Source organism: Triturus cristatus, chromosome 6, assembly GCF_964204655.1.
Source record: "Triturus cristatus chromosome 6, aTriCri1.1, whole genome shotgun sequence".
Taxonomy (NCBI): domain Eukaryota; kingdom Metazoa; phylum Chordata; class Amphibia; order Caudata; family Salamandridae; genus Triturus; species Triturus cristatus.
This window is the reverse complement of record NC_140589.1, coordinates 1921510279-1921798636: the sequence shown is the minus strand read 5'-3', so window position 1 is coordinate 1921798636 and position 288358 is coordinate 1921510279. Positions and strand designations below refer to the sequence as shown.

The window sequence follows — 288358 nt, the reverse complement described above, 5'->3', positions numbered from 1 at the left end:
GGGAGGCCTTTGCTGTGGTTTGGGCCCTGAAGAAGTTGAGGCCATACTTGTTTGGCACTCACTTCATTGTTCAGACTGACCATAAGCCCCTCCTATGGCTCAAACAGATGAAAGGTGAAAATCCTAAACTGCTCAGGTGGTCCATTTCCCTACAGGGGATGGACTATACAGTGGAACATAGACCTGGGACCCAACATGCCAATGCAGATGGACTCTCGAGGTATTTCCACTTAGAACATGAAGTTCAAGGTTAGTTTAATGTCCCTGCGTTTGGGGGGGGGGGGGGTTGTGTAGGAGAGTAGGATCTGCACTTGTGTTGCCCCCACTTTTTTTCTGATGTATACACTGGTTTCTGGCTATAGTCTGGCTGGGTCCCTGCTAATCAGGGCCCCAGTCTACCTGATCTCTCTAAACAACTTGATGTGCATACTAGATGCACTAGTGATTGGATACTGTGGTACCTTGTGAGCCCCTAGTATATGGTACCTTAGGTACCTAGGGCATTGGTACTTCACAGGCCTACCAGGGGCTGCAGCATGTATTATGCCACCCCTGGGAAGCATTCTCAATCTGACACCACAGGCCTGCTACTGCAGCCTGTGTGAGGTAGTGTTAGCACTCCTCACTGAGGTATAGGTTTCTATATCTCACTATACACACACATATGAACCTATCAGTCACCCCTATGGTAGGCCCTATCAATCCCAAGGGCAGGGTGCGTGGTTTACTATGTGAGGGGGTGCTTCTGCCTGAGCAGGACCCCTCTGCAGCTGGAAGAGTCTATTCTCTGCTGCTGTTTGTGGATGCGGTTAAACCATATACTCTAAGTGCATTATAACCTCCCGGTTAATGCTAACTTTGGAATGACTGCATCAAAACATGTCGTGTTTGGTGTCAAACGTTTTGGAATCATACCCCCACACCAGTAACTGGTGTGGGAGTATGATCCCACCCTACTAGAGGGGACGACATGTACCCATTGTACCAAATGGTAGAAATCTTCTAGAGCCCTGGCATCACAAAATGGATGCCACCAGCACAGACACCGGGCTGCCCTCCTGCTGCTGACTGAAACTCGCAGTGGAGGGAGCTCAACAAAGGGTTTCCTGTCACAGGGAGGTGTCACAACCTTCCAGACAGGATTTAGTGTATTGGAGCTGGGTGGGTGCACTCTTAGAGTGCCTTTGAAGTCCTGCACTGGGGGAGCAGTAGGCTCCTCTGTGCATATGCCAGCTCAAACCGGTTCAGGGGCCTCTGCCCCTGTCCTGGCGCGAAACTGGACAAAGGGAAGTGGGTGTAACCACCCCTACCCTGGCTCTCCTAGAGGAGTGGCCATAGAGCTAGTCCCTCCCATCTTTACAGTATATACCACATATTGCCAATGCAATTCAGATTACACCTGGACGACGCTCTACGAAGAAGAATCCGGTCCCTTCAACGTTCTACTACCTTTAGAAGACCGAAGGATCTCCCTTGGAGCCAAGGAGTGGCTCCCCTGCTTTGCAGGCACCTTAAGGACTGAACAACGGTTGCAAACTTTCCCGCTCCCGCCGGAGCCCGGAGTCCCTGCGTCCCCTGAAGTCGATTTCCTGACCTCTCTACGGCCATTTTGAGTCCCCAGCGAAGCTGTGGCGTCTGGACCCCACGAGTGACGAGGAGCGGCAATACCAGGGAACCGTGCACTGATTTCGAGTGCAAGCCCTGAACGACGAACTACAAACCTGTGCTTTGGAGCACTTAATGTCCAAGTCCTGAGCAGGTACTGAACCAAAGATCAGCGGCCTACCCCGTCCCGAGTGACCGTGGGCTGTTGCTGAAGTTTTCCTGCAAAGGCGTCTTCGCGGTTGCTTGCCCTTTGGCTAGTAGCCCTCCTGAAGACATCCTCGACTATTCCAAGGGCTGGCCTGGTTGCTCTGGGCCTACCCTCACTTACCCTTGCTGGGTAAGTCCCTCGGACCTTGCTGGTCTGAGCCATCCACCATCTTCACTCTCCCCGAGACTTGCAGTTGCCAAGGTTTGTTTGCTCCAATCCGAGTGCCGACACCGCCAACAGCTGCAGACATCGTGGGACCCTCCAACTCCAGCTGCTGGTTGTCATCGATCCCTCCTGGACGGCGTGGGCGAAGAGACAAAACACCATCAGCGACGAAAGTGACGCGACAGTTGTGGTCATCTATCCTGAAGGCCACCGGTCACTGGCAAGTGACTCTGAACTCTGTCCCCTCAATTTCCAGGTCGCCTGCAACTCCAATCCATCGTTGGAACCGAACGGACACCTCTCTCGACGACACAAGCCGCAAGAACACCTCGATTCCCATTGAGATCAGCATCGCGACCCGACACCAAAGGACACCTGTGCACCCGGACTCCCTGGGTGAGGTAACTCTGGCATTACGGTGCCCAAGTGTGCATTGGCTATCGAAATACTTACCCTGTAAGTTGTGTGCTTGTTGTCCACTCAGAAGTGCCCTAGAACTTTAAAATACAAATCGCAACATTTTTGCATTGAAGTCTATGAGAAACTCGCGTGCGTGTTTAGACACTGCACGCGCCTCCTGTGGGCTAGTTACTTACCTGAAAACACTACAGCAGTGAAGCCCCAGCGATTCCCAAGGCCCTAGGCCTCTTCATTTTGCTTGTCGAATTTGTTATACCATTTACTTAGTATATGGTCTGGTACGCCCCTAGGGCTACAGTGATTTATGTGCTTAATTTGTTGAGAAATGTTGATCTTTTACATGTTTACCTGGGACTAATCTCATAAAGAGATTAGTAGAGTATATTTAGTAATAAATACATATATATTTCATATATATACCTGTGTGGTGTCTTTTTCATTTGGTAATTCAAGAGATTATAAGGTAAAACAAGCTGCTTTACATTCCTCAGAGACTTAGCCTGAAGGCTGCTCTCCACAGCTACCACTAGGATAGCTTTCTTTTAAAAGGTTGTCTTTAAACCTATCTACCAAGAGTCGAATTGGACTGGTGCAAGGTGGCCACTAGAACTAGTGACCAGCATATGCCAGGCCAACTTCTCACAGTAATGCACACCGGACGGCAGGGGTTGGGCGAGTCACTGCCCTCGAAGTCTAATAACATCACTGTGGTGCTGCGCCCAGGCCCATCCTGCCTTCCATAGCTCCCAACATTCCCAGCACCGCCGCAGCCCACCGTTCCACACAAATGGCCTTGGCTTAAACTGGAGCCTTCGCAGGCCGGGGAGCGCAGTCTGCCCCCAGATTACCAGCACTCAGGCAGCCCCCGGGATTGGGTATCGGACAGTAGTAGTACGTGATTTTGCATGGCGCTGCAGGGACTCGAACTGGGATGCCCAGCTCTTGAGTCAGCAGCTCTGCCCGCTAGGACACATGCTCTCCAAGGAATATGAACTTCAGAAGCAAGTCAAAGTATGTGAATCACTGCAACACAGCCTGCTTCCTAATGGTGCCCGTTATGTAGCATATAATGAAAGTCATCGACTGCCCTGGATTGCTACCCTCGACGCCGTGCCCACTCCCAACAAATAAGTTCTGTGCATGCTTGTCCAAGCTCGCGGTCGTCTTACCAACCGGCACTTGTGGCCCGTGTGTCTGAACCTGACCCGCCAGCTCCAGACCCCCGTCCCAACCTGGGAAGGTGGGCAAGCGCCCTGATGCACTCGCTCCCTTAACATTTAAGGCCCCTGCCTCGGTACCGGGGCCTACAATATGCCGCTTCGTGCCCGCATGCGTGGGAGGAGGGGAGGGCCACGGCAGGAGCCCTCGAAAACTTCCCAGGTTGAGGGGCGAGGCTTCGATCAGTCCCCCGCAGAAGGGACAACGTGAATACTCAGGGCCCAGTACAGTACTTGGATGTCCACAGCAGCGGGTGCGTGAACCAGCCTGGGGAGTCAGGCACTTTAGGGGAGGTGGCCGCAACGCGCCTGGGAGACCGCGACCCAGGGCCTGTTCCCACGCCTCTGGACCCGAATCACCCCCCGAACCTACATACCCCACACAGGACAGGCCTTAAACCCGTTTGGTGTCCGCTCCCCGCCTTGGCAGCATTCAGCGGAGGGTGAGCACCTCGGCCTCGTCCGACGCCACCAGCGACCCCCACATGCCGCAACGGTCCTGGGGTGGTAGCAAGGCAGAAGCCCGGCAGAGTTGCGTGACCCCTTTCTTCTCGCAAACGGACTTATCTCATCCCTGTAGCCTGCTGTGTAGGCCAGACCGCACGGACAGGGCCCTGTAGGCCCCGACTGCCCCCCCGCACGGGGTGGGGAGAGGTAATTGACACACTACCCCTAAGTGGGAGCGCGGGAGCGCTGATCAACAGCAGGCACCACCATACTCCGACCCCCTGAATCAGCTGGGGGCAGTGGGGGGGGGGAGGGCCCCGGGGAGACCCTTTGTACAACCCGAGGGAACTGACCAGACCCGCCAATCCTTAAGGCGGCTTGCCCGGGCCGCCCTGCCCTGTGTGCAATCCCGCTGGGGAGACCGGGCGAGGGGGGGACCCGAACAAATGCACTCACCGTGCAAAAATTGCTGGCAGCTCCCAAGGGGCACGTCCAAACGGCGTCAGGGTAGTGGGCAAACAGGGCGCCCAGAGGGCGGGGAGAGGTATATGTACCTCATCCCCCGCCCCCCCTATCCCCGACAGTGACGCACCACACCTGGACCCCTGAGGGTCCCAAACACTGGGAGGCTGCCTCCTGTGCCTCTTGTGGCACTAAATAGGCCGCACTTTTAGTGGGTCTCCTTCCCATGGACCCCAGGCAGCCTGCAAAGCGCTTGGTGCAGTGGGGTTGAGATGCAAGGCTCATGGTGACTTCCCCGGGAGTGGGACGCATCGATGGCGTGGTTCCGTGGAGTGTTTGCGTCAACTTTGTAAAAATTATTTTGTAGACTTTTTTTTAATATAGCTCGATCTCGACCCGAAGATATCAGGTGTCAGAGCGCTTTACATGAGCACCAGTTTCATTACGGATGGACTCATTCATTTGTTTTAGGCACAGGGAGATTAAGTGATTTGCCCAGAATCACAGGATGTTGAGCGTTGTTGACGAGACTCGAACCCGGTTCCCCAACTTCGAGGTCGACTGCTCTAGCTGTAAGGTCACATCATGACTTGAGCTGAAGGCATTAGAGGGCTTCATAGAATTGGCATAGAATCCATGACATGAGCTGTATTAGGTGTAGATAAAGATACATGGAGGCTTTTCCCTCTAACTCACCGGGCTTTGCTCCGTGAGGTCCTTTGCTTTCCTGCTGGGCCCCTGCTGATTTGGTTCTGCTGTGCAAGTGCCCGTGAGGCTGGGCTTGGATCCGCCCCCCTCCAGGAACACGGAAACGGTGACCGGCCGAGCTTGGCTTCGCCGGGCCAGGAACTACAACTCCCAGGTGCCCCTGGGCTAGGACGCTCTGCCGATCACGCGCTAGGCGGCGCATAAAGCCCCACCTGGTGTGGAGCCCCCTGCTTTCCCTCTAACTCACCGGGCTTTGCTCCGTGAGGTCCTTTGCTTTCCTGCTGGGCCCCTGCTGATTTGGTTCTGCTGTGCAAGTGCCCGTGAGGCTGGGCTTGGATCCGCCCCCTCCAGGAACACGGAAACGGTGACCGGCCGGGCTTGGCTCCGCCGGGCCAGGCACTACAACTCCCAGGTGCCCCTGGGCTAGGACGCTCTGCCGATCACGTGCTAGGCGGCGCATAAAGCCCCACTTGGACCATCGCCCCGCGAGGACGCGCCGGGCGAAGCCCGGGCAAAGGGCGGGCCGTCTGTGGCCGTCCGGGGCTGGAAGAGGCTGGGCTGGGCCAACTCCCTTTCATCCAAGCTACTAGACACAGTGAGACTTTTATTGCTTTGTTCATGCAACTGAGCTGCCTATTGGTCAAGTCGCCTACGTATTATTATCCAGGTGTTCTGCGCTCATTACTTATAGTGTCATATAAATTCATACGCGCTCTTTGTTATGGCGCTGTGCCTTAGAAATGGGAGGAAGATTGCACAAACTAGTCTCAGGAGGTCTGTATCTGGAACTCTGGATCAGTTCATTACTAGAGCAGCCAATGTCCCGGAAAAAGAAATTCTATTTACCGAAAAAAGGCTGTCCCTAGAGCTGTTATTCAAACGCTCCTCCTTGGGTACTATCATGACTGCAGTCTCCCCAGAGCAACCCAGGGCAATCGACGATATCTGCTCCGGAACATGTGTGGAGCAGGCAGGAGTGGGTGGGTCTATTATTACAACAAGTAACTCTTTCGATTCAAACCCAGATAGTATATCTATACTAGCTAATAGTCCTGCTGATTCCAATACTTCTGCTTTTCCCACCCTGCCCCTCATAAATGTATCCAATTCACCTCAACTAGGAAAAATTAAACATCTCCAACATACCGCCGGCAAAAGAAAGCGAGGGGGAGGGACACAAAAGGGTAGAAGTGTTAAGTTAACTAAAGTTACGGCTTCAAACAAATCTTCCATTTCTAAAGCGCATCATAGAACTGCTACCATTGCTCCTGGCAATACGACATCTAAGCAAATTCCTTGTCGCCCTGTTGACAACCAACCCCTAAAAGGTACTCTGGAAATTTTAGAGCAACTTTTAAGATCTTTGTTGCTTCCCCTACGTGAGAGGGTAAAACTTATAAATGAATCCATGGTAAAACTGGAAAGTGCTGTAGCGGCAAACTCCGCAACTTTAGATAAAACAGCGGAGTCTTTACGAGCCGTCGGGCTCAAACTGCCCCGGAGTGTGATCGCTGATTCCCAGAGTCCCATAACAGAAACCCCCCAGGAGGCATTATCTAGCTTAAACACTCAAATACATCATAAAGCCCCCACAAACATCACAACCCAAACTTTTGCCATCGGTCACACCAGGGAGGGCGCTGCCAGAGAAGCTGGGAATAAGCTAGCACGCACAGTATGCGGTTGTCGCCCACTCTCTAGAGAGAACCACGAACCTGGTGAGGAGGTTCAGCGAGCCCTGAATATGCACCATATACCGTTATTCTGGCTAATGTTCCAGAGATCCAGCACGACAAAATAGAGACTCACAGAGAATTGAAGAACAAGGTGATCTATTGGTTAAATAAAAATCGACCGCTCCCACAAGAAATAAACGTGGAGATTTTTCACGTGAGAAGGGTGAGCAGGTTGGGCTGGAGATCTAAGGACCTGAACGGCGATTGTATAATTGTCAATTTCAGGGACGTTAGAGTGGTTAGGCATATCTGTTATGAATGGGAGATGTGGGGCAAAACGGGAATTCAAACACTAAGCCTGAGCTACTTCTACCCAAGCTCACCCTACAGAAAATCTCCTGTCATGCACAATGGGTGGGATACAACACATAGACACCTACACATTGCACGAAACCAGGAATTCCACCCCCACCTGGCTAACCATTTTGAGTCACCAAGTGGCTTGGAGGGGGTGGATTGACTGGGTTCCAGAAATAGGGAAAGTAGTGTAGGCTGGCAAAAGAAAATTGAGATCGTGGCCCACACAGTGACAACAATTGGTATCAGCAATAGTATTAACCGGGTATTTTCGGGGGAATGCTGCGTGGCACCGTCTATAGCCCCCGCTCTGTACCCCCATCTTGTATTAAGAAATCATTTTTTATCTTCCATTGTCCCTATAGTGGGTCCCATAGTCTCAACCCCTCCCGGCCCACTTCCCATGATCACTGAGACAGGGGCATATGCTCAGGTTGTGGAGAAATCCCATGGAGTCTGTATGAATGAGGACATTAGACTTCCCGAATTAGGTTGTAGTAGCATGAGTCCAATTGGAACTAAGGTATCCCAACTGGCCCTGCCTCTCTCTCCTACTCGCTTTGGTGATGGCACCCATTTGCACTCCCTGGTATCCTGGAATATCGCAGGTCTAAAGAGCAAAATCCCCACTGTAGAGTGGATTGATCTGGTGGATAAATATGACATCTTGGCATTCCAGGAGACCTGGGCTGCAGATCCAATACATCATATGGGGTACCTTAACTTCCACAAAGCAGCAGTTTGTGGGACTAAGGGAAGACCGTCAGGGGGTTTAATCATTTGGATCAAACAATCTATGAATCATCAAACTAAAGAACTATATGTAGACAGTCCAGACATCCTCGCCTTAAAGCTGTATCAGTTAGATGGCTCAGAGATCTACATTATTAATGTATATAACAGAGCCAAGCCTGGCGGGCGTGGCTCTGACACCTTCCCAATATTAGACTCCTTTTTGGACTCCCTTAGACCCGTTTGTAACATAATAATTGTAGGTGATCTGAACTGCTCGTTTGAGCCCCTAAATTTGGACGGGGAAAACCTAATGACAGAGGAGGATGCCGAGTGGAGCATCCCCCAGTTAGACCTCACACCCATTAAGAAATGGACAGAATCAGCCCTGCGGTGGATGGGCCTCTGCCTAGAGCGCGGCTTTAGGGCTGCCAACGGGCGGTCTGCTTCCGACAAAATGGGTAGGGCCACCTTTGACAATGGTCGCTACAAAAGTAGAATTGACTATGCCCTTATCAAAATAAAGTATTGGTCCATATTAAAGGACATGGTGATCATGGTCCGCCCAGAGAGCGACCACAATCCTCTTATTGTGAGCCTCCTGTTAAAAAATGGCGGCAAGCATAACTTTTTAACTGAGATTGACGCAGCTGACGCCCTGCTTACAAACAACTCACGCAGGGTGCGTTGGGCTAAGATTGCCATTGACCCCGGGGTCTTGGACGATATCTCTAATAGGTTAACTAGGACTCTGGGGGTTTTGCACTCACTTCCAACCCAGGAAGATATAAACAGGGAGATAACAAATCTCCACGAAGATCTTTTTAGTGACCTTAGACTGTATCTTTCTAAACCTGACATACCCAAGAAGACCCATGGAAATCCTCTGTGTAAATCCTGGTATAATAAGTCGTGTAGGGAATCCTACAGCAGACTGGCCCTTGCTATCAAAACTAAAATTATCCCTGACATTAGGATAGCAAGGCTTAACTACCGCAAAGTTAAAATGAAGGCAAAACTTGACTGGGACACTCAACATTGGCAGGACCTCCTAGCAGCCAGTAAACTAAGAAACCTAACAAAGTTCTGGCACATAGTCAAATGGGGTAATGGCAATGTTTCACAGGTCCCTGCCAACCACGTACCGAGAGAAGTCTGGGTTGAGTATTTTGGGTCCCAATTTTCTGGGCAGAACCCGACTGATATTAGTCTCATTCCCATTTCTAGCTCTATGAATATCGCCCACGATTTGACATTCGTAAGTAGTAAAGTTGAGGCAGCACTAAAAATGATCCCCAGCGGTAAGGCTCCGGGTATTGACTGCGTCCCTGCTGATCTCTTTAAGCACGATAAAGAAAACTGGGTCCCCTATATTGTCTATCTGGGAAATGCAATAGCCAAGGGGGCCGCAATTCCCGATCCTTGGCGTGGAGCCGAGATTCTCCCGATCTACAAGAAAGGGGATCGTACAAGCCCGGGAAACTACCGACCGATCAGCTTGATCGATGCCATACAAAAAATCATCGCTAGGATGGTCTTGGCACGAATTCAGAGCTGGATCGTGCTGGAGGGCATATTATCACCCCTTCAGGCAGGGTTCAGGTCCTGTATTAGTACAATAGAGCAGGTCCTTAGGTTCCAATTGCTCTATTGGAAAGTTGTAAGTTTAGGTGGAGGAACCATCTACGCTTAATTGTCGACCTTAAATCAGCGTTCGACTTAGTACCCAGGGGTAAACTGTGGGGGGTGTTAAGGGCTCTGGGGATGCCCCCGGAGCTTTTGAATATTGTAATTAAGCTGCATGAGGCCAACTTTGCTCAAGTTCGCTGGGGCAAGCAAGAGCAGGTCACAAGTAGATTTGCAGTGTCCAGGGGTGTTAGGCAAGGCTGTGTATTAGCACCAACCCTGTTTTTGTTATTCATCAACAGGGTGGTGCAGTACTACTCAGCCTTTCCGACTGACGCCCCCTCTCTGGGAGGTATCAAGTTTCCGCTACTCATGTTTGTGGATGACACCCTTCTGTTATCGCAGACACAGGTAGGCCTGCAAGCGGCTCTGTCTACATTCGAGGAATTTTGCCACGACCATGACCAGCAGGTTAATATATCTAAAACTAAATTTATGGTCCTCACCAAAAATAGACCCGTGGTTGGCCACATCACAATGAATAACATCAAGTTAGAACAGACAAACATCATGACCTATCTCGGGATTGTCCTAGAGAGAAACTGAGCTGGAAGCCCCAGATTGAAGCCTTGTCGCTCAAGTATGCCCAGCTCACAGGGTGTCTGGTCAGAGAACAGAGAAAGTCTGAGACCAAGAGGATAGGCCCAGCTATGAAGATTTATAACTCTAAGATAGGTTCAGCGATCCTGTATGGTGCGGACCTCTGGGGTTTTGCCGATCTGTCAGCTCTAGTAAAAATACTGAATACATTTCTAAGAAAACTGACAGGTCTCCCCAGCTCAAGTCCCACGATACCTTTATTATTGGATCCAGGCTGCCATGCAATAGATGATTTAGCGCATTTTAAGCCAGTGGCTCTGTGGAGGAGGTTATGGACCACCCCTGAATTAGCGGCTTATGCAAAGGCTATCATGGATGTAAGATCCATCTTGGGCTCGGGTAACATTCCATGGTTTAAACAACTAAAATTATTACTCGAGTCAATGGGCTTGGGTAATCTGTGGACAGATCCTGCTAACAACCTATTCCCCCCCAAAAAAGTTTACAAAAACATCTACTGGGCAACAATTTACCAGAAACACGCCTGCCATGTTCCATCTACATCCCTGTCAGGTATGTTTCTGGTTTTTAAATCAACTCCTGCCTTAGAAGAATATTGGGATACAGTAACAAAGCCTAGTGATAGAAAACTCTATCACCAGCTAAGGGTTGGCTCCCTTCCAACGAGACTGTTTGTAAATAAATGGAAGGGTCAGGAGTCTGATTGCTGTCGCAGATGCCCAGAACTTAAAGAATCTATTGCCCATACATTTTTTGAATGCCCGGCATACGCGGCTCCTCGGGCCAAATGGCTCAAACCAATCTGTCGCAATATGTCTATAAGGGTTGGATCTGAGGCCCCAAAACTCCTTAAGTCGGACACAAGTGAACCTATTGTTATAGCTGTCTCAAAATTCTTGGGTTGGGTGTGGATTTTGAGGGCTAAACAGGACCTAGTGGCAGGTCCCCACTACGACACGATCTGATGACACTAAAATTAATCACGGAATTTTATTCTACACCAGTTGCAGGTTTTGAACTCTATTTTTATTGTTTTTTACTTAGATTTTATATTGATGTATGTTTTAAACGTGGTTTTTAGTATGGTATTATCTTTTATGATGAAAAATGTCGAAATAAAGACTATTTGAATTTGATACATAGTGACAATACGTAAAGGGCGTGCACAGTAGACATGTGGGTACGTTGATGACACTTCTTGGAGATAAGTAAGGTATATATTTGTAAATCGCTAGACATAATTAAACCAGCAGCGAAAATAAAGGCTACATGAGGAGTAGACAAGAGTCCATAATAACAATAAATAGAGGAATTTAACCTTCCTTGTAGACGACGAACAGTAGTGTAGATGACCAATGTAAGGTCTGAGGTAACTAAGGTATGGTGTAGTGAAGGTGGGGAGAGAGGGGCATTGTGAGAAGTTGGCCTGGTATATGCTGTCCACTAATTAAAGTGGGCACCTTGCACCAGTCCAAACAACCCTTATTGATGATAGGTTAAAGATAACCTTTATTGAAAGCTATCCTAGTGGTAGCTGTGGCGAGCAGCCTTCAGCAAGTCTTGAAGGAATGTAAAGCAGCTTGTTTAACCAGAGACAATCTTATAGTGTTGTTGGACTGAAAAGGGAACCACACAGTCATTATAAAAATATGTATTTATTAATAACACTCTAGTACCCTCGACACGAGGATAGAACACAATTGAACACAATTCAAATAATACAGTTGCAAAGAATCAAACGTAAGTAGCACAATACACAGTGGGCTCTGGGGGAGACCAAACCATATACTAAGAAAGTGGTATAAGAACCACGACTCCGACTCAGACCTAGTCTGAGAGGTGTAGAATTGCTAGGACCCCAAAGAACCACCCAAGGTAAGTAGTTAGGGACCCCACGGAGAACGGGTGCAGTGTGACTACACAGCCGCGGACTACGTGCAATTCAATAGGGAAAGTCGCGGTTGCAATTTTAAAGAAAAAGGACACTTCTAGCAGGACTTTGAGGAATTCCCTTGGAACAGAGGAGGTTCTAGAGCCAACCCACCCGTGGATACAGAAGCACCCACTTTACCTAACCCAGAGGAGCCGGGTGCATAGGTGTCAAATGGCGTCGGAAACCGCCGTCTTTTTCAATGGAGCGCTGTGAAGAAGAACTGCTGCCGTGAAGGTGAAGAGTGTCCAGAAGAACCCAAGCCTGGATTCATGATGTGTAGAACCTGAAAGCAGAAGGGACAGAGTCTAGGTCACATCAGGAGTGACCAGGGGCTCAGAAGTCGAATGCCCACCGATGTCGGGTGCTTCAGAATGGTGGACGGTGATCTTGTCTCTTCAGCTGTGAGGACCCAGAGACATCTTGGATGACCAGGAGCCGAAGGCGAGCTGTCCCATGTCGGATGTCGAGTGGTGAGGGGTCGGTGTCCGGCTGGAGCAACTCAGACCTAGTCTGAGAGGTGTAGAATTGCTAGGACCCCAAAGAACCACCCAAGGTAAGTAGTTAGGGACCCCACGGAGAACGGGTGCAGTGTGACTACACAGCCGCGGACTACGTGCAATTCAATAGGGAAAGTCGCGGTTGCAATTTTAAAGAAAAAGGACACTTCTAGCAGGACTTTGAGGAATTCCCTTGGAACAGAGGAGGTTCTAGAGCCAACCCACCCGTGGATACAGAAGCACCCACTTTACCTAACCCAGAGGAGCCGGGTGCATAGGTGTCAAATGGCGTCGGAAACCGCCGTCTTTTTCAATGGAGCGCTGTGAAGAAGAACTGCTGCCGTGAAGGTGAAGAGTGTCCAGAAGAACCCAAGCCTGGATTCATGATGTGTAGAACCTGAAAGCAGAAGGGACAGAGTCTAGGTCACATCAGGAGTGACCAGGGGCTCAGAAGTCGAATGCCCACCGATGTCGGGTGCTTCAGAATGGTGGACGGTGATCTTGTCTCTTCAGCTGTGAGGACCCAGAGACATCTTGGATGACCAGGAGCCGAAGGCGAGCTGTCCCATGTCGGATGTCGAGTGGTGAGGGGTCGGTGTCCGGCTGGAGCACCAACCAAGCCTTGGCAGCGCCAAACAACAGGAAGATGCAGATCAGTGTCGGTTCGGCCCAGGAGACTCACCAAAGCAAGGAGAGTCACGGCAAGCCTGGAGCAACCAGGGGAGCCCACGGAAATCAAGACTGACCCTCAGGTGGACCCACAGGCTGGAGGCACAGGAGTCGTGAGGGGACCACAGGCGGATTCACAGGAGACCAGCTGGCAGGGCACAGAATGCAAGGATGCAGGAATCCTTCAAGGAAAAGATGCACTGGCGTCAGGGCTACACTTAGCCCGAAGCACAAGTTTGTTGCCTGTAAACAAGCCTTGGCTGCTGCAATTACACGCAGTGCACCGAGGTGCGGGTTACGCAGTACCCTCGACAGTTGGTGCCCTGAAACTGTGTGAGATGGCAGGCACAACCTTGGGACGTTCAGTGACCCTCCTCTTGTGCTGCTGACATCGTCGGAGTCCACAGGAGCTCGGGGTCAGCGACCGGAGAAATGCGTTGCGGTGCCTGTTTCTGCAGGGGAGTAACTCCTTTACTCCAAGGGAGATGCTGAGGAGGTCTTTGAAGTCCCACGGGATCCTAAACGGAGCCTGAGTGGATTTCGGACTTGGAGCAGTCGAGGACGGCGAGGGAAGACGTAGTCGAGCCCACGGGAGGTCCAGCAAGGTCCAGCGATGTCCAGACGATCAGCTTACTGGTTTCCTCAGAATCTTCAGTTTCAGAATCTTGTCGAGGTAATATCCAAAGTCCTGTAGCCAGGTATCCCATTTTATATCCACGGGAGAGGGAGGGACAGATTCTAGGGACCCTCCTCTGGGAGGGTCAGGACAGAGGGGTGGCTGCACCCATGTCCTTTGTCCAGTTTCGCGCCAGAGCGGGAGCAGGGTGCTCCCAGAACTGGTTTGAACTGGACTACGCACGAGAACACCAAGTGTGGCCTACGTGCAGTCTCTCTGGCATGAACAGTGCCCCCACCCAGACTCAATACACAAACTCCTGTCTGGGAGGTGGTAACACCTCCCTGTGACAGGATACCTTTTGATGGGCTTCCTCCTCTGCGAGTTTTGATCTGCAGCAGGAGGGCAGACCGGTGTCTGTGACTGGCAGCATCCATTTTGAGCGGTAAGGCTAAAGAGAGTTGGTACCGGTAGACTTAGAAACTCCCCGAACCTCGGTTCTGAGGGGAAGAATCATACCTCCCACACCAGTTACTGGCATGGAGGTATGATCCCAAGGTGTTTGACACCAAACACAACATGTTTCTAAACAGCAGTTACAAAGTTAGCATTTACCGATTGGTTATAATGCCACTTAACCTGTATGTCTGGTGGTACCATGTATAGCCTGGGAGAATTGATTCCGAATGCTGCAGAGGGGCCCTGCTCATGCAGGAGCACCCTCTCACACAAAAACAGTGCACCCTGCCTTCAGGATTGATAAGGCCTGCGAGAGGGGTGACTTACGAGTTTTAAGCGTGCTGGTATTTATTTATTTATTTTGAAAGTTTTATATAGCGCGAACATGATCACATAGGGTATCAGAGCGCTTTACAGATTATGTCGTAGGAAAAGTACATGGAAACACAAATAATCAGCATTTCAACAGGTACATATATTTAGAATGTCCAACATTCTCAAGAACCTAGCATCTAGGGCACAGACCAGCGTCAAAAGGCCCGGGAGTCAAGTGAGGAAGGAAGACCGAGACAGCTATTTCTTCATCAAGAGCTCTTTAACTTCTGAATTGAAGAGGGCAGAGGAAGGGATCACCCTGACTTTGGGGGGGGGAAGAGAGTTCCAGGTCCTTGGCGCCTGTGAGAAGTTGGCCTGGCATATGCTGGTCACTAGTTTTAGTGGCCACCTTGCACCAGTCCAATTCGACTCTTATGGTAGATAGGTTTAAGACAACCTTTTAAAGAAAGCTATCCTAGTGGTAGCTGTGGAGAGCAGCCTTCAGGCTAAGTCTTTAGAGGAATGTAAAGCAGCTTGTTTTACCTTATTATCTCTTGAATTACCAAATGAAAGGACACCACACAGGTATATATATAAAATATATATATGTATTTATTTCTAGACACACTCTACTAATCTCTTTAAGAGATTAGAAGTCAGGAACATATGCACAAATCAACGTTTGACAACAAATTAAGCACTTATATGGCTGGGGCCCTAGGAGCGTACCAGACCATATACTAAAAAAGAGGTATATGAATGTCGACTTGCAAGGGGACAAGGCCTAGGGCCTTTAGAATCGCTGTAGCCTCACTAATCTGCCCAAGGCAGGTAAGTAAAGGACCCACGAGAGACGCGTGCAGTGTGAGAACACAGCCGCGGGTTCCCTATTGATTTCAAAGGAGCAAGTCGCGGTTGGATTTTTAAAGTTTTAGGCTACTTCAGCAGAGTCTACGAGCAAGCCACTTACAAGGTAAGTACTTCGAGGGCCAACACACACAGGAGCACCGGAGTGCACGAGTTGCCTCACTCAGGGAAGCCGGGTGCATAGGTGTCTTTTGGTGTCGGATTGCGGCGTCGTTTTCAATGGAAGCCGAAGAAGATTTGCTGCTTGTGAAGACTGGAGAAGTGTCCGGTGGAATCCAAGGCTGGATTCTGAAGAAGGAAGACCTGAAAGCAGAAGGGACAGTGTTCACAGCCACATGCCAGTGACCGGGGGCCAGGGAGATGGATGCCCACGGTAGTCGGGTGATTTCAGGTGATTCACGGGTGTCTTGACTCTTCAGCCACGAGGTCCAGGAGGCGTCAACGATAACCAGGAGCTGGATTCGTAGTGTCCCACGAAGACTGCAGCTTACTGAGGGGTCGGCAACCAGATTGGAGCCAACAAGCCTTGGCAACAGCAAGTCTCATGGAATGTGAAGAAAGTCAGCAGTGCAGACCAGCAAGGTTTGAGGGACTCACTCAGGGAGGGTAAGTCAGGGCAGGCCTGGAGCATCCAGGGGAGTCTTTTGGTTTGATGAGAAAGTCTTCAGGGGACCCACAAGCCAACTGGCAAGGGATCGCGAAGACGCCTCGTGAGGATTCACTTTACAGGGGCCCACGGTCACTCGGGATGAGGTAGGCCACTGATCTTTGGTGAAAATCCTGCTGGAGGCTTGGACCACACGTGGTCCAATGCACAAGTTCGTAGAATGTCGTGAAGGGGTTGCACTCGACAATAGTGCACAGTACCCAGGCATTGCTGTTCCTCGTCACTTGTGGGGTCTACTCGCCTCAGCTTTGCTAAGGACTCACAATGGCCATTGAGAAGTCAGGAAATCCACTTCTGCGGCTGCAGGGACTTCGGACTCCGGCGGGAGCGGGAAAATGTGCGACCGTTGATTCAAGGTTTTGGTGCCTGCCAAGCAGGGGAGTCACTCCTTGACTCCAAGGGAGATTCTTCAGTCTTCCAAAGGTAGTGGAATGTCGAAGGTCCAGGATTCTACTTGTAGAGCGTCGTCCAGGGATATCTAGTTTGCAATGGCAAGGTTTCCCTATCTTATACTAAAGCAAAGGGAGGGACTAGCTCTATGACCACTCGGTCAGGGGAGTGGGTGGTTACACCCCCTTCCCTTTGTCCAGTTTAGCGCCAGAGCAAGGGCAGGTAGTCCCTGAACCAGTTTGAGCTGGCATATGCACAGAGGAGCCTACTGCTCCCCCATTGCAGGACTTCAAAGCAATCTAGGAGTGCACCCACCCAGCCCCATTACACTAAATCCTGTCTGGAAGGTGGTGACACCTCCCTGTGACAGGATGCATATTGTTGGGCCTCCTCCACTGCGAGTTTCAGTCAGCAGCAGGAGGGCAGCCCGGTGTCTGTGCTGGTGGCATCCATTTTGGGATGCCAGGCTCTTTCAGATTTCTACCGTATTTCCACAGTAGGTACATGTCTATCCCTCTAGAAGGGTGGGATCATACTCCCACACCAGTTACTGGTGTGGGGGTATGATTCCAAGGCGTTTGACACCAAACACGACATGTTTGGATGCAGCCATCCCAAAGTTAGCATTTACCGCTAGGTTATAATGCACTTAAGAGTATATGGTTTAACCGCATCCACAAACAGCCACAGAGAATAGACTCTGCCAGCTGCAGAGGGGCCCTGCTCATGCAGAGGCACCCCCTCATATTGTAAACAAAGCAGCCTGCCCTCAGGATTGACAGGGCCTGCCTTAGGGGTGACTGATAGGTTTATATGTGTGTGTAAGGTGAGACATAGGGAACCTATACCTCAGTGAGGACTGCTAACACTACCTCACCCAGGCTGCAGGAGCAGGCCTGTGGTGTCAAATTTAGTCTGCTTCCCAGGGGTGGCATAATACATGCTTCAGCCCCTGGTAGGCCTGTGAAGTACCTATGCCCTTGGTACCTAAGGTACCATATACTAGGGGCTCATAAGGTACCACAGTATCCAATCACTAGTGCAGCTAATATGCACTCTAAGTTGTTTAGAGAGAACAGAGAGACTGGGGCCCTGATTAGCAGAGACCCAGCCAGACTATAGCCAGAAACCAGTGTTAACATCAGAAAAAAAGTGGGGGCAACATAAGTGCAGATCCTACTCTCCTACACAACCCCCCCCCCGCCCCCCCAACGCAGGGACACTAAACTAACCTTGACCAGTTGAGTCTTCGTGTTCTAAGTGGAAATACCCTGAGAGTCCATCTGCATTGGCATGTTGGGTCCCAGGTCTATGCTCCACTGTATAGTCCATCCCCTATAGGGAAATGGACCACCTTAGCAGTTTCGGATTTTCACCTTTCATCTGTTTCAGCCATAGGAGGGGCTTGTGGTCAGTCTGAACTATGAAGTGAGTGCCAAACAAGTATGGCGTCAGCTTCTTCCGAGCCCACACCACAGCAAAGGCCTCCCTCTCTATAGCTGACCAACGTTTCTCTCTAGGGGTCAGCCTTCTGCTTATAAAAGCTACTGGCTGGTCTTGACCTTCATCATTCAGTTGAGACAGTACAGCTCCCACACCCAGCTCAGAAGCATCTGTTTGGACAATGAACTTTTTGGTGTAGTCTGGACTCTGTAAGATGGGGGCAGTGCACATGGCCTGCTTTAGGTCTTCAAAAGCCTTTTGACAGCTAGCTGTCCACTGAACCTTTTTTGGCATTTTCTTTGAGGTAAGATCATTTAAGGGGGGTCACTATAGATCCACATCCCTTAACAAACCTCCTATAGTACTCAGTCAGGCCCAAAAAGGCTCTCACCTGTGTCTGGGTGGTTGGAGCAACCCATTCCATTATGGTTTGGAGTTTGCTCTGTAATGGCTGAACCGGCCTCCACCTACAAGGTGGCCCAGGTACACAACCTGACTCTGCCCTATCTGGCACTTAGTGGCCTTTATAGTGAGGCCTGCTTTCTGCAGGGCCTCCAAAACATTTCTGAGGTGGACCAGGTGATCCTGTCAGGAGGAACTAAAGACAGCAATATCATCTGGATAAGCTGAGCAATAAGTTTCCATACCTGTCAGAACTTTTTTCACCAACCTCTGAAAAGTAGCAGGTGCATTTTTCAAACCAAATGCCATCACCACAAAGTGGTAGTGCCCACCAGGGGTTGAAAATGCTGTTTTGGCCTTGGCATCATCAGCTAACTTGATTTGCCAGTAGCCAGCTGTTAGGTCAAATGTACTCAGATACTTGGCTGAGGCCAAAGTATCAATCAGCTCATCTGCCCTTGGTATGGGATAGGCATCAGTCCTGGTGACTGCATTGAGGCCTCTGTAGTCTACACAAAACCTCATTTCTTTCTTACCACCCTGGGTATGAGGTTTAGGCATTAGGACTACTGGACTAGCCCAAGGGCTATCTGAAGGCTCAATCACACCTAGTTCCAACATTTTCTGGACTTCAGTCCTGATACAGTCCCTGACATGGTCAGGTTGCCTGTAGATTTTACTCTTGACAGGCAGACTGTCTCCAGTGTCCACCTCATGGGTGCACCAGGAAGTCTGACTAGGGGTCAGGCTAAACATATGTCTAAACTGTTGCAAAACGTGTCTGCATTCAGTTTGCTGATGATCAGTGAGGCTGCTTGCCAAAGCAACACCATCTACTGACCCATCATCAGGGTTCTGTGAAAGCAGGTCAGGGAGAGGGTCACTCTCCTCCTCCTTTTCCTCATCAGTTGCCATGAGCAAGCCCATGTCAGCCCTGTCAACATATGGTTTCAATCTGTTGACATGGAGCACCCTAAGGGGGCTCCTGGGAGTTCCAAGATTCACCACGTAGGTGACTTCTCCCTTTTGTTCAACAAGTTTATGGGGGCCACTCCACTTGTCTTGGAGAGCTGCTGGGGCCACAGGCTCCAACACCCACACTTTATGTCCTAGCTGGTATACAGTCAGCACAGCTGTTTGGTCGTGCCAAGTTTTCTGTAGTTCTTGGTTTGCCTCCAGGTTTTTAGCTGCCTTCTTCATGTATTCGGCCATCCTGGACATAGTCCATCACATCCTGTTTGGGAGGTTTGAGAGGTAACTCCCAACCCTCCTTCACCAGACATAATGGTCCTCTGACAGGGTGCCCAAACAGAAGTTCAAATGGGCTGTAGCCAACCCCCTTCTGTGGGACCTCTCTGTATGCAAACAGAAGGCAGGGAAGTAAAAGGTCTCATTTTCGCCTAAGCTTTTCTGGAAGGCCTTAAATCATTCCCTTAAGGGTTTTGTTGAACCTTTCAACTAACCCATTGCATTGTGGGTGATAGGGACTAGTGAATTTGTAGTTTACACCACACTCCTTCCACATTGCTTTTAGATTCCCTGACATGAAGTCGGCATCTCTGTCAGATATAACCTCCTTAGGGAAACCCACTCTGGAGAAGACTCTAATGAGGGCTCTTGCCACCACAGGGGCTGTGGTGGTCCTGAGGGGAATTGCTCCTGGGTACCTGGTGGCATGATCCACTACCACCAGGATACACCTGTGCCCAGATGCTGTTGGAGGGTCAAGGGGACCAACAATGTCAACCCCTACCCTTTCAAAGGGTACACCCACCACAGGTAGCGGTATCAGGGGGGCCTTTGTTGTGCCACCTGACTTGCCACTGGCTTGGCAAGTGACACAGGAGCGACAAAACTCCTTGGTGTCCTCTGACATATGTGGCCAATGAAAATGTGGAACAAGCCTGTCCCAGGTCTTGTTTTGGCCCAAGTGTCCTGCCAAAGGGATGTCATGTACTAGGGTCAAGAGGAACCCCCTAAACTTCTGAGGTATTACCAACCTCCTGGTGGCTCCAGGGGTAGGATCTCTATCCTCAGAATATAGGAGTCCCTCATCCCAATAAACTTTATGGGACCCACTAGCACTCCCAGCAGCCTCAGCAGCAGCCTGCTGTCTGAGGGGTTCAAGAAACGGGCAGCACTGCTGCTCTTTGCTCAGATTTTCTCTGGGAGGTCCCCCTGCCCCCAAGAACTCAACCTGATCAGGCTCAAGTCCCTCTGGGGCAGTTACTTCTTCAGGATCTGCTTCTCCTCCCTCAGCAGGGGAATATGTGATCTGAGACAGAAGGGAAGGCACTGCCTTAACCCTACTGCTCCTCCTCTTGGGTAGCATCTGGTCCTTAGTTTCAGGATCAAGAGCTGGTTCAGCTTTATGCATTTTAGCCTGTGACCTGGTCACAGCAAAAACTTCTGCAGGTATGCCCAACATCTCAGCAGGAGTCCATAACTCTACTTCAGACCAGGCTGAAGTCTCTAGATCATTGCCCAATAGACATTCGACAGGGAGGTCTGCACTGACTACTACTTTCTTGAGGCCAGTTACCCCTCCCCAGGAGAAATTCACTACTGCCAGACTATGGTTGGTCCTGACATTGCTTGCATTGGTAACCTGGTACATTTCACCCAGGATGATCTGCCCAGGGTCCACAAGATCCTCTGCCACCATGGTGACACTAGCACCTGTGTCCCTGAATGCCAAAGCCTGTTTGCCATTTATTACAGGCTGCTGTTTGTATTTGCCCAGATTACTGGGGCTCACTAGGATGGACATATCAATGTCTTCATCACAAATCAGCAATGCCTGAGTGGGTACTCTGACTAGGCCAGAGTCCACTTCAGAACCCAGGGTCAACCCTACTACACCCTTATTCTGAGTACCACCTCCACCAGTAGCTGTACTAGGGGGAGCAGTTGCCTTAGGGGCAGGAGTGGTGGTGGTTTGGTCTTTGGACTTGTTACAATCAGAAGTGCAGTGTCCTTTCTGTTGACAGAATTTGCACCAGGGCTTCTTTTGGCCTTTTCCCTTGTTAGACTGTGAATCCCCACCAGATGCAGATTTTTGGGGCCCTTGTGAAGACTTCTTGGTGTCAACCCCTTGGTTCTGGGTTTTCTGCCTCACCCTGGTTCTGACCCATTTGTCTGCCTTCTTTCCCAATTCTTGGGGAGAGGTCAGATCAGAGTCCACCAAGTATTGATGCAACAACTGGTTTTGGCAATTATTAAGGATCTGTTCTCTCATGATAAGATTATACAATACCTTAAAATCAGTAACTCTACTACCAACCAGCCAACCCTCCAGATCCTTGGTTGCACAATCAACAGAGTCAGTCCAGTCCTGAGTCTGTGCTTTCTGGGTATCTCTGAACTTCAACCTGTACTGTTCAGTGGTTAAGCCAAACCCATCTATTAATGCACTCTTCAGGGCTTCATAGTCATTAGCATCCTCTTCTCTAACAGCGAGGAGCTTGTCTCTACCTTTATCAGAAAAGGAGAGCCACAAGATTGCTGCCCACTGCTTCTGGGGAACCTGTTGAACTTTACAGGCCCTCTCCATAGCAGTTATCCATCTGTGGCTATCATCCCCACTCTGGTAGGGAGAAACAACCTTGGACAGGTTCCTATGGTCTGGAGTATATTCTCTACCTCTAGGGACACTGTTGCTGCCACCAGTGGGTTCTAACCCCTCTTTTCTAGGAGCTCTCTGGAGCTCAAAGGCTTCTCTATCTAAGGCCAATTCCTTGGTTCTGAGGGCAAGCCTAGCTTCCTTATACTGGAGCATCTTGTACCTTCTTTCAGAGGAGGTCTCTCTATTAAAGTATGAGTTCCTCTGCTGGACAGATTCTCTGCCAGAGTGATATGAGTGGTCAGATTCCCTTGAAGGGGACCAAGGCCTCTATTCCACTCTGTCAGTTCACTTAGGGAGAATTCCTCTGTGCTGTTCAGACCCATGTGGGTCTGGCCCTTCAATCACAGAGTCCAGGTCATCTTGATTTTCATCATCTAACCCAGAGACTATGGCTGACCCACCCCTTGATTCAGACCCCTTAGCTCCTAGAGCTAGCCTAAGGTCATCTGTGGTCAACAGATCTATCAAGTGAAGTGTGGAGGGACTCTGTCCTAGGTTCAGGTGTCTTGCAACACACATGGCCTTCAAGTCAAAGGAGGTCATGTCCTTATACTGAGGCTGGGTGGACCCACTGGTTCCATCCCTTAAGGACATTCTAGTGTTGTGCAGTGTTGTACTACCTACACTAGTTTGTGGCCTACTGATCGGTGTTTAGCCAAAATATCAAGTTTTAAATTTCGACCTACAATAATATCGTGTTTTTAATATCGTAGGTACAGAATATCGAAGTCAAGAATATCGATGGACAGAATATCGATCCCAAGGTAAGTAATATCGAAGTTAATAATATCGAAGTAATTAATATCGATGTAAGTAATATCGTAAGTAAAAATTTCGATGTCAATAATATCGATATTTATTTAGTGTAATGTCATTTAATATGTATTTTATTTGTATGTTAAAGATTATTGTAATGTATTTTAATACATTTAAAAATAAATGTTTAGAGATTTATAATTATTTTACATTTAATTTAGCGTTTTAGTATCAGAGCGGGTTGTGGGTTTATAGGAGAATAGGGTGGGAAGTAATTTAATTATAATTAATGAATTAATATGTATTGTTTAATTGGTATTTATGATTAATTAATTGGTAATTAATTAATAATTGGTAATTAATTGATTAATTAATTGTTAATTAATTATTAATTGTAAAATTATTTTATTAATTGGTTAATTATATACATTATAATTAGTTTATTATTAATATTTATTTATTGTTATTGTTAATTAATTAATTGTTAATTAGTAATTAATTGGTGATTTAATTTTATTAAGTGATTAATTGATAATTAAATTAATTATGTGAATTTTTATGTGTAGTGGGTTGTGGGTTTATAGGGGAATAGGGTGGGAAGTAATGTAATTATAATTAATGAATTAATATGTATTGTTTAATTGGTATTTATGATTAATTAATTGGTAATCAATTAATAATTGGTAATTAATTTGAATAGATTAATTAATTTGTAATTAATTATTAATTGAAAAATTAATTTATTATTTGGTTAATTATATAAATTATAATTAGTTTATTAATAATATTTCTTTATTGTTATAGTTAATTAATTAATTGTTAATTAGTAATTAATTGGTGATTTAATTTTATTAAGTGATTAATTCATAATTAAATTAATTATGTGAATTTTTATGTGTAGTGGGTTGTGGGTTTATAGGGGAATAGGGTTGGATGTAATTAAAATAAAATAAATAATGATATATTTTATTTATTTGTAATTATTATTAATTAATTGTTATTAGTTAGTTAAATATAGTAAACATAAATAATTGATTATTGTATTTTATTTGTTGTTATTGCTAATTAATGTATTGTTAATTAATAATTAATAGGTGAATATTTGTAATTTCGTAGTTAATATGTATTAATTAGTGAATTAATAACTATATTAATTATAAAGAATGTATTATTAATTGTAAATAAGAGATAAATTGATATTTAAATCTATTGTGTATTTTGTATGTGTAGTGTGTTGTGTGTTAAAGGGGGAATAGTGTGGGATGTAATTTAAATTTATTTATTTAAATATTTATTTTACATAATTGGTATTTAATAATATTTTTTTTTTTAAAAACATTGTTAACATGCAATTTTTTTATAAGAAATTATTGAATTGGTTATAATCATAGAATCACTATGCTATCTAGTGCTTTCCCAACTGTTTTACTATCTGGAGTGGGAATAGTAATTTTTACCCCTACGCTATCCAGCGCTTTCCCTACTGTTGCACTCTCTGGAGTTGGAATAGTAATTTTTACCCCTACGCTATCCAGCGCTTTCCCTACTGTTGCACTCTTTGGAGTTGGAATAGTAATTTTTACCCCTACGCTATCCAACCTTTTCTCTACTGTTGCACTGTCTGGAGTGGGAATAGTGAATTTTACCCTTACGCTATCCAACACTTTCCCTACTATTGCACTCTCTGGAGTTGGAATAGTAATTTTTACCCTTACGCTATCCAACACTTTCCCTACTATTGCATTCTCTGGAGTGGGAATAGTAAATTTTACCCTTACGCTATCCAACACTTTCCCTACTATTGCACTCTCTGGAGTTGGAATAGTAATTTTTACCCCTACGCTATCCAACGTTTTCCCTACTGTTGCACTCTTTGGAGTTGGAATAGTTATTTTTACCCCTACGCTATCCAACGTTTTCTATACTGTTGCACTCTCTGGAGTGGGAATAGTAAATTTTACCCTTACGCTATCCAACACTTTCCCTACTATTGCACTCTCTGGAGTGGGAATAGTAAATTTTACCCTTACGCTATCCAACACTTTCCCTACTATTGCACTCTCTGGAGTTGGAATAGTAATTTTTACCCCTACGCTATCCAACGTTTTCCCTACTGTTGCACTCTTTGGAGTTGGAATAGTTATTTGTACCCCTACGCTTTCCAACGTTTTCCCTACTGTTGCACTGTCTGGAGTGGGAATAGTAATTTTTACCCTTACGCTATCCAACACTTTCCCTACTATTGCACTCTCTGGAGTGGGAATAGTAATTTTTACCATTACGCTATCCAACACTTTCCCTACTATTGCACTCTCTGGAGTTGGAATAGTAATTTTTACCCCTACGCTATCCAACGCTTTCCCTACTGTTGCACTCTTTGGAGTTGGAATAGTAATTTTTACCCCTACGCTATCCAATGTTTTCCCTACTGTTGCACTCTCGGGAGTTGGAATAGTTATTTTTACCCCTACGCTATCCAACATTTTCCTTACTGTTGTTTTTGTTGAAGTTGGACTAGTAGTTTTATTGTGTCTGATATTAAATATGTTTTGTAATATTTTAGCTATTGTAATATATAATTAATAATAACAATTATTCAAATTAAAATTATTGATTATTTGCTATATGTAATTATTTAATATTTATTAATGTTATTGTTTTATGTGTATAGATGTATTGGTAATTTAAATAAATATTTAATAATTTATATGTTACAGAAATTATTATTAAAAGTAATTATTAAGTAAGTGTATATATTATATATTATTCAGCTCCTCCTGGGAAATCCGCCCATAGTCTGGTGGCGCACGGGGCCGGTAGAGCCACAGCCGGCACAAATCACCTGAAATCACCCGACTCCCGTGGGCATCCATCTTCCTGGCCCCGGGTCACTGGCAAGTGGCTGTGAACACTGTCCCTTCTGCTTTCAGGTCTTCCTTCTTCAGAATCCAGCCTTGTATTCCACCGGACACTTCTCCAGTCTTCACAAGCAGCAAATCTTCTTTGGCTTCCATTGAAAACGACGCCGCGACCCGACACCAAAAGACACCTATGCACCCGGCTTCCCTGGGTGAGGTAACTCGTGCACTCCGGTGCTCCTGTGTGTGTTGGCCCTCAAATTACTTACCTTGTAAGTAGCTTGCTTGTAGACTCTCCCGAAGTACCCTACAACTTTAAAATTCGAACCGCGACTTGCTCCATTGAAATCAATGGGGAACCCGCGGCTGTGTTCTCACACTGCACGCGTCTCCCATGGGTCCTTTACTTACCAGCCTTGGGTGGATTAGTGAGGCCCCAGCTATTCTTAAGGCCCTAGGCCTTGCCCCTTGAAAGTCGACATTCTTATACCTCTTTTTTAGTATATGGTCTGGTACGCCCCTAGGGCCCCAGCCATATAAATTCTTAATTTGTTGTGAAACATTGATTTGTGCATATTTTCCTGACATCTAATCTCAAAAAGAGATTAGGAGAGTGTGTCTAGAAATAAATACATATATATTTGATATATACCTGTGTGGTGTCCTTTTATTTGGAAATTCAAGAGATTATAAGGTAAAACAAGCTGCTTTACATTCCTCAGAGACGTAGCCTGAAGACTGCTCTCCACAGCTACCACTAGGATAGCTTTCTTTAAAAGGTTGTCTTAAACCTATCTACCATAAGAGTCGAATTGGACTGGTGCAAGGTGGCCACTATAACTAGTGACCAGCATATGCCAGGCCAACTTCTCACATTGGTGGGCAGCGTGTGGGATTCCAGCTTGCCATTGTTTTACCAGAAAATCTCTATTTGAATTACTAACTGAAAACCGCTAAAGGTACTCAAGTTACATATAAAAGTCAAGCTTAGTATCAATAAGTTCTACTGAACTTAGAACTGTTTGTGAAGGGATAGCACACCCTTGCTACAGCTCAAGCTAGGATCAGTAGGATTGTATGACATAATTTCGAAAGACAAAAATTCGACCTACAAAAATATCGCAACAAAAATATCGTGGTCAAGAATATCGACATCCTATCTACAACATGGTAAGTACAAAAATATCGATAATTTAATATCGATGTCAAAAATATCGTAATTCAAAAATATCGTTTTTTTTTTAGTTTAAAAATATATGTAAAATAAACCAAATAATACTTATAAATCAAAGAAACATAATTAAATATATTGTATAATATGTAAAATTTATAATAAATATATATAATTAAATGAAACTTTAATTAAACATATATATATAATATATAATATAAATCCAATATTCCAAAGTAAAGCGCGCTCTCAGTTTAGGGTATAATAGCGATCTTTTATTCCAACGTTACGCGTTTCGAGAGTAAATTCTCTTGCTCATGTGTGCAGTGTGAGAACACAGCCGCGGGTTCCCCATTGATTTCAATGGAGCAAGTCGCGGTTCGAATTTTAAAGTTGTAGGGTACTTCGGGAGAGTCTGCAAGCAAGCTACTTACAAGGTAAGTAATTTGAGGGCCAACACACACAGGAGCACCGGAGTGCACGAGTTACCTCACCCAGGGAAGCCGGGTGCATAGGTGTCTTTTGGTGTCGGGTCGCGGCGTCGTTTTCAATGGAAGCCAAAGAAGATTTGCTGCTTGTGAAGACTGGAGAAGTGTCCGGTGGAATACAAGGCTGGATTCTGAAGAAGGAAGACCTGAAAGCAGAAGGGACAGTGTTCACAGCCACTTGCCAGTGACCCGGGGCCAGGAAGATGGATGCCCACGGGAGTCGGGTGATTTCAGGTGATTCATGGGTGTCTTGACTCTTCAGCCACGAGATCCAGGAGGCGTCAACGATGACCAGGAGCTGGATTCGGAGTGTCCCACGAAGTCTGCAGCTTACTGAGGTGTCGGCAACCGGATTGGAGCCAACAATCCTTGGCAACAGCAAGTCTTGTGGAATGTGAAGAATGTCAGTGCAGACCAGCAAGGTCTGAGGGACTCACCCAGCAAGGATACGTCAGGGCAGGCCTGGAGCAACCAGGGGAGCCATTTGGTTTGATGAGAAAGTCTTCAGGGTACCCACAGGCCAACCGGCAAGGGATCGCGAAGACACCTCGTGAGGAGTCACTTTACAGGAGCCCACAGTCACTCGGGATGAGGTAGGCCACTGATCTTTGGTGAAAATCCTGCTGGAGTCTTTGACCACACGTGGTCCAATGCACAAGTTCATAGAATGTCGTAAAGGGGTTGCACTCGACAATAGTGCACGGTACCCAGATATTGCTGTTCCTCGTCACTCTTGGGGTCCACTCACCTCAGCTTTGCTGGGGACTCACAATGGCCGTCGAGAAGTCAGGAAATCCCCTTCCGGGGCTGCAGGGACTTCAGACTCCGGCAGGAGTGGGAAAGTTTGATTCAAAGTTTTGGTGCCTGCCAAGTAGGGGAGTCACTCCTTGACTCCAAGGGAGATTCTTCAGTCTTCCAAAGGTAGTGGAATGTCGAAGGTCCAGGATTCTTCTTGTAGAGCGTCGTCCAGGGATATCTAGTTTGCAATGGCAAGGTTTCCCTATCTTATACTAAAGGAAAGGGAGGGACTAGCTCTATGACCACTCCTCTGGGAGGGTCAGGGGAGTGGGTGGTTACACCCACTTCCCTTTGTCCAGATTTGCACCAGAGCAGGGACATGTAGCCCCTGAACCGGTTTGAGCTGGCATATACACAGAGGAGCCTACTGCTCCCCCAGTGCAGGAATTCAAAGCACTCTAGGAGTGCACCCACCCAGCCCCAATACACTAAATCCTGTCTGGAAGGTGGTGACACCTCCCTGTGACATGATGCCTATTGTTGGGCCTCCTCCACTGTGAGTTTCAGTCAGCAGCAGGAGGGCAGCCTAGTGTCTGTGCTGGTGGCATCCATTTTGTGATGCCAGGCTCTTTCAAATTTCTACCGTGTTTCCACAGTAGGTACACGTCTATCCCTCTAGAAGGGTGGGATCATACTCCCACACCAGTTACTGGTGTGGGGGTATGATTCCAAGGCGTTTGACACCAAACACGACATGTTTTGATGCAGCCATCCCAAAGTTAGCATTTACCGCTAGTTTATAATGCACTTATGAGTATATGATTTAACCTCATCCACAAACAGCCAGAGAACAGACTCTGCCACCTGCAGAGGGGCCCTGCTCATGCAGAGGCAGCCCCTCACATTGTAAACCAAGCACCCTGCCCTCAGGATTGACAGGGCCTGCCTTAGGGGTGACTGATAGGTTTATATGTGTGTGTAAGTTGAGACATAGGGAACCTATACCTCAGTGAGGACTGCTAGCACTACCTCACCCAGGCTGCAGTAGCAGGCCTGTGGTGTCAGATTTAGCCTGCTTCCCAGGGGTGGCATAATACTTGCTTCAGCCCCTGGTAGGCCTGTGAAGTACCTATGCCCTTGGTACCTAAGGTACCATATACTAGGGGCTTATAAGGTACCACAGTATCCAATCACTAGTGCATCTAATATGCACTCCAAGTTGTTTAGAGAGAACAGAGAGACTGGGGCCCTGATTAGCAGGGACCCAGCCAGACTATAGCCAGAAACCAGTGTATACATCAGAAAAAAATTGGGGGCAACATAAGTGCAGATCCTACTCTCCTACAGCGCCATACCTGAAAATGATCGATTATAGGTCTTTTTTTTCTTGAATATTTGTGGTTTGAGTAATAGGGTGCTGGCACTTCTAGAGGCTCTTGAACCACATGAGAGCTCCAGTTTCTGAGCGAGGTACATCGGGGTCTTGAGGTAGATGGCTTTGTGGGTCATGCATGCAATTTTCAGCTGTATCCGAGCTTCATAGGGGAGCCATTTCAGAGCTAGCAGGTCCGGACAGATTTGGTTGAATTTGTGTTCCTAACAACCCTGAGGCATTGAGGGTCACCCTAAGGGGAACCGTTATCACTCTGGGCAGGCCACACAGCGTAGCCCTGCCATAGTCCAGCTTTGCCAATGCTTGCACTGCAACCTTTAGGTGATGAGCAGGGAGATAAGGTTTGAGCTTCCTAAGGATGCTGAGTTGGAAGTTCGAGTGGGGCAGATTAGTGTTTAGTAGGGTAGATTGGAGTGGGGTAGATCAGGATAGAGTAGAGTGGGGTACATTAGGGTAGTGTGGGCTGGGATAGATTGGGCTAGAGCGGAGAGGGGTAGAGTGAAGTGGGGTAGGTTGGGGTAGAGATGAGTCAGTTAGAGTGGGGTAGATTGGAGTGTGGCAGATTGGGGTAGAGGGGGGTGGATTGGTGTGTGGTACTGTGGGGTAGATTGGGATGGGTTGATTGAGGTAGAATGGAAGGAGATAGAGTGGGGGATGATGGGGTGGAATAGAGTTGAGTGGGTGTATTATGGTACAGTTGAGTGGGGTAGAGTGTGGTAAATTGGAGTGGGGTTGGGTAGATGGAAGTAGGATAAATTGTGGTAGCATGGCATGGACTGGAGTGGGGTAGACTATTGGGGAGTGTGGTGTTTTGAGATAGAGTTGAGTGGAGTGGTGTGGGGTAGATTAGGATAGAGTGGGGTAGAGTGAAGTGGGGTAAATTGGGTAGACTGACATCGAGTAGATTGGAGTGGGGTAAATTGAATTGGGGTGTAAGTAAGTAAGTAAATCTTTATTCGGTTATAATCATTAATAACCATAAAAGTAGATACACATAAAATAACAACTTACAAATACAATAAAGCAATTTCCAAAATACAAGCTATATCAAATACATAGCAGCATAATCATATACCAATCTGTACACCTTCAAGATAAATTCATCCGAGGTTTGCTCTATGTTTAAAAATGCACTTTAAGAAGGTGCTGACGGTTTTTGAAACTAGGGCATTATTCAAAAATTGCAAATGTAGCATTGCGGGGCGACATCTATTAAAGCCGAGAGCTCTAAGCAAGGGTATTAGACATAGTTTACGGTGTGGAGTGTAGTACTTACAGAAGAGGACTGTGTGCAGTGTTGATTGTTGTGATATTTCATGGCAAGGGCACAAAATTAACGAGTCATCCCAGTTGTTTCTTGTAGGGAAGGCTACCAACCTATGAAAAGAGTTTAATCTAAAGCGTACTAGAAGGAACCGCTCAAATTGAGAGTCGACATAAGTCAAGTATGGTTCCATCTCCAAAGTAGTCATAACTGCCAAGGAATGTTGGACAGATGGTTTGTTTATCTCCCTGCTCAGCCGGAGTTCTTCCATATGAGACAAAGCCTTTATTTTGAGATCTTTCTTTGGGATCTCGGCAATTGATTCGGGGTTTATATAGTATTTATCTAGACCCAGATCTGTAAGGAGGTTTTTTACGTACAACAACCATTCTATTTTTTTCACATGCTCCAGAGACATACAATCTGCCACTATCTCTTTTGTAAGTGAATTGTTTGTTGCTGTCCAAATGCGTCGCCACAACATTAGGGGCTGGATTTTTGCCAGATCCTCAATGTGAGGCATTCCAAGCTCAACGTGGCAGGCATAGGTGGAAGCACGCTTGGGTGCCATCAGGAGAAATCTCATAAACTTATTTTCTGCTGTCTGTAGTGGGGTTGTGTTTTTGTGCCCCCACAACCCTGCTCCATAAAGTGCGGTAGATTGACACTTTGCCTTATAAATGCGGAGGAGCTCTGCTGGTGGTCTCTTTCCCAGCTTTTGAGAAAATTTTATGAGAGCAATTGTTGCTCGCAATAATTGATGTTTACGAGCCTCAATTGCCGCTTTCCAGTTGAGTTTATCATCAATCATTATCCCTAGATATGGGTATTGGGAAGTCTGTTCTAACCTCTCTTTATCAAGGGATATAGTCCTCCCCCTTTCTGTCTCTTGCCTGCTCTCATTACATAAGTTTTTTTTATATTTATTTTCAGATCCAAACTACCCATAAACCTAGCATATCTATCCAGTGCTTTTTGCAGTTCCCGCGGGGTGCGTGCCAAGATCACTGCATCATCCGCGTAGAGGACTCATATAATTGATCCCAAAGTGCTTTTTTAATTTCCTGTTGTCTTATTTTACAGGCTAGTCTATATGACCTTCTTAGGGAGCGAATCTCCTCTTTGTCTCTAACAGAGTTCGTCAGGGATTTTTTTAGAGCTTTGTGGGCCAGGGTACAGTCTCTATTAAACCATCCTTTCTTCCCACCCTTGCTCCCTTTCTTCTTATGTTTTAGGCACTCATTTACTTTGACCAAGATTTTACTGAAGTTTTCCAGGACTTCCTCCTCGTCTATCTCCTCCTCTAGGCACTTCATTACGGCGGGAAATACCGCGAGTACCACCTTCTTTGTCAAGTCTGCTGGCTCTATCTTGCCCCAGCCTATGGCATAACCATTAATTTTAGTTAGGGTTAAATTATTTTGTGCAAGTGCAGTCATCAGCAGATGGGGGGTTAATTTTCCCAAGTCCATCACTAAATCGAAGGCCAAAGCAGCATGGTCACTTAGTGTGTTAGCGACTAATCTAAATTCCTGCGCTTTACTCACAGAGGCGGCTGAAACCAATATGTAATCAATGGTTGACTCCCATCCCCTGCCCACATAGGTTGGCTGTAATTGTCCGGTACTAATATCAGTTTTATTTAAAATCACTAATCCTAGTTCTGAAAGTAGATCGTTTAAAAAATCCCCTGCCCTAGAATGACTAAAATGGGTGATGTGAGTTTCTGTTTCATCCACTATGCCGCAGATCTTAATATTTTCCACGGCACAGGGGTGATGGTTAAAATCACCTCCCCAAACAATAATTGGGGCGTTTGAGCCTTGTGTTTTCATTTGGAGGGAGGAAAGTTTGTTCCGAAGGACCCCGAGAGTATTTATTCTCTCGGAATCGGGCAAATTATCATAGGTATTAACCAGGAAGATCGTGTTTTTCTTTGGGAACAATAACCTCAGGATCTGATAGTTAGGCTGTAGGCTAAGTTCCTTGACTTCTAATCCTGGTATAGTGTTTTTTATATATATCGTAAGGCCTCCCTTGGCCCTACCATATGAGCCTGCAACTGCTGGAGAGAAATATGTTTTATACCCTATCATGTGCAATTCATTAGTGGTCCACGTCTCCTGCAAGGCTATAACATGATAGTCCTGCAGAAAGTCCATTGCACTTCCGTCCATTATTTTCGAACGTAAACCCGCTATGTTCCAGGACATAATTTGTAATGTTAGGGCATCCTTTCTGGAATCGCTAATGTTTTTAACACTAACTATTTCTTCTACGGGTAAAATCTCCCGGATTTCCAAAGAACAATTTCCCGGATCTAAAGATCCGCTGCGGGAACTATTGCCGTGGGCAATTATATCGGGTCCCTCAATAGAGGGCAAAATAGGAGATTGTAAGTAGTTGCCTTTTTCAAATTCTTGCCTATCTGTCTCGAAACTTAATTTGGCTATCTCATTGGGCGTGACAGATACTGGAAAAGTGGATTTTTGGGACGAGGACTCAACATCAATAAGTCAATCAACGCTTTCCAGATCGTAAAGTGGGAGGAAGTGATTAGAGGTAGGCACACTATATTACTGATAGGGATAAAGGTTCGCTTTATGAGGTGGTGCAAGGGGCCTTTGATAATAATGGGCATTGTTCTGTGGACCCCTAAAAAGAGGTGGGTTAGAAATATAATTGCATGGATGAGAGAAAAAAGATTGATAATTGGGTTCCTTCCAACCTACAAAATAGTCTTTTACGGAATTCGGTTTTAGGTGAGAGATCAATTCTTGTGGGTAAAAATAGTTAACATAATGGGTAAGAATGCCATCCCCCCCTCTGGCTTCATACCAGTCACCAACATATCTGACTGCTCTGTGGTCCCTGAAGTTTATGATTATGACATCCCCCTTCCTGTCTTTTGGTCTTGAACCCACCCAAGACGTGCGTCTTACCATTAAAATTTCTCCGTTTATGTGCGCTGGTAGGGGTCTGTTTTGTTTTAACCAATATATTGTTTTGTTTCTTAGGGCGTAATAGTCCTCCCTTGTTCCTTCTGGGAGTTGTGGTACTCCCGTCATTATGATAGTATATGGTGCTGATTCTGGGGGTAAATCCACTCTTCTGCTCGGAAGGGTGGAGGGTGGCTGATTAGGATCCTCACCATTTACGTTCTCTTGTCTATTTTTTAGAGGGTTGTTATTAGTATTCGTAAGGGTTTTATTCCCTGCTACTTTTTCGACATTACCTATTTCATCGATTTTAGTGATATCAGCCCTCTCTGTTTGTCTTCCTGATTCATTACCACAGGGATTGGTGGGACCTTTGCCTTTGATGTCTTTAGCTGACTTTCCCAGGGATTTTTTACCCAAAACGTTATGCCTGTTTGCCACGATACCACTAGTTGATGGTTGTTGTAAGGGCCTGATGGGAGAAACCTCTGAGTCAGACAAGATATTTTTTGTCTGCACTCTAGCTAGTTCGGTTAGAGCTATGCTATTCTCTTGCTGCTTTTTGCCCAGGTCATCAAGGTGCAGGGTCATTAATCTAGTCATCTCTAAGAGAGGAAGTAATAGGGACTTAAACATGATCTCAATTTTATTAAGTAGTTCACCCACGATATCCTGACCGGATGCGAACCCAGTAATAGTGGTAGTTGCAGGTGGATTAGTTATTTCCGTGGACTCTAAGGATGTTAGCTTTTTAGATTGCGATTTTGCTTTCTCCTTTTTTGTCCTAGATGATATAATGGATAAGCCTCGCCTCTTTCTTGCATTAGGCCTGGGGTCAGAGGGCCCTAAACTCGATGGGGACGATATGTCCAAATTTGGCGAGTCTGATAACCCAGAAATGGTTGAACTCAGTGTATGAGCAGGGTTAACGATCGCAGGAGAGCGATTAATTTCAGTGTTCAATTCTTCCCGTTCAAACATAGAGAAAGAACCAGGAACACTTATCTCCTTTGCTACCACCCCAGGGGAAAGAACATTCCCAATTCTACCCAAGGAAGATCGTTTACCCGTTAACAAGTCTAATGAGAGTCTCTTCTCTGTGTCCGCAATCTCCTTTTCCAAAACTGTGGTCACACGTTTAAAGAAATGATCAATAGTGCCTGTAACCACGCCTTTAGAAGTATTTACCACTAGGGTGCGGGATTTCCCAGGGCATGTAGACATTTTCAAAGACCGTAGTAAATGGGAACCCTAAATAAATAGTCAACAATAACAGTATAATACCGTTATAACTTCAGAGTTGGAGGTACACAATTAGCACGGCTAAGGAAAAGTTAGGGGGGTGGCCCGGCCCGTCCTCAATCGTCCTCGGACGGCCTCAGACGGCCCGCCCTTTGCCCGGGCTTAGCCCCGGTCTGCGCCCCGCTCGCGTCCCGCGTGCGCGGGAGTCAGTGTCAGATATATCACCTGAGGGGGAGGGGCCGGGAAGAGGCACCAGGTGCGCTGCGGATTTGCGTTGCAGGGCAGCCTGGGCCTCGCAGTCCCGGGACGGATATGTAGTTCCAGAGTATGTTGCGCTAGGGGAACACTTCTTCCAGTCCTTTTAAAAAGCTCCAGTAAAAACTTCAATTAAAAAGGGGATTTCGATCACTCCTCCGTAGTATCCTCAGCGTTTGCCAGCGTCCACAGTTCCCGACTACGAGCGGCTCCCGCGAAGCGGGGGCCGCGAGTCGTTTTGAAGAGCCAGGTAATGAGCCATGTAACGAGGGGAGGGGCCGGGAAGAGGCACCAGGTGCGTTGCGGATTTGCGTTGCAGGGCAGCCTGGGCCTCGCAGTCCCGGGACGGATATGTAGTTCCAGAGTATGTAGCGCTAGGGGAACACTTCTTCCAGTCCTTTTAAAAAGCTCCAGTAAAAACTTCAATTAAAAAGGGGATTTCGATCACTCCTCCGTAGTATCCTCAGCGTTTGCCAGCGTCCACAGTTCCCGACTACGAGCGGCTCCCGCGAAGCGGGGGCCGCGAGTCGTTTTGAAGAGCAGGTAACGAGCCAGGTAACGAGGGGAGGGGCCGGGAAGAGGCCCCAGGTGCGCTGCGGATTTGCGTTGCAGGGCAGCCTGGGCCTCGCAGTCCTGGGACGGATATGTAGTTCCAGAGTATGTTGCGCTAGGGGAACACTTCTTCCAGTCCTTTTAAAAAGCTCCAGTAAAAACTTCAATTAAAAAGGGGATTTCGATCACTCCTCCGTAGTATCCTCAGCGTTTGCCAGCGTCCACAGTTCCCGACTACGAGCGGGAAAATGTCAAGTAATGCACAAGCCCTTGTTGGTACACTTCTTTTGAACTACCCATCTTCTACGCTGGCCTTAAAGGAAGCAGTGTACTGTAATTTAAATAGCATTTGCTCAAACACCTGGAGCGTACTTCTCAGCTTTTACTTCAGTTAACATACGTGTGCCAATGTTCCCTCTAATTTTTTTCCTCTGTGTGCGGCAGTGGGGGGTCTCTGTGTGCTGCAACCTTGGCTATGTGCGCCAGGAACCAGACCGCTCGTGTGTGCAGCGCCAGGAACCAGACCGTGCGCATGTGCAGCGTCAAATGTCACACCAAACGTTTACCTTTAATTTCCTGCAGCTCTACGTGCGACTTCCATTCACGCTGCTTCCCTCTCGGCCGCACAGACAGAATTGGGGTGTATTACAGCAGGGGAGATTTGGGTGGAGTGGGGTAGATTCTGGTAAGGTGGAGTGGGGGAGAGGGGGATAGATTGGGGTGTGGTAGATTGGGGTAGCGTGGAGAGGGGTAGATTGAAGTGGGCTGGATTGAACTAAAGTGGGGTAGATTGTAGAAGAGTGGGGTAGACCAGAGTGGGATTAATTGGGGTAGAGAGGGGTGGGGTAGATTGGGTAGAGTGGAATGGAGTAGATTAGGGTAGGCTGGAGAGGAGTGGATTTGGGTAGATTGTAGGGAAGCGGGGTTGATTGGATCAGGATAGATTACTAAGCAGCAACGGTCCCTCCAGAACATGCACCCTGGCGGCATTCTTTATTATAGTTTTAACCACATGCAATGTCCAGGTCACAAAGATGCAGCTGGTCCTACAACAGGGCACCTTCGAACAGCCCTGTTGTTTTCCAGCCAGTGCAACTCAGTCTCTATGATGGGATTTGAAATGGGCAGGGCCGGACTTGTCTGCAGGGCAGTCAGGCAGTACCCGATGCTGGTGTTAATGGTGAGTGACGGGGTGCTTTTTGGCTAATTGTGGACCTGTTTTAGGGCCAGGTGGGCCGGTTTCTACTGATGACTTCCCTGATATTACCACAAGCATTGCCTGCAACAAAAATAAATGCATGCTGTCTCTCATACTTTGCAAAATACCCACACAAGGTGTCTTTACTTGTTCAAAACTGACCTAAATTGCAAATGTGGGTCACTTTTTTAGCACTTGGTTCACTAATCAGGGCAAATAATTGCGAACAACAAGAGAGAGAGGGTCAAGACACACTCTTAGTCCCCCTAAGTCAATCAGAAGAAAACAACAAAAGAGTGTGATAATAACAGGACTAGTGATTCCTAATAACAAAACTATCGTGACACTGCGAGTCAATCTGAAGTTGTTAGTGAACCCTCACTCATCAACATAGTTGATGACATGCTTCATCATGGGGTTCTCCTGGGGGTACCTTGTGTACCACCAGTGTGCTACGACGCTATGTTAGGGCGGAGCAACAAGGAAAGACTAAAAAGTGCGTGATAATCAGTGAAAATGGGGAAAAAAATTATTTAAAATGTCAAGATTCATCCACCATTCAATTTAATTAGGATGAAGCTTAGACGTTAAAAACAGTGACGGATGTCTAATCTCGACTATTAGTGAGTCAGAAACATCCAGTGGTGGTCATCTTGGTCGACATGTTTCAGCTTCTTATGTATGATTTACAGAGCTTTCATCAGGACCTAACCAGAACAAAGAATACACCAGGGCGGTATAGGCTTACTAAAGCCCACCCTAACCTCAGGTGTTGGAAACCGATACACTCACGGTTCTCGTTGTGTGCCTTCCGTGATCTCGAAAGGATACCTGTATGGAAATAATCACATAGAGTGCAACACATCAATAAATGACTCTTAATTATGTGATGCTGTATATTATAAACAGATTGAAGCAGTGTTACGCGTGGAACAAAATAGTCCATTTGATTATGTTGTTCCCACAGACTGTACTCTAATATTAAGTATGACTGAAAAAATAAATGCTAAATGCATATATACCCTATTTCAGTAGACTACTCAATTCGATGCATTGACCAACGAGTTTTTACAAAATATACCAGACCAGTGTTATTGCATTAAAAGGCACTAGTAACCAAATGAAAATACGGCACTCACATGTAAAAAGAAAGAGCTGTACTCCTTAGGCAGACGGTGGGTGGCGGGACTACAGGACAACTGTCGGGGATAAACGGGAAGAGTATAAGTAACCCGAAACCCAAGTTAGTCCGTCATGTCAGTTTACGCGACGAGCCAAAAGGAAAAAGAAAAAAGACCCATCCTCGGTACTCACATCTTCCAAGTCACCTGCCTGGCTCGTGAACCTAAACGAAACCACCTCGCCTGGAGTCAGCGTCAATACGATCTTCGCGGTAAAAATAGGCGAGATCCCCACATTAACCGGAAATCCGGTTTGCGTAAGAAAACAGGAAACAAACAACGGACTCATAGAAAGACTAGAGCGCTGAGTGTTTTCCTGTGTTTGAAATTTTTAAAACTTTATACGTCGATAGAAAATGAACAGACAAATCACAACTGCAGACTCGGGACATTAACTAATCGTATGGTTTTGGTGAGTAATCGGTATTACAAACGACAACCAAGCATCTAGTTAACATCTGACCAGGTGATGTATAATATATCATTTCTATGCTAAACCCCGATTGAACTGATATTATGCGGTGCGCATCTGTTAGATATTCTAATCAGCACCTCGGTGATCAAGGGTAGCATATATACTGGAGTCATCGTTAAGCTCAAGAATAGGATTAGCCTATATTTAACTACCAGGACCACTCATTTGCGTCTTAAAACGGTGCCCCATGGGATATTATCGTTAAGACCAGTTACATGTGTAGAAAGACGGTAAATCCAACGTTGCTCCTTCTCGAACAAAATCGTTGGATTAGCCTGTTCAATAATAGTCCAATGCAGATCATCCACTGTATGGTTAAAACGTAAAAAGTGTTCAGTGAGTTTAGTAGTACTTTTCTTGCATCGAATGTTGCTTCGATGCTCACCAATACGTAACTTCACTTTACGTGTCGTCATTCCCACATATCTTAGGTCGCAAGGACAAGTAATTAAGTATACTACATCAGCAGTATTACAGTTGGTATGACTCCTTTGCGTCCAGATTTTCCCTGCTTCCAAGGTTAAGATTTTGGTTGTAGAGGTAAGATAACAGATGCTACATGACCCGCAGGGAAAATGGCCAAAAACAGGTGGAAGGCCCCAAGCATTCAGGACAGACCTGTCCGTGGGTATATCGGAATTCCGTGGTCTAGTGTGGACAAGGGAATCCTTTAGGCTGGTCGCTTTTTTGTACGCAAATAGAGGTTTGTCCCATTTGATGTTGTTGCTCTCCAAAATACGCCAATGTTTCTTGATGGACTTAGAAATAGCATTGGAGGCAGCATTATAAGTTGTCACACAGGTAAGTGGAACAGTTTGAGATGGTTTGGGATAATCACAAAGTAGATTCTCACGTGGTTGATTTCTGGCCCTCTTACAACTGGCTTCCACGATCTTATCAGGATAACCTCTTTGATGCAGTTTCTCAGAGAGTTCCCGAGACTGCGTACGGAAATCAGACAGATTACTACAGTTACGCCTGATCCGTAAAAATTGTCCGTACGGTAGATTCTCCCGTAACGGTCGTGGATGAAAGCTGGAGAATGTAAGGAGGTTTTTTGCTGTAGGTTTGTGATATGTTCTGGTCAGTAGCGTCCCATTGACCTTGGACACAATCACATCCAGAAATATCATTTCATGGCTATCAAAGGTGTAAGTGAATAGCAAGTTGGGATCACGTGTGTTAATCCATACAAAAAATTCGCGTAGGATATTCTCAGGGCCCTGCCAGACGATGAAAATGTCGTCTATGTATCTCTTCCAAAAGGAGAGATACGAAGAGAACGGATTGGTAGGGTCCAGGATATGTTTGCGTTCAAAATCGTAAACATATAGTCCTGCCACACTAGGCGCAAATGTGCTGCCCATAGAAGTCCCCGTACACTGGAGATACAATGCACCTTGGTACTCAAAAAAATTTTGTTTCAGGGCCAATGTTGCACAATCAATCACAAAGCTTTTTGATGTTTGAAAAGTCCAGTCAATAGAGTCTAAAGCTTCCCCAATGACCTTAATGGTGTCGTCTTGGGGAATACTGGTGTAAAGACTCTCAATATCCAATGATACAAGAATGGTGTTGTCATTGTCAAATGATAAATCTTGAAGGGATGCCAAAAAACTTTTTGTATCCCTCAGGTAAGTGACCGTATTCTGGATTATAGGTTTTAAAAAATAATCACGGTAAATTGAAAGAGGCTCTAAAAGAGAGCCAATACCCGATACTATCGGGCGGCCTGGTGGAGGTGATATGTTCTTATGTGTCTTTGGGAGGGTATAAAAGTAGGGCACTATCCCCTTACCCTTTGACAAAAAATCTGCTTCCTGTTTGCTGATATAACCGTTATATTCAGCATGTTCCACCAGATTACAAATAGTGGCCTTCAACAAAGAAGAGGGATCAGTGGTCAGTGGAATGTAGTTCTTAGTATTGCCAAGTAGACGTTTACATTCCAGGTCATAATCAGTACTGTTCTGAATTACGATCCCACCACCCTTATCTGCGGGTTGGATCACGATAAGGGTATTGGATCGAAGTGATTGAAGAGCCTGAAAATCAATGGAACTCATGTTTTTAAAGGTCCCTTGGTTTTGGAAGGTTTCCACATCATTAAAAACTGCCTGTTCGAACGCAGTCTCCGCTGGTATTGTGTGTGGTGGAGGTACAAAGGTTGATTTCAAGCGTAACCCAGTATCACTGGAATGATCTGCAAGGACTTCAGATTGATTTTTTTCAAAAAAGAATTTGAGTTTCAGTTTTCTAAAAAACTCAGATAGTTCACAATGTAACTTGAATCGGTCAAAACGTGCAGTAGGGACAAATCCTAACCCCCTTTCAAGGACATCACTCTCACTCTGAGTGAGAACTACAGAGGATAAGTTAGTAACTAAACTTGTATGTTGTTGGCTGCGCCCTTGCTGCGTGTGTTGTTCCCCATATTCTCCTCTTGTTCCCAATGAACCTGATTCTGATCACTAATCAGGGCCACTTATTTTTGCAGCTGGTCTATTTTTTGTCCTCGTCCGATCCTGGTAATAAAAACAGTGAAAGTACACAGGTAGTGTTGTTTACTGCTGCTGGCTATAAACAGCCCTACCTGAAGCCCACCCACAGTGGTGCATTAATGGTCTCAACAGTTGCAATTGTGGAGGACTTCGGTTGAAACAAACAAGTGGTGTTGCCTCTACATCTTATGATTCTGAGCAAATCACTTAGTCTCCCGGCATACTGGTGGTTGTGTACAGTGCCCCAAACTATCTGGTCAGACCGCAGTATATAAAAATGCAACCAAAAAATGTGTACCTCAAATTGCAGCGGAAACAGTGGACAGACACTAATTAAATAATATCAATTTGTACTTCGTTCATGCGCTGTAAAAACACAAGGAAGTCATGCAAGGGCTGCAGAATTAGAAGGCAGCAAAGAAGAGTGATAAGGATGCCAACAATGGTAAGTAATGGGCGGGCTTAAAGCCCCTTTTTAAAGATCTTTTTCCATATTTGATGCAATAGGTCATTGCCAAGCAACAGCGCACGTGAGCAGGCTTGATCTAAAATAGGTTGCTGCCAAGCGACAGTGCGTGTGCTGCACACGTTTGCTGTGGTGTATTGAAACATAGTCCACTTTTCACGGGGGTGACAACCTGAAAGTGAATTGCAGTGTCCACAGTGTGTTGGGGTGTTATTGAGATTCACAACAAACAAAGAACAAGAAAACTAAAATCTGTTAGTGTTATTTGTCCTGAAATCATTCTCGGGTCAACCCTATCCACGTTATGTGTCTCATGTATGCCTTACTATAATTTGGCCCAAAATGCCATGTGTCAGGGCATTTTCAAGATGCCGATAGTCTTCAGACCAAAGCTGGGCCCTGAGGCCGGCGGTTTGACTGGGGAATGCACTGTGGTAATTCTAGTGTCGTCCCACATCTACCACTAAAATACAGTCTGAAGCAGACACTGAACCCACAACAAACCAAGAGACAGAAGTCCGGTAGGACAAAAGCAGGGTTCATCAGCAACCAAGCAGGGGCTCCACAAAAATATTCTTTCACACTGAAGTGCACTCCAAGTGTTACACATGGCACAACAGACCTTCCAAACAGTATTTGACACTGTGCACAACAGGTCACACTGGAGGTTTACATTGCAGCAGTCAGGGTAAATGGCATAGGCCTGTACCCATGTTTACTGCCACTTTAGTAGATTGGGTGCTGCCGTCCAATATCGCATTTAACTTCCAGACCCTGGGTGCTTCTTTCTACACCATACACTAGCGACTTACAGGTAGGTTGAATGTGCCAATTTAACCAGGGTTAAAGGGGAGCATACTGGTTAGCAAAGGTTTTGTGCACAGAGTTCTAAAGCCAGCTAAGATATAGAGTCCAGCAAAAGGTGAAACGTCCAGGGTACTCATGCAGAAAAGTAAGATTCCCTTCAAAGGCCTATTGGCTCACCCATGTAAAGTTTCTCTTCTGTGTGCTTACCCAGTCCTTCCTGCTAACATGTAACACATGAATGCTGTGCGTAAGTGAGCCTGAGAAATGGAGGCCAGTGGTATCCATCTTGAATGCTCCTGGCTTTGCACAAGATGGAATTGCGGGGTCTTTGTTTCCAGAGAGTAGAAGTGTATTGCTCATATTCCTGGGTCCGGAGTGAGGAGACTGTAGCATCCTGTGTGCTGCCTTTCCCTGTGTGCCTGAACTGGCGTCTGGAAAGCTAAGACTGGAATACTGAGATGAATAATGTAGTAGAATGTTGGTGTGTGGTCTGCAGTGGTAGCTCGGAGATAGGCACAGTTGAGAATGGAGCCATAACTGGACGTACCAGGCAGTCACAACCTATTTGTTGTCTTGTTTCTTTGTTTGGTATGAGGTGTGTTGAACCTCATGTCTTGGCCTGTCACATATTTTCTGTGAATCCCATTTGTTGCCATTGAGTGTCTTCGTGATTGTGAATGATAATTCCAGTTGTTTATATGCAATTGACTAGCCATTTTTTGGTCTCAACTACGCAGCGCAAACTGTAGAAGCAAAAGACACACAGATGATGGACAGAATGTAGAGCAAATCAAACATTCTCCCCCAGTCAATAGATCTGGGTTAAATCCATTGTTCTTTTGCTCACCATGCCACCCCAGTTCAGACCCAGCCATATGCAAATCAGTCTTGACCCTGTGCCTCATGGGAACAGTCCAGACCGAACTGCCAAGCCAGGTCCTCCCTAGACCGGAAACAAGCATCCCGGGACCGGTTTCGGGGCATCACCCCATATCAGCCAGGCTAGTCTGAATCCAGTGGCACAGTGAGCCCGGGACACACGTCTGGGCATACCCGGCTGTGGAAGCTATTTTCCTTCTGCTCCCTAATACCAACAGCAAGGCTTGCTCAAGGACACCGTCCACATGGCACATAATTCTAGCTTAGAAACAGGCATTATTGCCAAACCATATGTAGAAGAGGCAAAGCTTATGTGTCCCTGATTGTACAAATATTGCAGACAGCATTTACCGTTTCTAGTGCAATGCATTAGTTTGGAAATCTCCCAAATGTCACAATAAAAGGACACATGGGAAGAAATATCCCCACCATCTTCACTAAGCAGGAGTCACGCAGTGTTGGCCTCTCCGGATTGGCCTGCTGTTCAATAAATGTGTAACCTGCCGAGTCTGATGATTGGCAGGTGACACCTCGGTCCATCATTTCTGAGAAACTGTTTTATTCTTGTGATTTTATTGGACATGTATTGCAATGCCTTTTTGTGATTTTAGGCAATAAACAATTATGTGACACTTCTCCTTTTCAGACACTTGGCTGCTGGCTGCCTGTCCCTGTGCTGCACGTATTATAATAAAATTTTCTCTTTCATCGTATGTGCTGACGGAGTTTGTATTTATTTCATGTGGGATTCTACATGACCAAGGACCAGCCTACATCAGCCTCCACCTGAACTTCCACCAAACCTTCAGATACCTGTACTCTGCCTCCCTCACTCACACACACTCCCTGCACCCGCCAAAGCTACAGTGGAGGACGATCCTTCTCCAACCTCGCCGACAAGTCCTGGAACAACCTTCTCCTTTACCTCCGAACATCACCCTCTCGCCTGGATTTCAGAAAGGGACTCAAGAACTGGCTTTACAACTGATCCTATCAAGAACCTAGAACCTCACTGACCTCTGTTAGCCACGCTCTAAAAATCTGAGTTGATTGATTGAAAGATGCTGTGGATGTGACATGGCCGACTGAGGTCTTCCTGCAGCTGCTTCTCAGTCCACGGTCTTGACGAGGTGATCCTGGACACAGGGGTCTACGTCTCTCTATGTCTTCTCGGGCCTGGCAGAAGTCCAGTTGTCACTGGACTACCAGTCGTCCGATGTTCTGGTCAGAGACAAATCCTTCTCTGGATTGCAGCTTGCCTTCTCAGCAAACAAGCTACACTACGGCAACCATCCCGGGTCCAGCTGACTTGGGTGTAACTTCTGAGAGTAGGGTCCTGCTGCATGACGAGCGACGATCTGGTGGTTTGGGCTATCATTTGCCCTTAGCAGACCCCTTCAGCTGTAGTGGCCCTGTGCTACTAACAGCAGGTCAGCCAGCTGACCCTTGGAATCTCTTGCTTCGGCTGGGCTTGGGAAATAACTTTTCTGTTAGCAGGACACAGCAGGCAAAGTCCCTTCTCCTTTTCTAGCCAAGTGATGCTGCGTATGTCGGTGCAGCCTCTCTTTGCCGGAAACTTGCTGCAGCAGTGTAATCCTTCGTCCAGTCCAGTCAAGATCGAGGTTCAGGGTGCCAGGGGTTCCCTATTTATCTTCAGAAAATGCCCTCCGGGTAGAATGCGGTTTGTAGCAAATGGGCGATCAGATTCCCTCCCACATGATTACCACTTCCTGTGGAGTGGGATATCTGTCTTTTCTAGGATGCAACATTCCCAACATGGCGTCAAGAGCTTCCTAACCCAACCCAGAGGTGTGGGTACCAAGGGGGCTACATGCCCCTGGAAAACCAGTTTGGCAACTGTGTTCCTCTGTTTTGTCCCTCGTACCAGCTGGTCTACGCAGACATTACAGCAGCCCCTCTCCCAAGTGTTTCCCATTTGCCTTTCAAAGGCAGGGCCTACTTTGAAGCTCACATTTTGGGACAATACCCTTGTGGCTTCCCGCAGGAGGGAGATAACAATTCCTTCCAGTGAAGGCACCTATTGTATTATTCCCTGGGGTGTGTTAGCACGTCTCACCAGGAGGGCAGAAAGCTATCGCAGCAACAAGACCTCATGTGCAACTATTAAGAGCACAGGGGATTAAAAGCAACACAGCAGCAACTTTGTTAAAGTTGCACACCGCAACTGGTTACATCAATTTCCACCTGAGAATCAGATTGAGCTCAATCTAATGATTGTTTGATACCTTGGATATCTACGTTGGTCGCAGCGTCCAGAGATAGCGCAGTTGAGCTCAATCTAATGATTGTTTGATACCTTGGATATCTACGTTGGTCGCAGCGTTCCAGAGATAGCGCAGTTGAGCTCAATCTAATGATTGTTTGATACCTTGGATATCTACGTTGGTCGCAGCGTCCAGAGATAGCGCAGTTGAGCTCAATCCAAGGATTGTTTGATACCTTGGATATCTACTTTGGTCGCAGTGTTCCAGAGAGAGTGCAGTTGAGCACAATCTAATGATTGTTTGATACCCTGGATATCTACGTTGGTCGCGGCATTCCAGAGATAGCGCAGTTGAGCTCAATCTAATGAGTGTTTGATACCTTGGATATCTACGTTGGTCGCGGCGTTCCAGAGATAGCGCAGTTGAGCTCAATCTAATGATTGTTTGATACCTTGGATATCTAAGTTGGTCGTGGCGTTCCAGAGATAGCGCAGTTGAGCTCAATCCAATGATTGTTTGATACCTTGGAATATCTACGTTGGTTGCGGCGTTCCAAAGATAGCGCAGTTGAGCTCAATCCTATGATTGTTTGATACCTTGGATATCTACTTTGGTCGCAGCGTTCCAGAGAAAGTGCAGTTGAGCTCAATCTAATGATTGTTTGATACCCTGGATATCTACGTTGGTCGCGGCATTCCAGAGATAGCGCAGTTGAGCTCATTCTAATGATTGTTTGATACCTTGGATATCTAAGTTGGTCGTGGCGTTCCAGAGATAGCGCAGTTGAGCTCAATCTAATGATTGTTTGATACCTTGGAATATCTACGTTGGTCGCGGCGTTCCAAAGATAGCGCAGTTGAGCTCAATCCAATGATTGTTTGATACATTGGATATCTACTTTGGTCGCAGCGTTCCAGAGAGAGTGCAGTTGATCTGAATGTAATGATTGTTTGATACCCTGGATATCTACGTTGGTCGCGGCATTCTAGAGATAGCGCAGTTGAGCTCAATCTAATGATTGTTTGATACCTTGGATATCTACGTTGGTCGCAGCGTTCCAGAAATAGCGCAGCTGAGCTCAATCCAATGATTGTTTGATACCTTGGATATCTACGTTGGTCGCACCATTCCGGAGATAGCACAGCAGAGGGGTCAGCGTGTAATTGTGCACTCGCCAATTGGGTGACTAATACTTTCCACAGTAAGAACAACAGCTTTTCATTTTTACTATCAAAACATGAAAAAAACGTGCTCTACCCATGAAATATGCTGCATACTGGCACAGGGCTCAATTGGCCTGCCATAGGGGTGACTAAAACATAGTACAGGGGAGGTTTGGTTTTACCATTGCTTTAACTGGTTAAGTCGTGTCAGCAGTTTAAAACTGCTCCTCCAGTCTGCATTGGTGGACTGGGAGACTCGTTTTACTTGTGTCACACCCAGGGTGGTACAACCAATGCTGCAATCTCTATAGTGACCTTCTAACAACTTAAATGTCAAGTATTTAATTCCATTTGGGGACACTTCTCCGCCTCAACTGCCACTCACATACAATTATACATAACCCAAAGAGAGCACAACTACACAGGGAACACTTATGTTCAGTTTAATACATTTTGTAAAATAGTTTATAAAAACTTTCAATTAAATATACATCATAACACACATTGACAAATCATAACCTACCCATTGGATCATATGGAAAACGGAAAAGACTTTCAAAAAGACAATCTCATTTGTCAACATGGCGTTAATTGGAGAAAATACATGGAGAACACACAGCAAAGATACAACTTCCCTGTCAAGAAGTAATTCTGTATTGCACAAATTTAACAAAAAACAGCGTTTACGCGTTTCGGTGGGATAAAAGTGATGAAACCACCTTCTTCAGGACATTAAACATATATCTTCTCCTTTCTTTTTATGTTAAACAACGATCCTATTTAAAAGAATATATATATATATATATATATATATATATATATATACACAATTGTAAACCTAAGTCTATACAATCTTGATCTCTTAAACAGTATAATTGATGTCATGTATTTATGTTTAAAACAATGGCAATAAGTGCTCCAGCATCCACATACACGTGCCTCCCCCGCATACAGGGAGATCCCACAACATACATCCGGCCCCCATATCTACTAATTATAACTTATTACATCTCATTCATACTTATTTGCACCTCTGTGCCTATCATGATTAACGCACTGGTAGAGAACACTCAATGAGATGCCGTGATTACTTTGGGACACTTATCAAAGACACCACCATATATCTGCACATAGAACAAGCATTTGCAATGCAATGGGTCTCGCATTTGTTAGAGCTATTGGCATTCAAAATGACAATGTTTTTTACTTTTTTGTTTTTTTGGGGGTTTGCAGTGGCGCGATCATATTTGCATAGAGCTATTACCATTGGTATGACCTTGCGGCGCTGGTGAACGAATGAATAGGAAATAGGTTATGAGGGAGAGGAGCTAAGACTAACTATGCTGCCTGTAAAGAAAACAAAAGTATTAAGATTCTAAAAAGAAAAACATTGGTAGGGAATGTAAGTTGAAGTAAAGCCTGTGAAATGTAAGCAGGAACACCATGGTTATTGTGGGGCTCACAGACTGCTGTGACGTGACGCTAGCGATGGAGAGGAAAAGGGAGATGCAGCACCAAAGAACAGATCAAGCACTTGTAGGGGTAGAATTTAATCAAGTATTTGTTTGCTTTGTGAAAGTGAAATTAAAAAAAACTCTGCCCAAAGCAGGGAAGGAGATTACTATTGACAGTGCAAATAGCTCACAAAGCTGTTTGCATTTTTCATCAGAGAGCAAATTTTTTTAACAGCACACAATAGTGCAGGGAGTCCGCACTCCATTTTAATATGTTATTACAGCAAGTGAGTTGCAGGCATGGAAAGTGATCTTCACACAACAAGGTCAAGTGGGGAGCACTGTTTATAAAAGCTGGGTCCCCAACTCACTCACTAGAGCGCAACTGTTAAACAGAGACTTGTTAGCATCTGCAGAAGACAAGAAAAGTTACAAATGCCTTTGAAGGGTTGGGGCACGGTTAGTCATCTGCTTGCTGAACGTGCTTGTGTATACCAGCCCTAGTAATTTTATATGGTTAAGATAGCCTGTGCCTGAAACATCACGTCACTAGCACATCCATATTATCAGGGCTTTATGATACTTGTAAAAAGAGAGTCCATGAAATACTTTTGAGCTTGCTACCCGCTCGCACTCCGCCATCAGCTTCACTTTCAAATCATTTTCAATTTCTGCAGGGGTTGGGGACCCCCTCTCTCTACCTAGAGGCTCTGCTGCCATACTAGCATGTACCGGTGGGAGCTGTTCATGGGGAGGAGGATCCGACTGTGCCCAGCAGCCCGGCTCTGCCCGCAGTGCACAAATGTACAGTGGGTCATTTGCTGCGCCCCGCTGACCTCAAACTGAGGTGCTGATACCGCTTTACGTTTGCTGTACTTGTCCGTTTTTTATGTTAGTGCCGCATATATAATATATATTTGTAACACAACAGAGGCAGTCGTTAACCCCTTCAGCGTGGCGCAGATTACCGCGCCGTGCTGAAGGCTCCATGCGCGGGCGGGGCCGTGACAGAGCGGTTCCGTCATACGCACAGCGCGACCGACGCGCATAACGGAACCGCTCCATCACGCGCATCGAAGGGGTTAAAGGTGACGGAATAGCAGGCTTATGTGTTGGTTTGTGAAACCTTCAGTGTCTGAATGGACAGAGGACAGATCGGTGTTAGAGACGTCTGAACACAAACTTAAACAGACTCAGCAAAATATGTTTTCTTAGGAACACACAATTTGGATAACCTGGAAAGCTGGTATTGATACAGGTTATCACATTTCATTTGGAAATTCAGTCTCCAAATGTTTTGTTTATCTCTGTCTGTCTCTCTCCTGTATTACATGAAAGGTCACGATTTTAGCTTTTATTCTTGACCCACGAACGGTAAACAGCAACACTCAAAGCAGACCCCACTCAGCGCCCCCCGCCTTAACTAAAAAGCCAAGTATGCATTTATTTGGGGGGGGGGGGTGACAAACCCCTAACACCTTCCTGAAACTACGGGTCTGATCATTATCAAGGCTGCCAGTCCACAACTTTCCTGTAAGGGGGGGTTGTAAAATAAACTTTTGCATTATCGAAGCCCCATTAGTATTCTCCAGTATTCACAAAGCAGCATACCTCCAGACATCTCGAGTTACCCCAACTCACGCGAGCAGACCATGCAGTCACGTCATTTATTTTTTATTTTCATGATATCACTTTCGCCTTTAAATGGCAATACTACAAGTACCATAATTTAAATTAACAAAACAAGGACATGTGAACACTTCACACACTGATCACTACAAAGATTCTTCTTTTGAGTTTTCACAGCTTTACCTTCCCATTACGTCGTCGCTCAGCAAAGATCCAATAAAAGGCCAGGAGAAGGGTCCAGGGGGGAAATTCTTTGGTGGCCTCCTTTTAACATAATCGCCAACCAAGAGGAAGATTGCTAAAAACAGCAGGACGTTTGAGACGGTCACCTGCTGCAGAAGGAAAGTTACAGCAGACAAAATAGGAGCTGTGCTGATGAAAAAGAAGCGTGGTGGACGCCGTGTTGATTAAAGAGAATTCGGCACGAGCCTGTTGAAGCAGCCGGCATGTTACCCGGCATCTGGGAGTGGGGAGAGAAAAAGCAGCCGGGCACATTAAACATATGGGTCCAGTGAACCATGCGCTATAGCAAAAAACAAGGAAGTAGTCTATACATTTCAAGATACAGCCCTGCAGCAGAACTTAACTGTAGTTAGGTGGTGCTGCTTCTGGAATAAACAGTACATATCAAATCAACAGCCAATAAAAAAGCAGCTTTGAAGAGCAATGCCACAGTTAAACTAATTGCAAGCGGCAGGACAATTTTCCCGGCAATGGGCGGAGTTTCACCCAACATATAGATTACTTGAAGTCTCGGAGAGACAGCGCATGCGCTGCCTAGGCGAGACCTAAAAATGTGTAAATATCTATATATAACCACCAGCTAAGGACAGGTAGAATTATAGAGTTATAAGCCCGTTCACCCACGTCTTCATTACCATTATTCATAATCAACATACCATCACAAATTCGGAGGTTCATTTGATCCCTCCTATGGTTACTTAGTGGATTGATTACACTCCACCATTGGTCGTCCACTCCTCAATGGTTAGTGGTTGGAATCCCTAAAATGATACTTTAAACAAACTTAAACATACCACCAATACCAGTGATTGCCCAAAAAGTCTAGAGGAAATATCCAGACTAAATACCTACTGTCAGTTAAAATCACAATGATCTACGTGGAGGGTCGAATAAACTTCCCGTTACGATGGGACTTCTAATTCTACCACCGTTCCCTTCACTATAAGGAAAACAGAATAATGCTGAGTAAACGAAAAACATGCTATTCTATGGCATCCTAAAACCATTCACCCTCATATTTATACTCCTTACCCTCCATACAGCCAAGGCTTTACTATTTAGGGTCCTTGTGTCCACATGCGGTTGTACGATCCAGCGTCTCGGAAACTATTGCTGGCCACAATCTCTCTTTTTAATCGGCAGCTGTCCTGCGGATACGTAACAACTTGGCCTACATCCGACCACCATCTTGAAGGGGTATACTTCATCTTAAAAGCGTATTCATTTTCATTAAGGACAAACCCAATGGCAACATTAATGGCTACGGAGAGAAACAGGGGATCATGTCCTCGCTATTAGATCAAAATCCATTATCAATAAGTGATTAATAATATCCCATATACCGCGTACCCACTAGGGGTAATATATAACAATCACTCTTGTAACGCATGGTACATAACTACATATTAACTTACGCTGAAAATACAGAATCGCACATAATGGGAATCATGCACAGATATTTTTCATATCTATAGGGGGTTCCTTTTATTAAAAATTAAACTCTATAAAAACTAGTGAGACAACATTGATCCACCCCTTTGTTATAAACTTAGACAGTACAGTACTGAAAATCAAACTCAAAAGGAAAAGAGGAAAGCTACTTAATTAACCTCATTCAATCTTCTCTCGTGTTGAGTCCCTTTTGAACAGTCTAATATTGAGATGTACCACTGTTCTCAATCTTTACGTTTCATTTCCACATTTCCGCCTCTTCTGTTCCCTGTCATTTTTTCCAGAATAAACAATTTGAATTCAGTATGTTTGTGTTTGAAAATTGAATAGTGGTCAACCAGTTTGTTCGTTTTAAGTGCTGACCTATGTTCGAGTTGTTTAAGTCTCAAGTCTCTGCCAGTTTCGCTCACATATGCCAATCCACACGGACAGCGTAACAAATATACAACATTTGAACTTCTGCAGTTATTCAGACTTTTTGATGTCAAATTGTGTCCATTATGTACAAGAGTATTTCCAACTATGCAATGATCGCATATTGAGCAACTCCCACATTTATTATTACCCACAGCTCTACCCTTTTGAAGGGTGCTTTGTTGTAAGGGTTTTGCTTCTCTATATGTGTGAACTAGTGACTTACACAGATTGTGTTTACGTTTAAAGGCAAAAAGTTTTTTTTTCTAGTTTAATCTCATCATTTAGGATCTTAAAGTTGGAATTGACTGTTTTTTAAAATTTTGTTGCGGATACTCAAAAATTGACACACAAATCAGGCACGGCTCCAGGAATTTTTATTTGGGTGGCCCAAGGGTGCATACACGCCACACTGGGAACCGTTAAAGAACTTGTGACATTGAATTCTTGGGAGGCCACAGCCTTAGGTATCTTTCGTGGGGGGGAAGAATCAGGAATTGAGATCACGCTTCGACAATCTTGGTCTCCTGCTGGCTAAGCGACTTTTCACCATACACTGGGGTCCCACCTGCCTCTGACGCATTCCCAATGGCAGAGGGCGCTAATCTGTTGGGTGAGCAGAAAGCACTGCATTACACTGAGAGGAAGCCTGACGACTGCAGGCCCCCATAGAAGGTGCATGGAACACCATGCTACCTCAGATTAAAGAGCCCCCCTAGTTCACTGTTCTGCTCACAAGCCCCAGTACCAGCTCACAGCCATTCTCCCCCCCCCCCCCACCTCCCCCTGTGGTCAAGAAAGGGGGCCCGAGTGCTCCTGTAGGCCTCAACTCGATCACCCCTTACTCCGTGTCCCCAGCCCATGCTCTCCTTCTTTCTCCTGGATGGCCACTTTTCTCTCCCGCTTGTTCCCCTTATCCCTTGTTATCTCTCATATTACAAGTTTCTCTTCCATTTTTTGGTTCCCCCTGTTTACGATAGAGATCTCTTTTCTATCACCCTTTTATATTGCGTCCGCTCCTATGGAGTGCTCAAGATGCTTCAGTTTAGATCTTACACTACTTAACTCCATATGGATGTGCGTCATTGGGCATATGGCTTGATTCCAGATGCTTCCCTGCTTTTTGGACTGTATTTGAGAGGCACAGTCTAATAATTTTTGTTTGTTTACCATGTATATGCTTATGTCCTTTATTTACCATTCCATTGTTCTGATATGACGACTAACTATTTTCTTCTATTTCTTCACAATAAAGGAATAAAACCTTGATAATAATTATTTAAAACAAGAATAGGAAAGTTTACAGTGTTTAATCATCTAGAATCGCAATCTGTGCTTTCATCACATGTTCATTTTATTACAGATCAGCATGTTAAAAAATGCACTGGACATCAGTCGAAATAATACAATTGTTGCCTACACATGATATAGGAGATTGTAATCACTGCTCTATCTAGAGGCCTCTTAGTCAAACATCATCCAGCAATCTGCCCTGCAAAGTCTGTACAAATGGTGGCAGCTCCTAACCCGCATGAAACCATAAACCTGAAGCACACATACTTGGGGTCTGCCAACCTCCAGGGCCAGTGGCATCAGACTTCGAACCAAACTCAAAACTCCACTTGTCCTAAACTCCCCTTGTCCTCTCCCGGGATGTATTGTTATTGACAGAAAAGAAATGTCAACAATAAACAGCCTGAACATAACATCCTAGATAACAAACTCTTAAATGTTAGTATCACAAATGTCCACAGAACTGTGGAGACGAGCCCTAGAAGGCCTTGCAGGACAAATCTAACATAACTGCGTTAGTAGGCAAAGCCAGGTCTTATCACTAGGAAGCCAAAACAGTCCTAATACCACAGAAGGCTGGGAACAGGGAAAGAAATCTAGCTGTTGCTTTGTGTAACGTTTGAGTTCTGTGAAAGTTTGATGCTCCCTTCGCCATGCCCCTATTGTACCTGCACGAGTGGGCGGGGACACAGTTCACCTCTCTAAAAGGAGATGCGTGATTGGGGGTGTCTGTGAGAAAGAGCCAGGTCCAATCACGAAACTCATAGAAGAAGAAAAATAACGTTCAGAGGAACGTTTTAAATGATAATGCCCATTTTCTGTTGGCCTTCTTGACGTCGCTGCAAGGGCAGAGGTTCACGTTCGGGTGGGCCTGGCACACCCAGCCCATCCACTAGAAACGGGCCTGTCACAAATACTACTCTATCATTGGTATTCCACATACTTTCTCGATTATAGAAGCGTGCCCTTTTTAACGAATGTATGATCAGTTTTCTAGGGCAACCTCTAGCTGAAAGCTTCTCTTGGAGAATATCAGATTGTTTATAAAAGTCTTCCAATGAGGAACAATTCCTCTGCAGATGGAGGAACTGTCCGAGAGGAATATTGTCCTTCTGCGCCTTGGAGTGGTAACTTGCATAATGCAGAAGAGTGTTCTTATCAGTCGGTTTTGTGAACAACTCAACATTCAGGGATCCATTCACATTGGTGATAGAAATGTTCAGAAAATTAACCAAATTATTGTTATAAAAGGCGGTGAATTTCAGATTTAGATCCCCCAGGTTGAGCCACTCCAAACCTGCATTGTCTTCCTCTTGTCCATCCCGTATAAAAAAGATATCATCAATGGAGCGGTACCACACCACAATGTTTTCCAAATAGGGGGCCGCCTCATTGAAGATATGTTTGTTCTCAAAGTTTCCTACTTATAAGCAGGCCAGACTGAGGGCACAAGTGGCCCCCATGCTGGTCCCCTTGCATTGAAAGTAAAGATCATCCTTGAAGAAGAACATATTGTTTTTCAGGACCAGAGTGATACACTCAATTATAAATTCTTTATTAGCACCTCTATTATTTCATCAAGGTACCGGTGTTCCTTCCAAGACAATTCTTCCGGGACCTGGATCAGATGTTGGGGAATTTATTATGAGATAGTAAACGACACAGGGTGGCCCTTAATAAACTACAGCTACCTGTGGGACAGGGTGGACTTGGTATCCATCTTTTGAGTACTACCGTCTTGCAGCACAGCTTCAGTGGGTATCCCAGTGGCTGGTGGATGTGAATGTTTATGAGATCAGTGCTGGAAACAGACCTCTCCACCTGCATATTCTCTGCCAACTACTCTTCCTTCCATTAAGTTCCACAGCTCCTGGTGCCTTCATGTTTGGATGGCCCGGAAGGGTCTCATCAGACGAGTATTCCCCTACTCCCCCGCTATCACCCTCCAGGATCTCTCAGGATCCCCGGGGAAACTTTACAGCTGAGCAACTGATAGCATGGCACGATCGCTCTCGCGATACTGTGGGTGGCCTCTTCAAAGACGCCCATCTCCTCACGTTGGATCAGCTACGACTGGATTATGCCACCCGCCGAAGCCAATTACTATTACATGGGCAGCTCCTAGCAATGATTTGGACTCTGTGGGGCACAGTGGAGGAACCCCCCCTCCACTCATACACACCTCTTCCTCTATGGGGAAGGGCGTCACCTAGTAACATGGCTCTATGAGCACTTAGGAAGGACACAAGAAGCCCCTTGACACCTCTTCATCAGATCTGAGAAGAGGATTTGGCGCGACCCTTACATGACACCGAATTGGCCAGAGCCCTGGAGTCCCTCCAGGCATTTAATGAAATGCACTCTTCAAAAATATTCAATACATAGTGTTACACAGAGAGTATCTCACAGCCTCTCGGCTGAACTGCATGTTCCCCGGGCCAGAGTCACCTGCTCTAAGTGCCAGGCCTCTGGGTCTGACCACCAGCATATGCTCTGGTCTTGCCCCAGTATAGCCAACTACTGGCATAGAATACACGCCACACTGGGAACCGTTAAAGAACTTGTGACATTGAATTCTTGGGAGGCCACAGCCTTAGGTATCCTTCCTGGGGGGGAAGAATCAGAAAGTGAGATCACGCTTCGCCAATCTTGGTCTCCTGCTGGCTAAGCGACTTTTCACCATACACTGGGGGCCCACCTGCCTCTGATGCATTCCCAATGGCAGAGGGCGCTAATCTGTTGGGTGAGCAGAAAGCACTGCATTACATTGAGAGGAAGCTTGACGACTGCAGACCTCCATAGAAGGTGCATGGAACACCATGCTACCTCAGATTAAAGAGCCCCCCCCCCCTAGTTCACTGTTTTTCTCACAAGCCCCAGTACCAGCTCACAGCCGTTCTCCCCCCCACCTCCCCCTGTGGTCAAAAAAGGGGGCCCGAGTGCTCCTGTAGGCCTCAACTCGATCACCCCTTACTCCGTGTCCCCAGCCCATGCTCTCCTTCTTTCTCCTGGATAGCCACTTGTCCTAAACTCCCCTTGTCCTCTCCCGGGATGTATTGTTATTGACAGAAAAGAAATGTCAACAATAAACAGCCTGAACATAACATCCTAGATAACAAACTCTAGATGTTAGTATCACAAATGTCCCCAGAACTGTGGAGACGAGCCCTAGAAGGCCTTGCAGGACAAATCTAACATAACTGCATTAGTAGGCAAAGCCAGGTCTTATCACTAGGTAGCCAAAACAGTCCTAATACCACAGAAGGCTGGGAACAGGGAAAGAAATCTAGCTGTTGCTTTGTGTAACGTTTGAGTTCTCTGGAGTTTGCACATTGGCACCTCTGTGGGAAATGGGCAAGTTGTCCTGGAACCTTTTCTTGAATAATCCTTCGACACCTATGATGACTGATGTATTTCTGTACCTTTGTTCCACATTTTGTTCAGGTTTTCATGCCCTTATTCTGGGAGCAGGTGTGGATTTTTTGACGCAGAAAATGATGACTGTTTCAAATGAAAGACTTCACAATCAGTACATTTTAAATTCAGGTGGCCTTTTTGACGCCTCATCAGAGAGCGCTCGGTAGGAAATGTTCTTTGACATTTATAATATTCAAATGGCTTCTTCCCGATGTATAATTTCTGATCAAGCGTCAGCTATTCCTTTGCATTGAATGTCTTGTCACAGTGAAGACAGATTCAGTTTCTCTCTGGAATGCATGTTGACGCATTCGATTCCTCCTGTGAAAAAACGCTTTGCAAGAAAAAGTTGTTTCTGCAAATATGAACTATAAGATCAGCACCTGATCACATTTATTGCTTCATTTACAACTATGTGTGGATTTTCCAGATTTTGCATTAATAGCCCTTTTGTAGTGATTGCTTTATCATGGGAAACAGCCTTTACAACGCGCCCGTTACCACGCAATACCGTTAACACGCATCCTTAACAACACATATGCCTTTACATTGCATGTCTTTACATGCATATGCCTTTACCACGCATGCCTTTACAGCAAAAATGTAAGTATTTTGCAGGTGAGTTGGACATGTTTAGGAGTGGGTGAGGGTATTGGGTGGAAAGTGTATTTTTAGGGTTTAGGGTGGGTAGGGGTATTTGGGTGACAAGGCTATTTTTAGGGCTTTGGGTAGGGGTATTTGGGTGGCTAGGCTATTTTTGGAGTTGGTAGGGTGTAGGGTCGATAAGGATATATATATATATTTACGGCTTTATACTTACCTGCGAAATACATACATTTTTGTCGTACAGGCATGTGTGGTAAAGGCATATACGTGGTAATATTTTGCATGGTAAAGACAAGCGATGTAAAGGCATATAAATTGTTAAGGATGTGTTGTAAAGGCATGCATTGTAATAGCATGTGTGGTTCCATCACACAGCCCTTTAACACATTCAGTATATTCCTAAGATGTTGCTCCTATGTGAAGGAGAGGTGTCCACTAGTAATGACTTTGATGCTGCATTAGATTTGCCTTTGTAAAGGATGTCTTGACACATTGAGCGCAGTGATATACATTCTCCACGTCATGACTTTCTCCTCTGTATTGACTTACTGTTTTTGTATTAGCTGCGCCCTGCCAAAAAATGAATTGTCGCATTCAGTATGTTTATATGGTTTCTCCCTAAAGTGGGCTTTTTGATGTAGTGTTAGTTTTTTTTTTTTGCCAAATGCCTGGACACATTTTTTTTTTTTTTTTTTTTTTAATTTTCAAAAACCTTTATTGAGATATAGTAAATAGGCTTAGCAGACTGCCGTACACTCCGTATACATAGGGTTACTGCAGAAATCCCGTCCGTGACAGTCCTGTAGTGTTCACACAGCCATTTAGCCGACACCCCGGAGGGCCGGCGGCGTTGCAGTTCTGCATAATGCAGCCCGTGCTGCAGCATTACCGACACATGTTACACGGATGCCCCCCCGGCCTGCACAGTGGTATAACCGGCCCTTCCGTCCAACCTACGGGCAGTCCGCCCAAGCACCTGAATGTTCGTGTACCATATCTCAACATCCCGCCCCCCCACCCCGGTCACAATCGTGTCACTGTCTTCACCCGTTTCATGTCCACTCATGCACGCTGTTTCTAACCCGGACATCGCACTACTGCCGGACATCACACGCCATGCGTCCAGGCCTGGCCGACGTGGCCGTTCCAGCTTCCGCTTCGCAATCATACCGCAAGGTAGCGCACGCCTCATACAGGGGGCACCCCGACCCACCTCCCGCCAACCAGTCACTCTCTCACACGCCGCATTATCTTCATAGCCCATCTCACCTCTATCGGACTCTAATCCGGTGGCCCACCCTCCACTACCCCGCCACAGACCTCCAGGTCTCCATGCTGCATCTCCCCTCGGCCTGCCTCCTCAGAGTCTCCAGTTGTCAAGTAAGTGCTATACAGCGCCCAGAAGTTCTTAGGGCGACTCCTGGGGGGCAACAGTTCGCTATACGTTTCCGCCTGCGTGCTACAGTACAGCATATCCTTAGCCCATCTTTTCTTAGTGGGAAGTTGCCCTCTCATCCAACAGGCCGCCACGACTCGTCTCGCAATAAGCAACGCCACGTCCGTCAGTCGCCTCAGTGCCCGCGGAAGCGGCTTGGAGTAGCCCAACAGCGCTAGAGCCGGATCAGGGGGGATCTCTTTTTCCAAGATCTGGCTCAACTCGCGGAATACCGCCGTCCAGAACCGGGCCACTCCTGGGCAAAGCCAGGCCATGTGTATGAAGTCAGCAACTTGAGCATGACATCGCTCGCACTCCGCCGTGGGGCGCAACCCATATCGATGTAGCCTTTCAGGGGTGTAGTAGACCCGCTGCAAGAACTTGGAAGTGTATTAAGCAGTGTCGACCGTTCAGAGAGACCTTTTTAGTGCTGGAGCAGCAGTATCTCCACATCTCATCCGAAATGTCCATTTCGAGGTCCATTTGCCAGGCTCGCCGCGCAGCAGAACACTGGGGCTCCCTGTGTTGGTCCCCAATCTTTTTGAGCGTCGAGACCAGCTTGGACGGCGCCGCAGTTTTAATGACATATGTAAGCTCCGGGATCTCGGGCGGCTCCGCAGCAGTCGGCCCCAGAAGAGACAGCAGTGCGCCCCGAACCCTGTGGAATTGAAAGCGCTGGAGCAACGTGCATCCCGGCTGTGCCGATACAATACTCTCCAGTGTCTTAGCCACGCCGTCTTGGAACAAGTCAGCCATCCTAACTATACCCAAAGCACCCAGCGCTCGCGTCACCCCTGCTTCTCGCAGAGGAGAGAGCCAAACTGCCCACTCCACCCGCATCAACGGGGAGTATAAGAGGTCACAGTCCTGCCGTTTCATTAGCATGTGCCACGCGTGGTTGGTAGCTCCGAGCGAGTCCAACAGTCCTGCCCTCCGATCCACGGGCAGGAAGATCGTCGCCGGGAGTGGTACCGGGTCCGCGAATAAGCGCTCCAGTAGCACATGTGGGACATCTGGTTCAGCATGGATCCACGCATGCAGATGGGACGCCTGCGCTACCCTGTAATAACTCTCCAGGTCCGGGGCTCCAAGGCCCCCCATCTCGTATGGCAACGTCAGCACTTTCCACTGGACTCTCGGCTGCCCACCCCCCCCAGGCCAGTCGGACCAGGGTCTGAGTCAGCTGCGCAAAGAAAGACCTGGGTAGCACTATTGGAATGTTGGTAAAGAGGAACAGAAATCGCGGTAGGATGATCATTTTCATAATAGCTACCCTGCCCATCAGCGAGAGGGGCAGCCTGTTCCACTCCTCCACCTCATCCACAAGTTTGGAATAAGCCACCCCGTAGTTTTCCCTAAACAAGATATCCGGGTCCCTGTGCAGCCGGATGCCCAGGTAGCGGATCGAGTCCGTCGTCCACTGCAAGGGGTATTCCATAGGAAACGGTAATGTAACCAGAGTCAGCGGGAACGCCAGTGACTTGTGCCAGTTGACTTTGAGGCCCGACAGCGCCCCAAACCGCACCACTTCCCGCAAGATAGAGGCGAGATTCTCCTCCGGGTCTCTGATGTACAATAGCGTGTCGTCCGCATAGGTAGAAATACCAATCTTATAAGAAGGAAAGTTAATTCCCTCGAATCTGTGGTATTCTCTTATTGCGCACGCCAAGGGTTCCGCCACCAGCGCGTAAAGAAGTGGGGAGAGGGGGCAGCCCTGCCTGGTCCCTCTTGTGATTGCAAACGGCTCCGTCACACGATCTCCGAGTCGAAGCCGGGCAGTGGGTCTGAAATACAATGCCCCGATCATCTGTAGGAAAGGCTCTCCCAGCCAAACTTCCTCAACACCCGTACCATAAACGGCCACTCCACTGAGTCAAACGCTTTCTCCATATCAAGAAAGAGCGCCATGGCTTTACTCTCTGGGCGCACATGTTGCATGACCCCCAGGACCGTGCGGATATTGTATGTAAGATTCCTGGACGGGACAAAGCCCGCCTGCTCTGGTGCCACGAGCTCCGGCACCAGAAGCGCCAAGCGCGTGGCAAGCACCTTCGCATATATTTTAGCATCGACATTAATCAGTGAGAGTGGTCTATAGGATCCGCACTGGTCGGGAGGCTTCCCGGGTTTTAGAATTGTAACAAGCAGAGCCTCTCGCATCGTGGCAGGCATACTGCCTTCGAGGCAGATGTCGTCGAAAAGGGCCATAAGGTGCGGGAGAAGCTGGTCCTGGAAGGCCTTATAAAAAGCCACCGTCAGCCCATCTGCCCCCGGAGCAGTGCCCGCCCGCATACTTCCTAAGGCCTCCACGATCTCGTCTTTTTGTATGGGCAGCGCCAAGAATTCCCGCCGCGAGTTGGACAAAAACGGCATTTTGAGGTAACTGAGGTAGTCGTCTATCTCATCCTCCATGCGCGAGGACTGCGATTTATACAGCCCAGCGTAATAGGCCCTAAATTCTTCTATGATCCCCTCCTCCTCAGTAATCACATCGCCCGTAGCCGTAACGAGCTCGTCAATGACCAGGGGTCGCCTTGTGTTACGCAGTATTCCCGCTAGTAAGGATCCCGGGCGCTCACCCTCCCCGTACGTGCGGGCTGTGGCATACTTCCCCATATGTTGAACCTCCCGGTCCGCTTCACTGTTGAACTCAGTGACCAAGCACTGCAGCCTCGTGGTCACCTCCGGGTCCACCGAAGTCCCCTGATGCAGCTCCAGCTGAGCTATCTGCGTCTCCAGAGCTCCGAGCCGTCGCCGTATGGATTTAAGCACTCCCGAATGCTTGGTCATCGCTACCCCGCGAATATAAGCCTTGAACAAGTCCCACACTATTTGGAAACTCTGGACTGTGCCTGTGTTGACCTCAAAGAACCTGTCTATTTCGTCCGCCAGTTCCCCGCAGAACACGTCGTCCAGCAGCGAATATGGCGGGAGCCGCCACGTGAACGGCGGCACCCGCCGATGCGGAGTGGTCAGGGCTAGCAGCAAAGGGGAGTGGTCCGACCAAGTGCGCGGCCACACCTCGCAGTCCGCAACGCACGCGAGCAACGAGCGAGACACCAACCAGTAATCTATTCTGGTGTGCACATCGTGAAATGCCGAGTAATGCGTGTAGCCCCCTTTACCCGGGTGACGATGTCGCCAAACGTCGAGCATGTCGAGATGCCTGGACACATTTGTTGTGATGAACGAGTTACTTACCTTCGGTAATGATGTATCTGGTAGAGACACAGTCTAACCGCAGATTCCTTAACTTAGAATATCCACAGGCATCAGACTGGATCCGGAAAAAAAATTCCCCAGCAGTACCTCTGGACGCCGGGGGGTGGCGTTGCCCTGCTCCGTCCTGACATCAATGGAGACATATGAGACCCCATGGGCGTGCTGACGTCAGTTTTCTACTGTGAAACATTTCCACGCCACAACACGGAGCCACGACAAAAACTGCGAGAGTATAGGAACAGTGGGTCAAAAAAGAGCAGAAACCTTTGAAAACAACAATGATAAAAAAATCATAGAATGAGAAACACCATGTTGAAAGAGTAGTCAAGACATGTAGGGACTGAAGTAGGCAAACAGAGCACTCGCCCCATCAAATCTAAGAGCAGTGCCACTCCCCTAAGAGACAACGGGAGTGGAAACGGATGGCATGACGAAGGGCAGTTCGCAACCACAGGATGTAGCTGCATGAAAAATAGACTGTAACCACAGGATGGAACTGTAAAGGACCCCAAGACTGGAACGACATGTCTCACGGCAAGTGATCAGAAGTGTACAACCACCTAAAATGAACACCATACCCCCCCCAAGTGACGTATTAACTGTAGCATAGTCAATAGAATCTCAATCCAATCGACTGAAGCATAGACAAGGAGACCCCAAAGAAATGGGGAGAAACAGACGAGGGCGGAGGGAGGGTAGAAAAACAAGAGAATCCCCACGCTGGAGGAACCCAGGTGGAGCAGCATTGAAAAGCACAGAACCTAGCCACACAAAAACGAGAATGGGTGGAAGGCCAATTGCACAAAACAGAATGACACACCCTGCCCCAGAGGGAGGTGACGAGAGCATCCCTGAGGAACACCAAGGCCATCTGTAAGGAGGCGAGGTGGTCAGAACCCCACCTGGAAAGGTCTCGCAGAACGGGAAGGATGGGCGGGCATTAAGGAATCTGGGCTAGACTGTGTCTCTACCAGATACATCATTACCGAAGGTAAGTAACTCATTCATCTGATAGAGACATCTAGCCGTAGATTCCTTAACTTAGAATAGATACCAAAGCCATACCCCATCTGAGGAGGGTCTGCGACTGAAAGCCACCAAGTTGCAAGAGAACTTAACCGTCAATAACAGTGACGAAGCATGGTGGGAACAGCAGTGCCAGTGCGGCTGACACCAGACCTATGAAGCCCTGTAAGGGAGCACGAACAAGGAGAGGCAAAAGCACCACAACCCATCAGAGGACGGTCCGAGAACTCCCTCGTCCAGACAGGGACGAAAAGAGACATCAGAAAAGGAAGTGCAGAATGGAAGAAAGTTCAGAAACCTCTGCAAAAAGACGGCAAACTGAGCACCGGATCCCATGGATCCACCAGAGACCGAGTTCCAGAAAAAAGGGACAAAATAGTAAGCCATTGTCAGAGCATACCCAGAGAACATCCACCACGGAGGATGTCAAAAAATGAAATAGAAGGGACCATGAAGAGATATACTGAGTCATGACTAAATGAAGATACAGGTATGTGGATGAAGGATACCCACAAGGAGACAAGAGTGTACCGTGAGAACCACACCACAGCTAAAGAAAAGCACAAAGAATGGGAGTATCAACAGCACACGTGCGGCGTCAAAGAGAGGCGGCACATCACCAGGTAGCCTACCTGCCAACCGTACCCAGAGGTACGAACGGCGAAGGGAAACCAGCAAGCCGGGGACACACAGACTGCTCTTTTCCATATGAGAGAGAGAGAGAGAGAGAGACCGGGGCGAAACCCCTCGATACTAGGACTAGGAAAACCTAGTACGCACACTCACTCACTGTGTGTATAAATCATGATGTTTATATACCTAAGACAAAGACGTAGATATATATATAACCCATGAAGGAGAATAAAAAACAAGTGGAAATTAGAAGAACATGCCCTAGATAAAGGGGAGCCGCACAACAGGTACCAACGGCACCGGTATGAAGCATAGCAGAAGAAAACAGTGTCAAAAACCCCGAACAGCGACAACATCCACCCTGACGGGGATGTAACTGTGGCCCCCTGCGAGACAGGCGGGGACACTGATCACCACACTCACAAAGAGGGACATTCCCATACAGACACTGTATAATGACGAGTATCCTGAGGAGAATACTTGCACCGTAACATACATAAAAGAAAGCAACAGTGCCTTTAGTGATGAGTGGTAACTCACAACCAGAGAAATGCCTGAAGCCGTGGAAAAAGAGTGACAGCCCTGAACCACTAGGCCAAAGTGAACCAGAAAAAATCCACAGAGGCCAGGTGTGGAAGGACCTGAACTCCTGCGCGTAAGAAGCAAAGGGACCGAAGTCCCAGCCAGGAAAGTCCACAAAGAAATAGATCACAAGGTAACACGAAGCAGAAACGCAGCTGGTGGAAACGCCACTGACCATAGGCAAAAGCCCTAAAGGGCCTGAGCCATGAGAGAAGATGTAAGCCCTTCCCCACACTAAGAAGGAAGAGTAGAACGCAGTCAAGACCGGGACAGAAGGTACACCGCCTGCACCCTTCGAACGCGAACATAACCTGTATGAAAACACAGAGTGTCTCCACAGAGACAGGAAAGAACTACGGACCAATCGTAGACCACAGCACAAAACCCCCAGGAGAGAACCGCAGCAACCCAGCGGGTCTCACTAGAGGGGACATCCTACAACAGCAGGAAGGACATTGACCAAAGAGAAGTAGCCAAAGAAGACTCCGCAGGAGCTGTTGAAACTTCCCGTGCCAGGAAGAGCAGCTACACAATGTGAGAAGTTGGCCTGATATGTAGTGCTCACTATTCTAGTGATCACTGTGTATCATTCCAAACGACCCTTATTGATGATTGGTTGTAAGTCAACCTTATAGACCAGCTATCCTAGTAGCATGGACAAGAGCAGTCTTTAGGCTAAACTCTAGAGGGCGTGTTAAGCCAGCTGTTTTACCACCACATTTACCCTTCGAACACCACGTGAAAGGACACCACACAAGTTGTTATGAAAATAAAGGATATTTATTTATAACAAGACTACCCTGGCTCTTTATGAGTCAGGGAGCTAAGCACACTACAAAACTCTTATGAAAATACTTCAAGTTGCACAATTTACACAAATGCCCGAGGGGCACGAAAAACCATCTACACTAAAAGTGGAATGCGAATGGTTAGAGTCTAAAGTTACTGATTCCGGAGAAATCCGATCAGTGGGACTAAACGAAAAAGGAGCTGGACACTTGTAGAGCGAACCTGCGATGGAGCACCGAAATGCCCGAGTTACCTAGCCCAGAGGCTGCGGCTGCGTGAGATTCAGCAAGATGTCGGGAGTCCTCGTAGTCTCAGGAGCCTGAAAGAAGAAGTATGCTGGCAGGCGACCAGTGTCGATATTCGGAGGGATCCAAGCCTGGATCGGTGATGGAGATAACCTGAAAGCAGAGGGGACTCAGTTCTTAATCACTAGCCAGTGATTGAGTTGGCACCAGGATGGCACCGGAGGTAGTCACCGCGATCAGGTGAGTGAGTGACGCTGGTCTCTGCTGTCCCTCGGTGCAGGAGGCGTTGTCGGCGACCAGGCAGAAGGAGCGAGCTGTCCCACGAAGGTGTCTGCTGTCGGCGATGCTGGACCCAGGATGGGGCAACAACCCTTGGCAAAGGCAAGCCCACGCGGTGGAGTCAAGATGGCGTCTGGAGTGGACCAGAGGGGTCCGGGGTGCTCCTCTATTGGAGGGGAGCCAAGGCCAGTCTGGAGCAACCAGACCAGTGACGGAAATGTCGTGGTGCGTCGTTAGGAGGGCCACTAGCCAACAGGCACGTGACCGAACAACGCGGTGAGCAGCAAAGAGCAGAAGGGCCCCCACGCTGATCTCGGGGATGCTGGGAGGCTGATCTTCGGTGCTGGAGCTGCTCAGGGTTGGGGCTTCTCAAACCCCAGGAGCACTCACTCAAGGGTCCCTCGGTGGTCGTGCTAGGCAAGCGTCGTGCAGGTTTTGATGATGGCCGGTCCCGCAGGTCTCGTCACACCCACGAATCTCAGCTGGGCTGATGATGCAGGTAGAGGTCAGAGATGGCAGGGAATCCGGGTCTCGTCGAGCTGGTTAGTCTGGATCCGGAGGATGGACGTGCAGCAAACCGCAAGCGCTTAGGTGGTGCCTGCTGGTGCAGGGTGGCTACTCCTTAGCCACAAGGGAGAGTCTTCAGAAAAAGTCAAGAGTTCCTTTCGTGGAAAGTAGTTCAAGATTCAGAATTATCCAATTTGGGAAGGGGGCCCGTTCCTACCTTTATTCTAAGAAAAGGGGCTGGCCCGTGACTAGGTCCTGTCTATGGGTGGGACCAGGGGGGGGTGGTTACACCCCTCTCCTTTGTCCGGTCTCTCCCTGGCTCAGAGGCTGGGGTGCCCCTGGAACTGGTTCAAGACGGCCTATGCACAGTGAGCACCGGGGTGCCACTTGCAGTCACCTTCCTCTCAGCCTTGCCTACCTGGAATACACAAAACCCTGTCTGGGATGGCGCGGGCACCGCCCCCGACAGGAAACCCTTTGTCCAAGCTCTCCCCGCTGGAAGGACTCCCAGCAGCAGGAGGTCAGACTTGTGTCTGTGGTGGCAGCATCCATTTTGTGATGCTGAGGCTCGAGTCAACTTTAACCGGGGTTCACAGTTACTTGCATGTCGTGTCCCTCTAGAAGGGTGGAATGCTAACCCCGTCGCCAGAATTGGCGAGGGGTTAGTATCCCAATTCGTATGACACCATACTCGACATGCTTTGATAATGCGATACCAAAGTTAGCAAATAACCGCGAGGATTATAATGCACCTTAAGAGCATATGGTACGCGTTATCCTGGAACAGCTATTAGGACTTGGTTCCGCAAGCTGCAGACGGGCTCAGCTCATGCCAGAGCACCATCTCACATAATTCCAAGCACTCTGCCTTCAGGATTGATAAGGCCTGCCATAGGAGTGACTGATAGGAATACATGTGTCCATTTTAGGGTTAGATATAGGAATACTATACCTAAAGCAAAGGGTGATTACACCACCTTGCCCCAGCCGTCATGCAGCCAGTTGTGTCAGATTTGGGTGGCCAGCCAGGGGTGGCATAATACATGCTGCAGCCCCTGGTAGGCCCTGGGTACACCTAGGCCCTGGATACCTAAGGTATGCTGATACAGGGACTGATAAGGTGGCCCAGTTCCAATTAGTAGATGCACCTAAGGTACATGTGTCACTTTAGGGAGAGAACAGCTAGGCTGTGGGTCTGATTAGCAGGCCCACAGCCAGGAAAAGTCGTAAACCAATGAAGCAAAAAGCAAAAATCTGGGGTGATCATAGGATTGCAGACCCTACTCTCCTACACACAATAGACAACAAGTACCCCACACAGGGTATGCAACATCCCTATAAAAGCAAGGGATACCTCTTTGAGCCGAGCTCTTAGACAGAGGGCTAAAAAGAAATGCAAAAACTGCTGACCAGCTGCAACAAGAAAAGGGCAAGACGGTGTTAGACCCGGCCCTCGTAACATAGCTAGACCTGACCCCTGCACCTCACCAGCCCCCAAACCCACGGCCTAGCCGATCCTCCCCACCAGAACTCACACGCACCCAACCCGGACTTCCCCGTCCATGGCCTTCCTCCCTTCGGCCACACCGGGCCCGCGTGCCCACTTCATGCACCAAGATGGCCGCCCGGCCCCAGCGCGACCTTGGCCTAGAGGCGCCACTCCGGCTGGAGGACATCACGCTCCCCTTGGGATGAGAGAGGGAGGAGCAGTTTCTATCACACCTCTGCGCTTCCCTGGGACGGTGGGTTTCGATCGACCTGCCGGCCTCCCCGAGGGCTGGCTCCATGCCTGCTGGGTGTCTGGGACTCCTCCCGACCCGGCCCTGGAAGGATCAAAAGACAATGGCAGGAAACCCCAACAAGCAACCCCCCAGGTGACAAGACCCCTGCCTGCACACACTCCGGACATCAAAGAGGAGTCGCCCTATAACAAGGGGTGCTCGGGGACTGTCCGGCAGATTCGCCTTGGAACACCTGAGCCCTGCTGAGTGACTCGCGGCTCCCTGAAGATCGTAAGACCTCCGAACTGATACCTGAGCCCTGCTGAGTGACTCGCGGCTCCTCGAAGATCGTAAAACCACCGAACTTGTATCCGAGCCTTGCTGAGTGACTCGCGGTTCCTGCAGACTCTCTTGGTCCCGCCGGACCCCACGACGACAAGCGTATCCCCCAGCTCGAGGATTGTGAGCTGTGCGCCGGGTACGCTCCTGCATTTGATCCATATCCCCAAAGACTGTCCCGCTACCTCCTACCCCCCCTCCAAGACTCAGAGCCCACGCTCTGCTTGTATATATTTGCCGTGCGGATCATAAAGATCCTACTACTCTAACTTGATAAAGATTTGCTCGTAAGAACTCCTCGTGTGGTGTCCCTCTGTCGTGTGGTGCCGAGTGTGCGATCCTAGGTACGAGGTTCCTCCCGGAGGAATCTCCCGCCAGTGCCCGGCTACGATACCTCGAGGGTGGGTCTCAGGGCAGTTAGGGCCCCCTCCGGGCCCCTCTGAGGTCGCCTTCTAACAGACGTCAAAAAGCCACACAGTCCGTCTGGACAAGAACAAGGGTCACCTCATGAGGCAAGCTCATATGCAGAGGCCAAACAGAACCAAATAAACAGCTGACCCAGCTGTCGCAAAGGAAGGAAAAACGTGGCTGAACCATCATACAGTCTGTCAGGGGAAACTTGAACCCAGAAACAAAGGATCCGAAGGCAGGGAGACAGAGGGCGGCTGCATTCCTAAGATATGTGCAGCCCTGTGAACTGCCCGTGCAAAGCCTACACTAGCCTCTGTGGCCATCCGAGGGGGAGACAGCAAGTCATCCGTTGGGGACGGTTGCAGACTAAGCCGTCCAGACAACGACAAAGGCCCTGCAGAAAAATTTGCCGGCCAGTGCCCCATGGGCCCCTGCTCCGTGGAACAGGGATAAAACCTTGTGGGCGGTGAACCCACTGGGGTCACGTCCTCCAGCAGAGGAACAGCCGGCGACAGAACCAGCGTCGCCCGACGTCGGATCGGCACCGACAACCTCTGTAGAAGAGTCGACTCCCTGGCTTCGGACCGGCGTCGACTCGACTTCTGCAGAGACAGGATCCTGCGGGGAGGAACGAAGTTGAACTGGAGTCGAACTCCGTGCTGCAGTCACATCCAGCGATGACACAGGGAGTCCCGCAGGACTGTGCGAAGACGCGGCAGGAGGGCTGGACGTCAGAGCGGGACGCCCAGCCGGGCCGTGTCCCAACATCGCAGCGACCCCTGAATCGGAGTCCAGGCATTTGATCGGCGCCGAGGGGGAACCCACCGGCGAACCCCCGACCTGAATCCCTACTCCCACAGTGGGGCCCGAAGGCACACCAGGGAGAGGAGGTGACCGAAAGAAGGCCTGCAAAACCCTGGAATAGGCCTCCATCTGGGACCGAGACGTCACAGCACTAGGACATGGTGAATAGGCAGGGGTCGACTCCTGAGGGCTCATCTTCGGTGAACACCGGGAGCGGCGGCCCTCGATGTCACGCTTGTGCGAGGTCAACGACCTCCGTGACTTCTTCTGGCGCTTACCTGAGGCAGGCGAACAACATCCACGGGATCGATTCTGGAATCTGCCTCGAGTAGAGAACTCAGCGTGGGAGGAAGAACTGCGCCGTTTGGATCCTTCCGCCAGAGATGGAAGCCGGCGCCACGAGGAATCTGACTGAGACACCCGGGCAGACAACAGTTTCATCCGACGTTCCTGCAGGGACTTTGGCTTCAGCTGCCGGCAGGCGTCACACTTGGCGGAGTCGTGGTGCTCGCCTAAGCACCACATACAGATCTTGTGTGGATCCGTTGCTGACATCCAGGCGTTCTGAAGGCCTGAACAAAAAACAGGCCAGAGTAACCGCTAAACTCCGGATCCGCGTTGGGACGCGTAAAAGAACAAAACTGACGTCAGCACGCCGTGCAGAGGTACTGCTGGGGAAAAAGTTTTCCGGATCCAGTCTGACACCTGGGGATATTATAGGTTAAGGAATATGCAGCTAGATGTCTCTATCAGATAGCCGTTATTTGTGTCTCAACTTTCTTCCCTGTGTAGACTTTGATGGTACATTAGCTGTGCCTTTTTAATAACTGCTTTTTTGAATTCGGTGCAGTCATATAATTTCTATCCCGTGTGATCTTGCTGATGTCGTGTTAAGTTGCTTTTTTTTAAAATGCCTTGTCACAGTAAGTGCTCTGATATGGTTTCTGCCATGTGGACTTTCTGAAGGTGCATTGGCTGTGCCCTTCTAATAAATGGCTTGTACATTCATGCGGTTACTTCACTCTACACTCTTTGTCACAGTCTGTACACTCAAATAGATTTTGCTCAATTGGGACTTCCAGATGCTCTTTTAACTCTGCCTTGATAATAAATGCCATGCCACATTCAGTGCAATCTTCAGTGTGGACTTTTGGTGTTGCATTAGCTCTCTATTTCTTATGCATGCATTGTAACGTTCAATAGATTTATATAGTTTTTCTCCTGTGGGAATATTCTGGTGTTTTATTAAATTCAGTTTTGCAATAAATCCCTTGGTGCATTCTGTACATGTATATGGTTTTGCACCAGTGAAGACTTGTTGATCCTGGATTAGGTTATTCTTCCTGCGTAAGACTTTATTGCATTCTGCACATACATAGGATTTCTCCCCATGTGGATTTTCTGATGTCGCTTCAGTTTTCCATCCGTTATCAATGCTTTGTGACATTCAATACAGTGATATGTTTTCTCCACCGTGTGAAATTTCTGATGTTGCATACAATTTTGCTTTGTACCAAATCCCTTGTCACATTCTGTACATTCATATGGTTTCTCTCCTGTGTGAAATTTTTGATGGAGTTTTAAACGTCGTCTTGTAATAAATGCCTTGTCACGTTTTTTTTTTTTTTTTTGTCTTATAAAAAGGAATGGTATTTTATTGCTCACAAAACTAAATACCAGGCACAAATTCACATACATATATCACCACTGTGTAGTTTAGTTAGGTCAGATTTTGTTTCATTAATACATTTTGCACTATTCAACAATATGCACAAAAGTTAACACAAAAAATGTTCATCCACCTTTGCTCTTTTTTTGAAACATTTGATCTACCGAAGTCCAAGGAAATCCTCTCCTTGAGTCTTCCATGGCCGTCCACTCTCTGCTGCCCCAAGGAGAATAAGGAGGCTAGAACCTCTGGCCTTGTGGACACAGCTCCTGAAAATATAAGCCCAGAGCCCACTCCAAGCAGGTGTTCATCCACACTGTGAGTCTTTGCTTTCTCTTCTGAACTCCTATCGTAAAATCTCTCTGATGTGCAAGAGTTTAAAAGCATAGGTAGAGAGTTCTAGAAGGTTGTTGTCTTCTCAATCCAGAGGTGCCAAATTCCCTCTCTTCCTCTGACAGACACTTCTTAGAAGCAGTTCACAGACCGCCGTAACCCCATGAACATTATTTAAAGTCACAAGAGCAACCCTTATGTCCCTGCGAACCGGGTAAGTACAATGTACTACAAAACAATGTTCACAAGGAACTCATTTGAAAATAGTTATCTATCATATACAACATCAATAGTTGTCTCTGAGCCAATCCCCCACCAAACCAACACAAAGTCAGCAACCCACGCAGCAAGCCCACACACAACCATCACCCCACAAAGCCCCAGCCGAGGTCCCCCATCCAGCAAAAAAACTTCCCTCAAAACACACACAAAAACATATCACATATACAACACTCCTCTCCCCCTCCCACACCCACAGCGCAAAGCGACCCCAGCGAAACCACAACCACACAGACACAAACAAACAAAAACAACCCTCGATAAAGGTGCAAAAGGCCACTGGAAAAAACCAAACAAGGACAGCCCCGCAAACAATACAATAACCCAGTCAGAGCTGTCCCCCACCCCGCCCGTCGACGGCGCCCCGACCCACCCCCAAACACCGGGTCCCATCAGGACTGCAAACACGGGGACCAGTCCACGGCACACACAATGCCCACCCCGGATCCGGCACGCAAACCAAATAACAGTATCCACACCCTGACCTCGCCAGCAAACAAAGCATACAACTACATCTTCCACCGATATGGGCCAACCGGCAGGCCGAACAACCCGCGGAACAAAATTCCCGGGACCCTGCGCCAACATCAATTCCCACCCTCGGGGCGCCCCACCACCCCAGGGTGACGCGACCTGCTCCCACAATGCCCCCGATCTCTGCCGAATTGTAATGTAGGAAAAGGGGTCCGTAATACAACCGGGCAATGGCCGATTGATTCCACCTTCAACACGCTCTTAATCCGTGTCTTGCCAGTAACCCTTGTCACGTTTTGTACATACTTATGATTTCTCCCCAGAGTGGACTTTCTGATGCTTTTTTAAACTTTTCTTTTGAATAAATGCTTTGTGACATTCAGTACAACCATATGGCCTCTCCCCAGTGTGGATTTTCTGATGTTCTGTTAGTGCTCCATTTCTTATAAATGCTTTGTCACATTCAGTACAGCTATATGGTTTCTCCCCAGTGTGGACTTTCTGATGTAGTATTAACCTTTGCCTGGTAATAAATGCCTTGTCACATTCAGTACATTCATAGGATTTCTCCCCTCTGTGGACTTTCTGATGTAAAATCAGCTGAGACTTTCAAGTAAATGCCTTTTCACAATCAGTGCAGTTTAATGGGCTCTCCTCAGTGTGAACGTTCAGATGGTGTGTTAAATTTTGCTTTGGAATAAATGTTTTGCAACATTCAGTACATTCATAGGGTTTCTCTCCTGTGTGGACTTTTTGATGTTGTGTTAAATTTGACTTTCTAATAAATGACTTCTCACTTTCAATGCAGCTGGATGACCTCTGTCCAGTGTGGACTGTTTGATGTTCCTTCTGCGCTCCATTTCTTTTAAATGCTCGGTCACATTCTGTTCACTGATATGGTATCTCTCCAGTGTGAACTGTTTGATGTTGCTTCAGCTCTCCATTTGTTATAAATGCTTGGTCACATTCTGTACATTGATATGGTCTCTCCCCAGTGTGGACTTTTTGATATCGCTTCAGCTCTTCATTTGTTACAAATGCCTGGTCACCTTCTGTACATTGAAATGGTCTCTCCCCAGTGTGGACTTTCTGGTGTCGCTTCAGCTCTACTTTTGTTAAAAATGCTTTCTTACATTCTGTACATTGATATGGTCTCTCTCCAGTGTGGACTTTATGATGTCGCTTCAGCTGTTCATTTGTTTTATATGATTGGTCACATTCTGTACATTGATATGGTCTCTCTCCAGTGTGGACTTTATGATGTCGCTTCAGCTGTTCATTTGTTTTATATGATTGGTCACATTCTTTACATAGATATGGTCTCTCTTCAGTGTGGACTTTCTGATGTTGCTTCAGCTTTCCATTCCTTATAAATGCTTTGTCACATTCAGTACATTGATATAGCTTCGCTCTTGTGTGAACTATCAGGTGGTGTAGTAATTTTTGCTTTGTAATAAATTTCTTTTCACATTCAGTGCATTCATATGGTTTCTCCCCAGTGTGGACTTTCCAGTGTCCCGTTAGCTGTCCATGGGTAATATATGCCTTGTCGCATTCAGTACATTTATAGGGTTTCTCCCCAGTGTGAACTCTCTGATGTTGAGTTAGATCTCGATTGGTAAAATATGCCTTGTTGCATTCTGTACATTCATAGGGTTTAACCCCGGTGTGAACTTTCAGATGTTGTGTTAGACGTGACTTTATAATAAATGTCTTCTCACATTTATTGCAGTTGAATGGTCTCTCTCCAGTGTGGAATTTTTTGTGTCGCTTCAGCTCTGCATTCGTTTTAAATGCTTTGCTGCATTCCGTGCATTCATAAGGTTTCTCCCCAGTGTGGACTTTCTGATGTCGCTTCAGCTCTCCATTGGTTATAAATGCTTTGTCACATTCTGTACATTCATACGGTTTCTCACCAGTGTGGATTTGTTGATGCAGTTTTAGGTTCTCCTTCCTTCCGAACACTTTATTACATTCTGTACATTTATATGGTTTCTCCCCACTGTGGATTTTCTGATGTTGCATTAGCTTTCCATTTGTTATAAATGATTTGTCACATTCTGTACACTGATATGATCTCTCTCCAGTGTGGATTATATGGTGTCGCCTTAGCTCTTCAAGTCTTATAAATGCCTTATCACATTCTGTACATTTATATGGTTTCTCCCCAGTGTGGATTTTCTGATGTCGCTTTAGCACTCCATTTGTTATAAATGCTTTGTCACATTCTGTACATTGATATGATCTCTCTCGAGTGTGGGTTTTCTGGTGTTGCTTTAGCTCTCCCTTTGTTTTAAATGCCTTGTCACATTCAGTACATTGATATGGTTTCTCCCCAGTGTGGACCTTCTGATGTTTCCTTAGCTCTCCACTTCTTATAAATGCTTTGTCACATTCTGTACATTGATGCGGTTTCTCCCCAGTGTGGATCATTTGATGCTGCTTTAGCGTTCTCTTCGATCCGAACTCTTTATTACATTCGGTACATTTATATGGTTTCTTCTTTACGTGGACACTCTGATGCTGCATTAGATCTTTCATTGCAGAGAACACTTTTCCACATTCAGTCCATCAATATGATTTTTCTCTAGTATGGAGTTTCTGATGTCGCACTTGCTCTTTCTCTGCCCAATAAAGGTGTTGTCACATTCTAGATATTCATACGCTTTCTCTCCTGTGTGTTCTTTCTGACACCAGGTTATCTCTTCCTTCGTAATGAGCACCTCATCCAGCTTGCTCCAGTATGCCAGAGTGTTATGTTTTCAATGTGTATCTGTTGATGCCTTAGAGCCAAGTACAGACCTCATAGTGCAGTTTGGACTTCCTGCTGTAAGAGAGTTTGGCGATGTATTCATCCTTCAAGGAAAGAGATTTTGAGGAATTCTGTTTTTACATCACTTCCTACGCGAGTGATGTATGATAGCTTTACCTTTTTCATTTATTGTTGCATTTATTTCACCTGTTAGATTAAGAAAAAGAAACACTGAATAAGCTTAAATGCAGAGTCAGTCACAAAAATCTATTGCCATTTAATGAGACATTTAATTGTTCATATAGACAAGTACGCTGAAGAAATTCTAGATTATACTTTCAATGAAAAGATGTAAAAGGCAGAGAAAGGTCATACAATCCTTCTGTGATCCCCTTCTATCAAGGAGTGTGGACTCCAGGAGTAAGCGAGGCACCTTGAGAAGGCTCATTGTTCAGTGAGTGAGACTCTCTCCCCTAAGACACACTAAAATATTAAATCCAGAGCGACAAGATGCCTCCCTTCTTATCCAGGGAATGCTTCCTATTATCATCTTCTCAACCAACTGGTGTGCCAAATGGAGAAATGCTCTTTCTTCCTCACTCAACACTACCACAACCAATAAAATCTATCATGGCCATAAACTTACTATCATACCCTCCACACTGTACCACAGCAACGCCACAATCGCCATCTATAACAATGGCCGCATACTCATTCAATCTTCAGATCATAACCTGGAATTCTTCAGCAGTCTCTTCTCCTACCTCAAACACAAACTCGACACAGCCACTCCGCTAACTTTTGCCTCGCCTACCCCCTCCGACTCCCCCACCTTAGATAATCCCTTCTCCCCTTCTACTCGACTAGTTCACTATCCCCTCGACTCCCACCACTCTCACTGGGTGGTCACCCATCTGTCAATGGACACCACGGGTACACATTGCACCCCCCCACTACCGACAACTCCACCTCCCCCTTCATTTACACCAGTACGACATCACCACTGACAATTCCAACTCCCTCCTGCATCTACACCAGTATGGCATCACTTCTCCCCACTTCCTCAGAGCCTGCCGCATCCATACTCCCATCAATAAGTTCCAGCCACCCACTTCCACTTTTTGCCCAACCAATATCAAGGCTCTGATGGTAAACCTCACCAATTTTAGTCTTCCTAATAACTCGGAGTCTCCCCCCCACTCCTACACTTCCCCCAACCTGGAAGCTCTCAGTAACCGGCCCTATGACTTAATGCTTGACACTATGAATTCCAAAATTGCACATCATCCGAGCAGACATTCTCAAACTACTTTGTATCACCCCCAATGTCGAACACAAGTGGCCCCCAACCTTAACACACCGCCTATCTAACACCTCCACTTTCATCAACCACTACGTTGACTGTATCCCTGGCCAGACTGGGAGCACTCAGCCTCCCTATAGGACCACACCCTTCCATAACCACTCCTTCTGACCCAACAGGCTAGTTAGACAGCTATCAAACGACAATATACTTGACCTTCTTGACTCCTATGACCCTTCCCCTGCAGAGCTCCCCCGACCTACCACTAACATCGAGACTATCATCCCTCACTCCTCCAGACTATATCACCCCAATATTAGATCTATTATTAAATCGAACCTCACTTACTTCCCATCTCTAACACGTCTAATACTACTACCTCTAATACACCCCTGAAATTTGCATTGCTAAACTGCCGCTCAGCAGTGAAACACGAGGCTGATACAGCTCTTATTCTCGAACAGGACCTTGTCATCAGCATGCTCAGGGAATCCTGCTTAAACAATTCCTCAGCTCTCTCCTTTGACATTTTCGTCCCCTCTGGTATGGCATCATCAGATTAGACTGTCCAAGTTGCCCGGAGTGGCCTAGCCTGTATTTACAGAGCCTCACTCTCTGTGAAACAATCGCACATGTCATATCAGCCCTCTTGTGAGTACCTTTGTGGTGCTAGAGGCACTCTTGTGGTTTGATACCACGTGATGACCTTTGACTACCATCATTTTAATTGACTTTGGTGTTTCCTTTTACCCTAGCATGAATGTACATCCTGATATGCCTTATTTTTCTTGAAGATTTCTTTTGTGTAATCTCATAGTCTTAAAGTGGGAGCTGTCACAGTGTAGAACAGCCTTGCCAAGAACAGAACGTGTGGGATGTGCATTTGAAAGCATGAGAGAGAAAGAGGTGTGGAATGTACTTTTTGGTCTCGAAGTGCAGTGTCATGAGCAGTGGTGGTCAAATGTGCATTGTGTTGTACATTGAGAGATGAAGTATGTGATGCTATAGGCAGTGGTACACAAATGTGCATTGTGTTGTGTCGGTCATTCTCGACCTTTTTGCATACACGGAGCACGGACCCTGTGGTTTTGACCATATCACACGTAAGTCTTAAAACCTTATGGTTTTTCGTTTTCATTTTCGCCCTTTTACAAATTGGCAATTATGACACTGCCGCTCCCTGTGATTATCTAGCTATTGGATGTCACATAGTAAACTTGTATATACGGCGCCGGTTTTTATGCACGAGCGCGGGTTAGAATCCCTAATGGCTATTTCACATTCCACTAAGACCATTGATGCTTGACTAGCCATTCCTCTTGATATAAGGTTAGATAAGGAGTGTCTCCACTAACAGTGGGGGTTTCTTTTACTCAAGCTGACTAATTTGAGAGCACCAGTAGGGTACACATTGGACATGTTAAACTTTGTGATGGCCATATTTGCCTTTTACATGTGCATTTTATTAACAGCGCTATATTTACCTTGTGGATACAGAGTAGGATAACGCACTAAATATCCGTTATGAACACAATAGTGTTTGTCCAAAAAATAAATACACTTGAACTCGTCGATGACTCTAATAAAGTTCGTATAGTAGAGTACATTGCTTAAGAAAACAGACAAATTCGCCTGCATTTTATCTTTTCGAATATGAATATGACCATTTGCTCAGTATTGTTCTTTTCAATTTGAACATGGCTTTTTGAATGTAAGCCTCAATTAATTTCTTTTACATTGACACATCCGATATGTTATAGTGTTCAGCATAAATTTATTACCGTATTGAGTAGCAATATTAACATACTAAACATAACAACAAAATCTTTTAAAAAATAGTAATTTAACTATTTCTAATACGGACTCCTTTTTTCTGTAGGATCAAGGCCATCGTACCTTGTTTTCTGTACTTCCACATCATACAAATACTGGGTTTTTGTCAATATTGAGATATGTTTCTTGTACCACATATGTCCAAAGTCTACGTTCTGAGTAAATGGTGTTGACTGATTAAATTACAAATCTATCATGCTTAGGAGTCTAACTGATATTGTTAGAATAGGATTTAGCTGCTTGGACCTTGATATAAGCACAACTATTATTTGTCTTTTTAGACGAGATAATATTATTCTGCACATTATGCATTTTTGATAAATAAATTGATGCAAATCTTTGTCCTTCATAGATTTTAGACATCTGACTACATAATTACGGAAAAGAGAAAATGGGAAAACTTTAACTCGTGTGGATTTTTTTAAAATTATTGTTCGCGAGGTATGTAAAAAATTGAACAATAATAGACTTACTCTTCTGTTGGATACTACCGCACAGTGTTAATTGTGGCACACTTTACCTATAGAACTTTGGTATATAATCTGTTTACAACATTGATTGATTAATTCTAACAAAATTGAAATATATATATATATATATATATATATATATATATAAGAGTTAGTAGGTCAATAATGGACATAAATACACTTTGTTTATTGTGTTAAAAAAGATTAGGGTTATCCTGTTAGAACCTCAAAAATTGCTTCAAAAAATTGCTCAATAATATTGCTTCAAAAATTGTCTGAAAATGTTTTGTATTTTCGTTCCCGATTTTGAATGTATCCCCCAGTCTGCATAGATTCACAGGTCATATTGGATATAAGAAATGTATTAAGATAATACTTCAGGTCTTGAAGTGATAATAGCATCTTTTTCGTCTTTTCTTCTCTCTCTTTTATTATGCAAATTTTAATTGTATATAATAATGTATGTCTTATATATGTATCTTTATAGCCTTGAAGAAGTCCCGTAGGGACGAAACGCGTCAGCTATGAACTGGCTATGAACTGTATGCTGTATTTTTAAATGAAAAATCTGAACTATCAAATAAAGAAAAATTCATCTTCAAGACTTCGAAGTTTATCGTGAATCTTTGGGGATACACTACACATCTGTTTGTTTATTGATTGTGACGAATAATTTTGTCCATTATATCCGTATTTAAGTTGTGTGCTGAGCCACTTTTGTCTTGTGCATTTTTTTTGGGTGACACCAAATATTAGGGGCGTATGAAGGTCACGTCCCTGGCTCCTTGCACCATATCTTTGCTCATTTACAACACTGTATTATTTCGATTGGTGCAGTTTTTCGAGTGCCCTGATCTTCTTATCTCTGTTCTATATCGTACAAATTTGGGCCGTCTAGCACAGTCAAGTTTACAGTCACTATCTTAATATCATGAATTTTGAAGACAATAGAGAGGAACTGAAAGGTGATCTCTTTAACACTGTAAGAAGTGAGACCACTAATAACCCCCCATCGTCTACAACTAAAAACGAGGGTTTAAAGAGTAAATACATAAGCTTGCCAAATGGTGCAGTTTTTCGAGTGCCCTGATCTTCTTATCTCTGTTCTATGTTGTACATTGAGAAGTATTATGAAGTTCTTACTATTGGCTTTGACATTGGCTTTGACATGACCTCATGTCATCCTAAATTCTGACTTGGTCTTGCTAGAGCTTTCTGCGCGCACAGGCCTACAGAGTGCTCAAGATGTGTGGGTTAATCACGTTCAAAGTTGTTTTGTTTTGTTTTTGGAGGAGAGAGTGTTGAATGTACCCTTGAAGGCTTTTGTAAGCTTTGTTAAGATAAAGGCTGGAACACGTGAAAATGCAGAGGGAACGTGGGAACTCCTTTGGCCCTGGAATGCTTGCATGGAAGGTGACCAATTCCAGTAAGTTTCCTTGGCGTGGAAGGAAAGACTCTTGAACCTTCTAGTGTTTTTGAGACTATAAAGGCGGATGGTCTTGGCAGGCAGCTTAGGAGCTTATTTCTGGGGCAGACATGTCATCACAAAACAACAGAACTTGAGTCCCGGTCGTGAGTCCCTGCCTGGATGTCAACGGGCTCCTCCAGCTTGAGTTGGCAAGGATGTCAAGTGTACTACAGATGAGGTGATTTGTTTCTGACTAGTGCCATTGTGATGAGTGGCTGTTTGTGCGTGCATATTCAGTTTCCAGTGCCTGTGGTCATTTGAGGTGTTTTATTTGTGATGTGTGAGTGAGTCAGAGCGCACATCCAAAGTAATCATTTGATGTATTCAGTGTATATATCTTTCTGATTTCTTCTCGGACGTCCATTATTATCTGCTTGTGCATTTTATTATTATTCATGCAATCAACTGTTGCATTTGTCAAGTGTGTTATTATTGCTTGACAATCTTTGTACTTTTCTATCACCATATGCTTTTAGGAGGACAAGGGCCATTCCCTGCAAGTTGTGCTTTTTTTTCTCATGCACTTGTAGCCGGCGTGCTAACAAGTTCTGTTTCCTTTGGGATCCGTCGCAAGCTGTGATCTCGGATCAGCGCTCTGCTTGTTTCACACTACTGACAGCAATCACATTGCTGCTGTACATGTTCCGGAGGTGGAGTCAATCCACAGTTTGGCGCTCAGAATCAGGAGTTTGGTGTTTGGAGTTTGTTGGCGGCCAGAGATCACACTGGAGACTGCACCGGAGATTGAACCAGAGTGAACCGGAGTGGTGTAGCTGGCACTACAGGGAGACCTGCCACGGGAGACAGCGCGCGTCTCTTCTCTGGCCCGTCTCTTGCAAGTTTGCTGCAGGTCTCGGAGACGCAGTGGTCTCCTGTGGTGGCCGGAGATTGCACCAGCGGAACCGGCATCTTCACATCTCCATTCCGGCCTCACATCCCTGGCGTCGAGCTGGGAACAACCGGGAGCAACTGCGAATAACCCGCAAAAAACCCAGAGGGCGCGACTTGGGGATCATCTGGAGAGCGGTGAGTGCAGCAGGAGCTGAACTAGGAGCTAGGACAGAATCTGCTCACTCGCTCGCGTGCGTGTGCAGTTCAAAGTCCGTTTGCTCAGTCCGCTCAATCCGCTTGGCTGCTTGGGTGCGCTTTGCTCCACCACACTCGGTTTCGGCCCCCCAACTGACCGCCCCAGCCGTGCTGCCATAGCTGTCTCAGCTGCCTCAGCTGCTTGCTTGAGTGTTTGTTCATGATCTGAGTTTAGAATAGCGGCAGCCTAGTGGCAGACTTGTGGCAGTGCTAGGGATGACCCGTGAAAATGAAAAGTGAAAAGTGAAAGTGACAAGAAGTGACAAGAAGTGAAAAGCGTAGAGAAAGAGAGTGGGGCCCCCTTAAGGGCTCTGCGAGGGTCTGGCACGGCAAGTAGCTGCGATTTCCATTCCTCCTGCTCTTCTGCTCCCTTGCTACATTGTAAGCTTGGTCCACCTGTAATTTCCGCGCTGCTCACACGGACATCTAGAACGACAAGACAGACCACCTAGCTTTTTCTTTCTTTTTCCGGCCAAAGCAAAGGATGAGATCAGGCAAGCAGAGGTCTACAGCCCCACAAAAGAAAAGGAAATGGAGAGAAAAGCTAGAGACATCAACCGTGGACACAGATCGGATATTAAACCTGTCACCAAGTGCTCCTGGAAGCACCACAGTCAGCACAACAGTCAGCACGTTCCATTTGCATTTGAATGAAGCAGGCTTGGTGGGCCACAACCCATTCAGCAACCAACCAAAAATAACGACAAAATGTGCCTTTCTGAAAGACGTAGGGTCAGCTGTCTTTTCGAGCAATATGAATATCAAGGGACTACCCATTCCTCTGAGCCCCACAGTGACCATTTGCAAGGGTAGCTCAGGCGGTAACAACAAGATAGGCAAATCTCAAACTAATCAAGCGATAGACACCAGCAAATTTGACAAGTTTATACTACCACAGGAGGGAGGAGACCCTAACATATCCACGCTGAGTAGCTTAGGGGACTTCGCAGTCACGACTCTGGAAAGCACCGAAACTACGACTACCCCAACTCAACCAGTGTCCAGGAGCGACTCTGTAGTCACTCCTGCCGTCAGACCAAATCCTATCTCTAAAAACATCGATCCCTCAACAAAACCTAACAGAGAGTCAAAGAGCGATCTTGCAGCCATTATCGCTGTCCCCCCCTACGTCAGCTCAAACCCAATGTGCAAATACACAGATCTACTAACAAATCCTGGCACAAAGGCAAGTCCAACTGACACGACGGAGGGGGGAGTGGACACTTCTGCTCTCATACCATCTGCACTACAAGAGTACTCACCACCTTGGGGGGACGGAGGAAGTTAATCCGCCCCGCGCTCACACCATGACTCGAGCGGGCTGCGCCTTTGTTATACGTGGAGGAAGCCCGTGCAGTGGAGAGGGATCTCTCCTTTTTAGAATCAAAGGAATGGGAAAAATGCTGTCTTCATACGGCAAAGAAACCCCAGGCCATCCTCGGCCTTCACCGTCCCCAAATGAGGTCACAGCTCTGGACATCCTACAAAGGTCAGCCAACGCAATTGACATACAAATCAGCCTTTTGAACACACTGGCTGTGTACGTACTCAAAATAGATGATAAAATTACAAATTTAAACAACCTGATCAGACGGGCCCAAGTGGACGTAGACCTCCTGCAACAAGGATGCGATTGTTCACCAATAATCGAGAAATTGAGCAGGCTCCCAGTGATGATGGGAAAACTGTTGGTAGACCTAAAAGAATTCACAAACATAAAGTCACTCTCCTCAAGTAAAAGCGACGGCGTCCCATGTCCTGTAAACAAAGTGAAGGCGGCAGCAAATTCAGGGGCGCGAGGGACAGAAGTTATGGCCTCGTCTTCACCCCAGGACACATCGGCCACTGGCAGCTCAAAGATTGACCAACAAAAATCCCCACTTGCGGGCAAAGCTAAGTCCACTTCACCACCTCTAATTGATCAGGACATGGAAGACAATACCGACAAGGGGAAAAGACAAAAGAAGCGAAAAGGCCGTAATAAGATCTGCAGGTCCAAACAAGATCTGAGCCTCTACCCTCTGTTTAATACCCACAGACGAGCTGCCGCCACAGGGCATAATGACCCAAAAAGAATAGGCAAGCCAAAAAAACAACCAGAGGACCAAACAACTCCATTGGATAGCAACAAACAAAATAAGATTGGCACCCCGCCACTTGCGAAGGAAAAGGATGCAGCCGGGGCCTGACAAGGCACATCTGACAAATAGGGGGAAAACGGAGCCAACTTCAACCATCCAAATGGCACTTTCAGACCCAACGCCTCTGCAATCGGCAGAGGGTCAAAGATCCATCGGGCCCACAGAGCTGTTTGGTAGCTCCAATTCATCGAATCAGGCCCAAATCAGCAGCTCACATCAAATCATTTGATCAATTTTATTACATCAGCGAAGGGCAAGGGAGGCGAAGTACTAACCGCCCGCGGCAAAACCCAAAATAGCCCTAGAGTACGGAACAGGTCATCTCTCTCACCTGTTCATAAAGCAATGAATGTGCAGACATCAGGACCCCCGACAGGAATATTCCAACGCACTGTATCCAAAGATCAAAGCCACAATCAGGGCCTCTTGTGGTCCCTTTCCATGGAGATACAACTTTTACGCTTCTCTATCCGGAGTATAAATCCAAAGGTAGCTGTGATATATTAAACCGCGGTAACATCATCAAATTGATAGAAGCAATAGGCCTGTAAAATGTTGTAACCTCACAAGATATTACATCGATAGAAATTATCGCTCCAGGTCAAGGTCAAACAAACAAAACCACAAAGGTCACTTGGAGCTCAACAGAGGCAATGAATAAGATCATACGGCACACAGATACCTTCAAGCAGTGGGGCATAACCATACTACCAAACTCAGTGTCCAGGAAAACCTTCTCAGATGAGGTGACAGCGACAGTATTAAGAACGAAATCTGGATTGTCGAATGCAGATATAATACTATCTGGTGATTCCAACATGTGGCTAATGTCTGACCTACAGAAAAACAAGGTAACTAAGTCACAGGAAAGCTTCTGGGCCATACCACCACAGGTCCTTCCAGGATGGCGTAAGGGAGACCCAATGGGACGCTCCCTACAAGGATATCTGGAACACCTTGGTCTTAGAGCCCTTAATGGGCGCTTTCTTCCAGACAAGCCACCCGGCCTCTCATACCTATCGAAAAATGGCGCATCCTTAATTGATTACACTTTTGTCAGCCATTCCCTCCTGCATCAAATATTAGGCTTTGGGTTCGGCAGTAGAACGGAAAGCGATCACAGCCCTCAAGAAATATTGCTTAGCACCAGATTGGTGCAACACGCAGAGGCAAGGGCTCAAGCTTTTGACGGCTACACGATCAACCTAAAAAGACTCAAGTGTTTGGTTAAACTACAGCAGGTAGCAACGGAGGCAAAACACATCTTCGAGAGTACCAGTAGGACAACCGATGATCAAATTGCATACTGGACAACCTTTGCAACAAAACTGACAGACAGACACGCAAAACCAATAACGCATGCAAAACCAAATGGGACGCAACAGCCGACCTCATGGAATCCGGCGATACGATCAGCAAAAAGAATCATGAATCAGCTATGGCGGGAATTAAAAATAAAGCCAATGGACCAACCAACAATAATCAAACTGAGAGAAGCCCGCAACCACCTGAAGACAGTAAAAAGAGAACCTCGCAGGGCTCACTAGAATTCCTTTTGGGCCAAATTATATCAAGACATAAGGTCAAACAACTCCGCAAGGTTCTGGCGAACCATCAATAGTCTTGGAGGGAATGTCCCGAAAGCTGCTTCGTCAAACATACTGGAGTCCGAGTGGTATTCCTTTTTGTATAGCCACTTCAATGATCGACAAGATAACACTCCTGACCAGGCTTCTGGCGAAGAGGGCAGCAAAGCTCCATAAGCGGAAAACTTGCCTCCAGAGCGACTCATCAAAATGCAATCCATGGAAGAGCTTCCCTCAAATGTTCAACAATAGAAAAGCAAACAGAGAGACTAAATCATCGTAGCAGCATTGAACATAGCATAGTCCCGGAGGACCAAATTGAAAAGCAGATCAAAAAGGGCCGGAAAGATGGAGCTCCAGGTCCAGGAGGCATCCCTCCGGCCTTGTTCAAGGAGGATCCGGCCTTCTGGGCTTCCAAGTTATCTCCACTCTTCACTTCCATCTTACAAAAGAACACCATTCCACCCTCTTGGCAAGGATCGATTCTTTCGCCAATTTTCAAAGGTGGGGACAACAAATCTCCAGTTAATTATCGATTAGTCGCCCTTATCAATAATGAAGCCAATTCACTTTGGGCATGGGCCGACGAACACTCAGTAATTCCTCCAAACCAAACCGGTTTTACAAGTGACACTGGCACTTCGGTCAATCTTATGACTCTCTCCTGTTTGATAGACCAGGCGGTGACTAGCACTAGTCCGTTATACATGGGATTCATAGACTGCAAAGCCGCGTTCGACAAGGTCAACAGGGCCAAGCTTTGGCAGAAGCTCTTCAGATTGAACATACCAAATTGCCTTCTAGGAGCCATACAGCTATTGCACCAGGAGACGTGGGTCAGGATCAAGATTGAGGATGGCTCTAGACTGTCTCGCCCAATTTAAACAACAAAAGGACTCAAACAAGGATGCGTCCTGGCCCCTACACTTTAACTTATTTTTAATCGGACTTTCCGGAAGCATTAAACAAGGTAAACTCTCATGCTTCCAAACTAGACAGTTTCCAGCTGTCAAATCTCCTATACGCCGACGACGTGGTTCTCCTAATAACACAAGGATTGGCTTACAAAGACTCATGGACGCTACTGCCGAATACTCAAACCAGAACGAGCTCCAGATAAACAATAAGAAAACTAAAATCTTGGTGGTACGCCCGGGAAGGCCCAAGAAGCTGGCATGGGTCCTAAATTCCGAAAGTATTGTAGAATCCCAACTGCCACAAGTACTCAGGAGTTCTCTTCAACAACAACGGAAGATACAAAACCCACATAGAAGAGCAAAAAAAGGAGGGAGCAGCACTAGCCTTCGCACTCAGCTCTATTCATAAGGAGCTATTCGGCCCAACATTGCAGGCAGCACAGGCAAAAGTCATTCCTACACTAACGTATGGAAGCGGGGTGCTAGCAGGATTGGATAGTGGCCAATTAGACAAAATCATTGCAAAAATATTCAGAACAGTGTTCCAGTTACCATCATAAACATCACCTGCCCAAATTAGGCTGGAACTGGGCATTTGCAACCAATCCATGGCCAGACTGATGAACTTCTTAACGAGCTGCCACCAACTGAGGTCGTCAAAAGAAGGCAGCCTAGTGCAACACTTATGGTCCAGCCTGAACACAAAACGATGGTGAGCAGGGCATGAATATTGGGAGAGAGGGCTAAAAACTCTAGGCCTGAACAAAGTTTGGGACCTACACGTCAGCCAAAACGAATTCAAAAGGCTAGCAAAGATAAGCGCAAAAAACTCTCCTCAATAGAAGATAAGGCATGTCTCGCAAGAAGAAGTCATGGCTGGATGACCCTCATATCTTACGACCAGCTGACGCCTCAGAGGGATCTAACCCTGCCATTCACTGCATGCACTAAACTTTTTTTCTTAAAATTAAGAATGGGAGTGATCAACTTGTCGTGCCATCTTCCGAAATGGAAAAGGGACCATGCCCAGGAACATTGTCGGCTTTGTGGCAACCATAGGAAAGACTTAATACACATCCTATGCCTGCGTCCAAGCCTGCTGAAGGAAAGAAGGTCCCTTCTACGGAGAGGCTGGAACACCAACGAGGTCAGATCGTGCAGAGCCGCACTACTGGCCTGTTTTGATCCAAGGAACACCAATTTAAACTGTGCACTAGTAAGGTTTATGGATCGCGCTGCAAAAACAACTAGGGGAGGGGATCTATCAACAGTAACCCCCACCAGAGATGCAGCTTCCTGGATCTCAAAAATAACTGGTAGATCCTCCTCGCAGGCATCCAGGCAAAGGAAAAATTGTCAGAGCCACCAAATTAACTGTCTAAAGGGGCTCAGCGCACAGGCTGGCTCACTCTCGGACTCAATTTTTAATCTTGGACACGATCATAAATGCCCCTATAGGACCATTACCAACGTAACGGTGGTACTGTATCCACAAGAGACCACTGAAAATAGGGGGGCCAGGGGGTCTTTTCCTATAAAGTACTGGGGTTTTATTTTTATTTTAATGCGTGAACTTTTATCTTTTGTAACATGCAAAGGTTTTTTTAAATCATGCAATAAAGTTATTATTATATTGTTTCAAGCGCTGAAGCAGAGTTCGGTATTTCTCAAGCTGGAGTGAAGCACGGATTTTCCTCACAGCGTGTAGGAGCGAGCTCTGTGGGGGAGCCTTGTTGCGGATATTCCTCACAGCGTGTAGGAGCGAGCTCTGTGGGGGAGCCTTGTTGCGGATATTCCTCACAGCGTGTAGGAGCGAGCTCTGTGGAGGAGCCTTGTTGCGGATTTTCCTCACAGCGTGTAGGAGCGTGTAATTTTCAGAAAAACACACATTCACTGGATGATGTCACACACCAACCTAAAAACCCAACTCCGACCAGTCTGACAGTGCAGGTTACAAGGTGTAGGAGCCACATGTCCTTCATAGCTCACTTTGCTATTTTAGAAGGATTAATATGTCTAAACTGCAAGTAAAAGGATATCTGTTAAAATCAGTAACCCAATTACACCTTTTAAGTAAAATAAAATTCTGCCAACAACGTGTTACATAATGTGCTTTGCAGGCGACATTAACCCTCTATGCTACTTTGATTTAAAACTGGGACTAGACAAAACACAAATCTTTCCAGGAAATACGTTAACCTCACGAGTTATTTCACCATTATTATTTCGTGACATTTAGTCGGCACACAAAGTACTGCGCACCAGGTGTCTTAACCTCATAACTTATTTTAAAATGCAGACTTTCAACCAGTTAAGCAGAATAGATTTACAGCCACTTATCTCTGTCTTTCCAATTTCTTTGTAGCAGAGTTAAAAAAAATAAATGTATACGTTGAGGCATCAATTTTTTGGCCAACCCCAATGCAACATCTCATTTCTCATCTATTGCAATGCGCTCAAATGTACTCATGATGCACCTTCTAAACACGTGTGAGGTCTTAACAGCTCATGACACTTCTTGTGATGCCACTTCCTGTGAGGTCATGGGTTGTGATACCACTTCCTGTGATGTCACGTGCGATGTAACGCACTGCGATGCCACACACTATCATGTCATACTGGTCAATTAGTTAGTCTTCTCAGTTTTTTTCCAGGACTTGTGCTTTGAGTTCATACATACACAATTCACAAACGGTTGATAAACTGTGGCAAGTAAAAGCCAAGGGCTTCGGAGGAGCACATCAGGAGTTGTCAAAACAAAGAGTCGGTGGGGATCAATGCTCGTAGAATAAGGGTCGATCACAGAGATGAGGAAACATGGAAGAGAACCAGAGAGAGATAAAAAAGAAACACAGACACGCAAAGTGCTGTCTGGCTGCCACCAGGCTACACAGCTGGACCTAATCTCCTTCTGGAGCTCCTTCCTTCTGTGCTTCCTGTCATTAGAAGGAACAGAGGCCTCTGCCTCCCCAGATGTTTCCATCTGTGGTAAGGATGCCAAATGCAGCATGGTCCAGGGCCGTAATACAGGCGCATACAGAACAGAGGGATGGCAGAATCTCTGCAGGAGGAGCATTAACCCACTGAGCTATCCGTATAAAATACAGTCCTGTAATATGCTGGCAGACTCTCTGCAGGAGGCGCATTAACCCACTAAGCTAGCCATATAAAATACGGATAGGGTTACATGCTGGCAGATTTTCTTTGCAGGTGGCGCATTAACACACTGAGCTATCCATATAAAAAACAGTCCTGTAATATGCTGGCAGACTCTTTGCAGGAGGCGCATTAACCCACTGTGCAATCCATATAAAATATAGTTCAGTAATATGCTGGCAGACTCTTTGAAGGAGATGCATTAACCCACTGAGCTATCCTTATCAAATATAGTCCTCTAATATGCTGGCAGACTCTGCATGAGGAACATTAACCCACTCAGCTGTCCATATAAAATACATCCCTGTAATATGTGGGTAGACTTTCTTTGCAGCAGGAGCATTAACCCACTGAGCTATCCATATAAAATACAGTCCGGTAATATGCTGGCAGGCTGTCTGCAGGAGGCGCATTAACCCACTGAGCTATCTATATAAAATAGAGTCCTATAATATGCTGGCAGAAACTCTGCAGGAGGCACATAAACCCACTGAGCTATCCATATATAATACAGTTCTGTAATATGCGGGTAGACTTTCTTTGCAGCAGGAGCAATAACCCACTGAAGTATCCATATAAAATACAGCCCAGTAATGAAATGGCAGACTGTCTGCAGGAGGCACATTAACCCATTGAGCTATCCATATAAAATGCAGTCCTGCAATATGCTGGCAAACTTTCTTTACAGGAGGAGCATTAACCCACTGAGCTATCCATATAAAATACAGTCTTGTGATATGCTGGCAGACTCTTGGCAGGAGGCGCATTAACCCACTGTGCAATTCCATATAAAATACAGCAGGAGGTGCATTAACCCACTGAGCTATACGTATCAAATACAGTCCTGTAATATGCTGGCAGACTCTCCGCAGGAGGCACATTAACCCCCTGAGCTATCCTTGTCAAATACAGTCCTGTAATATGCTGGCAGACTCTCTGCAGGAGGCACATTAACCCACTGAGCTGTCCATATAAAATACAGCCCTGTAATATGCGGCTAGACTTTCTTTACAGAAGGAGCATTAACCCACTGAAGTATCCATCTAAAATACAGCACAGTAATGTGCTGGCAGACTCTCTGCAGGAGGCACATTAACCCACTGAGCTATCCATATAAACTGCAGTCCTGTAACATGCGGGTAGACTTTCTTTGCAGGAGGAGCATTAACCCACTGAGCTATCCATATAAAATACAGTCCTGTAATATGCTGGCAGGCTCTATGCGGGAGGCGCATTAACCCACCAAGCTATCCATTTAAAATACAGTCCTGCGATATGCTGGCAGACACTCTGCAGTAGGCGCATTAACCCACCGAGCTATCCATATAAAATACAGTGCAGTAATATGCTGACAGACTATTTGCAGGAGCCACATTAAACCACTAAACTAGCCATATAAAATACAGTCCTGTAATATACTGGCAGACTCTCTGCAGGAGGCACATAAACCCACTGAGCTATCCATATAAAATACAGTCCTGTAACATGCGGGTAGACTTTCTTTACAGGAGGCGCATTAACCCACTGAACTCTCCATATAGAAATACAGTCCTGTAATATGCTAGCAGACTCTCTGCAGGAGGCGCATTAACCCACCGAGCTATCTATATAAAATACAGTCCTGTAATATGCCAGCAGACTCTCTGCAGGAGGCACATTAACCCACTGAGCTATCCATATTAAATACAGTCCTGTGATATGACGGCAGCCTCCCTGCAGGAGGCGCATTAACCCACTGAGCTATCCATATAAAATACAGTCCTGTAATATGCTGGCAGACTCTTTGCAGGAGGCATATTAACCCACTGAGCCATCCGTATAAAATACAGTTCTGTAATATGCTGGCAGACTCTCTTTGCTGGAGGCGCATTAACCCACTGAGATAAAGTACAGCCCTGTAATATGCCGGCAGACTCTCTGCAGGAGGCACATTAACCCACTGAGCTATCTATATATAATACAGTCCTGTAATATGCGGGTAGACTTTCTTTGCAGCAGGACCATTAACCCACTGAAGTATCCATATAAAATACAGCCCAGTAATATGCTGGCAGACTCTCTGCAGGAGGGTGCATTAACCCACTGAACTATCCATATAAAAAATACAGTCCGGTAATATGCTGGCAGACTCTCTGCAGGAAGCGCAATATCCCACTGAGCTATCCGTATAAAATCCAGTCCTGTAATATGCTGGCAGACTCTCTGCAGAAGACGCATTAACCCACCAAGCTATCTATAGAACCAGAGAGAGATAAAAAAGAAACACAGACACGCAAAGTGCTGTCTGGCTGCCACGAGGCTACACAGCTGGACCTAATCTCCTCCTGGAGCTCCTTGCTTCTGTGCTTCCTGTCATTAGAAGGAACAGAGGCCTCTGCCTCCCCAGATGTTTCCATCTGTGGTAAGGATGCCAAATGCAGCATGGTCCAGGGCCGTAATACAGGCGCATACAGAACAGAGGGATGGCAGAATCTCTACAGGAGGTGCATTAACCCACAGAACTATCCGTATAAAATACAGTCCTGTAATATGCTGGCAGACTCTCTGCAGGAGGCACATTAATCCACTAAACTATCCATATAAAATAAAGTCCTGTAATATGCTGGCAGGCTCTCTTCAGGAGGCATATTATCCCACTGAACTATCCATATAAAATACAGTCCTGTAATATGCTGGCAGACTCTCTGCAGGATGCGCATTAACCCACTGAGATATCCATATAAAATACAGTCCTGTAATATGCTGCATACTCTCTGCAGGAGGCGCATTAATGCATTGAGCTATCCATTTAAAATACAGTCCTGTAATATGCTGGCATACTCTCTGCAGGAGGTGCATTAACCCACTGAGCTATCCATATAAAATCCAGTCCGGTAATATGCTAGCAGACTCTCTGCAGGAGGCGCATTAATCCACCAAGCAATCCATATAAAATACAGTCCTGTAATATGCTGGCAGACCCTCTGCAGGAGGCGCATTAACCCACCGAGCTATCCGGATAAAATACAGTCCTGTAATATGCTGGCAGACTCTCTGCAGGAGGCACATTAACCCACCGAGCTATCCATATAAAATAGTCTTGTAATATGCTGGCAGGCTCTCTGCAAGAGGCACATTAACCCACTGAGCTATCCATATAAAATACAGTCCTGTGATATGACGGCAGAATCTCAGCAGGAGGCGCATTAAACCACTGAGCTATCCATATAAAATACAGTCCTGTAACATGCTGGCAGACTCTCTGCAGGAGGCGCATTAATCCACTGAGCTATCCATATAAAATTCAGCCCTGTAATATGCCAGCAGACTCTCTGCAGGAGGCGCATTAACTCACCGAGCTATCCATATAAAATACAGTCCTGTAATATACTGGCAGACTCTCTGCAGGAGGCGCATTAACCCACCGAGCTATCCATATAAAATACAGTCCTGTAATATGCAGGCACTCTCTCTGCAGGAGGCGCATTAACCCACCGAGCTATCCTTATAAAATACAGTCCTGTAATATGCAGGCGCTCTCTCTGCAGGAGGCGCATTAACCCACCGAGCTATCCATATAAAATACAGCCCTGTAATATGCTGGCAGACTCTCTGCAGGAGGCGCATTAACCCACCGAGCTATCTATATAAAATACAGTCTTGTAATATGCAGGCGCTCTCTCTGCAGGAGGCGCATTAACTCACTGAGCTGTCCATATAAAATACTGTCCTGTAATACGATGGCAGACTCCCTGCAGGAGGCGCATTGACCCACTGAACTATCCATATAAAAATACACTCCTGTAATATGCTGGCAGACTTTCTTTACAGGAGGAGCATTAACCCACTGAGCTATCCATATAAAATACAGCAGGAGGTGCATTAACCCACTGAGCTATACTTATCAAATAACAGTCCTGTAATATGCTGGCAGACTCTCCGCAGGAGGCACATTAACCCACTGAGCTGTACAGATAAAATACAACCCTGTAATATGCTGGCAGACTCTTTGCAGGAGGCGCATTAACCCACTGTGCAATCCATATAAAATACAGTTCAGTAATATGCTGGCAGACTCTTTGAAGGAAGCGCATTAACGCCCTGAGCTATCCTTGTCAAATACAGTCCTGTAATATGCTGGCAGACTCTCTGCAGGAGACACATTAACCCACTGAGCTGTCCATATAAAATACAGCCCTGTAATCTGCGGCTAGACTTTCTTTACAGCAGGAGCATTAACCCACTGAAGTATCCATATAAAATACAGCACAGTAATGTGCTGACAGACTCTATGCAGGAGGCATATTAACCCACTGAGCTATCCATATAAAATGCAGTCCTGTAACATGCGGGTAGACTTTCTTTGCAGGAGGAGCATTAACCCACTGAGCTATCCATATAAAATACAGTCCTGTGATATGCTGGCAGACTCTCTGCAGGAGGCGCATTAACCCACCGAGCTATCCATATAAAATACAGTCCTGTAATATGCTGGCAGGCTCTATGCGGGAGGCGCATTAACCCACCAAGCTATCCATTTAAAATACAGTCCTGTGATATGCTGGCAGACTCTCTGCAGGAGGCGCATTAACCCACTGAGATAAAGTACAGCCCTGTAATATGCTGGCAGTCTCTTTGCAGGAGGCGCATTAACCCACCGAGCTATCCATATAAAAACAGTCCTGTAATATGCCGGCAGACTCTCTGCAGGAGGCATATTAACCCACTGAGCTATCAGTATAAAAAAGAGTCCTGAAATATACGGGTAGACTTTCTTTGCAGTAGTCACATTAACCCACTGAGCTATCCATATATTATAAAGTCCTGTAATATGCGGGTAGACTTTCTTTGCACCAGGACCATTAACCCATTGAAGTATCCATATAAAATACAGCCCAGTAATGTGCTAGCAGACTCTCTGCAGGAGGGTGCATTAACCCACTGAACTATCCATATAAAAATACAGTCCTGTAATATGCTGGCAGACTCTCTGCAGGATGCGCATTAACCCACTGAGCTATCCATATACAATACAGTCCTGTAATATACTGGCAGACTCTCTGCAGGAGGCGCATTAACCCACCAAGCTATCCATATAAAATACAGTCTTGTAATATGGTGGCAGACTCTCTGCAGGAGGCGCATTAACCCACTGAGCTATCCATATAAAATCCAGTGCGGTAATATGCTGGCAGACTCTCTGCAGGAGGCGCATTAATCCACTGAGCTATCCATATAAAATACAGCCCTCTAATATGCTGGCAGACTATCAGCAGGAGGCACAGTAACCAACTGAGCTATCCATTTAAATACAATCCTGAAATATGCTTCAGACTCTCTGCAGGAGGTGCATTAATCTACTGAGCTATTTATTTAAATACAGTCCTGTAAATACAGTCCTGTAATATGCTTCAGACTCTCTGCAGGAGGCGCATTAATCCACTGAGCTATCCATATGAAATACAGTCCTGTAATATGCAGGCAGACTTTCTTTGCAGGAGGCGCATTAACCTACCGAGCTATCCATATATAATACAGTCCTGTAATATGCTGGCAGACTCTGCAGGAGGCGCATTAACCCACTGAGCTATCCGTATAAAATACAGTCCAGTGATATGCTGCAGACTCTCTGCAGGAGGCGCATTAACCCACTGAGCTATCCGTATAAAATACAGTCCTGTAATATGCTTCAGACTCTCTGCAGGAGGCGCATTAATCCACTGAGCTATCAATATAAAATACAGTCCTGTAATATGCTGGCAGACTCTCTGCAGGAGGCGCATTAATCCACTGAGCTATCCATATAAAATACAGTCCTGTAAATTGCTTAAGGACTCTCTGAAGGAGGCGCATTAACCCACTGAGCTATCCATATCAAATACAGTCCTGTAATATGCTGCAGACTCTCTGCAGGAGGCGCATTAATGCACTGAGCTATCCATATAAAATACAGTCCTGTAATATGCTAACAGACTCTCTGCAGGAGGCGCATTAATCCACCGAGCTATCCATATAAAATACAGTCCTGTAATATGCTGGCAGACCCTCTGCAGGAGGCGCATTAACCCACCGAGCTATCCGGATAAAATACAGTCCTGTAATATGCTGGCAGACTCTCTGCAGGAGGCGCATTAACCCACCGAGCTATCCATATAAAATAGTCTTGTAATATGCTGGCAGGCTCTTTGCAAGAGGCACATTAACCCACTGAGCTATCCATATAAAATACAGTCCTGTGATATGACGGCAGAATCTCAGCAGGAGGCGCATTAAACCAGTGAGCTATCCATATAAAATACAGTCCTGTAACATGCTGGCAGACTCTCTGCAGGAGGCACATTAATCCACTGAGCTATCCATATAAAATTCAGCCCTGTAATATGCCAGCAGACTCTCTGCAGGAGTCGCATTACCTCACCGAGCTATCCATATAAAATACAGTCCTGTAATATGCAGGCGCTCTCTCTGCAGGAGGCGCATTAACCCACCGAGCTATCCATATAAAATACAGCCCTGTAATATGCTGGCAGACTCTCTGCAGGAGGCGCATTAACCCACGAGCTATCTATATAAAATACAGTCTTGTAATATGCAGGCGCCCTCTCTGCAGGAGGCACATTAACTCACTGAACTGTCCATATAAAATACTGTCCTGTAATATGATGGCAGACTCTCTGCAGGAGGCGCATTGACCCACTGAACTATCCATATAAAAATACACTCCTGTAATATGCTGGCAGACTTTCTTTACAGGAGGAGCATTAACCCACTGAGCTATCCATATAAAATACAGTGCTGTGATATGCTGGCAGACTCTTGGCAGGAGGCGCATTAACCCACTGTGCAATCCATATAAAATACAGCAGGAGGTACATTAACCCACTAAGCAATACTTATCAAATACCGTCCTGTAGTATGCTGGCAGACTCTCCGCAGGAGGCACATTAACCCACTGAGCTGTACATATAAAATACAACCCTGTAATATGCTGGCAGACTCTTTGCAGGAGGCGCATTAACCCACTGTGCAATCCATATAAAATACAGTTCAGTAATATGCTGGCAGACTCTTTGAAGGAAGCGCATTAACCCCCTGAGCTATCCTTGTCAAATACAGTCCTGTAATATGCTGGCAGACTCTCTGCAGGAGGCGCATTAATCCACTGAGCTATCCATATAAAATACAGTCCTGTAAATTGCTTAAGGACTCTCTGAAGGAGGCGCATTAACCCAGTGAGCTATCCATATAAAATACAGTCCTGTAATATGCTGCAGACTCTCTGCAGGAGGCGCTTTAATGCACTGAGCTATCCATTTAAAATACAGTCCTGTAATATGCTGGCATACTCTCTGCAGGAGGTGCATTAACACACTGAGCTATCCATATAAAATACAGTCCTGTAATATGCTAGCAGACTCTCTGCAGGAGGCGCATTAATCCACCGAGCTATCCATATAAAATACAGTCCTGTAATATGCTGGCAGACCCTCTGCAGGAGGCGCATTAACCCACCGAGCTATCCGGATAAAATACAGTCCTGTAATATGCTGGCAGACTCTCTGCAGGAGGCGCATTAACCCACTGAGCTATCCATATAAAATAGTCTTGTAATATGCTGGCAGGCTCTCTGCAAGAGGCACATTAACCCACTGAGCTATCCATATAAAATACAGTCCTGTGATATGACGGCAGAATCTCAGCAGGAGGCGCATTAAACCACTGAGCTATCCATATAAAATACAGTCCTGTAACATGCTGGCAGACTCTCTGCAGGAGGTGCATTAATCCACTGAGCTATCCATATAAAATTCAGCCCTGTAATATGCCAGCAGATCCTCTGCAGGAGGCGCATTAACTCACCGAGCTATCCATATAAAATACAGTCCTGTAATATACTGGCAGACTCTCTGCAGGAGGCGCATTTACCCACCGAGCTATCCATATAAAATACAGTCCTGTAATATGCAGGCGCTCTCTCTGCAGGAGGCGCATTAACCCACCGAGCTATCCATATAAAATACAGCCCTGTAATATGCTGGCAGACTCTCTGCAGGAGGCGCATTAACCCACGAGCTATCTATATAAAATACAGTCTTGTAATATGCAGGCGCTCTCTCTGCAAGAGGCGCATTAACTCACTGAACTGTCCATATAAAATACTGTCCTGTAATACGATGGCAGACTCTCTGCAGGAGGCGCATTGACCCACTGAACTATCCATATAAAAATACACTCCTGTAATATGCTGGCAGACTTTCTTTACAGGAGGAGCATTAACCCACTGAGCTATCCATATAAAATACAGTGCTGTGATATGCTGGCAGGCTCTTGGCAGGAGGCGCATTAACCCACTGTGCAATCCATATAAAATACAGCAGGAGGTGCATTAACCCACTGAGCTATACTTATCAAATACAGTCCTGTAATATGCTGGCAGACTCTCCGCAGGATGCACATTAACCCACTGAGCTGTGCATTTAAAATACAACCCTGTAGTATGCTGGCAGACTCTTTGCAGGAGGCGCATTAACCCACTGTGCAATCCATATAAAATACAGTTCAGTAATATGCTGGCAGACTCTTTGAAGGAAGCGCATTAACCCCCTGAGCTATCCTTGTCAAATACAGTCCTGTAATATGCTGGCAGACTCTCTGCAGGAGGCGCATTAACCCACCAAGCTATCCATATAAAATAGTCTTGTAATATGCTGGCAGGCTCTCTGCAAGAGGCACATTAACCCGCTGAGCTATCCATATAAAATACAGTCCTGTGATATGACGGCAGAATCTCAGCAGGAGGCTGTTGGACCCGGCCTCGTGGCGTGGTCCTTACCCCCGTGGATTGTGCCCGTTCCCCGCCCCGGCCTTCACGGGCCACCCTTCTGAACTGCACCGAGACCCCTCATCCTGAGCTGCACGAGGTCGCATACCCCTCGTGGCTCCGCCATCTTGTTGGCCTCCACGTGACTGTGCGCCAGCCAGCGCAACCCCGCTCAACCCGGCCTCGACCCCAGCGAAGCCCCGACATCGAGGCACCACGAACTGGCCAGGGGGTGCCGCAGGAACCATTCATCACCCCCGTCGGAGGACAGTATCGATGGGACCCCCAACTGTCCTCCCCTCTCTAGGTGTGATCGCCCTGCAACTCTCTTAGGCCTGGCGCCTCTCCTGCTGGGCGTCTGGCCACCTCCACCCGGCCTCTCCGCCCCCACCGGGCGCCTGGGTCCGGACATCAAAGGGCTCCAGACTTATATCTGGGGCAACCCCGCCACAGACCGGCAGTTGTATCCCGGAGTCGAGAGCCCTGCTGATTGAATCGCGGCTGACCCCACGGAGAAGAACTTTTGTCGGAACCATCACGAGCCCTGCTGACTGCGTCGCGGCTCCTTCTTGTGAACACTTTGAAGCCACCCGGAACATCGGAGCCCTGCTGACGCTGTCGCGGCCCAACCTCGCTGAAGCCTCCCTCGGAGCCCTGCTGACGACATCGCGGCTCGAGCTGAGCAGAAACCATCTTGAGAGCCCTGCTGATTTGATCGCGGCTCTCCACGAACTATACGCCAGAGCTCTGCGGACGCCGTCGCGGCTCGACCCCTCCGAGATCCGGAGGCCCTCCAGCTTGAGGATAAGAACTGGGCCCCAGGTACCCTCGTACCGCACCCCTGCCGAAGACTGTCCCGCTACCCCTACCCTTCCAAAGAGACACTGAGACTTTTGGTGGATCCCTCGATCCCTTCGTGTAAATATTGACCTCGTAACCTTTTTATTGCTGATAAAGAATTGCTTGTCTTGAGACAACCTCCTTGAGTCCTGTGTGGTGGTGTTACTGTGCTAGTACGTGATAGGAGAAGGATCTCTCAGGAGACTTCTCGGCAGCGCTCGGCTACTTCGTACAGTGTGAGGGCCCCCCTTGGTGGTCTTGCCGACTCCTCGGGGTCCGCCTTCCAACAGAGGCGCATTAAACCACTGAGCTATCCATATAAAATACAGTCCTGTAACATGCTGGCAGACACTCTGCAGGAGGCGCATTAATCCACTGAGCTATCCATATAAAATTCAGCCCTGTAATATGCCAGCAGACTCTCTGCAGGAGGCGCATTGACTCACCGAGCTATCCATATAAAATACAGTCCTGTAATATGCAGGCGCTCTCTCTGCAGGAGGCGCATTAACCCATCGAGCTATCCATATAAAATACAGCCCTGTATTATGCTGGCAGACTCTCTGCAGGAGGCGCATTAACCCACCGAGCTATCCATATAAAATACAGTCCTGTAATATGCCGGCAGACTCTCTGCAGGAGGCATATTAACCCACTGAGCTATCCGTATAAAATAGAGTCCTGAAATATACGGGTAGACTTTCTTTCCAGGAGGCACATTAACCCACTGAACTATCCATATAAAATAAAGTCCTGTAATATGCTGGCAGGCTCTCTTCAGGAGGCACATTATCCCACTGAACTATCCATATAAAATACAGTTCAGTAATATGATGACAGACTCTCTGCAGTAGTCACATTAACCCACTGAGCTATCCATATATAATACAGTCCTGTAATATGCGGTAGACTTTCTTTGCAGCAGGACCATTAACCCATTGAAGTATCCATATAAAATACAGTCCTGTAATATACAGGCGGACTCTCTGCAGGAGGCGCATTAACCCACCAAGCTATCTATATAAAATACAGTCTTGTAATATGGTGGCAGACTCTCTGCAGGAGGCGCATTAACCCACTGAGCTATCCGTATAAAATCCAGTCCGGTAATATGCTGGCAGACTCTCTGCAGGAGGCGCATTAACCCACTGAGCTATCCATATAAAATACAGTCCTGTAATATACAGGCAGACTCTCTGCAGAAGACGCATTAACCCACCAAGCTATCCATATAAAATATAGTCCTGTAATATGCAGGTAGACTTTCTTTGCAGCAGGACCATTAACCCATTGAAGTATCCATATAAAATACAGCCCAGTAATGTGCTGGCAGACTCTCTGCAGGAGGGCGCATTAACCCACTGAACTATCCATATAAAAATACAGTCCTGTAATATGCTAGCAGACTCTCTGCAGGAGGCGCATTAACCCACCGAGCTATCCATATAAAATACAGTCCTGTAATATACAGGCAGACTCTCTGCAGAAGGCGCATTAACCCACCGAGCTATCTATATAAAATACAGCCCTGTAATATGCTGGCAGACTCTCTGCAGTAGGCGCATTAACCCACCAAGCTATCCATATAAAATACAGTCTTGTAATATGCTGGCAGACTCTCTGCAGGAGGCGCATTAACCCACTGAGCTATCTGTATAAAATCCAGTCCTGTAATATGCTGGCAGACTCTCTGCAGAAGGCGCATTAACCCACCGAGCTATCTATATAAAATACAGTCTTGTAATATGCAGGCGCTCTCTCTGCAGGAGGCGCATTAACTCACTGAACTGTCCATATAAAATACTGTCCTGTAATACGATGGCAGACTCTCTGCAGGAGGCGCATTAACCCACTGAACTATCCATATATAAATACACTCCTGTAATATGCTGGCAGACTTTCTTTACAGGAGGAGCATTAACCCACTGAGCTATCCATATAAAATACAGTCCTGTGATATGCTGGCAGACTTTTGGCACGAGGCACATTAACCCACTGTGCAGTCAATATAAAATACAGCAGGAGGTGCATTAACCCACTGAGCTATACTTATCAAATACAGTCCTGTAATATGCTGGCAGACTCTCCGCAGGAGGCACATTAACCCACTGAGCTGTACATATAAAATACAACCCTGTAATATGCTGGCAGACTCTTTGAAGGAAGCGCATTAACCCCCTGAGCTATCCTTGTCAAATACAGTCCTGTAATATGCTGGCAGACTCTCTGCAGGAGGCGCATTAACCCACCAAGCTATCTATATAAAATACAGTCTTGTAATATGGTGGCAGACTCTCTGCAGGAGGCGCATTAACCCACTGAGCTATCTGTATAAAATCCAGTCCGGTAATATGCTGGCAGACTCTCTGCAGGAGGCGCATTAACCCCCTGAGCTATCCTTGTCAAATACAGTCCTGTAATATGCTGGCAGACTCTCTGCAGGAGGCGCATTAACCCAGCAAGCTATCTATATAAAATACAGTAGTTTAATATGCCAGCAGACTCTCTGCAGGAGGCACATTAACCCACTGACCTATCCATATTAAATACAGTCCTGTGATATGACGGCAGAATCTCAGCAGGAGGCGCATTAAACACTGAGCTATCTATATAAAATACAGCCCTCTAATATGCTGGCAGACTATCAGCAGGAGGCACATTAACCCACCGAGCTATCCATTTAAATACAGTCCTGCAATATGCTGGCAGACTCTCTACGAGAGGCGCAGTAACCAACTGAGCTATCCATTTAAATACAATCCTGAAATATGCTTCAGACTCTCTGCAGGAGGTGCATTAATCCACTGAGCTATCTATTTAAATACAGTCCTGTAAATACAGTCCTGTAATATGCTTCAGACTCTCTGCAGGAGGCGCACTAATCCACTGAGCTATCCATATAAAATACAGTCCTGTAATATGCTGGCAGACTTTCATTGCAGGAGGCACATTAACCTACCGAGCTATCCATATCAAATACAGTCCTGTAATATGCTGGCAGACACTCTGCAGGAGGCGCATTAACTCACCGAGCTATCCGGATAAAGTACAGTCCTAAAATATGCTGGCAGACTCTCTGCAGGAGGCGCATTAACCCACCGAGCTATCCATATAAAATACAGTCCTGTAATATGCAGGCGCTCTCTCTGCAGGAGGCGCATTAACCCACCGAGCTATCCATATAAAATACAGCCCTGTAATATGCTGGCAGACTCTCTGCAGTAGGCGCATTAACCCACCAAGCTATCCATATAAAATACAGTCTTGCAATATGCAGGCGCTCTCTCTGCAGGAGGCGCATTAACTCACTGAACTGTCAATATAAAATACTGTCCTGTAATACGATGGCAGACTCTCTGCAGGAGGCGCATTAACCCACTGAACTATCCATATAAAAATACACTCCTGTAATATGCTGGCAGACTTTCTTTACAGGAGGAGCATTAACTCACTGAGCTATCCATATAAAATACAGTCCTGTGATATGCTGGCAGACTCTTGGCACGAGGCACATTAACCCACTGTGCAGTCAATATAAAATTCAGCAGGAGGTGCATTAACCCACTGATCAAATACAGTCCTGTAATATGCTGGCAGACTCTCCGCAGGAGGCACATTAACCCACTGAGCTGTACATATAAAATACAACCCTGTAATATGCTGGCAGACTCTTTGCAGGAGGCGCATTAACCCACTGTGCAATCCATATAAAATACAGTTCAGTAATATGCTGGCAGACTCTTTGAAGGAAGCGCATTAACCCCCTGAGCTATCCTTGTCAAATACAGTCCTGTAATATGCTGGCAGACTCTCTGCAGGAGGCATATTAACCCACTGAGCTGTCCATATAAAATACAGCCCTGTAATATGCGGCTAGACTTTCTTTACAGCAGGAGCATTAACCCACTGAAGTATCCATATAAAATACAGCACAGTAATGTGCTGGCAGACTCTCTGCAGGAGGCACATTAACCCACTGAGCTATCCATATAAAATGCAGTCCTGTAACATGCGGGTAGACTTTCTTTGCAGGAGGAGCATTAACCCACTGAGCTATCCATATAAAATACAGTCCTGTAATATGCTGGCAGACTCTCTGCAGGAGGCGCATTAATCCTCTGAGCTATCCATATAAAATTCAGCCCTGTAATATGCCGGCAGACTCTCTGCAGGAAGCGCATTAACTCACCGAGCTATCCATATAAAATACAGTCCTGTAATATACTGGCAGACTCTCTGCAGGAGGCGCATTAACCCACCGTGCTATCCATATAAAATACAGTCATGTAATATGCAGGCGCTCTCTCTGCAGGAGGCGCATTAACCCATCGAGCTATCCATATAAAATACAGCCCTGTATTATGCTGGCAGACTCTCTGCAGGAGGCGCATTAACCCACTGAGTTATCCGTATAAAATCCAGTCCTGTAATATGCTGGCAGACTCTCTGCAGAAGACGCATTAACCCACCGAGTTATCTACATAAAATACAGTCTTGTAATATGCAGGCGCTCTCTCTGCAAGAGGCGCATTAACTCACTGAACTCTCCATATAAAATACTGTCCTGTAATACGATGGCAGACTCTGCAGGAGGCGCATTAACCCACTAAACTATCCATATAAAATACAGCACAGTAATGTGCTGGCAGACTCTCTGCAGGATGCGCATTAACCCACTGAGCTATCCATATAAAATACAGTCCTGTAATATACTGGCAGACTCTCTGCAGGAGGCGCATTAACCCACCAAGCTATCCATATAAAATACAGTCTTGTAATATGGTGGCAGACTCTCTGCAGGAGGCGCATTAACCCACTGAGCTATCCGTATAAAATCCAGTCCGGTAATATGCTGGCAGACTCTCTGCAGGAGGCGCATTAACCCACTGAGCTATCCGTATAAAATCCAGTCCTGTAATATGCTGGCAGACTCTCATAAAATACAGTAGTTTAATATGCCAGCAGACTCTCTGCAGGAGGCACATTAACCCACTGACCTATCCATATTAAATACAGTCCTGTGATATGACGGCAGAATCTCAGCAGGAGGCGCATTAAACACTGAGCTATCTATATAAAATACAGCCCTCTAATATGCTGGCAGACTATCAGCTGGAGGCACATTAACCCACCGAGCTATCCATTTAAATACAGTCCTGCAATATGCTGGCAGACTCTCTATGAGAGGCGCAGTAACCAACTGAGCTATCCATTTAAATACAATCCTGAAATATGCTTCAGACTCTCTGCAGGAGGTGCATTAATCCACTGAGCTATCTATTTAAATACAGTCCTGTAAATACAGTCCTGTAATATGCTTCAGACTCTCTGCAGGAGGCGCATTAACCCGCTGAGCTATCCATATAAAATACAGTCCTGTAATATGCTGGCAGACCCTCTGCAGGAGGTGCATTAACTCACCGAGCTATCCGGATAAAGTGCAGTCCTAAAATATGCTGGCAGACTCTCTGCAGGAGGCGCATTAACCCACCGAGCTATCCATATAAAATACAGTCCTGTAATATGCAGGCGCTCTCTCTGCAGGAGGCGCATTAACCCACCGAGCTATCCATATAAAATACAGCCCTGTAATATGCTGGCAGAGTCGCTGCAGTAGGCGCATTAACCCACCAAGCTATCCATATAAAATACAGTCTTGTAATATGCTGGCAGACTCTCTGCAGGAGGCGCATTAACCCACCGAGCTATCTGTATAAAATCCAGTCCTGTAATATGCTGGCAGACTCTCTGCAGAAGGCGCATTAACCCACCGAGCTATCTATATAAAATACAGTCTTGTAATATGCAGGCGCTCTCTCTGCAGGAGGCGCATTAGCTCACTGAACTGTCCATATAAAATACTGTCCTGTAATACGATGGCAGACTCTCTGCAGGAGGCGCATTAACCCACTGAACTATCCATATAAAAATACACTCCTGTAATAGGCTGGCAGACTTTCTTTACAGGAGGAGCATTAACCCACTGAGCTATCCATATAAAATACAGTCCAGTGATATGCTGGCAGACTCTTGGCACGAGGCACATTAACCCACTGTGCAGTCAATATAAAATACAGCAGGAGGCGCATTAACCCACTGAGCTATACTTATCAAATACAGTCCTGTAATATGCTGGCAGACTCTTTGCAGGAGGCGCATTAACCCACTGTGCAATCCATATAAAATACAGTTCAGTAATATGCTGGCAGACTCTTTGAAGGAAGCGCATTAACCCCCTGAGCTATCCTTGTCAAATACAGTCCTGTAATATGCTGGCAGACTCTCTGCAGGAGGCATATTAACCCACTGAGCTGTCCATATAAAATACAGCCCTGTAATATGCGGCTAGACTTTCTTTACAGCAGGAGCATTAACCCACTGAAGTATCCATATAAAATACAGCACAGTAATGTGCTGGCAGACTCTCTGCAGGAGGCGCATTAACCCACCGAGCTATCCATATAAAATACAGTCCTGTAATATGCTGGCAGACTCTCTGCAGGAGGCGCATTAACCCACTGAACTATCCATATACAATACAGTCCTGTAGTATGCGGACAGGCTCTCTGCAGGAGGCGCATTAACCCACTGAGCTATCCATATAAAATACAGTTCAGTAATATGCTGACAGACTCTCTGCAGTAGGCACATTAACCAACTGAGCTATCCATATAAAATACAGTCCTGTAACATTCGGGTAGTATTTCTTTGCAGGAGGCACATTAACCCACTGAGCTATCCATATAAAATACAGTCCTGTAATATGCTGGCAGACTCTTGGCGGGAGGCACATTAACCCACTGAACTATCCATATAAAAATACAGTCCTGTAATATGCTGGCAGACTTTCTTTACAGGAGGAGCATTAACCCACTGAGCTATCCATATAAAATACAGTCCTGTGATATGCTGGCAGACTATTGGCAGGAGGCGCATTAACCCACTGTGCAATCCATATAAAATACAGCAGGAGGTGCATTAACCCACTGAGCTATACGTATCAAATACAGTCCTGTAATATGCTGGCAGACTCTCCGCAGGAAGCACATTAACCCACTGAGCTGTACATATAAAATACAACCCTGTAATATGCTGGCAGACTCTTTGCAGGAGGCGCATCAACCCACTGTGCAATCCATATAAAATACAGTTCAGTAATATGCTGGCAGACTCTTTGAAGGAAGCGCATTAACCTCCTGAGCTATCCTTGTCAAATACAGTCCTGTAATATGCTGGCAGACTCTCTGCAGGAGGCACATTAACCCACTGAGTTATCCATATATAATGCAGTCCTGTAACATGCGGGTAGACTTTCTTTGCAGGAGGAGCATTAACCCACTGAGCTATCCATATAAAATACAGTCCTGTGATATGCTGGCAGACTCTCTGCAGGAGGCGCATTAACCCACCGAGCTATCCATATAAAATACAGTCCTGTAATATGCTGGCAGACTCTCTGCAGGAGGCGCATTAACCCACTGAACTATCCATATACAATACAGTCCTGTAGTATGCGGACAGGCTCTCTGCAGGAGGCGCATTAACCCACTGAGCTATCCATATAAAATACAGTTCAGTAATATGCTGACAGACTCTCTGCAGTAGGCACATTAACCAACTGAGCTATCCATATAAAATACAGTCCTGTAACATTCGGGTAGTATTTCTTTGCAGGAGGCACATTAACCCACTGAGCTATCCATATAAAATACAGTCCTGTAATATGCTGGCAGACTCTTGGCGGGAGGCACATTAACCCACTGAACTATCCATATAAAAATACAGTCCTGTAATATGCTGGCAGACTCTCTGCAGGAGGAGCATTAAACCACTGAGCTATCCATATAAAATACAGTCCTGCGATATGCTGGCAGACTTTCTGCAGGAGGCCCATTAACCAACTGAGCTATCCATATAAAATAAAGTCCTGTAACATGCGTGTAGAATTTCTTTGCAGGAGGCACATTAACCCACTCAGCTATCCATATAAAATACAGTCCTGTAATATGCTGGCAGACTCTCTGCAGGAGGAGCATTAAACCACTGAACTATCCATATAAAAACACACTCCTGTAATAGGCTGGCAGACTTTCTTTACAGGAGGAGCATTAACCCACTGAGCTATCCATATAAAATACAGTCCAGTGATATGCTGGCAGACTCTTGGCACGAGGCACATTAACCCACTGTGCAGTCAATATAAAATACAGCAGGAGGTGCATTAACCCACTGAGCTATACTTATCAAATACAGTCCTGTAATATGCTGGCAGACTCTTTGCAGGAGGCGCATTAACCCACTGTGCAATCCATATAAAATACAGTTCAGTAATATGCTGGCAGACTCTTTGAAGGAAGCGCATTAACCCCCTGAGCTATCCTTGTCAAATACAGTCCTGTAATATGCTGGCAGACTCTCTGCAGGAGGCATATTAACCCACTGAGCTGTCCATATAAAATACAGCCCTGTAATATGCGGCTAGACTTTCTTTACAGCAGGAGCATTAACCCACTGAAGTATCCATATAAAATACAGCACAGTAATGTGCTGGCAGACTCTCTGCAGGAGGCACATTAACCCACTGAGCTATCCATATAAAATGCAGTCCTGTAACATGCGGGTAGACTTTCTTTGCAGGAGGAGCATTAACCCACTGAGCTATCCATATAAAATACAGTCCTGTAATATGCTGGCAGACTCTCTGCAGAAGACGCATTAACCCAGCAAGCTATCTATATAAAATACAGTAGTTTAATATGCCAGCAGACTCTCTGCAGGAGGCACATTAACCCACTGACCTATCCATATTAAATACAGTCCTGTGATATGACGGCAGAATCTCAGCAGGAGGCGCATTAAACACTGAGCTATCTATATAAAATACAGCCCTCTAATATGCTGGCAGACTATCAGCAGGAGGCACATTAACCCACCGAGCTATCCATTTAAATACAATCCTGCAATATGCTGGCAGACTCTCTATGAGAGGCGCAGTAACCAACTGAGCAATCCATTTAAATACAATCCTGAAATATGCTTCAGACTCTCTGCAGGAGGTGCATTAATCCACTGAGCTATCCATATAAAATATAGTCCTGTAATATGCTGGCAGACACTCTGCAGGAGGCGCATTAACCCGCTGAGCTATCCATATAAAATACAGTCCTGTAATATGCTGGCAGACCCTCTGCAGGAGGTGCATTAACTCACCGAGCTATACGGATAAAGTACAGTCCTAAAATATGCTGGCAGACTCTCTGCAGGAGGCGCATTAACCCACCGAGCTATCCATATAAAATACAGTCCTGTAATATGCAGGCGCTCTCTCTGCAGGAGGCGCATTAACCCACCGAGCTATCCATATAAAATACAGCCCTGTAATATGCTGGCAGACTCTCTGCAGTAGGCGCATTAGCCCACCAAGCTATCCATATAAAATACAGTCTTGTAATATGCTGGCAGACTCTCTGCAGGAGGCGCATTAACCCACTGAGCTATCTGTATAAAATCCAGTCCTCTAATATGCTGGCAGACTCTCTGCAGAAGGCGCATTAACCCACCGAGCTATCTATATAAAATACAGTCTTGTAATATGCAGGCGCTCTCTCTGCAGGAGGCGCATTAACTCACTGAACTGTCCATATAAAATACTGTCCTGTAATACGATGGCAGACTCTCTGCAGGAGGTGCATTAACCCACTGAGCTATACTTATGAAATACAGTCCTGTAATATGCTGGCAGACTCTCCGCAGGAGGCACATTAACCCACTGAGCTGTACATATAAAATACAACCCTGTAATATGCTGGCAGACTCTTTGCAGGAGGCGCATTAACCCACTGTGCAATCCATATAAAATACAGTTCAGTAATATGCTGGCAGACTCTTTGAAGGAAGCGCATTAACCCCCTGAGCTATCCTTGTCAAATACAGTCCTGTAATATGCTGGCAGACTCTCTGCAGGAGGCATATTAACCCACTGAGCTGTCCATATAAAATACAGCCCTGTAATATGCGGCTAGACTTTCTTTACAGCAGGAGCATTAACCCACTGAAGTATCCATATAAAATACAGCACAGTAATGTGCTGGCAGACTCTCTGCAGGAGGCACATTAACCCACTGAGCTATCCATATAAAATGCAGTCCTGTAACATGCGGGTAGACTTTCTTTGCAGGAGGAGCATTAACCCACTGAGCTATCCATATAAAATACAGTCTTGTAATATGCTGGCAGACTCTCTGCAGGAGGCGCATTAATCCACTGAGCAATCCATATAAATTTAAGCCCTGTAATATGCGGGCAGACTCTCTGCAGGAAGCGCATTAACTCACCAAGCTATCCATATAAAATACAGTCCTGTAATATACTGGCAGACTCTCTGCAGGAGGCGCATTAACCCACCGTGCTATCCACATAAAATACAGTCATGTAATATGCAGGCGCTCTCTCTGCAGAAGGCGCATTAACCCACTGAGCTATCCGTATAAAATCCAGTCCTGTAATATGCTGGCAGACTCTCTGCAGAAGACGCATTAACCCACCGAGCTATCTACATAAAATACAGTCTTGTAATATGCAGGCGCTCTCTCTGAAAGAGGCGCATTAACTCACTGAACTGTCCATATAAAATACTGTCCTGTAATACGATGGCAGACTCTGCAGGAGGCGCATTAACCCACTGAACTATCCATATAAAAATACACTCCTGTAATATGCTGGCAGACTTTCTTTACAGGAGGAGCATTAACCCACTGAGCTATCCATATAAAATACAGTCCTGTGATATGCTGGCAGACTCTTGGCAGGAGGCGCATTAACCCACTGTGCAATCCATATAAAATACAGCAGGAGGTGCATTAACCCACTGAGCTATACGTATCAAATACAGTCCTGTAATATGCTGGCAGACTCTCCGCAGGAAGCACATAACCCACTGAGCTGTACATATAAAATACAACCCTGTAATATGCTGGCAGACTCTTTGCAGGAGGCGCATTAACCCACTGTGCAATCCATATAAAATACAGTTCAGTAATATGCTGGCAGACTCTTTGAAGGAAGCGCATTAACCCCCTGAGCTATCCTTGTCAAATACAGTCCTGTAATATGCTGGCAGACTCTCTGCAGGAGGCACATTAACCCACTGAGTTATCCATATAAAATGCAGTCCTGTAACATGCGGGTAGACTTTCTTTGCAGGAGGAGCATTAACCCACTGAGCTATCCATATAAAATACAGTCCTGTGATATGCTGGCAGACTCTCTGCAGGAGGCGCATTAACCCACCGAGCTATCCATATAAAATACAGTCCTGTAATATGCTGGCAGACTCTCTGCGGGAGGCGCATTAACCCACTGAACTATCCATATACAATACAGTCCTGTAGTATGCAGACAGGCTCTCTGCAGGAGGCACATTAACCCACTGAGCTATCCATATAAAATACAGTTCAGTAATATGCTGACAGACTCTCTGCAGTAGGCACATTATCCAACTGAGCTATCCATATAAAATACAGTCCTGTAACATTCGGGTAGAATTTCTTTGCAGGAGGCACATTAACCCACTGAGCTATCCATATAAAATACAGTCCTGTAATATGCTGGCAGACTCTTGGCGGGAGGCACATTAACCCACTGAGCTATCCATATAAAATACAGTCCTGCGATATGCTGGCAGACTCTCGGCAGGAGGCCCATTAACCAACTGAGCTATCCATATAAAATAAAGTCCTGTAACATGTGTGTAGACTTTCTTTGCAGGAGGCACATTAACCCACTCAGCTATCCATATAAAATACAGTCCTGTAATATGCTGGCAGACTTTGCAGGAGGCACATTAACCCACTGAGCCATCCGTATAAAATACAGTTCTGTAATATGCTGGTAGACTCTCCGCTGGATGCGCATTATCCCACTGAGATAAAGTACAGCCCTGTAATATGCTTGCAGACTCTTTGCAGGAGGCGCATTAACCCACCGAGCTATCCATATAAAATACAGTCCTGAAATATACGGGTAGACTTTCTTTGCAGGAGGCACATTAACCCACTGAACTATCCATATAAAATAAAGTCCTGTAATATGCTGGCAGGCTCTCTTCAGGAGGCACATTATCCCACTGAACTATCCATATAAAATACAGTTCAGTAATATGATGACAGACTCTCTACAGTAGTCACATTAACCCACTTAGCTATCCATATATAATACAGTCCTGTAATATGCGGGTAGACTTTCTTTGCAGCAGGACCATTAACCCATTGAAGTATCCATATAAAATACAGCCCAGTAATGTGCTGGCAGACTCTCTGCGGGAGGGCGCATTAACCCACTGAACTATCCATATAAAAATACAGTCCTGTAATATGCTGGCAGACTCTCTGCAGGATGCGCATTAACCCACTGAGCTATCCATATAAAATACAGTCCTGTAATATACAGGCAGACTCTCTGCAGGAGGCGCATTAACCCACCAAGCTATCTATATAAAATACAGTAGTTTAATATGCCAGCATTAAACACTGAGCTATCTATATAAAATACAGCCCTCTAATATGCTGGCAGACTACCAGCAGGAGGCACATTAACCCACTGAGCTATCCATTTAAATACAGTCCTGCAATATGCTGGCAGACTCTCTGCGAGAGGCGCAGTAACCAACTGAGCTATCCATTTAAATACAATCCTGAAATATGCTTCAGACTCTCTGCAGGAGGTGCTTTAATCCACTGAGCTATCTATTTAAATACAGTCCTGTGAATACAGTCCTGTAATATGCTTCAGACTCACTGCAGGAGCCGCACTAATCCACTGAGCTATCCATATAAAATACAGTCCTGTAATATGCTGGCAGACTTTCATTGCAGAAGGCACATTAACCCACCGAGCTATCCATATAAAATACAGCCCTGTAATATGCTGGCAGACTCTCTGCAGTAGGCGCATTAACCCACCAAGCTATCCATATAAAATACAGTCTTGTAATATGCTGGCAGACTCTCTGCAGGAGGCGCATTAACCCACTGAGCTATCTGTATAAAATCCAGTCCTGTAATATGCTGGCAGACTCTCTGCAGAAGGCGCATTAACCCACCAAGCTATCTATATAAAATCCAGTCCTGTAATATGCAGGCGCCCTCTCTGCAGGAGGCGCATTAACTCACTGAACTGTCGATATAAAATACTGTCCTGTAATACGATGGCAGACTCTCTGCAGGAGGCACACTAACCCACTGTGCAGTCAATATAAAATACAGCAGGAGGTGCATTAACCCACTGAGCTATACTTATCAAATACAGTCCTGTAATATGCTGGCAGACTCTCCGCAGGAGGCACATTAACCCACTGAGCTGTACATATAAAATACAACCCTGTAATATGCTGGCAGACTCTTTGCAGGAGGCGCATTAACCCACTGTGCAATCCATATAAAATACAGTTCATTAATATGCGGCTAGACTTTCTTTACAGCAGGAGCATTAACCCACTGAAGTATCCATATAAAATACAGCACAGTAATGTGCTGGCAGACTCTCTGCAGGAGGCACATTAACCCACTGAGCTATCCATATAAAATACAGTCCTGTGATATGCTGGCAGACTCTTGGCAGGAGGCGCATTAACCCACTGTGCAATCCATATAAAATACAGCAGGAGGTGCATTAACCCACTGAGCTATACGTATCAAATACAGTCCTGTAATATGCTGGCAGACTCTCCGCAGGAGGCACATTAACCCACTGAGCTGTACATATAAAATACAACCCTGTAATATGCTGGCAGACTCTTTGCAGGAGGCGCATTAACCCACTGTGCAATCCATATAAAATACAGTTCATTAATATGCGGCTAGACTTTCTTTACAGCAGGAGCATTAACCCACTGAAGTATCCATATAAAATACAGCACAGTAATGTGCTGGCAGACTCTCTGCAGGAGGCACATTAACCCACTGAGCTATCCATATAAAATGCAGTCCTGTAACATGCTGGCAGACTCTCTGCAAGAGGCGCATTAATCCACTGAGCTATCCGTATAAAATTCAGCCCTGTAATCTGCCGGCAGACTCTCTGCAGGAAGCGCATTAACTCACCGAGCTATCCATATAAAATACAGTCCTGTAATATACTGGCAGACTCTCTGCAGGAGGCGCATTAACCTACTGTGCTATCCATATAAAATACAGTCCTGTAATATGCAGGCGCTCTCTCTGCAGGAGGCGCATTAACCCATCGAGCTATCCATATAAAATACAGCCCTGTATTATGCTGGCAGACTCTCTGCAGGAGGCGCATTAACCCACTGATCTATTTGTATAAAATCCAGTCCTGTAATATGCTGGCAGACTCTCTGCAGAAGACGCATTAACCCACCGAGCTATCTACATAAAATACAGTCTTGTAATATGCAGGCGCTCTCTCTGCAAGAGGCGCATTAACTCACTGAACTGTCCATATAAAATACTGTCCTGTAATACGATGGCAGACTCTCTGCAGGAGGCGCATTAACCCACTGAACTATCCATATAAAAATACACTCCTGTAATATGCTGGCACACTTTCTTTACAGGAGGAGAATTAACCCACTGAGCTATCCATATAAAATACAGTCCTGTGATATGCTGGCAGACTCTTGGCAGGAGGCGCATTAACCCACTGTGCAATCCATATAAAATACAGCAGAAGGTGCATTAACCCACTGAGCTATACGTATCAAATACAGTCCTGTAATATGCTGGCAGACTCTCTGCAGGAGGCATATTAACCCACTGAGCTGTCCATATAAAATACAGCCCTGTAATATGCGGCTAGACTTTCTTTACAGCAGGAGCATTAACCCACTGAAGTATCCACATAAAATACAGGACAGTAATGTGCTGGCAGACTCTCTGCAGGAGGCCAATTAACCAACTGAGCTATCCATATAAAATACAGTCCTGTAATATACTGGCAGACTCTTTGCAGGAGGCGCATTAACCCACCAAGCTATCCATATAAAATACAGTCTTGTAATATGGTGGCAGACTCTCTGCAGGAGGCGCATTAACCCACTGAGCTATCCGTATAAAATACAGTCTTGTAATATGCTGGCAGACTCTCTGCAGGAGGCACATTAACCCACTGAGCTATCTGTATAAAACCCAGTCCTGTAATATGCTGGCAGACTCTCTGCAGAAGGCGCATTAACCCACCGAGCTATCTATATAAAATACAGTCTTGTAATATGCAGGCGCTCTCTCTGCAGGAGGCGCATTAACTCACTGAACTGTCCATATAAAATACTGTCCTGTAATACGATGGAAGACTCTCTGCAGGAGGCGCATTAGCCCACTGAACTATCCATATAAAAATACACTCCTGTAATATGCTGGCAGACTTTCTTTACAGGAGGAGCATTAACCCACTGAGCTATCCATATAAAATACAGTCCAGTGATATGCTGGCAGACTCTTGGCACGAGGCACATTAACCCACTGTGCAGTCAATATAAAATACAGCAGGAGGTGCATTAACCCACTGAGCTATACTTATCAAATACAGTCCTGTAATATGCTGGCAGACTCTCCGCAGGAGGCACATTAACCCACTGAGCTGTACATATAAAATACAACCCTGTAATATGCTGGCAGACTCTTTGCAGGAGGCGCATTAACCCACTGTGCAATCCATATAAAATACAGTTCAGTAATATGCTGGCAGACTCTTTGAAAGAAGCGCATTAACCCCCTGAGCTATCCTTGTCAAATACAGTCCTGTAATATGCTGGCAGACTCTCTGCAGGAGGCATATTAACCCACTGAGCTGTCCATATAAAATACAGCCCTGTAATATGCGGCTAGACTTTAACAGCAGGAGCATTAACCCACTGAAGTATCCATATAAAATACAGCACAGTAATGTGCTGGCAGACTCTCTGCAGGAGGCACATTAACTCACTGAGCTATCCATATAAAATGCAGTCCTGTAACATGTGGGTAGACATTCTTTGCAGGAGGAGCATTAACCCACTGAGCTATCCATATAAAATACAGTCTTGTAATATGCTGGCAGACTCTCTGCAGGAGGCGCATTAATCCACTGAGCTATCCATATAAATTTAAGCCCTGTAATATGCCGGCAGACTCTCTGCAGGAAGCGCATTAACTCACCGAGCTATCCATATAAAATACAGTCCTGTAATATACTGGCAGACTCTCTGCAGGAGGCGCATTAACCCACCGTGCTATCCATATAAAATACAGTCATGTAATATGCAGGCGCTCTCTCTGCAGGAGGCGCATTAACCCACTGAACTATCCATATACAATACAGTCCTGTAGTATGCGGACAGGCTCTCTGCAGGAGGCGCATTAACCCACTGAGCTATCCATATAAAATACAGTTCAGTAATATGCTGACAGACTCTTGGCGGGAGGCACATTAACCCACTGAACTATCCATATAAAAATACAGTCCTGTAATATGCTGGCAGACTCTCTGCAGGATGAGCATTAAACCAACTGAGCTATCCATATAAAATACAGTCCTGTAACATTCGGGTAGAATTTCTTTGCAGGAGGCACATTAACCCACTGAGCTATCCATATAAAATACAGTCCTGTAATATGCTGGCAGACTCTTGGCGGGAGGCACATTAACCCACTGAACTATCCATATAAAAATACAGTCCTGTAATATGCTGGCAGACTCTCTGCAGGATGAGCATTAAACCACTGAGTTATCCATATAAAATACAGTCCTGCGATATGCTGGCAGACTCTCTGCAGGAGGCCCATTAACCAACTGAGCTATCCATATAAAATAAAGTCCTGTAACATGCGTGTAGACTTTCTTTGCAGGAGGCACATTAACCCACTCAGCTATCCATATAAAATACAGTCCTGTAATATGCTGGCAGACTCTTTGCAGGAGGCACATTAACCCACTGAGCCATCCGTATAAAATACAGTTCTGTAATATGCTGGTAGACTCTCCGCTGGAGGCGCATTAACCCACTGAGATAAAGTACAGCCCTGTAATATGCTGGCAGACTCTTTGCAGGAGGCGCATTAACCCACCGAGCTATCCATATAAAATACAGTCCTGTAATATGCCGGCAGACTCTCTGCAGGAGGCATATTAACCCACTGAGCTATCCGTATAAAATAGAGTCCTGAAATATACGGGTAGACTTTCTTTGCAGGAGGCACATTAACCCACTGAACTATCCATATAAAATAAAGTCCTGTAATATGCTGGCAGGCTCTCTTCAGGAGGCACATTATCCCACTGAACTATCCATATAAAATACAGTTCAGTAATATGATGACAGACTCTCTACAGTAGTCACATTAACCCACTGAGCTATCCATATATAATACAGTCCTGTAATATGCGGGTAGACTTTCTTTGCAGCAGGACCATTAACCCACTGAAGTATCCATATAAAATACAGCACAGTAATGTGCTGGCAGACTCTCTGCAGGAGGCACATTAACCCACTGAGCTATCCATATAAAATGCAGTCCTGTAACATGCGGGTAGACTTTCTTTGCAGGAGCAGCATTAACCCACTGAGCTATCCATATAAAATACAGTCCTGTAATATGCTGGCAGACTCTCTGCAGGAGGCGCATTAATCCACTGAGCTATCCATATAAAATTCAGCCCTGTAATATGCCGGCAGACTCTCTGCAGGAAGCGCATTAACTCACCGAGCTATCCATATAAAATACAGTCCTGTAATATACTGGCAGACTCTCTGCAGGAGGCGCATTAACCCACCGTGCTATCCATATAAAATACAGTCATGTAATATGCAGGCGCTCTCTCTGCAGGAGGCGCATTAACCCATCGAGCTATCCATAGAAAATACAGCCCTGTATTATGCTGGCAGACTCTCTGCAGGAGGCGCATTAACCCACTGAGCTATCAGTATAAAATCCAGTCCTGTAATATGCTGGCAGACTCTCTGCAGAAGACGCATTAACCCACCGAGCTATCTACATAAAATACAGTCTTGTAGTATGCAGGCGCTCTCTCTGCAAGAGGCGCATTAACTCACTGAACTCTCCATATAAAATACTGTCCTGTAATACGATGGCAGACTCCCTGCAGGAGGCGCATTAACCCACTGAATTATCCATATAAAAATACACTCCTGTAATATGCTAGCAGACTTTCTTTACAGGAGGAGCATTAACCCACTGAGCTATCCATATAAAATACAGTCCTGTGATATGCTGGCAGACTCTTGGCAGGAGGCGCATTAACCCACTGTGCAATCCATATAAAATACAGCAGGAGGTGCATTAACCCACTGAGCTATACGTATCAAATACAGTCCTGTAATATGCTGGCAGACTCTCCGCAGGAAGCACATTAACCCACTGAGCTGTACATATAAAATACAACCCTGTAATATGCTGGCAGACTCTTTGCAGGAGGCGCATTAACCCACTGTGCAATCCATATAAAATACAGTTCAGTAATATGCTGGCAGACTCTTTGAAGGAAGCGCATTAACCCCCTGAGCTATCCTTGTCAAATACAGTCCTGTAATATGCTGGCAGACTCTCTGCAGGAGGCATATTAACCCATTGAGCTGTCCATATAAAATAAAGCCCTGTAATATGCGGCTAGACTTTCTTTACAGCAGGAGCATTAACCCACTGAAGTATCCATATAAAATACAGTCCTGTAATATACTGGCAGACTCTCTGCAGGAGGCGCATTAACCCACCAAGCTATCCATATAAAATACAGTCTTGTAATATGGTGGCAGACTCTCTGCAGGAGGCGCATTAACCCACTGAGCTATCCGTATAAAATCCAGTCCGGTAATATGCTGGCAGACTCTCTGCAGGAGGCGCATTACCCACTGAGCTATCCGTATAAAATCCAGTCCTGTAATATGCTGGCAGACTCTCTGCAGAAGACGCATTAACCCAGCAAGCTATCTATATAAAATACAGTAGTTTAATATGCCAGCAGACTCTCTGCAGGAGGCACATTAACCCACTGACCTATCCATATTAAATACAGTCCTGTGATATGACGGCAGAATCTCAGCAGGAGGCGCATTAAACCACTGAGCTATCTATATAAAATACAGCCCTCTAATATGCTGGCAGACTATCAGCAGGAGGCACATTAACCCACCGAGCTATCCATTTAAATACAGTCCTGCAATATGCTGGCAGACTCTATGAGAGGCGCAGTAACCAACTGAGCAATCCATTTAAATACAATCCTGAAATATGCTTCAGACTCTCTGCAGGAGGTGCATTAATCCACTGAGCTATCCATATAAAATATAGTCCTGTAATATGCTGGCAGACTTTCATTGCAGGAGGCACATTAACCTACCGAGCTATCCATATCAAATACAGTCCTGTAATATGCTGGCAGACACTCTGCAGGAGGCGCATTAACCCGCTGAGCTATCCATATAAAATACAGTCCTGTAATATGCTGGCAGACCCTCTGCAGGAGGTGCATTAACTCACCGAGCTATCCGGATAAAGTACAGTCCTAAAATATGCTGGCAGACTCTCTGCAGGAGGCGCTTTAACCCACCGAGCTATCCATATAAAATACAGTCCTGTAATATGCAGGCGCTCTCTCTGCAGGAGGCGCATTAACTCACTGAACTGTCCATATGAAATACTGTCCTGTAATACGATGGCAGACTCTCTGCAGGAGGTGCATTAACCCACTGAGCTATACTTATCAAATACAGTCCTGTAATATGCTGGCAGACTCTCCGCAGGAGGCACATTAACCCACTGAGCTGTACATATAAAATACAACCCTGTAATATGCTGGCAGACTCTCTGCAGTAGGCGCATTAGCCCACCAAGCTATCCATATAAAATACAGTCTTGTAATATGCTGGCAGACTCTCTGCAGGAGGCGCATTAACCCACTGTGCAATCCATATAAAATACAGTTCAGTAATATGCTGGCAGACTCTTTGAAGGAAGCGCATTAACCCCCTGAGCTATCCTTGTCAAATACAGTCCTGTAATATGCTGGCAGACTCTCTGCAGGAGGCATATTAACCCACTGAGCTGTCCATATAAAATACAGCCCTGTAATATGCGGCTAGACTTTCTTTACAGCAGGAGCATTAACCCACTGAAGTATCCATATAAAATACAGCACAGTAATGTGCTGGCAGACTCTCTGCAGGAGGCACATTACCCCACTGAGCTATCCATATAAAATGCAGTCCTGTAACATGCGGGTAGACTTTCTTTGCAGGAGGAGCATTAACCCACTGAGCTATCCATATAAAATACAGTCCTGTAATATGCTGGCAGACTCTCTGCAGGAGGCGCATTAATCCACTGAGCTATCCATATAAAATTCAGCCCTGTAATATGCCGGCAGACTCTCTGCAGGAAGCGCATTAACTCACCGAGCTATCCATATAAAATACAGTCCTGTAATATACTGGCAGACTCTCTGCAGGAGGCGCATTAACCCACCGTGCTATCCATATAAAATACAGTCATGTAATATGCAGGCGCTCTCTCTGCAGGAGGCGCTTTAACCCATCGAGCTATCCATAGAAAATACAGCCCTGTATTATGCTGGCAGACTCTCTGCAGGAGGCGCATTAACCCACTGAGCTATCAGTATAAAATCCAGTCCTGTAATATGCTGGCAGACTCTCTGCAGAAGACGCATTAACCCACCGAGCTATCTACATAAAATACAGTCTTGTAGTATGCAGGCGCTCTCTCTGCAAGAGGCGCATTAACTCACTGAACTCTCCATATAAAATACTGTCCTGTAATACGATGGCAGACTCCCTGCAGGAGGCGCATTAACCCACTGAATTATCCATATAAAAATACACTCCTGTAATATGCTGGCAGACTTTCTTTACAGGAGGAGCATTAACCCACTGAGCTATCCATATAAAATACAGTCCTGTGATATGCTGGCAGACTCTTGGCAGGAGGCGCATTAACCCACTGTGCAATCCATATAAAATACAGCAGGAGGTGCATTAACCCACTGAGCTATACGTATCAAATACAGTCCTGTAATATGCTGGCAGACTCTCCGCAGGAAGCACATTAACCCACTGAGCTGTACATATAAAATACAACCCTGTAATATGCTGGCAGACTCTTTGCAGGAGGCGCATTAACCCACTGTGCAATCCATATAAAATACAGTTCAGTAATATGCTGGCAGACTCTTTGAAGGAAGCGCATTAACCCCCTGAGCTATCCTTGTCAAATACAGTCCTGTAATATGCTGGCAGACTCTCTGCAGGAGGCATATTAACCCATTGAGCTGTCCATATAAAATAAAGCCCTGTAATATGCGGCTAGACTTTCTTTACAGCAGGAGCATTAACCCACTGAAGTATCCATATAAAATACAGTCCTGTAATATACTGGCAGACTCTCTGCAGGAGGCGCATTAACCCACCAAGCTATCCATATAAAATACAGTCTTGTAATATGGTGGCAGACTCTCTGCAGGAGGCGCATTAACCCACTGAGCTATCCGTATAAAATCCAGTCCGGTAATATGCTGGCAGACTCTCTGCAGGAGGCGCATTACCCACTGAGCTATCCGTATAAAATCCAGTCCTGTAATATGCTGGCAGACTCTCTGCAGAAGACGCATTAACCCAGCAAGCTATCTATATAAAATACAGTAGTTTAATATGCCAGCAGACTCTCTGCAGGAGGCACATTAACCCACTGACCTATCCATATTAAATACAGTCCTGTGATATGACGGCAGAATCTCAGCAGGAGGCGCATTAAACCACTGAGCTATCTATATAAAATACAGCCCTCTAATATGCTGGCAGACTATCAGCAGGAGGCACATTAACCCACCGAGCTATCCATTTAAATACAGTCCTGCAATATGCTGGCAGACTCTATGAGAGGCGCAGTAACCAACTGAGCAATCCATTTAAATACAATCCTGAAATATGCTTCAGACTCTCTGCAGGAGGTGCATTAATCCACTGAGCTATCCATATAAAATATAGTCCTGTAATATGCTGGCAGACTTTCATTGCAGGAGGCACATTAACCTACCGAGCTATCCATATCAAATACAGTCCTGTAATATGCTGGCAGACACTCTGCAGGAGGCGCATTAACCCGCTGAGCTATCCATATAAAATACAGTCCTGTAATATGCTGGCAGACCCTCTGCAGGAGGTGCATTAACTCACCGAGCTATCCGGATAAAGTACAGTCCTAAAATATGCTGGCAGACTCTCTGCAGGAGGCGCTTTAACCCACCGAGCTATCCATATAAAATACAGTCCTGTAATATGCAGGCGCTCTCTCTGCAGGAGGCGCATTAACTCACTGAACTGTCCATATGAAATACTGTCCTGTAATACGATGGCAGACTCTCTGCAGGAGGTGCATTAACCCACTGAGCTATACTTATCAAATACAGTCCTGTAATATGCTGGCAGACTCTCCGCAGGAGGCACATTAACCCACTGAGCTGTACATATAAAATACAACCCTGTAATATGCTGGCAGACTCTCTGCAGTAGGCGCATTAGCCCACCAAGCTATCCATATAAAATACAGTCTTGTAATATGCTGGCAGACTCTCTGCAGGAGGCGCATTAACCCACTGTGCAATCCATATAAAATACAGTTCAGTAATATGCTGGCAGACTCTTTGAAGGAAGCGCATTAACCCCCTGAGCTATCCTTGTCAAATACAGTCCTGTAATATGCTGGCAGACTCTCTGCAGGAGGCATATTAACCCACTGAGCTGTCCATATAAAATACAGCCCTGTAATATGCGGCTAGACTTTCTTTACAGCAGGAGCATTAACCCACTGAAGTATCCATATAAAATACAGCACAGTAATGTGCTGGCAGACTCTCTGCAGGAGGCACATTACCCCACTGAGCTATCCATATAAAATGCAGTCCTGTAACATGCGGGTAGACTTTCTTTGCAGGAGGAGCATTAACCCACTGAGCTATCCATATAAAATACAGTCTTGTAATATGCTGGCAGACTCTCTGCAGGAGGCGCATTAATCCACTGAGCAATCCATATAAATTTAAGCCCTGTAATATGCCGGCAGACTCTCTGCAGGAAGCGCATTAACTCACCGAGCTATCCATATAAAATACAGTCCTGTAATATACTGGCAGACTCTCTGCAGGAGGCGCATTAACCCACCGTGCTATCCATATAAAATACAGTCATGTAATATGCAGGCGCTCTCTCTGCAGAAGGCGCATTAACCCACTGAGCTATCCGTATAAAATCCAGTCCTGTAATATGCTGGCAGACTCTCTGCAGAAGACGCATTAACCCACCGAGCTATCTACATAAAATACAGTCTTGTAATATGCAGGCGCTCTCTCTGAAAGAGGCGCATTAACTCACTGAACTGTCCATATAAAATACTGTCCTGTAATACGATGGCAGACTCTCTGCAGGAGGCGCATTAACCCACTGAACTATCCATATAAAAATACACTCCTGTAATATGCTGGCAGACTTTCTTTACAGGAGGAGCATTAACCCACTGAGCTATCCATATAAAATACAGTCCTGTGATATGCTGGCAGACTCTTGGCAGGAGGCGCATTAACCCACTGTGCAATCCATATAAAATACAGCAGGAGGTGCATTAACCCACTGAGCTAAACGTATCAAATACAGTCCTGTAATATGCTGGCAGACTCTCCGCAGGAAGCACATTAAGCCACTGAGCTGTACATATAAAATACAACCCTGTAATATGCTGGCAGACTCTTTGCAGGAGGCGCATTAACCCACTGTGCAATCCATATAAAATACAGTTCAGTAATATGCTGGCAGACTCTTTGAAGGAAGCGCATTAACCCCCTGAGCTATCCTTGTCAAATACAGTCCTGTAATATGCTGGCAGACTCTCTGCAGGAGGCACATTAACCCACTGAGTTATCCATATAAAATGCAGTCCTGTAACATGCGGGTAGACTTTCTTTGCAGGAGGAGCATTAACCCACTGAGCTATCCATATAAAATACAGTCCTGTGATATGCTGGCAGACTCTCTGCAGGAGGCGCATTAACCCACCGAGCTATCCATATAAAATACAGTCCTGTAATATGCTGGCAGACTCTCTGCAGGAGGCGCATTAACCCACTGAACTATCCATATACAATACAGTCCTGTAGTATGCGGACAGGCTCTCTGCAGGAGGCACATTAACCAACTGAGCTATCCATATAAAATACAGTCCTGTAACATTCGGGTAGAATTTCTTTGCAGGAGGCACATTAACCCACTTAGCTATCCATATAAAATACAGTCCTGTAATATGCTGGCAGACTCTTGGCGGGAGGCACATTAACCCACTGAACTATCCATATAAAAATACAGTCCTGTAATATGCTGGCAGACTCTCTGCAGGAGGAGCATTAAACCACTGAGCTATCCATATAAAATACAGTCCTGCGATATGCTGGCAGACTCTCGGCAGGAGGCCCATTAACCAACTGAGCTATCCATATAAAATAAAGTCCTGTAACATGTGTGTAGACTTTCTTTGCAGGAGGCACATTAACCCACTCAGCTATCCATATAAAATACAGTCCTGTAATATGCTGGCAGACTCTTTGCAGGAGGCACATTAACCCACTGAGCCATCCGTATAAAATACAGTTCTATAATATGCTGGTAGACTCTCCGCTGGATGCGCATTAACCCACTGAGATAAAGTACAGCCCTGTAATATGCTTGCAGACTCTTTGCAGGAGGCGCATTAACCCACCGAGCTATCCATATAAAATACAGTCCTGTAATATGCCGGCAGACTCTCTGCAGGAGGCATATTAACCCACTGAGCTATCCGTATAAAATAGAGTCCTGAAATATACGGGTAGACTTTCTTTGCAGGAGGCACATTAACCCACTGAACTATCCATATAAAATAAAGTCCTGTAATATGCTGGCAGGCTCTCTTCAGGAGGCACATTATCCCACTGAACTATCCATATAAAATACAGTTCAGTAATATGATGACAGACTCTCTACAGTAGTCACATTAACCCACTGAGCTATCCATATATAATACAGTCCTGTAATATGCGGGTAGACTTTCTTTGCAGCAGGACCATTAACCCATTGAAGTATCCATATAAAATACAGCCCAGTAATGTGCTGGCAGACTCTCTGCGGGAGGGCGCATTAACCCACTGAACTATCCATATAAAAATACAGTCCTGTAATATGCTGGCAGACTCTCTGCAGGATGCGCATTAACCCACTGAGCTATCCATATAAAATACAGTCCTGTAATATACAGGCAGACTCTCTGCAGGAGGCGCATTAACCCACCAAGCTATCTATATAAAATACAGTAGTTTAATATGCCAGCATTAAACACTGAGCTATCTATATAAAATACAGCCCTCTAATATGCTGGCAGACTACCAGCAGGAGGCACATTAACCCACCGAGCTATCCATTTAAATACAGTCCTGCAATATGCTGGCAGACTCTCTGCGAGAGGCGCAGTAACCAACTGAGCTATCCATTTAAATACAATCCTGAAATATGCTTCAGACTCTCTGCAGGAGCCGCACTAATCCACTGAGCTATCCATATAAAATACAGTCCTGTAATATGCTGGCAGACTTTCATTGCAGAAGGCACATTAACCCACCGAGCTATCCATATAAAATACAGCCCTGTAATATGCTGGCAGACTCTCTGCAGTAGGCACATTAACCCACCAAGCTATCCATATAAAATACAGTCTTGTAATATGCTGGCAGACTCTCTGCAGGAGGCGCATTAACCCACTGAGCTATCTGTATAAAATCCAGTCCTGTAATATGCTGGCAGACTCTCTGCAGAAGGCACATTAACCCACCAAGCTATCTATATAAAATACAGTCTTGTAATATGCAGGCGCCCTCTCTGCAGGAGGCGCATTAACTCACTGAACTGTCGATATAAAATACTGTCCTGTAATACGATGGCAGACTCTCTGCAGGAGGCGCATTAACCCACTGAACTATCCATATAAAAATACACTCCTGTAATATGCTGGCAGACTTTCTTTACAGGAGGAGCATTAACCCACTGAGCTATCCATATAAAATACAGTCCTGTGATATGCTGGCAGACTCTTGGCAGGAGGCACATTAACCCACTGTGCAGTCAATATAAAATACAGCAGGAGGGGCATTAACCCACTGAGCTATACTTATCAAATACAGTCCTGTAATATGCTGGCAGACTCTCCGCAGGAGGCACATTAACCCACTGAGCTGTACATATAAAATACAACCCTGTAATATGCTGGCAGACTCTTTGCAGGAGGCGCATTAACCCACTGTGCAATCCATATAAAATACAGTTCATTAATATGCGGCTAGACTTTCTTTACAGCAGGAGCATTAACCCACTGAAGTATCCATATAAAATACAGCACAGTAATGTGCTGGCAGACTCTCTGCAGGAGGCACATTAACCCACTGAGCTATCCATATAAAATGCAGTCCTGTAACATGCTGGCAGACTCTCTGCAGGAGGCGCATTAATCCACTGAGCTATCCGTATAAAATTCAGCCCTGTAATCTGCCGGCAGACTCTCTGCAGGAAGCGCATTAACTCACCGAGCTATCCATATAAAATACAGTCCTGTAATATACTGGCAGACTCTCTGCAGGAGGCGCATTAACCCATCGAGCTATCCATATAAAATACAGCCCTGTATTATGCTGGCAGACTCTCTGCAGGAGGCGCATTAACCCACTGAGCTATCCGTATAAAATCCAGTCCTGTAATATGCTGGCAGACTCTCTGCAGAAGACGCATTAACCCACCGAGCTATCTACATAAAATACAGTCTTGTAATATGCAGGCGCTCTCTCTGCAAGAGGCGCATTAACTCACTGAACTGTCCATATAAAATACTGTCCTGTAATACGATGGCAGACTCTCTGCAGGAGGCGCATTAACCCACTGAACTATCCATATAAAAATACACTCCTGTAATATGCTGGCACACTTTTTTTACAGGAGGAGAATTAACCCACTGAGCTATCCATATAAAATACAGTCCTGTGATATGCTGGCAGACTCTTGGCAGGAGGCGCATTAACCCACTGTGCAATCCATATAAAATACAGCAGGAGGTACATTAACCCACTGAGATATACGTATCAAATACAGCCCTGTAATATGCGGCTAGACTTTCTTTACAGCAGGAGCATTAACCCACTGAAGTATCCATATAAAATACAGCACAGTAATGTGCTGGCAGACTCTCTGCAGGAGGCACATTAACCCACTGAGCTATCCATATAAAATGCAGTCCTGTAACATGCGGGTAGACTTTCTTTGCAGGAGGAGCATTAACCCACTGAGCTATCCATATAAAATACAGTCCTGTAATATACTGGCAGACTCTCTGCAGGAGGCGCATTAACCCACCGTGCTATCCATATAAAATACAGTCATGTAATATGCAGGCGCTCTCTCTGCAGGAGGCGCATTAACCCACTGAACTATCCATATACAATACAGTCCTGTAGTATGCGGACAGGCTCTCTGCAGGAGGCGCATTAACCCACTGAGCTATCCATATAAAATACAGTTCAGTAATATGCTGACAGACTCTCTGCAGTAGGCACATTAACCAACTGAGCTATCCATATAAAATACAGTCCTGTAACATTCGGGTAGAGTTTCTTTGCAGGAGGCACATTAACCCACTGAGCTATCCATATAAAATACAGTCCTGTAATATGCTGGCAGACTCTTGGCGGGAGGCACATTAACACACTGAACTATCCATATAAAAATACAGTCCTGTAATATGCTGGCAGACTCTCTGCAGGAGGAGCATTAAACCACTGAGCTATCCATATAAAATACAGTCCTGCGATATGCTGGCAGACTCTCTGCAGGAGGTCCATTAACCAACTGAGCTATCCATATAAAATAAAGTCCTGTAACATGCGTGTAGACTTTCTTTGCAGGAGGCACATTAACCCACTCAGCTATCCATATAAAATACAGTCCTGTAATATGCTGGCAGACTCTTTGCAGGAGGCGCATTAACCCACTGAGCCATCCGTATAAAATACAGTTCTGTAATATGCTGGTAGACTCTCCGCTGGAGGCGCATTAACCCACTGAGATAAAGTACAGCCCTGTAATATGCTGGCAGACTCTTTGCAGGAGGCGCATTAACCCACCAAGCTATCCATATAAAATACAGTCCTGTAATATGCCGGCAGACTCTCTGCAGGAGGCATATTAACCCACTGAGCTATCCGTATAAAATAGAGTCCTGAAATATACGGGTAGACTTTCTTTGCAGGAGGCACATTAACCCACTGAACTATCCATATAAAATAAAGTCCTGTAATATGCTGGCAGGCTCTCTTCAGGAGGCCCATTATCCCACTGAACTATCCATATAAAATACAGTTCAGTAATATGATGAGACTCTCTACAGTAGTCACATTAACCCACTGGGCTATCCATATATAATACAGTCCTGTAATATGCGGGTAGACTTTCTTTGCAGCAGGACCATTAACCCACTGAAGTATCCATATAAAATACAGCACAGTAATGTGCTGGCAGACTCTCTGCAGGAGGCACATTAACCCACTGAGCTATCCATATAAAATGCAGTCCTGTAACATGCGGGTAGACTTTCTTTGCAGGAGGAGCATTAACCCACTGAGCTATCCATATAAAATACAGTCCTGTAATATGCTGGCAGACTCTCTGCAGGAGGCGCATTAATCCACTGAGCTATCCATATAAAATTCAGCCCTGTAATATGCCGGCAGACTCTCTGCAGGAAGCGCATTAACTCACCGAGCTATCCATATAAAATACAGTCCTGTAATATACTGGCAGACTCTCTGCAGGAGGCGCATTAACCCACCATGCTATCCATATAAAATACAGTCATGTAATATGCAGGCGCTCTCTCTGCAGGAGGCGCATTAACCCATCGAGCTATCCATATAAAATACAGCCCTGTATTATGCTGGCAGACTCTCTGCAGGAGGCGCATTAACCCACTGAGCTATCCGTATAAAATCCAGTCCTGTAATATGCTGGCAGACTCTCTGCAGAAGACGCATTAACCCACCGAGCTATCTACATAAAATACAGTCTTGTAATATGCAGGCGCTCTCTCTGCAAGAGGCGCATTAACTCACTGAACTCTCCATATAAAATACTGTCCTGTAATACGATGGCAGACTCTCTGCAGGAGGTGCATTAACCCACTGAACTATCCATATAAAAATACACTCCTGTAATATGCTGGCAGACTTTCTTTACAGGAGGAGCATTAACCCACTGAGCTATCCATATAAAATACAGTCCTGTGATATGCTGGCAGACTCTTGGCAGGAGGCGCATTAACCCACTGTGCAATCCATATAAAATACAGCAGAAGGTGCATTAACCCACTGAGCTATACGTATCAAATACAGTCCTGTAATATGCTGGCAGACTCTCCGCAGGAAGCACATTAACCCACTGAGCTGTACATATAAAATACAACCCTGTAATATGCTGGCAGACTCTTTGCAGGAGGCGCATTAACCCACTGTGCAATCCATATAAAATACAGTTCAGTAATATACTGGCAGACTCTTTGAAGGAAGCGCATTAACCCCCTGAGCTATCCTTGTCAAATACAGTCCTGTAATATGCTGGCAGACTCTCTGCAGGAGGCATATTAACCCACTGAGCTATCCATATAAAATACAGCCCTGTAATATGCGGCTAGACTTTCTTTACAGCAGGAGCATTAACCCACTGAAGTATCCATATAAAATACAGCACAGTAATGTGCTGGCAGACTCTCTGCAGGAGGCCCATTAACCAACTGAGCTATCCATATAAAATACAGTCCTGTAATATACTGGCAGACTCTCTGCAGGAGGCGCATTAACCCACCAAGCTATCCATATAAAATACAGTCTTGTAATATGGTGGCAGACTCTCTGCAGGAGGCGCATTAACCCACTGAGCTATCCGTATAAAATACAGTCTTGTAATATGCTGGCAGACTCTCTGCAGGAGGCGCATTAACCCACTGAGCTATCTGTATAAAATCCAGTCCTGTAATATGCTGGCAGACTCTCTGCAGAAGGCGCATTAACCCACCGAGCTATCTATATAAAATACAGTCTTGTAATATGCAGGCGCTCTCTCTGCAGGAGGCGCATTAACTCACTGAACTGTCCATATAAAATACTGTCCTGTAATACGATGGAAGACTCTGCAGGAGGCGCATTAGCCCACTGAACTATCCATATAAAAATACACTCCTGTAATATGCTGGCAGACTTTCTTTACAGGAGGAGCATTAACCCACTGAGCTATCCATATAAAATACAGTCCAGTGATATGCTGGCAGACTCTTGGCACGAGGCACATTAACCCACTGTGCAGTCAATATAAAATACAGCAGGAGGTGCATTAACCCACTGAGCTATACTTATCAAATACAACCCTGTAATATGCTGGCAGACTCTTTGCAGGAGGCGCATTAACCCACTGTGCAATCCATATAAAATACAGTTCAGTAATATGCTGGCAGACTCTTTGAAAGAAGCGCATTAACCCCCTGAGCTATCCTTGTCAAATACAGTCCTGTAATATGCTGGCAGACTCTCTGCAGGAGGCATATTAACCCACTGAGCTGTCCATATAAAATACAGCCCTGTAATATGCGGCTAGACTTTCTTAACAGCAGGAGCATTAACCCACTGAAGTATCCATATAAAATACAGCACAGTAATGTGCTGGCAGACTCTCTGCAGGCGGCACATTAACTCACTGAGCTATCCATATAAAATGCAGTTCTGTAACATGCGGGTAGACATTCTTTGCAGGAGGAGCATTAACCCACTGAGCTATACATATAAAATACAGTCTTGTAATATGCTGGCAGACTCTCTGCAGGAGGCGCATTAATCCACTGAGCTATCCATATAAATTTAAGCCCTGTAATATGCCGGCAGACTCTCTGCAGGAAGCGCATTAACTCACCGAGCTATCCATATAAAATACAGTCCTGTAATATACTGGCAGACTCTCTGCAGGAGGCGCATTAACCCACCGTGCTATCCATATAAAATACAGTCATGTAATATGCAGGCGCTCTCTCTGCAGGAGGCGCATTAACCCACTGAACTATCCATATACAATACAGTCCTGTAGTATGCGGACAGGCTCTCTGCAGGAGGCGCATTAACCCACTGAGCTATCCATATAAAATACAGTTCAGTTATATGCTGACAGACTCTCTGCAGTAGGCACATTAACCAACTGAGCTATCCATATAAAATACAGTCCTGTAACATTCGGGTAGAATTTCTTTGCAGGAGGCACATTAACCCACTGAGCTATCCATATAAAATACAGTCCTGTAATATGCTGGCAGACTCTCTGCAGGAGGAGCATTAAACCACTGAGCTATCCATATAAAATACAGTCCTGCGATATGCTGGCAGACTCTCTGCAGGAGGCCCATTAACCAACTGAGCTATCCATATAAAATACAGTCCTGTAATATACTGGCAGACTCTCTGCAGGAGGCGCATTAATCCAATGAGCTATCCATATAAAATTCAGCCCTGTAATATGCCGGCAGACTCTCTGCAGGAAGCGCATTAACTCACCGAGCTATCCATATAAAATACAGTCCTGTAATATACTGGCAGACTCTCTGCAGGAGGCGCATTAACCCACCGTGCTATCCATATAAAATACAGTCATGTAATATGCAGGCGCTCTCTCTGCAGGAGGCGCATTAACCCATCGAGCTATCCATATAAAATACAGCCCTGTATTATGCTGGCAGACTCTCTGCAGTAGGCGCATTAACCCACTGAGCTGTCCGTATAAAATCCAGTCCTGTAATATGCTGGCAGACTCTCTGCAGAAGACGCATTAACCCACCGAGCTATCTACATAAAATACAGTCTTGTAATATGCAGGCGCTCTCTCTGCAAGAGGCGCATTAACTCACTGAACTCTCCATATAAAATACTGTCCTGTAATACGATGGCAGACTCTCTGCAGGAGGCGCATTACCCACTGAACTATCCATATAAAAATACACTCCTGTAATATGCTGGCAGACTTTCTTTACAGGAGGAGCATTAACCCACTGAGCTATCCATATAAAATACAGTCTTGTGATATGCTGGCAGACTCTTGGCAGGAGGCGCATTAACCCACTGTGCAATCCATATAAAATACAGCAGGAGGTGCATTAACCCACTGAGCTATACGTATCAAATACAGTCTTGTAATATGCTGGCAGACTCTCGCACATTAACCCACTGAGCTGTACATATAAAATACAACCCCGTAATATGCTGGCAGACTCTTTGCAGGAGGCGCATTAACCCACTGTGCAATCCATATAAAAATACACTCCTGTAATATGCTGGCAGACTCTCTGCAGGATGCGCATTAACCCACTGAGCTATCCATATAAAATACAGCCCTGTAATATGCTGGCAGACTCTCTGCAGTAGGCGCATTAACCCACCAAGCTATCCATATAAAATACAGTCTTGTAATATGCTGGCAGACTCTCTGCAGGAGGCGCATTAACCCACTGAGCTATCTGTATAAAATCCTGTCCTGTAATATGCTGGCAGACTCTCTGCAGAAGGCGCATTAACCCACCGAACTATCTATATAAAATACAGTCTTGTAATATGCAGGCGCTCTCTCTGCAGGAGGCGCATTAACTCACTGAACTGTCCATATAAAATACTGTCCTGTAATACGATGGCAGACTCTCTGCAGGAGGCGCATTAACCCACTGAACTATCCATATAAAAATACACTCCTGTAATATGCTGGCAGACTTTCTTTACAGGAGGAGCATTAACCCACTGAGCTAGCCATATAAAATACAGTCCAGTGATATGCTGGCAGACTCTTGGCACGAGGCACATTAACCCACTGTGCAGTCAATATAAAATACAGCAGGAGGTGCATTAACCCACTGAGCTATACTTATCAAATACAGTCCTGTAATATGCTGGCAGACTCTCCGCAGGAGGCACATTAACCCACTGAGCTGTACATATAAAATACAACCCTGTAATATGCTGGCAGACTCTTTGCAGGAGGCGCATTAACCCACTGTGCAATCCATATAAAATACAGTTCAGTAATATGCTGGCAGACTCTTTGAAGGAAGCGCATTAACCCCCTGAGCTATCCTTGTCAAATACAGTCCTGTAATATGCTGGCAGACTCTCTGCAGGAGGCATATTAACCCACTGAGCTGTCCATATAAAATACAGCCCTGTAATATGCGGCTAGACTTTCTTAACAGCAGGAGCATTAACCCACTGAAGTATCCATATAAAATACAGCACAGTAATGTGCTGGCAGACTCTCTGCAGGAGGCACATTAACTCACTGAGCTATCCTTATAAAATGCAGTCCTGTAACATGCGGGTAGACTTTCTTTGCAGGAGGAGCATTAACCCACTGAGCTATCCATATAAAATACAGTCTTGTAATATGCTGGTAGACTCTCTGCAGGAGGCGCATTATTCCACTGAGCTATCCATATAAATTTAAGCCCTGTAATATGCCGGCAGACACTCTGCAGGAAGCGCATTAACTCACCGAGCTATCCATATAAAATACAGTCCTGTAATATACTGGCAGACACTCTGCAGGAGGCGCATTAACCCATCGTGCTATCCATATAAAATACAGTCATGTAATATGCAGGCGCTCTCTCTGCAGGAGGCGCATTAACCCACTGAACTATCCATATACAATACAGTCCTGTAGTATGCGGACAGGCTCTCTGCAGGAGGCGCATTAACCCACTGAGCTATCCATATAAAATACAGTTCAGTAATATGCTGGCAGACTCTTGGCGGGAGGCACATTAACCCACTGAACTATCCATATAAAAATACAGTCCTGTAATATGCTGGCAGACTCTCTGCAGGAGGAGCATTAAACCACTGAGCTATCCATATAAAATACAGTCCTGCGATGTGCTGGCAGACTCTCTGCAGGAGGCCCATTAACCAACTGAGCTATCCATATAAAATAAAGTCCTGTAACATGCGTGTAGACTTTCTTTCCAGGAGGCACATTAACCCACTCAGCTATCCATATAAAATACAGTCCTGTAATATGCTGGCAGACTCTTTGCAGGAGGCACATTAACCCACTGAGCCATCCGTATAAAATACAGTTCTGTAATATGCTGGTAGACTCTCCGCTGGAGGCGCATTAACCCACTGAGATAAAGTACAGCCCTGTAATATGCTGGCAGACTCTTTGCAGGAGGCGCATTAACCCACCGAGCTATCCATATAAAATACAGTCCTGTAATATGCCGGCAGACTCTCTGCAGGAGGCACATTAACCCACTGAGCTATCCGTATAAAATAGAGTCCTGAAATATACGGGTAGACTTTCTTTGCAGGAGGCACATTAACCCACTGAACTATCCATATAAAATAAAGTCCTGTAATATGCTGGCAGGCTCTCTTCAGGAGGCACATTATCCCACTGAACTATCCATATAAAATACAGTTCAGTAATATGATGACAGACTCTCTACAGTAGTCACATTAACTCACTGAGCTATCCATATAAAATACAGTCCTGTAATATACTGGCAGACTCTCTGCAGGAGGCGCATTAACCCACCGTGCTATCCATATAAAATACAGTCATGTAATATGCAGGCGCTCTCTCTGCAGGAGGCGCATTAACCCATCGAGCTATCCATATAAAATACAGCCCTGTATTATGCTGGCAGACTCTCTGCAGGAGGCGCATTAACCCACTGAGCTATCCGTATAAAATCCAGTCCTGTAATATGCTGGCAGACTCTCTGCAGAAGACGCATTAACCCATCGAGCTATCTACATAAAATACAGTCTTGTAGTATGCAGGCGCTCTCTCTGCAAGAGGCGCATTAACTCACTGAACTCTCCATATAAAATACTGTCCTGTAATACGATAGCAGACTCCCTGCAGGAGGCGCATTAACCCACTGAATTATCCATATAAAAATACACTCCTGTAATATGCTGGCAGACTTTCTTTACAGGAGGAGCATTAACCCACTGAGCTATCCATATAAAATACAGTCCTGTGATATGCTGGCAGACTCTTGGCAGGAGGCGCATTAACCCACTGTGCAATCCATATAAAATACAGCAGGAGGTGCATTAACCCACTGAGCTATACGTATCAAATACAGTCCTGTAATATGCTGGCAGACTCTCTGCAGGAAGCACATTAACCCACTGAGCTGTACATATAAAATACAACCCTGTAATATGCTGGCAGACTCTTTGCAGGAGGCGCATTAACCCACTGTGCAATCCATATAAAATACAGTTCAGTAATATGCTGGCAGACTCTTTGAAGGAAGCGCATTAACCCCCTGAGCTGTCCATATAAAATACAGCCCTGTAATATGCGGCTAGACTTTTACAGCAGGAGCATTAACCCACTGAAGTATCCATATAAAATACAGTCCTGTAATATACTGGCAGACTCTCTGCAGGAGGCGCATTAACCCACCAAGCTATCCATATAAAATACAGTCTTGTAATATGGTGGCAGACTCTCTGCAGGAGGCGCATTAACCCACTGAGCTATCCGTATAAAATCCAGTCCGGTAATATGCTGGCAGACTCTCTGCAGGAGGCGCATTACCCACTGAGCTATCCGTATAAAATCCAGTCCTGTAATATGCTAGCAGACTCTCTGCAGAAGACGCATTAACCCAGCAAGCTATCTATATAAAATACAGTAGTTTAATATGCCAGCAGACTCTCTGCAGGAGGCACATTAACCCACTGACCTATCCATATTAAATACAGTCCTGTGATATGACGGCAGAATCTCAGCAGGAGGCGCATTAAACACTGAGCTATATATATAAAATACAGCCCTCTAATATGCTGGCAGACTATCAGCAGGAGGCACATTAACCCACCGAGCTATCCATTTAAATACAGTCCTGCAATATGCTGGCAGACTCTCTATGAGAGGCGCAGTAACCAACTGAGCAATCCATTTAAATACAATCCTGAAATATGCTTCAGACTCTCTGCAGGAGGCGCACTAATCCACTGAGCTATCCATATAAAATATAGTCCTGTAATATGCTGGCAGACTTTCATTGCAGGAGGCACATTAACCTACCGAGCTATCCATATCAAATACAGTCCTGTAATATGCTGGCAGACACTCTGCAGGATGCGCATTAACCCGCTGAGCTATCCATATAAAATACAGTCCTGTAATATGCTGGCAGACCCTCTGCAGGAGGTGCATTAACTCACCGAGCTATCCGGATAAAGTACAGTCCTAAAATATGCTGGCAGACTCTCTGCAGGAGGCGCATTAACCCACCGAGCTATCCATATAAAATACAGTCCTGTAATATGCAGGCGCTCTCTCTGCAGGAGGCGCATTAACCCACCGAGCTATCCATATAAAATACAGCCCTGTAATATGCTGGCAGACTCTCTGCAGTAGGCGCATTAGCCCACCAAGCTATCCATATAAAATACAGTCTTGTAATATGCTGGCAGACTCTCTGCAGAAGGCGCATTAACCCACCGAGCTATCTATATAACATACAGTCTTGTAATATGCAGGCGCTCTCTCTGCAGGAGGCGCATTAACTCACTGAACTGTCCATATAAAATACTGTCCTGTAATACGATGGCAGACTCTCTGCAGGAGGTGCATTAACCCACTGAGCTATACTTATCAAATACAGTCCTGTAATATGCTGGCAGACTCTCCGCAGGAGGCACATTAACCCACTGAGCTGTACATATAAAATACAACCCTGTAATATGCTGGCAGACTCTTTGCAGGAGGCGCATTAACCCACTGTGCAATCCATATAAAATACAGTTCAGTAATATGCTGGCAGACTCTTTGAAGGAAGCGCATTAACCCCCTGAGCTATCCTTGTCAAATACAGTCCTGTAATATGCTGGCAGACTCTCCGCAGGAGGCACATTAACCCACTGAGCTGTACATATAAAATACAACCCTGTAATATGCTGGCAGACTCTTTGCAGGAGGCGCATTAACCCACTGTGCAATCCATATAAAATACAGTTCAGTAATATGCTGGCAGACTCTTTGAAGGAAGCGCATTAACCCCCTGAGCTATCCTTGTCAAATACAGTCCTGTAATATGCTGGCAGACTCTCTGCAGGAGGCATATTAACCCACTGAGCTGTCCATATAAAATACAGCCCTGTAATATGCGGCTAGACTTTCTTTGCAGGAGGAGCATTAACCCACTGAAGTATCCATATAAAATACAGCACAGTAATGTGCTGGCAGACTCTGCAGGAGGCACATTAACCCACTGAGCTATCCATATAAAATGCAGTCCTGTAACATGCGGGTAGACTTTCTTTGCAGGAGGAGCATTAACCCACTGAGCTATCCATATAAAATACAGTCTTGTAATATGCTGGCAGACTCTCTGCAGGAGGCGCATTAATCCACTGAGCAATCCATATAAATTTAAGCCCTGTAATATGCCGGCAGACTCTCTGCAGGAAGCGCATTAACTCACCGAGCTATCCATATAAAATACAGTCCTGTAATATACTGGCAGACTCTCTACAGGAGGCGCATTAACCCACCGTGCTATCCATATAAAATCCAGTCCTGTAATATGCTGGCAGACTCTCTGCAGAAGACGCATTAACCCACCGAGCTATCTATATAAAATACAGTCTTGTAATATGCAGGCGCTCTCTCTGAAAGAGGCGCATTAACTCACTGAACTGTCTATATAAAATACTGTCCTGTAATACGATGGCAGACTTTCTTTACAGGAGGAGCATTAACCCACTGAGCTATCCATATAAAAATACACTCCTGTAATATGCTGGCAGACTTTCTTTACAGGAGGAGCATTAACCCACTGAGCTATCCATATAAAATACAGTCCTGTGATATGCTGGCAGACTCTTGGCAGGAGGCGCATTAACCCACTGTGCAATCCATATAAAATACAGCAGGAGGTGCATTAACCCACTGAGCTATACGTATCAAATACAGTCCTGTAATATGCTGGCAGACTCTCCGCAGGAAGCACAATAAGCCACTGAGCTGTACATATAAAATACAACCCTGTAATATGCTGGCAGACTCTTTGCAGGAGGCGCATTAACCCACTGTGCAATCCATATAAAATACAGTTCAGTAATATGCTGGCAGACTCTTTGAAGGAAGCGCATTAACCCCCTGAGCTATCCTTGTCAAATACAGTCCTGTAATATGCTGGCAGACTCTCTGCAGGAGGCACATTAACCCACTGAGTTATCCATATAAAATGCAGTCCTGTAACATGCGGGTAGACTTTCTTTGCAGGAGGAGCATTAACCCACTGAGCTATCCATATAAAATACAGTCCTGTGATATGCTGGCAGACTCTGCAGGAGGCGCATTAACCCACCGAGCTATCCATATAAAATACAGTCCTGTAATATGCTGGCAGACTCTCTGCAGGAGGCGCATTAACCCACTGAACTATCCATATACAATACAGTCCTGTAGTATGCGGACAGGCTCTCTGCAGGAGGCGCATTAACCCACTGAGCTATCCATATAAAATACAGTTCAGTAATATGCTGACAGACTCTCTGCAGTAGGCACATTAACCAACTGAGCTATCCATATAAAATACAGTCCTGTAACATTCGGGTAGAATTTCTTTGCAGGAGGCACATTAACCCACTGAGCTATCCATATAAAATACCGTCCTGTAATATGCTGGCAGACTCTTTGCGGGAGGCACATTAACCCACTGAACTATCCATATAAAAATACAGTCCTGTAATATGCTGGCAGACTCTTTGCAGGAGGCGCATTAACCCACCAAGCTATCCATATAAAATACAGTCCTGTAATATGCCGGCAGACTCTCTGCAGGAGGCATATTAACCCACTGAGCTATCCGTATAAAATAGAGTCCTGAAATATACGGGTAGACTTTCTTTGCAGGAGGCACATTAACCCACTGAACTATCCATATAAAATAAAGTCCTGTAATATGCTGGCAGGCTCTCTTCAGGAGGCCCATTATCCCACTGAACTATCCATATAAAATACAGTTCAGTAATATGATGAGACTCTCTACAGTAGTCACATTAACCCACTGGGCTATCCATATATAATACAGTCCTGTAATATGCGGGTAGACTTTCTTTGCAGCAGGACCATTAACCCACTGAAGTATCCATATAAAATACAGCACAGTAATGTGCTGGCAGACTCTCTGCAGGAGGCACATTAACCCACTGAGCTATCCATATAAAATGCAGTCCTGTAACATGCGGGTAGACTTTCTTTGCAGGAGGAGCATTAACCCACTGAGCTATCCATATAAAATACAGTCCTGTAATATGCTGGCAGACTCTCTGCAGGAGGCGCATTAATCCACTGAGCTATCCATATAAAATTCAGCCCTGTAATATGCCGGCAGACTCTCTGCAGGAAGCGCATTAACTCACCGAGCTATCCATATAAAATACAGTCCTGTAATATACTGGCAGACTCTCTGCAGGAGGCGCATTAACCCACCATGCTATCCATATAAAATACAGTCATGTAATATGCAGGCGCTCTCTCTGCAGGAGGCGCATTAACCCATCGAGCTATCCATATAAAATACAGCCCTGTATTATGCTGGCAGACTCTCTGCAGGAGGCGCATTAACCCACTGAGCTATCCGTATAAAATCCAGTCCTGTAATATGCTGGCAGACTCTCTGCAGAAGACGCATTAACCCACCGAGCTATCTACATAAAATACAGTCTTGTAATATGCAGGCGCTCTCTCTGCAAGAGGCGCATTAACTCACTGAACTCTCCATATAAAATACTGTCCTGTAATACGATGGCAGACTCTCTGCAGGAGGTGCATTAACCCACTGAACTATCCATATAAAAATACACTCCTGTAATATGCTGGCAGACTTTCTTTACAGGAGGAGCATTAACCCACTGAGCTATCCATATAAAATACAGTCCTGTGATATGCTGGCAGACTCTTGGCAGGAGGCGCATTAACCCACTGTGCAATCCATATAAAATACAGCAGAAGGTGCATTAACCCACTGAGCTATACGTATCAAATACAGTCCTGTAATATGCTGGCAGACTCTCCGCAGGAAGCACATTAACCCACTGAGCTGTACATATAAAATACAACCCTGTAATATGCTGGCAGACTCTTTGCAGGAGGCGCATTAACCCACTGTGCAATCCATATAAAATACAGTTCAGTAATATACTGGCAGACTCTTTGAAGGAAGCGCATTAACCCCCTGAGCTATCCTTGTCAAATACAGTCCTGTAATATGCTGGCAGACTCTCTGCAGGAGGCATATTAACCCACTGAGCTATCCATATAAAATACAGCCCTGTAATATGCGGCTAGACTTTCTTTACAGCAGGAGCATTAACCCACTGAAGTATCCATATAAAATACAGCACAGTAATGTGCTGGCAGACTCTCTGCAGGAGGCCCATTAACCAACTGAGCTATCCATATAAAATACAGTCCTGTAATATACTGGCAGACTCTCTGCAGGAGGCGCATTAACCCACCAAGCTATCCATATAAAATACAGTCTTGTAATATGGTGGCAGACTCTCTGCAGGAGGCGCATTAACCCACTGAGCTATACGTATAAAATACAGTCTTGTAATATGCTGGCAGACTCTCTGCAGGAGGCGCATTAACCCACTGAGCTATCTGTATAAAATCCAGTCCTGTAATATGCTGGCAGACTCTCTGCAGAAGGCGCATTAACCCACCGAGCTATCTATATAAAATACAGTCTTGTAATATGCAGGCGCTCTCTCTGCAGGAGGCGCATTAACTCACTGAACTGTCCATATAAAATACTGTCCTGTAATACGATGGAAGACTCTGCAGGAGGCGCATTAGCCCACTGAACTATCCATATAAAAATACACTCCTGTAATATGCTGGCAGACTTTCTTTACAGGAGGAGCATTAACCCACTGAGCTATCCATATAAAATACAGTCCAGTGATATGCTGGCAGACTCTTGGCACGAGGCACATTAACCCACTGTGCAGTCAATATAAAATACAGCAGGAGGTGCATTAACCCACTGAGCTATACTTATCAAATACAACCCTGTAATATGCTGGCAGACTCTTTGCAGGAGGCGCATTAACCCACTGTGCAATCCATATAAAATACAGTTCAGTAATATGCTGGCAGACTCTTTGAAAGAAGCGCATTAACCCCCTGAGCTATCCTTGTCAAATACAGTCCTGTAATATGCTGGCAGACTCTCTGCAGGAGGCATATTAACCCACTGAGCTGTCCATATAAAATACAGCCCTGTAATATGCGGCTAGACTTTCTTAACAGCAGGAGCATTAACCCACTGAAGTATCCATATAAAATACAGCACAGTAATGTGCTGGCAGACTCTCTGCAGGAGGCACATTAACTCACTGAGCTATCCATATAAAATGCAGTTCTGTAACATGCGGGTAGACATTCTTTGCAGGAGGAGCATTAACCCACTGAGCTATACATATAAAATACAGTCTTGTAATATGCTGGCAGACTCTCTGCAGGAGGCGCATTAATCCACTGAGCTATCCATATAAATTTAAGCCCTGTAATATGCCGGCAGACTCTCTGCAGGAAGCGCATTAACTCACCGAGCTATCCATATAAAATACAGTCCTGTAATATACTGGCAGACTCTCTGCAGGAGGCGCATTAACCCACCGTGCTATCCATATAAAATACAGTCATGTAATATGCAGGCGCTCTCTCTGCAGGAGGCGCATTAACCCACTGAACTATCCATATACAATACAGTCCTGTAGTATGCGGACAGGCTCTCTGCAGGAGGCGCATTAACCCACTGAGCTATCCATATAAAATACAGTTCAGTTATATGCTGACAGACTCTCTGCAGTAGGCACATTAACCAACTGAGCTATCCATATAAAATACAGTCCTGTAACATTCGGGTAGAATTTCTTTGCAGGAGGCACATTAACCCACTGAGCTATCCATATAAAATACAGTCCTGTAATATGCTGGCAGACTCTCTGCAGGAGGAGCATTAAACCACTGAGCTATCCATATAAAATACAGTCCTGCGATATGCTGGCAGACTCTCTGCAGGAGGCCCATTAACCAACTGAGCTATCCATATAAAATACAGTCCTGTAATATGCTGGCAGACTCTCTGCAGGAGGCGCATTAATCCAATGAGCTATCCATATAAAATTCAGCCCTGTAATATGCCGGCAGACTCTCTGCAGGAAGCGCATTAACTCACCGAGCTATCCATATAAAATACAGTCCTGTAATATACTGGCAGACTCTCTGCAGGAGGCGCATTAACCCACCGTGCTATCCATATAAAATACAGTCATGTAATATGCAGGCGCTCTCTCTGCAGGAGGCGCATTAACCCATCGAGCTATCCATATAAAATACAGCCCTGTATTATGCTGGCAGACTCTCTGCAGTAGGCGCATTAACCCACTGAGCTGTCCGTATAAAATCCAGTCCTGTAATATGCTGGCAGACTCTCTGCAGAAGACGCATTAACCCACCGAGCTATCTACATAAAATACAGTCTTGTAATATGCAGGCGCTCTCTCTGCAAGAGGCGCATTAACTCACTGAACTCTCCATATAAAATACTGTCCTGTAATACGATGGCAGACTCTCTGCAGGAGGCGCATTACCCACTGAACTATCCATATAAAAATACACTCCTGTAATATGCTGGCAGACTTTCTTTACAGGAGGAGCATTAACCCACTGAGCTATCCATATAAAATACAGTCTTGTGATATGCTGGCAGACTCTTGGCAGGAGGCGCATTAACCCACTGTGCAATCCATATAAAATACAGCAGGAGGTGCATTAACCCACTGAGCTATACGTATCAAATACAGTCTTGTAATATGCTGGCAGACTCTCGCACATTAACCCACTGAGCTGTACATATAAAATACAACCCCGTAATATGCTGGCAGACTCTTTGCAGGAGGCGCATTAACCCACTGTGCAATCCATATAAAAATACACTCCTGTAATATGCTGGCAGACTCTCTGCAGGATGCGCATTAACCCACTGAGCTATCCATATAAAATACAGCCCTGTAATATGCTGGCAGACTCTCTGCAGTAGGCGCATTAACCCACCAAGCTATCCATATAAAATACAGTCTTGTAATATGCTGGCAGACTCTCTGCAGGAGGCGCATTAACCCACTGAGCTATCTGTATAAAATCCTGTCCTGTAATATGCTGGCAGACTCTCTGCAGAAGGCGCATTAACCCACCGAACTATCTATATAAAATACAGTCTTGTAATATGCAGGCGCTCTCTCTGCAGGAGGCGCATTAACTCACTGAACTGTCCATATAAAATACTGTCCTGTAATACGATGGCAGACTCTCTGCAGGAGGCGCATTAACCCACTGAACTATCCATATAAAAATACACTCCTGTAATATGCTGGCAGACTTTCTTTACAGGAGGAGCATTAACCCACTGAGCTAGCCATATAAAATACAGTCCAGTGATATGCTGGCAGACTCTTGGCACGAGGCACATTAACCCACTGTGCAGTCAATATAAAATACAGCAGGAGGTGCATTAACCCACTGAGCTATACTTATCAAATACAGTCCTGTAATATGCTGGCAGACTCTCCGCAGGAGGCACATTAACCCACTGAGCTGTACATATAAAATACAACCCTGTAATATGCTGGCAGACTCTTTGCAGGAGGCGCATTAACCCACTGTGCAATCCATATAAAATACAGTTCAGTAATATGCTGGCAGACTCTTTGAAGGAAGCGCATTAACCCCCTGAGCTATCCTTGTCAAATACAGTCCTGTAATATGCTGGCAGACTCTCTGCAGGAGGCATATTAACCCACTGAGCTGTCCATATAAAATACAGCCCTGTAATATGCGGCTAGACTTTCTTAACAGCAGGAGCATTAACCCACTGAAGTATCCATATAAAATACAGCACAGTAATGTGCTGGCAGACTCTCTGCAGGAGGCACATTAACTCACTGAGCTATCCTTATAAAATGCAGTCCTGTAACATGCGGGTAGACTTTCTTTGCAGGAGGAGCATTAACCCACTGAGCTATCCATATAAAATACAGTCTTGTAATATGCTGGTAGACTCTCTGCAGGAGGCGCATTATTCCACTGAGCTATCCATATAAATTTAAGCCCTGTAATATGCCGGCAGACACTCTGCAGGAAGCGCATTAACTCACCGAGCTATCCATATAAAATACAGTCCTGTAATATACTGGCAGACACTCTGCAGGAGGCGCATTAACCCATCGTGCTATCCATATAAAATACAGTCATGTAATATGCAGGCGCTCTCTCTGCAGGAGGCGCATTAACCCACTGAACTATCCATATACAATACAGTCCTGTAGTATGCGGACAGGCTCTCTGCAGGAGGCGCATTAACCCACTGAGCTATCCATATAAAATACAGTTCAGTAATATGCTGGCAGACTCTTGGCGGGAGGCACATTAACCCACTGAACTATCCATATAAAAATACAGTCCTGTAATATGCTGGCAGACTCTCTGCAGGAGGAGCATTAAACCACTGAGCTATCCATATAAAATACAGTCCTGCGATGTGCTGGCAGACTCTCTGCAGGAGGCCCATTAACCAACTGAGCTATCCATATAAAATAAAGTCCTGTAACATGCGTGTAGACTTTCTTTCCAGGAGGCACATTAACCCACTCAGCTATCCATATAAAATACAGTCCTGTAATATGCTGGCAGACTCTTTGCAGGAGGCACATTAACCCACTGAGCCATCCGTATAAAATACAGTTCTGTAATATGCTGGTAGACTCTCCGCTGGAGGCGCATTAACCCACTGAGATAAAGTACAGCCCTGTAATATGCTGGCAGACTCTTTGCAGGAGTCGCATTAACCCACCGAGCTATCCATATAAAATACAGTCCTGTAATATGCCGGCAGACTCTCTGCAGGAGGCACATTAACCCACTGAGCTATCCGTATAAAATAGAGTCCTGAAATATACGGGTAGACTTTCTTTGCAGGAGGCACATTAACCCACTGAACTATCCATATAAAATAAAGTCCTGTAATATGCTGGCAGGCTCTCTTCAGGAGGCACATTATCCCACTGAACTATCCATATAAAATACAGTTCAGTAATATGATGACAGACTCTCTACAGTAGTCACATTAACTCACTGAGCTATCCATATAAAATACAGTCCTGTAATATACTGGCAGACTCTCTGCAGGAGGCGCATTAACCCACCGTGCTATCCATATAAAATACAGTCATGTAATATGAAGGCGCTCTCTCTGCAGGAGGCGCATTAACCCATCGAGCTATCCATATAAAATACAGCCCTGTATTATGCTGGCAGACTCTCTGCAGGAGGCGCATTAACCCACTGAGCTATCCGTATAAAATCCAGTCCTGTAATATGCTGGCAGACTCTCTGCAGAAGACGCATTAACCCATCGAGCTATCTACATAAAATACAGTCTTGTAGTATGCAGGCGCTCTCTCTGCAAGAGGCGCATTAACTCACTGAACTCTCCATATAAAATACTGTCCTGTAATACGATAGCAGACTCCCTGCAGGAGGCGCATTAACCCACTGAATTATCCATATAAAAATACACTCCTGTAATATGCTGGCAGACTTTCTTTACAGGAGGAGCATTAACCCTCTGAGCTATCCATATAAAATACAGTCCTGTGATATGCTGGCAGACTCTTGGCAGGAGGCGCATTAACCCACTGTGCAATCCATATAAAATACAGCAGGAGGTGCATTAACCCACTGAGCTATACGTATCAAATACAGTCCTGTAATATGCTGGCAGACTCTCTGCAGGAAGCACATTAACCCACTGAGCTGTACATATAAAATACAACCCTGTAATATGCTGGCAGACTCTTTGCAGGAGGCGCATTAACCCACTGTGCAATCCATATAAAATACAGTTCAGTAATATGCTGGCAGACTCTTTGAAGGAAGCGCATTAACCCCCTGAGCTGTCCATATAAAATACAGCCCTGTAATATGCGGCTAGACTTTTACAGCAGGAGCATTAACCCACTGAAGTATCCATATAAAATACAGTCCTGTAATATACTGGCAGACTCTCTGCAGGAGGCGCATTAACCCACCAAGCTATCCATATAAAATACAGTCTTGTAATATGGTGGCAGACTCTCTGCAGGAGGCGCATTAACCCACTGAGCTATCCGTATAAAATCCAGTACGGTAATATGCTGGCAGACTCTCTGCAGGAGGCGCATTACCCACTGAGCTATCCGTATAAAATCCAGTCCTGTAATATGCTAGCAGACTCTCTGCAGAAGACGCATTAACCCAGCAAGCTATCTATATAAAATACAGTAGTTTAATATGCCAGCAGACTCTCTGCAGGAGGCACATTAACCCACTGACCTATCCATATTAAATACAGTCCTGTGATATGACGGCAGAATCTCAGCAGGAGGCGCATTAAACACTGAGCTATATATATAAAATACAGCCCTCTAATATGCTGGCAGACTATCAGCAGGAGGCACATTAACCCACCGAGCTATCCATTTAAATACAGTCCTGCAATATGCTGGCAGACTCTCTATGAGAGGCGCAGTAACCAACTGAGCAATCCATTTAAATACAATCCTGAAATATGCTTCAGACTCTCTGCAGGAGGCGCACTAATCCACTGAGCTATCCATATAAAATATAGTCCTGTAATATGCTGGCAGACTTTCATTGCAGGAGGCACATTAACCTACCGAGCTATCCATATCAAATACAGTCCTGTAATATGCTGGCAGACACTCTGCAGGATGCGCATTAACCCGCTGAGCTATCCATATAAAATACAGTCCTGTAATATGCTGGCAGACCCTCTGCAGGAGGTGCATTAACTCACCGAGCTATCCGGATAAAGTACAGTCCTAAAATATGCTGGCAGACTCTCTGCAGGAGGCGTATTAACCCACCGAGCTATCCATATAAAATACAGTCCTGTAATATGCAGGCGCTCTCTCTGCAGGAGGCGCATTAACCCACCGAGCTATCCATATAAAATACAGCCCTGTAATATGCTGGCAGACTCTCTGCAGTAGGCGCATTAGCCCACCAAGCTATCCATATAAAATACAGTCTTGTAATATGCTGGCAGACTCTCTGCAGGAGGCGCATTAACCCACTGAGCTATCTGTATAAAATCCAGTCCTCTAATATGCTGGCAGACTCTCTGCAGAAGGCGCATTAACCCACCGAGCTATCTATATAACATACAGTCTTGTAATATGCAGGCGCTCTCTCTGCAGGAGGCGCATTAACTCACTGAACTGTCCATATAAAATACTGTCCTGTAATACGATGGCAGACTCTCTGCAGGAGGTGCATTAACCCACTGAGCTATACTTATCAAATACAGTCCTGTAATATGCTGGCAGACTCTCCGCAGGAGGCACATTAACCCACTGAGCTGTACATATAAAATACAACCCTGTAATATGCTGGCAGACTCTTTGCAGGAGGCGCATTAACCCACTGTGCAATCCATATAAAATACAGTTCAGTAATATGCTGGCAGACTCTTTGAAGGAAGCGCATTAACCCCCTGAGCTATCCTTGTCAAATACAGTCCTGTAATATGCTGGCAGACTCTCTGCAGGAGGCATATTAACCCACTGAGCTGTCCATATAAAATACAGCCCTGTAATATGCGGCTAGACTTTCTTTGCAGGAGGAGCATTAACCCACTGAAGTATCCATATAAAATACAGCACAGTAATGTGCTGGCAGACTCTGCAGGAGGCACATTAACCCACTGAGCTATCCATATAAAATGCAGTCCTGTAACATGCGGGTAGACTTTCTTTGCAGGAGGAGCATTAACCCACTGAGCTATCCATATAAAATACAGTCTTGTAATATGCTGGCAGACTCTCTGCAGGAGGCGCATTAATCCACTGAGCAATCCATATAAATTTAAGCCCTGTAATATGCCGGCAGACTCTCTGCAGGAAGCGCATTAACTCACCGAGCTATCCATATAAAATACAGTCCTGTAATATACTGGCAGACTCTCTACAGGAGGCGCATTAACCCACCGTGCTATCCATATAAAATCCAGTCCTGTAATATGCTGGCAGACTCTCTGCAGAAGACGCATTAACCCACCGAGCTATCTATATAAAATACAGTCTTGTAATATGCAGGCGCTCTCTCTGAAAGAGGCGCATTAACTCACTGAACTGTCTATATAAAATACTGTCCTGTAATACGATGGCAGACTTTCTTTACAGGAGGAGCATTAACCCACTGAGCTATCCATATAAAAATACACTCCTGTAATATGCTGGCAGACTTTCTTTACAGGAGGAGCATTAACCCACTGAGCTATCCATATAAAATACAGTCCTGTGATATGCTGGCAGACTCTTGGCAGGAGGCGCATTAACCCACTGTGCAATCCATATAAAATACAGCAGGAGGTGCATTAACCCACTGAGCTATACGTATCAAATACAGTCCTGTAATATGCTGGCAGACTCTCCGCAGGAAGCACATTAAGCCACTGAGCTGTACATATAAAATACAACCCTGTAATATGCTGGCAGACTCTTTGCAGGAGGCGCATTAACCCACTGTGCAATCCATATAAAATACAGTTCAGTAATATGCTGGCAGACTCTTTGAAGGAAGCGCATTAACCCCCTGAGCTATCCTTGTCAAATACAGTCCTGTAATATGCTGGCAGACTCTCTGCAGGAGGCACAATAACCCACTGAGTTATCCATATAAAATGCAGTCCTGTAACATGCGGGTAGACTTTCTTTGCAGGAGGAGCATTAACCCACTGAGCTATCCATATAAAATACAGTCCTGTGATATGCTGGCAGACTCTGCAGGAGGCGCATTAACCCACCGAGCTATCCATATAAAATACAGTCCTGTAATATGCTGGCAGACTCTCTGCAGGAGGCGCATTAACCCACTGAACTATCCATATACAATACAGTCCTGTAGTATGCGGACAGGCTCTCTGCAGGAGGCGCATTAACCCACTGAGCTATCCATATAAAATACAGTTCAGTAATATGCTGACAGACTCTCTGCAGTAGGCACATTAACCAACTGAGCTATCCATATAAAATACAGTCCTGTAACATTCGGGTAGAATTTCTTTGCAGGAGGCACATTAACCCACTGAGCTATCCATATAAAATACCGTCCTGTAATATGCTGGCAGACTCTTTGCGGGAGGCACATTAACCCACTGAACTATCCATATAAAAATACAGTCCTGTAATATGCTGGCAGACTCTCTGCAGGAGGAGCATTAAACCACTGAGCTATCCATATAATATACAGTCCTGCGATATGCTGGCAGACTCTCGGCAGGAGGCCCATTAACCAACTGAGCTATCCATATAAAATAAAGTCCTGTAACATGTGTGTAGACTTTCTTTGCAGGAGGCACATTAACCCACTCAGCTATCCATATAAAATACAGTCCTGTAATATGCTGGCAGACTCTTTGCAGGAGGCACATTAACCCACTGAGCCATCCGTATAAAATACAGTTCTGTAATATGCTGGTAGACTCTCCGCTGGATGCGCATTAACCCACTGAGATAAAGTACAGCCCTGTAATATGCTTGCAGACTCTTTGCAGGAGGCGCATTAACCCACCGAGCTATCCATATAAAATACAGTCCTGTAATATGCCGGCAGACTCTCTGCAGGAGGCATATTAACCCACTGAGCTATCCGTATAAAATAGAGTCCTGAAATATACGGGTAGACTTTCTTTGCAGGAGGCACATTAACCCACTGAACTATCCATATAAAATAAAGTCCTGTAATATGCTGGCAGGCTCTCTTCAGGAGGCACATTATCCCACTGAACTATCCATATAAAATACAGTTCAGTAATATGATGACAGACTCTCTACAGTAGTCACATTAACCCACTGAGCTATCCATATATAATACAGTCCTGTAATATGCGGGTAGACTTTCTTTGCAGCAGGACCATTAACCCTTTGAAGTATCCATATAAAATACAGCCCAGTAATGTGCTGGCAGACTCTCTGCGGGAGGGCGCATTAACCCACTGAACTATCCATATAAAAATACAGTCCTGTAATATGCTGGCAGACTCTCTGCAGGATGCGCATTAACCCACTGAGCTATCCATATAAAATACAGTCCTGTAATATACAGGCAGACTCTCTGCAGGAGGCGCGTTAACCCACCAAGCTATCTATATAAAATACAGTCTTGTAATATGGTGGCAGACTCTCTGCAGGAGGCGCATTAACCCACTGAGCTATCCGTATAAAATCCAGTCCGGTAATATGCTGGCAGACTCTCTGCAGGAGGCACATTAACCCACTGAGCTATCCGTATAAAATCCAGTCCTGTAATATGCTGGCAGAATCTCTGCAGAAGACGCATTAACCCACCAAGCTATCCATATAAAATACAATCCTGTAATATGCAGGTAGACTTTCTTTGCAGCAGGACCATTAACCCATTGAAGTATCCATAGAAAATACAGCCTAGTAATGTGCTGGCAGACTCTCTGCAGGAGGGCGCATTAACCCACTGAACTATCCATATAAAAATACACTCCTGTAATATGCTGGCAGACTCTCTGCAGGATGCGCATTAACCCACTGAGCTATCCATATAAAATACAGTCCTGTAATATACTGGCAGACTCTCTGCAAAAGGCGCATTAACCCACCAAGCTATCCATATAAAATACAGTCTTGTAATATGGTGGCAGACTTTCTGCAGGAGGCGCATTAACCCACTGAGCTATCCGTATAAAATCCAGTCCGGTAATATGCTGGCAGACTCTCTGCAGGAGGCGCATTAACCCACTGAGCTATCCGTATAAAATCCAGTCCTGTAATATGCTGGCAGACTCTCTGCAGAAGACGCATTAACCCACCAAGCTATCTATATAAAATACAGTAGTTTAATATGCCAGCAGACTCTCTGCAGGAGGCACATTAACCCACTGACCTATCAATATTAAATACAGTCCTGTGATATTACGGCAGAATCTCAGCAGGAGGCGCATTAAACACTGAGCTATCTATATAAAATACAGCCCTCTAATATGCTGGCAGACTATCAGCAGTAGGCACATTAACCCACCGAGCTATCCATTTAAATACAGTCCTGCAATATGCTGGCAGACTCTCTACGAGAGGCGCAGTAACCAACTGAGCTATCCATTTAAATACAATCCTGAAATATGCTTCAGACTATCTGCAGGAGGTGCATTAATCCACTGAGCTATCTATTTAAATACAGTCCTGTAAATACAGTCCTGTAATATGCTTCAGACTCTCTGCAGGAGGCGCACTAATCCACTGAGCTATCCATATAAAATACAGTCCTGTAATATGCTGGCAGACTTCCATTGCAGGAGGCACATTGACCTACCGAGCTATCCATATCAAATACAGTGCTGTATTATGCTGGCAGACACTCTGCAGGAGGCGCATTAACCCGCTGACCTATCCATATAAAACACAGTCCTGTAATATGCTGGCAGACCCTCTGCAGGAGGTGCATTAACTCACCGAGCTATCCGGATAAAGTACAGTCCTAAAATATGCTGGCAGACTCTCTGCAGGAGGCGCATTAACCCACCGAGCTATCCATATAAAATACAGTCCTGTAATATGCAGGCGCTCTCTCTGCAGGAGGCGCGTTAACCCACCGAGCTATCCATATAAAATACAGCCCTGTAATATGCTGGCAGACTCTCTGCAGTAGGCGCATTAACCCACCAAGCTATCCATATAAAATACAGTCTTGTAATATGCTGGCAGACTCTCTGCAGGAGGCGCATTAACCCACTGAGCTATCTGTATAAAATCCAGTCCTGTAATATGCTGGCAGACTCTCTGCAGAAGGCGCATTAACCCACCGAACTATCTATATAAAATACAGTCTTGTAATATGCAGGCGCTCTCTCTGCAGGAGGCACATTAACTCACTGAACTGTCCATATAAAATACTGTCCTGTAATACGATGGCAGACTCTCTGCAGGAGGCGCATTAACCCACTGAACTATCCATATAAAAACTACACTCCTGTAATATGCTGGCAGACTTTCTTTACAGGAGGAGCATTAACCCACTGAGCTATCCATATAAAATACAGTCCTGTGATATGCTGGCAGACTCTTGGCAGGAGGCACATTAACCCACTGTGCAGTCAATATAAAATACAGCAGGAGGTGCATTAACCCACTGAGCTATACTTATCAAATACAGTCCTGTAATATGCTGGCAGACTCTCCGCAGGAGGCACATTAACCCACTGAGTTGTACATATAAAATACAACCCTGTAATATGCTGGCAGACTCTTTGCAGGAGGCGCATTAACCCACTGTGCAATCCATATAAAATACAGTTCAGTAATATGCTGGCAGACTCTTTGAAGGAAGCGCATTAACCCCCTGAGCTATCCTTGTCAAATACAGTCCTGTAATATGCTGGCAGACTCTCTGCAGGAGGCATATTAACCCACTGAGCTGTCCATATAAAATACAGCCCTGTAATATGCGGCTAGACTTTCTTTACAGCAGGAGCATTAACCCACTGAAGTATCCATATAAAATACAGCACAGTAATGTGCTGGCAGACTCTCTGCAGGAGGCACATTAACCCACTGAGCTATCCATATAAAATGCAGTCCTGTAACATGCGGGTAGACTTACTTTGCAGGAGGAGCATTAACCCACTGAGCTATCCATATAAAATACAGTCCTGTAATATGCTGGCAGACTCTCTGCAGGAGGCGCATTAATCCACTGAGCTATCCATATAAAATTCAGCCCTGTAATATGCCGGCAGACTCTCTGCAGGAAGCGCATTAACTCACCGAGCTATCCATATAAAATACAGTCCTGTAATATACTGGCAGACTCTCTGCAGGAGGCGCATTAACCCACCGTGCTATCCATATAAAATACAGTCATGTAATATGCAGGCGCTCTCTCTGCAGGAGGCGCATTAACCCATCGAGCTATCCATATAAAATACAGCCCTGTATTATGCTGGCAGACTCTCTGCAGTAGGCGCATTAACCCACTGAGCTGTCCGTATAAAATCCAGTCCTGTAATATGCTGGCAGACTCTCTGCAGAAGACGCATTAACCCACCGAGCTATCTACATAAAATACAGTCTTGTAATATGCAGGCGCTCTCTCTGCAAGAGGCGCATTAACTCACTGAACTCTCCATATAAAATACTGTCCTGTAATACGATGGCAGACTCTCTGCAGGAGGCGCATTAACCCACTGAACTATCCATATAAAATACAGTCTTGTGATATGCTGGCAGACTCTTGGCAGGAGGCGCATTAACCCACTGTGCAATCCATATAAAATACAGCAGGAGGTGCATTAACCCACTGAGCTATACGTATCAAATACAGTCCTGTAATATGCTGGCAGACTCTCCGCAGGAAGCACATTAACCCACTGAGCTGTACATATAAAATACAACCCTGTAATATGCTGGCAAACTCTTTGCAGGAGGCGCATTAACCCACTGTGCAATCCATATAAAATACAGTTCAGTAATATGCTGGCAGACTCTTTGAAGGAAGCGCATTAACCCCCTGAGCTATCCTTGTCAAATACAGTCCTGTAATATGCTGGCAGACTCTCTGCAGGAGGCACATTAACCCACTGAGTTATCCATATAAAATGCAGTCCTGTAACATGCGGGTAGACTTTTTTTGCAGGAGGAGCATTAACCCACTGAGCTATCCATATAAAATACAGTCCTGTGATATGCTGGCAGACTCTCTGCAGGAGGCGCATTAACCCACCGTGCTATCCATATAAAATACAGTCATGTAATATGCAGGCGCTCTCTCTGCAGGAGGCGCATTAACCCATCGAGCTATCCATATAAAATACAGCCCTGTCTTATGCTGGCAGACTCTGCAGGAGGCGCATTAACCCACTGAGCTATCCGTATGAAATCCAGTCCTGTAATATGCTGGCAGACTCTCTGCAGAAGACGCATTAGCCCACCAAGCTATCTATATAAAATACAGTAGTTTAATATGCCAGCAGACTCTCTGCAGGAGGCACATTAACCCACTGACCTATCCATATTAAATACAGTCCTGTGATATGACGGCAGAATCTCAGCAGGAGGAGCATTAAACACTGAGCTATCTATATAAAATACAGCCCTCTAATATGCTGGCAGACTATCAGCAGTAGGCACATTAACCCACCGAGCTATCCATTTAAATACAGTCCTGCAATATGCTGGCAGACTCTATGAGAGGCGCAGTAACCAACTGAGCAATCCATTTAAATACAATACAAAAATATGCTTCAGACTCTCTGCAGGAGGTGCATTAATCCACTGAGCTATCTATTTAAATACAGTCCTGTAAATACAGTCCTGTAATATGCTTCAGACTCTCTGCAGGAGGCGCACTAATCCACTGAGCTATCCATATAAAATACAGTCCAGTAATATGCTGGCAGACTTTCATTGCAGGAGGCACATTAACCTACCGAGCTATCCATATCAAATACAGTCCTGTATTATGCTGGCAGACACTCTGCAGGAGGCGCATTAACCCGCTGAGCTATCCATATAAAATACAGTCCTGTAATATGCTGGCAGACCCTCTGCAGGAGGTGCATTAACTCACCGAGCTATCCGGATAAAGTACAGTCCTAAAATATGCTGGCAGACCCTCTGCAGGAGGCGCATTAACCCACCGAGCTATCCATATAAAATACAGCCCTGTAATATGCTGGCAGACTCTCTGCAGTAGGCGCATTAACCCACCAAGCTATCCATTTAAAATACAGTCTTGTAATATGCGGGCAGACTCTCTGCAGGAGGCGCATTAACCCACTGAGCTATCTGTATAAAATCCAGTCCTGTAATATGCTGGCCAACTCTCTGCAGAAGGCGCATTAACCCACCGAGCTATCTATATAAAATACAGTCTTGTAATATGCAGGTGCTCTCTCTGCAGGAGGTGCATTAACTCACTGAACTGTCCATATAAAATACTGTCCTGTAATACGATGGCAGACTCTCTGCAGGAGGCGCATTAACCCACTGAACTATCCATATAAAAATACACTCCTGTAATATGCTGGCAGACTTTCTTTACAGGAGGAGCACTAACCCACTGAGCTATCCATATAAAATACAGTCCTGTGATATGGTGGCAGACTCTTGGCAGGAGGCACATTAACCCACTGTGCAGTCAATATAAAATACAGCAGGAGGTGCATTAACCCACTGAGCTATCCATATAAAATACAGTCCTGTAATATGCTGGCAGACTCTCCGCAGGAGGCCCATTAACCCACTGAGCTGTACATATAAAATACAACCCTGTAATATGCTGGCAGACTCTTTGCAGGAGGCGCATTAACCCACTGTGCAATCCATATAAAATACAGTTCAGTAATATGCTGGCAGACTCTTTGAAGGAAGCGCATTAACCCCCTGAGCTATCCTTGTCAAATACAGTCCTGTAATATGCTGGCAGACTCTCTGCAGGAGGCATATTAACCCACTGAGCTGTCCATATAAAATACAGCCCTGTAATATGCGGCTAGACTTTCTTTGCAGCAGGACCATTAACCCACTGAAGTATCCATATAAAATACAACACAGTAATGTGCTGGCAGACTCTCTGCAGGAGGCACATTAACCCACTGAGCTATCCATATAAAATGCAGTCCTGTAACATGCGGGTAGACTTTCTTTGCAGGAGGAGCATTAACCCACTGAGCTATTGTGGAAATATGGATTTTTCTGGTTAGTTATGTCCCCTATCTTGGACCCCAACGGTTCTATGTGCATGTCACAAGTACATGTATGTTCCCTCCAGTTCCAGTTATGAAGACGCAAACACATGTGCGTCCACCGTCAACATGTCCTCTGTCAGATCCGCCATGAATAGGCCGGATATTACATTCCTAAATATGAAAGGCCACCGGCTTTATATGGTTCACTTATGCCATTTTACAGTCCAGGCAAGTAGGCCCTGATTCTGTCATCAAACTCTTCTTGCCTTCTGCCTCTGAAAGCTCCAGTCTGAGCCTGCATCTGTGACCATGAACATTGTCTCATTCTCTGCGCGGCTCACGAAGCCTGACATCAGCCTATTCTCTGCCAAGAACTGTATTTCACCTTCGAATTATCTGCTTCCCCCTCAGCCGATGCATTCCTGCCTAGTAGCTTAAGTAAACATTCTTCCAGATACCAAGCAAAAGGCCCGGCTTCTCTGTCCTCTTGCAAGTAATTCATAGCCCTGTTACCATGGAATAATTCCTACCCCCTCGCATTCAGTGTAGACACTTAGACGCTTGTACACGCACGCACAGTCAGTATAGAATAGATTCGGTCCGAGAGTCCTTCTTTTGTGGATAACATAGTTCTTTAAACATAGGATGTTAGATATGATTTGGGATTAGGTTGACTTGACCCCCCAGACTTTTCGTCTCCACATGTAGAGCTAATGTCAAGTCCCCTTCACCCCCTAGTTACACGTCAATTACACGTCATGCTGCTGCGCGCGCATCTAGGCCAAGTATTATCTTATAGATCCACCTATATATGACATCATAACCAATTATGTTCCTTTTTACTCATTATTACACCCATTTTCAGTTACGCAGTTAAAACGTCAATTTCCTTATCAATTGTTACGCCTACTGTATTCGCTTCATTGTAATGTATGTACTATAAAAGTTACTTCTTGTCAATAAAGTATGTACTTCACTTCCTGAACCCCCGTGGTGATGGAACTTGGAGCATCCGATTATAATCGATCATTGGAATAAAGCCCATTCCGAAACTCTAATATCACGGATTCTGCCTCTCATTTTACTGAGCTATTTTATAATGTTTCCGTATCAAATTCAGTCCCGGTAAAGGAATTTTTATTTACCACACTATCCATATAAAATACAGTCCGTTAATATGCTGGCAGACTCTCTGCAGGAGGCGCATTAATCCACTGAGCTATCCATATAAAATTCAGCCCTGTAATATGCCGGCAGACTCTCTGCAGGAAGCGCATTAACTCACCGAGCTATCCATATAAAATACAGTCCTGTAATATACTGGCAGACTCTCTGCAGGAGGCGCATTAACCCACCGTGCTATCCATATAAAATACAGTCATGTAATATGCAGGCGCTCTCTCTGCAGGAGGCGCATTAACCCATCGAGCTATCCATATAAAATACAGCCCTGTCTTATGCTGGCAGACTCTCTGCAGGAGGCGCATTAACCCACTGAGCTATCCGTATAAAATCCAGTCCTGTAATATGCTGGCAGACTCTCTGCAGAAGACGCATTAACCCACCGAGCTATCTACATAAAATACAGTCTTGTAATATGCAGGCGCTCTCTCTGCAAGAGGCGCATTAACTCACTGAACTGTCCATATAAAATACTGTCCTGTAATATGATGGCAGACTCTCTGCAGGAGGCGCATTAACCCACTGAACTATCCATATAAAAATACACTCCTGTAATATGCTGGCAGACTTTCTTTACAGGAGGAGCATTAACCCACTGAGCTATCCATATAAAAATACAGTCCTGTGATATGCTGGCAGACTCTTGGCAGGAGGCGCATTAACCCACTGTGCAATCCATATAAAATACAGCAGGAGGTGCATTAACCCACTGAGCTGTAAATATAAAATACAACCCTGTAATATGCTGGCAGACTCTTTGCAGGAGGCGCATTAACCCACTGTGCAATCCATATAAAATACAGTTCAGAAATATGCTGGCAGACTCTTTGAAGGAAGCGCATTAACCCCCTGAGCTATCCTTGTCAAATACAGTCCTGTAATATGCTGGCAGACTCTCTGCAGGAGGCACATTAACCCACTGAGTTATCCATATAAAATGCAGTCCTGTAACATGCGGGTAGACTTTCTTTGCAGGAGGAGCATTAACCCCCTGAGCTATCCATATAAAATACAGTCCTGTGATATGCTGGCAGACTCTCTGCAGGAGGCGCATTAACCCACCGAGCTATCCATATAAAATACAGTCCTGTAATATGCTGGCAGACTCTCTGCAGGAGGCGCATTAACCCACTGAACTATCTATATACAATACAGTCCTGTAGTATGCGGACAGGCTCTCTGCAGGAGGCGCATTAACCCACTGAGCTATCCATATAAAATACAGTTCAGTAATATGCTGACAGACTCTCTGCAGTAGGCACATTAACCAACTGAGCTATCCATATAAAATACAGTCCTGTAATATGCTGGCAGACTCTTTGCGGGAGGCACATTAACCCACTGAACTATCCATATATAAATATAGTCCTGTAATATGCTGGCAGACTCTCTGCAGGAGGCGCATTAAACCACTGAGCTATCCATATAAAATACAGTCCTGCGATATGCTGGGAGACTCTCTGCAGGAGGCCCATTAACCAACTGAGCTACCCATATAAAATAAAGTCGTGTAACATGCGTGTAGACTTTCTTTGCAGGAGGCACATTAACCCACTCAGCTATCCATATAAAATACAGTCCTGTAATATGCTGGTAGACTCTTTGCAGGAGGCACATCAACCCACTGAGCCATCCGTATAAAATACAGTTCTGTAATATGCTGGCAGACTCTCCGCTGGAGGCGCATTAACCCACTGAGATAAAGTACAGCCCTGTAATATGCTGGCAGACTCTTTGCAGGAGGCGCATTAACCCACCGAGCTATCCATATAAAATACAGTCCTGTAATATGCCGGCAGACTCTCTGCAGGAGGCATATTAACCCACTGAACTATCCATATAAAATAAAGTCCTGTAATATGCTGGCAGGCTCTCTTCAGGAGGCACATTATCCCACTGAACTATCCATATAAAATACAATTCAGTAATATGATGACAGACTCTCTACAGTAGTCACATTAACCCACTGAGCTATCCATATATAATACAGTCCTGTAATATGCGGGTAGACTTTCTTTGCAGCAGGACCATTGACCCATTGAAGTATCCATATAAAATACAGCCCAGTAATATGCTGGCAGACTCTCTGCAGGAGGGCGCATTAACCCACTGAACTATCCATATAAAAATACAGTCCTGTAATATGCTGGCAGACTCTATGCAGGATGCGCATTAACCCACTGAGCTATCCATATAAAATACAGTCCTGTAATATACAGGCAGACTCTCTGCAGGAGGCGCATTAACCCACCAAGCTATCTATATAAAATACAGTCTTGTAATATGGTGGCAGACTCTCTGCAGGAGGCGCATTAACCCACTGAGCTATCCGTATAAAATCCAGTCCGGTAATATGCTGGCAGACTCTCTGCAGGAGGCGCATTAACCCACTGAGCTATCCGTATAAAATCCAGTCCTGTAATATGCTGGCAGACTCTCTGCAGGAGGCGCATCAATCCACTGAGCTATCCATATAAAATTCAGCCCTGTAATATGCCGGCAGACTCTCTGCAGGAAGCGCATTAACTCACCGAGCTATCCATATAAAATACAGTCCTGTAATATACTGGCAGACTCTCTGCAGGAGGCGCATTAACCCACCGTGCTATCCATATAAAATACAGTCATGTAATATGCAGGCGCTCTCTCTGCAGGAGGCGCATTAACCCATCGAGCTATCCATATAAAATACAGCCCTGTCTTATGCTGGCAGACTCTCTGCAGGAGGCGCATTAACCCACTGAGCTATCCGTATAAAATCCAGTCCTGTAATATGCTGGCAGACTCTCTGCAGAAGACGCATTAACCCACCGAGCTATCTACATAAAATACAGTCGTGTAATATGCAGGCGCTCTCTCTGCAAGAGGCGCATTAACTCACTGAACTGTCCATATAAAATACTGTCCTGTAATATGATGGCAGACTCTCTGCAGGAGGCGCATTAACCCACTGAACTATCCATATAAAAATACACTCCTGTAATATGCTGGCAGACTTTCTTTACAGGAGGAGCATTAACCCACTGAGCTATCCATATAAAAATACAGTCCTGTGATATGCTGGCAGACTCTTGGCAGGAGGCGCATTAACCCACTGTGCAATCCATATAAAATACAGCAGGAGGTGCATTAACCCACTGAGCTGTAAATATAAAATACAACCCTGTAATATGCTGGCAGACTCTTTGCAGGAGGCGCATTAACCCACTGTGCAATCCATATAAAATCCAGTCCTGTAATATGCTGGCAGACTCTCTGCAGAAGACGCATTAACCCACCAAGCTATCTATATAAAATACAGTAGTTTAATATGCCAGCAGACTCTCTGCAGGAGGCACATTAACCCACTGACCTAAACATAATAAATACAGTCCTGTGATATGCCGGCAGAATCTCAGCAGGAGGCGCATTAAACCACTGAGCTATCTATATAAAATACAGCCCTCTAATATGCTGGCAGACTATCAGCAGGAGGCATATTAACCCACCAAGCTATCCATTTAAATACAGTCCTGCAATATGATGGCAGACTCTCTGCGAGAGGCGCAGTAACCAACTGAGCTATCCATATAAAATACAGTCCTGTAATAAGCTGGCAGACTCTCTGCAGTAGGCGCATTAACCCACCAAGCTATCCATATAAAATACAGTCTTGTAATATGCTGGCAGACTCTCTGCAGGAGGCGCATTAACCCACTGAGCTATCTGTATAAAATCCAGTCCTGTAATATGCTGGCAGACTCTCTGCAGAAGGCGCATTAACCCACCGAACTATCTATATAAAATAGTCTTGTAATATGCAGGCGCTCTCTCTGCAGGAGGCGCATTAACTCACTGAACTGTCCATATAAAATACTGTCCTGTAATACGATGGCAGACTCTCTGCAGGAGGCGCATTAACCCACTGAACTATCCATATAAAAACTACACTCCTGTAATATGCTGGCAGACTTTCTTTACAGGAGGAGCATTAACCCACTGAGCTATCCATATAAAATACAGTCCTGTGATATGCTGGCAGACTCTCCGCAGGAGGCACATTAACCCACTGAGTTGTACATATAAAATACAACCCTGTAATATGCTGGCAGACTCTTTGCAGGAGGCGCATTAACCCACTGTGCAATCCATATAAAATACAGTTCAGTAATATGCTGGCAGACTCTTTGAAGGAAGCGCATTAACCCCCTGAGCTATCCTTGTCAAATACAGTCCTGTAATATGCTGGCAGACTCTCTGCAGGAGGCATATTAACCCACTGCGCTGTCCATATAAAATACAGCCCTGTAATATGCGGCTAGACTTTCTTTACAGCAGGAGCATTAACCCACTGAAGTATCCATATAAAATACAGCACAGTAATGTGCTGGCAGACTCTCTGCAGGAGGCACATTAACCCACTGAGCTATCCATATAAAATGCAGTCCTGTAACATGCGGGTAGACTCTCTGCAGGAAGCGCATTAACTCACCGAGCTATCCATATAAAATACAGTCCTGTAATATACTGGCAGACTCTCTGCAGGAGGCGCATTAACCCACCGTGCTATCCATATAAAATACAGTCATGTAATATGCAGGCGCTCTCTCTGCAGGAGGCGCATTAACCCATCGAGCTATCCATATAAAATACAGCCCTGTATTATGCTGGCAGACTCTCTGCAGTAGGCGCAGTAACCCACTGAGCTGTCCGTATAAAATCCAGTCCTGTAATATGCTGGCAGACTCTCTGCAGAAGACGCATTAACCCACCGAGCTATCTACATAAAATACAGTCTTGTAATATGCAGGCGCTCTCTCTGCAAGAGGCGCATTAACTCACTGAACTCTCCATATAAAATACTGTCCTGTAATACGATGGCAGACTTTCTTTACAGGAGGAGCATTAACCCACTGAGCTATCCATATAAAATACAGTCTTGTGATATGCTGGCAGACTCTTGGCAGGAGGCGCATTAACCCACTGTGCAATCCATATAAAATACAGCAGGAGGTGCATTAACCCACTGAGCTATACGTATCAAATACAGTCCTGTAATATGCTGGCAGACTCTCCGCAGGAAGCACATTAACCCACTGAGCTGTACATATAAAATACAACCCCGTAATATGCTGGCAGACTCTCTGCAGGATGCGCACTAACCCACTGAGCTATCCATATAAAATACAGTCCTGTAATATACTGGCAGACTCTCTGCAGGAGGCGCATTAACCCACCAAGCTATCCATATAAAATACAGTCTTGTAATATGGTGGCAGACTCTCTGCAGGAGGCGCATTAACCCACTGAGCTATCCGTATAAAATCCAGTCCGGTAATATGCTGGCAGACTCTCTGCAGGAGGCGCATTAACCCACTGAGCTATCCGTATAAAATCCAGTCCTGTAATATGCTGGCAGACTCTCTGCAGAAGACGCATTAACCCACCAAGCTATCTATATAAAATACAGTAGTTTAATATGCCAGCAGACTCTCTGCAGGAGGCACATTAACCCACTGACCTATCCATATTAAATACAGTCCTGTGATATTACGGCAGAATCTCAGCAGGAGGCGCATTAAACACTGAGCTATCTATATAAAATACAGCCCTCTAATATGCTGGCAGACTATCAGCAGTAGGCACATTAACCCACCGAGCTATCCATTTAAATACAGTCCTGCAATATGCTGGCAGACTCTCTACGAGAGGCGCAGTAACCAACTGAGCTATCCATTTAAATACAATCCTGAAATATGCTTCAGACTCTCTGCAGGAGGTGCATTAATCCACTGAGCTATCTATTTAAATACAGTCCTGTAAATACAGTCCTGTAATATGCTTCAGACTCTCTGCAGTAGGCGCACTAATCCACTGAGCTATCCATATAAAATACAGTCCTGTAATATGCTGGCAGACTTTCATTGCAGGAGGCACATTGACCTACCGAGCTATCCATATCAAATACAGTGCTGTAATATGCTGGCAGACCCTCTGCAGGAGGTGCATTAACTCACCGAGCTATCCGGATAAAGTACAGTCCTAAAATATGCTGGCAGACTCTCTGCAGGAGGCGCATTAACCCACCGAGCTATCCATATAAAATACAGTCCTGTAATATGCAGCCGCTCTCTCTGCAGGAGGCGCATTAACCCACCGAGCTATCCATATAAAATACAGCCCTGTAATATGCTGCCAGACTCTCTGCAGTAGGCGCATTAACCCACCAAGCTATCCATATAAAATACAGTCTTGTAATATGCTGGCAGACTCTCTGCAGGAGGCGCATTAACCCACTAAGCTATCTGTATAAAATCCAGTCCTGTAATATGCTGGCAGACTCTCTGCAGAAGGCGCATTAACCCACCGAACTATCTATATAAAATACAGTCTCGTAATATGCAGGCGCTCTCTCTGCAGGAGGCGCATTAACTCACTGAACTGTCCATATAAAATACTGTCCTGTAATACGATGGCAGACTATCTGCAGGAGGCGCATTAACCCACTGAACTATCCATATAAAAACTACACTCCTGTAATATGCTGGCAGACTTTCTTTACAGGAGGAGCATTAACCCACTGAGCTATCCATATAAAATACAGTCCTGTGATATGCTGGCAGACTCTTGGCAGGAGGCACATTAACCCACTGTGCAGTCAATATAAAATACAGCAGGAGGTGCATTAACCCACTGAGCTATACTTATCAAATACAGTCCTGTAATATGCTGGCAGACTCTCCGCAGGAGGCACATTAACCCACTGAGTTGTACATATAAAATACAACCCTGTAATATGCTGGCAGACTCTTTGCAGGAGGCGCATTAACCCACTGTGCAATCCATATAAAATACAGTTCAGTAATATGCTGGCAGACTCTTTGAAGGAAGCGCATTAACCCCCTGAGCTATCCTTGTCAAATACAGTCCTGTAATATGCTGGCAGACTCTCTGCAGGAGGCATATTAACCCACTGAGCTGTCCATATAAAATACAGCCCTGTAATATGCGGCTAGACTTTCTTTACAGCAGGAGCATTAACCCACTGAAGTATCCATATAAAATACAGCACAGTAATGTGCTGGCAGACTCTCTGCAGGAGGCACATTAACCCACTGAGCTATCCATATAAAATGCAGTCCTGTAACATGCGGGTAGACTTTCTTTGCAGGAGGAGCATTAACCCACTGAGCTATCCATATAAAATACAGTCCTGTAATATGCTGGCAGACTCTCTGCAGGAGGCGCATTATTCCACTGAGCTATCCATATAAAATTCAGCCCTGCAATATGCCGGCAGACTCTCTGCAGGAAGCGCATTAACTCACTGAGCTATCCATATAAAATACAGTCCTGTAATATACTGGCAGACTCTCTGCAGGAGGCGCATTAACCCACCGTGCTATCCATATAAAATACAGTCATGTAATATGCAGGCGCTCTCTCTGCAGGAGGCGCATTGACCCATCGAGCTATCCATATAAAATACAGCCCTGTATTATGCTGGCAGACTCTCTGCAGGAGGCGCATTAACCCACTGAGCTGTCCGTATAAAATCCAGTCCTGTAATATGCTGGCAGACTCTCTGCAGAAGACGCATTAACCCACCGAGCTATCTACATAAAATACAGTCTTGTAATATGCAGGCGCTCTTTCTGCAAGAGGCGCATTAACTCACTGAACTCTCCATATAAAATACTGTCCTGTAATACGATGGCAGACTCTCTGCAGGAGGCGCATTAACCCACTGAACTATCCATATAAAAATACACTCCTGTAATATGCTGGCAGACTTTCTTTACAGGAGGAGCATTAACCCACTGAGCTATCCATATAAAATACAGTCTTGTGATATGCTGGCAGACTCTTGGCAGGAGGCGCATTAACCCACTGTGCAATCCATATAAAATACAGCAGGAGGTGCATTAACCCACTGAGCTATACGTATCAAATACAGTCCTGTAATATGCTGGCAGACTCTCTGCAGGAAGCACATTAACCCACTGAGCTGTACATATAAAATACAACCCTGTAATATGCTGGCAAACTCTTTGCAGGAGGCGCATTAACCCACTGTGCAATCCATATAAAATACAGTTCAGTAATATGCTGGCAGACTCTTTGAAGGAAGCGCATTAACCCCCTGAGCTATCCTTGTCAAATACAGTCCTGTAATATGCTGGCAGACTCTCTGCAGGAGGCACATTAACCCACTGAGTTATCCATATAAAATGCAGTCCTGTAACATGCGGGTAGACTTTCTTTGCAGGAGGAGCATTAACCCACTGAGCTATCCATATAAAATACAGTCCTGTGATATGCTGGCAGACTCTCTGCAGGAGGCGCATTAACCCACCGAGCTATCCATATAAAATACAGTCCTGTAATATGCTGGCAGACTCTCTGCAGGAGGCGCATTAACCCACTGAACTATCCATATACAATACAGTCCTGTAGTATGCGGACAGGCTCTCTGCAGGAGGCGCATTAAACCACTGAGCTATCCATATAAAATACAGTTCAGTAATATGCTGACAGACTCTCTGCAGTAGGCACATTAACCAACTGAGCTATCCATATAAAATACAGTCCTGTAACATTCGGGTAGAATTTCTTTGCAGGAGGCACATTAACCCACTGAGCTATCGATATAAAATACAGTCCTGTAATATGCTGGCTGACTCTGCGGGAGGCACATTAACCCACTGAACTATCCATATAAAAATACAGTCCTGTAATATGCTGGCAGACTCTCTGCAGGAGGCGCATTAAACCACTGAGCTATCCATATAAAATACAGTCCTGTAATATGCCGGCAGACTCTCTGCAGGAGGCATATTAACCCACTGAGCTATCCGTATAAAATAGAGTCCTGAAATATACGGGTAGACTTTCTTTGAAGGAGGCACATTAACCCACTGAACTATCCATATAAAATAAAGTCCTGTAATATGCTGGCAGGCTCTCTTCAGGAGGCACATTATCCCACTGAACTATCCATATAAAATACAATTCAGTAATATGATGACAGACTCTCTACAGTAGTCACATTAACCCACTGAGCTATCCATATATAATACAGTCCTGTAATATGCGGGTAGACTTTCTTTGCAGCAGGACCATTAACCCATTGAAGTATCCATATAAAATACAGCCCAGTAATGTGCTGGCAGACTCTCTGCAGGAGGGCGCATTAACCCACTGAACTATCCATATAAAAATACAGTCCTGTAATATGCTGGCAGACTCTCTGCAGGATGCGCATTAACCCACTGAGCTATCCATATAAAATACAGTCCTGTAATATACAGGCAGACTCTCTGCAGGAGGCGCATTAACCCACCAAGCTATCCATATAAAATACAGTCTTGTAATATGGTGGCAGACTCTCTGCAGGAGGCGCATTAACCCACTGAGCTATCCGTATAAAATCCAGTCCTGTAATATGCTGGCAGACTCTCTGCAGAAGACGCATTAACCCACCAAGCTACCTATATAAAATACAGTAGTTTAATATGCCAGCAGACTCTCTGCAGGAGGCACATTAACCCACTGACCTAAACATATTAAATACAGTCCTGTGATATGACGGCAGAATCTAATGCAGGAGGCGCATTAAACCACTGAGCTATCTATATAAAATACAGCCCTCTAATATGCTGGCAGACTATCAGCAGGAGGCACATTAACCCACCGAGCTATCCATTTAAATACAGTCCTGCAATATGCTGGCAGACTCTCTGCGAGAGGCGCAGTAACCAACTGAGCTATCCATTTAAATACAATCCTGAAATATGCTTCAGACTCTCTGCAGGAGGTGCATTAATCCACTGACCTATCTATTTAAATAGTCCTGTAAATACAGTCCTGTAATATGCTTCAGGCTCTCTGCAGGAGGCCCACTAATTCACTGAGCTATCCATATAAAATACAGTCCAGTAATATGCTGCAGACTCTCTGCAGTAGGCGCATTAACCCGCTGAGCTATCCGTATAAAATACAGTCCTGTAATATGCTGGCAGACTCTCTGCAGGAGGCGCATTAACCCACTGAGCTATCCGTATAAAATACAGTCCTGTAACATGCTTCAGACTCTCTGCAGGAGGCGCATTAATCCACTGAGCTATCCATATAAAATACAGTCCTGTAATATGTTGGCAGACTCTCTGCAGGAGGCGCATTAATCCACTGAGCTATCCATATAAAATACAGTCCTGTAAATTGCTGAAGGATTCTCTGAAGGAGGCGCATTAACCCACTGAGCTATCCGTATAAAATACAGTCCTGTAATATGCTGCAGACTCTCTGCAGTAGGCGCTTTAATGCACTGAGCTATCCATATAAAATACAGTCCTGTAATATGCTGGCAGACTCTCTGCAGGAGGCGCATTAACACACTGAGCTATCCATATAAAATACAGTCCTGTAATATGCTGGCACACCCTCTGCAGGAGGCGCATTAATCCACCGAGCTATCCATATAAAATACAGTCCTGTAATATGCTGGCAGACCCTCTGCAGGAGGCGCATTAACCCACCGAGCTATCCGGATAAAATACAGTCCTGTAATATGCTGGCAGACTCTCTGCAGGAGGCGCATTAACCCACCGAGCTATCCACATAAAATAGTCTTGTAATATGCTGGCAGGCTCTCTGCAAGAGGCACATTATCCCACTGAGCTATCCATATAAAATGCAGTCCTGTAACATGCGGGTAGACTTTCTTTGCAGGAGGAGCATTAACCCACTGAGCTATCCATATAAAATTCAGCCCTGTAATATGCCGGCAGACTCTCTGCAGGAAGCGCATTAACTCACCGAGCTATCCATATAAAATACAGTCCTGTAATATACTGGCAGGCTCTCTGCAGGAGGCGCATTAACCCACCGTGCTATCCATATAAAATACAGTCCTGTAATATGCAGGCGCTCTCTCTGCAGGAGGCGCATTAACCCATCGAGCTATCCATATAAAATACAGCCCTGTATTATGCTGGCAGACTCTCTGCAGGAGGCGCATTAACCCACTGAGCTATACGTATAAAATCCAGTCCTGTAATATGCTGGCAGACTCTCTGCAGAAGACGCATTAACCCATCGAGCTATCTACATAAAATACAGTCTTGTAATATGCAGGCGCTCTCTCTGCAAGAGGCGCATTAACTCACTAAACTGTCCATATAAAATACTGTCCTGCAATACGATGGCAGACTCTCTGCAGGAGGCGCATTAACCCACTGAACTATCCATATAAAAATACACTCCTGTAATATGCTGGCAGACTTTCTTTACAGGAGGAGCATTAACCCCCTGAGCTATCCATATCAAATACAGTCCTGTGATATGCTGGCAGACTCTTGGCAGGAGGCGCATTAACCCACTGTGCAATCCATATAAAATACAGCAGGAGGTGCATTATCCCACTGAGCTTTACGTATCAAATACAGTCCTGTAATATGCTGGCAGACTCTCCGCAGGAGGCACATTAACCCACTGAGCTGTACATATAAAATACAACCCTGTAATATGCTGGCAGACACTTTGCAGGAGGCGCATTAACCCACTGTGCAATCCATATAAAATACAGTTCAGTAATATGCTGGCAGACTCTTTGAAGGAAGCGCATTAACCCCCTGAGCTATCCTTGTCAAATACAGTCCTGTAATATGCTGGCAGACTCTCTGCAGGAGGCACATTAACCCACTGAGCTGTCCATATAAAATACAGCCCTGTAATATGCGGCTAGACTTTCTTTACAGCAGGAGCATTAACCCACTGAAGTATCCATACAAAATACAGCACAGTAATGTGCTGGCAGACTCTCTGCAGGAGGCACATTAACCCACTGAGCTATCCATATAAAATGCAGTCCTGTAACATGCGGGTAGACTTTCTTTGCAGGAGGAGCATTAACCCACTGAGCTATCCATATAAAATACAGTCCTGTGATATGCTGGCAGACTCTCTGCAGGAGGCGCGTTAACCCACCGAGCTATCCATATAAAATACAGTCCTGTAATATGCAGGCAGACTCTCTGCAGGAGGCGCATTAACTCACTGAACTATCCATATACAATACAGTCCTGTAGTATGCGGACAGGCTCTCTGCAGGAGGCGCATTAACCCACTGAGCTATCCATATAAAATACAGTTCAGTAATATGCTGGCAGACTCTCTGCAGGAGACGCATTAAACCACTGAGCTATCCATATAAAATACGGTCCTGCGATATGCTGGCAGACTCTCTGCAGGAGGCCCATTAACCAACTGTGCTATCCACATAAAATAAAGTCCTGTAACATGCGTGTAGACTTTCTTTGCAGGAGGCACATTAACCCACTGAGCCATCCGTATAAAATACAGTTCTGTAATATGCTGGCAGACTCTCCGCTGGAGGCGCATTAACCCACTGAGATAAAGTACAGCCCTGTAATATGCTGGCAGACTCTTTGCAGGAGGCGCATTAACCCACCGAGCTATTCATATAAAATACAGTCCTGTAATATGCCAGCAGACTCTCTGCAGGAGGCATATTAACCCACTGAGCTATCCGTATAAAATAAAGTCCTGTAATATGCTGGCAGGCTCTCTTCAGGAGGCACATTATCCCACTGAACAATCCATATAAAATACAGTTCAGTAATATGATGACAGACTCTCTGCAGTAGTCACATTAACCCACTGAGCTATCCATATATAATACAGTCCTGTAATATGCTGGCAGACTCTCTGCAGAAGACGCATTAACCCACCGAGCTATCTACATAAAATACAGTCTTGTAATATGCAGGCGCTCTCTCTGCAAGAGGCGCATTAACTCACTGAACTGTCCATATAAAATACTGTCCTGTAATATGATGGCAGACTCTCTGCAGGAGGCGCATTAACCCACTGAACTATCCATATAAAAATACACTCCTGTAATATGCTGGCAGACTTTCTTTACAGGAGGAGCATTAACCCACTGAGCTATCCATATAAAATACAGTCCTGTGATATGCTGGCAGACTCTTGGCAGGAGGCGCATTAACCCACTGTGCAATCCATATAAAATACAGCAGGAGGTGCATTAACCCACTGAGCTATACGTATCAAATACAGTCCTGTAATATGCTGGCAGACTCTCCGCAGGAAGCACATTAAACCACTGAGCTGTAAATATAAAATACAACCCTGTAATATGCTGGCAGACTCTTTGCAGGAGGCGCATTAACCCACTGTGCAATCCATATAAAATACAGTTCAGTAATATGCTGGCAGACTCTTTGAAGGAAGCGCATTAACCCCCTGAGCTATCCTTGTCAAATACAGTCCTGTAATATGCTGGCAGACTCTCTGCAGGAGGCACATTAACCCACTGAGTTATCCATATAAAATGCAGTCCTGTAACATGCGGGTAGACTTTCTTTGCAGGAGCATTAACCCACTGAGCTATCCATATAAAATACAGTCCTGTGATATGCTGGCAGACTCTCTGCAGGAGGTGCATTAACCCACCGAGCTATCCATATAAAATACAGTCCTGTAATATGCTGGCAGACTCTCTGCAGGAGGCGCATTAACCCACTGAACTACCCATATACAATACAGTCCTGTAGTATGCGGACAGGCTCTCTGCAGGAGGCGCATTAACCCACTGAGCTATCCATATAAAATACAGTTCAGTAATATGCTGACAGACTCTCTGCAGTAGGCACATTAACCAACTGAGCTATCCATATAAAATACAGTCCTGTAACATTCGGGTAGAATTTCTTTGCAGCAGGCACATTAACCCACTGAGCTATCCATATAAAATACAGTCCTGTAATATGCTGGCAGACTCTTTGCGGGAGGCACATTAACCCACTGAACTATCCATATAAAAATATAGTCCTGTAATATGCTGGCAGACTCTCTGCAGGAGGCGCATTAAACCACTGAGCTATCCATATAAAATACAGTCCTGCGATATGCTGGCAGACTCTCTGCAGGAGGCCCATTAACCAACTGAGCTACCCATATAAAATAAAGTCCTGTAACATGCGTGTAGACTTTCTTTGCAGGAGGCACATTAACCCACTCAGCTATCCATATAAAATACAGTCCTGTAATATGCTGGCAGACTCTTTGCAGGAGGCACATTAACCCACTGAGCCATCCGTATAAAATACAGTTCTGTAATATGCTGGCAGACTCTCCGCTGGAGGCGCATTAACCCACTGAGATAAAGTACAGCCCTGTAATATGCTGGCAGACTCTTTGCAGGAGGCGCATTAACCCACCGAGCTATCCATATAAAATACAGTCCTGTAATATGCCGGCAGACTCTCTGCAGGAGGCATATTAACCCACTGAGCTATCCGTATAAAATAGAGTCCTGAAATATATGGGTAGACTTTCTTTGCAGGAGGCACATTAACCCACTGAACTATCCATATAAAATAAAGTCCTGTAATATGCTGGCAGGCTCTCTTCAGGAGGCACATTATCTCACTGAACTATCCATATAAAATACAATTCAGTAATATGATGACAGACTCTCTACAGTAGACACATTAACCCACTGAGCTATCCATATATAATACAGTCCTGTAATATGCGGGTAGACTTTCTTTGCAGCAGGACCATTGACCCATTGAAGTATCCATATAAAATACAGCCCAGTAATATGCTGGCAGACTCTCTGCAGGAGGGCGCATTAACCCACTGAACTATCCATATAAAAATACAGTCCTGTAATATGCTGGCAGACTCTATGCAGGATGCGCATTAACCCACTGAGCTATCCATATAAAATACAGTCCTGTAATATACAGGCAGACTCTCTGCAGGAGGCGCATTAACCCACCAAGCTATCTATATAAAATAGTCTTGTAATATGGTGGCAGACTCTCTGCAGGAGGCGCATTAACCCACTGAGCTATCCGTATAAAATCCAGTCTGGTAATATGCTGGCAGACTCTCTGCAGGAGGCGCATACCCACTGAGCTATCCGTATAAAATCAAGTCCTGTAATATGCTGGCAGACTCTCTGCAGGAGGCGCATTAACCCACTGAGCTATCCGTATAAAATCCAGTCCTGTAATATGCTGGCAGACTCTCTGCAGAAGACGCATTAACCCACCAAGCTATCTATATAAAATACAGTAGTTTAATATGCCAGCAGACTCTCTGCAGGAGGCACATTAACCCACTGACCTAAACATAATAAATACAGTCCTGTGATATGCCGGCAGAATCTCAGCAGGAGGCGCATTAAACCACTGAGCTATCTATATAAAATACAGCCCTCTAATATGCTGGCAGACTATCAGCAGGAGGCACATTAACCCACCGAGCTATCCATTTAAATACAGTCCTGTAATATGCTTCAGGCTCTCTGCAGGAGGCCCACTAATCCACTGAGCTATCCATATCAAATACAGTCCTGTAATATGCTGGCAGACTTTCATTGCAGGAGGCGCATTAACCTACCGAGCTATCCATATCAAATACAGTCCTGTAATATGCTGGCAGACTCTCTGCAGGAGGCGCATTAACCCGCTGAGCTATCCATATAAAATACAGTCCTGTAATATGCTGGCAGACTCTCTGCAGGAGGCGCATTAACCCACTGAGCTGTCCGTATAAAATACAGTCCTGTAATATGATTCAGACTCTCTGCAGGAGCATTAATCCACTGAGCTATCCGTATAAAATACAGTCCTGTAATATGCTGGCAGACTCTCTGCAGGAGGAGCATTAATCCACTGAGCTATCCGTATAAAATACAGTCCTGTAATATGCTGCAGACTCTCTGCAGGAGGCGCTTTAATGCACTGAGCTATCCATATAAAATACAGTCCTGTAATATGCTGGCAGACTCTCTGCAGGAGGCGCATTAACACACAGAGCTATCCATATAAAATACAGTCCTGTAATATGCTGGCACACCCTCTGCAGGAGGCGCATTAATCCACCGAGCTATCCATATAAAATACAGTCCTGTAATATGCTGGCAGACCCTCTGCAAGAGGCGCATTAACCCACCGAGCTATCCGGATAAAATACAGTCCTGTAATATGCTGGCAGACTCTCTGCAGGAGGCGCATTAACCCACCGAGCTATCCACATAAAATAGTCTTGTAATATGCTGGCAGGCTCTCTGCAAGAGGCACATTATCCCACTGAGCTATCCATATAAAATGCAGGCCTGTAACATGCGGGTAGACTTTCTTTGCAGGAGGAGCATTAACCCACTTAGCTATCCTTATAAAATACAGTCCTGTAATATGCTGGCAGACTCTCTGCAGGAGGCGCATTAATCCACAGAGCTATCCATATAAAATTCAGCACTGTAATATGCCGGCAAACTCTCTGCAGGAGGCGCATTAACTCACCGAGCTATCCATATAAAATACAGTCCTGTAATATACTGGCAGACTCTCTGCAGGAGGCGCATTAACCCACCGAGCTATCCATATAAAATACAGTCCTGTAATATGCAGGCGCTCTCTCTGCAGGAGGCGCATTAACCCACCGAGCTATCCATATAAAAAACAGCCCTGTAATATGCTGGCAGACTCTCTGCAGGAGGCGCATTAACCCACCAAGCTATCCATATAAAATACAGTCTTCTAATATGCAGGCAGACTCTCTGCAGGAGGTGCATTAACCCACTGAGCTATCCGTATAAAATCCAGTCCTGTAATATGCTGGCAGACTCTCTGCAGAAGGCGCATTAACCCACCGAGCTATCTATATAAAATACAGTCTTGTAATATGCAGGCGCTCTCTCTGCAGGAGGCGCATTAACTCACTGAACTGTCCATGTAAAATACTGTCCTGTAATACGATGGCAGACTCTCTGTAGGAGGCGCATTAACCCACTGAACTATCCATATAAAAATACACTCCTGTAATATGCTGGCAGACTTTCTTTACAGGAAGAGCATTAACCCACTGAGCTATTGTTGGACCCGGCCTCATAGAATGGCCCTCCGTGCCCCCGCACCACCGAAACCTGGTACCTGCAGCCCAAACACACGGCCTAGCCGACCCTTCCCACCAGAACACCCGCACCCGACCCGGACATCCTCGTCCATGGCCTCTCTCCCTTCGGCCACCCCGGGCCCGCGTGCCCACTTCATGCACCAAGATGGCCGCCCGGCCCCAGCGCGACCCTGGCCTAGAGGCGCCACTCCGGCTGGAGGACATCACGCTTCCAGGGGATGAGAGAGGGAGGAGCAGTTTCTATCGCACCTCTGAACTCCCCTGGGACGATGGGTTTCGATCGGCCCTCCGGCCTCCCTGCGGGCTGGCTCCGTGCCTGCTGGGTGTCTGGGACTCCTCCCGACCCGGCCCTGAAAGGGATCAAAAGACAATAGCAGGAAATCCCGACAAGCGACCCCCAGGTGACAAGACCCCTGCCTGCACAGACTCCGGACATCAAAGAGGGGTCGACCTATAACAAGGGGTGCTCTGGGTCTGCCCGGCAGATTCGACGCGGGAACCACGAGAGCCTGCCGACGTGGACGCGGCTCCTGGAACTTGAACCCGCCTAAGCCTGCTGAGTGACTCGCGGCTCCCTGAAGATCGTAACATCTCCGAACTTGTGCCTAAGCCTGCTGAGTGACTCGCGGCTCCCTGAAGATCGTAACATCTCCGAACTTGTGCCTAAGCCTGCTGAGTGACTCGCGGCTCCCTGAAGATCGTAACATCTCCGAACTTGTGCCTAAGCCTGCTGAGTGACTCGCGGCTCCCTTAAGATCGTAACATCTCCGAACTTGTGCCTAAGCCTGCGGAGTGACTCGCGGCTTCCTGAAGATCGTAAGACCTCTGAACTTGTACCTGAGCCCGCTGAGTGACTCGCGGCTCCCCCAGACTCTCACGGTCCCGCTGGACCCCGACTACGACCACGTATCCCCCAGCTCGAGGATTGTGAGCTGTGCGCCGGATACGTCCCTGCTTTGAACCTTTGCCAAAGACTGTCCCGCTACCCCCTACCTTTCCGAGACTCTTGAGCCCGTGCTCACCTTGTACATATTTGCAGTGATAACTTACTTGATAAAGATTGTTTTCTGAGAAATACCCAGTGTGGTCACTCTGTGTCGTGTGGTGCCAGAAGTACGATCCTAGTTGCGAGATTCCTCCCCCTGGGGAGTCTCCCGCCAGTGCCCGGCTACGATACTACGAGGGTGGGTCTCAGGGTAGTCAGGACCCCTTCCGGGCTCCTCTGAGGTCGCCGTCTAACAGCTATCCATATAAAATACAGTCCTGTGATATGCTGGCAGACTCTTTGCAGGAGGCGCATTAACCCACTGTGCAATCCATATAAAATACAGTTCAGTAATATGCTGGCAGACTCTTTGCAGGAGGCGCATTAACCCCCTGAGCTACCCTTGTCAAATACAGTCCTGTAATATGCTGGCAGACTCTCTGCAGGAGGCACATTAACCCACTGAGCTGTCCATATAAAATACAGCCCTGTAATATGCGGCTAGACTTTCTTTACAGCAGGAGCATTAACCCACTGAAGTATCCATATAAAATATAGCACAGTAATATGCTGGCAGACTCTCTGCAGGAGCCACATTAACCCTCTGAGCTATCCATATAAAATGCAGTCCTGTAACATGCGGGTAGACTTTCTTTGCAGGAGGAGCATTAACCCACTGAGCTATCCTTGTCAAATACAGTCCTGTAATATGCTGGCAGACTCTCTGCAGGAGGCATATTAACCCACTGAGCTGTCCATATAAAATACAGCCCTGTAATATGCGGCTAGACTTTCTTTACAGCAGGAGCATTAACCCACTGAAGTATCCATATAAAATACAGCAGAGTAATGTGCTGGCAGACTCTCTGCAGGAGGCACATTAACCCACTGAGCTATCCATATAAAATGCAGTCCTGTAACATGCGGGTAGACTTTCTTTGCAGGAGGAGCATTAACCCACTGAGCTATCCATATAAAATACAGTCCTGTAATATGCTGGCAGACTCTCTGCAGGAGGCGCATTAATCCACTGAGCTATCCATATAAAATTCAGCCCTGTAATATGCCGGCAGACTCTCTGCAGGAAGCGCATTAACTCACCGAGCTATCCATATAAAATACAGTCCTGTAATATACTGGCAGACTCTCTGCAGGAGGCGCATTAACCCACCGTGCTATCCATATAAAATACAGTCATGTAATATGCAGGCGCTCTCTCTGCAGGAGGCGCATTAACCCATCGAGCTATCCATATAAAATACAGCCCTGTATTATGCTGGCAGACTCTCTGCAGGAGGCGCATTAACCCACTGAGCTATCCGTATAAAATCCAGTCCTGTAATATGCTGGCAGACTCTGCAGAAGACGCATTAACCCACCGAGCTATCTACATAAAATACAGTCTTGTAATATGCAGGCGCTCTCTCTGCAAGAGGCGCATTAACTCACTGAACTGTCCATATAAAATACTGTCCTGTAATATGATGGCAGACTCTCTGCAGGAGGCGCATTAACCCACTGAACTATCCATATAAAAATACACTCCTGTAATATGCTGGCAGACTTTCTTTACAGGAGGAGCATTAACCCACTGAGCTATCCATATAAAATACAGTCCTGTGATATGCTGGCAGACTCTTGGCAGGAGGCGCATTAACCCACTGTGCAATCCATATAAAATACAGCAGGAGGTGCATTAACCCACTGAGCTATACGTATCAAATACAGTCCTGTAATATGCTGGCAGACTCTCCGCAGGAAGCACATTAAACCACTGAGCTGTAAATATAAAATACAACCCTGTAATATGCTGTCAGACTCTTTGCAGGAGGCGCATTAACCCACTGTGCAATCCATATAAAATACAGTTCAGTAATATGCTGGCAGACTCTTTGAAGGAAGTGCATTAACCCCCTGAGCTATCCTTGTCAAATACAGTCCTGTAATATGCTGGCAGACTCTCTGCAGGAGGCACATTAACCCACTGAGTTATCCATATAAAATGCAGTCCTGTAACATGCGGGTAGACTTTCTTAGCAGGAGCATTAACCCACTGAGCTATCCATATAAAATACAGTCCTGTGATATGCTGGCAGACTCTCTGCAGGAGGCGCATTAACCCACCGAGCTATCCATATAAAATACAGTCCTGTAATATGCTGGCAGACTCTCTGCAAGAGGTGCATTAACCCACTGAACTATCCATATACAATACAGTCCTGTAGTATGCGGACAGGCTCTCTGCAGGAGGCGCATTAACCCACTGAGCTATCCATATAAAATACAGTTCAGTAATATGCTGACAGACTCTCTGCAGTAGGCACATTAACCAACTGAGCTATCCATATAAAATACAGTCCTGTAACATTCGGGTAGAATTTCTTTGCAGGAGGCACATTAACCCACTGAGCTATCCATATAAAATACAGTCCTGTAATATGCTGGCAGACTCTTTGCGGGAGGCACATTAACCCACTGAACTATCCATATAAAAATATAGTCCTGTAATATGCTGGCAGACTCTCTGCAGGAGGCGCATTAAACCACTGAGCTATCCATATAAAATACAGTCCTGCGATATGCTGGCAGACTCTCTGCAGGAGGCCCTTTAACCAACTGAGCTACCCATATAAAATAAAGTCCTGTAACATGCGTGTAGACTTTCTTTGCAGGAGGCACATTAACCCACTCAGCTATCCATATAAAATACAGTCCTGTAATATGCTGGCAGACTCTTTGCAGGAGGCACATTAACCCACTGAGCCATCCGTATAAAATACAGTTCTGTAATATGCTGGCAGACTCTCCGCTGGAGGCGCATTAACCCACTGAGATAAAGTACAGCCCTGTAATATGCTGGCAGACTCTTTGCAGGAGGCGCATTAACCCACCGAGCTATTCATATAAAATAAAGTCCTGTAATATGCTGGCAGGCTCTCTTCAGGAGGCACATTATCCCACTGAACTATCCATATAAAATACAGTCCTGTAATATACAGGCAGACTCACTGCAGGAGGCGCATTAACCCACCAAGCTATCTATATAAAATACAGTCTTGTAATATGGGGCCAGACTCTCTGCAGGAGGCGCATTAACCCACTGAGCTATCCGTATAAAATCCAGTCCGGTAATATGCTGGCAGACTCTCTGCAGGAGGCGCATTAACCCACTGAGCTATCCGTATAAAATCCAGTCCTGTAATATGCTGGCAGACTCTCTGCAGAAGACGCATTAACCCACCAAGCTATCTATATAAAATACAGTAGTTTAATATGCCAGCAGACTCTCTGCAGGAGGCACATTAACCCACTGACCTAAACATATTAAATACAGTCCTGTGATATGACGGCAGAATCTCAGCAGGAGGCGCATTAAACCACTGAGCTATCTATATAAAATACAGCCCTCTAATATGCTGGCAGACTATCAGCAGGAGGCACATTAACCCACCGAGCTATCCATTTAAATACAGTCCTGCAATATGCTGGCAGACTCTCTGCGAGAGGCGCAGTAACCAACTGAGCTATCCATTTAAATACAGTCCTGTAATATGCTTCAGGCTCTCTGCAGGAGGCCCACTAATCCACTGAGCTATCCATATAAAATACAGTCCTGTAATATGCTGGCAGACTTTCATTGCAGGAGGCGCATTAACCTACCGAGCTATCCATATCAAATACAGTCCTGTAATATGCTGGCAGACTCTCTGCAGGAGGCGCATTAACCCGCTGAGCTATCCATATAAAATACAGTTCTGTAATATGCTGGCAGACTCTCTGCAGGAGGCGCATTAACCCACTGAGCTATCCGTATAAAATACAGTCCTGTAATATGATTCAGACTCTCTGCAGGAGGAGCATTAATCCACTGAGATATCCGTATAAAATACAGTCCTGTAATATGCTGGCGGACTCTCTGCAGGAGGCGCATTAATCCACTGAGCTATCCATATAAAATACAGTCCTGTAAATTGCTGAAGGATTCTCTGAAGGAGGCGCATTAACCCACTGAGCTATCCGTATAAAATACAGTCCTGTAATATGCTGCAGACTCTCTGCAGGAGGCGCTTTAATGCACTGAGCTATCCATATAAAATACAGTCCTGTAATATGCTGGCACACCCTCTGCAGGAGGTGCATTAATCCATCGAGCTATCCATATAAAATACAGTCCTGTAATATGCTGGCAGACCCTCTGCAGGAGGCGCATTAACCCACCGAGCTATCCGGATAAAATACAGTCCTGTAATATGCTGGCAGACTCTCTGCAGGAGGCGCATTAACCCACCGAGCTATCCACATAAAATAGTCTTGTAATATGCTGGCAGGCTCTCTGCAAGAGGCACATTATCCCACTGAGCTATCCATATAAAATGCAGTCCTGTAACATGCGGGTAGACTTTCTTTGCAGGAGGAGCATTAACCCACTTAGCTATCCATATAAAATACAGTCCTGTAATATGCTGGCAGACTCTCTGCAGGAGGCGCATTAATCCACTGAGCTATCCATATAAAATTCAGCACTGTAATATGCCGGCAAACTCTCTGCAGGAGGCGCATTAACTCACCGAGCTATCCATATAAAATACAGTCCTGTAATATACTGGCAGACTCTCTGCAGGAGGCGCATTAACCCACCGAGCTATCCATATAAAATACAGTCCTGTAATATGCAGGCGCTCTCTCTGCAGGAGGCGCATTAACCCACCGAGCTATCCATATAAAATACAGTCCTGTAATATGCAGGCGCTCTCTCTGCAGGAGGCGCATTAACTCACTGAACTGTCCATATAAAATACTGTCCTGTAATACGATGGCAGACTCTCTGTAGGAGGCGCATCAACCCACTGAACTATCCATATAAAAATACACTCCTGTAATATGCTGGCAGACTTTCTTTACAGGAAGAGCATTAACCCACTGAGCTATCCATATAAAATACAATCCTGTGATATGCTGGCAGACTCTTTGCAGGAGGCGCATTAACCCACTGTGCAATCCATATAAAATACAGTTCAGTAATATGCTGGCAGACTCTTTGCAGGATGCGCATTAACCCCCTGAGCTACCCTTGTCAAATACAGTCCTGTAATATGCTGGCAGACTCTCTGCAGGAGGCACATTAACCCACTGAGCTGTCCATATAAAATACAGCCCTGTAATATGCGGCTAGACTTTCTTTACAGCAGGAGCATTAACCCACTGAAGTAGCCATATAAAATATAGCACAGTAATATGCTGGCAGACTCTCTGCAGGAGCCACATTAACCCTCTGAGCTATCCATATAAAATGCAGTCCTGTAACATGCAGGTAGACTTTCTTTGCAGGAGGAGCATGAACCCACTGAGCTATCCATATAAAATACAGTCCTGTGATATGCTGGCAGACTCTCTGCAGGAGGCGCATTAACCCACCGAGCTATCCATATAAAATACAGTCTTGTAATATGCTGGCAGGCTCTATGCGGGAGGCGCATTAACCCACCAAGCTATCCATTTAAAATACAGTCCTGTGATATGCTGGCAGACTCTCTGCAGGAGGCGCATTAACCCACCGAGCTATCCATATAAAATACAGTCCTGTAATATGCTGGCAGACTCTCTGCAGGAGGTGCATTAACCCACTGAACTATCCATATACAATACAGTCCTGTAGAATGTGGACAGGCTCTCTGCAGGAGGCGCATTAACCCACTGAGCTATCCATATAAAATACAGTCCAGTAATATGCTGACAGACTATTTGCAGGAGCCACATTAACCCACTTAACTATCCATATAAAATACAGTTCAGTACTATGCGGACAGACTCTCTGCAGGAGGCGCATTAACCCACTGAGCTATCCATATAAAATACAGTCCTGTAATATGCTGGCAGACTCTTTGCGGGAGGCACATTAACCCACTGAACTATCCATATAAAATACAGTTCAGTAATATGCTGGCAGACTCTCTACAGAAGGCGCATTAACCCACCAAGCTATCTATATAAAATACAGTCTTGTAATATGCCAGCAGACTCTCTGCAGGAGGCACATTAACCAACTGAGCTATCCATATAAAATACAGTCCTGTAACATGCGGGTAGACTTTCTTTGCAGGAGGCACATTAACCCACTGAGCTATCCATATAAAATACAGTTCAGTAATATGCTGACAGACTCTCTGCAGTAGGCACATTAACAAACTGAGCTATCCATATAAAATACAGTCCTGTAACATGCGGGTAGACTTTCTTTACAGGAGGCGCATTAACCCACTGAACTCTCCATATAAAAATACAGTCCTGTAATATGCTGGCAGACTCTCTACAGGAGGCGCATTAACCCACCGAGCTATCTATATAAAATACAGTCCTGTAATATACCAGCAGACTCTCTGCAGGAGGTACATTAACCAACTGAGCTATCCATATAAAATACAGTCCTGTAACATGCGGGTAGACTTTCTTTGCAGGAGGCACATTAACCCACTGAGCTATTCATATCAAATACAGTCCTGTAATATGCTGGCAGACTCTTTGCAGGATGCACATTAACCCACTGAGCCATCCGTATAAAATACAGTGCTGTGATATGCTGGCAGACTCTCCGCTGGAGGCGCATTAACCCACTGAGATAAAGTACGGCCCTGTAATATGCTGGCAGACTCGTTGCAGGAGGCGTATTAACCCACCGAGCTATCCATATAAAATACAGTCCTGTAATATGCGGCAGACTCTCTGCAGGTGGCACATTAACCCACTGAGCTATCCGTATAAAGTACAGTTCTGAAATATACGGGTAGACTTTCTTTGAAGGAGGCACATTAACCCACTGAACTATCCATATAAAATAAAGTCCTGTAATATGCTGGCAGGCTCTCTTCAGGAGACACATTATCCCAGTGAACTATCCATATAAAATACAGTTCAGTAATATGCTGACAGACTCTCTGCAGTAGTCACATTAACCCATTGAGCTATCCATATATAATACAGGTCCTTTAATATGCAGGTAGACTTTCTTTGCAGCAGGACCATTAACCCACTGAAGTATTCATATAAAATACAGCCCAGTAATGTGCTGGCAGGCTCTCTGCAGGAGGGCGCATTAACCCACTGAACTATCCATATAAAAATATAGTCCTGTAATATGCTGGCAGACTCTCTGCAGGATGCACATTAACCCACTGAGCTATCCATATAAAATACAGTCCTGTAATATACTGGCAGACTCTCTGCAAGAGGCGCATTAACCCACCAAGCTATCCATATAAAATACAGTCTTGTAATATGCTGGCAGACTCTCTGCAGGAGGCGCATTAACCCACCAAGCTATCCATATAAAATACAGTCTTGTAATATGCTGGCAGACTCTCTGCAGGAGGCGCATTAACCCACTGAGCTATCCGTATAAAATCCAGTCCTGTAATATGCTGGCAGACTCTCTGCAGGAGGCTCATTAACCCACTGAGCTATCTATATAAAATACAGCCCTCTAATATGCTGGCAGACTATCAGCAGGAGGCACATTAACCCACAGAGCTATCCATTTAAATACAGTCCTGCAATATGCTGGCAGACTCTCTGCGAGAGGCGAAGTAACCAACTGAGCTATCCATTTAAATACAATCCTGAAATATGCTGGCAGACTCTCTGCAGGAGGCGCATTAACCCACTGAGCTATCGATATAAAATACAGTCCTGTAATATGCTGGCAGACTCTGCAGGAGGCGCATTAAACCACTGAGATATCCATATAAAATAAAGCCCTGCGATATGCTGGCAGACTCTCTGCAGGAGGCGCATTAACCCACCGAGCTATCTATATAAAATACAGTCCTGTAATATGCTGGCAGACTCTGCAGGAAGCGCATTAACTCACTGAACTGTCCATATAAAATACAGTCCTGTAATACGATGGCAGACTCTCTGCAGGAGGTGCATTAATCCACTGAGCTATCCATATAAAATACAGTCCTGTAACATGCTGGCAGACTCTCTGCAGGAGGCGGATTAATCCACTGAGCTATCCATATGAAATACAGTCCTGTAAATTGCTGAAGGACTCTCTGAAGGAGGCGCATTAACCCACTGAGCTATCCGTATAAAATACAGTCCTGTAATATGCTGCAGACTCTCTGCAGGAGGCGCATTAATGCACTGAGCTATCCATATAAAATACAGCCCTGTAATATGCTGGCAGACTCTCTGCAGGAGGCGCATTAACACACTGAGCTATCCATATAAAATACAGTCCTGTAATATTCTAGCAAACTCTCTGCAGGAGGCGCATTAATCCACTGAGCTATCCATATAAAATACAGTCCTGTAATATGCTGACAGACCCTCTGCAGGAGGCGCATTAACCCACCGAGCTATCCGGATAAAATACAGTCCTGTAATATGCTGGCAGACTCTCTGCAGGAGGCGCATTAACCCACCGAGCTATCCATATAAAATAGTCTTGTAATATGCTGGCAGGCTCTCTGCAAGAGGCACATTAACCCACTGAGCTGTCCATATAAAATACAGTCCTGTGATATGACGGCAGAATCTCAGCAGGAGGCGCATTAAACCACTGAGCTATCCATATAAAATACAGTCCTGTAATATGCTGGTAGACTCTCTGCAGGAGGCGCATTAATCCACCGAGCTATCCATATAAAATGCAGCCCTGTAATATGCCGGCAGACTCTCGGCAGGAGGCGCATTAACTCACCGAGCTATCCATATAAAATACAGTCCTGTAATATACTGGCAGACTCTCTGCAGGAGGCGCATTAACCCACCGAGCTATCCATATAAAATACAGACTTGTAATATGCAGGCGCTCTCTCTGCAGGAGGCGCGTTAACCCACCGAGCTATCCATATAAAATACAGCCCTGTAATATGCTGGCAGACTCTCTGCAGGAGGCGCATTAACCCACCAAGCTATCCATATAAAATACAGTCTTGTAATATGCTGGCAGACTCTCTGCAGGAGGCACATTAACCCACTGAGTTATCCGTATAAAATCCAGTCCTGTAATATGCTGGCAGAATCTCTGCAGAAGGCGCATTAACCCACCGAGCTATCTATATAAAATACAGTCTTGTAATATGCAGGCGCTCTCTCTGCAGGAAGCGCATTAACTCACTGAACTGTCCATATAAAATACTGTCCTGTAATACGATGGCAGACTCTCTGCAGGAGGCACATTAACCCACTGAGCTATCCGTATAAAATCCAGTCCTGTAATATGCTGGCAGACTCTCTGCAGGAGGCGCATTAACCCACTGAGCTATCCGTATAAAATCCAGTCCTCTAATATGCTGGCAGACTCTCTGCAGAAGACGCATTAACCCACCAAGCTATCTATATAAAATACAGTTGTTTAATATGCCAGCAGACTCTCTGCAGGAGGCACATTAACCCACTGACCTATCCATATTAAATACAGTCCTGTGATATGACGGCAGAATCTCAGCAGGAGGCACATTAACCCACCGAGCTATCCATTTAAATACAGTCCTGCAAAATGCTGGCAGACTCTCTGCGAGAGGCGCGGTAAGCAACTGAGCTATCCATTTAAATACAATCCTGAAATATGCTTCAGACTCTCTGCAGGAGGTGCATTAATCCACTGAGCTATCTATTTAGATACAGTCCTGTAAACACACTCCTGTAATATGTTTCAGACTCTCTGCAGGAGGCGCATTAATCCACTGAGCTATTCATATAAAATACAGTCCTGCAATATGCTGGCAGACTTTCTTTGCAGGAGGCGCATTAACCTACCGAGCTATTCATATCAAATACAGTCCTGTAATATGCTGGCAGACTCTCTGCAGGAGGCGCATTAACCCACTGAGCTATCCATATAAAATACAGTCCTGTAATATGCTGGCAAACACTGCAGGCGGCGCACTAAACCACTGAGATATCCATATAAAATACAGTCCTGCGATATGCTGGCAGACTCTCTGCAGGAGGCCCATTACCCACTGAGCTATCCGTATAATATACAGTCCTGTGATATGCTGCAGACTCTCTGCAGGAGGCGCATTAACCCACTGAGCTATCCGGATAAAATACAGCCCTGTACATTGCTGAAGGACTCTCTGAAGGAGGCGCATTAACACACTGAGCTATCCATAAAAAATACAGTCCTGTAATATGCTGGCAGACCCTCTGCAGGAGGCGCATTAACCCACAGAGCTATCCAGATAAAATACAGTCCTGTAATATGCTGGCAGACTCTCTGCAGGAGGCGCATTAACCCACCGAGCTATCGATATAAAATAGTCTTGTAATATGCTGGCAGGCTCTCTGCAAGAGGCACATTAACCCACTGAGCTATCCATATAAAATACAGTCCTGTGATATGATGGCAGAATCTCAGCAGGATGCGCATTAACCCACCGAACTATCTATATAAAATACAGTCTTGTAATATGCAGGCGCTCTCTCTGCAGGATGCGCATTAACCCACTGAATTGTCCATGTAAAATACTGTCCTGTAATACGATGGCAGACTCTCTGCAGGAGGCGCATTAACCCACTGAACTATCCATATAAAAATATACTCCTGTAATATGCTGACAGACTGTCTGCAGGAGGGTCATTAAACCACTGACCTCTGGCCTTTCACCAGCGGGGGCACCCCCCCCCCCCCCCCTCCAGCCTCATCTCTGACTCACCAGGCCTCACAGCGCCTGGAGATGAATCCTTTGCTTCGAGGCGCCCCCCTGGGGCTGCAGCTCAACTGTCTGCGAGTCACACTCCCTGGCTGTGGACGTCACTTCCGGCAATTTAAGTTGAAATCTGCGCATGCGCCACCCACTGTTTGCCAATTCAAGGAACGTCACTTCCGGAGGCCCCGCACACCTGCACATGGTTACTAGTTCGTGAAAATATCGACAGTTAATAACTGCGCATGCGCGCTGAGCCCAGACTGTGTTAGTGATGGACTCAGACTGACGTTTAGGGGGTGCGCATGCGCAGTTTGATGAGTGCTGCTTCCGAGACAGCTGACCGCCTGACCCCAGGGCTTTGGATCCCTGGTGCAGGAGTGAGTGCACGAGTTATGATTACTTTCTGTGTTTATGGCATTTCACTACACTAGTGAGTCTTGAATTAGACCCATTTTGTAGTGAGTCAGTGGTTATCTTCAACGCGTTAAAAATAAATAATTAAAGAGGACGAGGGGGGTGCAGAGGTAAAGCTGTGTATGGGGCCCCCTGGGGTGAGGAGGGGCAGGGGGTGATCAGGGAGCTGGGGGGTGCAGAGGTAAAGCTGAGTATGGGGTCCTCAGGGGGTGGGGAGGGGCAGGGGGTGATCAGGGAGCTGGGGGGTGCAGAGGAAAAGCTGAGTATGGGGTCCTCAGGGGGTGGGGAGGGGATGCAGAGGTAAATCTGGGTCTGGGGTCCTCAGGGGGTGGGGAGGGGCAGGGGGTGATCGGGGAGCTGGTGGGGGGGATGCAGAGGTAAATCTGGGTATGGGTTCTTCAGGGGGTGGGGAGGAGCAGGGGTGATCAGGGAGCTGGGGGGTGCATAGGTAAATCTGGGTATGGGGGCTGCCCTTCCCTGGGGAATGTCAGGGTTGTGGCCATGGCCAGATTTAGAATGCAGTGTGCCCATAGTTAGTGTGTTATTGATTCTGATGATAAAGCTAAAGTGCCGCCCTTCGCTGGGGAATGTCAGGGTTGTGGCCCTGTAGCCCACAGTTAGAGTGTTATGGATTCTGATGATAAAGCTAAAGTGCTGCCCTTCCCATGGGAATGCCAGGGCTGTGGCCCTGTAGCCCACAGTTAGAGTGTTATGGATTCTGATGATAAAGCTAAAGTGCTGCCCTTCTCTGGGGAATGTCAGGGTTGTGGCCCTGTAGCCCATAGTTAGTGTGTTATTGATTCTGATGATAAAGCTAAAGTGCTGCCCTCTCCTGGGGAATGTCAGGGTTGTGGCCCTGGCCAGCTTTAGAATGCAGTGTTTGTTTCCGGCATATTTCGACGAAGTGGGAAACTGAGATTACCCCTCGCTAAAACATACCCACGGGACCAGGGGGCATATGTATCAAACGATTTTTTAGTCGCAAACGCTGCGATTCGCAAAATAACAGCATTTGCGATTAAAAAATCGGTAATCTGGATGTATGAGACAAATCCCATCGCAAAATTAAGGAATTGCTAATTTAGCGATTTCTTAATTTTGCGGAAGCATTTAAGAAATCGCAAATTGCGATTTCTTAAATGAGATGTAAAAAGCACCCAAGTTGTGCGAATTATCCTTAAGAAATCGCAAATTACCACCAACTTCCAGTTGATGGTAATTTGCGATTTCCTTTCAAAATGCACTTTTTTTAATTTTACAAAGTGCCACGTGGCGCTCATACATGCCCTTAGGGCATGTATGTGCGCCATATGCACACACATGCTCATTTCAGGGGTGCATCAGGGTGTCATCATGACACCCTTGCACCTTTGAAATTATTCCCAAATTGCGATTAGCAAATTGCGATTCGCTATTTGAGAATTACTTCCCATTCACTCCTATGGGTCTCCTGGCCCATAGAAATGAATGGGCAGGTATTCCTTAATTGCGATTTCGCAATTTGCTAATCGCAATTAAGGAATTTTAAGAAATCGCAAAAAGTTTGCAATTTTTTAAATACATCCCGTTTTGCAATTCTCAAATAGCGATTCTTTAAAAATCGCTATTTGAGAATCGCAAATGGTGTTGTTGATACATATGCCCCCAGATCCTGTGGCAGTAAGTGTTTACTGGCAGAATCTGTGGTATATACTGATACTTACTATTGGTGTTTCAAAGCTCAAGACTACTTTATTCCACTTGGATACCAGAGTCGTCTCTCGAACGTTGCAATAGAGAAGACTCAAGACTCACTCCAGGAAGTAGTAAATAGAGTATGTAGTAATCACTCACTAAGCTCAAGTCTTTTTATTGACTGATTTATTGGAGAGTAATTTAGAATTAGAAACACCCAAAAAATGAGCCGCATTACAACTAGCCACCCTCTACGCAACAGACATTTTCTGATGTCTCAGCACTTTCTAAGCGTCAACGCCTACTCACTGTGACTGCAGACTCACAAAGATATGTGTTACCTGATAATGGAAATGTGGCCATTGTATGTAGAGGTTTCACCATGTGGTGTGGCCCACTCTTACCGTGAGGTTTGTAGGGGCCCAAGCTACCCTCACCTCTGCAGTGTTATGGGGAGGATGGGGCAGAGAAGGGGAGTCAGGGGGTTTGGGGGACAGGGGCTGACTGCCCTAGAGTGATCTAGGGCCCAATCTTGCGCACATTGTGTTGGGGCCCTAGTTGCCCTCTCCCCTACAGTGTTATGGGAGGGATGGAGACTCCTAGGATTCAGGGACAGAGGCTGCCCTAGGGTGATCTGGGGTCCACCCCTGCCCTCAATGGTTTGGGGCCCTAGTCGCCCTCTCCCCGGCAGCGTTATAGGGAGGGATGGAGACTCTTGGGATTCAGGGGACAGAGTCTGACTGCTGGGTGATCTGGGGTCCACCCCTGCCCTCAATGTTTTGGGGCCCTAGTCGCCCTCTCCCCTGCAGTGTTATTGAGAGGGATAGAGACTCTTGGGATTCAGGGACAGAGGCTGCCCTAGGGTGATCTGGGGTCCACCCCTGCCCTCAATGGTTTGGGGCCCTAGTCACCCTCTCCCCTGCAGTGTTATGGAGAGGGATAGAGACTCTTAGGATTCAGGGGACAGAGGCCCGCTCCTGCCCTCTGTGCTTTGAGGACTTTAGTCGCCCTCTCCCCTGCAGTGTTATAGGGAGGGATGGAGACTCTTGGGATTCAGGGGACAGAGTCTGACTGCTGGGTGATCTGGGGTCCACCCCTGCCCTCAATGTTTTGGGGCCCTAGTCGCCCTCTCCCCTGCAGTGTTATTGAGAGGGATAGAGACTCTTGGGATTCAGAGGACAGAGGTTAGCTGCTGGGTGATCTGGGCCCCACCCCTGCCCTCTGTGCTTTGAGGACTTTAGTCGCCCTCTCCCCTGCAGTGTTATAGGGAGGGATGGAGACCCTTGGGATTCAGGGGACAGAGAGTCTGACTGCTGGGTGATCTGGGGTCCACCCCTGCCCTCAATGTTTTGGGGCCCTAGTCGCCCTCTCCCCTGCAGTGTTATTGAGAGGGATAGAGACTCTTGGGATTCAGAGGACAGAGGTTAGCTGCTGGGTGATCTGGGCCCCACCCCTGCCCTCTGTGCTTTGAGGACTTTAGTCGCCCTCTCCCCTGCAGTGTTATAGGGAGGGATGGAGACTCTTGGGATTCAGAGGACAGAGGTTATCTGCTGGGTGATCTGGGCCCCACCCCTGCCCTCTGTGCTTTGAGCACCTTTGTGTGCCTGCTTCAATTAACTGTTCTTGGAGCTCTGCCTGCTCTCTCATTGCTGCAGGGCCCTGGGCAGGAAAATCTTAAGTATTTTAAGTGCTCTGGACCAAACATAATTACCACCCACCCCTGCTCAGAACAGCTCTGAATTTATTTCTCCATTTTAGCTCATCATGCCTCAGCAACTTAAAAAAATATCTTTTTAATCAGTTTAAGTACAATAGACAAATTGTTATTCTCAAACCAATTCCACCCATTAGTGACACAACCCCCCAATACAGACAGTCCCCTGAATATAAAACCTACAGTCCAGCCACAGCATGTGATAGACACATCCCATAGTACCAAGCTTGAGTCCTGTTGCTCCAGTGCACATATTTCCCCTCCCAGCCCATTAATTGTTTGATAAGGCATCATCCATCCCTTTCCATGACCCCCATACTTTAGTGCATTTGTTCCGCAACCACGTTCAAGATATACAAAGAAATGTGCGGTACTAGTCGCCCCGGAAGGTAAAATTACTGCACCTCGTAACCATATTTGTAACCAAAGTCAAGTTGTCAATGAGAAATATAAAAAATTCTGGTGAAATTTGTACACATGCAGAGGTGCAATCGCAGTTCCGGCACCCTACTACCAAAGGTGTCCCCTGTACTTTAGGAATACTAATTTAAAGAATATAAGCATATAATGGAACCGCACCCAGCACTCCCTTGAGCAGTTGCTTAATCCACCACAGTATTGGATATTAGTAGAAACAACCACATGCTTGACATAGATCACATCATATGTCCTTATACAGCATAATTAATATAAAAGTACAGGCTGAAATGTGTTTGCAAAACATAGTAAAGTCCAGTTTCTGTTCAAAGTTGATTTATTCGGAGGAACATCAATTACAGTAAAACATCAGCCAACACGTGTTTCGCCTCTTTAGACTTTTTCAAGGCTGAAAAAACAGATACAGTACATATTGTTGGTGCTTAGCACAGATAGTAACCACAACCAAAGTACAAATCACTTTAGCCCAATGTTGTAAATAAACATGGCAGTTTTCAGCAATACTTTAATATTTTAATAGAGGTCAAATTATAAAGACCGTAGAGAGAATACGAGAAAAATGGGAGATAGAAAAGAGTTATTTGTATTAACCAAAGTTTAGTCACAAAGCTAGTGGTTCAGTAGAACTGTGAACCTTCACCAAAATACTTTCTGTATCTTGTTTATCACCTCTGTGTGACATCAAATGTAGTGATTGATACCCAGCTGTGAGAGGTATAACAATATCTATATACAACCCACCAGATCGGTGTTACTGATCCGGATGTTTTATGGTCTTGCACCAAAATTGCCGCACAAACTTCATCCAAGAAAACTCATTAGAGTCAAAATGCCTAATTGTCAGATTTGGATCTGTTCCGTCCTCCAATGTATCTGTAAAGATGACAAGAACAATATCCAATATTGTAACACGTAATCCCACTGCTCCTGAATTGGTCGCATTGAATTTAAATATCACTTACTCCTGATAGATAACATATTTCCAGATTCCAATACACGAACAAGTCCAGACGTGGGGCATTCAATATTTTACAACTGTTATCTAGGAGCGAAACATAAGATATGTGTCTAGTCTTAAAAGCACAAACGAGTACACAAAACCCATACCATAACATCCAGTTTCACACCGTGCACGAGTGTCCCATAAATGTTGACCCCAATCATCAGAGCATAAAGTATAAAAGTGCCAAATAGCATAGAAAGACAAAGAACACATAGATCGACGCTTATGTTGACCCCAATTGTGAAAACACAAAGTTAAACCAGTGGACACATAGTGGTCATCCTAGTGTCCAAGCCATGGTGAAAAAAAGGTAAAAATGAAACTCATATGAATATGTAGTACATAATTACCAAAAATACTAGTCGATTCATGTAACGCTTGTGTGTAATAACCGGTCGACCTGGTCAGCACTTGAAGGAGTCCATGGTAAGCTCCCCTGATGAAAATAAAAATAAATTAATACATACATGAATGATTTCTCTGTATACTGATGTATACGCAGTACGCCCGACTTCTAGTCACCAGTTTAATGGCCACGTCTTGTATTCCTTTAAGTATTCAAACCCATATCCTTACGTTAGACAATTCCGAACATCATTGCGGCGACAAATAAATCTCTTAACAATTGAAGTGAGCTGGTGAAGCGCTCCCTTCTTCCACTATAGTGTACTAGCAACAAACAAGATCCTATTTGAAGTAAAACCGAGCAGCGCTTTTGTTCACTCACCCAGTATCGCGTGAAAGTGTCCGACTCGTGACGTCAGTCCGTTCAGAATAGTGAACACGAACGTACATCGTCATTCGTGTTTATAGAGGGTCGTTACACGTGACCAAGCCCAAACTCAAGAAAGCTGAAATGTATGTGTCTCCATTTGGAGTGTGGGAGCCCGCGCCATATTGGAGAGGCCAGAATCTTAGTTGTACTCAAAAAGAAATCAGAAATAAACATAAACGTCAAGTTCTATCACACCTTAAGGCATCCTAAAATATACTTGAGCTAAAAAGTAACTAGTGTGCGCATACCACCCGACCGTAATTAAACAATATGAGCCCCACATATTGTGGCGGCTTGAGGAGTCCAATTAGTGTGGTTCTAATCCACCCATACCGCTCATAAGTATCCAAAAGTAAACCGTTAATTTTAACGCAACGGTAAACGCGAATGCCCCAACCACAGCAAGTAACCTGTTACAACAATATAGTTTTTAGAGCAATTCCAATCGCATGTAGAAACATATCAATATAATGTGAGAGTATAGACACAGAAGGAAGAAGAAAAGACAGAGAATAGATCATATATATTCAACAGTTAGAACACAATATATATTATAGACTCTGGACTGTATCATACCCAGCCAGTAAGATCCTAAAAAGTAATAATCACATATATCAGGAAGCATAAAATAAAATGAAATGAATGAATGAAATAAACATTTATAGTGTGCATAGCTACCTTAAGGCATCCCAGTGCTATCAGCGGACGTGGACCTAGAAGCAAGCTCTGCTAAGCGGTAAATTAAAATAGCCAGGTTTTCAGTTGTTTCCTGAAAGACAAATGGTTGGTTTCCTGTTGTGAAGTACTGGGATATTTAAGCCCAGCGGTGCAGGGGAACACACCCTAAGACTTCGGGTTCTTCCTGTTTCAGACCCACAGAAACACAGAGTCTTCTAGGTGAAGTCAAAGATCGTTTATTTGGCTGCAGACCAATTACAGGTATCCGAGAAGTACAACACAATGTATGTTCTCAGGAGACTGCTTCAAAACACAGAAATGGGCTTCTCCTTAAATACAAAATATCATGCTTCAGGCACACATTCCTCGTTTTACGATATGGTCATTCACATGTATACATTACAAACGAAAAGGCAGAGTCATGATGACCATCCCACATTCCAGTTAGGCCAGCCTACAATTATTTACCCAGCGAGGCTCAGATCCCACATCAGATTACAACAGGCCCCAATAAACACGGGCATCTCCTGTTGGTAAAACAAGCCATAAAGCAGGAAGAGTCAGGTGTGAAAGTGATTAGCCAGAGGCTTGTGTGGGAAGAAAGGGACTTTATGGTGTGTCAAACCCTGATGCTAATCACAGGTGACCGTAGGACGGGGAGCTTGTGGGACCGGACTGACCTGGGGCATTGAAACCAAGCTGAACAGGTCACAGAGAAGTCAGATAGAAAGGACATGTGTTCTAAAGGCCCGTATTTGTTCGTAATGTGTAGCCTATGTGAGGGCAACCATAAGATGGCCACCGCTCCAAGATGGAACACACAAAGTGAACGTAAAGTCGTATATAATGTGTATTTATCGCTAAAGTGTTATATAAAGTGCTTGTACATACTGCATTGGCCATTCGCGGTTCGCCAATACCGCAAGAGGCAGGGGTAGGGCCCTGTCTCCCATGCGGTCCCAAATTCTAAAGTACCACAGACCCTCCTTTTGCCCTTACATAGGCAATAACCAGGCTCACTTCAATCCGAGTCCAGGTCTATATTCATGAAGTCATGGAGATGTTGCTGCAGCATCATCCTATTACTTAGTTCGTCCCTCGATACAGGTTTCCTTACACATAATGTAGCACAGAGGCCACATATCGCAGGAGCACACTGTATACACAGACAGAACAGGAAAAGAATGGCTAAGATCATTCCAATGACCATCAGAATTTTCCAACCCCAGGCAGATATCAGTTCCCAGAACCACCCCACCAGTGACCAATCTCCTTTATCCACGTGTATGGACTCAGATATTTTATGCAGTTTGGAGATGGCTTGATAAACTGTTGGAGCGTTATCTGGAATGAAAATGCAACAACTAGATTGGATGACCTTACATACCCCACCGCGGTCTGCAAGTATGACGTCTAGAACCATACGGTTCTGCAAAGTCATGAGGCGGTCAGCTTGGAGCTCAGCTGTCAAATTACCAAGTAATTTGAAAAACAAGAGGTCCTTCAAAAACAATGCAGCATGCGATAAATATAGACCAGAATCGGCTCTATATCACTTGTACAATGCCCAGCCGGACATTGAAGTTTTAATGATCAATAGAAGTAATTTCTGACATACATTAGAATGTAGAGTGGGACACAGTCCTGTGTCCTTACCAACTGAACAAAAAGTACAGACAGTCAAACACAAGAAACATACATCAGGCTGAAGAGTGAAGCTTATAGCCAGTACGAGATACAACGGCAAGCTTTCTTAAAGGTACAGTGTCATGCACAATTTTTAACAAATGCGTTTAAAATGCATGTTTGTACATGGGGTCGACGACGTTTCGATCTATTCAACCAATACATAGATCATCATCAGGACTAGAGAGAATATAAGCCTGAATTTACAATTCCCATTTCGGAGACGAGTGACTCCTTGAATAATTGCACACAGTCCCAGGTAAGGAAGTAGTTGCGCGGATCAACCGGCCAGGACAATACCATGGAGGTTCAGCTGAAAACAATTGATCGCTGCAGCTTGTTGAGGGAATTTAAGGGAACGACCAACTACCCAGCGTGGCGGCTTGAGAATCCAAGGTCCGCCAGCATCAGGGGGAACTGCGCAGTTCCCCCTGATGCTGGCGGACCTTGGATTCTCAAGCCGCCACGCTGGGTAGTTGGTCGTTCCCTTAAATTCCCTCAACAAGCTGCAGCGATCAATTGTTTTCAGCTGAACCTCCATGGTATTGTCCTGGCCGGTTGATCCGCGCAACTACTTCCTTACCTGGGACTGTGTGCAATTATTCAAGGAGTCACTCGTCTCCGAAATGGGAATTGTAAATTCAGGCTTATATTCTCTCTAGTCCTGATGATGATCTATGTATTGGTTGAATAGATCGAAACGTCGTCGACCCCATGTACAAACATGCATTTTAAACGCATTTGTTAAAAATTGTGCATGACACTGTACCTTTAAGAAAGCTTGCCGTTGTATCTCGTACTGGCTATAAGCTTCACTCTTCAGCCTGATGTATGTTTCTTGTGTTTGACTGTCTGTACTTTTTGTTCAGTTGGTAAGGACACAGGACTGTGTCCCACTCTACATTCTAATGTATGTCAGAAATTACTTCTATTGATCATTAAAACTTCAATGTCCGGCTGGGCATTGTACAAGTGATATAGAGCCGATTCTGGTCTATATTTATCGCATGCTGCATTGTTTTTGAAGGACCTCTTGTTTTTCAAATTAGTAAGTACCCTGGGTCCTTCCTACCTTACGGGTTTCCCCTTGTCAAGCATTAATATATGTCAAATTACCAAGGGCACCAGCCGTAACATTAACAGTGGATTCAACCACACAAGTCAGTTGTCTCAGGTTCCTACTATTGACCATCGGTCCCCAAAACGGCAGGAAACCCAAAAAGAAGTCTCCTGCTTCCTGACCGGCAGTATCCTCCTTACTAATCACGCCTCTTACCACTCTGGTCTTGTGGTAATCAGAGGCAACAGTGAATGTTGGCGGTAGCAAGTTTGCAATATAACATGTGCCCGAGAAATCAGGGGGCAACCATGTATATGCTCGGTCATTGCAGACAAAATAGGTACCCTTGGCAGCCAAAAACGCAGGGGAAAACTGTGATGGGAAAGTGTACGTTTCAGTACAGTCATTTTTCCCCAGTTGAGCTCTTGGATTCTGACCATTACCTTGTAAACAGAACCGACCCATGTGAGGTACGACCCAAATTGGTGAAGAGATTTTTCGCTGCCTTTCACCCAGACTAATGCTATACCCCGTCGCGTTCCAACCTACATAGGCTCGCAATTCATCCTTGGGAATAGATGAGAATGCGTCGATATCTCGGCTCATATCGGCGACTCCTTTCATTAAGGCCTTATTATTTGTGCTAGGTCTGATGGAATGCGGTTGTCGCAGGGAGTAGGCATCTAAGGCAAAAAGAAACATGGTCTGGAATGCCCATGACGATCCATTGTAACTAAACGGCGGCACTAGATAAGGAATACCCTTGTTAATGGTGTGCGGCATTAAACCACACACCCAACAATTGGTTGTATTCATGACTAGTTGGTGCTGGTGCAGGAGTTGAATGAATGAGTTGTTTACAAACTCGGAACGTCTAGCTTGTTCGTGTTCAGGCAGAGGGTGGAAAGAGTGCAAGGAGACAGTAGGAGAAGGTATAGGCTGTACAGTGGGTGCAATGGCACTTGAGAGGAGAAGAATACATAACCTACAGTACACATTATCATACTAAATAATACAAACAGGCATGAAAATACAAAACGTTTGCTCTTCATTATTTTACACATCTTTGTTTTAAAGTTAATTTCTTCAGCGAGTCTCTCCATCTTAAAAAACTCAATCCTCTAATCGTGCCGCTCGCGGCGGGTGAGTATCTTCTGCTAAGGAGTACGCCTGTCAGTCCAGGGAACGCCCCAGACCAACCAGAACCGTTGACCTAACGTCTCCGGCCTGTACCCCAAAGTCTTGGCACCGCGACCCTGCGGCTGAACCCGGATGGTGGTTCAAAAAACAAAAATCAAGAAAGTCCTTCAGATGGGAGAGCTATAATATCAAAAAATAGTAAGGGAAAGGAATATTTATTTGTCCATAGGCCTTGGTCTCAAGTTGTAGCGGAAACGGCCAGGTACTGTCTGGTCTTGAAACAAGAGTTCAGGCTCTGTGGTGTCCAATCGAATTGACGGTGGCACAGCTTCTTGCAAAATATCGTCACTTTCTTGTGCTGAAGTTGTGCCTCTTATGCGTGCATCACTGAATGGTACAAAACGGGGTACAGTGTCTGTTTCAGAATCAGCGATACCCTCCTGGACCCACTGGTCATATGGTAGAGGCAAAGGGATCCTCTTGATGTGGGTGCCGTGAATCCAATTCTTTTTCCCCTTTACTCGAACAGCTGATCTTGTAGACAGAAGTACGAGGTGAGGGCCAATCCAACGGGGCTCATTGTTGCTCTTTCGCTGGAAATGTTTGATGAGAACCCACGTGCCAGGGTCAATAGGGTGTCCTGGGGCTTCAGAGGCCTGGGGGAGAGTATCATGCACCTGTTGGTGTAAAACACGCTATTTAGCCGTCAATTCGTACAAATAGTCAAGCAGTACTGGATGTTCGACCTCGCTGAACTTTGTTGGTCTTGGCACACCCCCTACATTAGCCGGGCGGCCAAAAATCACCTCATATGGACTAAGTCCCACTCGTGAATGCACAGTCATTCTGGTGGACAGGAGTGCTAAAGGCAGAGCGTCAGGCCATTTAAGACCGGAGCTCGCCTGGATTTTGGCCAATTTAAGTTTTAGAGTGCCATTGTAGCACTCTACTAATCCAGCTGATTGGGGGTGATTTGCAGCGTGAAATTTTTGTCTTATACCTAATCCCTCGCACACATTCTTCAACACTCGACCCACAAATTCACTCCCATTATCACTCCACACCATTCTTGGCATTCCAAACCTAGGAAAAAATTCTTTCACAAGGGCCTTGGCTGTGGATAGAGCAGTGTTGTCTTTTAGGGGATATGCTTCTATCCATTTTGAGAAAGCGCAAACAACAACCAGGACATATTTCAAGTTGTTGCACCTTTCCATGTGGATAAAATCTAACTGCAAAACCTCAAATGGATATGATGGAGGCGCAAAATGACCAGCTGGAGTTGGGGTTCCCCTACCAGGATTGTATTTGAAACATACCATACAATTCTTGACCACATTTTATGCACATTTGAGAATTCCAGCGTTCTGCCATACTGGGGCCAACAACTTACAGATTCCTTTCACGCTAATATGTGCCATTCCATGCGCCATAGTAACCACTGGAAGCACATAAGCATCAGGTAGCAACCATCGTCGATGCTCTGATAAATCAATCCAACAACCATTCTCATCCAGCTTTCCCATACTTTCTCTCCACTTGCTCAACTCTTTCTCTGTGGCTTCAGCTTGAAGGGACTTCACACTCTCTATCGTGTTTTCACACATCCCAACATCACCAACCCACCTTGCAGGGCCTGCAACATACATTTGAGTCTTCACATCTTTTGCTGTTTCTTTCGCAATTTCATCAGCAAATGCATTACCACGACCAACATCATCAGTGACTTTCTTGTGCGCACTGCATTTCATAATCGCAACTTGTAACGGTAAGGTCAGTGACTCAAGGAGATCATTCACCAACTTGCCATTCTGAATTTTAGCTCCATGCGAAGTCAGGAACCCACGTTCTTTCCACACTCGCCCAAAACTATGGGCCACACCAAAGGCGTACTGGCTGTCAGTATATATGTTCACTTTCATTCCTTCAGACAACACGCATGCTCTTGTAAGGGCAATTAATTCTGCTGCTTGGGCCGAATTATGTGGTATGCGTGCAGTCTCAACAATCGTGTGCAAAGTCGTGATAGCATATGCGGCAGTCGTATCACCATTCGGAAGCTTAAAGCACGAACCATCCACCCATAAGGTACCATCACACTCAGTCAGGGGAGTATCTTTGAGATCCACTCTCCCTTTTGTCTCTTCTTCTGTTCTGAACAGACAATCATGTTGCTCAATCTCATCTATGTCTGCTGGAATCGGCAATAATGTAGCTGGATTCAACGTGTTGCATCTCTTTATGTGTATATGATTTGCCAACAGTGTCAGTTCATATCCTGACAATCGAGCACTAGTTAAGTGCTGTGTCTTGGTCCTGTTTAACAATGTGTCCACAGCATGTGGAACCATAACAATCAATGTATTATCCATTACTAGGCCAGCAGACTGTCGAATAGACATAGCTGCGGCGGCTGTGACTCGCAGACAACTTGGCAATGCCCTCGCTACCGGGTCCAAGGTTGACGAAAAATACACGCATGGACACGGTCTGTCGCCAAAAGGCTGTGTTAATACTGATAATGCGCAACCATCTTTTTCATGAACATACAATGTAAAAGGTTTGCTATAGTCAGGGGTACCCAATACAGGGGCTGAACACAATGCATTACGCAATTCCAAAAAACTTTTCTGACACTCTTCAGACCATGGGACAGGATTCGGTGTATTTTTACATGTTAATGCTAACAAAGGTTTTGCCAGCAAGGAAAAATTTGGAATCCAATGCCTACAGTATGAAGTAATGCCCAAGAAAGCACGCACTTCTCTCTGTGTTCTGGGCACACTCAATTGTGCAATGGCTTGAATTCTCTCTGGGGTCAGTTTCCTTCCCTCCTTCGATAAGAGATGACCTAAGTAGGTCACCTCTTGTTGACAATATTGCATTTTTGAGAGAGACACTTTGTGATGAAAGGCAGACAAATGACGCAATAATGACAATGTAGCCTCTTTGCAAATCCTTTCAGTGTCCGCGGCGATTAGCAAATCGTCGACGTACTGAATGAGGATAGCGCCATTTGGTAAAACAAGTGCGTCAAGCTGCGCTTTCAAAGCTTGGCTGTATATTGATGGACTTTCACAGTAGCCCTGTGGAGCGCGTTTGAAGCGAAAGCTTCGACCTCCTAGGCTGAAGCCAAAAATGTCCCTGCTCTCTTCTGCAATTGGGATGCTAAAGAAAGCATTCTTTAAATCTATCACTGAGAACCATGCAGCGGATGCTGGAATCATAGTTAACAAGGCAGTTATATCAGGGACAACTGGAAACTGTGGTACAACAATCTTATTTACCTCTCTAAGATCAATCACAAATCTGTAAACAGGTGGCTGTGAAGGGTCTGTTCATTTTAAAACAGGTAAAACAGGACTATTACAAACGTTGCCTCTTGTTTCTTCAATTACACCCTTTTTAATCAAATCGCTGATAATTGCTAACAACGCTTTCTGACCTTCATTGGAGATCTTGTACTGGGGAATGCGTGGCAATCTGACATTGGCTTTTAAAGTGACCACATATGGCGGTATTTCCAAGAGACCCACATCGTTGGGACCAGTAGCCCAAAGGACATCCGGAAGGGATGACAATTCAGGTGGCAGTGCATTTTGTGACAAATACATCAGGGAAATCACTTCCTTACCTAATGTAAGTTGCACTCCTGAGGGAGAACAATATAGCGTTGCACACAATCTTTTTAACAAGTCCAACCCTAACAAATTTTCACCACAACCTGTCGTTAGGATCAGGGGTGCTTTTAGTTCACAAGGTCCAACAGAAAGTGGCATAGGACTAGAAATCGGGTTCCTAACTGGGGCGCCAGAAAAACCTACTGAAATATTCATTTCGCCAGACAAAGGCGCGCCAGGGAGTTTAGAATGCATGATTGAACTCTTTGCAGCACCAGTATCCAGCAGAAAGGGCTCCGTTACACCCGCTGTGGTCACCTTAACATATGGGCCACTCTGATCCACTGGCACTGAAACAACTCCCTCTCTCTGTCTATGGCTGTCCTAGTAATCGTTACCTTCCACATTATCGTCTTCTGCATAATAATCATTATTATAGTACTGAGCTGTGTTACCAGTCGCGTTGGCTTGCTGATAAAAGCTATTTATCGCATTTTGAGGCGGAAGAGGACGCGCGTTCTGGGGAGCATTTCCACGCCCTCTGCCTCTGGGAGCTTGTTGACCACCTCTACCTCTTGCGCCATACGCATTATTAGTACGCTGCATTAATTTAGGACAACTATACTTGAAATGACCTTCCTCTCTACAATATGAACATTGATTAGGGCCTACAGGAACGTGTGGTTGATAATACCCATTCATTCGCTGGTTATTCTGAAGCTGTTGGGGTTGCTGATAGCTACCTTGCATTTGCCCATAAGTATTCTGTCCTCCACGTGGCGGGTAAGCCTGCTGTAAAAGGACCTTCGTTTTCAGTTCTTTCGTTTTCTTGTCTGTTCTATCTTTCTCGTCTTCATCTCTATTTTCATAATACTGTGCAGTAGCCTGTATTTGCGCTGAAGAGGAAACAGCCCAAGGACTCTCTGAATCTTTTAATTTCCTACACAACTCGGGGAGTAGATTCTGCACACATTTATCCACAAATAACCATTGGCCACCTTCAGTACTCATGTCTTGACCACGTTTCTTCAAACCTAATGAAAAAATCAGACACTGTTTCATCTTTCTTTTGCTTACATGCGGATAGTTTATCCCAATTCCCGCGCATCGCGGGCATTATAGTTTTCATGTATGTAATAATTCTACCAGGGAGTTCTGCTACTAAAGGCTCAGGTTTTGCACCACCAATTTGTCTAGTGTCTGCAGCAGTGATATTAGCCCATGTGCCGCTCAATTCTGCATCGTGATCTACATTACGAATCGATCCCCATAAGGGCTGTGGAACAACATTTCCAAACAACATATCTATATCAGCTAGATTCATGACACATGATCCTGCCGTCTGTGACAATTCCTTATAATATCCTGCAGGGTTTTTGCGGGGGTCAGGCAATGTCTGTTTAAGCGCTATTACTTCAGATCGTTTCCAAGGGACATGCACCCAAACACGCTGGAAATGAGCTGGAGCAGCAACAATGCCTCGAGCGGCATCAGCCGCGACGGCTTCCTTCCATACCGGAGGGACTTCTCTCATAGGGTATTGTCGCACTTTTCCCTTTTTCCCCACAGGGAAATCTTGTTCAAACAGTGATTGCTGACAATCATCATTCCTCAAGGATAGTAAAATCGCAACTGCTTTATCTATGGCGGGACCCACAATTATACCAGTTCCAAAGTCGAACCGCACTCGACACAACTCCTGTGGGTTTGAATTTGAACCCTGATCCTCCAATTCCTCACAGAGGAATTCACACATTTTGTCAAAGACATACCTTTGTTTTGGGGCATCCCATTGGTGGAAAACGTTAACAACTGATTCCACATCATTTAGTGAAGGGAAAACAATCCACCTACGCGCCATATGATCTAACACCTCTTTCTCTTCAGGATTAGGCAGCTGACTGTGCAATTGCTTACGTGGTAAACCAGGGGTCACACTAGATGACCCACAGAGAGGTGACATTAAACTAGTAACTACATTCGCTAGTCGTTGTCGTGCTGAAGGAGAAGTTGAGGCGAAAACGGGGGGAAAGACAGAGGGAAGAAAAGCGGGTGCAGATACAGGTACCTGGGTAGTGTAAGGAAAAGCGCCACGGGAGGCAGCTGACGTACTAGGCAAAGTCGCAGGAAGCGCAGGGGTTACAGGTAACAAAACTGGCGGCTCTTGAGAGGGCTGCACTGCAGAGGTAGGAGCCAGCTGGGGAGGAGCTGGCGGTTGTGGGAAGGCTTGCAGCACATTGACTAGAGGCTGCATATTTACTAGCTGTGGAGGCGCTGTGGCATTTTGCGCATACGGGGGTGGCGAACTTAGCAAATGGGACATTAGGGAATCTTTCTCGTTCTCTTTTGCTTCATGTTGCACAAGGGGTGACAAAACCGGGTAACATTTATCGATCCCTAGTTTGCGCTGTCTGTGTAATTGCTCATTCATCTGTTCCTCCTCATTATCTTTAAATTGCACAGCTGCTTGCATCACTGACATACCTCTTTCTCTCTTATTTCTTTTCGCTAGCTTAATTTCCTTCTGTTTGGCTTCCTTTCGCCATAGGCGGAAAGAATCAAACATCGCCGGCCGGGCTTTCTTTTTAAACAATTTAACTTCCAAATTATCTGTATCGAAACAACCATTTTGGGGCCATTTTAAAACACCGTCCTTTCTGGTGTATCGGATCCATACTTCATTATATGCAATGGGGCCCACGCCATGTTTCACATAAAGCTCATAAGTTGGAGTTCCAATTGGAGTAACCGGACATGAATCCTCTAATTGGAAATCCCTTCCACAACTCAAACAAAACAATCTTCCAAATACACTAGAACCAGGCATCTTCGCTCACTAGTCTAGTTCCAAACTTCAAAGGATTATCGAATACGATAGCCTCGTGAATACACGAGTCCTCTGGCTTTGGCACTTGCAAGTTCCAAATCAAAGCGATCCCGAAGGATACCAAACAAATTGGGAGACGCTCCACTTATACTTAACTGAATATTGATGATCGATGGCGTCACCAGAAGACTCTCTCGATTGTTTCGCTCTACCAAAATCGTCAAGGGTCCAAAACAGGGCGATTAATCAGGGCAGCAGTCCTTCGTAGCCGTCGGGACGCGGAGAACCTCGCAGAAAAGACTTTTGGACCACGTCGACATACAGGGGTCGATGAAGTGGCGGCCTTCCTCCGGAATTTCCACACGACGCTCCTCACGAACCTCTGGCTTGGACTGGTACCGCTGAAATCGCCCCGAGTTGGGCGCCAACTGAAGTACTGGGATATTTAAGCCCAGCGGTGCAGGGGAACACACCCTAAGACTTCGGGTTCTTCCTGTTTCAGACCCACAGAAACACAGAGTCTTCTAGGTGAAGTCAAAGATCGTTTATTTGGCTGCAGACCAATTACAGGTATCCGAGAAGTACAACACAATGTATGTTCTCAGGAGACTGCTTCAAAACACAGAAACGGGCTTCTCCTTAAATACAAAATATCATGCTTCAGGCACACATTCCTCGTTTTACGATATGGTCATTCACATGTATACATTACAAACGAAAAGGCAGAGTCATGATGACCATCCCACATTCCAATTAGGCCAGCCTACAATTATTTACCCAGCGAGGCTCAGATCCCACATCAGATTACAACAGGCCCCAATAAACACGGGCATCTCCTGTTGGTAAAACAAGCCATAAAGCAGGAAGAGTCAGGTGTGAAAGTGATTAGCCAGAGGCTTGTGTGGGAAGAAAGGGACATTATGGTGTGTCAAACCCTGATGCTAATCACAGGTGACCGTAGGACGGGGAGCTTGTGGGACCGGACTGACCTGGGGCATTGAAACCAAGCTGAACAGGTCACAGAGAAGTCAGATAGAAAGGACATGTGTTCTAAAGGCCCGTATTTGTTCGTAATGTGTAGCCTATGTGAGGGCAACCATAAGATGGCCACCGCTCCAAGATGGAACACACAAAGTGAACGTAAAGTCGTATATAATGTGTATTTATCGCTAAAGTGTTATATAAAGTGCTTGTACATACTGCATTGGCCATTCGCGGTTCGCCAATACCGCAAGAGGCAGGGGTAGGGCCCTGTCTCCCATGCGGTCCCAAATTCTAAAGTACCACAGTTGAATGTCAAGGGGGAGGGTGTTCCACAATTTAGCCACGTTATAAACGAAGGAGCGGCCTCCACTTCTTGCCCTCTTTATTTTTGGAACTGTTGCGAGCAGCATGTTCGATGAGCGAAAGCTTCTGTTTGCCTGGTATCGGATGATCAGGGGCTCATTGATTAACAGTCCCGATCCCTGAAAGGACTTATGGGCAAAACAAAGCGCCTTGAATTTGATCCTTTCGGATATAGGCAGCCAGTGTAAAGTCTTCAGTGCGGGTTTGGCTGATTGCCTATGGGAGAGACCCAGAGGCAGACAAGCTGCACAATTCTGAGTGATCTGAAGTTTGTTTATCATGGCCTTCGGCGCTCCAGCTATAGTTCATTTCCATAATCCATTTGTGAAATTATGAGAGCCTAGATCATTATACTTCTTGCCGAGAACTGGAGAAGGAGGGAGCACTCAACAAAGCATCTTCATGATGCCATAGCATGTTGCTGACGGTTTGGCAGTCTGGTATCCAAAAGTCAGTGAGCGGTCCAGCCACATACCCAGACTTTTAATCTGATTTTTCTCTGGTGGGGCCGAAACATGTTGGCCATAGTGGTCCTGTGCTAGAGATAGGAGAGTTGACTAGGAGCATGAATTCGGTCTTATCCCCATTCAGTTTTAAACAGGAGAGCTCCATCCATTGTGCAACCTTCTCTAGACAGGGGCCTAAACTTGCAGATTCATTTTCAGGACGATTTAAGGCCACGACAAGTTGTGTGTCATCGGCATACGTGACAATTTTCATGCCAAATGGTTGTACTATGTCGGCCAGCGGCCTCATGTATATATTGAATAGGGTGGGGCTCAGGGAGGATCCTTGAGGCACCCCACAGCTGAGAGCCATACGTTCAGACACCACTTCTCATTCGAAGACCTGAAAAAATCTATCTTCTAGGAAGGATTCTAGCCATATGGCTGCATCTCCTGACACTCCCAGACTCCTGCGTCTATGCATCAGGATGGCATGGTTGACGGCATCAAATGCAGCACTGAGGTGGAGGAGGATGATGGCAGCAACGCCTCCCTGATCCAGGATCCTCCTGGACTCTTCTGCCACAGCTAGGAGAGCTGTTTCTGTACCATGACAGGGCCAGAACCCCGTTTGTGAGGAGTGGAGCATAAAGATTGATTCTACAAATCCTGATAAAACCGAATTGACATGCCTTTCTAAGATTTTACTAACTACTGGGAGTAGGGAAATCGGCCGGTAATTCCCCATTGTTCTAGGATCAAGATTGGGCGTTTTTCAGCAATGCTTTTACCATGGCATTTTTCCATGGTGAGGGGACCACTCCAGAGAAGTGAGAACTGTTGATAAGTTCTTGGATCACGGGAAGAGTGGTATCCTTTGCCAAATTCAAGATATGTGGGGGGGCTGGGTGACTGGGTGAACCTGATTTCACCTTGGTGAGAATGGATTCGAGAGCACTCGTGTCCAAAAGGGGAACATGCTCTAGCTTTACTTGTACATCTGGGGGTTGCGTATCCGTCGGATATGAGTGAACTGCTGAGCCCAGGAATGTGAGATATATATCATGAATCTTCTTATAGAATAATTCAGCCAGGTCATTGCAGCGCATGGGGGCCCCATCTGTGCTAGTTGGTGGTGCAGGAAGTTTGGTACTAATTTTAGCAATGCGGAAAATTTCCCCTGGTGCATTCGCGGCAAGAGTGATTCTTTCCCCATAATATGAGGCTTGTGCTTTTTTAATTTCATTTTAATAGATTTTGATACTGGCCCTATATTTTTGTTTTCTAGATAACGCATAATCTCTTCTCCATTCTCTCTCTAACTTTTTACAAGCTTGTTTGAGTTCACGAAGGCTCAGGGAATACCATGGTGATATCTTAGATCTGTTCTTTTTGGGAATTGATTGTTTAGGGAGGGTTTGGTCTAGCAAATGTTTAATCCATTTATTAAACTTGTCATTTGCCACATTTGGGTTGTCATTTTTAGGAGGTATAGTGGCATCTAAAACTGAGATCCATTGTTCAAGAGGACGTTTGGACCATAGACGATTCTGCGTTATAGTCTTGTTGGATAGAGTTGGTGGTCCCAAAGTGGCCCTTGATAAGGGGATCAAAAACTGACCAGACCATGAAAATTGGATTGATGTCCCTACCCAGAGATCCTCAATATTGGTAAAAATTGGTTCCAGGAGATGGCCTTTGATGTGCGTGCGTCCGGACACTTTTTTGATTGAACTGAAGAGCTGAGAGGCTCTCAACTAATTCCACAATAACTGGATTATCAGCCTCATCTAAGTGCAATTCAAGATCTCCCATAACTGTAAAATTGGAGGGAGTGCTGGCTAGGTTGGCGACCATTTCGCTGAAGGATTTGAGAAACAGTCCCGGTGCTCCCGGGGGACAGTAAATCAATAATCCCGAAAATGTTTCTGTCGGTGAGAAGCTAATGGAGAACATAAAGTTCTCACAATTGAGCAGTAGGGCAGGTGTGACGCGACAGGAAAAACGCTCTTTGTATATAATGGCAATGCCTCCCCCATTGCTGTTATTGCGATCTAACCCTGAATGAGATCGCCGGTGGGAAGGGATTGTACCAGAGCTGGGTCAGAGTCGCTAGACAGTCGGTCTCTGTTAGAAATAAAGCGTCGTGGAGCTCATCTTTTAGAAGCATGGCAATTTCAGTTCAATGTTTTATCAGAGACCTACAATTCAGAAGGAACATCATATAAGAAGTCTGTTCTTTATCTATTGAGTCTTTTCCAAGCAATGGTGTGAGTGTGAATGAACACTATCGACAGGACTTCTCACTATTAAAAAAATGTAACGAATGATAGCAATTTTCATGTGTCTTCCCTCTAAGAGAACGAAGATAATCAGGTGTATAAGTGCATATACCTGTAATAAAAGGTGCAGCGTCTCTGGCCCCTCGTCCCATCCGGGCACGAACGGGCGCAGACGGGGTTGCCTTTGGCGCGCCCGCGGCGCATCCGCTGCGCGTTCCGCAAGTCATGTGATTTTTATCGGATCAAGCAGTTAGACTGCTAACCCTAGGCTCCGCCCCCTCAGCTCCCCCGGAGATGCCGCTTCTGGATGCCCCTACTCCCTCCACTCAAACGGGACAACCCGTGGTGGACCGGGAAGCGGGCGGTAAGAGGCTGCCGGCTGGAGAACAGTGCTGAGGTAGGAGTGTGCAAATATGCAAAAATGCGCTTTAAAAGTTTAGGTAACATAGCTCCTGTTAGCTACATGGTAGTTATAGAATAGGACACTAGACCATGTATCTGATACATAGATAAGATTGTAAAAAAGTATGATGTGTTACATAACTCTTAGACCAGGTAACGATTATATATGATCTCTTCTCTGTCGTTTCTTCTACTGCTACGAAACTTCAGTCGTCAACACTCTCTGAGAGAAAAACTCTGACATGGCTGTTAAAAAACGGACGGAAGAGTTGTTCACCAGCCGATGAACACTGGAACAATGCGGAAAGTGTCAGGCGGAGACACGCTGAAAACAACGCAGCTACCCTGAGCAAAACTCCGATGGGGAGAACGAGCGTTTCAGAAACGCAGCCTTTCTCCTCAAACCAACGGTTGAAGTGCGCAGAGCGTTAGACGCGCGAGCGCCAACACCTGAACACTTTGGCTTACACCCATAAACACTAGAACACTAACTCTAGAAATGGAAGTGCCTCTGAGGGCCGCCATCTTGAAAGCACAAAAGGGACCTGCACAATAATCTAAGAAGTGAATCAGTAGAGCCGATTCCTTGGGTAATTTAGGAGTTTCTTGCACCTATAGCCTGTCTGGGGGAGGGGGAAGGGAACAGAACCGCCCCGCCTCGACAAGTGCCATGTCCTCAAAGACTCTACTGCCTTCTATGCGAACGGGGAATAAAGTCTAAATGCTTAAGCTTTGTCTGGGACAGAAAAACATGAGCCATCCGCGTCATGGAGGAGGCTAATGCAATCCTGGGTCTGCAAGCCCACGGGGGGAGTCTGATCACGAGACCCCTCCTCAGGATCCCTCCACATACAAACCTCCTGAAAGAAATAACCAACACCAAACATGGAGAGGCACTACCAAGCTGACCCAAGATGAGAGCTGCTGACAAAGCAAAGTGCTCATACGGTACCTCTAGGGGCTAAAGCCACCGAAGAACAGTACTCAGAATAACCCCATGGGTAGTCAACGAAAAACTATCTCTAGGAGGCACCCATGAGACGGTAAGCTCGTGCCTCGGGATCCGTCTACTGAAAAGCCCAGCAGGCAAGACCAACAAAACAATCACTACCCCTTAGCATCGGGAGGAGCAGCCCCAAACTCCATGGTTTACCCTCACTGCCTTGCTGTTGATGTCACTACCTGCCATGTTGACTTAAACAGGAAAACCATAGAGGACGTAATTACCCACCACATTGACTTTTCCTTGTTTGTACACCCAACCCCACCACCAGGGTGCCATCCCCCTTTCAGGCCATCACATACGCAATCGAAAGCACCCCCCTGCTGCACATGTTGCTCTGAGCACCCTAAACACAGAACACCCTCACCATTCACAAATGATCAAAGTCCTGAGCCTTAATTTTAGAAATCTCAATGACCCGGCAAAATGCTTGGTCCTGCCCTCTCTTAAGAGACTCTAACTGCAATATTGCCTTCCTTCAAGAGATGCACGTGCTTAAAAAAGATTGGAAGAGATTGAGGTCTCGCTGGTTTGACAGGCAGTACATGCCCTCAGGACCCAGCAAGAAGGCAGGGGAGCAATTTTACTACCCAACGCCTTCCAGGGCCATGTCACGCACACCCAAGGATAACTCCTGGGAAGCTTCTCTCTCTACGACTCTCAATAGACACTTCCACCTTCACTCTAGCTACATGGTCTGTGCCCTGCGACCATCAGGAAGCCTTCCTAATCAATTTCTTAGGCCTAGTGGCTGCAACCCCTGACTGGGATATGGTGCTAGGGAGTGACTTTAACATAGTCTATACCAACATCCAGGATAGGTCAGCAAACAGACAGGACCAGTCAAGGGCAACAACAGACATGGGGCGGCAGTGGTTAAGGGAAAGAGGCCTTACAGGCCCTTGATGCCATGCACATCCCTCATCCAAGGGTTACACCTTCTCTCGGTCCACCACCAGACCTATGCTAGGATTGACTGTTTCCTGGTCTCCCCCTGCATCCTGGTAGTCGCACGATAGAAAGAAATAGAAATAGAGGAACCGTTCGACCACGTTCCCATCATGATCACCTTCCGTACGCTGACCCACACCACCCTTGCCCGACAGTGGTGCCTTAACAAAAAACTACTTGGATACGTATCAATCACGAATGAAATCAGGGATGCTGTCCAACACTTCCTCCACTCCAAAAACACAACAACCACTACCATCGTGCTCCTCTGGCAAACATTGAAGGCGGTAATAAAGGGAACCTTTATAGCCATCTCTGCAAGACTGGAGAGACGAAATAAGAGGGCCGCCCTCGAGGCCAGTGTTAGGGCGCTGGAGGAGGTTTATCAACAGACAGGCACACACTGGGTGAGTAGGCAGCTGACCACAGCTAGAAAAATGCCTAAAGCCCTAGATTGGGACAGAGCAGAATACACCTTACTGCGTACTAAACAAAAATACTACATAGGCAGCAACAAAGCAGGCCACCTACTTGCCCATAAACTACAATCTCAAGCCCAAAAGAACAGGGTCTAAGAGATCCTCTCTGTGGATGGACATAGAGTACGGAGGAGCCAAGTTATTGCCCAAGCGTTTCAACGCTTTTTCGCAACTGTTGGAAGGCGGCTCTTTATATGGTATGCTAAAAATAGATATACCGTGCAAAGAGTCCAGGTATTCCCTTATGTGTGGAGAGCAATCCCAATGTGTTCTTCTGGGGGAGTGTGGTTGTTCAGCCTTGGGCTTATCAGAGAGGGGTGTTGGACATCTGCAATAATATACTCACAAGTCAAAACATGAGTCAGGACTCATTAAGGAGATCCACATCAATTTATAAAAATAACACATATCTTTATATACGTTTAGGCACCAGAATGAATGGCATCAGGTTTTGTGAGAGAAATCATTTTACGGTTGAAAAGTCGAAAATTAGTGCATTTTTCAGAGGCTGCAATGTTATCCTAGAAGAACATATATGGCATACATGTTATTTGCAATGACTTATGAGACCAACCTCCTGGACCCGAGGAGAGAATTGGGCAAGGTCCAAGGCAGCACCAGCAGGTCACCTACAGTGGCACCAGGGTGGCCGGGTGCAGTGGTGCAAAACAGCGTCGGGTGTCCAATGCAAGTCAAAGGGGATCAGTCTTTGTGAACAGATGCTGCAGGGTCGGACTAGGAGGCCAGCTGGGCCAAACCAACAGGGTCCCAGGCCTCACGATGCTCGTAGATGGGGGGACACCTTTGTTTCTCTTCTCCATGGGCCAGGTGCGACAGGTGTAAATGAATCTTTAGGCATCAGGTTTTGGTCACTGGCAGCGGTCATGGTAGATGGTACCTGCAAACAGGGGCTGCAGGCAGTGTCGAAAAATCCACAGCGAGGAAACCCAAGATGGGCTACAAGTCTGAAGGAAATGGGAAGATGCAGGGAAACAGCTCTGCTGCTACACAGGAATTCTGATGTCTTTGGAGAAGCGCTGGCTGTCCTCCCAAACTTTGGAGGAGCAGCAGCTTGCTGGGAGAGATGACTTTGCCGCAATTGTCGAGGATAGGCAAACAGGTCAGCAGGGCTGGTGCCAAATCAGTTGCTTCTTATGCAGTTCTTGTTTCTGTGGCTCTTTGACCCTTCTTCTTCTTTTATTTGGCAGGATCTCATCTCTGGTGCCAGGGTCTCCCCTTGGGGCACTACGCCCACTATATGACCACTTCCTGAGAAAGGGAGGCATAACCCTGCCCCAGAATTCATACGTTTTGCCATCACCAAGATAGATAACTTTGAAGCTACCACCTCTACTTCAGTTAGCGCAACTTAAGGGTGGCACCAGCCTGAGGGGGGACATCCCTTTCTAACTAGCTAATTTTCCTGCATGTAAAGGTGCCAAAATGGCTCTGGACAAAGGGGGTCGACGTCTTCTCCTGTGAAAGAAACCAGATTTGCATATCAAAGGCAGTGGGCCCTTTGAGGCTCCCCTGCCTTGGAATACTAACCTGCAGGTCATCCTGTGGGAGGGGGTGAAACCATCCCCTGCCTGAGCAGGCTTGGGCTCTGGCCTCCTGAGAGCAAAGGCCCTCACCCTTGGGGCTCACAAACTCCTCTCTGGTGGCAGCCTGGTGAAAACCACTCAGCCAGCACACCGGTAGCTGGTAAGTTTTCAGGGGGCACCACCAAGGTGCCCACTGTGTGTATGTATACTAAACCCAACACTAGCATCAGGGCGGGCTTATGAATATGAGATGTTTGACACCAAACATCCCTGTTTTCAGTGAAGCCATCATGTAGCGGGGGAACTCGTTTTCACAGTGTCCAGCACATGCTTTTCAAATGGCTTCCCTGATCACTTGTACTGGCAGTAATGTAACTGACCAGCACTGTCATATCTGCTCCTGCAGTTATGCCCTCACATGTAGTACAGTGCAACCTGCCTTAGGGTGGTAAGACCTGCTGTAGGAGTGACTTACGTATACTACATGCAGTGTTTGCCAGCATGGCACACAGGCCGTGTGCCATGTTGTGTTTTCACTTTTGTCTGCACCAAGACATGCAGTTTGCAGTGGGTGTTCGCATGAGCTTGGTGATGGTTCTCTTAGTGTGGCACAACAGGTGCTGCAGCCCCTAGGGACCCTCTTTAGTACCTCAGGACCTAGGTACCAGTGGTACAATTTACTAGGGACTTTCAGAGGGTACTAATGGTATTGCCAATTGGGTAAACAATTGCACATTTTTGGGAAAGAGATCTGGTACTGGGGACCTGGTTAGTAGAAACCCAGTGCACTTACTGTTGAACCCGCATCAAATACCAGGCAAAAAGTGAGGGGTGGCCATGTCGAAAAGGGCACTTTCCTACATCACCTCCTCCCAACTTAAAGAGGATGAGACTAACCTTTCCCATGAGAGTCTTCATCTTCTAAGTGGAAGAACCTGTAAAGGACATCTGCATTGGCATGCCCAGTCCCAGGTCTGTGTTCCATTATAAGGTCAATGCCCTGTAGGGAGATGGACCATTTCAACAGTTTGGAGTTTTCACCTTTCATTTGCATTAGCCATCTGAAAGGCCTACGGTCAGTTTGACCCAGAAAGTGAGAACCAACCCAGTATGGTGTCATCGTCTTCAGAGACCAAACCAAAGCAAAGGCCTCCCTCTCAATGGCACTCCAGCACTGCTGTCTGGGCAGTGACCTCCTGCTAATGAATGAAACAGGTTGTGCATGGCCATCATCATTGGTTTGGAATAGGATCGCTTCTATCCCATGTTCGGAGGCATCCGTCTGCACTATGAACTGCTTAGAGCATAGGTCTTCAATCTGTGGGGCACACTCCCCTGGGGGGGGCGCGACGCCATCCTAGGGGGGGCGCGCACGCCACTCTAATCTTACCTTTGTTCCCTGCGCTTGTTGTAGCAAGTCTTCTTGGAGAACTCTGGTATGGTGGGGGGAGAGGGAGAGGAAAATCGATGGGGCACGACCTGCCCATGCTTTTGTTATGTTAACCATCTCAGGAGGGGGTTAATTCACGGAGCTGAAAAGCTTCAGCTGCAGTGAGAGGCAGGAAGTCTCCTCTGCTAAAACGAGAGCAAACGAACAGACAGTCCTGTTCCTTCGCATTCGATATCATAGCAGAGGAGACTCCTTGCCTCCCACAGCAGCTGAAGCACTTCAGCTCTATGAATTAACCCCCTCCTGGGAGGGTTAGCTCTTCCCAGAAAGGAGACAAAGTTTATTTCCCATCTTACACTTCTACTCCAAATGTGGAACACTGCACTATAGATCTGGCAATCTCCTGCTCCCCAAGGCGAGCTATTAATTCATATAGGCGGAGGCAATATATTCCCAGTGTCGTTATAGTAAGCTACCACTTTCTCCGGAAGCCTTGGACGTGCATGCCAGTAACAATCTCATAAATCTAGCCAGTCCACAAGGAGAAAGCATGTGTTATGTTTTACCCCTTCAAGCCGCTGGTTCTGTAAAACGACTAAAGATTTAAGCAATCCAATTCTACAGGAAGGTGTTAACCATGCTCAACAGACACCCATCTGGTTTAAATTAACTGACATATTGTGATACAGTGCAGACCTAGCTTTAAGGAGCAAAGGGATCCTTTACAGGTAACATTTTTATTGTAGCAGATGCATGGTAAACTTAAGGCCATGTACATAGAAAATGATGGTTTGGAGTCTGGTTGAGACCAGATTACAGAAACCAGGATGTGATGAGGAGGGCAGGGGGATAAAGGATGGGTGAGGAATGAAAAATTAGATTTAAATTCTATCTCACCGCACACTGTCTGCTGGGCTTTTAGATTACACATATAAATCACAAGGTGCGTATGCATGAATTTGAGACACAGGGATATCAATTGTTTTCAGAATCGCATGACTTTTGGTCAAATGCCAGGGCTAGGATTAAAAGCCAGGTCTCAAGGTCGAAAACTAGACCTTATGTCCCCCCCCCCCCCCTTGAAAACACAGGGGAAGGCACAGCTTTGATAGCATTGTGCACCAGTATCATCTGCTACTAATAAAGTGCTTACTTCCACTGGTGGAAAAGATCCTGAGGCAGATCTCATAATCGGTGCCGTCAATGGACCAGTATTGATACCGAACCTACAAATGGGTCACATTTGGAAGACAGGCTTCCCACGACACAATACTCAAGCCATTCAGCGATGAAGGTGTGTACTGCACCTCGGCATAACTCTCCTGACCACCCAGGTAGACCCTTCTCAGCGTTCGTCATGGGAAGCCTGTTCCCTGAACTCCAAGCTACCTTTGCTTTTAAAATTCTCGTAAGGCACCAGGACAGTGGCAGAAATAAGAAAATCTTTTTTGCCACTTTTATATTCCAATTACATTTTTATTGCTCTGAGGTCGGAATTCCATCAATAAATAAACCCAGTGCAGGTGATAACATCTAGCAGTGCAGGTTTAAATGCAGGATCAAATAGCCGGCAAACCTCAAAATCAGTTGTCAGATGAGAACAGGTATGTGCTGGAGCAGTGCTGGAGCAGTGTGGGAGTAAATTATTTCCTTCGTAGAGTTACGCTGCATTCCAACAGCTTACGGTTCTAGAAGCAGCTTTCAGTTAGCCCCGTTCACTAATAGAAATGCAAACAATAATAAATATTTATATAGTGAATAATAAACTGAATAGATTTTTTATGCTTAAATAGTTGGTGTTCTTAGGCAACTCGATGGTATTCCTTTTATCAACCACAGATGGGTTAAAGCTTGAGTTTGCTCTGTCGGATTCAAGACTATGACTTGCTAGTCTATGGGCTAGCACGAACATTACTAAGCTATCTTCACAGCTCAAATCCAGACCCTCCATTTCTGCCCAAGCAAGAAACATACATAGCAGGGCTGTCACAAGGGAAGGTGGGAAGTGGGTGTCATAAGCTCCAAGCCCATGCTTCAAAATAAATTTAAGGTACAGAAACAGGTGTGGATCAGGCCTAGCACCTTCATGAGCCTTCTACACTGGGAGGCGCCACACGTTGGACCTGCCTGTAGAGATGGGACTGTAGAGTGGTAGCAAGACAGTCTCACTCAAATAAGCCCACCACTAACCATACGTTCATTCGTCCTACTCTGCACTCACATCCACACCCAAATTCATTTGGTCACCTCACTCACCACTCTTACCCTACTCTCACACTGCTCACTGTGCACTCATATGAGCACTCCTGCCACCCACACAGTGCAGAGGTTTAATGTGCCTGCTACAAACAACGTGTACCATGCAGATCACTGAACTGAGTGTGAGCAAGCAATGAGAAGCGCTATAAAAAAAATGAAATGTTTGCCAGAAAGGTGCTATAGAGAGATGAGGTGGATAGTTGGTGAGGAGTAGTGAGGAAATTCATGGAGAAGGAGGAAATGTGGGAGGGGGCGCCAAAAAAGACTGGTGCACAGTGTGCAACAAGTGCTAGGGCCAACCCTGTCTGGGAGTGTTAGCCGCCACCCGAAGTTCAGGTCTAGCTGCGCCCCTGTACCCAAGTATGGACATGTCATGCCCCATCAAGGTTTTTGTCCTAAATTACAAAAGGACACATTTACATGCACGCAATCCAGCCTTTCAGGGGGCCCCTTGATAGAGAAAGCTCTGTTTTTGCCCCGATGGCCTGGAATAATTCCTAAACAGATTCTTGTAAATACCGTTTTGTTTCATTTCTTTTTAATGTGATTGATGTAAGGAGGCTATTACTATTTGTAGAGAAATGTGTTGGTTTCATGCAACAACCATAAAAAAGTTTATTTTAGATCCAAGCGGGTCCTCACATATGAGAAATTGGAGGATATCACAGATATTATTTGCTGTAAAATTAGTGGGCTGCTGCTTTATTACAACAGTGAAAACACATCACTATCTCTGAATATTAGATGTAAACGCTTTTCGAATTTCGACCGTAGTGCCTGTGCACCGTCAGTAGCCTGGCTAAATAAGGTATGGCAGAGCTGAAAGTAAATCCATTAAACTCGAAGCTGTTCTGAACAGGGGCCCCCAAAATAGTTTTGGCCCAGGGCACCCAAAATCCTTAACATGTCCCTGCCACCACAAAGTCTGTCAGACAACATTGCTCTGAAGTAAAATAGACATCATTCATTTATTATTAGTTCGGTTTTTATTTAAACATAAGCCAGACGTGTCCTTAACCCCCACTGCTTCGGGCAAGCAACTTATCGTACCACTAAGGAAATCTCAATTAGGTGTTCGTTCAATGCCCTCTCTGTGGACTTTCAATTTTGTCTTTGGGTCCATAACAGGTTGGTGGGCAATTATCCGATTATAATGCTGCCTAAAACGTTTGTTAAAGATTTCTAGAGAAGATTTGTTTCTCGTGTACCAGCTCTGAGCTAGGGAGTGCTTGAAAAATCTGACAACACTGTCTCCCTTACAGTCCCTGTTTTGGCTGAAAATGTCTGCAGAATATTCAACTTTGAGAGAAACTGCTATCAAAACTCTCTTGCCTTTCAGCTCGTCCTATTTATGTGTGATTGGGTTCTCAGCACTTGCAGTATTAAAGACTGTCATTTCACCACACCCACTCACAAACCTGCACTTTACCAAACACTCTTATTGTGTTGAACATTATTTGTTGGATAAGGCCAGAGATATGCGTGTGGCGGTCGATTAGGTAGTGTACTAGATTCCCAAAATTTCTGTCAGGTGGTGGGGGGGCCCAACATCTGAAAAAATTGAGCTGGGGGGGCTCAACCTACAAAAGTTTGAAGACCTCTGGTTTAGAGTAATCTGGAGAGTTTAGAATAGGTGCTGAGCACATTGCTTCCTTCGGACTGTCAAAAGCCTTTTGACAGCTCACTGTCCAGTGTTCTTTCTTTGGCGTGTTCTTGGAGGTCAATTCTGTGAGGGGGCAACAATGGACCTGTACCCATTCACAAACCTGTAATACTCAGTCAAGCCAAGGAATGCCCTGACTTGAGTCTGGGTGGTTGGACCTACCCAGTCCAGAAATGTCTAGATCTTGGGTTGTGAGGGTTGAACTTGGCCTCTGCCTAACAGGTGGCCCATGTATAGAACAGAGCCCTGGCCTATCTGGCACCTGCTTGCCTTGATAGTGAGGCCTGCACTTCTGAGAGCCTCAAAGACGTTCCCAAGGTGGATCAGGTGATCCTGCCAAGTGGAGCTGAAGACGGCAATATCATCAAGATAAGCTGCACTAAGGGACTCCAATTCAGCAAGTACTTTCTTGACCAACCTTTGGAAGGTGGCAGGGACATTCTTTAGTTCAAAGGGCATTACAGTGTACTGATAATGCCCATCTGGGGTTGAGAATGCCAATTTTTCCTTTGCTCCTAGGGTCAGACCAATCTGCCAGTACCGTGATGTCAAATCGAAAGTCCAGAGAAATTTCTCTGCCCCTAATCAGTCAATTCATCAGTCCTAGGAATTGGATGTTCATCTGTCTTGGTTACTGCATTGAGGCCTCTATAGTCCACACAAAACCTCAGCTCTGTTTTACCACCCTTGGTGTGAGGTTTGGGGACTAACACAACTGGGCTGGCCCAGGGGCTGATCAGACTGCCTTTAGATTTTATTTTTGACAGGTAGGCTGTCCTCAGTGTCCACATCATGTGTACACCAGTTGATCTGACCAGGGGTCAAAGAGAAGACCTCAGAATACTGGTGCAGGTCTTGCCTGCAGTCCGCCTGCTGTTGGGCATATATAATGTCAGAAAAGACAACTCCTTCCACTGACCCATCTTTAGGGTTGTGAGAGAGGAGGTCAGGGCTCCAAAACCCCTTACATTCTGCCCTGGTTGGTTCTCCACCAGTGCAGCCTTTTGGTTATACCAGAGCTTCCTGAGACCTTGGCTGGCCTCAAGGCTTTTGGATGCTTACTCTATGTACTCAGCCATCCTGTAATGAAGGCCAAGTACATAGTCCACTATGTGTTACTTATGTTCTTTAATAGGTCGCACCCACCCTTCCTTCTCTAAACACAATGGTCCCCTCACAGGATGACCAAACAAAAGTTCAAAGAGAGAAAACCCTACTCTCTTCTGTGGTACTTCTCTGTGGGCGAAAAGCAGGCATGGCTGTAAGACATAACATCTTCTTCAAAGTTTTTCAGGGAGCCCCCCAATTTTACCATTCATGGTTTTGTTGAATCTCTAAACCATCTGTGGGTGATATGGGGTGGTAAACTTGTATGCCACCCACATTCAGCCCACATGTGTTTCAGGTAGCCGGACATGAAGTTTGTGACTCTGCCGGACACCGCTTCCTTAGAAAAACCCACTCTAATAAAGATACAATTCAGGGCCCTAGCTACTTCAGTGGCAGCAGTAGTAGTCCTAAGGGATACTGGTTCAGGGTATCTGGTGGCATGAGCCACCACCACCAGTATAAAGCTATTCCTTGTTGCTGTTGGTAAGCCCAGGGGGGCAACAATGTCAACCCCTATCCTTTCAAAGGGTATCCCAATCACTGGAAGCGGAATTAAGGTGGCCTTCGGGTGACCACCTGCTTTGCCACTGGCTTGGCAGGTGGCACAGGAGTTGTATAACGCCTTCACCATGTGGTACATACTTGGTCAGTAGAAGCGGGTAACTAACCTACTCCAGTTTTTTGCCTGGCCAAGATGCCCAGCTAAGGTGGTGTCATGAGCCAAAGAACTCTCTGTACATCTGAGGCACTACCACTCTCCTAGTGGCACCAGGTTTGGGGTCTCTGGCCTTAGTGTAAAGGAGCCCCTCCTCCCAATATGTTCTCTGAGAGCCGAGCCACAGACATCTCCCTTTTCCTGTTCAGCAGCTTGCTGTCTCAGGCAAAATGGGACAGGTCCTCTGTGCTTGGCACAGCTCTTCCTTAGAGGGTCCCCCTGGCCCTAGAAACTCTGCCGTGTAAGTCGCAAGTTCCTGGGGTTTCGTTCCCCCTGGGGCTGACAGTTCTTCTACCTGAGGAGAGGGGACCTGCGATTGTGGCTGATTTGAAGCTGGTTTCTCAGTCTTCCTGCCTTTTCTCTTAGAGGGTTGGGCTATTCTTCCAGGCTCCAACTTTCTTTCGACCTCAGCCCATGCCAGGGTCTACAGATCGTTGTCTATCAGACACCCTACAGGAAGTGCTGAGGATACCACCACCTTCTTCTGGCCAGTAACCCCTCCCCATTCTAAGGCCACCATTTCCATGGGATGGACTTTAGCCTGATTATCAGCATTGAGGACTGTGAATGTCTCCCCAGTCAGGTATCGTCCAGGGGATACCAACTTTTCATGGTGACACTTGCACCTGTATCTCTCAGGGCTATAACTCTGATCCCATTTATTGGAGACTGGTGTCTATATTTGTCCATGTTAGTGGACCAGACAGCCAGGGCAGCTGCATCCACCCCACCCTCTCAAACTACAGTTGCTTCGGTGAGCTCTCTGACGTGGTCAGGGCTCACTTGGGATTCCATCTGGAAACTTACCACTGCATTCACTGCAGGTGCACTCGGAGGGGGACTCTATTTGTTGGGCCAGCTAGGGTCTTTAGTTTGGTGCCCATTGGCCATGCAATTAAAGCATTAAGCCTTCTTGGGATCCCAGCTCTTATCCTGGTGCCCACCCTTAGACTGTGTATTGGCTCAGGGCCCACCCTCCTGAACAAGTTTTGGGGGCCCTTGAGAAGTCTCTTGGTTTTTATTTTTCTACTGGTCACCCTCTTTCTCTTGAAAGTGGCTTAACAACCCCTTTTTTTGGTCAAGCCCACCATGAGTTGTTTTGGTTACCCCTGTCTGCCTTCTTCCCTAACTCTTGAGGAGAAAGTGGAAGGTCTATCAGGTGCTGATGTAATTTTTCAGGAACATATCACTCAACATATGGTCTTTCATAATAAGATTACAAAGCCCATCATAGCCTTTCACATTGCTACCTTTAAACCAGCCACCTAGTGTTTGCACTGAAAAGTCTACAAAATCTACTCAGGGCTGACTCTGGGTTTTTCGAGTCTCCCAGAACCTAAACGTGTATTCCTCGGTTGTTAGTCCAGAGCCCTCAATCAGGCTCTCCTACATGAGGTCATAGGACTTGGCCTCTGCTTCATTCAGTGTCAGAAGCCTATCCCTACACCTTCCTTAGAAGAGAGACTCAATTCACTTCAAAGGCTTTAAACCATTAAGTGATACCATCACTCTCTGTATATTTGGAGACACTCCCTTTGGGAATCTTAGGGTCAAAAGCGTCATCTTTCTTCATATTTATTATTTTGCTGCCACCAGAGATGGGTCCTAGGCCCATCTCAGCTCTTTCCTTTTCTTTGGCTAAGACTCTGGCCTCTAAGGCTATCCTCTTGGGTTGTTTTGAAGATCAGGCTCGTCACTCTCTGCCTCCTCTGGTGCTCTACCCGTAGTACCGCCAGTGGAGTTGCCATCCGTAGGACCACAGTTGGAATCATCATGTACTTCATCCACTTCAGGGTCTTCTTCCTCTCCTTCATTAGGGGCTCCTTCCTCTGCCTGGGAGGAAGCATGCTCAGTGTTTGCGTATGCGCCTTATTGGGTCTTGATCCCATGGGAAGATTCCCTGCTTGGCAGAGGGACTTACGTCTGTCCAGCTTAAGTTTCTTGTAGGGTCCTAGGTTGAGCTCCTGGAAAGGACAAGCCTCAGATATGGAATTAAATTAGTTGGGACCTTTTTAGAAAACTACACTACAAAACATTTGAAGTACTTTCTAAAGACCTAACTAACTTAAAATACTTTTTAAATTCTGAACAGTTTCCCGGTGGGACTTAACACAAGGCCCTAACAGCTAGGTGTTAAACAATTTAGAAAAAAATCGAAATTGGGAAAAAATGTTTAAGCTAAAGACAATTTTTAATTCCGTAGCGGAATAACTCATTTACGAAGTGGTACGGCAGATTTCAAGTCTTGTATCCCACTGCTGCACACCAATGTAGGAAGCCGGCTCTTTATGTGGTACTCAAAAAAACAGGTATACTGTGCAAAGAGTCCAGGTACTCCCATATGAGTGGACAGGGGCTTGCTCTAGCTATGCCAAGTTGCTCTTCTAGGGATTAGTGTAGTCGAACAGCTTCATGCTCATCAGAGAGGAGTGTTAGACATTTGAAAATATACACAAGTCCATAGATGACACTCACTGCTCAATAAGGAGATCTACACCATTTTATATAAAAAACATGTATCTTTATATATGTGTAGGTACCAGAATCAATACAATCAGGTAAGTACGTTTAGCGAGCGACCCTTGACCTCCTGGTAGGTCGCCCCCCCCCCCCCGCTGCAGCTCCGTCTGCACCCCTGCTGTCGCTGTTCGCTGCTGCCGCCGCCGGTGAATTCGAGGCCCTCCTCCACCCTGTGGTAAATAATTTAATTACCGGGACTTAATTTGATGCAGAAAGTTATTAAAAATAGCTCAGTAAAATAAGAGGCAGAATCCGTGGTATTAGAGGTTCGGAATGGGCTTTATTCCAATATACAATTCGAATTGTGGACTTCAGATTCCATCACCACGGGAGTTCAGGAAGTGAAGTACAGTACATTATTGACAAGTAATCATTTTTATAGAAAAGGCATTACAGTGAAACAGATGCAGGAGGCGTAGCAATTGATAACAGAGATAAAACCATACATGCGTAACTAAAAGAGGTGTAACTGGGCGTAACAGAAAAACGTCATTAAGTGTGATGTCATAATGGGTGGTTCCATAAAAGAATTTCACAATGTCAGCAGAAATATTTGGCAGAGATGCGCGCGCAGCAGCATGACGTGTGATTGACGTGCAACTAGGGGGTGAAGGGGACTTGACATTTAGCTCTACATGTGGAGACAAAAAGTCTGGGGGGTCAAGTCAACCTAATCCCAAATCATATCTAACATCCTATGTTTAAAGAACTATGTTATCCACAAAGGAAGGGCTCTCGAACAAAATCTATTCTATACTGACTGTGAGTGCGTGCATAAGCGTCTAAGTGTCTACATGAGATGCGAGGGGCAGAAATCTTCCATGGTAACAGGGCCATGAATTACTTGCATGAAGACAGAGAAGCCGGGCCCTTTGCTCAGTAGCTGGAAGAAATGTTTACTTAAACTACTAGACAGGAATGCATCGGATGAGGAACGAAGCAGATAATCTTGAAGGTGAAATACAGTTTTTGGCAGGCAAGCAGACGGGCCGAGTCAGGCATCGTTAGCCGCACAGGGAGTGGGACAAAGTTCATGGATACAGATGCGAGCTCAGACTGGAGCTGTCAGAGGTAGAAAGCAGGGAAAGGCTTGATGGTAGCATTCAGGGCCTACTCGCCTGAACTGCAAAATGAAGTAACTGAGCCATATAAAGTCGGTGGCCTTTTGTACTTAGGAATCGAATATCCGGCCCATTCATGGCGGGTCTGAAAGAGGACATGTTGACGGTGGACACACATGTATTTGCGTCTTCATAACTGGAACTGGAGGGAACATACATGTACTTGTAACATATACATGGAACCGTTGGGGCCTAAGATAGGGGACATAACTGATCAGAGAAATTCACATTTCCACATTCCCTCCTTGTCCCCTACTTGCCCTCAAGAGATATCAATCTTCATTAATCCATTGATCTGTTCATATAGCATCATTTGTTCTTCTTTCTTCTTTCGGGATTTTGAGTGAAAACCCTGATGTGGAATACACGATGTGGCACACAGACCACAAATCGCTGGTCCACATTGCAGGCATAAGCAGCAACTGAATAGTATGAGAAAGCCAATACCTAGGAAGGATAGAACTCTCCATCCCCAGGCTGACAATACGCTCCAAAACCACCCGGACCAAGTCCAAGTGCCTGGATTCTGGTGTATCTGATTTACGATCTTATGAAGGCGAGTTATAGCTTTATATACAGATGGCGAATTTTCTGGTATGAATACGCAGCAGCTTGATCCGATGACCCTACAAGCTCCGCCCCTATCAGCCAAGATGACGTCAAGGACAAGACGATTTTGAAGAACAACAATCCTCATCGCAGACTGCTCCTCTGTCAAGTTGCCTAAGGCGGAAATAGTTTCATTCACTACGGCTTCAAGAGTCCTGGTTAATCTACGTATCAGCTTACTATTGGTAATTGTACCTATATAGGGAAAGAGGCCTTTATTAAAATCTGTATACTTTTCCCATGCCGTCTCAGTGTAATCGACAATTGGGAGATCTCTCCGTTCTCTACTATGTACTAAATGAGTATTTCTGTGATAATCAGGAGGGGCTAGAAAAACAGGTGGCAAGAGGAATGCAATGTAACAGGTACCATCCCAATCTAGAGGCAGACGTATATATGCAGTCTGACCACATACGAAGTAGGAATGGTGAGAAGCTCTAAATGTAGATTTGCCTTGATCACTGAATTCTATCACAGTGGTGCATTTACTATGGCCCATATGTATTGAACCATTCTTTCTTACACATAATTCACCTTTAACTGAAAATACTGACATAGCGGGCAAGCTTGGTGCAGCTTCGGATTCAACATTCAGGATCATGAGATTTAACGTAAAATTACCTAATCCATATACTTCGTTTTCTAGATCAGTTCCTGTTCTTTTGGGATGACCCTCCTTGTCAGGGTAGCAGACTTTGAGTAGAACTAGGTTCAGGTTTCCCCATACCCAATTGTCTTGATAAACTGCTGTGTTTGAATCTAAGGAATTGATTAAACTAAACCATGCTCCACAGGAGCCATTGTGTGTAAACGGATATGGAAAGAGAGGCAGAATTCCCTTATAGTTCTGATAGGGAGGGAGTCGGCCACATATCCAACAATTTGTAGCATTACTAGTCTGATGGGAATGATGTAACATACTAATAAAAGTGTTATTGCGCAGCGCAAATCTATAGGACAACTCATGCGGGGGTAATTCACTAAAAGAATGTTCAGCAGTAACATTGTAAACATGTTTAGAAATAGGATAATATACGTGCAACAATATACTTGTAGCAATTATTAGAAGACTTAAGAAAAACAAAATTAACAATGTCACTGTGCAATGACTTCGCAGTGATTTACAGTACGCATGCTTTTTCAGCTTCATCTTTCTGTTTCTTTCTCTATTCAGGTCTAAGGAATACATGTCAGAGACAAATTCAACCGATTCACCTTGGAGAGGACTTAAACAATCAAATTGTCCGACTTATTAGACCTTAATTTTGATTTGTATAGTTCCTGACTACTTTGTTCAATCAAAGGGAGCTTTGAGTCAATGGGTGAAGACACACAAGGTGTGACGTTTACATCTGACGGTAGTCCATGAAATTGTTTGATATGACTTGAATGCACCCAGCCTTTGCGACCCTCGATCTTCACGGCTGTCCTCGTGGTTAGCAGTACTAGTTGAGGCGATTTCCACCTAGGGTCCAGCTGAGTCTTCCGGTCAAAGTTCCTCACTAATACCAGATCCCCGGGAACTACGTCATGGGGTTTCACCTCGGTGTTGTCAGGAAAGGCTGCAGCTACCTGTGAACGACAAGATTGTAGTGCAGACATCAAGGAAGCCAGGTAATCTGTCAGCATATTACAGTCAACATCAGTTATTTTACGGGGTATAGGCGTCCCCCACATATTCGGTGGTCTTCCAAAGATCACCTCATAAGGGGATAGCCCTGTTCGAGAATGCGCTACCATTCTCATGTAAAAGAGTGCAACTGGTAAGGCTACTACCCAATCAACACCTTTCTCTCTACATATTTTTGACAGCCTAATTTTCAGAGTTTGATTATGTCGTTCCACGAGACCTGCTGCCTCGGGGTGTCGGACACAGTGAAACTTCCACTGATAGCCCAACAAAAGTGAAACGTGTTTCATCAGTTCGGATGAGAACGGCTGGCCGTTATCTGAGTAGACAACACGTGGTAAACCGTACCGTGGGAAGAATTCTCGAACCAACTGTTTGGCAGTAGTCGGGGCAGTGTAATCTGAAACTGGGTAGGCTTCGGTCCAACGGGAAAGAGCGCAGACGACTACAAGAACATATTTGAATCCTCGACATCGTTCCATCTGGATGTAATCCATCTGGAGGACTTCAAAAGGGTGATCAGGAGGCTGAAATCCACCCTGTTCTACGGGAATGCTTTTACCTGGGTTAAACTGACAACATATCATACAGGTACGAACTTTTTGTTTAGCAGCTGCTCGTAAATGTTTGTTGAACCAAATGTGTTGAATGCTGTCTAGCATAGCTTTCTCTCCTAGATGCGCTGGACTATGTATCGTGTTAATGATAACTTGGATCATAGAGTCAGGAAGAAACCATACAGATTTTTCCTTCGTCATCCATCCTTGGTCTGTTTGAATCCCTCCTAATTCAGTCCATTTCTTTATTTCATCTGGTGTAGCATGTGTCTGTATGTCAACTACGTCAAGAGCGGGATCCTTGACTGTCATGCAATGTGTCGGTGTCGGAGCTATTGTCTTTGTCATGTCAGATGTGTGAGTTTGAGCAGTCTGTTTAGCTGTTCTGTCAGCTAGATCATTGCCTTGAGAAATGGTATCAGTAACTTTCGTATGAGCTTTGCATTTCATAATCGATATAGCAGTGGGTAAATGAATTGCATCTAATAAAGCATGAATGAGGGGTCCGTGCTGGATGTGGGCACCGTGAGAAGTTAAATAACCTCTCTCTCGCCACAGCACGCCGAAGTCATGTACAACTCCGAATGCATAACGTGAGTCAGTGTATATGTTGACTTTTTTATTTGTGGCTTGAATACAGGCTTGTGTCAGAGCAGTGAGTTCTGCTGCTTGAGCTGACAAGGTGTTTATACAGTTTGTTTCGATGACTTCAGTGTCTGTTGTGACTGCATACGCGGCCACTAACTCTCCTGTACTCGTTCTCATACATGAACCATCTACATACAACGTCAGGTCTGGATCTGACAATGGGACATCTGTCAAGTCTTGTCTGGGTTTCGTCGTGATAGTAATAACTTCAACACAATCATGGGCTAGTGGGTCTGTTCCGATTACGGGTAAAAGTGTGGCAGGATTCAATGTATTACAGCGTCTGATTTCTATATGTGGCTGAAACAATGTTAATTCATAACCTGTAAGTCTTGCTATGGTCAAGTGTTGTGTTTGCGTTCGATTCACAAGAACCTCTACTGCATGTGGTACTTGTACTGTTAATGGATGTCCTAACACTATGGCATCGCTTTGTCTGATTGCTAAAGCTGTTGCTGCCACTGATTTCAGGCACGCAGGCAAAGCCTGGGCTACGGGATCTAATGTACTAGAGAAATAGGCACATGGTTTGCGTGATCCTGCTTGTTCCTGAGTGAGTACTGACAAGGCAGTACCTTCGCGTTCTGTAACAAAGAGTGTAAAATGTTTATAGTAACATGGTGTCGCTAAAACAGGTGCTTGACATAGAGCTTTCTTTAAGCTTTCAAAAGCTTGTGTGTGTTCCTGAGTCCAAGGGAGGACAGTCGATGTGGCCGCCTCCTGTGTTGTCAACTGAATGAGTGGTTTTGCTAAAAATGCATATTGAGGGATCCACTGCCTACAATATGAAGTGAGGCCTATAAAAGCCCGCACCTCCTTTTGTGTCTTGGGTATTGGCATGTTAGCAATTAACTGAATGCGGTCGGGTGTAAGCTGCCTTCCCTCCTTGGACAGCGAGTGTCCAAGATAAACAACTCGCTGGACACAGAATTGCAGCTTAGAAGGGGACACCTTGTGCCCCTTTTCGGCTAGAAATTGTAAAACCGTCAGTGATGCTTTTTCACATTCAGGTTCGCTTCGAGCGGTGATCAGCAGATCATCGACATATTGAAGCAGTGCAGTGTTGACTGGCATGTGTATACTGTCAAGTTCTCGCTTCAGTGCTTGGCTATAGATGCTGGGGCTTTCTGTAAATCCTTGAGGTGCGCGTGTGAATTTAAAACTTCGTCCATTTAAACTAAATCCGAACAAGTATTGGCTTTCCGGATCTATTGGGACGCTGAAAAAGGCATTCTTGAGATCAATTACAGTAAAGAACGTTGCTTTGGAATCAATGGCTGTCAGTAATGACGAGATGTCTGGAACCACAGGGAATTGTGGCACAATGCATTTGTTTAGCTCGCGCAGATCAATAACTAATCGATATACTGGCGGGGCCTTTGGATCAGTTCGTTTAAGAATCGGAATTATCGGGGAATTACATACATTGGAGTCAGTTTCCACAACCACTCCTTGGGCAATAAGCTCGTCAATGATTTGCAGTAAGGCCACTACAGCATCTGGTGGTAACTTGTATTGTCGCATTCGTGGTAGTACCACTCCTGCCTTTAGTGTGACTCGATATGGTGTAATGTTCATGCAACCAACATCTGTAGGGCCTTGTGCCCATAAATGTACAGGTAAATTCTGTAGTCGGTGATCCATGTCTCTGGACACATAGTGCCCTTTGAAATCACGTAAAAACAATCGTACTCCTTCCGGAGAACAGCATATTATAGCTCCTAGAGCTTTCAATGTTTTTATACCTAACAGGTTTTCTGGACATGATTTAGTAAGCAATAAATCTGTAGTTCGTGTCAAGGGTCCAATCGTAAGTGGAAGAGGCTGTGATACTTCATTAACAATAGGTTTTCCTGAAAAACCAAGGGAAATATTCTGTGAGCCTGAGAGGGGTGCCCCTGGAACTTCACTACGTTTTATGGTTGTTCGACTTGCCCCTGTGTCAAGTAAAAATTTTCTATCTTGGCCTAATAATTCACTGTGCACATAAGGTCCTTCTTGATCTACAGGGACCTCGATAAGGGGTAAGTCAACTTCCCTCTCTAGGCTGGTTCATGCGTATCGTTGATACTCAGGATAGTCATACTGTGCGGTCTGGTACATTTGTCGTGTCGTTGTTTGTGTGGCAGCAATAGGCTGCGGTGGTGGAGCTGGCATAGACTGCATGGACTGTTGCGGAGCTGGCATGGACTGTGCATGCTGCGGGGCTCCTTGTTGGTCCTGATCCTGTCTAGGTGGTCGTGGTCTTTCTTTTGTAATACCTGTGGCGATATTACGTTTCAAGACTGGACAATCGTGTATGTAATGACCTGGCTGTTTACAATAGTTACATGTCCCTTTCACAGGACCTGCTGAATCACTGGACTGTGTCATACCCTTTTTATGACCATCTGCTGGAACTGTCTGGGAGACAAGCATTTTCATTTTCGTGTCTTTCATGCGTCTTTGTTCATGTTCTTGTTCCTCCCTAACTCTATTGTGGTGGTACTGTAGCATTTGTAACATTTGTGACGGAGTGTTACCTTGCCAAGTACTCTCGAATTTTAATACTCTATTCTTAACTTGGGGCAGAGAATTTTCAACTAATTTTGTCACAAACAGATGTGGATATGATTCGCTACTTGCTTTTATGCCACTATTTATACCAAAACATTTTTCGAATCGGGCATAGAAATCACTAGTGTCTTCATCTTGCTTTTGTTTACAGGCTGAGATTGCACCCCAGTCTTCCTTTTTCGTAGTTAATAAACGTGGCAGTACCTGTACTAATAAACCTGGTAACATTTTAGTCTTTGCCCCAAGCCCTAAACCTGGACCTCGGGCTCTTTCTTCTGCTTCTAATGCTGTCCAGTCTATCTTTTGGTCTCCCACCTCCCAATCCTTTTCCTTGAGTTTTTCATAAATGCCAGCAGGCATTAATACCTTTAATATTTTCATAATGTCGGGATAGGTATACTCTCCCATGAGCAACATGTCTTTGATTTCTCGGTGGAAACCCGCTGGATCTTTGTCATGACTGGGTACCACTTTCTTCATTTCTAATAGTTCTATTTTAGAGATGGGGGTGTATACAAATACACGTTTAAACTCATTGTCATCACCTTTTATTGGGTGTACTTCTCGTAAAGGATTCTGTCTATCCATATAATACGTCGTTCTTTCCTTGATGGGTAGTGAGACATGTTCTGGACATACAAAAAGTATGTACTGCTTTCTGGATTCTAGTATTTCTCTAATTAACTTAGTACCTGAACCTCTCCATTTATTCGTGAGTAATTCAGTCAATATATCAGGCAAGGGACCAGGATCGGAGTGTTGGCTTTTATATAATATAAGGAGTTGTTGAATCATGTATATCCCAGCTAAACGCTGTTCATCTGGGGTGAGGTTCAAAAATGTGTGTGCTAGTGTATCATCACCATATTTTCCAGGACTGTCAATCCAGTGAACGGCTGACCTGGCTAATTCTTGTTCATCCATAGAATCGAGTATATGATAACCCCTTCGTTCTCGGAGTAATTTGTCAGCGGCTTGGAACGAATGTTCGGGAGACCTTATATTTATTATAGGTGTTTGGAAATTCCTGTTATTATCTGGACATATCGGACGTATCGGATCATTAAAGCATCTAGTATTATTACAAGATCTTCCTCTACCTACATAGGCTATGGTTTCTGACTGCCCTGCGGGTAATTCTGATTCTTCCCCCTCGTTTTGTTCAAACTGGTCTACCGCTAATCTTTCTTCGTGTATTCGTTCTATTTCTTTGCGGATCTTTCGGCACATGGCTACTATACATAATTGTTTATCATGTCTCCCTTCTGATATATTCTGGCTCCATTTGGTAAGAATTTGCATTGCTTCCGGGTTTACCCCAGGCCGGTCTTGATTTCTGATCACACAATTTATGAGGAAACGTAACAGTTCCCCCTGTATCTCCACTTTCTGGTATTCCATAGCTCTGTTAATACTTTCAGAATCTCGCCCTGACTGGACAAAATGATATATATTATCTAAATGTGTAGTCATTCCTGGTAGCTTCCCTAAATATATTGCAGCTCGTCGGAGACGTAATGATGCCAAGAGCATTTCGTCTTCTTTGCCAGGCACAGGGTCATATCTACAATCTACAAGAAGTTCCTTAAGCATGTGGGGAGTTACGAGTTTGGGCGTACGTGGACGTGCTGATTCTTGAAAGGTAAGTTTATTTATTCTGGGTGGCGTAGAAAAAATGTTGGTAGCACCTCCGGTAGCCCCGTCTGGGGTTCTGGGCGCGAAAGGATTCGTTGAACGTGATACAGCAACCATAGGTGGGGGTACAGCTGTAGAAACGGCTATAGGAACAGATGTAGAAACAGAGGTGCTTGCCAGAACTTGGGTTGGAATTTGTTGTTGCAGAGGGACAGACACAGGATCTTGGCGTTGAACCCCCCCGGCAGACGGTCTATGTGGTGCGGGATTAGCATACTCGGGAGCTGCGTCGTCTAAATATGAGGAAAGGAAAACATCTTCTACGGTTCTGGGATGCCCTTTAGGATGTACTTTTATTGGAAACAATGGGGGTGGCAAGTCTTTTGGTATTTCCGGAGTAGCCTTAGGTAACCCTTCGGCCAGAAGGGGATACATACCATTCATAAGGGCATTTCTTTGTCTGTCTACTTGTTCTGATTTTACTCGTGTACCTTCTTCAATTAATAGATTTTCTCGGATTTTATTTGAATTCTCCTTACTTTTCTCTTCCTGTCTGAGTGCTTTTTCTGTACGTCTATGGGATTCTTTACGCCATAACTCAACAGCGTCTTTCTGTGACTGTCTAGCTTTTCTTTTCCATAACTCTTCCTCTACCTTCATGATGCACTCTGCATCCCAGGTCCCAGCTGCGGGCCACCTCTGATTTTCTGGTAATTCCTTGGTGTAGTCTACCCATAAATCAAGAAATAATATGGCGTCTAAGCCATGTTTGTGATACATGAAGTACCCTGGAGTGTCCCTAGGAGGAATGGGAACAGCTTCTTCGAGTACCCCTTTTCTAGTTGTGATCTGTCTTAATTTCGAAAAGAGCGGCATATTGAGAACTGATCTGGTACCTGATTTTTGAACACACTTAATACAATAAAACACAATAATGAACAGTCATTCACACCACAATATGCAGAACGTATCTAAACATTTAAACATTTAACATTTAGCGTTTAACAGTTAACGAACAATGACGATGGCCATTAGAGAACTAGTTACTTTAGCATACTTGACATACTAGATATACTGCTAAACAGTACAGATACACTGCTGAAACAGTGCAGACCGGATTTGTGTACCCAAACCCGTCTTGACCGGCACAACCTATGTGCACGTCAGAACGCCTCCCCGGCAATGGTACTCACCGGGTAGCTCGGAACGGAAGGCCTCGGAACGGAACTGAACTGGACTGGACCGGACTGGACTCGACTCGGAACTTCGGAACTTCGGGACTTCGGAACCTGGTGGGACTCTGTATACCTTGGATCTTGCTCTCTCAGCTAGGCTCTGGTCGGGATACTTCGCACTTCTCACCGCCTCGTCTGGGTGTTGATCGCAGCCTCAGTCGCCCCCGCTTGACCGGAGGGAGATACAGGAAATCCTGTGGGTACGCGTTGTTGTCCGTCCAGCTGTGGCAGGAGACCGGGCCTGCAACGCACCTCCGGCGCGTGAGATGAGAAAGTGTCCCTGTTCGGGCGCCAATCATGTGGTAAATAATTTAATTACCGGGACTTAATTTGATGCTGAAAGTTATTAAAAATAGCTCAGTAAAATAAGAGGCAGAATCCGTGGTATTAGAGGTTCGGAATGGGCTTTATTCCAATATACAATTCGAATTGTGGACTTCAGATTCCATCACCACGGGAGTTCAGGAAGTGAAGTACAGTACATTATTGACAAGTAATCATTTTTATAGAAAAGGCATTACAGTGAAACAGATGCAGGAGGCGTAGCAATTGATAACAGAGATAAAACCATACATGCGTAACTAAAAGAGGTGTAACTGGGCGTAACAGAAAAACGTCATTAAGTGTGATGTCATAATGGGTGGTTCCATAAAAGAATTTCACAATGTCAGCAGAAATATTTGGCAGAGATGCGCGCGCAGCAGCATGACGTGTGATTGACGTGCAACTAGGGGGTGAAGGGGACTTGACATTTAGCTCTACATGTGGAGACAAAAAGTCTGGGGGGTCAAGTCAACCTAATCCCAAATCATATCTAACATCCTATGTTTAAAGAACTATGTTATCCACAAAGGAAGGGCTCTCGAACAAAATCTATTCTATACTGACTGTGAGTGCGTGCATAAGCGTCTAAGTGTCTACATGAGATGCGAGGGGCAGAAATCTTCCATGGTAACAGGGCCATGAATTACTTGCATGAAGACAGAGAAGCCGGGCCCTTTGCTCAGTAGCTGGAAGAAATGTTTACTTAAACTACTAGACAGGAATGCATCGGATGAGGAACGAAGCAGATAATCTTGAAGGTGAAATACAGTTTTTGGCAGGCAAGCAGACGGGCCGAGTCAGGCATCGTTAGCCGCACAGGGAGTGGGACAAAGTTCATGGATACAGATGCGAGCTCAGACTGGAGCTGTCAGAGGTAGAAAGCAGGGAAAGGCTTGATGGTAGCATTCAGGGCCTACTCGCCTGAACTGCAAAATGAAGTAACTGAGCCATATAAAGTCGGTGGCCTTTTGTACTTAGGAATCGAATATCCGGCCCATTCATGGCGGGTCTGAAAGAGGACATGTTGACGGTGGACACACATGTATTTGCGTCTTCATAACTGGAACTGGAGGGAACATACATGTACTTGTAACATATACATGGAACCGTTGGGGCCTAAGATAGGGGACATAACTGATCAGAGAAATTCACATTTCCACAACCCGCAGGCTTCCACCTGCGCCTCATCCCTGGTGGCCAGTGGTGGCCTTTAGGTTCGTTTTCATGGTTTCCATTTGCTGCCTGTTGCCTTGTTCCTGCATCTGTCGTGCCCCCTGCCCCCCACTCGCCGCTTTGCTCTGTGCCCCTTGTATTTTGTATTTTGATCGCCGCTTTGCTCTGTGCCCCCTGCCCCCCGCTCGCCGCTCTGCTCTGTTCCCCTTGTATTTTGTATTTTGATCGCCGCTTTGCTCTGTGCCCCCTGCCCCCCACTCGCCGCTTTGCTCTGTGCCCCTTGTATTTTGTATTTTGATCGCCGCTTTGCTCTGTGCCCCCTGCACCCCGCTCGCCGCTCTGCTCTGTGCCCCTTGTATTTTGTATTTTGATCGCCGCTTTGCTCTGTGCACCCTGCTCGCCGCTCTGCTCTGTGCCCCTTGTATTTTGTATTCTGTATTCTGATTGCCGCTTTGCTCTGTGCCCCTTTGTATTTTGTACACCTTTCGCTCCTCTGTGCCCCGCGCCGGTCTCCCGTCCTCCGTCCCTGCCGCCGCCTCCCCTGTGGCCCTGCCCCCTCCGCGCCCATTCGCCACACCTGTCCCTCGCCACCCGCCTCCCAGCTGCTCCTCCCTCCCCACCTCCCCATATATGGCGGCCTCTGGCCCCTGCACCTGCCCGGAAGACCACCTCCGCTACGACGCCAAGACCCTCATCGCTCTCAAACCCAGGAAGAACTCACACCTGCTGCAAGGCGCCCCAAGGCGCACCCACGGCCCCTTCACCTGCCGGAACTGCAGCTTCTCCTGCCACGAAAGCGCCAGGACACCCATCACAACGGAAGCCAACCAGCTTAGATGGATCTTGATCAACACCCGCTCTGCACACAAACACGCCGTCGAACTCTGGGACCTACTCGACACCACATCACCGGACGTCGCCTTCCTGACTGAGACCTGGATGAACGAAGCCTCCTCACCAGACATCGCCATCCCAGACGGGTACAAGATCACCCGCAGAGACCGCACCAACGGGGCCGGAGGAGGAATCGCCATCGTCCACAAAAACACCATCAGGGTCTCAACAAACACCAACGACACCCTCAGCACCGCCGAACACATGCACTTCCAGATCCACACGAACCCAAAGACCACCCTAAGAGGCACCCTCGTCTACAGACCTCCAGGACCCCGGCCTCAATTCTGCAACTCCATCGCCGACCTCATCAGCACACATGCGCTGACCTCCACCGACTACATCCTCCTCAGAGACCTGAACTTTCACTTGGAGAACAACAACGACAGCAACTCCTCCACACTGATCAACAATCTCGCCAACCTCGGACTGAAACAGCCGACCCACAGCGCCGGCCACACACTAGATGTCATCTTCTCCTCAAGCCCCCACGTCACCTGCAGCCACGCCTCCGAACTCACTTGGACAGACCACCACTGCATCCACTTCTCCTTCCGAACACTACCCACACACAACCGCACCCTACAGAACCCCCGCCGCCGCTGGGGAAAAATCACTGAAGAACAACTACAGACAAACCTCGCACTCAACCCCCCGACGACCCCAACCAACCCGAATGAAGGTGCACTCGCCCTCGAACGCTGGGTGAACGACTGCGCCAACACCGCCGCACCACTGAAAAACCCCACCAACACAGACACCAGCAGAAGAGTCAGCTGGTTCACCCCGGAACTCCTCAACTCTAAACACACCTGCCGGAAACTGAAAAACATATGGCACAGCGACAAGACGCCAGACAGCCGCACTGCCCACAAAGACGCCATCCGCAACCACCACCACCTCATCAGGACCGCCAAAAGAACCTCCTTCACAGACCGCCTTGACAACAACGCACACAACAGCAAGAAGCTCTTCACCATCGTGAAGGAACTCTCCAACCCCAGCTCCAACGCCAACGACATCCCACCATCACAAGCCCTGTGCGACTCCCTCGCTACCTTCTTTCACCGGAAAATCACCGACATCCATGACAGCTTCAAACCCCGGATGACCCCTGCCGACCACACCGCACTGAACCCACCGCACCCCACCGCCCACGACACACTGACAACCTGGGCCATCGTGAGCATCGAGGACACAATCAAGACCATTGGAACAATCCACTCTGGATCCCCATCTGACCCTCTCCTGCACCACATCTTCAACAAAGCCAGCAAGTCCATCGCTCCCCACCTGCACAAAATCATCAACCTCTCCTTCGAGACCGCCACCTTCCCTGAGAACTGGAAGCACGCAGAGATCAACGCCCTACTGAAGAAACCCAAGGCGGACCCGAGCGACCTCAAGAACTTCCGGCCCATCTCCTTGCTTCCGTTCCCAGCAAAGGTCATCGAGAAGATAGAAAACACCCAGCTCACCCGGCACCTCGAAGACAACAACATCCTAGACCTGTCCCAATCAGGATTCCGCAGCAACCACAGCACCAAGACCACCCTCATCGCCGCCACAGACGACATCAGGATCCTGCTGGACAACGGCGAGATGGTGGCCCTCATCCTCCTGCACCTCTCTGCCGCCTTCGACACCGTCTGCCACCGCACACTATGCACGCACCTCCACGATGCAGGGATCCGTAACAAGCGGTACAAAAGGGGGGTGGTGATGGACGGAGCATCAGAACCAATCAAACACTCACACCCAGTCAACAGATCTGGGTTTGATCCATCACCGTTCTTTAGCCCACTCTGCCACCCCAGTTCAGACATGGCCATATGCAAATCAGTCTGACCCTGTGCCTCATGGGAACAGTCCAGCCCGAACTGCCAAGCCATGCCTTCCCTGGACCGGAAACAAGCTTCCTAGGACCGGTTTCTGGCATTTCAGCCGTCTTCAGCCAGGCTTGCTTGAATCCAGTGGCAAAGTGAGCAAGGGACTCACGTCTGAGCATACCCTGCCATCCGTAACAAGGCCCTGGACTGGACCACCTCCTTCCTCTCCGGCAGAACTCAGAGAGTCCGCCTCCCCCCGTTCCGATCCGAGGCCTCCAAGATCATCTGTGGCGTCCCGCAAGGATCCTCCCTCAGCCCGACACTGTTCAACGTCTTCATGGCACCACTAGCACGCATCGCCCGACAGCATGACCTCAACATAATCTCCTACACCGACGACACTCAGCTGATCCTCTCCCTCACAAAGGACCCCCTCACTGCCAAATCCAACCTCCACCAGGGAATGAAGGCCGTCTCCGACTGGATGGAGGACAGCCGCCTCAAACTGAACACAGACAAGACGGAAATCCTCATCCTCGGATCCAACACCTCCGTATGGGACGACTCTTGGTGGCCCACATCACTGGGGTCCCCCCCCCGGCCCGCACTGACCACGCACGCAACCTGGGAGTCATCCTCGACTCAAAACTCTCGATGACCAAACAAGTCAACACAGTCTCCTCCATCTGTTTCAACACCCTCCTCATGCTCCGCAAGATCTACAGATGGATTCCGACTAACACAAGGAAAACAGTCTCCCAGGCCCTAGTCAGCAGCTGACTCGACTACGGAAACGCCCTCTACGCCGGAGCCCCGTCCAAGCTCATCAGCAGACTACAGAGAATCCAGAATGCCTCCGAACGCCTGATCCTCGACGTCCCGCGCTGCGACCACATCACCCCCCACCTGAGGAACCTGCACTGGCTCCCCGTCGACAAAAGAATCTCCTTCAAGCTCCTGATCCACGAACACAAGGCACTCCACAAAACCGGCCCAGCCTATCTCAACAGTCTACTCTCCTTCTACGTACCCAACAGGAATCTCCGCTCCGCTGACCACGCCCTGGCTACGGTCCCACGGATCCGGAGAACCACTTCCGGAGGCAGGTAGTTCTCCCATCGCGCCGCCAAGACCTGGAACACCCTCCCCCTCGACCTGCGACAAACCGAAGACCTGCTGACTTTCGGGAGACAACTCAAGACCTGGCTCTTCGACCAGTAACAGCACCCCCCCCACACCCCACCCCAGCGCCTTGAAACCCTACCGGGTATGTAGTGCGCTTTACAAATTAATTGATTGATTGATTGAGCAAGAGAAATAGTCTTGCAGTTGAAAAGTTGATACTTAGCGAATTTTTCAGAGGCTGCATTGTTATCCTATAGGAGGAAAAACAAATATGGCTTACAAGTTCTTTGCAGTGACATACTAGACAAACCTCCTAGCTTAAAGATGAGTATCTGGCAAGGTCCAAGGCAGCACCAGCAGGTCACCTCCAACGACACGAGAGCGGCCGGGTGCAGTGATGCAAAATAGCATTGGGTGTCCAATGCAAGTCAATGGAGATCAGTGTTCATGAACAGATGCTGCAGGGCAGACTGGGCGGCCAGTCGGGCTGAACCAACTGGGGCCGCAGGCCTCACGATGCTCAGAGATAGGAGCAACACCTTTGGTCCTTTTCTCCATGGACCAGGAGTGACGGGTGCAGAGGGGTCCTTAGGCTTCAGGATTGTGTCACTGGAAGACGTTGTGGTAGATGGGGCCTGCAAATAGAGGCTGCAGGCGGTGTCAAGACGTCCACAGGGAAACCCAAGGTGGGCTTCAAGACTGGAGGATCTGGAAATCATGTTGACACCATTGGCCCACTTCAGCTCGGGCTAAGTGGCTCGGGTGCAGTGTTGCCCTTTGGCATCTGGTTTTCAAGGTCTTGGAACCTCACAGCTCAGTCTTTGGCACCTGCAAGATGCAGTGGAATAGTTCAGCTGCTCCACGGGAATTATTTTTTCTTTGGAAAAGAGCTGCCCATCCTCCCAGGCTTTGGAGGATCAGCAGCTTGCAGGGTGAGGAGACTCTGGCACAATTGTCGAGAATAGGGGAACAGGCCGACAGGGCTGGTGCCATGTCAGTTGCTTCTTCTGAAGTTCTTGCTTTTGCGTTACTTCTGCCTTCCTTCTAATTTTGGTCAGCAGGATCTGATCTCTGGTGCCAGGGGCTCCCCTAAATACAGAATTTAAGGGTGTTACCAGTGTGTAGGTTAGTTGCCAACAGGATACTTACCCTTGGGGTCACTATGCCTCCTATATGACCACTTCCCGGAGGAGGTGTGCATAAACTTGTCCCAGAATTCCTAAGGTTTGCTATTACCAGGATGGTTAATTTTAAAAAGCCGCCTCCTCTTCAGAGTAGCGCACCTGAGGATTGGCACCAGCCTGAGGAGGGGCACGCCTTTCTGACTAGCTAATTTTCCCGCCTGTCCAGGTGCCAAATGGCAGGCTTGGATTCTGGTCTCCTGAGAGCAAAGGCCCTCACCCTTGGGGGTCAGAAACCCGTCTCTGGTGGCAGGCTGGCAAAAACCAGTCAGCACACCAGTAGCTGGTAGGTTTTACCGAAGAACTGAAGGCAATATTAGACATGGGCGGGCACCGCAGCCTTGATCTTACTTGATCTTAGTGCCGCATTTGACACGGTATCACACCCAACACTGATCGAAAGGATAGCTGAAAGGGGCATTGGGAGCAAGCTCTCTCATGGCTTTCCTCTTTTCTTCACAATCCATGTACAGGAAGATGACAGGCAATCTAACTGTAGGGCTCGTCCTTAAGCCCGACCCTTTTCAATTTGTATTTTGCCCTCTGGCGGAGATTAGAAAATCTTATGGTATTACCTCAATTTCCTATGTGGACGACACACACATTTTTATTTCTCACCACCACCCTTTAACAGTGCCTCTTAAGGCTCCATAACCACTAACGTTCAGATGCATTTAATTATTTATAAAGCGCCAGTCATACCAGTGTACGGTGTCAAAGCACTTTCCATCACACACAAATTACACAGAGACAATCAATCATACAAGTATAATTTAGCATAAAGGAAATGTTACATAAGACAGAGGAATACAGGCTGTAGGAGTCACAAGTCATGCATTATGGTCGGCAGCATTGTTAAAGAGTGCTTGGGCCCCAGAAGCCCAAACTCAGAATTTAAAACAGAACACCATCATTGAGGGTTCTCTTAAATAAAAAGAACCAATTTCTACCCAGATGAACCCTTTTTGCAACATTAATATCTGCTCAAATCTATACTTTGTAGTGCATGCAGTTCTTTGATGACAGTTACAAATTTACTGTTCTATTTTAGGATTTTAATTTATAAGCTGCAATTAACAGAAAAGCAGTAACCCACTGACCTATTTACATTTTATGCATTTAATGTTCTAAATGGTACACTTTCTTTTCAGCCGGAATAGTAACCCTCTGCTACCTTGCACTGCGTTAAAACTTCTTCTACTAGACAACTTCATCTCTCCAGCCAGAACATTAATCGCTGGAGTTATCTAGACATTTTTATTGTCTGGACTTGCTTGAGTGAATATCAATAAGAACGAGCTCACACTTGAGAAGCCGGATGTTCATGTGTTGGGAAAACCATTTGTTTTTTATGAAAACCCTCACCCAGCAACCTAGTTGGAGGGCATGCTTCATCATCGGGTCCCACCCAAGGTGCTGAGTGCACCTCGGGTGTGCTTCAGTGCCTGAATGACAGTGGAGCTGGTTTAGTGTGTGCTGAGTGCACCTCGGGTGTGCTTCAGTGCCTGAATGACAGCGGAGCTGGTTTAGTGTGTGCTGAGTGCACCTTGGGTGTGCTTCAGTGCCTGAATGACAGTGGAACTGGTTTAGTGTGTGCTGAGTGCACCTCGGGTGTGCTTCAGTGCCTGAATGACAGTGGAGCTGGTTTAGTGTGTGCTGAGTGCACCTCGGGTGTGCTTCAGTGCCTGAATGACAGTGGAGCTGGTTTAGTGTGTGCTGAGTGCACCTCGGGTGTGCTTCAGAGCCTGAATGACAGCGGAACTGGTTTAGTGTGTGCTGAGTGCACCTCGGGTGTGCTTCAGTGCCTGAATGACAGCGGAGCTGGTTTAGTGTGTGCTGAGTGCACCTCGGGTGTGCTTCAGTGCCTGAATGACAGCGGAGCTGGTTTAGTGTGTGCTGAGTGGTGCTGTATTGGTGAAGTTTAAAAACTGTCCATTGGGTCCCTTTTAACTAAAGGTGGGTAGTTTAATGGTGGGCCCTCTGGCAGTATTAACAAGCATTGGCATAGCCAATAGGTCTCACCTTTGGGACTTTATAAGTGTTTAGCCATGCAACACTTGATGTTGTTGCACCAAGGATATTGTGCTGGATAACTAAACACTTATAAGGTACCAAAGGTGAGACCTATTGGCTATGCCAATGCGTGTTTAAAGGAGGCGTCGAAACGGGTCTCTATCGGGCTCTGTTTTGTGCCCTGGCATAAGTGGTCCATTTTTTCCCGGACTGCAGTGACAGCAGGCGCATCGATGTGCACGTACTCACACTGCTCACTTCTCACTAGTGGAGACGTTATAGCATGACGTCATGCCAGGGAAGCGTTGCAGGGAAAGGGAAATCCTTTAAAGAGTCATTTTCTCTCTGGATTTCCCTTCTCGAAAACTCCGGTGCAGCAACATTGCCGTGGTGTCACCAGGGCTTTAAGTGGAAGCTTTTTCAATGTTATATACATCGAGCCATAGTTGCTGCTTATTTATCTTATGCAACTATCAACCATTGACAAAGGCAATAGTCCTGACTTGTTGTAGGTATGATGTCACTTGTGTCATGTATCTGGATGCAACGACAGAAACAGCAAAATACAAGTCGGGCGACACACTATGCTATGAACAGATTTTTAGCGTACATTTTTTAAGCCACGCCCTTAATTACATTGGCCACGCCCCTTTGAGAGACCACCCCCAGTTTCTTCATCCCACTTAAAGCCCTGTTGCAATATATTTGTAGAGTTTCAAAACTCTCATAATTAATATTTGGATATGATATAGCTCCGTCCTGGTAACTAACTACCCCATGCTCATTCAACAGGGACACGAGCTCCCACGTCTTTAAAATAAGAGTCCGACGTATGCGAAAACACAAATACATAACGAAATCCCCTTCAACGCCGAGCACCACCACACATCACGAGCGAACACTGAAGAGCACAAAGTTTGTTCCCCAGTCAATAAATCAGATGTGGCCCCCTCCTCAGGGAGGCAGTTTGAGGCTGTGCCTATGATACCCAGGCCGAAGCAGGCACCCACGGAGACTACTCTGTATATGGCATTCTGATAGCAGGAGGTCCCAAGGACAGAATACGAACCAGTGGGGTGGACTATTTCTGAATCCCAGCTGTTAATGACGTCATGGGAGCATCTTAGTTAAATTAAAACGAATTTCTGAAGAGATCAATATTTACTGGAAAAACATGATATTTCTCATTTATTTTCAAACTGCATGCATAAAAAAAGCTAAACAAGCATTGGCAAACCACCAGATAGGAGTTTTTGATAGGAGAAGGGCTTGTTCGGTAATAATCGGACGGCTTTGTAGCCATTCATACTTGTTGTCCTATAAAGTATTTCCACTATGAAGCAACATCTTTGGTTGCAATAATATGGAAGCTGGGAGTAGCGCCCCAACACCGAACACCAGCGCTGGCAAACTTGCGAAATACCCTGAATACATTAATGAACAGATACTGGCTCTCAAGTTGCATCTGTTGTGTATCACATGAGTACTTGTTGTCCTAATCATCAAAATATAATGTGAGCATAAATGGAACAATGAAATCCAATGGCCTTGATGGACACCCCACTGATCCAATGGCAAGGCATGAAAAAAACACATAAAAACCCATGGCTGCAGGGGTCTTACCCAAAGCCCATTCACTCTCTGGAATGCTTATTGTGTTTTTCTAAACGAATCGATAACATGCAGATTTCACACAATAAAGTTGGTTGAGGCCACACCTAAAATTGAAACATGCATATGAAGACTTAAGACTCACACATCAATTAAGAGAAATAAAGCAGACAAGCACACAGCTGGCGCTAACCTTTCGGTTAATGATCGTGCATAAGCCAGGTTGGGAACCCAAGACTGACTCCCTCTAGATGCCCCTTTGGACTGTCAAGAATTCTCATAGTAGACACACAACATTCCACATATGACTGTATATGAGCAAGATTAGGTCAACCTCAAACACCATTCAATCTTGATATATACTGTATTTATTACATTTGTAACATGTTTTCACCCCCCCACCTCCCCCCCAAGTAGAGCTTGAGGAGTGCTCGCCATTCCTTGGTCTGGAGTTAGTCAGTGCACCACTAAAATTGCAAAAAGGCAGAGTCATGTTGCATTGTGGGGGCAACTGCGAACATATTCATCCCTGGACCATATCTGTGAACTCCTCCGTAGCCGACAACTTAGAAAGATATGATTCCAAGATGGATGGATGAGGGGGCATGCTGCAAACATAAGGACCTCACTGGTGACCTAATCTCAACAAAGCAGGCTCTTTGAGGTGGGACTGTCACTACACTCCACTACAATACCTACTTAGATATTTTACCCAAAGGTCATCTAAAAGTGAAGTAGTGAACGTAACTCTGTTGAGTCGTATTGTAATGTAATGGCGACAGTAAACAGCCAATCTATTTAAACTCCACCCCAAGGCCTGCAATACCTTGATTATCGAAAAAGAAAAAAGAAAATACCCATGAGTGCTGCCCCCAAGGAACACATCACATGAGAAAGTGGTGACTTGCTTCTTAAAGAGTAGCATGGACGCAAATATTTAAAGAATTTGTTACAGGGAATTTCAAATTCCTCGCTTATGTCAGTAAAAGAAATGAAACCTACCTGGCTCTGGAGCTAGTGAGCTAAGTGGAGTTTGGATTGGGCCATGGGGACTCCTCCTTGGCTTTGCACATTGGTGCAGAGAGGCCGTCCCTCATGGTATTTAGGCATTTTAGATATCAGCACTCATCTCACAACACATGGCAGTCAATGAATCCCTTGACCTTGAGATGCAATCGTTGATGGAGAGCTAGTGAATATCTACTAGAATAAGGGGTTGTCTTTAGTTAAGTGCACATCAACCAATGTTGAATTGGGGGGAGGAGTTGGCCTAACGGCTAGGGCATCTGACCTTGAATCTGGGGAATCGGGTTCGAGTCTCGACAAGGATGCGCAACATCCTGTGATTCTGGGCAAATCACGTAAACTCCCTGTGCCTAAAACAAATGAATGTGTCCTCATGAAACGCAACTGGTGCTCATGTAAAGCGCTCTGATACCCAATACCCTCGGGTCAAGTTCACGCTATATAAAACTCTGTAAAAAATAAAATACATTTTAAATAGCAGGGTCAGGTTGCGTAGAAGTGGCAACAATCACCAGCCCATTGATACACAATAGTAAAACCGGAATACACAGAATGCTTAGCCTCCTCTTATCAATGACAAGTGAAAAAAAAACTGTTTCTTCTGCCTCCACACACAGAGGAAAAAGCAGCATTTAATCTTTTAAAAAAAGAGTGGGGGCCATAGACAGAGAATGCCCTCGGCACCAGAGGTATCTTAATTAGGTAATTCCCAAAAAGCAACAAAGGAGTGTGTTCACATTCCTCTGGGACGCAAATACAATTGCTGAAGAGTGACTCACAGTTTTTAACATATATTTGGGAGTAGGTGCTAGGGGGGGCTGACAGAAGAAGCCATGGACTCCAAATAATAGTAGTCAGTGATAGCAGCTGTTACCCCTGGCTTGTACTCTGCTACCCCTGGATCTGCCCTTGCTACTCCTGAGCTCAACTCTGAGGAAGGCAGCAGCAGGAAAAACCGACAGACCTCTTAGAACCATGTGTAGGCTGTAGTGTGTAGCCCCCACTCAATGCCTTTGACCTACCCCTTCTCATTTTTTTTTAAAGTTCAAAAATATTTTATTGAGTTTTCATATTAAACAAGAAATAGAGGCAATAAAAAAATAAAAATATCACTGCATAAAAATACCAAATCACATTTCAGAAATACGGCAACTGCAAATGATTTACAAAAGGTATCAAAATTACAAATATTCATTGAGGAGAAAAAAAAATATATCTAAAGCACTGACTATAAATAGAGCTACTATAGTTTATAAAATTGGACTAGTATAATAACAATACAAAAGAGAACCAGGCATAAATATAAAATCAATTAGATAAATAAATATCAACAGGTTTCCAAAAAGTGTGATACGAGTTAGAATTATGAATAATACCATTCAATGACAACTGAGCCCCTCTTCTTGTAAATATAATCCATGACCACCAAGCATGAACTGATAAAAGCGAAACATCTTTCCAACAGAATATAATAGATTTTAAAGCTGCTGATATTAAAAAATCAAAGAATTTACCTTCTAAATCATTCAACTTTTGCGAAAGAACAGCAGATTTGCATATTAACAATTTGAATGGGAGATTGTCATGAAGATTTAATATCATTTTTATAATATCCCAAACTTCAGTCCAAAATTTTGAAATTAAGGGACAATCAAAAAGCATATGTTGTAGTGTACCTGGATGTAAGTTACAGTGCCAACAAATTGAAGATTGGAGGAGTTTAGCTTTAAATAAACGTAATGGAGTCCATACACAATTGAATTAAATATAAGCATTAGTTTGATAAAGCGAGACAGGTAACCAACCAGAAATACTAAGCCATATATCTTTCCATGTATCGTTAGATAAGGAAATTGACAGTTCATTATTCCCAAATATTGAAATCACATTAAAGTTGCTTCCTAGAGAATTAGAAAGTTTTTTTATATAAAATAGAAACACTATGGGATGATAAGGAAACAGTTTGAATAGAAATTGATAAATCAGCTTTAACATTAGAAGGAATAACATGTGAAAATGAATCTAAAATTGAATTACATAAATGTTTATATTTGGTAATATCAGACAGAGGTAAACTAAATTTTGTTCGTAAAACCTCAAATGATATGAAAGCATTGTTGTAATAAACATCTTTAAGATAGAAAATACCAGCATTAATCCGGGAAAACCAGAAACTAATGTTCCTGTTTAATTTAATGACCGAACTATGCCATAATTACATATCTTCCGTATTCAGCATGGGCGATTGGAAAATTGAATCTAAATCATTGAAAATCATTTTAGTAGATTTAAGTATAACAGATTTATGCAAAAACAAAGATTTATTAGACATGGTAACCAAGGTGGGTAGTGGGAAAGGTTTCACTATTGATTTCTCAATAAGAAGCAATATAGGTGGATTACTTAAAAAGGATTGATAAACCATAATGAACTTTGTTTTAAAATAAACGCTTTATGGTAATGAAAAGAGTCAGGTAATCCAAAACCAGCATTACATTTGGGTATTTTTAACTTTTTATAACTAATACAAGGTGAATTATTATTCCAAAGGAATTTGGAAAGAAGTTTGTCAACATCTTTGTAAAATTTTAATGAAAATTGTGTAGGAATCATTGCAAGGGTATAAAAATCTTAGGGGCAATAGTCATTTTAATAGAATCCATTCTTCCCCACCAAGAAAGGTGAAGTGAAGACCATTTTTATCTTTAATGTAATTCAATATAAAGTCACAGTTTAATGATATTGTTGATTTTATGCATGAAGCGAACAGAATACCAAGATACTTCAATTTATCTTTTTTGCCAAATAATTTCATTCATAGGTATCATATCAGGAGTACACTAAATATTTAAAGGAAAAAATTCAGTTTTATTAGTATTTAGCTTATATCCAGAAACTGTGGGGTATTGCGAAATAATATTTAAAACGGGAGGGAATGAAGATAAAGGATCACTAATAAATAAAAGCACATCATCAGCATAAGCTAAGGTTTTAATGATATCATTAATATTGATTCCTATAATAGTGTCAGATTTTCTTATGAAAGTAAGTAAAGGCTCTATTCCTAGAAGAAACAAAAGCGGGTAAAGAGGGCAACCTTGTCTTGTACCTCTAAAAAGGGAGAATTGGTTTGAAACTTGGCCATTGATAAATAGGCGAGCAGTTGGTGCAGAATACAAAGCAGAAATCATGCGGATAAGTGTGTCACCAAAATTAAATGATAATAAAGTATGGAATAAAAATTGCCAATGAATTTTATCAAAAGCTTTCTCAGCATCTATTGCGAGAATTTCCGATGGTAGAGATAAAGTGGATCCTTGTTCAATAGCATGTAGCAAAGTCCTTGTATTGTTGGCAGAATGTCTGTTCTTCATAAAACCAGATTGATCAGGATGAATAATAGAATCTAAGATAAGGGATATTCTGGAAGCAAGTATTTTAGCATATAATTTACAATCTTGAATAATTAAAGAAATAGGACGATAATTTGAAACACGTGTGGGATCTTTATCAGGTTTCGGGAGTACAATAATTAAAGCCTCAGTAAAGGAACCTGAGGTAGATCCTGTAGAACCAAAAAAGGTAAAAAGTTTAAATAAATAAGGAATAAGTTGTAATTGAAATTCTTTATAAAACTCAGCAGGAATACCATCAGGACCAGGAGATTTATTATTTTTAAGAGATTTTATGGCCGATATAATCTCATCATGAGTAATGGGTGAGTCAAGCCCTATTTTATCTGTTTCTGAAATCTTAGGCAATCCACATTCAGTTAAAAAAGAATCAATTAAAGAAGCATCATCAAAATTGGGTTTGTTATAAAGATTAGAATTGAATTTATTTGAGTTTTATCTTTTTTAATACGTAAATAATTAGCTAAATGTCTTCCAGATCTGTTGGCATTAAAGCGAAATTTGGCTTTAGAATTAGAAATCTGAATGCCAGCTCTTTTGCTAAGGATGGAATTAAATTCATATCGAAGTTTTTGTAATTTAACTCTGTATTGAGGGTCATTAGACGTAATAAAAAGTCTCTCAAATTTTGCAATTTGCTTTTCTAAATTTTTAATATTTGCATTAAAGGTTTTATTTTCGTGAGCCATAAGAGAAATAGTTACACCTCTAATATAGGATTTAAAAGCGTCCCATCTATTAACCACAGAAGTAGAACCTTCAGGATTAAGAAGAAAGTATTCCTGAATGGCATTTAATAGCTTAGGTTTATTACGTTCATTACGAACAATGTCAGTATTCATACGCCATCTAGACTGCTTTGTATAAGTTGAATTTAGTTTAAAACCAAAGAAATTAGGGCGTAATCCGAAATATCAATGTTGCCAATCATAGGTGTACTCACGGAATTAATTAATTGCTTAGAGATTAATAAATAGTCAAGCCTAGAATGAGAGTTATGTGGATTAGAAAAGAATGTAAAACTTTTTTCTGTGGGGAAGTGTAGTCGCCAAATGTCAACCAACTTTGAGGTTTGAATAAATGATTTGAAAGCATAAAAAACATTAGAAGGACGAAATTTAGTAAGGGATAATCTATCTAATAATGGATCAAATATAACATTAAAATCACCTCCAACAATTAGAGGTATTTTACCCAATTTTAAAACTTCAGTTGTGAGATTAGACCAAAAAACAGGATCATCTGCCGTAGGACCATAAACATTTAGTAAAAAATATAACAGAATCATTCACTTTAATTTTAACTATGACATATCTCCCTTCAGTATCTGAAATTTTACTCAAAATCCGGCAATGTAATCATTTTGCAAAAAGAATAGCCACACCATTTTTTTTCCATTTGCGGGAGAAGAGACAATATTATCAACCCACTTTCTTTTCATATAATCTAAAATTTTGTCATCAATACGGGTTTCCTGTAGAAAACAAATATCTGCTTTGCAGCTACTTAAATAATCTAAAATGTTAATACGTTTAACTAGATGACATAAACCTTTAACATTTAATGAGACTATTTTAGTTTTAGGAACATTAGCCATGATAGAAAAAGAAGAGAAAATGATCAAAAGAAGTAAAGTAAGAACTAAGAAAGACAGTATGAGAAATAGTGTGAAATATAGTAGCTCCAGAACACGCAAAAATGAAAGGGTAGGTAAAAGAAAAGACAAACTAACATATAAAAGACGACAACAAATAAACATCAATAACCAAAGTGAAACGCACACACGCTCAACAAGCATGACCAACCCGGCGGAGCCCAGCGACAAATCTAGAATAAGATAAAGTAACTTATCCAGTCAGAAATATATAATTAAGTCAATAGAGAAATAACAGATAATATGCATAATCATAAGTTGCTGCGAACGTTGATCCAGATACACTAGTAACCCTTCTGGACAATCAAGAAACTGAGGAAAACACGGATCTATGTATTAAAGCATTGTTCAAGTGACGAGTTCTTGTGTATCCATAGTGGTCTGGGAACGTTGGTCCAGAAACACTTTCAAATCTTCTGGAAGGACTTCGAAAAATTATCTTTCTAGATACACATTGTTGACGGATCAAATAGGCCATATTTAAAACCAAGACTTCTCAATTGAGGACGACAGTCAGTAAACTCCTTACGAATCCTGACCGTCTCCTTGGCAAAGTCTTGGTGAATAAAAATTCTGTTTCCATTAACTATCAAGGAAGGTATTTCCCTTGCTGCTTTTCTTATCATGACTAAATGATGGTGCCGCAGGACCTTAAAAATCATTTGTCTTGGCTTAGTATGCTGAGAATTGCGATGGGATGGAATCCTATGCGCTTTATCAATTTCACATTTCTCCGGAAATTTGATGTTTAGTAGGCCAGGTAGCAATTTTCCAAGTAGAGTCTACAATTAGAACCTTCCACTTCCTCTGGTAAGTTAAAAATACGTCAATTGTATTGCCTGTTACGATTTTCCAAATCCAGAAGAAGAGTAGATATAGGGGAAATCTTTGCCACAAGTGTTGTAATAGCGTCAATTTTTACTTTATTATCCTGTATTTTAATTGAATTATCTGAAATATTTCATCGACATGCCGGCCATATCCTTGCGCAAGTTTTTAATCTCTGACGCAATGGTGTCAGTATTTGCATGTAAAGCATGAATCTCATCAAGAATTAAAGCAAGTGAAGGCTCACTAGATTCCACTACTTTCGATTTAACTGGAGGAGGAGAAATCTGATTTTTCCTTTTATTATTTGGATTTTGTACATTTTTATTGTCCATTTTCATATATGAAAAATAAATTTTGAGTCATTAAATAAACTGAACAAGCAAGACTGAAAAGTGTAGAAATTGCTTCACTAGGAATGCTGGTGCAGCATCTAAATCAGGTTATGGGGGTGGCTAGGCCAAAGCCAGGCCCTTTCCTGAGTGATAGCTCCGCCCCCCTGACAGGAAATCTGGGCAGTACCTTAACTGGCAGCCCGAGGCTGAAGCAGGCTGGAGCAGCAAGAAGCAAAGCAGCTTTCCCTCATTGAAAATCCACAAAAAAACAGCAACAGATAAGCCTTTACAATAAGATTACATTAATTTCCAATAATTTCTGACTGGAAACACGGCGTTCGGCAATGAAAACGAGCCCCTCTGTCACAGAGCTCACCGGGAGGTGGCCATCTTGTTTAACGCTCTCACACGTCTCTTGACCTACCCCTTCTGCAGTAAACAGAAGGACGTTGAGGTACTCGTTGTGGGACACCGTACTAAGCCTGTGAGGTCAAGGAGCGCGTGATGTCACTGCTGTTACCCCTGCCATTGTGGTCAATTTGCATGGGAGTAGCCTTATAATTAAACAGATTTGTGCAGAAAATTACAAATTCAATGATACTGTGAAGTGTTAGGGATGCTGCTTAAAAAAAAACCTGACCTATAGTTCGACTTTATCCTTGCAATTCGCGCTCTTTCAGCATTCCTGCGAGCTTCTGCGGATTAGTCAAACAACGTAAAGCCTTGGCTGGCGTATTTCACGTGTTGATACCACAATATTGTGGCATTTTAACTCTGAAAGATCTCTTCAGTGCAAACAAGAACGGAGTACTTAAAAGTGAGCGTGAAGACCGCCGTCAGGAAGCGCAATCGTTCGATGGAAAGGTTTGTTGTTTGGGGTTTTTCACACAGTCCTAAAATCCGGCTGCATAAAACACATGGCAGGTAACGGAGCAGCACAGTCGGCTGTTTGTTAAGAAAAACATTGATGTAAAGAAATACAGGAAATGACCTTACAACATCGGTTATAAACTGACATTCAAACGCTAATGCATATTTCAGTACATTGGAGTAAATGGGAAAATAGATGGATAACACATTTAGATTTGCTTTCTAAAAAGATGTTTCAGAAGCAATGCCCGAGGACATTTTTTTATAGTTATAGTTTATTTGATTGCAATTATTTTTAGGTCAAGCTTATCGTATAGTGTATATAGTGCAATGCAACAAAGAGGGCTAGTGAGCCCAATTTTGTTTTTTAAACAAAGCACAAGCGCATAGGGACTGAAAACATGAGCCCTAGTGTTCCTGCAAAAAAAACACATTAAACAAGCGCGCGCGTGCGGCAGCAGGGAGAGGAGAGAAAGGAGGGGGTCTGCGCCAAATGCCCTTGCGGGAGGGAGCAGCAGGGCGCGATAACATATGGTGCCTCTGCTCGCTCCCGCAAAGGAATCTCCAAACGTTCATGCGTTGCCATTGACGGCAATGGAAAGCGTGCACATTTTTGGCCTCAAAATCGACGGCTAAAGGTCTTTTTCCTAGGCAGCGCATGCTGCTGGTAGGCGAGACCTAAAAAGGAATCGGATATGGGTAGGGATTAAATTATGTCTGTAATAGAAGGTCAGGTCTACATGTTTCAGCCAGGCAGCTACGTTTGCTGGCTTTCTTCAGGACCTATGTGTAAGTGTTTAAAGTGAAAGAACGTGATGGTCAGGTGTGTTTTATGTGACCAATAGTGATGCTGCACATGCTAAGGTGTGGTGATGAGGGAGGGTGTGCCCTCCTGAACTTGCTCAAAAGCCTGTGGAAAGAAAGAAACAGACAATACAAACATACATGAACATATAGTACATTATGCTTCTGGTATTCGCACAATTATGCTGTGACATGATGGGCTCTGTGTCTGGTTATTATGCGGAGTAATGCGGGAGTGAAGCGGAAGGTGACGCTTGTGCATAACTTCATTTTTAATACTAAATTATATGCGCTATTGTGAGTATACCTGTAGTTTTGGCGGTCTTATTAGATTATAAGGCGAAATGCTTACGATGAAATTGTCATCACGAGCAACATGAATCCTGCGAGAGGGCAGGACCTATAGTCACACATTGAGAGTGTGACGGAAAAGAGGAAAAAAAGATTCATTACTGAAGGCGTTCCCAGTCCCAATGGGATCCTCCATGTTTGGATCGGGATTCTGGACCCAAGAGCCCTGCTTACTTCTTCATGGTCATCTGCTCGCTTCCCATACCTGCTTCGGACTGCTGTTCGGGACTCCATTGATGTGTTTGCTCCATGGTGCAGCCTTCAATAGTGCACTGTGCACAAACCTGGAAAGTGCACCTTTTACAGAGAATGCGCCGCCCTCAGGGCAGTCTCAAACATGTGCTATCCTGGGGCATTCTCAAACGTGTGCTGTCCTGGGGGCAGTCTCAAACGTGTGCTGTCCTGGGGGCATTCTCAAACGTGTCCTACCCTGGGGGCAGTCTCAAATGTGCGCTGCCCTCAGGGCAGTCTCAAATTTGCACTGTCCTGGGGGCAGTCTCAAACGTGCGCTGTCCTGGGGACAGTCTCAAACGTGCGCTGTCCTGGGGGCAGTCTCAAACGTGCGCTATCCTGGGGGCAGTCTCAAATGTGTGCTGTCCTGGGGGCAGTCTCAAATGTGCGCTGTCCTGGGGGCAGTCTCAAATGTGCACTGCCCTCAGGGCAGTCTCAAACGTGCGCTGTCCTGGGGGCAGTCTCAAACGTGTGCTGTCCTGGGGGCAGTCTCAAACGTGTGTTGTCCTGGGGGCAGTCTCAAACGTGTGCTATCCTGGGGGCAGTCTCAAATGTGCGCTGCCCTCAGGGCAGTCTCAAATGTGTGCTGTCCTGGGGGCAGTCTCAAATGTGCGCTGTCCTGGGGGCAGTCTCAAACGTGTGCTATCCTGGGGGCAGTCTCAAACGTGTGCTGTCCTGGGGGCAGTCTCAAACGTGCGCTGTCCTGGGGGCAGTCTCAAACGTGTGCTGTCCTGGGGGTAGTCTCAAACGTGTGCTATCCTGGGTGCAGTCTCAAACGTGCACTGCCCTCAGGGCAGTCTTAAACGTGCGCTGTCCTGGGGGCAGTCTCAAACGTGTGCTGTCCTGGGGTCAGCGCATTCAAGTGTAACACGCAGCGCCTGCTTTGAGGCAGGGTTTGAGCGAAGGACCACTCATGGAGGAGCTGTCTCTAGTGCAAGTGGCACAGACTTTACTGGTGATCTTGGTCACCAGCACTGCTGTGAAATGTGATAAGTTACCAAACTGGATCCACGCATCACATACAAAGAGGGTGAGGGCACCAGAGGAGGGCAGCGAAGACCTTGGAGCCCAGAAGAAAATCATCCACGTCAAAGGCAGGCGCAAAATCAGAAGGACAAACAACCATTTGAGTTGTTAGAAGTCGACAAAGAAGTCATCACAGTAAATAAATGAGTAGAGGCAATGGGGGTCCCGGGGTAGAAGATAATGCTGCTAATGATGGCGGCTGCTTTTGTACCTGTACAGTTGGACTGGCTTTGGCTCTGATCCTGCAAATGGTCTATCTAAGAAAGAATAATGGGCTATCCACCCCTTCAGAAAATAAAAAAGAAAGAAGAAAGAGAAATCCACACTCATCAATAAAATGAATCTAGTGAGAACACATGTTCAACTGCTTCAGACCTCTTATAAGACTGAGCATTTCAAACTGCTGGATATGCACATGCATGCCCGCTTCCTCAACAGAGGGAATTAGGTAGGAACAAAAGCCACTATCATTTTCATTGTCATGTCTGATTTGTCATTGCTGACCTATATAAATTCTTCATTTAATTTGTAAGAGGTCAAACATTTAGGTGCCGATTCCGATCCGTTAAAACAAATTACCGTACGACTCGTATCCATATTTTTTTACGTACGAATCGTACAAGTCCCTTACAACCGGTGAAGTACGATTCGTACGTGAAAAATACATACGAATCGCTTTGGGAAAATGTGTACGAGAGGGATCCGGACTGTTTTACGTACAAATCGTAAAACTGAAGTCCGAGCGCGCAAGTACGATCCGTACCGCCCTTCCGAAAACACAAGCGCATGGAAAAAGCCCCGTACGGAGCGAACGCCGTACCACTTGTATCCGGGGAAACTTGAGCCCGGGATGCGAGTCGTACAGCCCCCCTCCCCCCGCATATGTCAGCACTGTACTGTGGTAAATATTCTTTCACCTCGACTGAATTTCATACGGAATCTAAAATAAAGTAAAATAGCTCAGAATAATGAGAGGCAGAATCCGTGGTATAAGAGATTTTCTGAATGGACTTTATTCCAAAATGGCCGACTCGAGTGGCGGCCTTCAGGTTCCGTCACCACGAGGGTTCAGGAAGTGAAGTACAATACTTTATTGACAAGAAGTAACTTTTATAGGTCATACATTACAATGAAATGAATGCAAAAGGCGTAACAATTGATAAGAGAAATGACATAGTAATACGTAATCGAAACTAGGCGTAATAAGAAGCAAAAAGAAACATGATTGGCTCTGATTATCATACATAGGTGGATCTATAAGATAATACTTAACATAGATGCGCGCGCAGCAGCATGACGTGTGATTGACGTGCAACTAGGGGGTGAAGGGGACTTGACATTTAGCTCTACATGTGGAGACGAGAAGTCTGGGGGGTCAAGTCAACCTAATCCCAAATCATATCTAACATCCTATGTTTAGAGAACTATGTTATCCACAAGGAAGGACTCTCGGACAGAATCTATTCTATACTGACTGTGTGTGCGTGTACAAGCGTCTAAGTGCCTATATGAGATGCGAGGGGCAGAAAACTTTCCATGGCAACAGGGCTATGAATTACTTGCAGGAGGACGGAAAGGCCGAGTCCTTTGCTTGTGAGCTAAAGGAGATGTTTACCTAAATCACTGGACAGGAATGCATCGGCTGAAGAGCAAAGTAGATAATTCGAAGGTGAAATACAGCCTTTTGGCAGGCGGGCGAAACTGGCCGAGGCAGGCACCGTTAGCTGCACAGGGAGTAGGACAAAGTTCATGGATACAGATGCGAGCTCAAGCTGAAGCTGTCAGAGACAGAGAGCAGGGAAAAGCTTTGAGGACAGAATCGGGCCTACTTGCCTGAACTGTAAAAATGGAGTAACTTAGCCATATAAAGTCGGTGGCCTTTCATACTTAGGAATCGAATATCCAGCCCATTGATGGCGGATCTGACAGAGAACATGTTGACGGTGGACGCACATATGTTTGCGTCTTGGAAACTGGAACTGGAGGGAACATACATGTACTTGTAACATGCATGTAGAACTGTTGGGGTCCAAGATAGGGGACGTAACTGATCAGGAAAATCCACATTTCCACATTCCCTCCTCGTCCCCTACTTGCCCTTCAAGAGATATCAATCTTCATCATTCCATCGATTTGCTCATGGAGCATCATTTCTTCTTCCTTCTTCTTCCGGCATTTTGAACGAGAACCTTGATATGGAATGCATGATGTGGCACACAGACCACAAATCGCTGGTCCACATTGCAGGCATAAACAACAACTGAAGAGCATAAGAAGGCCAATACCTAGGAAGGATAGAACTCTCCATCCCCAGGCTGATATCACACTCCAAAACCACCCGGACCACGTCCAAGTGCCTGGATTCTCGTGTATCTGGCTTACAATCTTATGAAGGCGTGTTATAGCTTTATATACAGATGGCGAATTTTCTGGTATGAATATGCAGCAGCTGGATCCGATGACCCTGCAAGCTCCGCCCCTATCGGCCAGGATGACGTCAAGGACAAGACGATTCTGGAGAACAACAATTCTCATCACTGATTGTTCCTCTGTCAGATTGCCTAGGGCGGCTATAGTCTCGTTTACTACAGCTTCAAGGGTCTTGGTTAGTCTGCGTATCAGCTTACTATTGGATATCGTACCTATATAGGGAAAGATACCTTTATTGAAATCTGCATACTTGTCCCATGCCGTCTCAGTATAATCGACAACTGGGAGATCTCTTCGCTCTCTATTGTGTACTAAATGAACATTTCGATAATAATCAGGGGGAGCTAGGAAAACAGGTGGCAAAAGGAATGCTATGTAACAGGTACCATCCCAATCTAGAGGCAGACGCATATATGCCGTCTGACCACATATAAAGTAAGAATGGCGAGAAGCTTTAAATGAAGATTTACCTTGATCACTATATTCTACTGTAGTAACGCATTGGCTATGGCCCATATGTATGGAACCCACTTTTCTTACACATAATTCACCCTTAACTGGAAATACTGACATAGTGGGCAGAATTAGTTCAACTTCTGATTTGACATTCAGAATCATAAGATTAGGTGTAAAATTACCTAATTTATACACTTCATTTTCTAGATCAGTCCCTGTTCTACTGGGGTGACCCTCCTTATTAGGGTGACAGACTTTGAATAAAACTAGATTCAGATTTCCCCATATCCAATGTTGTTGATAAACTGCTGTGTCTGGGTCTATGGAATTTAGTAAACTAAACCATGCTCCACAGGAGCCATTATGTGTGAACGGATGTGGAAAGAAAGGCAGAACTCCTTTGTTATTCTGATAGGGAGGGAGTCGGCCACACACCCAACAATTGGTGGCATTACTAGTCTGATGGGAATGATGTAACATACTAATGAAAGTGTTATTGCGCAGCGCAAGTCTATAAGATAATTCATGTGGCGGTAGGTCACTAAAAGAATGTTCAGCAGCAACATTATAAACATGTCTAGAAATAGGATGATATATGTGCAAAATCACACTCGTAATAATTATTAAAAGACTCAATAAAAACAGAATTAATAATGTCCTCATACAGTAGCTACGCAGTGATTTACAATACGCCTGTCGTTTCAACATTTCTCGGGTATTTTCTCTACTCAGGTCCAAGGGATACATGTCAGAGACAATTCAACCGCTTCACCTTGGAGAGGACTTAAACAATCAAATTGCTCGACTGTTTGGGCCTAAGCTTTAATTTATAGTACTGAGAGTCATTCTGCTCAACAAAGGGAAGTTTTGAATCAGTCTGTGAGGGAGTGCAGGGCACAGTGTCTATATCCGAGGATAGTCCATGAAATTTCTTAATGTGGCTGGAATGTATCCAGCCCTTGCGGCCCTCAACTTTCACGGCTGTTCTTGTGGTCAGCAGGACTAGCTTCGGTGCTTTCCACCTGGGCTCCAACTGGGTCTTTCGATCAAAATTTCTCACAAACACCAGATCACCCGGAGCAACGTCATGGGGTTTCACCTCAGTGTTGTCAGGAAAAACTGCAGCTACCTGTGAACGACAAGATTGTAGTGCAGACATCAAGGAAGCCAAGTAATCTGTCAGCATATTACAATTAACATCAGTTATTTTACGTGGTATAGGCGTCCCCCACATATTTGGTGGCCTTCCGAAGATCACCTCATACGGGGATAGCCCTGTTCGAGAGTGTGCTACCATTCTTATGTAAAATAGTGCAACTGGTAAGGCTACTATCCAGTCAACACCTTTCTCCTTACATATTTTAGACAATCTGATTTTCAAAATTTGATTATGTCGTTCCACGAGACCTGCTGCCTCGGGGTGTCGGACACAGTGGAATTTCCACTGATATCCCAACAAAAGTGAGACATGTTTCATTAATTCGGATGAGAAAGGCTGGCCGTTATCTGAATATACAACACGTGGTAAACCGTACCGTGGGAAGAATTCTCGAACTAACTGTTTGGCAGTAGTCGGGGCCGTGTAATCTGATACTGGGTACGCCTCAGTCCATCGGGAGAGAGCGCAGACAACTACCAGAACATATTTGAATCCTCGACATCGTTCCATCTGGATATAATCCATTTGGAGCACTTCAAAAGGATGATCAGGAGTCTGGAATCCACCCTGTTCTACGGGAACACTTTTTCCTGGGTTGAACTGACAACATATCATACAGGTACGGACTTTTTGTTTAGCTGCTGCTCGTAAATGTTTATTGAACCAAATGTGTTGAATGCTATCTAGCATAGCTTTCTCTCCTAAATGCGCCGGGCTGTGAATTGTAGCTATAATGGCTTGGACCATAGAGTCAGGAAGAAACCATACAGATTTCTCCTTCGTCATCCATCCCTGATCTGTCTGGATCCCTCCTAGTTCAGTCCATTTCTTTAATTCTTCTGCAGTAGCATGTGTCTGTATGTCAATTACGTCAAGTGCGGGATCCTTAATTGTCATACACTGTGTTGGTGTCTGAACTATTGGCTTTGTCATGTCTAATGTGCGATTCTGAGCAGTCTGTTTAGCTGTTCTGTCAGCTAAATCATTGCCTTGAGAAATGATATCAGTAACCTTCGTGTGTGCTTTACATTTCATAATCGATATAGCAGTTGGTAGATGTATGGCGTCTAACAAGGCATGAATGAGGGGTCCGTGCTGAATGTGGGCACCATGGGAGGTTAAATAACCTCTCTCTCGCCACAGCACGCCGAAGTCGTGTACAACTCCGAATGCATAACGTGAGTCAGTGTATACATTAACTTTCTTATTTGTGGCTTGAATACAGGCTTGTGTTAGAGCAATAAGTTCTGCTGCTTGGGCTGACAAAGTATCTATACAGTTTGTCTCAATAACTTCAGTGTCTGTTGTGACTGCATACGCGGCCACTAAATCTCCTGTACTTGTTCTCATGCACGATCCGTCTACATACAACGTCAGGTCTGGATCTAACAATGGAACGTCTGTCAAGTCTTGTCTAGGTTTCGTCTTTATCTCAATAATTTCAACACAATCATGAGCTAGTGGGTCTGTTCCAATTACAGGTAACAGTGTAGCAGGATTCAATGTATTACACCGTCGGATCTCTATGTGTGGCTGAAACAATGTCAGTTCATAACCGGTAAGTCTTGCTATGGTCAAGTGTTGTGTTTGTGTTCGGTTCACAAGAACTTCTACTGCATGTGGTACTTGTACTGTCAATGGATGTCCTAACACTATGGCATCGCTTTGTCTGATTGCTAAAGCTGTTGCCGCCACTGATTTCAGGCACGCGGGCAAAGCCTGAGCTACGGGATCTAATGCACTGGAAAAATAAGCACATGGCTTGCGTGATCCTGCTTGTTCCTGAGTGAGTACTGACAAGGCAGTACCTTCGCGTTCTGTAACAAAGAGTGTAAAATGTTTGCTATAACATGGTGTTGCTAAAACAGGTGCTTGACATAAAGCTTCCTTTAGGCTTTCAAAAGCTTGTGTATGTTCCTGAGTCCAAGGGAGAACAGTCGATGTGGCTGCCTCCTGTGTGGTTAACTGAATGAGTGGTTTTGCTAGAAATGCGTACTGAGGGATCCACTGCCTACAATATGAAGTGAGGCCTATAAAAGCCCGCACCTCCTTTTGTGTCTGGGGTATTGACATGTTAGCAATTAACTGGATGCGATCTGGTGTAAGCTGCCTTCCCTCCTTGGACAGCGAGTGACCAAGATAAATAACTCGCTGGACACAGAATTGCAGCTTAGACGGAGACACCTTGTGCCCCTTGTCGGCTAGAAAATGTAAAACTGTCAGAGAAGCCTTTTCACATTCAGGTTCGCTTCTCGCGGTGATCAGCAGATCATCGACATATTGAAGCAGTGCAGTATTGACTGGCATGTGGATACTGTCAAGTTCTCGTTTCAGTGCTTGACTGTAGATGCTGGGGCTTTCTGTGAATCCTTGGGGAGCGCGTGAGAATTTAAAGCTGCGCCCATTTAAACTGAATCCGAACAAATATTGGCTTTCCGGATCTATTGGGACACTGAAAAAGGCATTCTTGAGATCAATTACAGTAAAGAATGTTGCTTCGGAATCAATTGCTGTCAATAATGATGATATATCGGGGACCACAGGAAATTGTGGCACAATGCACTTGTTTAGTTCACGCAAATCAATAACCAATCGATATACTGGCGGAGCAGTAGGATTAGTTCTTTTAAGAATCGGAATTATCGGTGAATTACATACATTGGAGTCTGTTTCTACAATTACTCCTTGGGCAATTAGCTCATCAATGATTTTCAGCAAAGCCACTACAGCATCTTGCGGTAACTTGTATTGTCGCATTCGTGGTAATACCACTCCTGCCTTGAGTGTAACTCGGTATGGTGTAATGTTCATGCAACCAACATCAGTAGGGCCTTGTGCCCATAGATGTGCTGGTAAAGTCTGTAGTCGGGGATCCATGTCTCTAGACACATAGTGACCTTTAAAATCACGTAAAAACAACCTTACTCCTTCCGGAGAACAACATATTATGGCTCCTAGTGCTTTCAGAGTTTTAATTCCTAACAGATTTTCTGGGCATGATTTAGTAAGCAATAAATCTGTAGTTCGTGTCAAAGATCCTATCGTAAGAGGAAGAGGCTGTGATACTTCATTAACAATAGGTTTTCCTGAAAAACCAAGGGAGACATTTTGAGAGCCTGAGAGGGGTGCCCCTGGAACTTCACTACGTTTTATAGTTGTTCGACTTGCCCCTGTATCGAGTAAGAATTTTCTATCTTGACCTAATAATTCACTATGTACATAAGGTCCTTCTTGATCTACAGGAATCTCGATAAGGGGTAAGTCAACTTCCCTCTCTAGGCTGGTTCATGCGTAACGCTGATACTCGGGATATTCATACTGTGCAGTCTGATACATTTGTCGTGTTGTGGTTTGTGTGGCCGTAGCAGGCAACGGTGGTGCAGCTGGCACAAACTGTATTGGCTGTTGTGCGGCTGGCATGGCCTGGGGATGCGGCATAGCTCCTTGTTCATTCTGATCTTGTCTGAGTGGCCGTGATCTTTCTTGTGTTTTACCTATGGCGATATTATGTTTTAAAACTGGACAATCGTGTACGTAATGACCTGGCTTTTTGCAATAATTGCATGTCCCTTTTACCGGTCCTGCTGAATCGGACTGTGTCATACCCTTTTTATGTCCTTCAGCCGGTACTGTCTGAGACACTAGCATTTTCATTTTTGTATCTTTCATACGTCTTTGTTCGTGTTCTTGTTCATCTCTAATTCTATTGTGATGATACTGTAACATTTGTAGCATTTGTGACGGAGTGTTACTTTGCCAGGTACTCTCGAATTTCAATATTCTATTCTTTACTGGAGGTAATGCATTTTCTACTAATTTTGTCACAAATAAATGTGGATACGACTCACTACTTGTTTTTATACCACTATTTATTCCAAAACATTTTTCAAATCGGGCATTATAATCACTTGTGTCTTCATCATGCTTTTGTTTACAGGCCGTGATTGCACCCCAATCTTCCTTTTTCGTAGTTAATAAACGTGGCAGTACTTGTACTAGTAAACCTGGTAATGCTTTGACTTTATCCCCGAGCCCTGCTCCTGCAGTTCGGGCCTTTTCTTCCGTTTCTAATGCTGTCCAATCTATCTTTTGGTCTCCCACTTCCCACTCTTTTTCTTTCAGTTTTTCATAAATGCCAGCAGGTAAGAGCACCTTTAATATCGTCATAATATCAGGATAGGTATACTCTCCCATCAGTAACATGTCCTTAATTTCTCGGTGGAAACCCGCTGGGTCTTTGTCATGACTTGGTACTACTTTCTTCATTTCTAACAATTCAATTTTTGATATGGGTGTGTATACAAATACACGGTGAAACTGATTGTCTTCGCCTTTTATTGGGTGCACTTCTCGTAAGGGATTTTGTCTATCCATATAATACGGCGTTCTTTCTTTGCGGGGCAGCGAGAAAGAATCCGGGCTTACAAAAAGGACATACTGTTTACGTGACACTAATATTTCTTTAATTAACTTGTTACTAGAACCTCTCCATCTGTTCGTGAGTAGTTCCGTTAATATATCAGGTAAAGGACCAGGGTCAGCATGTTGGCTCTTATATAATATAAGGAGTTGCTGAATCATATAGATTCCAGCTAAGCGTTGTTCATCTGCACTGAGGTTAAAAAACGTGTGTGCTACGGTCTCATCACCGTATTTTTCAGGACTGTCAATCCAGTGAACGGCTGATCTGGCCAATTCTTGCTCATCCATGGAATCGAGGAGGTGGTAACCCCTTCGTTCTCGTAGTATTTTATCTGCGGCTTGAAACAAATGTTCAGGAGACTTCAGATTTATTACAGGCGTCGGATACGTTCTGCTATTATTTGGACATACAGAGTGTATGGGATCAGAAAAGCATCTAGTATTATCACAGGATCTTCCTCTGCCTACGTAGGCTATGGTCTCTGACTGTCTTGCGGAATTCCCTGATTCGGACACTACATTTTGCTCGAACTCGTCTGTTTCCAATCTTTCTTCATGAATACGCTCTATTTCTCTACGGATTTTTCGGCACATGGCTATTATACAGTTTTTCTTATCGTGTCTCCCTTCTGATATATTCTGGCTCCATCTTGTAAGAATAAGCATTGCATTCGGGTCTACCCCCGGACGGTCTTGATTTCTGATCACACAGTTTATGAGGAAACGTAACAGTTCCCCCTGTATCTCTACTTTCTGGAATTCCATAGCTCTGTTAATACATTCTGGGTCTCGCCCTGTTTGGACAAAATGATATATTTTATCTAGATGCGTAGTCATTCCTGGTAACCTCGCTAAATACTCGGCGGCTCGTCTGATACGTAATGATGCCAGGACCATTTCGTCCTCTTTACCGACCACCGGGTCATATCTACAATCTATAAGGAGTTCCTTAAGCGTACGTTCACTTACGAATTTGGGTGTACGTGAATGCGCTGACTCTTGAAAAACAAGTTTATTTATTCTAGGTGGCGTAAAAGTATTGCTAGCACCTCCCGTGGCCCCTTCAGGGGCGTCGGGTGTGAATGGATTCGTCGAACGTGACACAGCAACTATAGGTGTCGATACCACTGTAGAATCGATTGCGGGGACAGATGCGGAAACAGATGTGCTTGCCGGAGCTTGTGTCGGGACTTGCTGTTGCACGGGGACAGATACCTGATCCTGACGTTGAACCCCTCCGCCAGACGGTCTATGTGGTGCGGGGTTAGCATACTCGGGAGCTGCGTCATCTAGATATGAGGAAAGAAAAACATCTTCTGCGGTTCTGGGATGCCTTTTTGGATGTACCTTAATTGGAAATAATGGGGGTGGCAAGTCTTTTGGCATCTCTGGGACAGCCTTAGGTAGTCCTTCGGCTAGGAGGGGATACATACCATTCATAAGAGCATTTCTTTGTCTATCTACTTGTTCTGATTTCACTCGGATACCTTCCTCAATTAATAGATTTTCTTGAACTTCCTTTGAACTTTCTTTACTCCTCTCTTCTTGTCTACGTGCTTTTTCTGTACGTCTATGAGATTCTTTACGCCATAACTCAACAGCGTCTTTCTGTGACTGTCTGACTTTTCTTTTCCATAACTCTTCCTCCACTTTCATGATGCACTCTGCATCCCAGGTTCCCGCTGCGGGCCATCTTTGACTTTCCGGCAATCCCTTGGTATAATCTACCCATAAATCAAGAAATAATATGGCATCTAAGCCATGCTTGTGATACATAAAATGCCCTGGAGTGTCCCTAGGAGGAATAGGAACTGCTTCTTCAAGTACCCCTTTTCTGGTAGTAATCTGTCTTAACTTCGAGAAGAGCGGCATCTTGACAACTGATCTGATACTTACTCTTGAACTCACTTAATACGAAAAAACACAATAATGAACAGTGAACAATGAACAATCATTCATACCACAATATGCAAGACATTTGAACACTTTAAACATTAAACATTAAACATTTTAAAAATGACCGACAATGATGACAGTCTGCATAACTAATCACCAAGCTGAATTCTTGACAATGACTGAATACTTCGGAATACTTGATATACTGCTAAACAGTACATATACACTGCTAAACAGTGCAGACCGGATTTGTGTACCCAAATCCGTCTTGACCGGCACAACCTATGTGCGCGTCAACACGCCTCCCCGGCGATGGTACTCACCGAGTAGCTCCTTGAAACGGAAGGCCTCAGAGAATGGACGGGACTCGATGACTGCGGACAGCGGACCCTCTGGACATCGGGATTTCGAAAACCTGGTGGGCCTCTGTATACCTCGGATCTTGCTCTCTCAGCTAGGCTCTGGTCGGGATACTTCGCACTTCTCACCGCCTCGTCTGGGTTGATCGCAGCCTCAGTCGCCCCCGCTTGACCGGAGGGAGCTACAGGAAATCCTGCTGGTACGCGTTTATGGTCCGTCCAGCTGTGGCAGGAGACCGGGCCTGCAACGCACCGCCGGCGCATGAGATGAGAAAGTGTCCCTGTTCGGGCGCCATTATGTGGTAAATATTCTTTCACCTCGACTGAATTTCATACGGAATCTAAAATAAAGTAAAATAGCTCAGAATAATGAGAGGCAGAATCCGTGGTATAAGAGATTTTCTGAATGGACTTTATTCCAAAATGGCCGACTCGAGTGGCGGCCTTCAGGTTCCGTCACCACGAGGGTTCAGGAAGTGAAGTACAATACTTTATTGACAAGAAGTAACTTTTATAGGTCATACATTACAATGAAATGAATGCAAAAGGCGTAACAATTGATAAGAGAAATGACATAGTAATACGTAATCGAAACTAGGCGTAATAAGAAGCAAAAAGAAACATGATTGGCTCTGATTATCATACATAGGTGGATCTATAAGATAATACTTAACATAGATGCGCGCGCAGCAGCATGACGTGTGATTGACGTGCAACTAGGGGGTGAAGGGGACTTGACATTTAGCTCTACATGTGGAGACGAGAAGTCTGGGGGGTCAAGTCAACCTAATCCCAAATCATATCTAACATCCTATGTTTAGAGAACTATGTTATCCACAAGGAAGGACTCTCGGACAGAATCTATTCTATACTGACTGTGTGTGCGTGTACAAGCGTCTAAGTGCCTATATGAGATGCGAGGGGCAGAAAACTTTCCATGGCAACAGGGCTATGAATTACTTGCAGGAGGACGGAAAGGCCGAGTCCTTTGCTTGTGAGCTAAAGGAGATGTTTACCTAAATCACTGGACAGGAATGCATCGGCTGAAGAGCAAAGTAGATAATTCGAAGGTGAAATACAGCCTTTTGGCAGGCGGGCGAAACTGGCCGAGGCAGGCACCGTTAGCTGCACAGGGAGTAGGACAAAGTTCATGGATACAGATGCGAGCTCAAGCTGAAGCTGTCAGAGACAGAGAGCAGGGAAAAGCTTTGAGGACAGAATCGGGCCTACTTGCCTGAACTGTAAAAATGGAGTAACTTAGCCATATAAAGTCGGTGGCCTTTCATACTTAGGAATCGAATATCCAGCCCATTGATGGCGGATCTGACAGAGAACATGTTGACGGTGGACGCACATATGTTCGCGTCTTGGAAACTGGAACTGGAGGGAACATACATGTACTTGTAACATGCATGTAGAACTGTTGGGGTCCAAGATAGGGGACGTAACTGATCAGGAAAATCCACATTTCCACAGTACCCCCCAAAGGTCCGCACTGTACCCCAGCCCCGCACATGTACACGCCGTACCCCAGCATCATACACCAACACCGTACATGTACGCCCCATACCCCCACCCCCTATGTACGCCCGTACCCCCACCCCCTATGTATGCCCCGTACCCCCTATGTATGCCCTGTACTCCTACCCCCGTATGCACGCCCCATACACCCACCCCCATATGTACGCCGCGTACCCCCACCCCTATGTACTCCCCGTACCCCTCCTATGTACGCCCCGTACTCCCACCCCCGTATGCACGCCCCGTACTCCCACCCCCGTATGTACGCCCCATACCCCCACCCCCCTATGTACGCCCCGTACTCCCACCCCGTATGTATGCCCCATACCCCCACCCCCTCCCCGTATGTATGCCCCGTACTCCCTCCCATGTCCGCACTGTATCCCAGCCCCGTACTAGTACGCACCGTACCCCAGCCCCGTACTTGGACGCACCGTACCCCAGCCCCGTACCCCAGCCCCGTACATCAGCCCCGTACATGTACGCACCGTACCCCACCACCGTCCCCCAGCATTGCGTTTGTACGAACCGTACAACAACATAGCATCTGTGAGCACTGTACAACAACATCGGGTATGTTCGCACCTTATATAACGACTCGTACAGAACCAGGACACTGTAAAACAGCACAAGGAGGGTCAATTCGACTCACACAACACCACAAAACACGTCTACAGTAGAAAATACATCTAAATGACTGACCTGGCACATCCAAACAGGCAAACACATGCCCAAACTCACAACCACCCCTTATAACACACCCACCAAAATTTCAAACCCAGGCCCACCCACAAATGGACCAATAAAAAGGGCCCACACACACAAACCATGAGCCTTTGCAACAGACCCACTGCTGACAGACACCACACACAAACAACTCCACCCATAAACCTTAACTTACATACCTTCACACAACCTCCTTCACACAGACCCCCTCTTCACATTCACACCCACACCGTCACATTCACACCCACACACCCACAACCATCCACACCCACACCCCACACCATGCCCACAGACAAGAATCCAAAGTTCACAAGGGAGGAGCTGGACATCCTTGTCAACGAAGTCATCAGAGTCGAGCCACAGCACTTTGCAACATTGGTCAGACAGACCAGCATAGCAGAAAAATCACGCATGTGGCAGAGGATTGTCGATAGGGTGAATGCTGTTGCGCCCATCCGAAGGACCAGGAATGAATGCCAATCCAGGTGGTACGATCTGCGGAGGGCAGTCAAGCGGAAAATGAACGAGGAGTACGCCCAGAGCAACATCACTGGAGGTGGGCTGCCCCGCAGACCGGTACATTACCATCCCTGGGAGGAGAAGGTGATGGCCCTGCTTACGCCGGTGGGAGTACACGGAGTCGAACGAGTGGCAGAGCCTGGTGAGTACACAAACAACTTACGTAACATGGGGGGAATGGCATCCACACCCCAACGACACCAAATGCACGCAACTACCCACAAGCCCTCACCGGACACAACCACACTCAAAAACAACGCTCATGCCACTCACATGTCCATGCCCCATTCACAAAGCAAGGCCATGCCATGTCCCAGGCAACACAAACCACAAACCCAAGACTGGATGTCCGGGATGCTGGGAGGTTTGGGCTCACAAAACACATTGTTCAACTCAGAATCAGACACCATTGCCCTCAGCCCATATGGCCCAGGTACATACCCATGCACCATGCCCAATGCACAGGGACTGGCTAAGTACTGACAAGGAAGCTGACACTTGGCCCTGCTGTAGGCAGCATAAGGCCCTCCTGTGTCCACTGTACACTCAAACACCAACACCACAAGCTCAGATATCTAGCACAGGAACTCACACTCACTGTCATGCCAGCATGCTCTATGAGGGGACAGACACATCACCTGGGAGACAAAATGCCAAATCACACTACACCCAACACCAGGCCCTGTCACACACACCCCTTACACAAGCACACACCCCCGGGTCAGGCAATGGATTTACCCACTCTCACAATGGGAATGTGACACAAAAAAGATCAATCCATAGCCAAAGAAGCATCCAAGCCAAAAATCTGCATGTCAAACACTCAGGAGAACATATCAATCTGTCCCCTGCAACATACCCATCCACAAGTGAACATTGAGAGGAATGCTAGGCACATACAACTACCTGGAGGAACTGTGCCAACTTGAATATGTATGAAACATGGATGTCGCATGAAACAGCATTAACATTGTCTCTCTCTCACACACAGGGCAACATCATGGATCTCCCCCCAACACAGAAGAATCACAGTCCCAGGCTCGGCAGGACGGTGATCCCAACGGCAGCGACGACTCTCAACACTCCGTGGATGACCCCAACCAACCTGGACCCTCTGGTGCCCAAGCCCCTGCAGCACCTGCTTCAGGTACATCTGTGCCAACCACCACCTCCATTCCTGCCACATCCCAGGAGACACCCAGGAGCCCTGCCCACACAGAACAACTGAGCCAGTCTGACCTGGAGGGACAAGGTTCTCTGGGCACCCAGGAGGAGGCAGACAGCCCTGCAAATGCCATCCCTCAGGGGTCCGTAGACCCGATGTGCCCACAACGGCAGGCCAGGCTTGTGTGGGCAGGGGTGGTGGGAGTGGGGGCAGGCGGAGGCGAGAACCTGACCAGCCAGCTGAAGGAACCGGTATGTCACACATACGCCACATCCTGAACACATACCGGCGTGACACCAGGGGCATCAGCCAGGTAGTGGAGACCCTCAACGAGATTAAGAACCAGCAGGCCGAGCAACATGCCAGTCAACAACAACACCAAGGACGGATGGAGGCAAGACTGGCTGAGCTCCTGGCGGTGCAAACGGACATAAGCCGTTCACTCCGTCGGATCACCGACAACATGGGCAACCCTCCCTGTGCCACCAGGTGAAGACCACCACCAGCCACAGGGAGGGAGGAGGAGGAGGAGGATTCATCCGACGGAGCGTCCCAAGCATCGTCAAGGCCTGCATATGAGGGTTCCGCAAGGAAGGTGGGTCGTCCACGGAAAAGACCGTGAGAGGCTGTAGAATATAGACCTCAGCTAGGCCTACCAGTGCAAGGGGTTCGCCCTTCTCTGCACAGAGTCCTCAGACTATTGGAAAGAAGTTGGCATAGAAACTGGAATAGAAAATACAAAGTTTAATAAAACTTCATGAGGTGGAACTACATTCAAACAGCACCCTTCGGTATTGAGTGAAGTAGCACACTGAACAGAAGGACCATGGTCCTTTTATACCCACACAGGGGCTAAAAGAAGGCGGTACAAGTACACATGAGAAGAGTTATGCACATAGATGGTCATACAGAAACTGCACAGTCGACAAGTAGGAGGAGTTAACAGTTTGCCAATACTGGTAAACATATCCTGACAGTTACATACTACTAACAGCTGCAAACTCAACTGGGCATGTGCGAAGGTAGAAGATACTAAATATAGTTTGTTTCTAGGCAGATTACAAGAGCAGTCAACACTAAGGGAGGACAAAGCACATGGTGAGCACATGGCAAACAAAATGGCTGCCAGAAATACAAAATGGATTCCACAAGATGAACAAGATAGCCTCTAAATACCAGATGGATTCCGCTAATGCTAATCCAATTCCAGCCAATTTACAACAGACGACCCTTTTAGCATTAGCTGAAGACATCTGTTCCTCTGGGGTAATCTAAATATGCATCCCGTACATCTATTAGCATTATTTCGGCCACTTCTTTATTCAACATTTGTTGGGCCTTGGTCTCTGCAATATTCCTCTTGACAGGTATACAGGCAGAAATGCAAATGGAGCAAAGCATTGGACCACATTGGATACATACACAGCATGTAAAAAAAACAGTAATAATTATACACAAGATAGCTAGTAACTTCCAGCCCCAAGCAGAAACGAGAGTCCAGAACCATCCTGCTACGGTCCAAGTGCCAGTCTCTGGATGAATTTCTGCAGCGATCTTATGCAGTTTTGATATTGCGTCATATACTGAAGGTGAATGATCCAGTATGAATACGCAACAGCTGCTACCGATGATGCGACATGCACCACCTCGATCAGCCAGAACTACATCTAGAACCATTCGATTCTGGAGAGCTACAATCCTTGCAATTTGCAGCTCCTCCGTAATGTTCCCAAGCGCCATAGCTGTCTGATTGGTAACAGCTTCCACAACTCTAGTCAATCGTCTTATTTTCCTACTGTTTAATGCAGCTCCCACAAAGAAGAACAAACCTAAATTAAAATCAACATACTGTTGTAGAGTGGTATCAGTTTGGTCTACTTTGTCAACACTTATTGTCCTTTTATATCTACTTCTAGAGATATCGATAAATAATTTAAGGTCTCGGTGGTAGGATGCAGGTGCCAGAAACACAGGGGGCAATAGAAAGGATACATAGCATACGCCTGACCACCCAACAGGTAGGTGATAATATCCGTGGCTACCACAGACAAAGTAAGTATTGGGTGAGGCTATGAAAGTGCTATTATTTGTACCCTCAATTACAGTACATTCGCTTTTCCCCACTGGAATTCTTCCAATACTGCTTACACATAAATCTGCTTTAGCTCTAGTAACAGAAATCACAAATTGTTTATTAGTAGAAAAAGTTCTCATATTTGTGAAGATATATGGCGTTGAAATATTGTCCGGTTGATACTCTTCCCATTCCCATTTGGTCCCGTTGGCTTGAGGATAACCGTCTTTATCTTGATAGCATACTTTATTGAGGCGAAAAAGAAGCCCGCCTACTGTACGTTTTCCAGATGCAAACAGGAGCGCATACCAAGCTTGACAAGAACCATTATGAGAAAAAGGAAGAGGAATAAAAGGTGTTCCTCCTTTCTTTTGATGTGCAGGTATCATCCCACACACCCAACAGTTGGTAGTATTCGTGGCATTGTGAGTATGATGCAACATCTGAATAAAGGTGTTATTTAAGTAGGATTGTCGATGCTTCCGCTCATGATAGGGAAGCGTAAAGTAGTGGTGTTCAACTGGTACCGGAGTAGTGGCGATCAAAGGTTTTCGAGCAGGAGCCACTTTCTCAGCGAACCAAGTTATTTCTGCTACATCCACCATAGCAACAACAAACTCTATAGTACAGATGATCTTCCTCTTAGAAACAGTTGATCTCATTGTGGACATGATCAGCTTATTGTTGAAAACAACCATTGGAGCTCTTATCCCTGGGCAGCCGTTGATTTCTTCACCGAGGGTCAAGACGGGTGTCGCTACACTATACAGAACTGATCCCCCCCCTTGCCACATCGGCATTCCGTTTCACTAACCCAGGGAGGTTGCTCAACCAGTCTATTTCGACGATGCAGGCTCTTTCCGTTGTCTCAGTTGGTATCGGGATACTCCAGGAATCGTGTGGTCCGGGAAGACTTCCTCAGGTTCGTCAGGTGATATGGCTTGGCCTTTCTCTGTATCCAAGAGGTCCCGATGGTCGATCAAAGCAACAGGATCCACCAAGGTAGACGGCACTTTCTTGCAGTGGGTGGAGTGCACCCAATTCCTTCTATTTGTTACTCGAACCGCAGTTCTCGTTGAAAGGAGCACCTGCTCTGGGCCGCGCCACCTCGGTTCCAAGCTGCTCGACCTCTGGAATGATCGGATCATCACCTGATCTCCAGGCCGAAGTCCATGGCCTTCACCTGCAGACCTGTCCGGAAGAGCTTCTCGAACCTGTTGATGAATAGAGACCAAACTGTCAGTCAATTGTGATAGATAGTCACTCATCAATACACACGGTACGTCATGTATGGGACGTGGTTTAGGAATTCCCCAAATGTTCATAGGCCTCCCAAATACCACTTCGTATGGTGTAAGACCAGACCGCGAATGTGGCACTGATCTAATGGACAACAGTGCCAAAGGTAACGCGTTTGGCCCTTTCAGGGATGTGAAGGCTAGTATTTTCACCAGTTTTAATTTAAGTGTAGCGTTATACCTCTCCACTAACCCTGCTGATTGTGGATGAAAAGCAGCGTGAAATTTCTGCTTTATTCCTAACCCCTTCAGGACATATTCGACAACTTGCCCAATAAAATGGGGTCCGTTATCACTCCATAAAAATTTACAAACACCAAATCTAGGGAAAAATTCCTTCAAAAGCACCTTTGCTGTAGTGAGAGCTGTATTGTCCTTCGTAGGGTATGCCTCAATCCACTTGCTAAAGGCACATACCACTACTAGGACATACTTTAAGTTATTACAGCGCTCAAGCTGGATGTAATCCATTTGCAAAACTTCAAAAGGTGCAGTTGGCGTAGCAAATCCTCCTGTTGGAGTTTGTGTCCCTTTTCCAGGGTTATGCTGAAGACAAATCAGACAGGACTGCCCCATCTTTTTAGCTGTGCCGGCAATTTCTGGATGCTCCCAAACTTGCGTGAGCAATTTCGTTATCGAGGAGGCTCCAACATGTGCCGGCCCATGTGTCATATGAATCATAGGTTGTAGATAGGCTGTCGGCAATCTCCACTTACTCATCTCTTTATTCCTCCAACAGCCCTCATCATCCAATGTTCCTTCCTTGGACCATTGCTCAATTTCTTCTGCAGAAGCAGATTTCTGCATATCTAGCACTTCCTGCCTGGTATCATGCCAGCGTTCAGCCTGTGACTTCACTACATACATGGACGTGGTGCTTCACTGCATGACAGTTTCACGGGCCGTTTGGTCTGCAAAAGCATTGCCTTGTCCTATCTTATCAATTATTTTCTTATGTGCGCTACATTTAACAATTGCTATTCTCTTCGGGTATGTTAAAGCAGTCAAGAGATTATGTACTAATTCTCCATGCATTATTTGCACCCCATGGGATGTAAGAAAGCCCCTCTCCTTCCAGAGTAGCCCAAAATCATGGGCCACTCCGAAGGCATAGCGACTGTCTGTATAAATGTTCACAGATAAGTCAGTACTGAGTTCACACGCTCGTGTCAACGCTATTAGCTCAGCTGCCCGAGCTGACTTCTGTGGGATACGAGCTGTCTCAACTACCGTCTGAAGTGTTGTAATTGCATATGCAGCTGACGTTGTACCATCTGGTAACTTCAAACAGGACCCATCAACCCATAGTTCTCCATCAACACTTAAAAGGGGCGTGTCTTGCAAATCGACACGACCCTTTGTCTGTTACTCAGTAAGGAATATACAATCATGAGATTCCTGTGACTGAGACTGAGTCACCGGGTATGGCAACAAAGTGGCTGGGTTTAGTGTCGCACATCTCTTTAGTGTAATGTGAGGGGCCAACAATGTCAATTCATATCCTGTCAGACGAGCGCTAGTTAAATGTTGCGTCTTCGTCTGTTTTATAAGGGCATCAACCGCATGGAGTACTAGCACCAACAGCTTATGTGACAAAACTATCCCTTCACTCTGACGTATTGACACAGCTGTTGCTGCAACTGAACGGAAGCATCCAGGTAACGCAAGAGCAACAGGATCAAGTACTGCTGAAAAATATGCACAGGGACGCTGTTTGTCACCGTGTATCTGCACTAAAACTGACAATGCGCATCCATCTTTCTCATGTACATAGTGTGTAAAAGGCTTCGTATAATCTGGAGTACCTAACACTGGTGCTGAACAAAGAGCTTGTCGTAACTGTCGGAAAGCAGTCTCACATTCATCTGTCCATTGAAGGGGCATTGGAGTATCTTTGGTCAAAAGTGCTAGCAAGGGTTTAACAATATGTGAAAATCCTAATATCCATTGCCTACAAAAAGAAGTAAGGCCAATGAATACACGGACATCTTTCTGAGTACGGGGCACTGGTGTGTCTAAAATGGCTTGAATGCGATCTGGTGTAAGTGCACGTCCCTCCTTAGACAGAAGGTGACCTAAGTAGGTTACCTTCGGTCTACAATATTGCAATTCATTTCGTGATACTTTGTGATGATGGGAGGCAAGAAAAGACAGCAAGGACAAAGTACATTTTTCACACTGTTCAGGGGTGTCAGCTGCCAACAAGATGTCATCGACATATTGAATGAGAGCCACTCCTTCAGGCAAAACAAAAGAATCAAGTTGTCTTTTCAATGCTTGACTGTAAAAACTAGGACTCTCAGTATAGCCTTGAGGAACTCTACAGAATCTATACGATCGATTATTCAGGGTAAAACCAAACAAATATCGGCTGTCAGGATGAATAGGGATCGAAAAGAAAGCCTTCTTCAAATCTATCACAGAAAATGTAGTCGCTGTCGGGGGAACCAGAGTAAGAAGTGTCGTTATGTCAGAAACCACAGGGTATTGTGGTACTACAATCTTGTTAACTTCTCGTAAATCAATAATGAATCTGTAAACCTTAGTGTCAGTATCTTTTTTCAGAATAGGAAGAATTGGACTGTTACAAACATTGTAGGGAACTTCCTCAACAACCCCCACTTCAATGAGATCATGGACAATACATATGAGTGCTTCTTCACCTTCCAGTGAAATTTTGTATTGAGGCAAACGTGGCAATACAGCGCCCTCCTTGACACTAATATGTACTGGTGGAATAACCATTTGCCCTACATCAGTGTAGGGCAAATGGCTATTCCACCCACAAAGTACTAGGGAGTACTAGGGAGTGAGGCTAATGCAATATCCTCTTTAACAAGACAAGCTCTCTCCGTCACAGGATGGTTGTCATTCAAGATAACACGTACACCTTCTGGAGAACATCGTATCGTAGCCCTGAAATACTTAAGCATATCAAGACCCACAATATTGTCTGGTGTATTGGGAGAAAGCAAAAATGGACATGGAGCAGTAAATTTATCCACATGGAATGCAAGTGGTTGCGACAATGGGCTAAGGGAAGGGGTTCCATCAAAACCTATCGATGTAATGGTTAAGCCAGACAGGGGAGCCCATGGAACCAATTCTTTAGACAAGGCACTACGAGTAGCTCCTGTATCAACCAGAAACCGATCAGTGGAGCCCAGAACATTTGCTGTGACATAGGGACCCCTCTGATCTACTGGAACTTCAACTGATTCCTTACCCCATCTTAGACAATCCTATGCATGAGCAGAATCTTGAGAATCAGATGGCACATAATCAGACATTTGATATTGGTTCCTTCTATCAAAAGTGTTAACCCCATCCTGCCCACGTATACTAGCATCAAACCTAGCACGATCACCTGTGTTTCCTCTAGGCCCTGAATATCCTGGACGATTTCTCATTTTTCCCCGACCACGTGTATACTGCTGAGCACGCAGTGCTGGACAATCGGAAGCCCAGTGGCCAAATTTCTTACAGTATGCACACTGGTCAGCAGACAAATTCGAACGAGTATAAGAAGTGAAAGACAAACCATAAGATCCACGTCCACCTCTATCACTACCTCTAAAAGACGGACCATAAGCCTGAGCCAACATAATCTTCGTTTTCAATTCTTTAGTCTTTTTATCCTCATTACCCTTTGCCTCTAATTCCTGGCGTTCATAATACTGAGCCATAGTCAAGAGAGAAACCGGGGAAGAGGTAGTCCATGAACTCTCACTGGCCTTTATGCGACTAGCTATTCCTGGCAACAGGTTTGCGACATATTTATCGACAAACAGATGTCTGCCTGCGTCATCTGTCAAAGACTGGCCACTAAAATCGTGGAATGCTTCTTCAAAGCGTGTAAAAAAAACAGAGACCGATTCATCTGCCTTTTGCTTACAAGATGCTAAAACAGTCCAATCTATCTTTTTAGGAGGAATAATCATTTTTAACTTAACTAATATAGCTGCGGGGAGATCTAAAATTAACTGACATGGCTTTTGTGCAGGTTTCCTTTCGGCATCCATTCGTTCTAAGTCTTTCCATAATGCCCCAAAAGCTGCATGATCATCAATTTTACGAACAGTTCTCCACATATCAGGTGGTAATATCAATCCGAAAAATAAATCAATATCAGGCAAAGTCATAGTGCAGGAACTAATAGCACCTTCAACTTCCTCATAAAAAGCGGCTGGATTTTTCCGCGGATCAGGCAATGCAGTTTTAAGTGCCATAACATCCGTCCTATTCCAAGGAGTATAAACCCAATTATAAATAAAATAACCCTTTGCATCAATAGAGGCCTTATCGTCGCTTGTACCCTGTCCTTTAGGAGGAACATACAAGGGCGTGGCCTCCCGCATAGGTTTCGCGTGAACTATCATAGTCTTATCTGATCCGGAGGTAGAAGCGTGTGCCATGCCGGTCTGAGATGTCTGTGCAGCTACGTCTGCAGCCTTTTTCTCCTCTCGCAAACGGACTGCATCAACATGCAGTTTTACCAAACGCCTGATTGTATCAGCCACCTGGGAGAAAACAAAAAGACCATCACGCATTTGCTTATAATCATCTGCTATATCATTAGGCTCTAACTCCTCAAAATATTTCCTAAACAGCTCAAGGACCTCTGCGGCAAACACCTCAGTAAAATACAGCTGCTCCCTTTCATACCACCCTCTCATACTATCTAGAATTTCAGAGACGGGGGAAGTACCATGAACTGCTTTACGAGCAGCAGCTCAGAGCTGAGATGAGCACGCAGTAGTCAACATAGAACGAGTTTCTCGTGTCTTATCTTCCTCCAAACTAGAGTCCTCATCCAACTCATGAGGGGCAGAAGGAACAGTATACGGAGGTGGAGGACGATCTAATAATAAGGAATCATCTTGCGGTTTATTAAGTATAGGATAAAGGGGCCGCCGAACAGAGTATTGGCCAGTTACCTGTAAATTGCGCTCCCTATCTTCTCTCTCCTTTAACTCTTTCATTTCTTTGTTCTTTAGCTCTAATGCTTTCACATAAACGTTTTTTCGCTGTTCTTTTTCAATCAAGGCTTGCTCACGCTTCATCCGTTCACGCACTTCTTTCTCCCACATTCGTACACAATCAAACATATCATGCCTAGTCTTTCGTTTAAACATACATTGTTCCACATACTCAATCTTTCGTAAATCAAATGACCCATACATAGGACAACGCAACTCAGGATCCTTACGCGTGTATTTATTCCATAATGCGCTGTACATTATGGAAGAAAGACCATACTTAATATACATATCCCTATTAGGCGTCCCCTCCGGGGGGGCCGGTTGTGCTTCATCCAAAAGGAACTTGGTACCACTACAAAAGCAACACATCCTACGAAGTGTGCTAAAAACAGGCATGCCAAAAATAGTGCAGAATATGCAGTATTATATTCAAAGTAGCACTTAAGGTACCTTTAGTACGATGTGCCGTTCAAATCAATTCAGATAGAGAAAATTCTCCTCATTACCTGCCTATATGAATTGCAATTCATATGTAACAAAACAAACCAAGTTGGCCAACACAAAAATGCGCAGTACTATAAGCCACAGTAAGTGTTACCAAACTACCTTACCAATCCCAGGCATCAAAACCAACAGCAAGCGCCGCAAAAGGGCACTTACCAATCACTTGGTATCCAGATTCCAACTGCCAAGTTCTAAAAATCGACCAAATGGTCACTGCACGGCGAATCAACAGAAGAGATCTCAGTCGAGGACCGGCGTCACCTGGATGGTCAGATCAGAAAGAAAGGAAAAACGCTGTGGGTGCCAAGACTCGGGTCTTATCGGGCAGCGATCGCGTCCAGAGCGTGATTCCAATCCTTCGTCGCGACCAAGCCTTTGGGCATCCGAGTTCTCGATATGCTCCATGTTGGGCGCCAATTGTAGAATATAGACCTCAGCTAGGCCTACCAGTGCAAGGGGTTCGCCCTTCTCTGCACAGAGTCCACAGACTATTGGAAAGAAGTTGGCATAGAAACTGGAATAGAAAATACAAAGTTTAGTAAAACCTCATGAGGTGGAACTACATTCAAACAGCACCCTTCGGTATTGAGTGAAGTAGCACACTGAACAGAAGGACCATGGTCCTTTTATACCCACACAGGGGCTAAAAGAAAGCGGTACAAGTACACATGAGAAGAGTTATGCACATAGATGGTCATACAGAAACTGCACAGTCGACAAGTAGGAGGAGTTAACAGTTTGCCAATACTGGTAAACATATCCTGACAGTTACATACTACTAACAGCTGCAAACACAACTGGGCATGTGCGAAGGTAGAAGATACTAAATATAGTTTGTTTCTAGGCAGATTACAAGAGCAGTCAACACTAAGGGAGGACAAAGCACATGGTGGGCACATGGCAAACAAAATGGCTGCCAGAAATACAAAATGGATTCCACAAGATGAACAAGATAGACTCTAAATACCAGATGGATTCCGCTAATGCTAATCCAATTGCAGCCAATTTACAACAAGGCATCGGACCATCCACATCTCCCAGGTCACCTGGCCTGGCACCTGACCCGCATACGCAACAGCAGCACCTCATCCAATGACATTCTCTGCCACATAGACTTGCTGGTCACAGTCTGACCAATGATGACAAACACTGTGGTCTGGACTCTGATGACTTCAAATGCCAAGGATCCCATCTCCCCCTGTGAACTTTGGATTCTAGACACACTGTATAGCAACTATTTTTCCACACTAAACACGCCCCCCACCGAGAATAAAACTAAATTTCTTCAATTAGATGTTGCAGTCATTTTGCATGAGTACACAACCTACGTGTGGGGAAATGTCAAACTATGCCTGAGTGTTGAACTAACTCCAGCCATCCATACCCTGGGATCTGAGTCTGGTACAGGACACCCATGGGTCACAATGTATCATCCAATACAGACATGGAGCACAATACTCACCCGTGATGGCCTCAAGCTGCTGAGGGGGGGCTTGCAATCGTGTGCGGACAGACCAATTTGGAAGAGTATCATTAAGGCGTAGAGGTCATGTCTCATGTGGATGTTCCCGGGGAGGGAGTACCAGGTATGTTTGGCCAGGTGGGAGAACTTGGTCCTGCATGCTGGAGTACGGTGGATGTGAACAATGGTGGCCAGGGCAAGGTTGGATGCACGCAGTTGGCCCAACGGGGTCTCGGATGACAGACGTCCAAGGTTGGTTTGGGGTCTGGGGTTGTGGACTGCCTCCTGAGTGTGGGTGAGGAGTCTGAAGGTCATCCTGCAGCACACAGTGATCCATTGCAGCTATCTCAGGTGGACGGTGATGTGGCTGGGGCGCGGGATGTTGAAGCTGAGGTGTGCAGATGCACCCTGCATGTGAACAAGTTTCCCAGGAGTGTGGATGTACTTGCTCCGTAGAGGGCGGGGCAGTAGTTGACACGGATGTTGTCGTGGACCTGGGGGATGGTCTGTCTTTCCTTGGAGTGGATCTATCTGTGGATCATGTGCATCATGCAGAGGGTGTTGCAGCATGAGGTACAGATGTTGGTGATTTGCATGTCAAATGGGAGCGACAAATCCATGATGCACACCATCTTGTGTGTGTGGCCACTGGGTGCTTGTGCAGGGCCCTGGCGGGTGGGACACAAGGAGTTGACCCAGCTGTAAGGGGACAATCCTCAGATGATTACCTAAGTCCTGTACAAGTCCAGCCTCAGGTGGTTGATGTTCAGACATTCATCAACGGTCCTCATGCCTTCTTGAATGTTGGAACTGGCAATGGCTGTGTCTTTGGTGAGGGTGAGGAGCACCTGGCTGTCAATGGCATACGAGCTGATGATGAGGTTGTATGCGCATGTGATGGTGGAGAGGGGGGTCCTGGACACATTGAAGCTTGACACGCTGAGAGCCGATCCCTGGGCCATGTGCCAGATGACGTCACTATACTACATGCTGAAGGCTTGAGTCCCACTCCCATGGCCTTGCTGGTGTACGGAGCCGGTGTGGAGTAGGAGGGACAGGACCTGGTTGGTGTGACAGGGCCTGGAAGGCGGGGCAGCACTGTGTAGGCAGTTGGAGTTGCACACTCAGCATGCAAAGGTGTTGTGTGTGCGCTTAGGGTATGCCAGAGAGCAGGCAGTTGATTTTCGGATGGACATTGCTTGGAGGGTGGCTGCAACATCAGACTGTAGTGTTATGTGGGTCATGCAAGGACATGAGGGTCGTGCAATGTGCACATTGCATGCGCTGACGGTCCTGCCTTTGGCACCGCGTGGCCACAACAGTGGCACAGACAAGCTGATGACAGCCAAATGAATGGGTGGAGTGAGGAAGGGAGGAGCATCTTTGAGGCGTGTGTGTTGCCAAATCCGGCAGGTTTGTGGGCCCTTGCTGCAGGGGCCGCAGCAGCAGGCAGCATGTCCTTGAAACTATGCCAAAAGTAGCACACAAAGACAAGGATGTCAGAAAGGACCACTGCAACAGGCGTATGTAAAGGAAGGAGTGTCCGGTTATCCATGGCACACCCAGAGAAAATGGATGCGCAATCACCATATATGACTGACACAGGATCAGGAAACAGAAGGCCGAGCTGTGCACACCCTCAGCAGGCGTCGACGGCCCGTTGTGGGGACCAACATGGCCAAATACGTACACAACCATGGACTTCATGCAGAATAGAGAGTCGAATCCATGAAGAACTGCATGCACGTTGCAAAACTACACATAGACTCATATGCACAATCTTCTACAACTATGCCAGAGATGCCGCATGCAAAGTGGCAAGAGACCTGCATTGACAGAGATGAGGCACCTTGGAGGGTGAGGAACACCTTTATTACGCAGGCTCACACTAAGGGAAATGCATCAATATGAACACACTCACAGGTCATTTGGCTGAACATGTGGGACCTACACGGGACATCCCCTTAACAAAACAGATGTTGTAAATCCAAATGAACTGGCACACAAGTTAAGGGGGTGGGCCAAACACCCCCTGCTGCACACGGAGAGGCTGCAATTCACCATTGAGCCTCTTATGGGGATGTCCCACACTATGTCCACCCGTAGCCTCCCGTATGTTTCTGAGGGAAGTTTTACACACATGGATGCCTTCATCAGAATCCACAGACCATTACAGATGACTGTCAAGAAGGGTGACTATCAATTCATGGGAGTCATGCTACATGTCATGTGCCCCATGGTGAGTCGACATGTATGCATGGTAACACAACATGCACAGGAGCAGTCCCCACACATTCCAAACACGTACCACCCCCAAAATGCCTTGCTGCAATCCTTACCCAAAATGACTTTTCTCCATGTCCGTGCATGGAACGCTGATTCAGCACACGTTGCAATACTCATGAGGAATAGCAGGAGGCCAACGATGACACGAGCAGACCACATGCCCAAGAACCTGGGGATGACAGACACACAGGAAGTCAGCTAAAATATTGTTATCCGCATACATGGTCGGTCATTTACTCTACAGGAATAATGTTGTCACCATGCTATTTTTAAATTTAGTGTCTCAGCTAACATGTGAGGAATTACATCATCACTCGAGTGACACATCAGAACACACCTCTGAGTCACTTAGCATACAGTCAGCTGGACACACACATTGCAACACATGCCACACAAGGCTCCAAGCGTGCACACTCATACCCAGTGACTCACCATTATGAGAAGAAGTTGCGTATGAGCTGACTCCGGATGTCCTCCTCCTCCTCCTCACTCGCATCGTGACCAAGCCCTTCATCCTCCACAGGTGGATGTTCCTGATCATCCTGATCAAGGATGAGTGGCACTGCCCTCTCCACTGCCATGTTGTGCAGCATGCAGCACACGAGGAAGATTTTGCAGACCTTCGCCGGTGCATATGGGAGGGACCCGCCTGTTTTGTGAAGGCACCGGAATCGGCTTTTCAGGAGGCCAAACGTCCTCTCAATCACTCGCCTGGTCTACCCGTGTGCATTGTTGTAACGGTGATCTGCAGCTGATCTTGGGTTGCCGAGAGGCGTCATCAGCCATGGCATGTTGGGATAGCCAGAGTCCCCTACATGGAAACATCATGTAAAGATGTTTTTCAGGAGATGCCGTAAGATATAAAGATACCGCAAAACACAGGACAAACAGAGTATACCCACCAGCAAGACATGCTCATTCGTTGTTCAGCCGCAGCATCATTTGTGGCACCCTGTTACGCCTCATGATGTAGGCATCGTGTGCTGACCCTGGAAAACGTGCACACACATGGGAAATCAGCATGTTAGCAAGACACACGACAAGGGCATTTATAGAGTGGTAATGTTTACGGTTGTGATAGGCTACCTCCTGTGCCTGTGGTGGTACAAAAGCCACATGTGTCCCATCAATGGACCCAATTACATGGGGCATCCCTCCCAGGGCATAGAAATCACCCTTGACACCTGTCAACTCCTCAGGAGTCGGAAAATGGATGAATTCATCCAGGTGCTCCAACATGGCTACTAAAACATCATGCAGGACACGGCTGAACATGGTCTGTGACATGCCACCAACATCAGCTATGGTGAATTGAAATGTACCTGTGGCAAAAAAATTTTTAGGGCTGCCATCACCTTCATCTTGGGGGTCAGCACAGTAGGATACCTGTGTCGCGGTTGGAGGTGTGGTGCCAGCTTGGCGGTCAAGTCCTCAATCAACTGTTGACTGAATCTGTAACGTCTTATGCAGTCACGTTCCCTCATGGCACCCAAGTCTGGCATTGGTCGGGGGACAGGCGGTGCCCTGCAGAAAATTGAAATGAATAACGAAGAGTGAGAACATAACAACATCAATGTCAATGAACAGAGCACATGCTCAACTGCTAATACACATATGCTAAATACAGAGGCTGGTCTGTGCAATACATCCAGGACACGTATGCCAGCCAGGTGATACTCCTACGAAAGCCAGCTACACCCGTTGATTGGCAAGTCTACATGACATGGCCTGAAACTAGCTGTGGGCCAATGTAAGTGAACAGCCAGAGACATCACAGGAGTGACATACATCCCCATATCTGCATTTGAAGGATGTCATCTCATACAGACAGCTGACAGCAAGCTAGACGCACAGGTCACATGTACAGATCACACACATTGCGATGAAGGGGTACACGTGAAAACAGAAAACACAGACATTGAGACGACGAAGATATGTCCTCATGTAAAAATATCATGTTTGATGCATACAGACACACGTTACATGGGAATACACATGTGGCATGGTGTGCATAGATGTGTGCCATGCCCATCTCCACACAGACACATGTTGGATGCAGCAACAGCAGCTGCAGTTGACGGAACACCAACAGCAAGCTCATGGGAACACAGGACACACACATGACATAGTCAAATCGGGGCACGCTGGTCGTTAAATGTCAGTTGTTAGTGTCCCTGTCCCTGGCATCAGGGAACAGTTGCTGGTGGTGGTGACTGTGCCATACCAGTGATGCTGTGCTTGACACGTTTGTACTACATGCACACATGTGCAAAGTGTGAATGGGAGGTGTGCCACATAGTGCCCCATCACACATGACATGTGTACACAGGTCATCACACATCAATTGTGCTAATACATGAAGAGACATGTGCAATCTCACTGCCTGACACACCTAGGCCCTGCACATGAAGGACTGCAATGACAATGACTTGATGTACATCCTTGTGCGAGTCTGAGACCTCCATTCCTTTCGTGTGCGTATCCTATCACCAGTGTAAGCGTGTGAAACGCACCGTACACACGCTCTGAGGGCATGTGTACGGTCCGTATCACTATAGTTGTGTTGCCGTAGGAGTACGCGTGTGTGTACAGACCGTACACACGTGTGTACAGTCCGTACACACATGCGTACTCCTACAGCACCACTACTATAGTGATACGGACCGTACACACGCTCTGAGGGCGTGTGTACGGTCCGTATCACTATAGTAGTGGTGCCGTAGGAGCACGCATGGTATGGACCGTACACACGTACGTGTACAACCTTAGTACACGTGCGTGTACAAGTACGTGTACGCACTAGTTGTACACATACGTGTGCTAAGGTGGTACATGTACTAAGGTGGCACATGTATGTGTACAACTAGTGCGTACACGTACTTGTACACGTATGTGTACAAGTACGTGTACGCACTAGTTTTACACATACGTGTACTAAGGTACTACACGTACGTGTACAACTAGTGCGTACATGTACTTGTACACGTACGTGTACAAGTACATGTATGCACCAGTTGTACACGTACATGTACTAAGGTGGTACACGTACGTGTACAACTAGTGCGTACACGTACTTGCACACGTACGTGTACAAGTACGTGTACGCACTAGTTGTACACATACGTGTACTACCTTAGTACATGTCCGTGTACAAGTACGTGTACCCACTACTTGTACACGTACGTGTACTACCTTAGTACACGTATGTGTACTACCAGTGCGTACACGTACGTGTCAAACGCACTGTGCAACTGGTGCCGTAGGGGTACGTGTGAAACGCACCGTACCTGTGTGGGGTTTAGAAAATTACATAGGGGACACATGAGGGACAAGTATTAGACCCTAAATACATGCTGGTTGTCATGGATACCGACTTTTCAGTTCAAAATTTTCCATCAGGTGTCCTGGAAAAGTCAGTTGGCCACAAAATACAATGTTGCAAAGTGGTTGTTGACTTGACATTATGCTCCAAATTTGAACGATGCAAATGCTGTCACTGGTGTATGTTTAAAGGGATTGGAGGAAACGTAGGATGCAAATGAGTCTGACCAATCACTCTGTACTCCTGTAAATGAAAGCCCCCAGCAAGGCAGATATAATTCAGCCAGAATCCATGAGAGGGCACTTGCCTGCACAACCTTCCATTCGACAAGACTGCTGCTGTCTATGCTTCCTCTGGCACCATGTCAAGGTCTGTGGAGAGGGCCCAGCCATTCACCCATGAGGAGAATGAGGCATTGCTGGATGTCATCCTCCCACAGTACCACAGTCTGTATAGGAGACCAGGGGAGCAGGTGAGTGCTGACTCCACTACCTTTGACTGTGCACCTTTTTGGTGACTGTCACTTCTGGCATTGTGTTCAGGTGTGACAGACATGCAATGTTGTTTAGAGTGGGTCCCAGGGGGGGAATGGATTATGTCTCTCATGCAGAGCATGATGTAGTTCATGTGTGCACTCATCACTTGCATTGTGCTTACTGTAACATTCACTGCATAGTGCATGACACATTCAGCCTGGCTAATCCGGTGTGACAGGTGACTGTACCCACAGATGTGTGTGAGTTGAGTGGAGCTGTGGTGAGAGTGTCCAAGTGATGTGTACGCCCCCTGGACATTGATGTGTGTGAATGTTCCTTGTCATGTGGGTGAGTGTCTATGTGAAGTGTTGCACCACAGCTGCATGGAGGTGGCAACAGCTCTACCCATCTGATGCGAGAAGTAAGCCGTGCTGTGTGTCTGACTTGCTGAGCTAGCCCCACACCTGTGACACCCCACAGGCAACTGGCACATGTGCAGAGTGAGGTTTGTATCCGCTGTTGCCAATGGCAGGTGATTGATCTGTGCCTGTGTGTGTCTGTGTACTCTACTGAGGTTGTGTCAGTGGCCTGGGGCATGTGACTGCTTTGAGGTGCTGTCCATCAGCCTGGTGTTGCTTGTGATGCACAGTGTGTGCCATGATCAGGGAGTGTGTCGCACCCCTCATGTCACCTGTGTACTTTCAATACCATGTAGTGCATTGGGGCTTCCACAGAGGCCAATGTCCATATGACAAAGTTGCTATTACTTGGCTGCATCCTATGCACTGTTCAACATATCAAAGATGTTCAAATGTGTGTCTCTGTGACATGGAGCATGTGTAGTGATGTTGTCTCACTTTGTCATCCTCACAGGTAACTGTCTACGAGAAGGGGAAGATCTGGAAGCGGGCCGTCAGGGCCGTGAGATCGGTGGAGGGTCGCAGTCGGCGCCTGGCACAAGTCAGGAAACGGTGGCAGGACATCTGGTGCAGGACCCGGAGGATCACCCGGGTCCAGCTGCGGCTCTAACCTCCACGCCCCCACGGCGGGCGCCGACGCCTGACCCACCAGATGAGGCGTGTCCTGGCGGTGGTCTTCCCTGACATGGATAGGCAGTTTCAGGAGGAACAGCAGCAAGGAGGGGGTAGGTACATGTGTGTTTGTTGTGTGTACCCAGCTTTTGGAAGTGCTCTGTCGCCTGGATACACTGCCAGGGTTTATATGTGCAGTGCATATCCTGTTCCCCAAAGTCAACCGGTGCTCTTATCCATCCCTTCCCCTCCTTGACATGTGTTCCCTGGTCTGTGTGTAATCACTATTGCACATAGTCTTCTAGGATGCCAGTTAATCCAAGTGCACATTGCTTTCTGCATCATGGGGGGGGGGGGGTCTGTGACATGTGTTGTTACCTTGCCTGTGCCCTGTCCTGGTCAGTCATTTGGGGGTACATATTTGTTGGCACTGATGCTGAATCTCAACATAGGAGTGTGAGGTGCATGACCGATGTTGTGGCCTCAGACATGATGTGCATGAGTGGGAGATATGCATAGTGCCAGGACGGTTGCTCATGTTACAGTCAGATAATTACAGGACCATGGAGCAGTGTGCCCACTACAGTCCCCTGAGACACCCTTGCCTCGTAATCATGTATGTCATCCAACACTGTGCCCATTCTCTGTGTGTTCATCATAGGTTGTGGCATTGTTCCCTTGCCTCATTCATATTTATCTAACGTGTGCTACATGTGTCCACTGGACATGGAGACCCGTTTGGCTTGTGCATACTCACACTGGGCAGTGCCTGTGTGTCTATTCACAAATATCTGTTGATGGTTGGTTGTCACAAATATGTGTTGGCAGCCTCACAAGGTGATGTGGAGTACATTTTGGAATTTTTGCTGCACATTTTGGTAAACCCTGATTAAGAGGTGTCACTTCTTGATCTGTCTCAATCACATTGTCTCAGGTATGGGGGGTTTGTGCGGGCGAGGCCTACATGGCCAAACCTTATGTCTCCTTGCCAGGTCTGACCTGTGTGTGATAATTGGCTGGACAGTGACTCAACATGCAGTGACCCAGTCATGTTGTGAAGGGTTTAATGTTTGTGCTTTGCAGCATGTGTCAATGGTTTAAAAACACGATTCCTGCTCATACATTTTTTGCACCAGTGTGTGGTCCAGATGCTACGTAGTTTTGTATTTTGTGCTGACATCTGTGTGGACATTCATGCTTGACATGAGGGTGTCTCCTCAGTGCAGGTAAGCCTTTTTCCTATACAATTGCAGGCACATTAGCTTATGCATTGGCCTGTGTTTGGACATGTGTACCACTCCACATGACAGGCAGTGGGTCAGATGTGTTGGCAACTGTGTCATCATGGTACGGATGGCCATGTGACAAGTGGCATAATTCAAGTTGCTAGTCCAAAAGTCTTGTACCTTGGCACTCACTACACTTGTCAACATGTCTTCATGTTTTCAATGCTTGATTTTGATGTTTTGTTGTGCAGGACAATAATGTGCATGCATGACAGATGTCTCCAAAGGAAGTGCAAAATAAACCACCTTTACCCTTTCAGGGAAAACGCTAGCACATTTTAAAGAAAGGCACAGTTGGAATAAGACTGTTTTTCAGATTATACAGATCCATGTTCCCACAGTGTGTTGGAATTTGGGTAAGTCCTGGGTTGGTGGTGATACCAACTTACGAGTGTCAAGTCATCCATACCGCCGTGGTCCCATGTATATATACTTTCTAACACACCATTTCTTTCTAACAGTGGCTTCTGTAAATTAGTCTGGCAGCTTATACAATGACTGTGTAAATGTAGTTTTGTGTGCACCTCCTTGTGAGACCTCTTTTATACAGGCACATGTGTGTTCTGTTCACAAAGTGGCACATTCACACATTCAGAACATGTCGATTGTGTAAAGTGGTGTGATTCCCAAGGGATCAAAATGCATTTTGTTTGGGTTTCCAAAGTACTTACAGGTCTCTGAGTGTGGGGACACCTTTAGCATTGAGGTATGGTATTTAGCCTCGGGTGCACCACTACTGTTTCCTTCCCAGTAAACAAGAGGTGGCATGACTTCATAGTATTGCTGTGCTCAACTGGTCCCAGACACTAGCTTCTCAGTATATTAGTTATTCAAGTTTTTGGCTGGTGTGTCCTATTTTTGCTTCTTTCCAAGTGGCATGGTGGATCAACAAACTGGGGAGTACAGGGCTTAAATATGTGCGGAGTAATCTAGATCTTAGTCCTGATGCATTGCCTGATATGCACTGTGACCTATTTTGTTTTGACTCATGTGTCCGATGTATACAGGTGACTGATTTTTTCTGTATCTTCACCTTGCCCACAGCATCATCGAAGGAAACCGAGGGAGACACCTGCACGGACCTGGAGGAGGGATCCAGCACCGGTGCCACCAGTGCTGGCGAGTCTGCGGGAGCAAGTGGCACGGAGGGCGAGGGGAGTCAGTCGGAGGACCTGTCTGGTGGCGACACCAACTACGACGCAGACGGGTCCGAGGCTAACCTCATCGAGGAGGCAGAGGCTGCTACGACACCTGGCAGCAGCACAACATCTGTCCCCGCCTCCTCCAGTCCCATCATCGCCCTCCCAGTTGCTCCGGTCCCTTCTGTCCGTGCAGGGCACCACCATGTCTCCTTCGTGCCAGGCACCGCACCCCCTGCCCCTGTCCCCCCTGCTGCCCACACTGCAGAGTCTGTGGACATTCATCGGCAGTTGCAGGTTGGGCAGACATCGATGCTGAATGTCCTCCATGGCCACACCAGACTGCTGACACAGATGGTGTCGTTCATGGAGGGCATGTCAGCAACGATGTCTGACCAACGGATGTTTCTGCGGTCCATGGACTCTTCACTGACGGCAGCAGTGAGTCTCCTGCAGCGCTTTGTCCCCCCCCTACCCCAGCGCCATCCACAATTCCCACTCCCATACCTGTCCCATGCACACCCAGACATTCCCAAGCACGCACCCCACCAGACACAGGCAGCACACCACCACCTAAGGGCAAGCACACACCTCCTGGCATGCACACTCAGGGGGATAAAGGCACACCCACTAGGTCTGGGGCACACAGACATACACGCAGCCACAGTCTGAGTCCACATGCCTCACAACCCAGGCCCTCCATAACTACTCCCCTTGGCTCCCGTGCCACACAGTCAGACAAGGAGAGCTCCATGTCTGTGCTGGCCCTCAGCCCAACTGACTCACCACCCCTCATGGGAGTGGGACACTGCTGTCAGTGATGTGTTGTTATGGCACTATCAACATAGACGAAAATTAGGGATGCGTACATGCACCCATGGAGTTGTGGTCATCTCATAATGATGTACACACCCCCATGTCTCTGTCCACTGCTGGTATTCATCTGCACCCACCCCCATGTCTCTGTCCACTGCTGGTATTCATCTGCACCCTCCCCATGTCTCTGTCCACTGCTGGTATTCATCTGCACCCACCCCCATGTCTCTGTCCACTGCTGGTATTCATCTGCACCCACCCCCATGTCTCTGTCCACTGCTGGTATTCATCTGCACCCACCCCCATGTCTCTGTCCACTGCTGGTATTCATCTGCACCCACCCCTCACATGTCTGTCCACTGCTGGAAATCCTAGGCAGCCACCCACCCACCCACCGCACCCTTGGTGCAGTACACTGCTGTCCGGGGCATACACCCCCCCCCCAATTTACTGGTAATATGCTGCACCAGGATGTAAGCTAACATTCGTGGCGTGTGTACGCCTTGTATCAAAAATGTAGTGGTGCCGTAGGGGTACGCGTGGTATGGACTGTACCCAAGCCCTCAGAGCGTGGGTACGGTCCGTACCACCATTGTAGTGGTGCCGTAGGGGTACGCGTGGTACGGACTGTACCCACGCTCTGAGGGCGTGGGTACAGTCTGTACCACCATTGTAGTGGTGCCGTAGGGGTACGCGTGGTACAGACCATACCCACGCCCTCAGAGCGTGGGTACGGTCTGTACCACGCGTACCCCTACTGCACCACTACAATGGTGGTACGGACTGTACCCACACCCTCAGAGCGTGGGTACGGTCCATACCACCATTGTAGTGGTGCCATAGGGGTGTGCGTGGTACGGACCGTACCCACGCTCTGAGGGCATGGGTACAGTCTGTACCACCATTGTAGTGGTGCCGTAGGGGTATGCGTGGTACGGACCATACCCATGCTCTGAGGGCGTGGGTACAGTCCGTAACTCCATTGTAGTGGTGACGTAGGGGTACGTGTACACGTCCACTTCCGTTGTTGCGGTACGCAGGGATTGGTGGACACGCCCCCCGAAGTGACCAGACCCTGGAGGTAATGTATGTCCTCAATATTGTAGGTTTTAATTTGGGTATGGGGTATGTTTCCTGCCCCTCTCCCCCCCTTGGCCCCTGGGTGTTGTTCTCACATTCTGCGGCGTGTGCGTCGGGTTCGGTGCACCAGGTCGTAGGCTAAGAGGGCTGGGATCACACGTAGGATGGGGTCCATGTCTATCCGTCGCGTACCGGGGCTCCTTTTTCGCGTCAGACTCAGGTTTCCGGCTTTTTTTAGCTCCCGTAAAAAAATAGCTGTGCGGAATGACGTAGGGACGATTCGTACTTGCTGGTCCGTAAAACGCTGCCTGACTCCGTGCGGACGTCGCGGACGTGCTGTCCAGGATCAGAATAGTAGGTATTTTTTGGCCGGTCGGTGTTTTTTACGATTCGTACAGAAATGGTATTTCTGTACGAATCGTACTTGCTGGTTTGTAAGGTGGATTTCCCGGATACGAGTCGTACGGAGAATACGCTCCGTACGACGATTCGTACCCGGGTTTTGCCGGATCGGAATCAGCACCTTAATGTAAAGAACTGAGTGAAAAGTATAAAGTAATTACATATGATCTGCCTGATGAAGTGCAAAGCATGCTAAGAAAGAAGACAAATCATTTTTGAAATCTTATGAAGGTGATGCTGAACAACATTCAACGTTCACTAGTTCAAAAAGGAATGTTAAGATTTGATGAAATGTCAATAACTAAAAAGAAAGTATCGCCGCTTACCCATTAAGCTTTGAACTTGTGGTGTGACAGGACCGCAAGCAAGGCAACTATAGAAGTAGGTGGAAGTGATTGTACTCATGTTTATAACAAGCCAGACAATTTTATGAAATGTGAAAGATTAAGAAATAGATATTTGTATTATGTGTGGAAAGAAGGCGTATTTCTCTCCACCAATAAGATGGATTGGTACTGTTTATTCATCTTGGTAATTTCACAAATATATCGTACAAAATATTTTATGAATACTAATTTTTATTGGCAAAGGAGGGATATGGGATAAAATGTTGTAGATATTTATACAGCAATGATCCCTGCAGTCGGTGTAGCACTGAATGTAGTGAAAGATGAAACAAGCTCACTTGATAGAGGGACTAGTCAATGTTTCTAGTGCTGCCCTTTCTAATAACACTGAGGAAATTACTGCACTATGTGGCAAGATTTTAGAGACTAGATTGACATTAGATCTGATCCAAGCAAAGGAGGGTGAGTACGACAAAATAATCGTTGCTCACAATACGCGAAACATACGAGATCTAATGTTTGACATTACAAAGGTTTTACAGCAGGAACGAGAAAGGGGAAAGCCAAGATTATGGAAAAGGAGGTGTGTCCTCTGAATTTTGAAACCACAATATCAACAAGACACAATATTGAGAGCAGAATATCAAAAAAAGTCTACTAGTAAGAGTCTATATTTTCTATACTTAACTCCACATATATGTTCCTACGCAATATATATATCTTCAAGATACCTAGATGAGGAGTTAGGAATATTAAATCTCTATAAGCACTTACTTTTCAATGTTTCGTCCCTCTCTATTCCTGGGCCACCATATTGTAGGTGTCGATATTTAGTCGTACAGTCGAGAAAAGACAGCCAATCAGTTCGGCACCCAGGGAGAATGGATTTCAGGACTATAAGGAGCATTGATTGGAGTTTCCCTTTTACTAATATTACCGAAGTGTAGCTGAGAGCTTTTATTCAACATGTGTTTAAAGAAACTATCACAGTGTTTATAAACATAAAGGATTGAAAGCAATGAAGAAGAAAAGTAAAACACGGTATAGATTTTAATAGGAAGCAAGATGTTTGAATAAAAGAGTCAAGGGATAAAGGAGTGTTGGCACCCAGAAGAAAAGGAAAAAAAGAGTATAGATTTTAAAAGGAAGCAAGATGTTAGAATGATAGTGTCGTAAGTGATACATGAGAGTTGGCACCCAGTGCCAAAAGAAGTGTTGTAAGAGCGAACCTCAATTAGGAGCTTTAAAAGTGAATACTAATGCCTGAACAAAAACCTTCACTAACTCCATGTTGCAGAGAACCACATGAATGCTTGATAAAAAATGAATGCTTAGCCT

General features: G+C 45.6%; 1 protein-coding gene across 5 annotated transcripts; it reads right to left on the bottom strand.

The window, feature by feature from the left end:
• Positions 1 to 72284: 72284 nt before the first annotated feature.
• Positions 72285 to 190076, bottom strand: LOC146822476 (uncharacterized). 5 transcript variants are annotated; one of them, XM_085613592.1, is made up of 5 exons: positions 190014 to 190076; positions 189637 to 189722; positions 189246 to 189325; positions 189025 to 189156; positions 72285 to 74893 (listed from the first exon to the last, which is right to left on the bottom strand). In XM_085613592.1, the coding sequence occupies exon 5, from the start codon at positions 74473 to 74475 to the stop codon at positions 72823 to 72825; it is 1653 nt and encodes a 550-aa protein (XP_085469718.1). In that variant the 5' UTR covers positions 74476 to 74893; positions 189025 to 189156; positions 189246 to 189325; positions 189637 to 189722; positions 190014 to 190076; the 3' UTR covers positions 72285 to 72822. The 5 variants fall into 5 exon arrangements, 3 of the variants coding, with proteins under 3 accessions (XP_085469718.1, XP_085469720.1, XP_085469719.1); XR_014963314.1 differs by lacking the exon at positions 72285 to 74893 and adding an exon at positions 188479 to 188671; XR_014963313.1 differs by lacking the exon at positions 72285 to 74893 and having other exon boundaries at positions 188473 to 189156.
• Between the last annotated feature and the right edge of the window lie 98282 nt (positions 190077 to 288358).

Excerpts from the sequence above, each read along its gene's own strand:
- LOC146822476 (XM_085613592.1), bottom strand. The coding sequence starts at position 74,475 with ATGAAAGATCTAATGCAGCATCAGAGTGTCCACGTAAAGAAGAAACCA.